Consider the following 288,358-nt stretch of genomic DNA (forward strand, 5'->3'; position numbering starts at 1 on the left):
TTATGTGGGTCTGTTTCTGGGTTCTATTCTGTTCCACAGGTCTATTCTTTTACTGTAGCTTTATAGTAAGTCTTGAAGTCGAGTAGTATTAGTCCTTCAATTGTGCTCTTCTTCAATATTGTGTTGGCTATTCTCAGTCTTTTGCCTCTCCAAATAAACTTTAGAATCAGGTTGTCTATACGCGTTTCTCTTTTCATGTGTGTAATTCAGCTCGGTCAACCTTTTCACCTTGGTTGCCTGGAAAAAATCAATGTAAGGTATATTTGCTTATTCACTGGAATTCTGTTCATCCTTATGGGTGGAATTTGATTTTCTTCTCTAAGTCTTGCTTTTCCCCTTTCACTTACTTTTATTTTCTGAGTCATAATGAAATAAATATAAACATGAATCACAGAGTCAACCCAACTTTAATAAGCCCATCATTTACCTTCCTCACAGTGAGGAAGGCCCCCGAGTCAATCAACTTGGGAGCTAAGGGTCTGATTCCTGTTCTGTCCTTCAACCGCACTTCATTCTTAGTTGTTCTCACTTAGGAAAGGAGTCGGTCTTCTTCACAAGATAAGAGGGAAAACAGACTGCTGGGTGATCAGCCTTTTCAAGTGGGATGTTGCCTTACAGGCTCATATTGACGAAATCCTCAACAACCCTGATTTTCCCTGCATGAGCACTATTGTTGCATTGGAGAGATTCCTCACATTCTGCTCTTTGTCTGCCTTTCTCTTGGTGTGCTCTTGAACCTGAGTTGGTCCTTCACTGATAACATGTAAATATGATCCAAAACCACACAGTAAGACATGCAGAACAGACAACTGCTTGAAATGCCTGTTTTGATATGGTCTCTATACTAAAGGACAAAGTTAATCTGCACAAATATCAAACACTGGTGACCTATTGGTAAACAAACAAACAAAAAAAGATTGGTTCACTTATTTTCCCAGTGAAAGCCTGAGTGCCTCTACTCAGTGTCAACTTTCTTGTATATTTCCTCAAATTCCTAATGAGATAAAAGAGCTACTAATCATAGCTAACATTTTGAGCACTTACTATGTGCCACATACTGTACTATGTACTTTATATTTCACTAAATATTCTTAACAATTCAGTGAAGTGTCGGTATCATTAACTCATTTTCAGGTGACAAAACTGATTCAAAAGAATATTAACATTTTTCCCTAAATTATAATCTAATAATTGAAAAGCAAGGATTTGAATCTAGGTAGACTCTAAACTCTTAAGTTTGTGTTCTTAATCACTTATTAGAATGGCCTCTAGCCCCAAACTATTCTTAACTACTTGAATATACTTCACATAGTCCTCAAAGAATCAAGACTATGCTCTAAAATCACTAGTATTGAAATCATATGCATGACCAACATTCATTAACGTTTTGCATGTTATTTATTCTCCGAAAACCTTTCCCTTGAAGGCTCATGTTCATCCTTCAAGGCTCCAAATTCCTTCCTCAATGAAGCCTCCCTGACTTCCTCCAGATAGTATCTGTTGCCCTGTCTTCTGTGCTTAGTAGCTTGTTCAAACCTTGTGATAGAACTTAACCCCATAATTACAAGACTTTCTTTAAGGCAGCTAGGCTGTTCTATTTCTTTGGTACCTGGTAAGTGCTAGATAGATTTTTCTAATATAAACACATTGAAATTCTTCAAGCCAAAAAAAAAAAAAAATCATCCTTCTGGGAAGGAATTCAGAGAGAAGAATAGATAGTGAATATACTTTTTGGAGCAAGAAAAAGAATAAATACATATAATTTATGTATAACTAAAACAGGTTAAATCTCAAAGAGATGGAAGAATATTGTTGAATTCAATATCTATTTCCTAACCTACAGCAACATACTTCCCACAAAATATCCCACAAAAGAGCAGAATTCTCCAGAATACCTTTCGGCTCTTCACAAGAACTGAGGAGCTGCACAGTACTCTCTTCATCTTCAAGGTCAGGCCCCAGGTTTGGAGGACTTCCTAGATCACATCAAACACCAACACTGACATCTGCTGGAAATGCACTCTGCCCATATTTCCTGCAGTTGATTAAAAAGAAAAAAAAAAGTGCACAGAAACAAACTTATAAGAAACTACCTAAAAAAATACCCCTGAATATAAACAAAAAACTAATTTACCAAGAAAATGTGAGCTTGAACAACCTGGGGTATTTCTTTTACTGAGACTCTACTCTTGACAGAAAATTTTTGGAGTAACATGGCCATAGATTTATGACTCTGAATTACTTATTCTTATATACACATCCTTTAGCTTGGCCTCCAAAATGTACTTAATATTTTTTTAAAAAAGAAAAATAAGATACATATCTCTGCAATTAACTTCTACCTCACTTTTCATAAATAGCATGGTTCATGCTCTCTGGATCATAGAAAATACTAAATCATTTTGAGGCCTCAGTTTTCATGGATATGGAGAACATAGTTTTGGTGAATAGTTTGTTGCTATGGTTTATATCATTCTACCTGTTCTCCTAAGTTTTCTTTCTGCTGTCTCACTGGTGATACTAATTAGGTATTTGGGAAATAGTCAAACTGAAGAAGAATATACTTTCCTCCATTTATTTATTTATAAATTTAAAGTTAATCAGATGTGAAGTATTTCTTTCTACACTTATTTTTCCTATTTATTAAAACATTTTGGTAAGAGAAAAAATTCTGCAACTCAAAAAAATTATTTTGTTTTATTTTTCAGGAAAAAAATTCCAAAAACCTGTATGTTTAAAATTGGTTACCTATAAAAATTAAATCCTAGCTTTCTAGCAGAATCTTCCATGTTAAAAGATGTTCATGTTTTCTTCTAAATTTACCTCCTAAGTTCCTCTCTGGGGAAGTAAGTTACTTATTTTGTCCCTTTTTTGCTTTTCAGCTTTTTATCTCTATTGTAAAATATGATGAATATACAGAAAAAGCATATAAAACACAAGGGTACAGCTTAATGCCTTATAATAAAATGAGCACTCACGTAACTCTCAGCTCAGGAAATAAAACATGAGCAACACGTTTACAAAAACCCTAGCTGCCCCTTCTCAGTTACAATCCACACCCTTGCTTTTCTTTACATTTTAACTCCTAAATATACATCTCTAAACACTACAGTGTTGCTGGGATTTTAATTTTGTGTAAATGGGATCAGAGTGCACGTTGGCTTTTATGTTGGCTTCATTCAGTCAACATTCTATGAGTTTTATCCATGTTGTTGCACGTAGCTGTGATTTGTTTATCTTTACTGCTCAATGTTATTCCATTTTACTAATATATCACCAATTGCTCATCCAATCTATTGTTGGCGGATATTTGGGTCATTTCTGATTTGAGGCTGTTTCTGATTCTAATGCTTCTAAAAGCATTCCTATGTCTTGTGATGCATTTACAGACATTTCTGTTCGATATAAACCTAAGAGTGGATTTGCTGGATCATAGGGTATATGGGTCTTCAACTTCCATATGTAACCAAATCTTTTATTAAAGTGGTTGTACTGATTTGTATTCTACCCAGCAGTATATGAGTGTTTCATTTACTTCATGTCCTTGCCAACACCTGATATGGTCAGACTTTCTCATTTTAGCCATTGGGGAGGGTTTGTAGTAGTATCTCATTTTGTTTTTAACTTGCATTCAATATCCTTTTTTTTATAAATTACCTACATAAGTCCATTGTTCATTTTCCTAATTGAAATTTCTTTTTTCTTAGAAATTTCTAGAAGTGTCTGAACAACCTGGTAGCCTTGCAGCCGAAGTTGGACCACTGTGCAGTCCTGTGCACCTGCAGCTTCCTGCTCCAGCACCTGCCAGGCGACATCAAGGCACTCTTCTGCAAGCCCAGCAAGGTGAGTACAGCAAGGCCATCCTCTTCCTGAGGGCAGCCCTGAAGCTGGAATCTTCCAACAAGACCATCCACACCAAGCTCTCAAAGCTAGTGAGGAAGCACACCAACCAGCAGAGCACAGAGACCACCCTATACCCAGAAATGCTGGGCAACCCCACACAGCTGACTACCAAGTATCCTGCCAAGGGGACCTGGTCCATCCCATGGAAGAGGCTTTTTGGGGAGAATGCTGTTGCCCTTGGGGGCATGGCTCTCTCTGTGGTCATCACTGCCAGGAACTGACTGCCCAGGTGGCTGCCACCTGCCACCGCCTCCTTGCACTGTGGACCCCACCCCATGCTCCCTAACTCTCCCAGGCTCCCTATCCACTGCTCTCTCTGACCTGACTCCCTCCTCCGGTTTGGAGGCAGTAAAGTTTGGGGATCCCCTGGTCCAGAGCGCAGAAGGGACTGAGACCCTATAGGAGGAAAGTGAAGCAGAGCAGAACCTCACGTCCAGCTTGGAGGGAAGGGACCCTCAATCCTCCAGACACAATTCCCACCCCGACCCCATCCACCTGGGCATCTGTTTTCTAGAAGGCCCTAAGAATTCATTATCTTAATTCTAACCATCATGATGTCTCATCACCAATAGCTGGTTTTCCTGTTGCTAGTTTTGCCTTCCCAAATCTTCTGCCAGTGGCAACCAGAATGCTCCATCTGTCCATAACTGCACTCTGAAAGTAGAAACACTTTACCGAGGTTTCTATGACCCCATTCTGGCCTATCTCTCCAGCTTTCCCATTGTCTCTGCTCACATTTCATGTGATAATGACTTCAGGTTTGTTGAAGCCTTTCGACTCATGCCTTGTCTTATCTCCTCTGTGCCTTAGCTAAGGTGGCCTTTTCTGCCTGGGATGTTCTTCTGGCCTCTTTGCCTAGATGCAATGGCTCATCTTTTGGCACCTCCCCGAGAGAACTTCCCAGAACACCCCAAGCTAGATTTTGTGCCTGATGCCACCAATCGCCCTGTGCCTTAAATGTTCCTAGGTCTTATGTTACTGCCTTTGTACCTTTCTCCCCAACTGCACGGTCCTCCATCAGGGCGGGAATAGTGCCTCACTCGTTTGTCTCCATGTGCTCAGTGCTAGCACATGCTTAGCCTAGAGGAATCATCGGGTAAATATTTGGTTTTTTAATTGAAAATGTTAAACCCTTGTATTTCGTTACTTTACCATCTTGAGAAACTCTTAAAGTATGAAATAATTGATTTCGTTTGTGCAAGTGTTTTGCAATTATTAGAGGACGCGTTATTTGTAATTCGGGGATTGACACAGGTAAAGCTGTGGCTGCCCAGAGTTTTCATCATTTTAGGATTATGGGAACTTCCAACAGAGGGTGAGCCAGAGAAGGAAAATAAGATTAAATCAAAACCAATCCATTTTCTAAGATAAGAACATTAGAGAAATAAAGAAGAATAAATAAATTGTTGAGACTAATGACTGAATTGATGTTTGAATTTTGTGGAGAGCTAGTTTACTCTTTCACCCATTCATATTTGAAATAAGACATAATCAAGCCTGCCTTTCAGAGTTTTGGAAAAATGCAAAGAGTTAAGCATTTAAATAATTTCTCTTACATGTATTTTAAAATATTATAACGTTTACCCACGCATGTGGTGGGTATGCACTTGATATTGGCAAATCAGAGAATTAAAGAGATATCCATCCACATTTATGCCAACACATCAATCAATTCAAGTTAAAGGAACAGTATCATTTGCTGGGGCCAAAACGTAGGGGATCACATTTTGGACTCAACAAACTGAAGGTTTGGGTATTGTGCAATTACAGAAGGCAAATAGTAGTATTCTTCTGTATCTCACGAGCATGATAGAGCTTGTAGAGAGGGGCACTTTTTAGAAAGTGGGAAAACCGTAAAATTGGGGAAGTTAGTGTTCCATAGACTCATCTTCTGGGCTCCTTCTCTACCATTGCTCCTTAGAGATCAGCGACCTTGCCCTCTCCTTTCCCATAGCAGTCTGCATAGTCCTCTAGTGTATCAGTCACCAGTCTGAACTGCAGCGTTTTGTTGGCACAGATATCCTGCCAACTCTTCTTTGGGGTCTTTGAGCATGGAGACTGATTCAGATTAATCGTATTGTCCTCAGTGACTATCACAGAACAGGACACAGATTAGCATTCTCTAAATTCTTACAAAAGAAAGAACAGGGGAAAAAAAGATGAAGAAAGGACGTGAGAGAGAGAGGAAAGAAAGAAAGTAACAGGAATTTAAGTCATTTTTTCCCACAAAGTCTCTTAAAGTATTTAAATCATCATTAACTATGGAATGAAAATTTTTATCTCTTATTCGGGGTTGGTAATTAAAAGTGAAAAGGTGGGAAAATTGTAGGGGAATGAAGCGGCTTCCCAGACCCTCTTAAGTCACATCAGATGAAATAATTGTTCACTACACCTTTTCATAAGGAGGGTTCTGCTGGGAGCTGAGAGCAACAAAAATAGTGATCGGAGTTCAGTGCCTTGTGAAGTAATGTAGAGGGAAGAGGGAGGAAGAAAAAGAGCCAACTAATTAAAACAAGATAAATATATTAAAGAGTATTCAGGCTGGAGGTGTATATTCTGTACAAATCAATTTCCACTGCAATTCTTATAACTTGTTCACAAGCAAATGGCTTATGTTCCTCCTATGTGCCCCTGTTGTTGCTAATTAACACAGGCTTGAGATGCCTGGGAAAAGAAACAAATACATAAATAAAAACCGTTCTGCGGATGATAGGGAAAGGCATCTGTGTGCAAGGCAACAGACTCTCAGTTAGAAATATTTTAAAGGGTGTACAAAGACTATAAATGTATGTTCTCTCTTTCACCAAGATCCCTTATCAGAATATGCTCATAAGCTATCCCACCCTACCAGAATATTACTTCCTACAGTCTCCTCTCCATAGGTAATGAGTTAGGTAATCACATTTTTGTATTCAAGGAGGGAGAAAAGCTTTAATTAAACACATTCTAAATTACTCTCTTTAGTGGAACAGTTCAAGGAGTTTAGAGTGGGCTGTGGGCTGGGAAATACCGGCTCATTTCTCCAGACAATTTTTCAAACAATGGAAGACATTGAAATGCCATCAATCTTTCTAGATACTCAGTGGTTGCATTGTTTTCATGACCTGAAAAGCAGAGTTAGTTAGAATGTTCCTGATCTGCATTTTCAGCGAGGATAGGAGATACATTTAATTAAAATTCAAGTAAACAAACCTTCAACCAGCACCTCCTAAATACAAAACTAGTGCTAGGCACTGAGTGCCACACACAGATGAGTAAGACTGGCTAATCCTGGTGAGAAAATGCCTTTCTTTGGGCAGATTCCAAGTTGTGATAGTCTTTCTGTAATATCAGGAAGAGTAAGTACTGAAGTGGAGGTAAAAGCAATCAGCCCTGAGAAAGTAAAGCAAGAAATAATTAATGTGTCTTTCATGTTGTCAGAAAGGAAGAGAAGAATGCTTCTAAAGGAAGTGGCATTTAATTAAGCGGAAAGGATGAGTCAGCATTCAATAGGAGAGATGGCTGGAAAGGATATGCCTCCAAGGTAAGAGGATGCTGCCTTACTCCATTCAGGTCTCTGCTCCAATGTCACCTCCTTGGAGAGCACTTTGCCCCCATCTCCCAGCTTAATATACTTACCTTGCTAGCAAATCTTCCTAAGGTATGTTCCGCACACTTACTTGTCTTTTCCACTAAATTATAATAAATATATATGAAACAATTTTGATGATTTAGAGTGTTCTGAGGGCAGGGAAGGTGAGGAAAACACCTAAATAAATTGATTGATTGGTTTAAAATAGAAATTTGTGCCATAAATAAAATGTAAATAGCGAATGATATAATCACCCAGAAACTAGTTATAATCTTGGAGAATTAAGACCAAAGATTATACAAGATTATACTAAGAGTCTTCCCTAAAATAACATACATATTTCACTGATTCAGCAAGATATTTTATACAATTTTCAACTAACAGTGATAGATAAGTGCATGTTTTAGATAACACATTTTAATACTCTGAATTTGGCAAACCAACTCAAATGGGTGCCTGCTCTAAGAAACAATTTAAGTGAATTTATCGTAAACAGTAAAGGAAAAAATATGAAGCAATTTAAATGAAAAGCAATAAATGTTTACTAAAATGCTTAGAAAATTTGAAAACCCAGAAAATTTAAAAATAATAATCCTATAATCCTACCACTAAAGTTACTTTCCTATGTGACCAAATCATTTTTGAAAAAATCCTTTTTAAATACAAAACACTCCCTAATACTTTACTTAGTCATTTCCTAAATACTGACACAAAGACTGCTCTTGGTTTTTAATATTATGAAAAAATGCTACAGTGAACATATTTACTCATAATTATTTTTTCAATACTCAGATTACTTTTTTTTTAACATCTTTATTGGGGTATAATTGCTTTACAAGGTGTGTTAGTTTCTGCTTTATAACAAAGTGAATCAGTTATACATATACATATGTTCCCATATCTCTTCCCTCTTGCGTCTCCCTCCCTCCCACCCTCTCTATCCCACCCCTCCAGGCAGTCACAAAGCACCGAGCTGATATCCCTGTGCTATGCAGCTGCTTCCCACTAGCTATCTACCTTACTTTTGGTAGTGTGTATATGTCCATGTCTCTCTCTCGCTTTGTCACAGCTCACCCTTCCCCCTCCCCATATCCTCAAGTCTGTTCTCCAGTAGGTCTGTGTCTTTATTCCTGTCTTACCCCTAGGTTCTTCATGACATTTTTTTTTCTTAAATTCCATATATATGTGTTAGCATACGGTATTTGTCTTTCTCTTTCTGACTTACTCCACCCTGTATGACAGACTCTACGTCTATCCACCTCATTACAAATAGCTCAATTTCGTTTCTTTTTATGGCTGAGTAATATTCCATTGTATATATGTGCCACATCTTCTTTATCCATTCATCCGATGATGGGCACTTAGGTTGTTTCCATCTCCGGGCTATTGTAAATAGAGCTGCAATGAACATTTTGGTACACGACTCTTTTTGAATTATGGTTTTCTCAGGGTATATGCCCAGTAGTGGGATTGCTGGGTCATATGGTAGTTCTATTTGTAGTTTTTTAAGGAACCTCCATACTGTTCTCTACAGTGGCTGTACCAATTCACATTCCCACCAGCAGTGCAGGAGTGTTCCCTTTTCTCCACACCCTCTCCAGCATTTGCTGTTTGTAGATTTTTTGATGATGGCCATTCTGACTGGTGTGAGATGATATCTCATTGTAGTTTTGATTTGCATTTCCCTAATGATTAATGATGTTGAGCATTCTTTCAGGTGTTTGTTGGCAGTCTGTATATCTTCTTTGGAGAAATGTCTGTTTAGGTCTTCTGCCCATTTTTGGATTGGGTTGTTTGTTTTTTGTTATTGAGCTGCATGAGCTGCTTGTAAATTTTGGAAATTAATCCTTTGTCAGTTGCTTCATTTGCAAATATTTTCTCCCATTCTGAGGGTTGTCTTTTGGTCCTGTTTATGGTTTCCTTTGCTGTGCAAAAGCTTTGAAGTTTCATTAGGTCCCATTTGTTTATTTTTGTTTTTATTTCCATTTCTCTAGGAGGTGGGTCAAAAAGGATCTTGCTGTGATTTATGTCATAGAGTGTTCTGCCTATGTTTTCCTCTAAGAGTTTGATAGTTTCTGGCCTTACATTTAGGTCTTTAATCCATTTTGAGCTTATTTTTGTGTATGGTGTTAGGGAGTGATCTAATCTCATACTTTTACATGTACCTGTCCAGTTTTCCCACCACCACTTATTGAAGAGGCTGTCCCTTCTCCACTGTACATTCCTGCCTCCTTTATCAAAGATAAGGTGACCATATGTGCGTGGGTTTATCTCTGGGCTTTCTATCCTGTTCCATTGATCTATATTTCTTTTTTTGTGCCAGTACCATACTGTCTTGATTACTGTAACTTTGTAGTACAGTCTGAAGTCAGGGAGCCTGATTATTCCAGCTCCGTTTTTCGTTCTCAAGATTGCTTTGGCTATTCGGGGTCTTTTGTGTTTCCATACAAATTGTGAAATTTTTTGTTCTAGTTCTGTGAAAAATGCCAGTGGTAGTTTGATAGGGATTGCATTGAATCTGTAGATTGCTTTGGGTAGTAGAGTCATTTTCACAATGTTGATTCTTCCAATCCAAGAACATGGTATATCTCTCCATCTATTTGTATCATCTTTAATTTCTTTCATCAGTGTCTTATAATTTTCTGCATACAGGTCTTTTGTCTCCTTAGGTAGGTTTATTCCTAGATATTTTATTCTTTTTGTTGCAGTGGTAAATGGGAGTGTTTTCTTGATTTCACTTTCAGATTTTTTCATCATTAGTGTAGAGGAATGCCAGAGATTTCTGTGCATTAATTTTGTATCCTGCTACTTTACCAAATTCATTGATTAGCTCTCGTAGTTTTCTGGTAGCATCTTTAGGATTCTCTATGTATAGTATCATGTCATCTGCAAACAGTGATGGCTTGACTTCTTCTTTTCCGATTTGGATTCCTTTTATTTCCTTTTCTTCTCTGATTGCTGTGGCTAAAACTTCCAAAACTATATTGAATAAGAGTGGTGAGAGTGGGCAACCTTGTCTTGTTCCTGATCTTAGTGGAAATGCTTTCACTTTTTAACCATTGAGGATGATGTTGTCTGTGGGTTTGTCATATATGGCCTTTATTATGTTGAGGAAAGTTCCCTCTATGCCTACTTTCTGCAGGGTTTTTATCATAAATGGGTGTTGAATTTTGTTGAAAGCTTTCTCTGCATCTATGGAGATGATCGTATGGTTTTTCTCCTTCAATTTGTTAATATGGTTTATCACGTTGACTGATTTGCGTATATTGAAGAATCCTTGCATTCCGGGAATAAACCCCACTTGATCATGGTGTATGATCCGTTTAATGTGCTGCTGGATTCTGATTGCTAGTATTTTGTTGAGGATTTTTGCATCTATGTTCATCAGTGATATTGGCCTGTAGTTTTCTTTCTTTGTGACATCCTTGTCTGGTTTTGGTATTAAGGTGATGGTGGCCTCGTAGAATGAATTTGGGAGTGTTCCTCCCTGTTCTATATTTTGGAAGAGTTTGAGAAAGATAGGTGTTAGCTCTTCTCTAAATGTTTGATAGAATTCGCCTGTGAAGCCATCTGGTCCTGGGTTTTTGTTTGTTGGAAGATTTTTAATCACAGTTTCCATTTCAGTGCTTGTGATTGGTCTGTTCATATTTTCTATTTCTTCCTGATTCAGTCTTGGCAGGTTGTGCATTTCTAAGAATTTGTCCATTTCTTCCAGGTTGTCCATTTTATTGGCATAGAGTTGCTTGTAGTAATCTCTCATGATCTTTTGTATTTCTACAGTGTCAGTTGTTACTTCTTTTTCATTTCTAATTCTATTGATTTGAGTCTTCTCCCTTTTTTTCTTGATGAGTCTGGGTAATGGTTTATCAATTTTGTTTAACTTCTCAAAGAACCAGCTTTTAGTTTTATTGATCTTTGCTATCGTTTCCTTTATTTCTTTTTCATTTATTTCTGATCTGATTTTTATGATTTCTTTCCTTCTGCTAACTTTGGGGGTTTTTTGTTCTTCTTTCTCTAATTGCTTTAGGTGCAAGGTTAGGTTTTTTATTCGAGATGTTTCCTGTTTCTTAAGGTGGGCTTATATTGCTATAAACTTCCCTCTTAGAACTGCTTTTGCTGCATCCCATAGGTTTAGGGTCGTCATGTCTCCATTGTCATTTGTTTCTAGGTATGTTTTTATTACCTCTTTGATTTCTTCAGTGATCACTTCGTTATTAAGTAGTGTATTGTTTAGCCTCCATGTGTTGGTATTTTTTACAGATCTTTTTCTGTAATTGATATCTAGTCTCATAGCGTTGTGGTTGGAAAAGACACTTGATACAATTCCAATTTTCTTAAATTTACCAAGGCTTGATTTGTGACCCAAGATATGATCTATCCTGGAGAATGTTCCATGAGCACTTGAACATTTTGTTGTTGTTTTGTTGTTTTTGGAAGGAGTGTCTTATAAATATCAATTAAGTCCATCTTGTTTAATGTATCATTTAAAGCTTGTGTTTCCTTATTTATTTTCATTTTGGATGATCTATCCATTGGTGAAAGTGGGGTGTTAAAGTCCCCTACTATGAATGTGTTAGTGTGGATTTCCCCTTTTATGGCTGTTAGTATCTGCCTTATGTATTGAGGTGCTCCTATGTTGGGTGCATAAATATTTACAATTGTTATATCTTCTTCTTGGATCGATCCCTTGATCATTATGTAGTGTCCTTCTTTTTCTCTTCTAATAGTCTTTATTTTAAAGTCTATTTTGTCTGATATGAGAATTGCTACTCCAGCTTTCTTTTGGTTTCCATTTGCATGGAATATCTTCTTCCATCCCCTTACTTTCAGTCTGTATGTGTCTCTAGGTCTGAAGTGGGTCTCTTGTAGACAGCAAATATATGGGTCTTGTTTTTGTATCCATTCAGCCAATCTGTGTCTTTTGGTGGGAGCATTTAGTCCATTTACGTTTAAGGTAATTATCGATATGTATGTTCCTATTTCCATTTTCTAAATTGTTTTGGGTTCGTTATTATCGGTCTTTTCCTTCTCTTGTGTTTCTTGCCTAGAGAAGTTCCTTTAGCAGTTGTTGTAGAGCTGGTTTGGTGGTGCTGAACTCTCTCAGCTTTTGCTTGTCTGTAAAGGTTTTAATTTCTCCATTAAGTCTGAATGAGATCCTTGCTGGGTAGAGTAATCTTGGTTGCAGGTTTTTCTCCTTCATCACTTTCAGTATGTCCTGCCAGTCCCTTCTGGCTTGCAGAGTTTCTGCTGAGAGATCAGCTGTTAAGCTTATGGGGATTCCCTTGTGTGTTATTTGTTGTTTTTCCCTTGCTGCTTTTAATGTGTTTTCTTTGTATTTAATTTTTGACAGTTTGATTAATATGTGTCTAAGCGTATTTCTCCTTGGATTTATCCTGTATGGGACTCTCTGTGCTTCCTGGACTTGATTAACTATTTCCTTTCCCATATTAGGGAAGTTTTCAACTATAATCTCTTCAAATATATTCTCAGTCCCTTTCTTTTTCTGTTCTTCTTCTGGAACCCCTATAATTCGAATGTTGGTGCGTTTAATGTTGTCCCGGAGGTCTCTGAGACTGTCCTCAGTTCTTTTCTTTCTTTTTTCTTTATTCTGCTCTGCAGTAGTTATTTCCACTATTTTATCTTCCAAGTCACTTATCCGTTCTTCTGCCTCAGTTATTCTGCTATTGATCCCTTCTAGAGTATTTTTCATTTCATTTATTGTGTTGTTCATCATTGTTTGTTTCATCTTTAGTTCTTCTAGGTCCTTGTTAAATGTTTCTTGCATTTTGTCTATTCTATTTCCAAGATTTTGGATCATCTTTACTATCATTATTCTGAATTCTTTTTCAGGTAGACTGCCTATTTCCTCTTTATTTGTTAGGTCTGGTGGGTTTTTATCTTGCTCCTTCATCTGCTGTGTGTTTTTCTGTCTTCTCAATTTGCTTATCTTACTGTGTTTGGGGTCTCCTTTTTGCAGGCTGCAGGTTCGTAGTTCCCATTGTTTTTGGTGTCTGTCCCCAGTGGCTAAGTTTGGTTCAGTGGGTTTTGTAGGCTTCCTGGTGGAGGGGACTAGTGCCTGTGTTCTGGTGGATGAGGCTGGATCTTGTCTCTCTGGTGGGCAGGTCCACGTCTGGTGGTGTGTTTTGGGGTGGACTTGTTATGATTTTAGGCAGCCTCTCTGCTAATGGGTGGGGTTGTGTTCCTGTTTTGCTAGTTGTTTGGCATAGGGTGTCCAGCACTGTAGCTTGCTGGTCGTTGAATGAAGTTGGGTGCTGGCGTTGAGATGGAGATCTCTGGGAGATTTTCGCCATTTGATACTATGTGGAGCTGGGAGGTCTCTTGCTGACCAGTGTCCTGAATTTGGCTCTCCCACCTCAGAGGCACAGCAGTGACTCCTGGCTGCAGCACCAAGAGCCTTTCATCCACATGGCTCAGAATGAAAGGGAGAAGAAGTAGAGAGAAAGAATTAGTAGAAGAAAGAAAGAAAGAAAGAAAGGTAGCCATGAAGGAAGGAAGAAAGAAGAAAAGAAGGAAAGAAGGAAAGAGAGGGAGGGAGGGAGGGACGGTGTGAGGAAGGAAGGAAGGAGGGAAGGAAGGAAAAAAAGAAGGAAGATAAAGTAAAATAAAGTAAAATATAATAACGTTATTAAATTAAAAAATAATTATTAAGAAAAAAAAACGTACGGATAGAACCCTAGGACAAATGGTGGAAGCAAAGCTATACAGACAAAATCTCACACAGAAGCATACACATACATACTCAAAGAGGAAAAGGGAAAAATCATAAATCTTGCTCTCAAAGTCCACCTCCTCAATTTGGGATGATTCGTTGTCTATTCAGGTATTCCACAGATGCAGGGTACATCAAGTTGATAGTGGAGCTTTAATCCACTGCTTCTGAGGCTGCTGGGAGAGATTTCCCTTCCTCTTTGTTCTCACAGCTCTCAGGGGCTCAGCTTTGGATTTGGACCCGCCTCCGCGTGTAGGTCGCCGGAGGGCGTCTGTTCTTCACTCAGACAGGACGGGGTAAAAGTAGCCGCTGATTCGGGGGCTCTGGCTCACTCAGGCCGGGGGAGGGAGGGTCGCGGAGTACAGGGCGAGCCTGCAGCAGCTGAGGCCGGCGTGACGTTGCACCAGCCTGAGGAGCGCTGTGCGCTCTCCCGGGGAAGTTGTCCCTGGATCCCGGGAACCTGGCAGTGGCGGGCTGCACAGGGTCTGCGGAAGAGGGGTGTGGATAGTGACCTGTGCTCGCACACAGGCCCCTTGGTGGCAGCAGCAGCAGCCTTAGCGTCTCCCGCCCGTCTCTGGGGTCCGCGCTTTTAGCCATGGCTCGCGCCCGTCTCTGGGGTCTGCACTTTTAGCCGCGTCTTGCACCCGTCTCTGGGGTCCGCGTTTTTAGCCGCAGCTCGTGCCCGTCTCTGGAGCTCTTTTAAGCAGCGTTCTTAATCCCCTCTCCTCGCACACCAGGAAACAAAGAGGTAAGAAAAAGTCTCTTGCCTCTTCGGCAGGCCCAGACCTTTTCCCGGACTCCCTCCCAGCTAGCCGTGGTGCACTAACCCCTTCAGGCTGTGTTCACGCAGCCAACCCCAGCCCTCTCCCTGCGCTCCGACCAAAGCCCGAGCCTCAGCTCGAAGCCCCACCCGCCCCGGCAGGTGAGCAGACAGGCTGGTGAGTGCCGGTCGGCACCGATCCTCTGTGCGGGAATCTCTCTGCTTTGCCCTCCGCACCCCTGTTGCTGTGCTCTCCTCCGCGGCTCTGAAGCTTCCCCCCTCCGCCACCCGCTGTCTCCGCCTGCGAAGGGGTTTCTAGTGTGTGGAAACCTTTCCTCCTTCACAGCTCCCTCCCACTGGTGCAGGTCCCGTCCCTATTCTTTTGTCTGTGTTTATTCTTTTTTCTTTTGCCCTACCCAGTTACGTGGGGAGTTTCTTGCCTTTTGGGAGGTCTGAGGTCTTCTGCCAGCGTTCAGTAGGTGTTCTGTAGGAGTTGCTCCACGTGTAGATGTATTTCTGGTGTATGTGTGGGGAGGAAGGCGATCTCCGCGTCTTACTCTTCTGCCATCTTCCCCTCCGCCCCTCAGATTACTTTTTAAGGATAAAATGAGTTGGATAATGAATAGAGTAGTCATAGTATTGTATTCGAGAAGAGAGGGTGGTTTTCATTTAACCTATTCTAATGTATATTGTGGTTCAGTTAAGGGCTTGGAGCAGGAGTGGGAGGTAGGAAATACTAGATCCGTGTGTATGCAGTTGCCTATACGTCTTGTTTTAGTCATTGCCCTGTGAGGTTCTTGCCTTTCAACCTTGCATCTCAAGCCCAGCGTGGTGCCTGGCTAGATTCATTTGTTTGTTTGTTTCTGAATTTTATTTTATTTACTTTTTTATACAGCAAGTTCTTATTAGTTATCCATTTTATATATATTAGTGTATATATGTCAATCCCAATCTCCCAATTCTGGCTAGATTCTTATGTGTGTTTATGGAGCTGAGTCAGTGCTAATTTAAGCATCTAAACTAAACCAATGATGAAATATGATAAATATAGTAGTGCCACTCAAATGTAATTAGAAATATTTTGATAAATATAATAAAAACACTTTAAATGTATTGTTTAATGACACAGTTTTCATGATCATTAAGGCATCCATTCTATGATTTGATCTTGAGCATGATTTAAGTAAAGGGGGAATTCAAATAGTTGAGTTTAGGTACGTCTAAAGGGTCGCTTTCAGACTGACATGGTTAAGTATGGTCTGTGATCATATCATGCTGGCTCATGAATTTAAAATGTTCAGTGAGTCAGAAAGCACTTGATTCTAGTTTTGAAATGTTCGCTGTATTTGCAGCAATGAGCAGGACCTGTTGTGGTGGTAAATAACGGGAAGATAGAGTTTCACTTCTGAACAGGAAAGATAGAATTAGAGATGACACAAATAGAGTATGTCCATGGCTGCTTTGAAAGGGATGTGTAACCTAAGAACTAGGATGAAAATTAAAGATTACGTGGAGTCATTTGAAAAATGGATGATGATAAAATAGCAGTCATAGTTACCATGTATCAATTTCTTGCTGTATGCCAGGCACTGTTCTAAGCATTTTATATACATTAACCCAGTAGTTGCCTCCATAGCAATTAAATCAGAATGTCTGGTGGAAGGGACCAAGCATCAATACTTTTTTAATGATGCCCCAGGTAATTCAGTCTGGAAACCATTCAGCAACCCTGCAAGGTAAATATTCTCATTGCTCTTTCTATCTTACGAAGGTGGAAACTTGAGTCCCAGAGAGGTGATGTAGCTCCGCCAAGGTCAAAGAACTGAAAAATTGAGACATGAGTCCAGGTGGACTGATTGCAGAGCCCTTGATCTTAACCACTTGCAGTGCCTCCCCCAGTGCTTTAATGCCATTTCTAATGAGTAGCTTTGATTTTTATGAGTTTAAGGAAGCTTCCAATGCATGTCTTAACAATAATCATTTCAGGAGGTTATACTCTTTTCCTGTGGTTTGACCAGCATCTGTGTTGTTGGTGGCCCTGGGTAGTACCCACCACTAACATGCACAAGGTTGTCAAAAGTGCCCTTCTCTCTGTCTCATTCCTTAACCCTCCAGATATTACTGCTTATATCTATCTTCAGAGTCCACCTAGGCCCACATCTGGGAATTGGTTGCATTTGTGAAAGGAAGAGGCAGTGCATCCCAGTGCCAAGGCAAAGCAGGGCAAGTGCTGACGTTCTTCCTGTTACTGAAGCCCCATTCACCGTGTCCAGATTTCGACTGTTAATTTGCTAGTTGTCCATTACAAAGGCTTCTTTTGTTCAGCCTCTGCTGCAGGCTTCTAGTTCCTCAGATGTCTTTCTGCTTTCATCCGAAACCTAAAGTCAAGCTCCTCGGATGTCCTTCTACTTTCATCCGAAACCTAAAGTCCTGTTATATTATGCGACTTCAGGGGTCTCTCACCCTAAGACTTTAGTCAGGAGGCTTATAATACTCTCTTCTAGACTAGTGTACTGTGTGCCGTTCTAAATAGACTTTGGAGATCTGCTTGGCTAACTTTCTGGTTCTTTGGCACGGCATTGCTTTACATTTAAGTTCAAGCATGGACTTCTTCTGCAGACTGCTCACTGAGGTCCAGACCTTGAAAGGCACCACCACCACCATTTCTGCACCCCTTGTGAACACGGTGTTCTCCGGTGAATGGATCCTGTCTGCACGGGTAATTTCGGTCACAGCTACCCTGGTCCAAGCAATTGCCTTTCAGCTATAGCTTGGGGGGTATATTTCATTGTTTAATTCCCCTATAGCAACTGTATATCTAGTGTCAGAACAGATTTAATAAGCGAGGCACTTGGGGGTCTGAGGACTCGTCCAGATGTGGAACACCTCTATGCTTTTTTATTTCCTAGATGAATTCATGACCTCGGCACACGCAGTGGTTGCAATAGTTAAAATTTCCCTCCAGTGAAATTGTGCCCTTTGCAGTGGAATCATACAAGCCCACCTGAAGCCGCAGTTGAACGCAGCCACCAGGCTCTGCTAAATTCCAAGGGCAGGGATTCAACAGCCCAGGCTCCACCAAGAGGCACCTGTGACCGACAGCAGCAGTCAGAATTCACATAACAACCCAGTGGCTCCCCACCACCATGAACGAACCTTCAGGTTTATTCTTTACCTGTGAGAAATTCTGTCTTGTCATTATGAAACCCAATCAGGGAGAAAGAAACTGACCGCACTTGCTTCAGTACATTTTTTCTGAAAAACCTAAATAGGTCACTAATAGTAACAGATTGTGTCTATGTTCTAATCTGCCACTGCTCTTTTCTCCTAAAATTGCACACTCAAGGGCAGGATATATTTTTTTCCCCAGCACTTAATTAGCAAAAGAAAAATATCACATGAATAAAGAAAAAGCTCATATGACAAAAAAGGAAGAGAACCGAGGGGGCTGCTTCCTAAGACAAAAAGGAGTAGCTCTGACCCCCTTGGTTGCCTCAGCCCCCTGGTGGAGGACAGGTAAAGGGTAGGACAGGGCAGTTGAGGATGCCAGGTGTCTGGGGCAAGTGGCAGCTCCGAGGGAGTTTGGCTACAGGGCTTGGAGGAAGGAGAGTTCTCCAGCCCCGGGCCCCAATCGGCCCCAATCGGCCCCAGCACACATCTAGATTTTGCTCTTCGGGAGTTCAGAACACACAGGGCCCTTTGAGAACCTAGAGTCCAACTCATAAGAGATCTGGAGTTGTGAGCTGTGGCCCGGTGTGGCCTCACACAGCTACAGTCTGAGGGTAGCTTCAGATTTACTGCCCACCCCAAGTGCTGCATAGCTGGGACCAACCATAGCGAGGGCCGTATGCTGGAGGCTGGGCTGAGGCCAGCCATAGCACAAGGCCACTTTCTAGTCACTTCAGTGAGGTTCAGTGTTTTTGAAAGGTCAAGAAGAGTCAAAACAAATCCTTTAACATTTAATTCTCCAACTTTCACATTTTGTATCCCTTCATATTAATACGCGGACTTTGAACATTAAAGTGGATATGTTCTAGGCTGTAAAAAGTTTCCAAATCTTGAACATTATAATTTTGCTCCAGAACATATAGACTGTCTCAAATAGTAAAGTGACTGCCTCAGACTCATCAGTGAGTGGAGTAAAAACAAGTAGAAAGGGCTTCCCTGGTGGCGCAGTGGTTGAGAGTCCGCCTGCCGATGCAGGGGACACGGGTTCGTGCCCGGGTCCGGGAAGATCCCACATGCCGCGGAGCGGCTGGGCCCGTGAGCCATGGCCGCTGAGCCTGCGCGTCCGGAGCCTGTGCTCTGCAACGGAAGAGGCCACAACAGTGAGAGGCCCGCGTGCCGCAAAGAAAAAAAAAAAGTAGAAAAATAGCAAAATCTCGTTGCTGACTGTCCCACAGGTTCACTCCCGTGTTGAGTGACTATTTCCTGTATGAAGGTGCGCCTCAGTCAAATTTAGATTGTCACTGATCTTCAGGGTCATTCCAAGGTGTAAACTCCGTGAATGTCAAGGGTCTGTAATGAAATAAGAAACCAGACTTCTAAGACAGGGTCCCATCCTGTGAGCTGAGGACCCCTAGTGGTCCCTGCAGTAATAACTCCTTCTGAACAATAAGCATTGTCTGGAGAATGAGTATCTCAAATGACTGTTTTTCAGATGCATGTATATGTTGTTGTGATTAACAAAAACGTTACAATTGCTATTTGTTACTGTACTTTTTCAGTTAAAAGTTAACCCAAAAGTACTATCACTAATTGGAGAGGAGCCAGATGTTTTGATGTTACTCAAAAAGGCTGTGAACCCCTGCTTTAGATAATCTCCCCCAGGGCAGCTACTCTGGGGTGCAGCACCTTGAATAATTGAGTCCACTGAAAATAAAAGAAGTGTTCCACAGAACTCAGCCAGTAACAGAATTGTATTAATCATAAATAATGCAGTTATTTTTATTGCAGTAAGTTTTAGAAAACAAGCATTGACCTACAAAGGAGAATTTGTAGGCTCTGACCAAATAAATGTCAAGTGCCACAGTCACACAGAGTAGCACTAAATGATCAAATGAGCAAATTTCTTCACATTGGAACTCTGGCTTTCACTGACTATCCGAGAAAATTGCAAAATGCAAAGCCATGTGGGATACCAGGCTTCACTTCAACAGAATTTTTAATTCACCATTTAAAAAACACACACACACACACACGCACACACACATAATCAAGAGTCATGTCATGGCTTGGTTCAGCTGTGTGTGTGCATAAACCTTTATCCCTCTGAATCAAGTGTCATCATTATTGCATTTATTGAAATATTCTCTCAGATTGCCTGATATCCAGTGCCAGTCTCCTGGGGCAGTCAGGCAAATAAAATTTCATTTACAGAAAGAATTGATGAGAGAATTTCCTTTTTTCCCTTAGAATTTTCCCCTCCAGCATCTAAAATATATCAAACAGCACTTAAAGTGTCAGAGGAAAGGAGGACGAGATTTTTCAGAGAACACTGGGCAGTGGGTGGCAATACATCATGATTCAGATTCTCCCTCTTGGTCTGAGAGGCTAGTGGGGAAGATAGTCAGTGCCTGACTTGCCATCAGTTAACACCTTATATTGAATTTCTACATCCGTCAAGACAGACATGCATGGATGCTTGAAACGCACAAAAATAATTTACTCTTCAATCTCAGATACACAAATATACTTAAGAAAGAGAAGTTTTATTAGGGCAATTTCACTTTATTTTTCCATACAGCAAAGTCAACTACTGCAGTAATAATAAAATAAGCATAAAACAAATTGCAGCCCAAGACAAAATACATAATTTTAAGCAACTACAAGCAGAAAGTAAGTTGTGATTACATAATAGTAAAACCAAGCACATCTGTCCTTTCAGCAGACGAAAGCGTAGGGTTGCTGGTAAGTGCAACACCATAACCAGCTGGAGTGAAGGCTGGATACACTAATTCATTAAACAAGTGCCCATTATCACATTTGCTTTTTTGAGTGCTTCTGAGTTGAAAATTAAAACCATGAAATTTGAACTGTGTTTTATCTTTTTCACCTGCTGAAAGAACAGGATCCTACAGCAATTAAAAAACAATCACATAACAACTATAGCTACTGTGTGCTGTTTGGTTTGCCTGTTTATGGTTGAAATTTTGCGAAAGTCGATACTTGTTTTGAAGATTTTTTTCTTTTTTTTTTTTTTGTGAACAATAAACCACTGAAATTGGCAGAAACTGATTTGAATAGTATATGTCCTTAGTATAGTTCTGTCTCTTTTTTGTTTTGTTGAAGTTTTAAACATGCAGTAATTTTGAAAAATGTAAGGAATATTTGATCCATGATTTCACCTTAATGGTTGAAGTACCTGCTAGTTTTGGTAATGATCTTCAGGCAGATTTGGCCCAATGGAGTTTTTGTCAGTCATGAGATCTCGGAAGGATGGCATATCTTTCCAGCTGAAAAAATCCTGGCAAACTACAAGCTGTCCACAAAAAGCAAAGCAACATGTTTGAAGGGGTATGGAGTGCTAACTCTGTGCCACTTTTGCAAGCAATTTTGCTCAGTCTGTCATTGTATTAGCCTTAACAAAACTCCTTGTAATTATAGACGTTTTTATTCAAAATAAGATCTTACTATTATACAGGTTTCTCTCTTTTGACTATATACAGAAGTGCAAAAAGTCAACCTTCTCTCTAGACGTTCCAACATGCTAAATTGCAGCATAATCAACCCTCAAGAGTTTGCACACACGCTATAATTCTCATTACGTAAACTTTGAGTATTTGGATTATCAACAAAAAGTCCCTTGTTCTATTTATTGATTATGCAGCTTATTTATAACAAGGCCTGATATTCAGGGATTTCAAAAATATTAAACAATACTTTAACATTTGAAATGGATACAGTAGAAAATAAATTTTATTCTAATATCTAGGATCTAGATCTTCTTATAATAACTAATTACAAACAAAATAAATCATCAAAATATTACTCAATTGTCTGCCAGGATTGTTGCGATAGCAACAACTTAACTTCTTACTTAGCAATGATTATATATTTATAAGATATCCATATAAAAGATCTTTGTTCTTTTAATGAAAACTAGACAAGAACTAACAATGACTGACATTCTTACACTTTAATATTAAATCAGTAAAATATAAATCGTTTAGTTAACAATAATACGAATATTCATATGACACTACATGTAATTCAAAACTGAGTATGTTATGAAGGAAAAACTACTTTAATTTTTTTTTGTATTTTGAAAAATTCATCGGTAAAATCTAATAAAACAAGAGTCTATAAACTGAAATGGTATTCAATTGTTAATAGAAAATGAAATCTAATAAATGTAGGAAATGAAAAACTACATTTTAACAAGAAAAATAAGTAATATTCTATAATGTAACTAACTACAATAACATATGGAGTCACCATTACTCTCTTAACACGATTGAAATTACATTGGTATGGGTTCCAACCCGTAATGTAATAATCTAAGGCTTTAATAGATGTACAGTACAATCAGTAAAATCAACACATCAGTCTTATATTAGAAAGCATCTCTCTCAAGCATAAAAACTTGCAGTAAACTTGGAAGTATGGAAAGTTCTAGAACTGAACTTTCACTTCTCCCATTCCATACTAGAACTACCAGTGACCTGGCCCCTACTTCAGCAATTTTTAGAACTGCTGAACAGAGCAAAAATATCCTTTACTAGCTGCAACATCCAAACCACAAAAAAGGAATTCCTTTGGATGAATCCATTCTTAAAAACTGAATGCACATCTATTTTTTTTTTAAATTTTGTAAAAGGCTTTCTAAGGCTATAAGCAGTAAATCTGAACAAAACAAAACAAAACAAATCACATATAAAATTCACCCATGTACTTAACCCACCCAGTGACTAGGTTAATTAAACATTTCCCATTTTCATATTTTGGTTTATCATGCATCTGAAGAGTGCTGCTTTCTTCTTTGTTTAGAGTCACTATTTTAAATGTGACTGTGATGAAGCATTTAAGCAAATGTGAAACCATTTTTGCAAAGCATTTAGAGTCTTCTGACTTTTGACAGAGCTATAAATAGAAGCAAAATAATTTCCTCCAACTTTTTTTTTGTTATCGTGTCTCAGAAATGGCATATCCCTTTTGAATAACATGTTATACAGTATAGTATGCATAAATATTACACTACAATGCATTAAAATAATTTTATATATATATATCTATTATATATATCTCCAGTATGTGTGAGTTTATCTGTATTGAGAGAGTTTGTATTGTGCTGTCTATTTTGTTACTGTAAAGTTAAATCGGCCATTTCTGAGACAGCTTTGGTTTCCAAAAAAAAAAGGAAAAAAAAAAGAATGGTGCCCTTTGACTGATTAGTACTAGCAAATAAGCAACAAAATGTGGCTCCGAAAACAATAACACTGAAGAAATAATACTCTAATTTGATGTACAGTCTATGGCACTTCATGAGAATCCTTAACAACATGGTACTTAAAGCCATGATGTGCTTTAAAAGATACACAGTTGTGGTTTTGCTTGGCACATTCATCTCTGTCAGATCCCTCCCTCACCACATCTTAAAATCTACTACATTAAAAATATTACTCTTAAACAAAAATGACTGTGCATGCACGCTCTCATCTATAATGGCAATTTTAAATACAAGGTGCACCTTTGTTATTTGTAAACCTTGAAAGAAATAAACTTATTTTTAAAAAATTATATCTTGGTCTACAGACGTACCAATACATAATAGAATCATGGTTACACCATAGTCTGTCTTTTCAAGATGGCATGAATATATAGGAAACTAATTAGGTCTGCATATTTGAATGCATCACTCTGTGCTAGAAAAGAAAGACAATGTTGTTCTTTTAGACAGGAATATCACCTCAGCACAAATATCAATTAAATGTACAAAGTGTATAGGCAACAGTGTGCAGTGGATTTCCAGGTTGTCTTGTCTTCTGGTTAACATGCAATATGCGGATGTCTTGTGGCTGAGGGGTTTTTGTGTGTGTTGCTTGACGGTATATACACTATGGCTAATGACCTCGTCCTTTACTCTAACCAAGCACACTGTCCTTTCCTCTTTAGCATGATCTGCGAGGGAAAAAGAGATAATCTTCGTTAAAACAGCCAATATCTAACAGCAGTTTCCAATATGCATTCAACATGAAAACTGTATTTCTTGGTTTAAAGAGTGAACGCATGTATATTGTATCTTCATGTAAAAACAAAAAACACTTCACAACTACAAAGGACCTAAATTTGTTTATCATTTCTTCGAGAATAAAATGACATGCACAGCTTAATAAAACTGTAGACTCTGAACAAATATCACCCAACACCAAGCTCAGAGTATAAAATACATTTGTAGAATCAAGGGGCATAATGTAGGAGAGCTCTTTTTACCACGGTCATTGTGGGGCAGAACTTACAACTCATGTTACTTCTAAAGGTTAATAGGTTTCAAGAGTAATGATTTGGCCCACGAAATTAAAATCCATGCCACAATCCTGTTAAACACAATTTGCTCTCTTTGGGTGCTTGATTAGCACAGTATGTGTTTGGAAAAAAATAAAAATAAAAGAATGATACTCTACATGACTGTTTTGGATAAAGTTTGGATTCTTCCCACTAAAGGCAAGAAAATAAAAATTGTTCCTTATGCTTCTGACAAATTAAGGTTGAACTGATATTACAATGCACCTGTGAACTGAGTTCTAGTTTTTACATGAAATTTGTTCCCAGAGAATCTTTACATATTAAAATATGCTTTAGCACACAACCTAGAGAATGAAAGAAATCACGATTTTGCTGCACTCAAAAACCAGTTTAAATATTGTAACTCCTCATGAAAATGAGTAATCATTTGTTAAACAGAACATTAAAGAGCCTAAGTTTCAATACACACAAATCCACTGTTTTGCTAATTGATGAACTTACGGCCATTTGCTATCATTTTTTTTCAACCTGGATTATTGCTAAGAAATAGAACGTAGTTACAGATATACATATCAAACACACCCAACTGACTATAAAAGCTTGAAACAGTTTTTTTTTAACATGTCAAAAAGGCAACTCTATTTCCAAACCTACATACTGCAAAGCGATGTGCTTATTCAAAATGTGGCTATTGTTCAGAATAATAAACATTATCAGAACTGCATTGAGAGAACTTATGAAACACAAAAATCAGTTTCACTCATTTAATTCAGGATTGCAGCATGTCTCTGGTAGTACTTCTCAGATTGAGTCTATTTCTTTCTTAAACAGCTCTCAGATTTCATCTATACACTTCTCCTACACGGGTACACCCTTTGACCAGCTGTTGCTACGCTCAAGGGCCTCTGAACTGCCCCATCTCCTGACTCAACACCTCTGTCCCTTCTTCTGTAAGGCCCTGACATCTCCCTTCACTCTGTAACAATCTTGATTGTCCAAATTCACTTAATTTCTGACTCTGTTGGGAAGAGCCGCTCCCTCATCTTTGCTCCAAGAGAAATGTGTTCACACCTCTCTTATTGTAATGTAGAGTGCTGAAAGTTACATCATTATCTCATTATCTACTCATCTTTATTTCCTCGACCTGGTAATTAACACACAGTAGCACCAAAAAATCATTTGTAAATATGTTAATGAACAGATAAATGAATGAAAGGAAGCAACAAAGAATGATCACCCATCTTATTTACCAGACTCAGTTTTAAGCATTATGGCTCTTTCTAAGTATAAAAATAGATACTTAATACACTTCTGAGCATGTAGATAACTTGAACACGTGCATACTGAATAAAACATATGCTCTATGGATGAAAAATGGTCATCTTTGCAAGTATCTAAGTCAATGTGTCTGAAAGTAAACCACAAGACTTTCAAATCATTTGAGAAACGACAACATCTTTAGAATTATATGATCCTCCAGGGTGACTATTCTGAAGTACCTAAAGTTTACCTGGATATATAGATGTGTGTGTGTGTGTGTGTGTGTGTGTGTATGTACACGTGCACATACGTCCGTGTGTGAATATATTTATTTAAATCAGACTCTTCATATTCTAATGACCCTGTGTGTGGCGAAGCACGGGGTAAAGTGGGTACATGTTCTCATTTAGGATTTAGCAAAGCAATTTTTGAATAAAATAAATGCTGACCTACACCAGGGATCAGCAAACTACTGCCTGTGAGCCAAATCTGGCCTGCTGCCTGTTTTTGTAAATAAAGTTTTATTGGGACACAGCACACCTTTTAGTTTACACGTTGTCTCTGGCTGCTTTTGTGCGACAGTGGCAGAGTGGAGCAGCTGTAACACAAACCCTATGGCCCACACAGCCAAAAATATTTACTATCTCATCTTTCAAGAAAAAGTTTGCCAGCCTCTGATCTATGCCTTCTATTTAGTTTTAAGTTGCCTTTTTTCTTCACTATTGTGTTTATTTCTAATATGAAATAAAAACAAAATTAATATATCCTAAGTATTACACATATTTAAGTGACATCAACATATTTATTATGAATTCACATCATAAAATTCCTCATAACCCATCTAAGATAAAATTGTGAGCTCTATATAAATACTTTCTTTGACATTTTATAAAATTTTCTTAAGTGCATCACACAATTGTTATCTTAAAAAAAAAAAACTACCACGGATATACACTCTACATTACACAATGAACTTACTGTGTAGTGATGAAAATTCTACATCTGGGTAACATACTTGTGGCTAGTCAGATGTTCGGCAGATATTATGGGTATCTAGCAAATAAAAAATTATTTAATGAATGATCCATGCAAGCAAGCCAACAACCAAGAGATGAAAACATTTTAATAAATATTAAATTTTTTAAGAAAAGTGAAATTCAGCTGTGAGGTGACAGTCCTTATCTGGTCAACATAACAGTAAGTTAATGTAAACTTAATGCCAAAGTAGCAACTCATTTTTAAAAATCTTTGTGTTAAATACTATTCTATAAATGTTATCGGTTTTTAGGAAGAGAAGTAAAACTATCAAAAATTCATGCAGAGCAGTAATTGAAAGAAGCCCTTTTTGTTGGCCTACACACACACACACCTGTGGTTTCAGTTATTCAGTAATCCAAAAAGTAAAGTAAGAAATGTCTTGCCTATTTTTGTGCAACCAGTTTCTACATTTTCATTCAACTGATGGTGTCTAACTTTTTTTCCAAGTTAAAAGTACCAGGTAAGAATTATAAAGGAGTATTTCAAAAGAACTGGATAACGGTGTTAAATCTACTTCAGAACCTATTTCTGAATCCTAATTGCACATTTTATTGTATTTTAAATGGGCAAGAGAATTACAAAACTTGAGAGAAAATACCATAAGGAAATACAATAAGGAATATAGAGGTGACTTGTTTCAATCACCCCAAAAGCCAAGATCTTCCAGTTTGTAGCCTGATTCTCCTCCAAACCAGAAGTATGACTGTTATCCTGGGAGATAGATGTACGACATCTATCCTATAGATGAAGACAATCAGAGGAATGAAAGCACGGGTTCTAACACTAGTGATCCATTTCCCGGTGTGTAACCTTGAGCAAAGCACTTACTCTATGTTTAGGTTTCCTCATCTCTAAAATGGCCCGAATCCCATTTCGGCAAGGTTGATGGGAGAATAGTAAAATCACATACATGAAGGCATTTTGTTGTTGTTTCGATTTAGTTGTCCTAGACCAATTCAACATATTACAATCCACAGTCTGGAGTGTAAATTAATTATGTCTCTATTTTATTTCCATTTCTCAGATGATATCTTTACACAATTTTACAGCATTGGCAAATGGCACGAAAATGTGCTCCAAGCATAATGAAGCTTCTCATACCATTTTTCCTGCTGCTGCAGGACAGGATGTTGCACCCAACAGTGTAGAAGCATCAAGGATGGGGCTGTCGAAACATACCAAGGACCTTCAACACCAATCGATGCAGATGAAGGGCCAGCTATAAACTTCTGCATGCATGCAGGCTGCATTTTGTGGCATCAGCTATTTCCAGCACTGCTACTGTACTGTAGGCATATACATATGTATGTATATGTAGATATAATATATGTGTGTATATATATATCCATTCCCTTTTCTTTCTTTTGGTTGTGAAACAGTATGAAGACCCAAGATTATGCATGAAATGGTCACAGCACAATGCAAAAAGTAAAGCGTCCCCTACAACCAAGGCGGCCAGGGCGCGTTGAAATTTGCTTTGCTGTACTTCCGCTTACACCAGCAATTCTATAGTCATACGTGGCACACACAAGAGAGTTCAACATCATTAATCTGCACCGTAAACGGATTGCATTGAATCCATTAAGAAATTCCTACCATAGATTACTTACTAACATGCCACATATGCACAATCTAGCATTCTTGTAAATGAGTCTGATGTGTTAGCATAAATCCAGGGCTATTTTGACAAGCTTCGTAAAAACTAACGATTCTTTGCCAAGAAATGTTTAAAGCTTGTCTGAAACTTTAAAATACATCCATCGTGGCACGCTGCTTTTGAAAGTTTTTAATGGCTCTACTAATAGCTTATAGTTCTTCTTCAACAGTACCTGGTGCACTACAGAAACAGGGGCGGCTACTCCTTACAGCAATAACTGCGAATTCGGACAGTACTTAATGGCTCTTCTTTTCCCGAAGGGGCAACATGTTGATTCCCATCTGATACTGGTTCTTCTGAGAATCATTTGGCTACATGTAACCTTGGTCTGGGGGTTATCTGAAATTTGATTTGCCTCTAGATTTTTTCATACGCTATTAACCCTACTGAACTTTACTTTCATAACAAACATATCTATATGTTCAAGCCAAGACCTACTTTACATAAATTTGACTTTGATTCAACCAGTATTTTCTAGAACATAATTTTAAATAGGAGCAGAAAACGCTGGTTGAATCCATGCAAATTTTAAAATGTAAATATTTTAATAATCAATTTCTTTTGAATAATCACATCATAAAGTTTAAATTTCTGAAACAGATTCCTTCCACTTAAAAATATCCTGTGTATCTGTCACTCCATAAAGTTGTATGGAACATAGAATGACTCAATTTGCCGTACTGGATGCCTTTTTTTTTTCCTTCATAACCCTCCAACGTTTATGCTGAGTAGTTACAGAAATAAGAGCACTTAGGAATTTTATTTTTTCCCTTAAATCACTGAGAATCAAAACTTGGACACAAATTTAACTTATTTTGAATACGCAATCTGCTTATTGAATAAAACTATATAACAAACTCTATTTACAAGAGTGGTCATTTGTGGCATAGATAACACATTTAAATATTTTGCTTTTTATGAAGAATTTGGGCAAGAACTAAGAAATTGTATGTATCAAATGCTTATAACAAAAACCTTAAAATCACCTGTATTTTAAAAATGGTAAGTTTCAGGTGTGCCGCATTGTAGTTCAACACCTGTATACACTACCCTATATAATTTCGATTGGTCAAAACACCTGCGTGATGGATTGAGCCCAACTGAGAATTGCTTGTGTAAATATCATTTTAGTAGCTTTAGAAATGGAGCTGCGACAACTTTGGAGCACTTATAAATGGCATAAAAGCATTCTGCCGCTCATCAGAGAGAATGTGTAGGCCAACAAGAGGTATCTTTGAAACCCCATGCTCTTAAAGCACCCTCTACAGCCCTCACAGACACGCGACTCCCACGGACCTCAGTGGGAAATCCACGTGCGTCAGGGCTGTTGGACTGAGCCCTACGAGAGTTGGTTTTTAAGAAACAAAGCTGTAAATTAGCAAACCTGGTTGGCTGTGGCGGTTGCAGCGAAGGGAACACTTGTGGCAGATGTTGTTGCTGCGGACACAGTGGCTGGCGTAGCACCGTGCACCATGGGAACTTTCGGAGGGAAAATCATATAAGCAAACATACAGAAGAGTGTAGCAATATGGAAACCATGGCAACATGGAGGAGATAATTGGGCATGGTATTTATCACAGCAACAAGCCGTGTGACGGGGCATCATCACCAGTGAGTGACATGCAATCACAGCGCAAAGCAGGACAACATTCCAAGGAGAGAAGGGGAAGGGGGATGAAAGAGAAAAAAAAGGGGAAAAAAAGCTTGTTACCATCAAATCAAGAAAATTGACACAAACAGGCTTAATTTGCTAAGTCAAAAACAAGAATTTTATATAGTGTTCATAGTCAGACATTCAAAATCTAAGTCAAAATACAGGTATTTACTTCATATATACAATTATCTGTTTGAATAAAAGTATGTTTTCTTATTTACTATTGTAAAAATATACAATATATTACTTTTATGAGATAGTTTTTTTTTTCTTACACACCAGAACTCATAGTCCAATCAAAATCCACTAAAGGTGACTAAAGGAAACTTGTGTGTAAAGAAAACATTTATGTGAGTCCATGTCAATTAAATAGAAAATGGCATTTAATTGACAGGTGTTAGTAAAAAGGAAATGGACTTGCCCAATAGATATAAGTTAAACTTAGCAGTGGATTTTGAGGGGCTGTGAGGTGCACCATAGGTTTAAGATAATCAAGAAACAAAGCTGGCACCTACCAACACTTGTAGCGGGTGTCATGCACAATATTGAGCCTGCCCATCATGCATTGCAACAGGAAGGTGGATTTGAAAAGGGAAAAGAATTAAAACATCCCATCACACGTGTAATTAGGAAATTCATTTGAACAAAGAAGAAAAATTGTTATTATGGGAACAGTGGCATGTAACTGTCAGCACAATCAAATCATACAATAGCATAGTGATCAATTAGAACTAGTCTCAAGTGAAGAATAAAAGCCAGTTTAACTGTGTGCTGGTACACGTTGTTTCTCCTAATTGCTGCCTACAAATAAAAGTATTTTGAAAAAAATTGAAACCTGCTTAATTCTTTTAAAAATAATACTGCAATTTGTTTTGTTTTAACCTGGTTACTAGCCATCTGGTAGCTTTGCTGACTTTGACCTATGAACTGAGCACAAGTTAAATCATTAGGGAAATTTATTATTAAGATGCTAAATAATTCAACGCACAAAACTGACTTAACGATGTAATGAAACCAAAACATTCATTTTCATTCCTTTGGTCTTATTTATTTCCCTGTTCACTGTAGCGACAACAACACAGGCATGGAAGGGGTTGTGATCATTCATACAGGAATTTTATTTGGAGGGGTACCAAGCAATAAATTAGGCATAAAGCGAAAGTGAACTTCTGCATTGCCTTAGTTGGGAATTTAAATGTAAGGAAAACATTTAGATGGGATATACTTTCGTATAAGTCTCGAACTGGTTTACTTAGTAGGTATCTGGGAAAACAGACTGGTTTTCACTGCTGGTTTAGACCCTCAGGACTTCTTGGAATAGCAAGTGTTCTACAAAATTTCACATCCAAAAAATGGTTGATTAGATTTCAATAAAAACCCTGAATGGGAGATAATGAAGATATACATTGCATATGGGGTGTTAGCACTGATGTTCACAATGGCTCCACCGTGACGTTAAAATAAATATTACGTATATAGTCCCTGTTCTCTTTGACATATAAACATTGAAAAATCTAACTTATTTTACCAAGTACACGGCCCTTTCCCACATACTGAATTACTGTTCTTTCTATGAGATTAGTTTAGACTTCTAGGTTTTAAAATATCAAATGATTTTATGTTTCTATCTGAATCTTGGTGCGTCCTATTTAAATACTAGCAGCATCTGGGATGAACATTTGTTAGAAAAATATCTGCCAATTTCGTCTTGTCAGAGATGGCCCTGTAAAACAAAGCTGCCATTGAGAAGCACAGATTACTTAACTGGCATCCTTGTAACAGCTGCAATTAGACTGTTATCACAATTAGACGGTGGGCACAATGATCAGTGATTAAACTAGGTAATGGAGCTAGGGAGGCATCCTCTCAGGTGGAGTACTATTACACTGATAGGCATTATTTAAGACACTTGAAGATCTCTGTCATTTGCTACCACTACTGAGTCAAAGACTTGTGAAAGACAACAAAAACAAACCAGTAATAACAAAGACGGTAATTTGAGACAGTAGAGCAAGCAAAATTTAATACTCTAGATCTTACGAAATCATTATCTTATAATAGTGGGGTGGGACGACTGAGAAAGAGAGGATGAAAAGATGAATGAAAAAGAATAATGTGCAATTTGATAAACAGTCGTTTTAAATACTGTACAGGTTATAGGTTTTAAATTTATTATTTATTATTATGCTGCAATTTGCCTATTGTATTTCATCCCATGCATAATTGAGGCTGCACACGCTGAAAATGAGTTAAATTTACCCTATCTCTCTAAAACTCTAAAGCATTTATGATTTGCATTTCAGTTTGAGTTATCTTCCTCATTAACATTATAACCAATGCACACAGTTTTGAGAGGGATTTGCAGCAAATAAACATAAGGCAGCAATGAAAACACTAGCCAGGGTGCAATAACTCACGAATATGAAGACATAATGCTGTAGGACCCACTTACCAAAAACAAAAAATCACTTTTGAAATGACCATAATATCCATCTTTACATCAGATGGGTTGATTTATTAACAATGATTGTACAAGTAGCCAATTAAAATTTTTTTCTTCAGTTTTCAGCACAAGGCAACATTTAAGTGAATGTATTTGTCAATTTCGAATTTCCCCTACAAAGGTATTTGCAGAGCAGAATGGTGTGTTTCTGAGGAATGCAATACTTTAATTACATGATATTCATATTAAAATTTTAAATTGATCTGTATGAAGGTGCAGAAAAAATTACTAGGAAGGTAAGTTACAAATGAGACGTATGTGTAGGTAAAATCAGTTCAAGGAGAAAGGAAGGAAGTAGAGAGAAAAAGAATTATAATGGAGATTTGGTTGGAGGTTTGAATTTAGATATGGTAATTCAAGCCTACTTAGGTAGATTATGATAGAAGTATAAAGCTGATTTAAAGTCTTCTAAAAATAATTTATATCATTTCAAACTAAAAGTTCACAATCAGTTGAATTATTCTCAAAATTGATATCTAAAGAAGCAACAGCTTCATAGAATTTACTTCTGTTTCTATTCAATCAATTGAATTCTATTTTATTGCACTACTGAGTTGGGAAATAATAAATAAAACTCAGTGCTTACTACATTCCAGGCTTTATTCTAGACTCTTAGACTTGTCTATAAAAGTGCTTTAAGAAAATGTTTTTATCAAATATGTTTAGAACTCACTTAAACACAACTCTGAAATAATTACTACTATTATCCCCATTTTATAGATGAAAAAAATGAAAGTATAGGGAAATTATATCTTGTGGTACAGCTGTATTTAAACTTCCAAACCAGATTTGTAATCACTATGCTAAGTTTCAAGTAAACCATCTGCATTAATTTCATTAAGTATAATGAAAGTGATAAGCTGGAAATCTTTGTTTTCTATTCTTTCTGTTAAAACAACCGCATCCCTCAGCAAAGTTTCTTGGCCTTTTGTTTCCTTATTTCTGGTAGTGTTGCCACGCATGGCGAAGCTGAAGCCGTTTACAGCAAACTTACTTTTAGGTCTTTTGAAATCATAAACCTAAACTGACTGAGGGCAATATGCTAGGAGGAGAGAAGAGAGGTGTGCTTCTGAGGATCGCATGTAGGCAAAAACTGTGAAGGACAGCAGAGAGAAAAGTTCCTCCAGACCCTGGAGAGGAGGCGGGCAGTGTGCAGGGTCCCTGGGTAGTTAGGCATGTGGCATGTTCTTTCACAGCAGCCCTGCAGGCAGCAGGCTTTCCAAGGAATGGGCTGCTAAGGGAGGGAGGCTAAGGGGCTCAGGCAAGGATGCTTGTACCCAAGGCAGGCATAGAAGCCCTGGAGTACCTGCCTTCAAGAGATCTTGTGGGCTTCCCTGGTGGCGCAGTGGTTGAGAGTCCGCCTGCTGATGCAGGGGACACGGGTTCGTGCCCCGGTCAGGGAAGATCCCACATGCCGCGGAGCGGCTGCGCCCGTGAGCCATGGCCGCTGAGCCTGTGCGTCCAGAGCCTGTGCTCCGCAACGGGAGAGGCCACAGCAGTGAGAGGCCCGCATACCGAAAAAAAAAAAAAAAAAAAAAAAAAAGAGATCTTGTAAACATGGACATTGAGGACATCAGCAGTGACCAGTGCTGACTGAGGAATGGAGAATGGGTAGGCTGTCTGAGACTATTGGACTGCACAGGACCTCTATTTGAGTAGAGACAGAAAGAAGAGGAGATGTGAGGATGGGGTTCTGGAATCCCAGTGACGCCGCCTGATATTTCTATCCAACACAGTGAAATTGGAGTTTAGAATTGGACTTAATTTCAGTTCAGGAAAATAAATCTGATGTAAATAAAAGTGTTATTTCTTACACACTCCAATTTCAGGGGTGAAATTTACAACTACAACATAAGTAGACCCTAGGTTATGCATAATCTATATAAATAGTGAATTTAGTTTTAAAGGGTGAAGGTTAAAAAAAAAAGGACTATATATCTAAAAAAGAAAAAACCACCAAAGCTTCAATGTGAACTTAATCCAAATTACTTGTATTTATCTTTAAGTGAGATGGACGGTGTAAAAACAAAAGGCCAGAAAACTTTCTTGGGGTGGGTGGGAGGGAGATGCAGTGCGATGGGGTTGATTGAATGAATGGAAAGATGGATGAATGGATGAATGGATAAGTAGACGGATAGGTGGATGGAAAACAGGGAAGGAACAGAAGAAAGAGAGGAAGGGAAGGAGGTAGGGTGAGAGAGAAGAATAGATAGATGGTTAGAAGGATGGATGGATAAATGGATAGATGAATGCATACATGGATGGATGATGGATAGATGGGTATAGGCCACGTAAGTCCCAGTTTGTTCTTAAAAGTTACGGTATATACTAATTTTTCTTAGCTAGCTAGCTGGTTTGCCACTGAACCCTGATCTTTTGCTAGCAACTTACTCTGTATACAGAGTTACCTGCTCTAAAGATTTAGCCAACCATGCTTCATTGTAACTTCAATGAAATAGACCTGCATGTCCCTGAAGTTATGATTGAAGCAACAGACTACAGAGCTCTAAAACTCTAAACTGCAAAAAATAAATGACTTCCTTTTTCTAATCAGTTCCAATAAAGTCTTCAGAATATAACTTCCAAATTATAATACTGTGGTTAGATAGGATGCTCTGATCATATAATTCTTCTATATGTCTGCAGAATAACCTAGACTTTGGAAAATGACCTTTTTCTCCCAGGTGTTATACATAAGATGACATATGAATATGTGGTAGGATGGATTTTCTGTAGTTCTCAAAGTATATTTAAAAACTTAAATTAGTTGAAAATATTTCAAAATTGAGAGATTTCACATATGAACATCCAAATGTCCAGAATATCTGGAAAAAAAATCATAAGATCTGGCAACACTGGACACCAGGGCCACTGCATTAGGTTGCACAAGTTTGTATACAACCAACCCTGGGAGGAACAGACACAACCACCCCTTGTTCACGAAGACTCTGATGTATATGGAACCACAAAGGGTATTGTGCAGTGCACCATACCCACTAGGCAGACAGTCCTCTAAGGCAGCAAAGGGCTAAGTCTGAACATTGACCGACCCCTTTAGACTGGGCCTGTGCTCTCCAGTGCCTCCCAGACCCCACAGCTCCTACTTTATTTCTTGCTCACTTATTCACGTTTCCTGCCTGGCCCTTAAGGCATTTGGGTTTTATATTCTCTGCCTTAGATTTCTTTCCTTTCTGGTTGTCTGATAAAGTGGTTTGGCAGAAGTATAAATGGGCTATCCGTTTTAACTTTTTAATGCCATACTGGCACGCAGGTACATATGACAATGAAAATTTTATTTTTGGCTGCGCAATGCGTGGCATGCAGGATCTTAGTTCCCTGACTAGGGATCGAACCTGTGCCCCCTGCAGTGGAAGCGTGGAGTACAAACCACTGGACCGCCAGGGAAAGTCCCGACAATGAAAATATTTTTAAGGAATGATGGAGGCAGTACTTACTTCTGATTATGTGACTAATAAAGGTTAACCTGAAGCTTAAGCTCTTTAAAACTGGGTTACAAATAACTCTTATTTGATATTACTATTGCAATAATTTCATAGCATGTTGACTACAAATATCAAGAACAGAATATTTCTGATGCAAATTCATCATAAAAATGCAAATGCATCTTAAAAATTTCAGCATATTTCAATATATTGTGGCACACTTTATTTAAATTAACAATGCTTAGTTTCTAGAACAGAGAGATAAGTATGATTCTGACTTATGAAGGTATTTATTATTTTTCTCTGACTTGACCTTACCTATCATCTTTTGCTCTATCCTATCCACAGACTAAAAACCATTCCAGGGAGAGACTATTGTCATAAGTCAGAGTCATGCATATCATGCAATTAATGATTATACTTATTTAGAAAAATCTTCAGTCATTTGAATGTTTTTGGAGAAACTGATGCAAAACCCATTTGATAAAACAGATTATTTTAGGTTTCTTTAAATAATTTATGGAAGAAGTTAGATTTGTTTTTATTTTTTAAATAGGGAAACTGTCATTTCTAGTAGTAATGTTTTATTCAATGAAATAAACTGACAAAAATAATTTTTAATTTCTTCAAAGAGACTATGGCAGTTACCTACTTGAAACTTTGTTTGAATCCCTTGAAACTTTGTCTACTGATCTGACTATAGAAAAATTGATAGATTATCTGTTGGAGACAGCATAAATCCAGGGGCATGGTAATTTATACTAAAGCAAAAAGATCCATTTCTGGAAATCTCTGAAAAACTGTATACGTTGAGAAGAAATTTTTTAATCTTATAAAACTTAAAACAAATGTGACTTTTCCCTCAGAATGCAACAAATACCCTACAGATCAAAATGATTTAATTTCTGTTCTAAAATGGACAAACTGCAACTTGATAGACACTATTTCATGAGTAAATATCATTTTATCTGTGGTTCTAGGACAGGCTATTTCAATTAGTGGAATATTCTAGTTCATTGAATGTTACTACATATTCTACATAGGGATGGCTAGTTTTCAAAGACGCGCTGTATATAAAGTTGTGCTTAGCAGTAAAAACTAATGTGACTATAATTTATTCTTATTATTCAAAAAGAATTTATCACATTCCCTCATGGCATTTTGAACATAATGCCCTGTAAATACTGTTAACATAGTATAATATACTAATGGGGCTGGATCTCTGACATACACAACTAGTCATAAACTTATCAATTTAATTAATAAAATTATTGTATTAAATAAATCTCTTAACACATGGTAATTTTTTAGAAAGATTAAGAGGTAAAGAGGAAAATAAGATTAGAGTCTCTGGTTAGTTGAATTCCAGATTACAAGAAGTGTAATATGTATTTTTCTCAAGTAAATGATGAGTGAGCAAAAATAATGAATTTCTAGATAACTAATTTTCTGATTATTTATGTTTTTAAATTATATATCTTTGTGTATAGTTCTAGAGTATATTTATTTGACTAAGTTGTAATCAACTGAAACCACAAATGTATAACTCAACAATAAATGTAAACTTCACTGGGCACTTAGGGCTACTTCAATATTAGCTCAGGAGCAACAATTTTAAGTGATGTATACTGATTGGTACTGATAAGAGCACTTTTTAAGAGCTCTGGAACACAAAGTCAGTTTTTTATTCTCCACCTTGAAAACAAAAAGGCTGCAAAATAAAAATCAAAACTGAAAAGTGTCATTTCATATAATTCAAATGAACTCTATGGAATCATGAAGGCAAAGGGGTCTTACAGCAGGAAAGGGTCATAAAATAGCTTGACAGACATATAACGGTGTAGAGGAAAGATGAAAAAAAAAGAAAAGAATTCTATTTCAATTCCAAAGTACACAAACAAAAATAAATATATAAAACATCAATGATGTCTAATCCATCTTTCATTAAGCTAAAATTCTTAGTTTTTAAGGAAAACCATAGGAGATACCTCAGACAAGTTTCCATCTTACCTTCCACCTGCTCTATGGCTAAAAACAACTGGGGGTGTGGTTTATCTGCTCTACCAGTAGCACTCCACATGGATCATCAGATTCATTTATTAATAAACTCAAACCCCTTACCTGGTGGGAGAAATGCTGTATGCTGTTGTAACTGCATGTTGGCTAGAGCCTGTTGGTATTGGAAAATACCAGTGTTAAAGACTGCGGTGGCACCGTTGGTTTTTTCAAGAGCAGGCCTCTTTGGTAATGGGGGAAGTACAGCTTGAGGAATTCCCTGTTTAGTGAATGAGTATAAAAAACAAATACCAGTAAAAAGAGAAAAAGAAAAAAGAAAAATCAGTTGAGGGCTAAAATTGTTAGGAAGCATGAGCAAGCAAGCAGCAGAGCACTTAACTACCCAAGGGGAAAAAACATCCAATAAACAAAAATTTAAAGGGAAAAAAAAAAAAGCAAGATAAAAGCTTTAAAGGAAGCATTATTTTTGTCTTGGGGGCGGGGGGAAAAACCCACTAGTATGAGAGCACATGTTATAATGTGTTAAAGTGTTTTAAGTCCCATAATGCTTCAGGCTTTCTGGGAGAAGCCATTGATTTGGGAAAAGAAGAAAAGCTGCACTGCGAGCTCCATGAGGACTGACAAGTATAAGCAATGTTAATAGTTAATTGTACGGAGTGACCGAAACAGGTAAAATAAAAATCAGTCCCACTCTGCCCCTCCCCCCCATGTCTACCTAAACATGCACATGTCCCAGAGCATGCAAGTTTTTTTTTTTCTTAAAACACTGAACTAGAAATATTAAAAAGTCAATAATTCTATCACTAAAGCCATGCTAACCAAACAGGTACATAAATATACAGTCCAAAAATACATTTTTAATGTCCTTCAAGTATTCCATTAGAATATTCTACAATGTAGTTAAACTGAATGTGGACTGCTGGGCTTTCGGAATCTTTCATTGTATGATATCCGTCCAGGGACTTGTATTACAGTCTTTCCGCTAATTTTGTCAGGAAACCACACTCAGTTTTTCATTGTACTTTACAACTTTATAACAGAAAAAGGAATATATATTTTTAAATAGATAAAAAAAAAAACTTGTATCTACAATAAAGCTACATGCCAAGCTAAAAGGTGAAAGGTCATAGTACCAGGTCAAAGGTTGCCTCGAGGGGTCGCTTCAGTGATTTGACAGCCGACTGAGTCTTAATTAGCAGGCAGCGAGCACATGATGGCAATGGGCCAGTGGGGTTCAAGCGCATTAACATAAACAGCAAGCAGAGGTGCATCATGGGGGCAGCAGTGCATTTTTGGGTAGGTGAGAAAAAACAAATAAAAAAACAAATCATCGGAATGCCATATACAACGAATAACAAGACTAAGCATGCACAATAAAGGCACTACTGAGTTGTTATTGGGAGGATAACTCCTCTTTGTAGTTAATTACAAACAAGATACTCTAACAGAAAAAAAAAAAAAAAGAGTGAAAGGAAGAGAGGAGGAGAGAGTCTGCCTTCTGTATTTTTGCTCAAGTATCCATAAACAAACACAGAAAAGACCTCTCTCGTGATTATTTTACTGTGCTATGAAATACCACAGTGTTTTTTTATGAATATTTTAAAGATTACGTCATATATTTATGTAAAAAAAAAAGGACAACATTACAACAGCTAAGCAAAGAACAAAAATGGACTCATTAAAATCAGCTATTAGATCACATTAAAATTTACCTTAAGTATATAGGTATCTGTTCTAAATGATCCAATTTCTAACTCCTCCTTGAGTACTGCTTTCTCCTTTCTACATAATGGCATAGGCAAGCTTCTCTAGTTTTACAGTTCTGTTTATGCCACAATATTGCTTAAGATTTTCTAGATAGCAAACTGTTCAAAATCTTGTAGCTAATTCTAAAAACAATTTTGTTGAAGCAATTCTCCTAAATAGTTCCAGATTCTCTTATGGTTAAAAGCAAGATAATGTAGAGAAGAGCCTTGATGTGCAAAAGAACACACCGAAGGAAAACAATGGCTGATTAGATGGCACACAGAAATAAGAGGACCAAAAATGGCAGTATCGTTAAACCGAAAAGGAGACAGGTGTTCTGTACAAAGCAGAAATTTCAGAAACCCTATATCCAGAATAAGACACAGAATTAAGAGCTAGGCCGAGGGAAGGAGCAATCTGAACCATTTGAGGAGTTACTCTCACTTCTCTGAATGGTAACTTCATTATGTATTGTCTGGGATACCTGAACAAACATATCTTAAGCAAAAATTTTTTTAAAAAAGGTTAATAAATGAATAGCTTGTCGTCAGATACAGTTGTTCACTTTGCTCTTTTGACTGTTAACGAGGACTGATCTTAGGTCTCTAACTCACCATGGCAGCTGCGGTGGCTGCGGCCTGTGCTGCAGCAGCCTGGTTGACCTGGTATTGGGCAGCCTTGATCTTGGCTTGCAGATGTGCGGGAGGGTGAAAGTATTTGCACTTTTCCCTAGAGCATCTCCCTTTGATGTAATCCATACACACGGTGACTGTGTTGTCATTGGTGTCAATCATTGTGCTGTCAGCAGGATGGGCAAACCGACAATCGTTTTCTCCTCTGTTGCAATTGCCACGCTGGTACTCTCGACATACCTACGGGGTCATTAAGTGCACAGGGGTCAGTCAACATGGACAAGAAGAAACTTTCCGAAGATTTTAACTTAAAGTGCAAGAATGGTGATAGAAGCCAACAAATGAAAGGGGAAAAGATAATTTGCAAAGGAACCACAAAATAACTTGAAAACATTCTTAGTTCAGTATACAAATTATAATCCCATTTCAGTAAAATGTCCATGAGAGAGAAAACACATTTATGATACTAATTATGGTAAAATATCTAATTTAAATTATGTTGATATACTTATTCATTACCAAGGGGGAAAACAGTAACTTTATATAGTGAAGAACCCTGGAGACACCGCTTTAATCGAACAATCAAAGTTAATATCACCAGTAATAAAGACATAATGACATCATGTACCTACTGATATGATGCACTGAAAAAAGGATACAACATTACATTTGTTGTATTACTGCTGAGGACGCATAACCTGAATTTATTTAATCATGAGGAAACATCAGACAAACTAAAATGGTAGGATGTTTTACAAAATGACTGATCAGCACTCTTCCAAAGTGTCAAGGTCATGAAAGACAAAGAAAGATCGAGACACTGTCACAGACTGAATGATCCTGAAGTCAGAGAAAGGAGGTTGGTAGGACAACTGGTGAAATCTGATTGAGGTCTGTAGATTGGCTAATAGCAGCTTATCAAGGCTAATTTTCTGGTTTTGTGAGTGGTAACATGGCTATGTAAGCTGTCAATATTTAGGTAAGCAGGGTGAAGGACAGGCAGGAACTCTTGGTTCTATTTTTGCAACTTTTATGCTGAGCAGAAATTATTTAAGAAAGTGTAAAAAGTAAAATGATAGCTTTTTCATAAAATGTTTCGAAGAGCTAAGTTTTTTATCATTAGAGATTTACCTGGTAGCTATAAAAAGCAGATGGAAAAAGATTAGTTTTTGTTACTGTTTTTTTATTTATTTTTTGCGGTACGCGGGCCTCTCACTGTTGAGTCGTTGCGGAGCACAGGCTCCGGACGCGCAGGCTCAGCGGCCTTGGCTCACGGGCCCGGCCGCTCCGCGGCATGTGGGATCTTCCTGGACCGGGGCACGAACCCGTGTCCCCTGCATCGGCAGGCGGACTCTCAACCACTGCGCCACCAGGGAAGCCCTACTGTTTGTTTTATATCTATTAATTTTGGATGGGGTCCCTGGGGAAAGGTGAAAATGGGTTATTTTTCATTCATCTGCTCGATTTTGACTCTTACTATTAAAGTTTGTCATGGTGCTTGCTCTAATCAAGAGGTTGCCGGCGCTGTCTTCAGTCAGAATAGTTTGACCTTTTTACCACAAGAGGGCCATCTAAACACAGAATGTCCTTATATTTTTATGCTCTTACTTCACGCTTCAAGGATGTTTCCGTTTTGTTTTTCACAAATCTTTTTACAAACTGAGCGAATGCAGACCCTGAACACTCAATTTTGCAATTCATCAAGGGGAAAAAAGGGGGGGAACCCCATTGTGATTTAAAAAAACGAAGATTTTCTTGGATTTAAATACATGAAATGATCACATTTAATTCTAGGCATTTCCCCCTTTTACATCCATAACCCATTATTGAGGAAAGTGCTTCCTTTTAAAAAGGTCTCTATAATTTGTATCGTGATATATCTTAAAAATAGCATTATAAACGACATCTTGCACCATTTGGAAACCTCAAGCTAGCTAAAGCATTGCATTCCACATAGCAATGAGCCAACTCCATCACCTCAATTTATGTAATTTTTAAAAATTATTAAATAACTACTCTGTACCAGACACTCTGAGAGATATTAGGAATACAAAGACGACTTAGGAAGTTACAGAAGATCCTTTTTTTTTTAAAATCATTGCATTTATCTTGAACAAAAGAAAACAAGGATATCCAGGAGTTTATAATTTGAAAAGCAAAAGTGGTAAAGCTGTTATCCACAACTATTGTCCTCCACTCTCACTGAGGACTGGAGTCAGCTGTGCAGCTTTCTACACCACAAATCCCCACTTACTAAATTAGGCTCATCAAAATAGGGAGAGAGGAACACTTAAATGAGGATAAAAACTCTTCACGTATGTATGCAAAATTATGCTAAACTTATACCACAGCATAAACAAAAAAGTTACTTTTCTGTTTAAACAAATCTGTGTCAATGCAGCCTCATCCAATAGGAAACCATCTGTGTTCGGACACTACTGCTGTTAGCTCTTCAGTAATTCCTGCTTTCTCGAATATGCTCGCAAAGAAACTGGCAGCAGCTGAACCAACACTCTGTTTTTCCAATTTCTCTCACTCTTTGCCACACTGACAAGAAAGAAGATCTGAAGGCAGTCTATCTGTAGGATCTTGAATAACTATCAAAATCAAAGATTTGCAATTTTTCAAAAACAATTATGCCAGTGCTGAGTGCCAGGCTGATCTTGACTTTTTTATTTCTCTGTCCATCTCAACGTTCTTTTTATTTTCAGGGATGTGAGCTTAAAATCAGGTTGCACAAAGATGATCATTCTAAGACCCCTTCTCGTCCCTCTCCGTTTGCTTTATGCATGTGTCAGTGTGGTCTGTATAGGTTAATAATTGGTTTATTACAGTTTTGTACTCTTTACTGCCTTGCAGGATGCATTGGGGGAGAATTCTAAAAAACATTTAAGCAGAGCTGATAACTAGCAGTTAGCTCAGAATTTTGTCCCTAAATCCAGCCTTTTCTGATGTTCCAAGAACTTAGGTAACTGTTTCTGCATGATATACATTTTTGACTGTTTTATTTTTTTTTCCAACTTAAGGTTCCTCCTGACAAGAGAAATGGAACAGAAGAAATATACTGAAATAGCTGTTCTCCTATTATTCTTGCCTTTGAAAAAAACAGAGAAGAAACTGAAAATCTCTTGTGAAAACTTGTACTGGTGAGAGCTACAAGGCTAGAGGGGCTAGAGAAGTTTGCCAAGCTTTGCATGTATATATGGATTGTTGGGTACCTATCTGGACAGAACAAACTTCCCAAAGCTTTTCAAACAGATTTTTCTCTAATAATGACCATCAATAAAATGGGATCTATCCCTTGACTGCTGAATATGGGTTTGGCCTGATAAACTCAAGCAAACTTTAGACTGTGTTGCTTCCCCAAAAGAAATCTCTTAGTTGTAGTATTGTGTTACCAAATTATAGGTGACAGACAAAATTTCAACAAATCTAACCTTATAATTCAAATCAGGATAAGAAATTGCACAATTTACCATACAGAGAATTTGGAACAAAGAAGATAATATTAAATTTGAAAATCCTAACAACATTATGGCTCTTTTTTCTATTCTCATCCAATCTTCTGCACGAACATATTTTTCAAATAGTTGTAACTACAGTATGGCTATTACTTGGTGATCTGTTTTTGCTCAACAATGTAGCATAAGCTTTTTGTTTGTTTGTTTTACTTAATAGTGTCCAGAGTCATCATTTTTGCTGGCTGCATCAAATTCCATAAAACAGATGTGTATAATATAGGTAACTCTTTCAGAGAACATCTAGATTATTTCCAATATTCCCATATTACAAATAATGTTGCAAAGAGTATATTCATGACCACACTCTTTAAAAAAATCATTCTCTAAGGATAAATGTGCAGAAATGGCATTAGTGGGTCAACATATATAAGTACTTTTTACAGTTTGGTAAGTGGTTTTCAAACCTAGATGAAAATAATTCCATCTATTGATATTAGCGAAACACATAATGTGCTTCAATCAGAAAGAATGTTTGTAAGTATAAGTACTTATATGTACTATAAGTATTAAGGCAGTTGACCTATACACACTACTATATATAAAATAGATAATTAATAAGGACCTACTGTATAGCACAGGGAACTCTACTCAATACTCTGTAATGGCCTATATGGGAAAAGAATCTAAAAATGAGTGGATATATGTATACATATAACTGATTCACTTTGCTGTACACCTGAAACTAACACAACACTGTAAATCAACTATACTCGATTTAAAAAAAAAAAGTATTAAGGCAGGATTTGCTTTGGAAATCAGGTAAGTTTTGTAAACTTTCATACAAAATGGATAAGAGGTTGCTTTTACAGTAAAAACCGTCATTTCAATAAAAATATTCACTGAAAATTCCATTTCCAGAAAAACACCTTTGGCATATAAACTTTAAATAATCAAAAGAAAAAGCAATCAGAAAACCTTCCCAAGGAAATCTAAATTAACTCTACATAAACCTTCTTTTGTTAATTAAATAGCAGTAGTAGGGTGGCACGAACCCGTGTCACCTGCATCGGTAGGCGGACTCTCAACCACTGCGCCACCAGGGAAGCCCATCTCAGGGTACTTTAATACTCTGGGAAGTCAATTTAAACCTAATGACCAATATTAAGGAGCTTATTCAAAGACATATACATACCCGTTGTTCAACAGTAAGCATCATGGACTTTATTAAGTTTGAGCTAACACAACACTTTAAAAAAGAAATACTGGATAATCAACAATTTTATCAAAGAACCCAAAGCATTACAGGTCATGAATATACAATCTAATACAAAGAAATTACCTGTGTTTTCAATTCAAAAAGAATTCAAATATCCACATCTTAAAATTCTGGTGATTAGGGGAAATGATCTTAGTTAATTGTTTGTAAAATTACATTCCCAAGATAAATATCCGATGATGCGATATCTAGTTTCAGTCTGTTATTTGATAATTGTACAAATTTGGTCTACCTGAACCTCATTTTTTAAAAACTGAAGAAAAAGACATCTACTTTAGCTACCTCAGAGAATTTCTGTTAAGATCAACTGGGAGTTTTCTTTGAAATCTAAAAGGTGGAACCTATCATTACCACCAAGCCAGTGAAGACAAGCATATTTCTATAGATGATATAGCTAAGAATTTGTCATTTGACCTTATGTAATTAAAAAAATCAAATCTGAATATATAGGAATGACCAACTAAATAAAACTTCCCATTAAATACACTGCCAGATTTTCATTTACTCATTGCTATGCATGACAGGACATCTGAAACAAGCTCATCAATATGCCAAATGTTCAAATCTATAGTTACCTTTATTACTACTTCTAAATAACTGCAAAGATAGGGGCATTTTAGCTTTAATTTGTATGAAGAAATTGGTGGAAAAACAGCAAATATGAGTTGGCTGAGCCAGGATTAGCAATTCCCTTATTTTAAACAACGTACAACTCTATCATCTCTAAAACAAAACTCAAACTAATCACAGACAGTAATAATCGACAGAGACTAGATGTTTCAAATGGGGGGTGTGACCACATTTTAGAGAGTCATTCTAAAGCCTTATTACAATTAAAAAAAAATGTAGACTACATAGACCTGTGTGCATAAAACTCAATATTTCTTGGTAATTTTCTAAAGAAATTAAAATATCTTACAAGCAGTAGCCAAACACTCTCTACACAAATATGGAAGTAAAATAATTCTATCAATAAGCCTTTCTTATATTATTAAAAGCATTTGCTTTTCTAATCTTATTTTGAATTGCATCTTTTATATGCAATAGATCATGACAAATCCATTCAATGCCTATAATAATGTCATGTAGGTATGCCTTTCACTACCACTTGAATCCACATTTATCTTTAAATGCTCTTTTTTGTGTAGGCAGTAGGTATCATATGTTTTTATGTCTATATGAAAAAAGTCACTGGACTCTTCTGTGTCAGTAAGTAGTGGAAGCATTCAGTATCCAGTGGTCTGAATTAGAAATTCATGTCATGATTACCTCAGTAGAATAAAACTTTCGGCACATGAATACTTTATTTTAAAACAAACTTTAACTGAAAAGTGTCAGAAGCCTAGTGGTTTGCTCTCCTTCCCTGGGAATATGTCATATGTTTTTGTCATATAGACTATTGATATAAAAATGATGTAGTTCACGAAATGGCAATCTAATGTCTCCATCAGCATATGAAATATGTGGCCACTGGTTTGTCTTTTGTTTGGTTAATGCTGTTATGCAGTATAAATTACCTCAGCAATTTCTCAGCAATTTCACAAAATGTAGAATGCTAAATGCATTGGAGGAGGAAGATCTTTGTATACAAGTAACTGTACATGAGGTAAATGATGAAAATTAAGACTTAAATAACAGGTGCTGGCATCCCTAGAATAGGTATTTTATAGACCATTTGCATTTAGAATCACCTGGCAGATCTGTGCAAAGGATTTCAGAGACCCGCTAAAGACCCACCGAATCAGTCTGTGGGGATGAGGCCCTGCATTAAAATTTTTTTTTTTTTTAGTGTTTAATTTTTTTTTTTTTTTTTTTTGGCTGTGCTGTGTGGCTTGTGGGATCTTAGTTCCCTGACCAGGGACAGAACCCAGGCCCTGGGCAGTGAAAGCCCCAGTCCTAACCATTGGACCGCCAGGGAATTCCCAGGCCCTGCGTTTTTCACAATCATCCCAAGTGATTCTAATCACATTAAAGCTTGAAAACCATTGCTCTAGGACTAGGGGCATGAACTAGATGCCATATTTTGTAGCTGGAATGTTCAAAATGTAAACATGTTCTCAAGGAGAATGCTAACACATGTTTAAAATGTGTCATATTTTATCTCTTCTGTTACATTATCCTAAGCTCTGAATAAGGGCATGTATCGTTCTGTGATTAATTAATTGATTAACTGGCTGACTGACTCATTTATTCCTTCACTGACTAAGTTACTGGGCATCATTTATGAGCTTGGCACTATTCTGGTGGACCTTTTCTTGTTGTTAATAACATAGCTGATAACCTTATAAGGCTTCAAGATATTCCTTACAACAGTTTTTACGTGTAAGATGTTCAACAGTTCTTCATTGGCTATTGTTGAATAAACAAGAGAATAAATGCATTCATGGATCCTTCTTGCACCATAAAAAAATTATTGTGTGTCATGAAAATAAGTCAAACAGTGATTTCCTTAATTACCAACTCTTTGTAATGAAGCAAAGATATGACTAAAAACCTCAGTCCCTTCCAGTACCTACAGATTTTTAACAATTTCTTAAAATAATCATTGAAAATGACCGCTACTTGAAAATTACACAAAGGCATCCCAAGGTCACAAAATGGAATTTTAAAAGCCTCATTTCAGTGACTGATATTCGGAAGAGTTGCTTCTCTTTAGAGAAAACCATGAAGACTGAATTTTACAGCATAGAAAGTATGCAGCTACAAGGTCTTTTAAAAGATCTCCAACAAAGAATGGATAATATGAATAGTGATAGAAAGCTTAGGTGTGTGTGTGTTATTTATGTGTTAAATACCTTTACAGTAGTTTGTGGCTGGCATTAAACACAGGAAAATGACCTAAATTTCACCTAGAATGTTCTAACTGGAGGTGATCTTAGAGATTATCTGGTATATTCCCCTAATTTAATATGTGTGGAATATGAAGCTCAGAAAATATCAAAAACTTGACCTATGCTTACTCACCTAACTAGCAAAATCACCAGCACTAATCCTTGGATTCGATTCCTGTTTTTCAATTTAACATTTTTTGTAGTATCACACTGGGTGCTATAAATATAAATATGTGTTAGTTCCTCTAAACAGAAGCAGAAGGCTGATAATCTACCATGTTTTTAACTTCTTCATTGTCTATTTTGTAGCCAAAGAGAGAAAGAAGTGGCAAGAAGAATTGGCCAATATTTTAACTGATTCAAAATCTGTTCACCTCAAAAGGAACTCAAAATTCTAAAATGTACTTGGGAGTTCCATGAGTTAAAAATAGAGTATAGATTTAAACCCCAAATAACTAAATGTGTAAATTAAGTGTGTGCACTTACTGCCATGTCTTTTAGACTCCAAGATGTAGTGCAATTAGCATGAGAGTAAATACCCTGAAGATAGGAGTGTCTAAAATCACAAGTGCTAGGAGAAAGGTGCTCCTTAGCTTCACATTGCAACATCCTAACAGGTTGTAACTGTGACATTGAGTCAGATCCTGTGCAGGAGAATAAGGAAGCTGCCCTACCATCAGGCATTTAGATAAGTGGAATTCGGGTTAAAAGGAAATGACAGTCATTGCAACAGTAGCCATTTGTTGTGACTATGGGAAAGGAAGACAGACAAAATACTCAAAGTAGCTTCTTGCAAAAGAAAATCAAAACAAAAAAAAAGAAAGAAGTCTTCATTTTAACTAAACACCATACAAAATATAACCAATTACAGACTACCTAAAATTGTGGGAGGATTAGTTTTAAAGAGTTCTGACCACACAATCAGCCTTTTAAAGAGATTCTTTGACAGAGATTTAAATAGAGACGTTCTCAGCTTTAGGAATATCATCTCCTATTAATAATTAATTCTATCAAGTTATCTCAGACTGCCTATTTGGTTCCCATTAAACAATCAACAGTTACACATTATGAACCCAGGGTTTGCTTCAGACAGGTCGGTTGGGGGGGGGGGGGGGGGGACGATTCATACGTTGAGCACATCTAATAATTTTTAAATATTTAAAATTTCTTAAATTTCCTCCCAGTTTATCTGCAAACAGCATTAGTTAATCAATGAGCAAGAACAATTGTGCAATGACGAACCACCCACAAGTCAAGGTGTTATCTCTAGCACACAGCAGAGTCCTTGGTGCACAGAGGGCATGCAATTAAGTCTCAACATCCTTCCTGAGTTCTCCTTGTGGAACTCTTGTAATTAGTAGCTTTTTCCAAAACGTTCAATGAAAGGTAAAAAACAAGCCTAAAATAAACAAACAAATGAAAACTCTAAAGGGAACATACAAGCCAAAATTTACTGCCTCCTCTTTGTACTGTCACCTGTATGGGAAGGGAGAGTAATACACTAGTGTTTAAAAATGTAGTTCTGAGTTCATACCCCACCGGAACATCCTACCCACGTGACCTTGAATAAGTTATGTTTCATCTCTCTCCATAAATTTATCGCCCTGTTAAATGGAGTTAATGATAGTATCTTCCTCATAAGATTGTTTTGGGGATTAAATGTGTTGCATATGAAGGGGTAACGCTGTGATTGGTAGATAGTAAATATCCAATAAATATCAACTATTATTATTACTGTCAAAAAGATGGTGGCAGTTATAACTACTCTGAAATCTGAGATCCTTTGTAATGCACGCAATGAAACTTAATAAACAAAAAATTGGTGCTTATTAAATAAATTCCTTCTAAACTGATTAGAGTCAATTATGTTCACACAATGGCCTTGTTTTACCGCTTTCTCAGTAATTAAGACATGTAAACGTTCTCAGCACTAAGTACTGCCTCATGCTAACCAGGGAAAAGAGGAAGAGCTCATTTGCTCTTTATATGGACACCAATGCTAGATTTGAGAGCTTCAATGTACAGTAATGTTGCCATTTTTTTCCCTTCATCTAGAGTTTACCAAGTTCACTAAATTACAGCCATGCTAAAATTCTCAACAACCACTTCAACATAAGATTTATATCTTTAATTTCTTTTTCATGTAGCAATAGCAAAGTACATACATCTGATCATCCTTGACTCTAAGACTGAGAGCATCACCCAATTTACAATTTAAAGACTTATAATCACATTTCACAAACAAGGCTGCCTTGCTATTCCAACCAAAATATTATGAGGCTTATGAGGAAACCTGCAACGATAAATTTCAAAACAGTTTGTAGAGAGTAACTGAATAACATCTTTATGAGGACAAGTATCAGGGGATTGACAGAATTTGTTAATAGCAACAATAACAAGAAACATTTAGGAAGCTTCTGCTGTGTGCCAGACACTGACTAACTCTTTGAGGTAAGTGCCGTAAGTTTCTCCAATTTGAAGATGAGGAAACTGAGGCACAATGAAGTAATAAGCCGTCTGATCCCAGAGTCCAAGTTCTTACCCATTATTCTACATACGGATGTTGTGGCTTCTATAAATGTTACATTCATCAAGTATAGCATATCTATATTCTAGCCAAATGCTCCAAACACTGAACCAAAATCTCTGCTTTGAATTGTTTCTAACCTTTATGGCCATGGAAGAAATAAACAAAGAGCACACTTTGAAATTTCGAAGGGAACACATAAAGACACCAGCGAATCACTCCTACCTCAAGTCTGTCTGTCCGCATTAATTTCTGTGCAGCAGCTGCAGCAGCTGCAGGTACAGGGACCCCAGGATTCCCTGTAACCAACATTGGTGCAGTCGGCAAGATCTCTGCTGGAACCAGGCTTGGGGAAACAGGTCCCAGGTAGGGATTAAAGGCTGCTGATGCATTGGTGGCTAAGCTTGGTGCAACTGAAAACATTGGCTGAAAAATAAAATACAAAGCAAAATTTAATCGGCAGGTCTTGGTTCAAAGTTGATATCCTGCATTACATATCTATCCTCCATCCATGTATCCATGCATCCATTCATAATCCATTCTCCCTTTGCTTCCTCTTTCCCTCCCTCCCTCTCTCCATTTAATTGTATGTTTATTTACTCTCATTTAGGATAAGAATGTTTCTTAAAATAAGCATTCATCAAATCAATGTTCTTCTAAAATATAATGGGTAATTATCCATTAAATTTTCCACTGGGATTTTGAAGCTTGGGGTCTATAATACTTGCAATTTCTTTTTGAAAAATAGCTCAACCAATTCAATACAGAAACTTCTTGTGGTTACCTAATCGCCACCTTTGTCCTGATTTAATCCTGGAAACTTGTCTAAGAAATACATTTCATAATTGCTATGTCAGATGTACTTAAAAGATCTGTTTACAACTGTTAATAGGTTGCAAGTGTCCTATTATCTAGAGTAAATAAAGCAGAACTCACAGTGGACAGCAGAATTTCACAGTCAATGTAAACTGTGAATAAATCTTATGGGATACGTGAAAGGTGATGACACCATTTCTTTTGAGCATATAAGATAAAGTATTTGGCATATATATTTGTTGCAGGTTTTCCTGGGGAAATTATAAATCTCCCACCAGCCTATTACACCTTTGTGAGATACTTAACAAATTCAGCTTACTAGGGAAAAACTATTCTGAAATGTGAAGTCTGAAAAAGAACACTTCTAAAGAAATGCATTATGATTGTTCAAGGAAATACATATAGTAGCATTGAATAAAATGCTACAAGATAGATTTTTTTTTGCCAGAAATGCTTTCATGAATATATGAAAATAGTTTCTATTTGTTGATATGAAAATCTGCATATCAGGAAATATGTGTTTTTGAGTAAAATTAAATAATTTACCTGAAATCTATTTTAACAATGTGCTTTTCCAGTTTTCAGAAGATAACCTAGCACAATTTTCCACCTTATTGGTGGTAAATTTTCAACTTCCTAATTCAATGGAGTTTTCATTCTTGATGTTTAATGCTGTGTGTAATAATAATGTTTGTTTCCAAAACACAAAAACAAATGGACAAAATGGATCCTGTTCATTAAGGTAATTTTAAACAATTTGTTATCTTTACCCTGTAGTAAGAAATAGAATCACAGAAATTTCTTTTAGGAAGAAAGGGACATGAGAATGTAGATAATTCTTCCTTCTGACAGGAATAAGAAGTTAGATGACCCCAGAGTTTATTTAGTATTCAAGAGAGTTTTGGTGTAAGGTTTTATGCAATCAAGATGTATATGTTACAAAAGTAATTCTTATAGCTCAGAAGAAATATCTTTAAAAAAATAAAATATATCCTTTATCTAATTTGGCCCTGACTCATCCTGTATTTAGAAGAGTAAAACAGATTTCAAGTATACCTTTTTTCTTAGGGCAGTGGTTCTCAATTATGGGTGATTTTGTCTCGCAGGGGACATTTTGCAATATCAGGGGACATTTTTGGTTGTCACAGCTGGGGGTGCCAGCTGCATCTAATGGGTAGAGGCTGCTAAGTGTCCTGTAACACAGAACAGTCCCTCGTAACAAAGACTTATCCAGCCCCAAATGTCGATAGTGCTGGGGTTGAAAATTCCTATCCTAAAGGATACAGCCTTCTCGTGACTTCACAAATTGTTTTAGGACAAAATATTTGCAGCTAGCATATCCAGTCTTACTAAGAAGACCATGTAATACAGAGTATTTAATACATAATTTGATTCACTTGGGTGAATAAACAATATACCATGGATTCCATCGATATTTTCAAATTAAAATAATTATTGTTCCTAATGTGTTGGTTTGAATGCCATGGCTAGTTGCCCTGCCTGGTTGATGGCTCTTGATGAAGTTGCCTAAAGTAATACTTCCGGTCCCCAGTTCCATCCCTGCCCAAGGCAGCTACCCACGGACAACAGGAAACTATTGGGGGTTCCAGATATTAACAATCAATAACCTGTCAGAAACTGGGGCCCAGAGCAATCTCCATCTATCAACAGTTACTTATTCAAACAGCAGCTGATCTGATACTGCTTCACTGACTACTGGCTGCCAAGGCAGCAGCAACACAAGAGTTGCCCTGTATAGTAAATACATGTTGAACTTGGATCTCTATTCAGAAATATTCAGGTTAAACTTACACTGTTACATACTGTCGGACACAATATGTGAAATTTCAGCCAGAAAAACACTCTAATTTTTCTCTTAGATATTTAAGAATTATAAGAAATTTAGCACAGAAGACTAAAAGACTAGTTTAGAATATGGAGAACAGAGCTGGTCAATGTTAATTCTTGCTATGAATTAATATGTATTTCCAGAGAGGGCATTTTAAATGTATACTTCAGAAAGTTACTGAGATGTTTATGTCACTTTGCACAATCTACTATAATTATTTAGAAGCAGAGGTCCAACTGACAAACTGATGGAGGGAAGAAAAGCATTTTTATTTTAAGAAAACAAGATCAGTGGCCAGTAAAATTCAGCTTTGCTAAATATCACTGAATAAAATAAATTTATAATCTGCAATGCATATAGTGTAGCAGTTGCATATTACAGATAAAAGAATACTTTTATGAGATAAAAATACTCATCTTATTAACTGGAAACAATTTTTCCACTAGATTGTTTCTACAGAGTCGTCACATGAATTAATTTTCTGACAATTCAGCAGAACAAATTCAAATCTGAAGAACTTTAGGGCACTGTCCCCAAGTAAAATCTGTAGCAGCTTCTAAAACATAAACTATTTAACAAACATTATCTCAAACTGCTCCCTCTCCAGATAAAGCGTTATTTGCTAAACAGGCAGACAATCGATAATAATAGCTCTGTACTTTGAAACTGGATTCCAGTAGCTGCCAAAAAAACCCACTGAAGTGCAGCATTCCTTCATTTCTTTTGAATTTCTGTAAATTTGTTATATCCCTTTTTCAAAGAGCACCTTGCTGGAGGTAGGTCACTGCCGGCCCCATCAGAGTGCTCTAATCAGATTAGTGAAGCACTTGAACCGTGGTACTGCCAATTCTCTATTCCAAATGCCATCCGAAAGAGGATTCAGCAGAATCACAAAGACGGATATTAATACAATGGTATTATCAAGCAGTATCCTATTTTCTCCGAAGTAACCACAGGATAACATATAACTATGTAATTGGTGTATTTGATACTGACTATATCCTTGTAATAATGATCTACAGATATCTTTGTTCCCAGAAGGCATAAGGAAGGTTGGTTTATGATTGCCTTTTTGCCAGTGAACATCCTAAGCAGAGAAAAACAAATTGCACATCTCACTAATGCTGGTGCATTTATGGGCTAACCACTTGTTTGTTTTAAATGAGACATTTGATTCCATTAAGGTAATCAGGCTTTATTATGAATGAAAATGTTATTCAATTTCACATTATGACCCTCGTTAACTGTGTGCCAACATGATTATTACAATAATTCTATTTATTGTGTGCCAGGCATTGTGCTAAGTGCTTTACCTATGTTATTATATTTAATCCTCATAATAGTAGAGTATAAACTCCTTGGAGCAAACGAAAGCAAAAACTCCACTGCTTTTGTTACAAGGAGGAGGGGATACATGTTTAGTTCACTACTAAATTCCCAGAACCGAGAATGATGCCTGGCACACAGTAGGCCCTCAATAAATATACACTGAATAAGTGAGTGAGTGAATGAATGAATGAAAGTGTGAATAAATTACAGCCTTGTCAGGTGGATATTATTAGTTTCATTTTGCAGATAAGGGAAAGGGCTCACAGAGATTATGTGCCCATGGTCACAAATGAGTGCATGGAAGACCAAGGATTTAGACATCGGTGTGTTTAATTCCAGATGGTTCTAAAACCAGTGGTTCTCAGTGCTGGCTGTCCAGCAGAATCACCTGGATGACTTGAAGCCCAGAACTCCCTGGCACTCTCTACTCATCAGAATCTCTAGGCAGCAGTAGTTTTTAAGGCTCCTGGGGAAATCCGATTCCATATACTATGTGGTCTTCTGCTATTTAAATACAGAAATAGGTCCAGTTTTCAGGTTCTATGTGAGGTCTCTAAGTATATGTGCCTCCTGTGGCTCCCTGCTTTTGAACATGGTTTTCCCTCCACAGTGAAGGTTGCTCCTGTCCAGCCCAACTATTTAATTCCTAATTAGGCTTCAAGAATCAGGACTCTTTCTCGAAGTTTGCCCTGATCCACGCACACCTCCAACTATGAAGGGGCTCTTCCTACCCTCTGTTCCTACGTAATTCTTTGTCACTGGAGTTCAGCATTGATCACCAGGTGTGTTTACTTAACCATCTCTTCTACTTGGGCTCTCAGAGTGCAGTCTCAGGCACTGTGCTTTGTCCATTTTGCACATCCTGCACTTGGCATCTATACAGGTCCTCTACAAACATTTGCTTAACAAATATATTTACGGATTTGCTGTTTTTCTCTGCCACAGAAACTAACTAGCAAATATATTAAATATTTTCTAGTATACATATTTGAACATTAAAAAAGATTTAGTGTTATTTCCTCTGAATCTCAAATTTTAATCATTAATTTCTTTAGTATGCTTATTTAAAATTTAATTTATTTTATTTTTGATTGTCACTTTTTTCATATTGAACTAAGTTTCATTAACATACTGTTACCATGCTGTAATCTTGCAAATATCATAGGGATTCTAATTTATTTTCAAACACTGTGTGAAACAGTGTTTGTTTTGCATATAATGTTTGCCATTTTTCATAAAACAGAGGGAGTATATAAAACAAATAATATATACTCAGTATGTGCTGGGATTTACAGAACACAAATTTTAAGTCAGAGTTTTCTAGATTTTACCACTGTGTGTGTGTGTGGCGGGGGGTGGTGTGTTTGTGATGGTCAAACGTGTAAACAGGGAAAAATTAAGCTTTTTAAAAAAATTTACAGCACAAAATCAAGGTATATAAAACCATGTTTCTGGGTAAGCACAGCCCTGTACAAGAGCTATAAACAGTCTCTGTAAACAATTATTTTGAATATAAACATAGAGCCAAAAGCTAACGGGAATTATCAACAAATTTACAATACAGTGTCTTTTCTTCTAAGAAGGTAGCCCGTGACTGGAATAAAATGAGAAATACTGTTTTAAACTCTGCTTCTAGACTGACTTGCTGACTGGGCAAATCAAATGACCACTTACTTTATTCTTAATTTCACATTATACTTCAAGTGACTTTTAATGAAGTAATAATAAACATTTAAATAAAGAAGACTCACTTCTAGCCCTCCAAGAAGAAAGGTATCAACAAATATGGCCTGGTGCCTAAGATTCAGGGCCCATTCTCATGCTGCTTGAGGAAGTAGAGGCTCCTTGACAGAAAGAGGCAGTAAGATGGGCAGGATGGATGAAATAAGATTCAAAGTGACTGACCTGGAAACATTTTTACCAGAAACACTTGGGGATAAAGCAGCCTTATCTCAACCACTAGTTGGATAAACTGGAATGTAAAGCACTAAAAAACAATTTAAGAATTCTAGGTGTTCCTGGAAGTGTGACAAATGATGACTTCAAAGCTTTCAGGAACCAACTGCCCAAAAATTGCTTGGATATGAAGTGACAGCAAAGGCAAGGCGACAGGAGCAGCCAAGGAGCTCCTAAGACTTTAGCTAAATCCAGTAACTTTGAATTTCTCTATCCCTAGCCTACTTCAAGTTCATGAAATGCATAGGGAATTCGACATGAGTTTTGTACCTCGAAGTAGCTAGTGTGTGTACCTTCAGGGCAGCTGCCTTGGGAAATTATGGATGGCCAAGGCCAACCTTTGGGCTCACAGGGAAAGGCATGGGAGGGCACTGCTAGGGCACCTCCAGAGCTCAGATACACTCTTTAAAACACTGCTTACGCAGACCTCTTCAAGGGCAACGCCGAGAACCTGGAATCAACAGGGTTTCTGAAAAACATCTTTCTGGGATGGACCAAAGAAATACACCAGGTGCCTCTAAGTTGTGAGCCCCTAGGTGCAGTGTATCGTTGATTATTTAGTAATTTCTTGTTAGATTACCTTTGCATCAGATAGTGTATGGCAAAATAATAGTATTTTTTTAAGTACTACCTAGAAAAAAAATCCAGAAATTTTATTTTTTTAACTTGGATAATTAAATACTATAGGTCCTCTATTTATCTTCAAAGAACATACAATAAAGGAAAAAATGCTCTTTTGCATTTTTATTAGTGGTTTAGAAATGATAATAGAACTAACACCAATTACTTGATAATTTACTATGCTAAATTTCAGGAAGTAGACATATAAATTCAATTATTTATTTTCAACTACTTATTTTCTTATCTTATGAAATTGGAATAATTATAAGATTGGTAGGACCTTTCAAATAATATATCTTAAAGTTTTCACTATATGCTGAAAAAGGTCAGGGATTTTAAATGAATCCACCAAAGACCCAGAGTTGGTTGGTGGCACGTCTCCATTTAGTGTTTCTACAGCATGGACGCCAGAACCTGAACGGCCTGGGTGAAAATCCTGGCCCTGCTAACTCACTAGCTATGTAACTTGGGCAAACTAGTTAATCTCTGAACCTCTGAGTCTTCATCTCTAAAGCTGGATAATATTCCCTACTTTTATAGTATGGTTGTGAGGATTTATGATATAAAATGTGCTGAGTGCCTTCAATGCCCTCAGAGTACTGTAATCACCCCCCAAATGTTATGTTCTTTTTCAGATTCCTGGCTTGGTACATTTCATTACAACATAATCAAGTCCATGAAAACAAGAAACTCGCCTATAAATCCCTGCATTTCCCAGACCAGCCCAGTGTTATATTCTGGAGATCTTTAATTTATAGACCTGGTCTCTCAAAATTTATCAGAAGATGAGAACCCAAACTGGGTGGCATGATAGCTATTTCCTGGTCCCAACAGTACCCTCATCAAGTCCCTGGGCTAACAGTCTACTAATAGGTACCCACCTGTACTCCCCATTCGATGCTGCAGTCTCTATAATTGGGCTTGTGCTCTGGTTCCAGTTATAATTCCTTTGGACTCTGGCACGGGTAAACTACCCTGAACCTCTGCCTGTTCTTCTCATGTTCGGGAAACTCTTTCCTTCATTCTTTCTTTCACTTATCAAGCAATTTTTTAAATCTCTGCTACATGCCAGGCATAATGCTAGATGCTTCTGAATTTGATTAGACCTCGCTAGCCTCTTCCCCTCTTCATGTTTCCTCCAGTTATGGTCTGGGGGCCAAACTGGCTGGCCCTAGAGAACTAAGATGCTTTACTTACTTGACTAAAAGTCCAGTCACTGCTCAGATATTCCTGATACTGCTGAGGTTATGAATCTGCGCACAGTATTATCTCCTTTGCTATCGCTACTGCCTAGGTTGGATCCAAGTTTATACCACGTCTTCAAACACCACCATCTATTCTAGTGGCCATCCTCTTCTGAGTGGCAACCCTTTTCCATTTTAGTCACCTGGCTGTGTTATAATCCCTCTCTGTAGGCCCAGCACTAAAGTTCCAGTAAACAGCTGGTAATGACCATCTCGTTTATTTCTGAATTTATATTCTGATATGAATATACATTTCCATATCATTATCCTCATCAAAACAGGGCTGACTACAAAAAGGATCGAAAAGTCTCAGGTGGGGTTTTGAAGGCAAATTTCCTGGATTAAAGCCTTCTCTACAGTCATTAAAACCCTAAATGCTTTAAAATTGAATAATTAAAATGACTTCTATACTCAGTACAAAAACGTCACTCTGAATGGAGTCTACTTTTAGACTATGATCTCAGGATGCCTTTAGCAGAAGGGTAATTCCACATTCAAATCTAGTCATATCAGGGAAAATTAACATAAAGCCTGAATGGGCTCACAACTAATAAAAATAAATGCTCCATCTAAGCAGAGAATTTTCCAACAATAACACCAGAAAATGAGGTAATTTTTCTGATGGTTTCAGAAATCTGTGACTTGTTGATTTTTTTTTAAACAACACATATTTGTTACTACCATTTCAAACACATGAGCATAAATGGTGTTTAGAGTTTGTCCCAGGATTACACATACGATGACCCTGAAATGGCCTTGAGAGTAAAACTCAAGGACTAACTCAGGAGATGGGCCAAGACTTCACAGTGAGGAACTCACTGTCATGGCCTGTTCTCTGCCATCTGGGAACCACACTTGCTGATCTCAGAGGTTCTCCCAGTCACCCAGAGGGTAGAGCCTGCCGGTCAGCACGCTTTAAATGTTTAAGTGGAACAAAGTGTCTCACATCAAGGAGAGATATTATATTGACTATCGTAGTAGCCACCCCAAGGATTTATCAGATCTTTGAAACCATATGTGAGAGTCGAGTGTAAAAGAGAACTCTTGTCCTATATTTTACGCTAGAGACAATGATTAAACTTTTTTTTAAAACCAAATGGAAATCTTCATGCTATCCCAACACAGACATGTGAAATTAACAGGTGTCACAGAAATAAATTTAAGATATCATATTTTTAACTGAGTCCCCAATAATGGAAAAAATATATCAAGTTAAAACAGACAGAATTATAATATTCTCTCACCTCAACTGTATAGTATTGATAATTGGTATCACTGCCGATTGGATTTGGAGATCCCTCCCACCTCGAAATGCAATCCCCCCCTCTTTTTTGGAATGATTGGTTCATTAAGTTCTAAGAGAGAATAATAATTACATTGAGTTCAGGGGTTAAAATGTATCAGGAAAAAAATTAGTTAGCATACATGCTACAGTTAGCTATCAGAAAAATGTGGGTCTTCACGTTTCCATGACCCCATAATATTGCATATAAGTCAGTGACAGGAATATTCCGATCATTGCAAATTTCAACATGCATTTAAATACGGAATTACTATATCACAATTAACATCAGAACATCTTTTGTAACCTAAAATTAGTTACGATATTAATCTCTCACATTTTTGTAGATAAATGTGAGTAAAGGTTATTAAAGTCATTTGTCACATACACCCTCCTCCCAAATCCAAACAAATAAACAAACAAATAAATAAATATGCTCAGAATCAAAGGTTACGTACATACACTGCTCAGTAAACATTAAATCCATATGACCACCTACAGTTTATAAAATTTTGCTCTTTTCTTAAAAGCTCGTGGAGTTTCTGCCTCTCCTGATTAGGTCTCCTTTGATGAGACTTCGAGGTCCATGATATGGATTTGTCACTGTCAGAATTTTCCTAGCATTTGTAACTATAAACTAGTTTCAATTTAAGTTTAAAAGAATAACAAAGGCTCCTTTTCAAGAAAGAGAACTGTATAGATTCTCTTTAAGGAGAGAGGAAAGGGAAACATTTTCTCAAAATTAAACACGATATACACCAATTTTTAAAATGACTATTACTGCTAAAGGTAGCCTGAAAATGCACCTCGACTATACTGATGAGTTTAACGACCATTTAAAAAAAGACCATTTAACGTCTGCAAGTCACAGGATTTAATTTGAAGGGAGTTTTGAGGGACAAACATGCTGTAATGTAAATTTCCACATGATTTAGCCAGAAGATGAGTAACTTTACGGTGTGAAAATTGTTTCCAGGGTTTGACTGCTAGTTTGGCTAGAAAATGCTAGGTAACTGATACTGTTACCTATGTTCAGTTGATCTATCACCACTTTAACACTGAAAGTGAGCACTCAGAATGACAAACTTCAGGAACGAGAACTGAGAACACGCTTACCACGGGTTGCAATGGGGCACCGGGCATCATGGCGTTGGCTAGTTGCATTTGCTGGGCCAACATGGCCATGTTCTTCTGCTGAATCAAGTTATTGCGCCCATTTATCTCCAATTGCGTTTTTAAGTGGGGGGGTGGGTGAAGATATTTGCAGTTCTCCCTGGAGCAACGACCCTAAGAAACAAAAGCAGAAAATATCACCTTAAAAAAATAATAAAATCCACAAATCTTAAGAAAATCATAATGATGCAAACCCGTCACTTGAATCTACTGTGGGTCTTTCACACAATGAAAAAAGTCCAAATCACTTTATTATACATTTCGAGTAAATAATGAATTCACTCTAGTGTATTATCAAAATGAGATATTAAGACATGTGAAAAAAGTTTCAAGCTTAAAGAAGCTCCTGTATTTTAATATTAGCACTAATATTTCTAGTTCCAAGTTTAAAAATCTACAAACTGCCAGGGGAATATTAAAACACAGAATTATCAAATAAAATGTTAGGCTCCTTCCACAACATCTTCTGGTTAACTTTAATGAACCCAAAAGAATGATGAAGTTTTACCATTTATTTTTACTTGTACTGAGTCATAAGGGAATGAAATTAGAGGACTCAAGGCACACTGTTATCTTCAGTAAAACACCTTTACATGTATCTCACAAGAAGTAACATTAAAATTACTACTAAGCGTTATAAGCCAATATATTAAGAAATGTACAGATGAAAAGAAGACTTCCACACATTCCTCACTGTGTATAGAGATTAGTAAGTATAGTGAAATATTGGTGAAAAATGTAGCCTTTAACCTTCCAGTGGTAAATCTAGTCTACATCACCCAAGAATAATAAAACAATAGAAACAGACATATTTATCCTCCAAAAAACTTAGAGTATAAAATGGAGAAAAAAAATAAGTTACTATAAAACAAGAAATGTGAATATACCTTTCTTTTGGGATGATTCTTCTCATCAAAATATATATATTAAAGTCTGTATTATGCAATATTGTCAGGGATTGACCCATATTATTTCAATATAGTATTGTCAAGTCATATTGATAGTAACATCTCACGAATTACCACCTTGACAACTTCTTTCACCAATAAATCTAATTACAGCTGTTTGTGAGGGTAAAAGAAAGATTTAATTGAAGCCATTAACCACCTTCTTGAGCTTTCTTTGATTTTTCTAAGAAAAATCTATTTACCATAATTTGACCTTGTACTGTCAATTGACTCAGAAAACTGATGTTTATATTTGTGAGAAAATCTGTCACAATTCTAACTTGAATGATTTATTTCTGGCTCGTTTTGATTAAGCTTTTTAGGAATAAGTTCATACGTTTATATCACAGGATACTGCCTCTTATTTTAACAAGCGTTATGTAATAAAGCTTTACGAATAATATTTTAAGTCAGGAGGCAGTAGAGAACAGTGGTCAATAGCAAGGACCTTACAGGTCTCAGGACCTGGGGTAGAGGCCTAGCTCTCTCCCTCAACAGCTGCATGAATTGCATAAAAAGCTAACTTCTTTAAGCCTCAGGGTTTTCATTCATTTCAAAATTGCTCTATAACCTACAAAAGAATAAGTTTATTTTTAAGGTTAAAGAAGATAATGTCTATGTCACACCCTCGGTACTGCATGGCACTCTCCAAGGAGCAGGGGAAGGTCAGAAGCTGCTATTACCACCACTCCCAGAGCATTTTAAATTGTATACACAATAAGAGAAAAACAAAATATTGGCATGAAGGTAACTTTTATAATATTTATTAGTTATGGCTATTGATAAATTCACAAGTAAAGTTACATATCTATGACCTATTCCATCTGAAATCATCATGCTTGACATCTGTTGAGATCGTGAGTATATTAGCGTAAAAGCATCTGGATGCAAAACAACTTTCATAAAAACAACACTTCGAGTCACAAGATAAACCACAGGGAATGACTGGCCAACATAAATAACTCATGGATGACACATGGTCTGATTTCAGGGATATCCAGTTGGGGTCTTTTAAAGAAAGCCTGCTTTTTCAGTACAAAGAACAACTTGTCTCTAAGAGAAATTCTGCTTCTCAGTATCTCCACATCACATTTCTTACTAAGATTGGATTTATTTAAGTGCAGATAAGCAGGGTTATATCCACTCTGAAGATTCAGTTACTGTCAATTGACTCAGATCAGTTTCTAGAGTTCCATAAATAACACAGAGACAGCCCTGGGCCCTGAACCCTGCTTTGTCAACACTAACACTGGTCTTCCTGGCACTTCATTCTAGTGCCTCCCTTGAACATAAACCACCAGGGCTCTCCTACCTAGGAATACAGCCTGGATTGAAATAACGAAGGAGAGAAAACACGTGCAAACGACCATATATTCTGTATCCCCGCATCTCAAAACTTTTAATAGAAACTCGGACCTTTGGTTTTCGTTTTGTCTTTGCTACATCTACTCAGGAAAAATGCCATTCCACTACACTTCCTACATAGGCCACCTTTCCATGCTTAGCTTGATCTGACTGGATTGCAGCCTCACTTTCAAAAAGCTATGTTCCTAAGAATCATCAACTGAGGACATTTTGTGGCAAAGTACACAGACTACCAAGCCTCCTCCACAGAGTTTGTGGCAATAGGTCTGGGGCCCAGGGATCTACATTTTAACGGTATTCCACGTTATTCTGATATAGCAGAAAACACTACAAAACACAATTATGAAAAGCCACGTGAATTTTTCATTGACACGTATGGAAAAAATAACTGAGTAGCGTCCGCAATTGATATTAGATAAACTTAGCTTCTTAGGAAGGTCAAAACGTGTTTAATGCTTACTATGGTGCTGAAAAATTGTCGTTTGACAAATAAAAAGGTCAAAAGCAAGTTAGAATAAACATCCTCTTCCAGAGAATTGCCTAAGCTCTGAGGAAAACCACCAGTAGCAACCCTTCTAGAGAGTTCAGGTAAATACGACATTGGTACCTCTCCACATTCATCCATCTCTTGAGTTCCCAGCACTGTACCTCGATAAGCATTTGCAGACTGAATGAATGAACACTTCTTACTAAATGCTTAAAGATGAATTCTACTGTAAATCCATTCTGGAGACAATGAAGATAACAGAATAAAAACTAGATCTAATAACAAATTTTGACTCTGAGTTGTACTAACCTAATGATGGTTTTATTCAGAGGCCAGAAATTTGAACACAGAATAAACAAAGCCTGCCACAATAAAAGGAGAAAAAGTAACATGAGGCCTGCAAGTTTCACTAGGGAGGAAGATTTGTGTAGGGATTCAATGTACTTGGTATTTTAAAATCTATACAGTGACAATACAGTCTAAAAAATCTAAAAACAGAAATTCAATCAGTATCTTGTACTCACATATGCAGATTTTTGTATAGGAGCTACTACTCTACATCATCAGAGATTTCACCCCAAGATACAATAAACCGGGTTGCTAGGATTAATGCAAAAACACGAAGAAGTTTCTATTCAGTTTTGATTGCTACATGCAGTTCCCCTTATTGCCATATAATTGTACATCTGACCAAACATAGCTTGGTTCAAACAACAGCTTTGTTACTTACTTGCCGTGTGACCTTATGGAAGTTAGCTAACTTCTCAGAGTGGCCATAGCTTTCCTGTAAGTAGTTAACAATACCATTGACCTCACTGGTGATGTATGAGGATTGAGCGAGACAGTGGGCCAGCCTCATACGTGGCTCCTGGTATAACAGCCTGGCAATAAACACTAATAACTTCTCTCTCTTTCCGTAAGTTCTCAAGCTAATAACAAGCAGCAGTTGCTTAACCTAGCACCCTATCTGTTAAAGGTACTAAAAATAATACAAGTAGCAAAACTCAGTGACAGTACATGTCAACCATCAATAACATAAGCTTTCCCCTTAATCATCATTTTCTATTTGCAACATCCACTAAGGGAAAATGCCATTCTAATACATTTCTCACAATGTTATGCTTCTGCGGTTTACTTCTGTTGATTGCACCTGAATCTTATTTTCAGTGAGCTGGCCAGCTGACTAGCAGGCCACACTATACCGCCTATACCATAAATATCTTAAGACTCCATTCAAGGAGGCCTTTTATAAGTTAACACAACACAGATTCCAAAGACATCACTGTAATGCATATACTGTATATTTTAAGGAAACGGAGGAAGTTCAATAAAATATTGATCCAGAATGAGTCCATTTTTCTCTAATAAATTTTCTACCATCTTTAAATATAAGTAACCTGTCCAGAAAAAGTAAAAAATGTCCCCTTGTAGACCATTTGAGGCTAATGAGAGATTAAGTCATCAAATCCTCAATTCCTGAGGTTACAAACTGTTAAATTGTGAACTGAAGGATTTTCTCATTAGCCTTTGAAATTGGTACAAGCATGTGATTCTAACAAGGGAAGATGTACATTTAGATTAGTTGAGCCTCAAAATAAATGCCTGATTAATTTTTAAATATTATAGTGTAATTAAGTGTACTTTAAAGTGATTACACACATAGTACACGCATATATAATATATATCTAAAAATGATATGTATGTGATGTATATAGTGAAGTATAAATTGTAGAATAAAGATAAAAACTGAATGAAACTAGAGATGGCAATTTAGAGACATAAGAAACTATTTCTCTGCTATTTCTAATATTTATTTAAGAACTAGCTAGCAATCAAAAATAAAACATCTTACTTAGAAGTTGGCCAAACTTAGTAAGACAAAAAAAAAAAAATCAACATTATATTTGAAAACTGGAAACACTAATTTCCCATTTTTTATTACACTTCTTCCATCTAAAATAAAAGGAATATAATGACCTATGAGGTCAGAAGGTAAAAAGTCACCTTATTAAGTTGCCAATGGTAACTATGTGGTAGGATGAAAATTACTGAGTCACATTTGCGTAGACTCTGAAAAGAAAGGGGCAATAAAAAAATTATAGGGGTACCAGCTAATACGCATATGTCTTTTCCAACTTTCATTGGAAGTACTGGTTTTCTGGTACACTGTTCAAACTGCAACCATTTATTTCAATTGTTAAAGCTAATATTTCCTTTGGAACAGCTGATATATGCAAATTTTCTGAAGCACTTTCTGAAGATATTCACTGCTCAGATGTTGGCCAGAAGCTCTGGCAAAGGAAGCTGGGAGCTTCCTATTGAAAATTGCTACTGGTTTGGTTGGTTTGGGGGGTTTTTTTCCCGCTAAGATAATACAACTATCTCAGAAAAATTTTGCCAAAGGGGGAAAGAAACCCTTTGCAGTCAAGAAATAGTTTCACGCTTTTCCAAAATGATGTTTTCTTATGGTTCTGCCATGCTTTCAAATGATCAATTCTAAGGCAAGGGTGAGTAAATTTACATATATAATATTTATTTGAAAAGTATAAGTATCTAGTGGTAGGAAATGTATGGCAATTTAAAAGGTGATTAAGAAAAAATTATATTTTATACACACACAAATATGCACACACATGCATATATGCTCAAATGTTTTGTTTTCATTTAGGGAATGAGTGTAAGTTTAATTAGCTCTAGGAATTACAGTTTATTGGCTTTTGCAAATATTGAAAACAAATGAATTGCATCTAATACACAGGATATTGTAGCTCTTAAATGTATATATCTCCTTATGATTCACTTGTTTCCATAAAGGACTTGTGTCAGCTTAAAATTTTTTTATTATACTTATTTATTTTAAACATTTTATTTATTTTTTGGATGCTTTGGGTCTTCGTTGCTGCACGCGGGCTTTCTCTAGTTGCGGCGAGCAGGGGCTACTCTTTGTTGCGGTGCGCGGGCTTCTCGTTGCGGTGGCTTCTCTTGTTGTGGAGCTCGGGCTCTAGGCACGTGGGCTCAGTAGTTGTGGCGCACGGGCTCATTAGTTGTGGTGCACGGGCTTAGTTGCTCCGCGGCATGTGGGATCTTCCCAGACCAGGGATCGAACCCGCGTCCCCTGTACCGGCGGGGTGATTCTTAACCACTGCGCCACCAGGAAAGCCCCTTGTCAGCTTAAAGAACACACACATCCTAAAAAGAAGTTCAAGGTTTCTCAACCTCAGCACTATTGACACTTGGGTGGCTATCTTGCCATTGCCATTTCGGTGGCCTAGTATTTGTCGTGGGGCCGTTCTTGGCATTGGAGGATGTTTAGCAGCAGGCCTGGCCTGCTAGATGCAGACAGCACTCCTGCAGTCCGTTATGATGGTCAAAATTATTTCTTGATATTGCCAAAACATCCCTGGGGGTCAGGAGCAGGCAAAACCATCTCCAGCTGAGAGTTATCCACTGCTTTATACCTAATGGACTTTAATGAAGGCCGTATTAGTCTGCTCAGGCTGCCATAACAAAATACCATAGACTGGGTGGTTTCAACAACATAAACGTATTTTCTCACGGTTCTGGAAGTTAGAAGTCCAAGAATAAGGTTCTGGACAATTTGGTTTCCAGTAAGGGCTCTCTTCTTGGCTTGCAGACAATCACCTTTTTATTTCCTCACATAGCCTTTCCTTGGTGCATGCACGCAGAGAGCTCGCTCGCTTGCTGGTGCCTCTTATAAAGACACCAGTTCTGTCAGATCAGGACCCCACATTCAGGACCCTAACCTTAACTACTTTAAACTTCATTACTTCCTTAGAGGCCCCATCTCCAAATATAGCCACACTGAAGACAGGACTTCAACATACAAATTTTATGGGGACACAAACAGTCAGTAAAAGGGGCACACATAATTTAAAACCTGCTAACCTGAAGTTTTTTGTAAGTAGCTTTAAATATTTTCATTCTTACATTTAAATGGTAGGATCCTTTATTCTGGGAATTTCCTCAAACATAAGATAATGGATTTGTACTATAAAACCTGGCTCTAAAGGAGTGGGTGGTTGACCAGTTATTCCTTCCAATTTTGCAAAATTCTAATAGCTGCAGCTTCCAAAAACTTTCAAAGTATGAATATGTGAAGTTCAGTAGCTGTTTGTTTTGGTTTTAAATAAAATTTTATTTAAAATAAAAACAAAGACTGTGGTATATCAAAGACTAAATAATTAAATTCCAAAATCATATCAATAGCTCCATTCACTTGTTAACTAGAATACTGAAGAAACTGACTTTTTTAAGGGCAAGCAACATTTTCTTGATTTCCCTACAGAAAGCCTTTTCAGGAAAACTACAAGTTAGACATGTACCCCCTCCTTTGAAAAAGAAGCTATTGAGAAAGATAAATTAAGTAGCCAGAGAACCCAGAAAAATAAAGATTTCTGACTGCCAAATGGAATTCTGGGGGACCCATTGCATAGTGTAGTTTTTAGTCATATGTAAATGGATACATGTGTACGTATGTAATTATGCATATACACACCATATATGTTCACCCCAATTGTATACCTATTTCTAAGATCAGTGTATGCACCACAAACTCAGACTTTGCTTTTGTTGCAAATTTAAGAAACTTAAGATATATGACTAAAATTTTTATTTCATCCTTTATTTGAGAAAACACATGAGGACTTTTAGGAACCTATAGAATAAAACCTAAAAAGAGGGCTTCCCTGGTGGCGCAGTGGTTGAGAGTCCACCTGCCGATGCAGGGGACATGGGTTTGTGCCCCGGTCCGGGAAGATCCCACATGCCGTGGAGCGGCTGGGCCCGTAAGCCATGGCCGCTGAGCCTGCGCTCCGCAACGGGAGAGGCCACAACAGTGAGAGGCCCGCGTACCGCAAAAAAAAAAAAAAAACAAAAAAAACCTAAAGGAACGCTGTACTATCATTTAGTCGAAATTCTTAAAGTAGTGAAAACAGATATCTTCATTTTTTTTCTTAGAAAGTCTCCAGGGGGATTTCACTGGTTTGATGTTATTGTTTGTTTGTTTTGTTTTGTCTTACAAATAGTATTCTATAGTATATCACAAATGAGATGACGCTTGAACAATGCAGTGGGCTGGGATGGGGGGTTGGTTGTTAGGGACACCAACCCTCACACAGTTGAAAATCCAAATATAATCATATGGTTGGCCCTCGTTATGGGAGGTTCAACATCTGTAGTTCAAGCAACCTCAGAGAGTGTGGCATTGTTGCAGTATTTATTGAAAAAAATCTGCATATAAGTGGGCCCGCACAGTTCAAACCCATGTTGTTCAAGGGTCACCTGTAGCATACACATTGTTAATAATGTCAAAACTATCTATTTACTATTTTTAAATAGTATGGTATACTACATAGTAAATAGATAGTATTGACATATTAACAGGAATTTTTTTTTTTTTAATTTGAGCTACATTTTTTGTTTGTTTGTTTTAATTTGGCTACGTTGGGTCTTTGCTGTGGCAGGCGGGCTCTCTAGCTGCAGCATGCGGGCTTAGTTGCCCTGTGGCATGTGGGATCTTAGTTCCCCAACCTGAGGTTGAACCCACGTTCCCTGCATTGGAAGGTGGGTTCTTGACAACCGGACCACCAGGGAAGTCCCTATTCATTTCTTATTCTCAAATATTATGACTCTTTAAGCCAGATTATAAGTGCACCCTTGTACTTATTTCAGAGTTTTACCATCTAAAAAGGCTACAAAATAGTCTTTAAAACAAACACAATTTCTGTTTTAATTTCCTCATTGGACTTTCAGGTAACACCAGGAACAAATGCTTAGCATCCCCATAGAACAACGGAGAAAGGAGTCATTTCTCCTCTTATTTTGCTGGGCAGTTAATCTCTAGTCTCCTAAACTTAACATGAAGTAAATATAGCAACATTCATCAATATTTAAAGCTTAACTTTCTAGGTGTAAATTGCTATTTTTTCATCCAATCAACATAAGGACAAATGCTTGGAACTCGGGTCAACATAAGACCTGAGAGAATTTTCTCCTATCAGTAAGAGAAAAAAGAAGCAGAAATTTATAAATGTATTTTCACTGAAATATTCCCTATTTCTTTATTTTATTTTACTACCGATCTGAAGTGCTTTCAAATGAAATGCAATATAATGCAAATTTTGATTTTTTCCCCTTTCCTGACCCCATAAAAAGTTCATCTTTACATATAAACTGTGGCTTAACAACTATTGAGACTGCCAGGAAAAGAAAGAAAAGTACTAACACACATACACATCCATACACACAATCTATTGAGTTTAAATTTGTAATTTTACCATGGCCTGAAGGGATATAAAAGAATGTAACAGACACTGTTTCATGGGCATTAAACTTTTTCACATCCAAGTCTAATCTGATTTTAGGGAAGCGATTCTTGGTTAGACTTTTCTAGCTATTTAAAGAGGCCTCTCCAGTATTCAAATGTTCTAGGCACTATTTTATAGAACATTCCTAAGTTTGATGACGATGATTCTTGGACATGAAAACCAACAGTGACATTTACAAGACTCCAAAATATCCTCAATGCTGACGCAATATCAATGCACTCTAACTCAAACATCGAGATACTATGACTTTTTTCCCAGAGAACTTAGGAGCTTTAATTGCACAACTCCCATTAATCATCTTGAAAATGGCATAACTGAAACTCTACACGTTTAGATAAGTATTACGTAATGCATGAGAGTCGGGTTAGCTGCTGCCGAGGAGGTGGAGAAAGGGAAAAAGGCAACAAATCACACACACATTCTTGTTACAAAAATACCACTCCTTTCTCCAGCAGCTTTTGTCTGTGAGAGATCAGATATACATACAACTGTGACAGCAACAGTTATATCAGCACACAATTTTAGCTGATACTCATCTGAAGAAATCTTAGCCTCCTCAGAGAGGGCCCACAGGGATCTTATATTTAGAGTTGCTTTTGATGGGATGCTGTAAGAAGAAACGGTCTCACTTTTTCCTTCTACTCCTGGCCTCCTCTATGCCACAGAATCCCACAAAAGTGTGTAGCCATCTATGAAGTGCTATAAAGGGTTTAGCTGGCACCTATGGTCTGCCACTATTCCAGTCTTCCTAGGCTCCAAAGATGGGTCTGGCCAGCATCCCTAAGCCAAACCAGAGCCTCTATGACCTTGTGAAAGCCCAGTGACATTTGGTAGGTGCCAGTATCATTAAACAGTCCAACATTTGCTGGCTGCTTTTTTATAGCATCATAAAATTGGAAATGCCAGATCACTATGTTTCTATTATTTTTTAAAATTGCTTCATTATTTTTTCGGTACAGCAAGTGTCAGACTTCTAAACCGTTTGGAGCAGAAACACTTCTGAAGTTTTATGGTATCCAAATCAGACAGTCTTCAATCTTGGCTAATAATTAAAAGCCCTAACATTTACATAATAAAATTTAGAGCTCTATTTGTAGCGCATGCCTTTCAATTGAGAAATACAAAATGTTTTACAGATAGCACCCAATTCATCATCATACCATTATTAGGTGGATTACAGCATGACTGTCTATATTATATTTCTAGGGCTTTCCTGAAGGTAAACTTCTCAAGTCAAAAGTACATAATTTTTTCCTTAACAGTCTCTTGGAAGGCTTGTTTAAGCAGTTCTTTATAGAACTATTCTAGCTCTTAGTGCATTGATAAAGCAAAAGCTCTCCATCTTTAAATACCTCTCCAAAGGAGAAGGAAAGGGGTCCTCACCCAAGTACACATAACTGAACCCAGACAGCCCAACTACGAAGTTGGAACTCTTCGCCATTACACTAGAGGCAATGGTAACCATTACACCATCACTTGATCATCGTTACATGGGCGTGCTTTTCTAATCATTGCTCACACCAAACACAGAAGACTTTATCCAGAATAGGTCAGAACCAAACGGATGCTTCAACCCCCTTGAGTTCTGAAAAGCAAAAGATGTTTCACAATATAAGCAACTAATTTTGGAGAAGATTAATCCACATAGTATTTCCAAAGTGTAATGAAAAAAATTAGATTCTCTTATAACTTCCAGTTTCTCTGTCATTCTTTTTTTTTCCCCCCTCAGCAGGACCTGTACTATAGGATCAACAGCAGAAAAGAAAATAATTGAACACCATAAAGTTAAATTTCTGCTTCACATTATCCATTTCAACAAGAGCCCTAGTGAGTCAAGAGGTTCTTGGACTATCTATGGATTCCACTGACCTGGCCTCTGTGATTTAGATAGATCACAAGTAAAGAAAAGGTGATTTTATACAGAAAAAGAGAATACATTATATATATTAAAAATAGGGCTTCCTGGTGGCACAGTGGTTGAGAGTCTGCCTGCCCGGGTTCATGCCCCGGTCCGGGAAGATCCCACATGCCGCGGAGCGGCTGGGCCCGTGAGCCATGGCCGCTGAGCCTGCGCGTCCGGAGCCTGTGCTCCGCAACGGGAGAGGCCACAACAGTGAGAGGCTTGCGTACTGCAAAAAAAAAAAATAATTAAAAATAAAAAACAAAATTAGACAATATAGAGAGGCTTTAAGGGGCAAGTCTTTCATTCAGCAACAGAAAAGAAAGTAATGGAAATCAAAGAGGTAAAACATTTTGATGACGTCAGCTCAAGAATAATAACACCGTTGCTTTTTATTTACATGAAGCATTTGCTATATTTATACCTTCTAGATCCTACACATGCCTACAAATATAGGAAAGTAAACCCTGTTTTTACATCTCTAAAATAACATTTATTATTGGTTATGATAAACCTTTAAGTATAATATTATGCAATGTTTTCAAGGTCCCATTTCAATATTTCCCTTGTAAATCTCCCATCAAAACCCACTAGATTGGATAGCGTATATTATGCATATGACTGGTGCTTAAACAGTTTTCTAAACTATAACAGATGTCCAAAATTTTGGCTATCAGTTTTATATAGAAATTATTAAATTACACTGCTCTCCAATCTTTTAGAGACATCACTGACTTTGCCAAATAACAAAGGCCCTTCCTTTTCCCCAATTTTTCATTCCAAGTCCTCTGTAAACCTCTGAGATTCCCTAACTGAAGACACACACTGTCACTAGCTTCCTGACCTCACAGATTCTGCCTCAAGTCCAGCCATTAAACACTACTGCTTCACGTAAACAATGACAGAGCACAAGGCAAAGGTGAGGTGACAGAGGTCCGCACTACTGCTGACCACTGTCTCCTTCAGGCAGATCAACTTCGTACTTGAACAGAATGTGCTCAATGCCACTGGCACTGCCCCCGTAGGGAAAGCACTCCCCTCCCCCCATCCCCATGACAATTTGCTAAAATTGTGCACAGTCATCAGCTCTCTCTCTCTCTCAGACTTCAGGCTGCAGCGAGGAGAAAGACAATTGGCTCCCGGGCCCAGAACACGTCTCTATTGGATGCTGACTGCAGCAGCATAGGCGGTAGGGTGAAAAACAATCTCTTGAAGTAAAAAAAAAAAGCATCACAACACAGGTTATCTGAGCCTGTCTCCTCCTCTGCCCCCACCCGCATCCCCAGAGACTTCCACTGGCTTTCTCAGGCAGGTTCCCAAACATCTAAAGGAGTGACGGTGAACAGAAGTTACTTGAAAATTATCTCTGGGAATAAAACAGGAAAGTCTCCAAATTTTGAGAAACAGTTCATATATTTCTACTATCCTGGAACAGCTTTCTGGAAAATGATCCACTTTAACAATAAACAAATAAAAAGAGATGCCTATGAACTACGGAACTCTTTCAAAACATCTATATGATGAGTCTCTTAAGGCAGAAGGGTACTGAAGTGACTTAAACAGAGGCATTTGAAAAGCTTAATCATTACAAGGCGTTCTGTTCTAAACAGCAATCAGAAGCTGCGGAGATATTCTTAAGTGCTTATTTAAGATGAAAAGTATGGAGATGTTGGGCCTCACGGGAACCTCAGCCATGGCAACACTTTTATAATAAGTCAGAATGCGAACGTAAGAGGGAAAAGCACAGGCGGCTGTCACATGGTGTTTTTCTCCTGCTATCACATCAAAAACATTTAGGCTGAAAGCCCGGATCTGCTCAACACCAGGCTTGGGTGTATTAAGTGAGTAAAGCAACGTATCTGTGAATTTTACACTCTCTACCTCTGGCTAAAGCAGGTGGCTGTTAGTAGACATAGTTGTTTCATGTTCCTTGGCACTCTGCACATGCCTTCCTCCCAGCAGGGCCACAGGGCTTTACTGCGCACTAATGTCTTGTCTTCCTCCCATGGTGATGGCCTCCAGAAGGAGGCTGTGCCTCAACCTTGTGCCCACAGCGCAGCCCAGGCCAATAAGCCTAATAAACATTTGCCAAGTGAGTGAGTCCTGACTTTATTTCAGAATACAAAATATTCTGTCCAGAGAAAGAGAAATATAGTATGACATCACATGTGGAGGCTAAAAAAAAAAAATGATACAAATGAACTTATTTACAAAACAGAAACAGACTCACAGGCTTAGAGAACAAACTTATGGTTACCGGGGGAAGGGTGGGGGGGAGGGATAGATTGGGAGTTTGGGATTGACATGTACACACTGCTATATTTAAAATAGATTGGGCTCCCCTGGTGGCGCAGTGGTTAAGAATCCACCTGCCAATGCAGGGGACACGGGTTCGAGCCCTGGTCCGGGAAGATCCCACATGCCACGGAGCAATTAAGCCCGTGCGCCACAACTACTGAGCCTGTGAGCCACAACTACTGAAGCCCGCGCACCTAGAGCCCAGGCTCCTCGACAAGAGAAGCCACCGCAATGAGAAGCCCGCACACCACAATGAAGAGTAGCCCCCGCTCGCCGCAACTAGAGAAAGCCCGCGTGCAGCAACGAAGACCCAACGCAGCCAAATAAATAAATTTCTTTTTAAATTTTTAAATAAATAAATAAATAAAATAGATAACCAACAAGGACCTACTATATAGCACAGGGAACTCTGTTCACTACTATGTAACAACCTAAATGGGAAAATAATTTGAAAAAGAATAGATACATGTATATGTATAATTGAATCACTTTGCTGTACACCTGAAACTAACACATTGTTAATCAACTATACTCCAATATAAGAAGTTAAAAAATAAACTTAAAATTAAAAAACCTTCAGACACACACACAAAAAAGAAGAAATTAACACATTATAAATCAACTATACTTCCATTAAAAAATAAATTATATTTAAAAAAATTCTGTCCGATAAAGTAGTTCTCGAAAACATTCCTTGTGCATCTTCACCCAGACCTCTGTCAACTCACACACTGTGGCTTCATCTTCTCTCAATTCAATTGTATTTTCCTTCTCCCCTAGTCTCCTCCCATTTGCTCCATTTCCTGGTAACTTCTTACTACCATCATCCAACCACAACTTTGTACTCCGACCCAAATAAGCAATATGGCCACTTGCTGGATTTCTCTGTGCCTTGAGCGTGTAACCTTCTCCTCTAGAGGTCTTGGTGATTTTCACACAGGAACTGTCCCAGGACTTGACATAAAAAAAGCAATAGAGCCCCAGCTCAATGGTGACGACCACATGAACTGGAATCACAGAGTTGTTTGTTCCAATGCTAATTTTGATATTTATTAGCAGCGAGACTGCGTTAATTACTCAGCCTCGCTCAACTTCAACTTCCTCTTCTATAAAACTGGAAGTAAGAATACCATCCTAGGGGGCTTCCCTGGTGGCGCAGTGGTTGAGAGTCCGCCTGCCGATGCAGGGGATGCGGGTTCGTGCCCCGGTCCGGGAAGATCCCACGTGCCGCGGAGCGGCTGGGCCCGTGAGCCATGGCCGCTGAGCCTGCGCGTCCAGAGCCTGTGCTCCGCAACGGGGGGAGGCCACAGCAGTGAGAGGCCGGCGTACCGCAAAAAAAAAAAAAAAAAAAGAATACTATCCTAGGGATGGAGTGACTGTTAGGCGAAGGCATGAATAATGGCCCTTGATTATGCTCTGGTACTCAGGGGACGGACAGCCCTAGGTCCCTCTCACTCTCCTAGCACATTCTTCACATCCCTGGAACCTTGCAACCCCTGCTTCCTGTCACACAGTCCCACATCTCTGGTCACGCTTGAAAGCGTTCCTTCTCCTTTTCCTTCAGGCCTTGTTTTGACAGAGTCCTTCAGTTCACGGTCAAGTTAGAATCTCTTTTAATGAACTACTAACTCCCACTAAGCCTCTAGTGGCCAAGGATGGCAAATTTCCAGTCCAGGGGAAAAAACACTTCTCCAGGAGCCGGAGAGCCCTGGCTTCACTACAGCTCTTTCAGCCACTAGCTTTGTGGCATCATACAGGTGCTCACCTCCTAGCCCAAACAGTGCCTTCGTTTGTGAAACTGTAGCCAAGTAACGCAACTCCTGAGTGGCTGTGAGAAAGTTTTCCCAGTGCCCAAAGGCTGAATCAACTAATGCTCATTTCTCTGACCATAAGGAAACTGGGCATCTGTATTTTAAAAGGGGTTGATAATAAAGAGGAATCATTATCCTAGGTTAAATTTGATGATGAGAGGTGACCCTTTTCAAGTGTCACTTTCCTTGGATATTTCCTCTTTCCCTTTCCCCCCTTCCCTCTCTTTCTTGTCAGGTAGGATAAACTCTTGTCAGGTAGGATGAACCCAGCACCAGTCAAACTGTATTACAGGTAATTTTTACAAGTCTGTCTATCCCTCAAGATTAAGAACTTGTTAAAAACAGGACAAACTCTTAACTTAGCAACCTAAGTACTTTTAGTTAATGTTTGTAGAATGAATAAGCGATTTAGGAGACAGGAGGGCATTTCTGGGGTCCCAGCTATCACACCACTGAGACACCCCTGTAAGGTTTAAGCCAATGGTCCTTAATCATGGCTGTACATTATAAATTAAAAATTCCTATACCCAGCCTCCATTCCCAGAAATTCTGCTTTAATTGATTTTGGCTGGGTCCCAGGAAAGCTCTCAGACAATTCTAATGACTGCTACTCTGAGGACCATTGGTTAGTCTCTATATACTAATGCACATTCTCATTTACACGTCAATCACAGCCCTTTCCATAGTTCTTTTAAACCCAGTGTTTGCCAGTGACTTCAAGATAACCACTAATGTTATCTGTCAGTTAACTGATACTTGTGTTTCTAAACGGTCTCCTCACAGCTCCTTTCCTGGACAGTGGGAGAAAGGGCACTCAGGGCAAGGGCGGGCACAAAAAGAGCCACTGCCTTTTGTTCCCTTGGGCATGTCATCTTGGGCACACACGCAGGCAAAAGAGAAAGCAGAATGGAACAACGATTCATTGTCTCCTCACCTAACCCAAAAAACAAGCTAGAAGATAGGAAATGAATGGATGAGGCAAACAAGTAAAATAAAATAGGCGGTTTTGCCTTAAATATGCTTTACGCCAAGTCTTAATATCTTCTAGAATAACTTATTTATACATTTATCTACTTGCTGAGACTACTCATGTGCTGAGTGCTGCAGGGCCGCGGAGACACAACATGAACCGGACACGTAGTTTGCAAAGGGGAATAAAGCATGCACATAAACAGCTAGAATATACGGACAGAAGACAAAAAGGGTCATAAGGTCAAAAAGACATTCCACTTAGAAAAATCAGATAATAGCTTTGAAGAAGAGGTAGAATTTATACATGAGCGGTTAGAAAAGATATCCAGGTAGAGGAAATAATATAATTTGAAGCATCAGTGACAAGTAAGTCTGTAATAAGAGGAGTGGGAAATAAAGTTTGCAAAGTATGCTGAGTCTCGCTTGGGGACAGTTTTAAAAACTGAGTTAAAGACTGTCTACTTTCTTCTGTAGGCCAGGGAGAGCCACTGAAGGGAACCAGGGATGACAAGAGCAAAGCTGTTGTTTCATGAATTCATCAGACAGGAGCACAAGGGGGCCTGACATGGCTGACAGCCTGGGGAGGAGAGACCAATTAAGTAATTATTTTAATAGTCCAGGCAAGAGCTAACACAGACCTGACCATTCTCCACATCATTATCCCATCTTTTTCACAATCTCCCACTCCACCCCTATTCTAATGCACACTCACATACTCATTCTCTCTCCCTTTTCCTTTCTCTCTCTCTCCCCAGCCAAACTAAACTAAACTACATTCAATCCCGTGTACAAAACATTACTTTGTCCGTGTAGATCCAGTTCTTCAAATAGTTCGCCTTCCCCCCATCTTTTTTGTTTGGCCTGACTAATTTCCAGTCAGTCTCCAGTTAAATGTTGCCACCTCCAGGAAGTTTTCTTTAAACTTCAAGCCTTTGTTTAATGCTCTGTTAGTTGGTTCCAGAGCATTCATTACACTTTATCATAATTGCTTGGCAGTTGCCTATTTCTTTCACTAGACCAGGAATGAGGCTTGAAAACCACGACTGTTTATTTTCCAGTTGTATTCCCCAAACAAGAACGTCTAGAATAGTGTCAGGCTCATAATAGGTATTAACTCATTGAAGGAGCAAATAAGTAGTCTTTTAAAGCAGAATGTATACTGAATAATATACATATCATACATATATACTAGACATGTAATACACACTCATATATTAACTGTATATCTAACTTCTAAAACACAACTAGAACAGGGCTTTCTCAAAACCTACTAACGGGGATTCGCTGGTAGCGCAGTGGTTGAGAGTCCGCCTGCCGATGCAGGGGACACGGGTTCGTGCCCCGGTCCGGGAAGATCCCACATGCCGCGGAGTAGCTGGGCCCGTGAGCCATGGCCGCTGAGCCTGCACGTCCAGAGCCTGTGCTCCGCAACGGGAGAGGCCACAACAGTGAGACGCCCGCGTACCGCAAAAAAAAACAAAACAAAAAACAAAAAAAACCTAATGTTTTGAGAATGTACTTAATTGATTATCTGCCACATTACGCTCGATCATTTTCCAATTTCTTGCTACTTAATAACAAATTTCTGGTTCAATCATTATTCTATGTTCCACTGTTTCCTTAATACCACGATAAAAACTGGCCTCCACACTACAGTCAAATCAGAAAACAGTAAATAGTAACTGTAATTTGGATTACTCAGATTAGAAAATGTTACTTAGAAGTGTCAATATGGTAGACAGCTTGGCCAAAATTCTGAGGCATTGCTCAAGGGATATACCAATAAAATGAAACTAAGAATGTTTTGGGTTTTTTCCTGTTTTAATAGTTCTTGTTAGAATAGCAAGAAAAGTGGTTGATAATCAAATGGACTGATTATGCAAACAAAAAGTAACTCCTCCTAAAACCAGTATTCCATGTTATAAACTGCCAGGGTTTCGCTAAAGCATACCGGCTTCCGTGGGGCGGGGGGCAGATGCCCCAGGCTCCACAGGAGTGCATCCGTGAGATTACCAGAGCACACCTAACACACAGCAAGAAAAGATTTACAATGTATTAGTCAAGGAGTTTATTTTAGGGAGAGATTAAACGGAGAACCATGTAAGGACCAAGAAATACTTTACATAGACTCAAGTAAAAGTTTACAAATTATCCATCGCCTTATTATTTACACTTAAAACATGTTATCAATCATTTGAGTCTGCGCAGTCCTCAGAATACCAATGTTCTTATCTCCCAGATTTTCTGAAGTGAGGGAACTTTCAGATGACATCGTTCGTTCTTAACAGTACATATACAGTCCTGCCAACTCATTTGCTGTGGATTTGCTTTCTGTCATTTCTCCTTTTGTTTTTTCCAGTAATATACTCAAAAATATGCTATACCCCCTGTGTTTTTCTTTACTATATGTCTATGGGTCCACTATGTAAAAACATCTGTTAATTCACCACAGGCCATTTCTTATACCTCACTCTTCATAAATAAAACACTTTGCTCACACAAATGAACAGACAGTTCATTAAAATAAACGGGTAATCCCCAAACTTTCTTTTGAGAATTTTAACCTACATCTTTCTTTTATCTGATTACCTAACGAAAAAGAAAAGAAAAAACAGAGTGAGGCAGACCATAAATCATAACATAGGGTAAATTTTAGAAAATAGATAATCAATACTATGAAATGTCCTGTGACACCAAGGGGGACCAAGTGCAGAGGAAAATAAGACCGGGGGTGAAGCAGTTCCTGGAGCATTTTCAATCAGCCTCACAATGACCATGTGAGTAACTGGCATTAACTCCATTAGGCTGATGGGGAAATTAAGGCCCACAGAGGTTTAATGACTTGCCCAAGATCGCAGAAGTAGCAAATAAAGTTTAAATCTAAAATCGAGGTCTGATACTAAGTCTGAGGATTATGTCCTCTATAGCGCAGCTGGCTTCTCAGGAATCCAAAAAGCCCGGAGGTTCTACTAGGTAAAATGGTAGCAAGTAACACCACACAGGTGGGAACTTCAGGCTGTCCAAAAGACAAGAGATAAACCAACCTGGCTGGAACGAGGACTTCGTTCAGGAGAGGTAAATTCAGAGAGTTAAGGCGAAGTAAGTGGAAGTAACTAAATACCTGGTTAAGAAATCTAAATATAAGCAAAGAAAACCCATCCATTGAGTGCCTTTGCTGAGACCAACTTGAATTTTAGGCAGACACTGCATAGTGAAAACGGCCCAAGTCATAAGGATGTAGAAAGACTGCACTCATTAAGTTCAAGTGGAATGACTGTCTGGTTATATTGTTCCTAACAACATAAGACAAAACAGTTGCACTAAAATGTTTAAGTGGGTTAACATGTCAAGCTAGCACACACATGTCCTCTGTGAAATGTATTACATACCAAAATGGCAGAGAAGAGAAACTAGACTTAAATGATGATCAGGACTATTATTTGATATTTGAGTTTAAAATAATTTATATGACCCTATGAAGAAATGAAAAGGTACCTAGTCACTCTATTAACCCTGAAGAAATAAGATGCTTGCTTTGCAATCTTAGATTTATAAAAAAAAACATTTCTCACAAAATAAAAACTACTTATCTATACCTTTTTAAAAAAATTATGAACAGTTTAATACAAGGTAAGGAAATTAACCATGGATGATGAGGGGAAAAAACTTTACCATGTTATTTATTGTTCATGCTCTTCCAGATAGAGCAGTGGACATAATCAACTCAACTAAAGTCCTCCTAGAGCCAGGCTCCACCTGACACCACTTCTGTTTATTCTCTTCACAGCACTGGTCATACCTGCAACTACGTTGCTTATTTATGTGTTTCCTTACTGACTGACAGGCTGCACTAGGGACCTAAGATCCATGAAGGCAGGGCTTGTTTCCCAGAGCTTGGAGTGAGTCACAGTGTGGAATAAAGGAAAGAATAGATCTCACGTAATCCTCCCCACAATTCTATGATGGGAGTACTGCAATCTCCACCCCCATGACCTGGTGAGGATCAGGGATCCTGTGAAATTAAATAATTTGCACAAAGTCACAGAACAATTAAAGCCACAGAGACTCACCTGCCTGATTCATATGTACTACCGTACAAACAAATTTGGCAGACTATGTTTAGAACTAAGACAATATCAAGTTGAAATTCAAATAGTCAGTGTTTAAAATGTAGCAATGAAAAAAGAACGATCTCCAGAGGGCTCTTTTCATGGTATATAAGCGCAGTCAGACATGCTTCTCATAGCTGTCACCACAGTACACATTTAGTTATACTATGGATTTCACACAAATTGATATGACATTTTGCAAATCATAAACAAAGTTGTTGATGTCACCCTTTGGGAAAAAACTCAATTTTGCTCCAAAGTATTTGTGTTGCCACTACTCAGGTCTCAGTGGTTCTCACTTGGGAGAAAATTGTGAAGAAAATCTAGCTGATATCCTTATTTTTAAAAGCTGTAGGTTCATCCTGGAAAACCATGTAGGATGAACTGAATGTCAGTGATAAAAATAGATTCATACTAAATTGGTTACTCTCAATAACTGTTTAAAAAGCTCTACAAATCAGACACCATTTTTCAGTGAAATTCTTAGAAAAAAATTATTTAAAATACTTTCATACCTCCTACTAAAAGTGATAATATCCATGAGGACTGAGAAATGACTCTTTTGAGAAAACAATTTCTACAAACAACTGGCGAACTATATATAATATTCAAATTCACTTAGCCAACTACTGCACATACATAGAAAAGAGGAAACTGTACCCATAATTTTGCTAATAACCTATTTTTTACATCTATCTATTAATAAATATATATTGGGTGTCTATTAGCTTATCATTATGCTGGATGACACAGGATAGAAAAAGAAAGATAAAATGTAACTCTAATTAGTAAAGAGAGTCAGATGTAGGAGACATGAGTGGAAGCTGTCTTCATGGGAAACATCCTCAAGATGAGGTATGAATAAAGTTGGACTAAAATGGTCGAAGGACATTCTCTCAGCCCTGACAGGATTCATGCTCCACCCTCCCATTCATTCTCTAGATAAGGTGCTTTCTTACCTACTAGTTCACTAGGGTTCCAGAGACTTCTGGCTCATTGCTCACCATTTTGTGGTGGTTAAATCTCAGAAAGTGAAAGGGCTGGGATTATCATGCCCATTAAAAGTACTCTGGATTGCTTCCATGTCTTGGTTATTCTAAGTAGCGCTGCTCTGAACACTGGGGTACAACATAAATGTCCATCAACAGATGAATGGTAAAGAAGATGTGGTATATATATAGGATATATATATACACAAGCATACATACACAATGGACTATTACTCTGCCATAAAAATGAATGAAGCAATGCCATTTGAGCAACACGGATGGACCTAGAGATTATCATGCTAAGTGAAGTAACTCTGAAAGAGAAAGACAAATATCATATGACATCACTTATATGTGGAATCTAAAAAAAAGAATGATACAAATGAACTTATTTACAAAGCAGAAATAGACTCACAGAGATAGAAAACAAACTTATGGTTACCAAAGGGGGAAGGGGGGAGGGATAATTTAGGAACTTGGGATTAACAGATAAACCTATCTACTATATATAAAATAGATAAACAACAAGGAACTACTGTGTAGCACAGGGAAATATGCTCAATATCTTGTAATAACCTATAATGGAAAATAATCTGGAAAAGAATATATATAACTGAATCACTTTGCTGTACACCTGAAACATTGTAAATCAACTATACTTTAATTTAAAAAAAAAATAAGGGAAGGGGAAACAAACAAAAAAAAGCACTCTGGAACCTGGGATCAGTTTTGGATATCAAAAAATCCTCTAGGATAGATTCTAGCCGCAAGATAATTTGTGATTCTAACCTACACAGCAGATTTAAAAGCCATGCAATGGCCATGAGCCCCTTCTATGTGAATTCTAGTGGGAATGCAATGTTGCCACTTTCTAGGATCTCAGAGCTATACAGGCACACATGGGGAAGGGATTTGAGGGAGAGATGACATAAGACAGGGAGACAGACCAGTAAGTGTTAGGTGGGAAGGATAGGGATGTTTATGTGTAGTTCTGTTACCCTCCTATGGCATCTAGGCAAGAGATGTGGACCCCTTTTAGGAGGTACCTCAAAGAGATACAACAGAACCACTCTAGAAACTTAGGATCTAAGGCAATAAATTATATACTGCATTAACATGCTGGAAAATTCAACAGACCATCTGCATAGGCATGTTTCCTGTTAAAAACAGAAAAAAGGGGCTTTGGGATTTGCTACTCAGATGAATTCTCAGGAATATTTTTACATCTTTTATGAAGTTTCCCTTACATTACTGCAAAAAATGAGAGTAGCTACCTTTCAAAAGAATGTGACGGTACTGGCAGAGCACTGAAATATTCTGAATGGCTACTTTTATAATGTATGCTCTTTCTTCATGTGTATCTTTCCCACCCTGAGATTATGGCTCACCCAGTTAAGGCTATTACATAATTGTGACAAAAATAGAAAGGGATTAGTTAAGAAGAAATGCTAAAGAAGACATATATTATTCAAAAATTAAAGATTAACACTTTGAATGTTTTGTACTTCTTGTTGCTACTTAACCAATGCAGAAATTCTGGGGCAGTTGTTTATTCAAAGAGGCAGAAGTAGGAGAAGTATGCCGATTTTCAAAAGCATTCCATTCATTTTTTGAGTTTTGAAATGGCACATGAAATGTAAATATGTACAAAAGGCTCAATTTGTTGAACTCTGTTCCCATTAACACCACTGCAATGGGTCTCATATCAATTTTAGTTCCCAGAAAGATGCTCTGAAGTTTTTAATAGAAGCATTATGTAGCAATAAGAAGTGGACTACATATTAACATGGATACAATATTACCCAAGTACTAAGAAAAAAATAAGGCCCATCTTTAGGGACCTCTTGTTGATATTTCTGTCTATATTGCATTATATGAAGAAAAAAGAAGTCTTTATGCCAGTACTTGCTAGTTATAAATCTCAACTGCCTCTCCACAATGTAAATTTCTTTTTCCAAAAATGACAACACTGAATGATGTTCCCTGTACTTGTAATCCATGCTCAGTAGAAGAAACTCTTAAAAACTCCGCAATACATTCAGATGACAGAAGCTAAGGGAGTGCCAATACTTTATTAGCAATTCCTTGAAAACTTAGCCTTTCCCCCCAGAGTAGAATTGGAAACCATTCATAAGAATGTTTAAGGGCTTCCCTGGTGGCGCAGTGGTTGAGAGTCCGCCTGCCGATGCAGGGGACGCGGGTTCGTGCCCCGGTCCGGGAAGATCCCACATGCCGTGGAGCAGCTGGGCCCGTGAGCCATGGCCGCTGGGCCTGCGCGTCCGGAGCCTGTGCTCCGCAATGGGAGAGGCCACAACAGTGAGAGGCCCACATACCGCAAAAAAAAAAAAAAAGAATGTTTAAAATGGGCTTCCCTATGAGTTGGGGTGGGAAGAGGATAGACACACAGATACTGCATGCTTGTATGTTACTTCTCACTGCTACCAATTAGGATGTCAGCACTTTGCTGATCAAATCTGATTTTTCATCTCTGATGTATACTCCGTTTTTCATCTTGAATTATGCTAAGGTGTTCGGTATAGGAAGTAGCACTGCGATAATGCCTGACATATGTTTAGCAGAAGGCTGCACAAACAAAACCATGGCAGACAGGAGCTAGATGCACCGAGGGTGAGGAAGCATGCAAAATTAAGCCCCCAAATATGGTCAGCTTTCCTCCCCAAAGTCTTCTGGAGCTTCAAGAAGCATTTTGGTTCCCCATGTGATTTTCAGGCAAGTTGTGTGAACTAAGTTTTCAAATGCAAATGACAAGGTCAAAAGAAGGAAGGTTTACAGGTATGAGGATCTGGAAGAAGCAATGGAAATGTGGGAAGAAGGTCAGGAATTTGAAGGGTAATGTCAGAGATCTGTGAAGGGAAGCTTAAGCAGTTACATAACACATCTGCTCCTAGCTGTGAAGACTTCACACTTCAAACTTGGGATCGTCATTATCCATTCTAGGAAAGGTTTACATTTCTCCAAGTAAGTTCACCTTTATGTGTAATATTATGCTGTGAAGTTCCTTTAAAACTGATAAAGGAGACAGTGTTTAAAGGTGGGAGCTCCAAAAGGGAAAGGATATCTGTATGTGTATGGCTGATTCATTTTGCTGTGCAGTGGAGGCTAACACAACATTGTAAAGCAACCCTACTCCAGTAAAAATTAATTAAAAAAAAAAAAAAGTGGGAGCTCAAAAAGCAGAAAGATACATTCAGTTTGAAATCCCAACCCTGCTACTTACCAGCCCTATGACCTTGTGCATACAGTTTCTCATCAATAAAATGGGAATAACTATACCATCTACCTGATAATGTGATTTAAGAGAATTCAAATGAAAATTTATGTAAAGCCAGTACCTACCACCTAGAAAACACCAGGAGAGTGTAGTTGTTTTTCTTATTATAAGTTTATCTTGATTTGTTAGATGGAAGTTTTCTAGTCTCTCTCTACTGAGTTCATTTTGAAGGCCTAGGTTCATTGTTCTGGTAAGTAGGGCCTTTCTACAAAGGTCTCTGCCACTCCAGACTGCAGGACAAGGGCATTCTTGCCTGTGCCCTGTGACCTCCTCTCGGAATCAAGTATCCTAGTATTAATATTCCTGCTACCTGGGTGTGCTTCTCCACTACAAGAAAGCAGGCATGGCATTTTATTTCCAAAAACTTGATCTCAGGGCTTCCCTGGTGGCGCAGTGGTTGACAGTCTGCCTGCCGATGCAGGGGACACGGGTTCGTGCCCCGGTCCGGGAAGATCCCACATGCCGCAGAGCGGCTGGGCCCGTGAGCCATGGCCGCTGAGCCTGCGCGTCCGGAGCCTGTGCTCCGTAACGGGAGAGGCCACAACAGTGAGAGGCCCGCGTACTGCAAAAAAAAAAACAAACAAAAAACAAAAAAAACTTGATCTCAGACTAATTCACCCTTTGTGTGTTTGTGTGTGTGTAGAAAGAGAGTTACACATACAAGACAGATGAATATACATACATATATATGGGGCATGTGTATATACAGAGAGATCCATACATACATAAAGGGCATATATGGAGATAAATCCCCATTCAAGATCTATGGAATACTTCATGTGAACTTGGCAGGATTAAATAAAAGTAAATTAGGCTCTAACCAGAAAAAGTCCATTATTAATCTTTATTAACAATATCCACATTCATCTTCTCCAGTAATCCAGATATTACTCCACCACAACCTCACCTTCCTTCCTTGCCCTTATTTTAGAGCATGATTCATGTAATAAAGATTTCTTTCAGTTAGTGAGTTAATTTACCTATATACCTGTGTAATAATTTACATGTACAACATCAGATATGCTTAGTGGATACCTATGAAATACCATCAATGAAGTTTCTGCATTTCCAGCTCTAACTTTCAACTGCTAGGTCCCTGAACCAGAATCATTGGCCTTTTTCCAGAAAATTCTGTGCCTCCTTCTGTCCTACCATTTCCCCATAGTGTATCTAGTCATACACCTTGAAAGTCATAAACCCTGGACTGGATGCAGGTAGGCAGACAAAAGAACTGAACTCCAAATCGGGAGCACCCATGACCAAGACAGATGCTCTTAGTATAGGAATTGAGGGTAGAACGGAGATAGAAGAAGAATATTCCTCCACTCAATTATGAGATTGGGACTTTGAGAATTATAAAAGCTGAAGATATGCAAATGATAACGAATCTTTGTTACATTTTTTCCACTTTTAAAATTCTATTTGTACAGCCCTGATATGAAAAGACCCTTAATATTTTAGAGCTCGACTGTGTCCTCTAGACCTTTGTAAATTTCCAAACATAGATATGCCCCATTTCATCAGAGACCCTGTTTATGTGAAGTCAGCAAGGACATACTGAGGCAGGTGGCCGACTAGGTGCCCTCTCCAGCTGAGGTATCAAGCCCACTTAAAGCACGTAACTTACATTTCCTCCCAAGAACCAACACAATCAATTACATGTCATGAATCTTTGGGATTGTTCCCAAATATTCAAACACTGCAAGAATATATAGGGTCTAGTGAAATCCAGGTGGCCCACAAAACAGTGTTCCAGGGCCTGTGGCTCAAAGAACAGAGCATCGTACAGGGAGCTGTAGACCACCTAATTTCTGCTTTTACTTTTTACTTTTCTTGTTCATTTATGGAATGGCCTTGGTAAGCTGATTTATCACTCTTTATATAAGTTAATAATACCCTTTTTATCACTTTTCTTAGGCTACTGGAGACAAATGAGATACAGTCAAATCTATCTACAAAGCACGTATGTGTGTGTATACATATATGTATATATACATATATATATATATATATACACACACACACACCATACATATAGACAGATAGCAAATATATATAATTTGTTTTCTATATAAATGTAATTATAAAATTATGAGAATCATATCTGCTCAGGAAACATACATGGATTAGAAGGGTAGACTGGCACTTTAGCAAGATAAGTTTGAACTATTCAGAAATAAATGCTGTCTGTGACTTCTGATGAAAAGAACAAAGTCATCTGTTAACCAAAAATGCAATGACAACAATTTTAAAAGACAAAGATGGTATATGAGAAAGGAACACTTTCACAGAAAATCTGCAATAGTGGAGAATAATTAAAAAGAGTGACTAAACATATTTTAGTTCTTGACTGTATGAAATCACAGCTTTGAAGGAGGAAATATACAGTATCATTTACTCTTTTCACATTTTAATTTTTAGAAGACAAATTTAATATTGCAAGTCTTCAATGTAGACAATTTCTTCCTTTCCAAGGATCTGCTTTGTTAGCTTTCGTTTAATAACAGTTTTCACATTCAACACCAACTGCATTACTGTCTTGTGCTTGGTGCAGGGTTATGCTACTGCAGTGATATAAAAATAGCAAAGGCAAAAAAAAAAAAAATACACAGCAGACTGGAATAGCTTAAAAATTGAAGCTTTTGGATAAAGCTCTCTGAAATAATTATAAAAGATACAGCACCTGATCCTTTGCTATAAAATAGATCTTCCTTCATTATATAATATTAAAACTACTTAGGGATTCATATTTCTTTCTCTCTAGACCTATAAACTATTAAAGTTATACTGGGTTTCAGAAGAGTTCAAAATCCAAGCTGCATTGGCCTGCTGTGTCTGTTTACTTAATCTATTTTTATAACACTGCAGTAGCCAAATCCAACTTACCAAATACCTGCTTCAAAAGTGTGCACCACATTGATTCAAGAGATAAAATTTATGAGAAGCTAGCTGCAAACTATGTTTATTTCTAATAAATCAATCTACTCTATACTATTAAATTCAAGGCCATAAGGAACCACAGATACACTGCTTTGAAGTCTGAAACACGGCCCAAAAGGATTTAAATTTTTTTTCAAACTGTTTGTTCGGCCAGGTAAGATAGTTGCCTACTTCACCTGTGTGAAATAACACAAGTTGCTATTCTTAGTTTGCAAATCTGAGTTTCTGTACCAATCTTCGGCAGGTTTTTTGACACCAAACTGGGCGTTGGGATAGATATATCATCTCTACGGCAACCTACTACACAAGTATATTGTAGCTAAATTATTTAATAAAATAAATCCTCGACCTTGAACATCTTTCATGCCAAAGAACAATGCCAAATCTCACTTACTCTGTGAAGCATTTCTAACAATTCAATGTACCCAAGAAAAATAAGCTTGAGAGTACTGACAAAATGGGATTTGCCAATTAAAAGTTGTTGCCATAGAAACAGGCTTTAATATGTTCTATGAAAAAAAATGAACATGTTATGCTTTCTCTTGAGTCATTTACATTTGAACATAAAATGTGAAAAACACAATTACAGAGAAGGGTGTAGCTCCCTAAGGGAGCACCGAACGTATTCTCTTGTTCGTGAAAAAATAAAAGTTCCTATTCTTAACCAAAAATGAACACACACTCTGTTTTCTTGAATTTTTCATAGGTTATTTGACTAATATATCACTTCAGTGTGCGGGGTGATTTTTTTTCTAGAACTGTGCCTTTTTTCTTCCAAAGTACTCTACTAGATTTATATTTTCTGAAAGTCTTCAAACACTGTGCTCTTTGAAAAATAACTTTAAAAATATCTTTTGAACTACTCAAGGGGGAGATCATTACAAAGGATCCTTTGACATTCTAAAGACTCTAAATACCACATGCTAAAAAGTATTTTAAGTACATCATTGAATGTTCCTGACTGTTTACTCAAGGGATTAATATGGGTTAGACTCTAGCCAGATGACCATAACCAGCCACAGGATATAAAATAGTGATCTACTCTATCACTTTTATTACTGTTTTACTAACACAGCCCATGACAAGAATTCAGGACGTGGTGCTATCAGTCTTCAGGTGGCGACCCACAAGATAAATATTAATGTTTTGTAGAAATTCTATCATGCAGTTCCCAGACTGTACCGATTTCAATACCACTCTAAAAAGCGAATGACACATTTAAAATTTGTTTTTTGAAAGGATCAATCTATTATGATGTGACTTGATTCGTTATATATAAAAAGAAATCCTATGACTGATGAAAATTTTAAAGTATATATACCTTCATCAGTTGAGGGTAGAATGATCTGCTATGTGGAAAAGACACTGAATAGAATACTTAATTAATACATTAATATTGTGTACCAGTGATTATCCAGAATTAGTATGATTAGATACCATTGAAGTTGATGAAGATTTTAATCTAGTATACTTAAGATGAAAGAAAGTAGTTGTTAAGAAAGAGGACGATATTTTAATTATAGAAGAACTGAACCGAAACAGTAAAACGTACATGACAGTACCAATCCTCTACATTCCCTTCTTCCTCCCCTGTGGGCATTCTCTCTGCCCTCAAAGAGGACTAGAGAGCACCTTGCTTATTTAAGGCCACAATGGCTCTTAAAGAACTTAACTTAAAAAAGGTCTAAATACAAGAAGGAGATATATTCTCGAAAGAAAGCATATATATAAAAATATCTTACAACTCATTTTTTAAAAACCTTAAGCTATTTGTCTTTCAAACTGCAACAAAGATGCAAATCACATCTCAAAACTAAGTATTGTTACCAAATAGAGTTCTCTTTCTGTGATTTCTACTACAGATGTGCAACCTCTCTTGCATTACCTAAAAAGTATAAATAATCCTGAAAATTACACCATCGCTATTTGATCTTCCTTTCAGGCCTGAAGAGTAAATAATAATTATCCAAACAAGTTCTATGAGAACATTTCCACTAAAGAATTAAATCTGCCAGATAAACAACTGGCCAGCTGTGGACAACAGCTTATCTTAATGGTACAAAGTTTGGAATTATAATAAACTCCTGACAGCATTGGTTTATACAATTAGACATTTCCAAAGCAACACAAAAGGATGTCTGTTTGATCAAGCAAGAATGTCCTTTGCAGATTTACATTTCAAGTTTCAGAATCGAAAGTTGGAAAGCAAACATCATAACGAACTCCACACCTGCCAGCGAACGTTGCAAATGACTTGCTTCGGTGCCCTTCCTTCTGATTTGGTTCAACAACTAGCACAGTATCAGGCTGCCTGAAAGGATGCTAAATTACTATGACTGTAATCTAGTTGTTGTTTAGTTTCTTTTTCTAAAATATGTTGTTCAGAGAGTAATGTCATGACGTTTTATGGTTTTTAAATTGACGATGAGATGTGTTTTCAAAAAATGTAACTTTAAAAAATCAATTTGAATTCAGTCTGGATTCTTTTCAAACTGTACATTTCATTTGCAGTGATTTTTCTATGATCCTCTAGCCAGGCAAAAACCCAGCAGCAATATTCTCTGGGGATAAAGGGTTATTTGATATATGAAAAAGACTTTTTAAAAAGTTTTTAATATACCCTAAAAATGGATAAAAAGTATAATGATTAGTAGCTCCTCCAAGAAGTATTTCCTCTAGGCAGAGTTTGCTATAGCTTAACTCCATCTACCACCCTCTCCCAAATGTAACTTTTCTTAAAATAAAACATTATAAACTTCTGTTGTACACTAAGCATATGGGGTCTGTAATCATTCAAATACAAATTATTTAAATTTTACATTTTGAAAAGTAACGTGGAAATGTTAGTCACTTTGTTACCGAAATAACAGGTTACAAAGTCAAACTCTCATTTAACCTAAATATATAATAAATCTAATAAACAGTAAATCTCAAACTCCCTTTAACTGTACAGATTTTACTTAGAGGCTAGAGATCTGCTGAATGCCCATTACATACAAAGGGAATCTGAGGCGAGTGAAGGTGAAATCACTAATTCTCTTAGTCACAGATTAAAGGTACACTCTCCAAATTCATCATTTTTGTTAGGTGTTATTTTTCCAACATGACAGCAACACAGTTTTCAAGGCAAAAGGACCCTGAAATATACCACAACACATCTACATTCTGAAAAGTGTGCATGTCGCACGCAGCCTCAGTATCAATACAATGCAGAACTGCCCGGAGGATTCCTCCAAAAACAACCCACATAGGGTCACTTGGGAATTAGCTCCATGGCAGCTATTCCACAGGGATAACAAACCTTTGTTGATCTTGTTACAATGGCTCCTTTACACCAGCTCATCTAATCTAATTTAATGTATTCTCTATTCATGAAACAGTATTTCTCTATAACCAAAGTTTTCAGATCTTTGCTATTTTCAGAATACTTTCTGGCTCTGTACAGGGCATATAAACAGCTCTTAAGCTGTGGAGGCTCAGTGACATCCCTGTATGCTATGGGCTCACTCTTCAGGAAACCGCACATGAAGAATTAACATAAAATATTAGGGCCTCTGAATGTTTCCACTGAAACTGTGAACTCCTTCAGGAGTTCTGTGAACTCTGTAAGACTTCCTGGTTTAAGGTAGAATTCCAAGCTCCACCCGTTGTAATAGCTGTTACAGACTACAGAAAATAGGACTCATCTAAGCACACAAAAGCAAGTCCATGTGCACAAAATCGTTCTCTGCAAGCTGTCTGATGGAGAGGCTTTTAGTGGGTAATAGAAGGAAATTCTAGAGAAATTTTGGTAGAAACTTCTATCAAAGCAAAATGCTAATAACACCTTAAAGGACAGCCCTTGTCTCCTGGGCCCCTTGAGTCCAGACGTGGGATCAGGCAGGTCTTCCCTTTTCCTAGTTTTGAGACTGGAAGGATGGCCCCACTCTCTCTCAGGTGAGAACCACTCCTTGAAAGAGATGTTAACGGGAGACCAATAATACGTGGAAACACCCTGATTAAGTATGGAATGGGAATGATAAACAAAATAAAGCAGCATTATGGAACTAAGAATGCTATGACAAAAAAAAACCTGAAACCCAAAAAAACAAATCACCACCACCACCACCATCAGAATAGCAACAAAAAAAACCAAACAAAACGAAGTTGCAGAAAGTGTTAGGATAACAAAAACTGAATTTAAAAGGTAAGAAAAATAAGAGATCACCCCTGCCCGATGTAATAAGAAGAGAGGACAGAACAGAAGGACACCTATCCAACTCCTACTTACACTCTGTCATTAAGGACAAGTATCTTTATTTTTTTATTTTTTTTGGTCTCACCATATGGCTTGCAGGATCTTAGTTCCCAGACCAGGGATTGAACCTGGGGCCAGGGCAGTGAAAACACCGAGTCCTAACCATTGGACCACCGGGAAATTCCCAAGTATCTCTAAACTGAAAAATACGAAAGCTATAACGCACTCTGCCTTCTTGCCTGGGATACATACCCGGTAACGTTCATGGACTGGAGAAGTACTAGAAAAATGAAAAAGAGCCTCTAGAAAAACACATTTTCCCATTTATTTTGGATTTCCAAAGTTTTATTTTCTGTTTCACACTTCAAATTACTTGAAGCTTTAGGGAAAGGGCAGGATACGTCTTACTTTCATTCTCTCTCTAGTTCCTCTTACTAACACAATGTATGACTTCTCCAGCTTTTGTGCCTTCTTAAAAATGTGCAAGGGACAAAGATTCTATCATAGATTCATAATGTCCTCATACTTATGAGTCTCCATTATGATTTTAGGAAAGAAAAATGTTTCTTTTCCCTTAATCAGTCATTGTCTGAGGGGCATTATACTTAACTAATGCATAAGACAAACAGGGTAAGAGTAATCAGCTAGTCTTCCATTTGACTCTTACTACTGCCAAGTGGGTTTAAAGGCAAACTATTTCATACTTATATCTGCTTACTTGATTAAACATTACCACCTCTGCTTACTAAACAAGTCTAAATATACCCTCCTTGGGGTAACTAAGGAGTGTGTTATGACTTAGTGTAACTGTAACTTAGTTACACTAAGGTTGTTTCTAAATCAATTGACAGATACCCCACACACCTAATATGTCCCTGGCCTCAAAAAATATGATCCCTGTACTGAAGCAGGTTAGGGTGTCAAAAAAAAAACAGTTAAAAAAAAAAGTAATAAGTCAATCAAACAATTATTTGACATCAAATAACTAACCCGTTCAAACTTTTTGACTGGGTTGATGATGTTGAAACAAAGTTAAGCATTTTAGAGGAATGCCAATTTTAGTCCTTTCTCACCCTACTGAGTTACAATGCTAAACTAGATAACATTTAACCAGAGAAGTAAAAAACACACCTTTTATAGAACAACTTGTGAAAATGAACATATGTGAATAGAAAGAATAATTATTTGTATATTAAATTAAGACCAACTTTCATAAAAATATGGATGTGGGAAAGTAAAATAAAATTAAATTTTGCTACACTATACTACATTGTCTCTGAAGTGAATTTTCTGATAAGTGATTTTCTAGTAAACAACACTGAACGTATTTCCCTATTCTGCTATAATATTTCAATAAGTAACCCATCAAATGTCTTCACCTTTTCATGTTGTATTAAAATTCTAAATATCAAACTATAAACAGGAATTTTTCTTAAGAAAATAGTGTGCATTTATGGGTAGAATTTGTTTTTATTTTTATTTTCTAACAAGTTAGGATACATACTAACACAATATGCCCTGGGCTTTTTCTATGTCCAGCCTGAAGTTTAGGGTATATATAAAGTACATAGTTATAGTAAGGAAAACTATAAACTTCTGCTACCTTCACATATAACCATATTTGTACACACTTCCCCAAATCCAGACATGTTCATCTTTCAATCCCAGCTTTGTTACAAATAATTCTGAATATGGGCAGAATTTATGTCTTTTACTTAATTGTAATATAAGAATAAAACTTGTTATAATGAAAACATCTATTATAAAATCTTAGTTTGGGGAAAGATGTATGATTTTTGCCATTCGGATTTGTCCAAAAACAAGGAATTATTTTCTGACACAAAGCCAGATTATTCTATCTCACCCCACGGCCTTGTTTTATTTACTGTGTACTTCTCAAATGCTATGGTATAAGAACTTGCCATATTTAAAAAAATCTTAACTTGTAATTGGCTTATGACTGTCTTGAGCATTCAGAGTTTTCCTGTATAATGCCAAACAAAAGCATGGGAAAAAACAGTCACCCAATGCTTAGAGAAATAATGCAGTGGAATATATACACATTTAAAGCACATAAACACTCATAAATTATTAAAAACTAAACCCAGAGCAGGAAAATGTGTAAAAGCCATATTAAAATATAGCATGTGAAAATGTAAATGAAAAGTTCCATATGAAGGGCTTAACATAATGTACTAAGGTATCAGAAATATTACTTATTCAAGCTCACAATACTCAGGATATATTTAGCCAAGCCTTTGGGGACAAGCATGATAAGGCAAAAGCTATAAAACCTCTTGCAAAACCTCTTTAGAGGCTTATACCTAGTAATCGATTAATAATCTGAATGTTCTTTCATCCATGTTCTTGTTTTTCTGTCCATTGCCCTTATCTTCTCTTTCTCTCCTTTCTATCTGGCTCAGTGCCAGTTAGACTTGAAGACCTGAAGAGTTCATACAAATGAAAAGTGTCTGATTTGAGCAATTTGGAAGGTAAGGAGAGTGTCAGATTCTTAAATTATCCCACTTTCTTTCTTCCTCTAATAATTTCAGGCACTGTATTTTAGGCATTCAAGGACCAATATGTTCTACAACTGTTAATTGGTGAATTATGTGGGCACGTCCTATTTTTATACTTTCTGACGCATCTTTTAAACTTCAAATCTGTAACAAAAGGAGACCTCTCAACCACACAAAACATAGTAAGAGATGAATAGTGAAGGAAAATTTCTTGATCTCAAGGTTATACAGCCTGAAATGTATGACTGAACAATAGTATAAAAATCTTCATACCTAGAAATCTTTAAGAAGAGACCTTTATGGTTTAGAATATAAACTCCTCATCCAGGCTGGGAATAGCTGTCTGTGGTTTTAAGCTGTTTTACTTTTAGAAATTATACCTCTTGTGAAGGTCTTTAATTGCCTTCTAGTCTAAGCATCCTATGTCATTAGCCTCGTGTATCTTAAGGAAACTGGAGTCCTTCACCAATTCAGGTGGAGCAGAGGCAGGGTACTTTAAACCATCTTCATCTGAATCTTTGAACAAAAAAAAAAAAAAAAAAAAAAAAAAGAAAAAGAAAGAAAAAGCCAAAATAAAACAAATTTTAAAAACCTCAAAACAAACAATCAGAAAACAAAATAAACAAAAAAACCCCCAACAATCCTACTACAACCTCCTGGTTCTTCTCTGCTTATTTGTAGCAATTATTAAAATGTCATTTAGAAAATCTGTGTTCCAGTAAATTTAATGAAGACAATTCTGAGCAATCTGGAATGATCCCAGGAAAGGAAACTACATCTTGCCAAAAATATAAAATACAATCAAAACAATAGTTTGAAAGAAAAGCTAAAATGATTTAAATATTTAAGCCTCCAAGAAAAGCTACTAAGCCTCCTCAGTTGGTTTCTATGCAAGGCAACATGCTGTAATTACCCAATATTAATGATTACTAGTTGGCAAAAAATGAGATATTCTGATAAAAGTTTTCAGAAATAACCATATTCGCAGTTAGGAGAGAGCTACATGTATAGGAATTCCTGCTTAAGTGTTCTGTCAATTTACTATGGTCATCAATGAAAAACTCAAGGTTAATTGTCAGAAATGTCAGTGGCAACCTCCCATCCAAGTTTTTATATTTAATTGCTGCTGTTTCCAACCTAGTTTTAAGTTATTCAGCATGTGTTAAACATGCAGGATAATCAAATTATAAATCAAAAGAAGAGTTGATATTCAGTCTACTACAAACACACAGTTTTAAAACTACTCAAACAATGATGTAACATAATATATTGGGTATGAGTTCTTGATATAATTGGAATTATAAGAAGATTCCAAATTTTTCAAAGAAGAAACCTTTCATAGGAAAAAGCAATGATATAGGCACATTTTACAACAATAGTTTTGAAAAAAGCTGTCTAGTTATTATATAAATATCAGGAAGACATATGCTATTAAATATTTATATAAATTTGGAGAGGTAACAGCATTAAAAACAAGCATTATATTATACCTATTTCCTAGTAGTAAAATGTGAGTTTAGCTCTCATAAAACAGAACAATTAAAACTGATAAATACTATAGGCACACGTGCACTCCTACATCTCATTTGGATGGCAAGAACAGATGAAATATTCTTAAAACACTCTGTCCTGGTTCCCAGAATTTGACAGCTGTATGTTTTATCAAACAATTAACTAATGTGATAGCTCTGATTTTAAAAGAAATTTAAGGCACTATAGAAGATACTTAATTTACTCAATGTTAAATAATTCTAAACAAGTAACTGCCCAAAATTCTGAATCATGAATGTGACCTCCAAATATATTGATGTATATCAGAGCATACATTTTATTTCCATCAACAATTTGTCTTTGGACACATAATGACAACTAACATTTATCATCATATAATGTGTGCTAAGCACCGTTCTAAGTGCTTTGTATGTATTCACTCTTTTAAGCCCTTACAATCTTATTCAGTAGGCACTATTAATATCCCCAAATAAAAGATGAGGAAACTGAAACACAAACAGGTTAAGTAATCAGCTAATAGTCATGTGGCTGACAAGTGGAGGTGTCAGGGTTTGCACTTCTTAGCTTGGGCTCTCTAACCACTCTGCCAGCTACAGTGTGTCTTCTACACTAGCTACAGGTTCAAGTCTCTGCAGATGGTCTCTTGCCATATCGAGCAGCAGAGGAGTATGTACTTTTAAATCAACCCAGATTCAAAGGCCCACATAAAAACAAAGACCCGGCCAATCTAATGTTTAAAAGCATCATATCTGAGCACAATTCTATTAAAAATAGTAAAATGTCATCTTAGCAAAAAAGGAAGACACCTTTGAAGAAAGGAATGAATATAACCATTATTAATAGCTTCTTACTCACAACGCAAACCTTTCAACTGCCTGGCAGAGACTCACTGTTATTGCTGTATTTTTCTCACTGCCATGGCTTTGGGGTTTCGTATTAAAGTAGCAGGAAGTTGGCATGTGAATCACCCACCACAACCCCTACCCCAAATCACATTTTGAGTATGAGGAAAGAGGAAAAAGGAAGGTAAGAGAAAAGAGGAAGTGAGGAAAAGGGAAACACAACCAGGAGAAAATGGGGAACCGAACTGGCATGCAGACCCCGAGGTGAAACAGCAGAATCAGAGTTCTCCAAGAAGACATATAGGGCTGCACCGCTCAGATCATCTGCTAGGAGATGTAATTGGAACAAATCACATGAGGTTTCTGTTGTGAAGTATTCTTCACAACACGCTCTTATTCCTAAAAACACACCATTTGCCAACAAAGTGTTATTTTAGATTCCTTGGTTTTTGGCTCTCCTCTCAGCTAGATCTAATATATGATCATCTACATAACAATTTGATAAATGGTAAGTATCCAACAACTATTAGTCAGCAAGTCTTATCTACCATAAACATTTCATTCTGCTTCTAAAACAGCTTCATATTTCAGGTGTGAACCACAAATAACAACAGCACTTTCAAAGACTCTCTAATTTAAGAGATTCCAACTGAAAAGCTAGAGCTGTATCACTGCATTAAACGAAAGATTGCAACAGTAGAGATAAATAAAGTGCAGTTCAATTTATATGCCTTCAAGACAATATGTGAGAATATTTTCTAAGACATCCGAGTCAAATATTTGTATTATCTGAACAGTTTAACAGAAGAGTCCTACGGAAAAAAAAAAAACAAACCTATACTTCTAGTTTTAAATATTTCAGTCATTAATTTAAAAATTATTTTTGAAATTTAAAAAACTTTTGTAAAATGTAATTCATATTACACTTCAAACTATTAATCTATAAATATGTTGATGTGTCCTGTAGCAAGAATATAAAAATATGTAGACATTCCTCTAGGAAACAAAGGGTTGATATCTAAATTTAGATTATCTAAAGTCTAAAGGGAAATAAATGTGGCTAACATTGCATTGCAAATACTTCTTACCCTTGTTAAAATTATACCATAGTATTAACTCGTAGGAAAATACTCCTTTCAGCATTTGAGAACTACACGGAAATTTGAGTACTATGTCTCTATTATTATAATTATTATTTATTTTTATGAATTCATTACCCAGGATGTTGTAAATATTTATATGCATAATTCAGCGGTAATCAGTGGTGTTTATCTTGACTAACTGATAATCTACAGACTGCAGTGCATTTATGATTTCAATGGAATTAATCTTCAATTCTCTACACTTCATTGTGAGAAGAGCTATAAGCAGATTGCCAAGAGGAGGCTTTTAGCATCGAAGCTTTACTTGAGGAAGAAAAGCAATTCCTTTGGGAGCAAACCCATCTTTATTCACTGCAGAGTACAAGTACTCTCAAAAGGAGCTAATAACCTCAACTCCTTATAATATACATATTTAAAAGATACTTTGTCCAAGATATAAGAATAATAGACACGTTCCAAGAAATAACATGATGAAGTCAATTCTACTTTGTCCAAGGGAAAGAGGATTACTCCCACTTCACAAGTCCTCTTTTAACCTAATAGAACACAAAGGATCTGCGGGCAGTGGGCAGGAGATGATGGGGTGGCAATCTGCCTTGTTAACAGTTCCAACATCCCTGAAGCCCTCCTCTATTTTTCCAATTATTTTTCCATGTTCAAATCCACACTGAACACTCCATTCTTGTTTGGTAAATTTTATGTCGATTATTCCACAAGGAATACATCAATTTCACTTTCCTGGCAATCACACCCTGCCCATTTTCAGCTGGCTTCCTTTGACTCCAATTTGATACCCTGGATTGAATGGTCATGCCACGTAAGGGAAATGCCAAGGCAAATCTGTCAGCTCTATGGGTTAAAGCCACTGTAGTGTGGCTACTTAATGATTTATAATAGAGCTGGGAAGTAGTCACTTGCAGTGCTGCTGGGAGATGCTGGTGGCTGACACCGATCACAGAAAGTGGTACAGATGTCTTCCAGCTGAAGATGCCTCAGACCATTTTGTTTTTGTCAGATCACTGCATGTACCCATTATCCAAAAACTGAAAATGACCCTTCTCTATCTAACCCTCTCCTCTCACTGCACACACACACACACACACACACACACACACACAAAACACTAAAACTAAAAATGTCTTTCATTGGACAAATATTGGATAATTTTCAAATAATAAATCACTGTACATAGTAAATTTAAAATAAAAGCTGATTTTATAAGTGCTCTTTCTATAGCTGAGCTATTCTTCTCTAATTTACAGTTATCTTTAAACTTAAATGTTTCTACAGAAGAAGAGATATGAGATCCTCATCTTTTAAAGTCTTTATATGTAAAAGATTAAAGCATTTACACAAAAAGTGATATACCATTTAGAATTTGCTTTAAAACATTAGAGCCCACTGCCTATCCCCCCTCCAAAAGCAGAAGGATAGAAGCAACAAGATTAACAAATATTGAAAATTGCTGACACAAAGATTACAGTATATTATTCTCTCCACTTCTGTATGTTTGAAAATCTTCACTTAAAAAACTTATTTAGAAATAAACACGGAGTTTTGCATTAAATGACCACTTTTCCTAAATCAATCAAATCATTTTAGTATCATTTTAGTCCATCTTTGCTACCTCAAAATATTAATGTCTAAAATCTGCAAACGATTACTTGACCATTAATTAAGGACAAATGTGATGATCTGTAAAGAAAATCTGTCTTAATTCACTATCCAAAATAACTGACATTATTTAAGCACTTATTTTGATGTCCCTCATTTTCATAAGGAAAGGTAAAACAACAAAGGATGACTGACATTCAAAAGCTTGCTCACCTTCCTACTTGGCTGTGATATTTGTTTCTTCATTATGCCTACGTATTTAAATTTCAGTCTTGCACCTGTCATAATCTATCCTCCCAAAGCATCGGATTGCTACATTTCCAAAATATAATAATAAACTGAAAGATTCTTTCATTAATCTTCCAACATGGACCACTTAAAAGTAAGTGAAGCATTATAGCCTAATTCAGTTAAATTTTCCATAGCATCTACATTCAAATGGAAATGTATCTGTCAGCTTATTAGGTGCTGAGGATATTACATTATACTCTGCAGAGCTTGGCAAGATGACTCACACAGCAAAATAAGAAGAAAAATGGATTGAAACGGAATAAAATTAAGTGCTATAAAAATCAACTGGTAAAAAGTACACGTGGTAAGAGATGTGTGCTTTCTCTAAAAATTATGTTTTTAAATCAGAGATATATTGGTCTTTTAAGACCAGAATAAGATGCTTCTGATGGTAACTAAATTCAGGGTTGGAAAGTTGTTACTCAGTACTCAAATAGCAACAAATCCTCTGGCTAGGATTATAAACCTAGTTAACAGCTTTTATACTCCACTGTGATCACTGAGACTACTCTTCTTTTTTTTTTTTTTAATTTTGTGGTTAATAAATAATTGTGGAATCTTAGAGTTGTAATAGAATTTAGAAATAGCATTTAGTCAACCGCCTAATTTTGTAGATAAAGAAATGAAGGTTTGCTCGTGGAATGTCAGTCTTGCCTTCCTCTTAGGTTGTAGCAAATTTAGCATTCTTTTACATGTTTGTCCTGACACAGGCTGCTTTGTTATGCTTTTGTCCAAAAATTTACCTTCCTCCCTCCTCCCCCACCGCCCCACTGTCTCTCTCTATATATACACATACATGTATATCATATATATGTGATGAAGATATCTTCCTCTTTTAAGCTAATAGAATATCTCAGAAGAAAAAAAGTCCCTTGAAACTATCTTGGAATTTCCAGGGAAAAAAACTGCATACATTTTCAGCCTTTTAAAAGATGTTTAACAGAATTGTATAATTAAAATGATGTAGCTCTGTTATGCCAACCTCAAGACTATATCAGTTGTTCACAAACTGTTCTTAAGACAAAGTAAAATTAGGCAAAGGTCTCTCAATTCTATCTTCAAATTCTATTTCCTTTTAAAAAAATTAACTGCTTAACATCACCAACTTAATCTCTAATAATATACCTTTTTAGCTATCTCTATTTTGGGGAAGATAAACTGAGCCTAAAGGCTCAATTACGTTCATCCAATTTGCGGTATCAAAATTTGAAAATGAAAGGCTTTAAGACATCAGAGAATGAAGGATGACAGTTTTAATATGTACATGAGTTGTTTTGCCTTATCATGAAGCAATGTGAGAATAGCAAACATTCAACCATTTTATCTCTTCGTTTGCTGGGACTTGAGAAAAGTTAAGTCATCCAGTAATTTTTCACTAGTTAACCAAGTAATTAAAGGAACTACAAATCTATAAAATTTAAAAGAAAACTGTTTGAGCTACATACCCATTTTACTTTCAAAATTTACAAACTGTCAAATAGTACAGTTTTCGGATCACTCTTCAGAAAATGTATCTCAATACACATTTTACAGGTGTTAAGTTCACTAAAGATATGACATGCGTGTATTTCAAATCTCTAGCATAGTTAAATGCTTTCTAAATAAGCCACAACCATCCTAAATTGGGTGGTATAGATTTCGTGACTGGTATCATCTAAAGAGCTTCCCAAAAGAGAGGCTTAGTTATAAAAGGCTGAACTCAGAGTGATGAAAGATAGCTCAGTGTTCGGACAGAGCAGTCCATTTCCATGGAGCTGCTAGCACATATGTAGCCAAGGTCCTAACACGGTCTGCCCTTGATCTTTACTTACAGCTTCAAAAGTCATTATGCCAAGAAAAAGGTAGGACAAGACACAAAATAACAAATTGGATTCCTTTTCATCACTGTAGTAACAGATCTACTTTCTGTTCTTTTGCAATCTCTCTCACCGTGTCGACTTTTTTTTCCCCCCAAGTTGGAGGCTTTTGTCAAAACTAGAAGTAACTGATTTAAAATATTTTATGGGAAACTAAATCATGTTGGCAGGACTGGGTTTGGAAAATAGTCTAGAGTTATAAATATGTTCTGAATAAAATGTTTTAAAGATACTTAGGTTTTTAAATTGAAGTCTGTTCACTAATGGGTCATTCTGGGTCATAAATATATAATGTAGTTAAAGCTTTTGTTTCACAATTTAAAGGACATACCTGGTTAATATATCATCTGGGATGTCAGATAGGTTTCAACTTACACATCAGTTCTGAGTGGGTGAGTTTCTGGAGTGGTAGCAGGCATGTAATGAATTTATCCTTCGTGACCTCTGCCATGCTGTACATATGCTAGACATGTCAAAGCATGCAGTGTTTTAGTAGAAATGACAAAGGGTACATTGTCCCCTTGCAAGTGATCTCTTACTGAGATAACAAAAACACAAAGTTATTGTAAGCCACACTATAGCTATATTGTACACAGATGTCTCTTGTTATAAGGAATTTTAAATATAAAAGATGCAGGCACTGCTACACAACGATGATGTTATAGTCTCTACCAATTATATAACTTAAGTGATCAAATTAGAGAAAGAAGGTACTCTATTCCAGGAGTTGTACATGAAGAATAAGGGCATCTTTAATTTATAATATATTGTGGGAACAAAAAATTCACTTCACAGATATTCTCTTTACTGAAAAGGTTTTGATGCAACGTAGTTACTGGATCAACACAGGTTATGTTCCCTGGGGGCATCAACTGTGTGATGGACGAATCTCATTACTGACTATGATTCAGAAAAAGCATGAAAAAGAATGAAACGTGAGGGCGATCTGATGAAGACTATTATCTGTAAAAGGGCAGGATCTGACATGTTTTCTTCAGTAGAGAGCATCTGGCACTTTAGGTATTTTAGGTGCTTGTTAAAAATGGGTTGTAGCATTTAGGCCCAACCTCTGGTTCTGATATTAACCAACTACATGATGTGTACTCAAGCGTTTAATTCTTAAGTTTTCTCATCTCTAAAATGGGACTATCAATACTTGCCTCAGTGAGCAGTTTTACAGAATGAATGAAATCATGTAAGTGTAGTCACCTAGCTTGGCACCACAATGCCTGACATATAGTCAGCACTCGGTAAAAAATTGTTTTTAAAAAATGCTATAAATAGTTTAATACTGGGCTAAGACAGAAATTAATTTCACTGGGCTTATTCCTGTATCTACTTCCTTCATCCTCCTTTTCTTTGAAACTTATTGGTCTCCTATGAATATAGCTAGAAGAATTCTAACACCTCTGTTCAACTTATTGATAGTGGCACATCCCTACTAAATCCTTACCTCAACACCCTCTACCCTGTATCTTGTGGCTCAATCTATAAACTTAACATTGAGTTCTTAACATTTTAATAAAGATTAGGCTCTTAAAATGGACTTGAGGACGTGGGGAGGGGGAAGGCTAAGCTGGACGAAGTGAGAGAGTGGCATGGACATATATACACTACCGAATGTCAACTAGATAGCTAGTGGGAAGGGAGATCAGCTCGGTGCTTTGTGACCACCTAGAGGGGTGGGATAGGGAGGGTGGGAGGGAGACGCAAGAGGGAGGATATGGGGATATATGTATACGTATAGCTGATTCACTTTGTTATAAGGCAGAAACTAACACACCATTGTAAAGCAATTATACTCCAATAAAGATGTTAAAAAAAAAAAGATTAGGCCCTTTGTGTATAAGGTATGTGTAAATTTCCATAATAATTTAAATTTATATCTCTTAATTCTACTACTAGAATTGAGTAGTAATATTAGTAATAACATATTTCAAAGTGAAGAAATACTAAATTTGTACACAGAAATGAAATCCTAAACAAATGTATAACTCCAATATTGTAAACCATGACTGAAAAGGACTATCTTTTGTGGTTATGTTCTTACAGATTTAATCCTAATTCTGCTATTATTGCATAAAAATATACAACTTGTTATGGAACTTTGTCTACATAATTTGATACAAATTTCTATGGTTGTTTCCTTTCTCTCCCCATTAATTTTTAAAATATGGGAACCACACACATATATTAATTTAGACTATTCTACAGATTTGTTCATCCTATGAAATATTCTCTAAATAAACACTCAGCAAAGCGCCAAAACATAATATTTACATATTTACCTACATCTATGTAAAGGTAGCAATCTACATTTGAGAAATGAATAAATGCAATTAGCCCATGAGAAGGTTCACTGAACTACTTTTTAAAAAAATTGTAACCCTTAAGTGTCTACATCTATGGTTCTGAAGCAAGGACAATTTTGCCCACCTGGGGACATTTGACAAGTTTGGTTGTCAGAACTGTTTGGTTGTTTGGGGGAAAGTGCTACTGGCATCTAGTGGGTAGAGTCCAGGGATGCTGCGAAGCATCCCACAATACACAGGACAGCCTCAGCCACAAATACTTATCAGATCCAAATTGGTGGTAGTGCAGAGGCTGAGAAACTCTGGTCTGCATAAAAGTCAATTAAATAACATGCCCTTCAGAAATCAAGTTGATGTACTCTTTTGTGGCATTACCCTTGAAGGGAGAACTATGCTTTCTGCCTGTAGGAGTTTAAAACAAATGCAATGTGCGATTTTAAACGAATACAGCTAAGTAAGTTTCTTGAATCTAGGTCATCGACTTGAAACATCTGCACAAGCGATCCCTAGTAATGCAATCTTGAGGCCCGTTGATCCTGCAGTGGATCTGTGGTGCAGGGCGCACAGGGAAGTGAAATGTGAATGATGGGTGCTTGGTCAGGGCTGCTGAAATCTGCAAGTCAACCATGTGGAACTGGCCCAATAAACAAAAACATTACATCAATTATAAAACCTCCAGAATCACTGTCATGTTTTCATTGATTAATTCCCACTCATTTACTCAACTGAAAGAGTTTTGCAGCAAGGAATAAAATGCTTTAAATGATATCCAGTCCCCTGCAAAGCCAGGTGTCTAATTATCGTGACTCATCCTTTCTGCTCTCTCTCTCTCCCTCTGTCTCTTTCTCTCTGTTACGCAGCAATATTAGCTGGAGAGACTACTAACTCTTTGCTGTAAGCAATACATTAAAAAAAAATTTTAGATGTCCGTTATCTTAGGAGAGAATGTCTGAAAGAAAATAAAATTGGCTCTCGGGTAAGAGACATTGGTTGAGGTATAAATAATTTGGTTAACTTCTTAAATGCACAATAATTACATACCCTGCCATTCATTCACTTTTACTCTTTGGGTTAGCTCCTCTAACAGCAATATCTAGTATCCCCAAATTAAAAATATTAAGATCTATCCTTATCATAGTCTTTTACAGGACAAAATTACTAAAACACAAATCTGGTATCACTATCCCACCTAAGTTATTCAATAGTTGGCCCTAGCTCTTTTTTTTTTTTGTAGTACGCGGGCTTCTCACTGCCGTGGCCTCTCCCGTTGCGGAGCACAGGCTCTGGACGCGCAGGCTCAGCGGCCATGGCTCACGGGCCCAGCCGCTCCGCGGCATGTGGGATCTTCCCGGACTGGGGCACGAACCCGTGTCCCCTGCATCGGCAGGCGGACTCTCAACCACTGCGCCACCGGGGAAGACCGGCCCTAGCTCTTAAGTAAAGTTCAACTCTTCCGCTGAACTCACAAAGTCCTTCATAACCTGGGTTTTAGCCTTCGGCCCTGTGCCTTCCCTTTTCTCATAACTGCCCGTTGGCAACTGCCACAGCAGTTACACCAAACTGCTAGCAGTTTCTGGAACATCCCATATTTTTTCATGTTTCTTTGACTCGAAATATACTGATGCTTTGGTCTCAAATGTGCTTTCTCTCTTTTTATCTGCCTCATTTACTCCTTGTCATCCTTCAAATCACTACTGAAGCATCACTGGAACTCCTTAGGAAGCCTGCCCTGCCCCCCCCCCTCCAGGATACGATGGACCCGTACTATGGATACAGGTCCATAGTACCCTGAGGACCTCCATCAGTGGGCATATTCCACTGCATCTGATGATCTTTTCTGTCTCCTATGTGAGACTGGATCCTTTAAAGGTAAGAAGTGTCCTCTGTGAACACTCAGAGCCCCTGGCAATGCCTGGCATAGAACAGACAATAAATGTCGGTGACTCAATAACTGGTGTCAATGAATGGATGAATGATGGTAAAGTTCATAGATTTGGGTATATGGGTTCCTTTCTCCACTTACAATAGTAACATTTTATCCTCTTCTTATAATCTAACCATCCTCAATTGTATACATCTTCTATAGTCAAGCTATCTCCTCATTGAAACCTTCAAAGTTCACCTTCAAAGTTCATCTGCTACCTAGTAGCTGTTTCATAAATATTTGATGCATGAACAAATCAAGAAATAAATCTTTTAAAATGATTAAGTAAAATTAGTCCAAGGATAGGAGGATTTCAGTAAGGGCTGACTAACAAAAGGAGTGGATATGTGCAACTTATCTTCTTCTGGATTCAAGGGAAAAATGTGTATGAATACATAAACCTACTTGGGAAATCTACTTGAATGGCATATGGGTATCTATGACACTGGTATTGCAATTTCTGTTGGGTCTGAACTTTTTCAAAATAAAATTTGGGGTGGAAAATACCAGCAATTATAATAAATGTAGAAGTACTTACGGAAGGGTCAACAGAGTGCTATGGAAGCCCCAAGGAGAACAAGAGAGGAAACCTAGTTAGGTCTGGGAGCAGAGAAGCCTACTTAGAGAAAACTTCACAGAAAGGGTGATTCCTGAGATGAATCTTGAAGGACAGAGAGGGATAAGGAAAGGGAGAAGGAAAGGAGATTCCAGGATGAGTGAATGACCTAGATGTCATAAGCAAGGAAGGATTTGTTTATATTGGATCCTATCAATTTTAAAAAGTTTAAAATGTGTATCAATATTACCACAGATAATTACTGGATGGGTGTACGATTTTCAGCTATCACTAACTGTAACCATCAGGGCTGGGATATGCATGTGGGGTTTTGTTGTGGTTTGTCATGTTATGGTGTAACACCGGAGCTGCCTTCGCTTCACATAAATGTGGAAGATATACTGGAGGAGGGGAGACAAGTAACGGAATGCTAATCTGACTATAGGCATAGGCCAAGGACCTATTCAAGAAGTGTTAGGGCAAAGATACTAAAAAAAAAAGACAGAATAAGCATATCAGAAACTAGGGAGAATTAAACATTTGGAAATCATTAGGGCCCAAGCCCAGGTACTTGGTTGCCATGACAAAGCCAAAAGAATCAACTGAAAATTTGACAAGAAGGTATCCTGGGAGAAGCTGAACAAAGAGGAAAAAGGCCAATGTTTTCAAGAGGCAATAAGATTATAATTTTCTATCTCTCTCAGGAATATGCTCTGAGTCTCATTCTGCTTTGAGTCTTAGAGCATGAGTCTGATCTGACTGCAAATGAAGCAAAGGTAGGTAACCAGGGATGGAATCACTGAGGAATTTGCTATTTGAATAAAAGAAGGAGTCTGGAGCAAATAGCTATGCTCACGTGTAGCATCGCATTCACTAATACCAGTAGAGATGTCTAGAGCCATCCTTTACCTTTCATTTCATGCCTCCCTCAAATTCTAGAATGGAAATTTTGGTTTTGTGGAATGCTGATCCCTCCAGGGGTGAGCTGGCCCCTGCTTGCACTGGCCAGCCCTAGCTGACTGTGTACTTCTCTTCTATAATCTACATTCAGTGACCTCACACTGGTGCTTGAAATCAGTCATGGCGTTAGTATTTCTACCACAGAAAACAGCAAACAGGACAAATCAAGGTGGCTTGTTGCTTTTTCCCCTCTCAGGGGGCAGATTATTAAACATTTACCAGTATACCACTGGATCCATACATCCAATCTAGACAGTCAGAAACCAACTAAGCATCTCATGATAAATAATAACTGAAAAAAACAATATTATTTTAAATAAAAAATACATGAGACATGGAGAAAATTTTTGAAATTCAGTTCAGCAATCTGTTAGCAAGCAATCAGTTGGGATTGCTCTAGGAAAACAAATGATTTGAAACTTTCAGTGTCATCTCTCCTCCCCAAGTGATGAGGTCAAGATATATACGGTTCCTGCTAATGCCAACTAAGAAGGAAGCAACAGTCGTGTCTTGCTTATACATGTAGCTGAAGTCAAATGATAGAACATGCGGACGAGTTTAAATTGTGTTATTCTGGGGAGATAAAGTTTGAATTTCCAGGGGAATAATTAGTCTTTGTTTATAAGTACTAAATGTAGCTTTTGAAAGAGTCAACATGTTTTCCCTTCAAGGAAAATTAACAAATACAAGGTATTAGTTAATGTACGCTTAAGCAACTAATATATTTCCATGAAATATGTATGCAGTTCTTTAAAAACCAGATGATACCTTTTTTTTTTTTTTTTTTTTTTGTTTTGCGGTACGCGGGTCTCTCACTGTTGTGGCCTCTCCCCTTGGCGGGGCACAGGCTCCGGACGCGCAGGCTCAGCAGCCATGGCTCACGGGCCCAGCCGCCCCGCGGCATGTGGGATCTTCCCGGACCGGGGCACGAACCCGTGTCCCCTGCATCGGCAAGCGGACTCTCAACCACTGCGCCACCAGGGAAGCCCCAGATGATACCTTTTATAATTCAGAGATTAACCAATATGGATCACTCAGTTCCTTTGATAGAAAAGACAGCTAAACTAGTGCTTCCTTATGCAATCCATAAACAGAAAAGAAGCAAAATGTGTTCTATCACTATGAATAGAAGGAAAAATGAAAAAAGAAGAACGCCATCACTTAGATATCTCAATTAATTCTCTTCATTCCTGAAAGCAAAGGAAAGATATCTATTTAAGAAGAAAACTAATTGAACTTGGATATTTAAAAGTGAATTATATGTATATTTTTTTCAAATAGCTTTTGCTGTCTTTTCTATCCTTTATTCTGACAAGTCACTTAAATCCCAAAAGGTAATTTTCAACTCTACTTTTCTCTTTAATCATTTGTCTTTTTTTTTTTTCCATAAAACAGGCTTACACAATTCTTTTTTTGTTTTGTTTTGGCTAAGCAACATATGGGACCTTAATTCCCCGACCAGTGATCTTACCTGTATCCCCTATGTTCAACGTGTGGAGCCTTAACTACTGGACTGCCAGGGAAGTCCCAAGGCTTCTACAGTTCTTAAGAAGCCAGTGGTTGAACACTACACTTACTATCTTCAACACATCTATGTTTAAATATGAATAAATTAAAAAATATCTTTAATAAAATAGATCAGTAATAGATCAATGATAATGACACATTTATATATCATGAATAACCTTACATGACTTTAAAGCTCCTTGAATCATAATTTGTTTTTTAATAATGCTTTCTTTATACACACGTTGACTCTTCATGAGATGCCAGAAACTCACTGATTTTCTGGCATCCCATGCCACTCATTGATGTGGCATATGAAATTTAATACTCTAAAGCTAACAAATCCTTTTCTTTCTTAAATACAGCCTACATAAATACTCATTCCTTAATTAATACACATGCGTGCACACACATACACACCTCTATCTTCACTTTTAACTTCTCAAGTGTTTTCTGCTCTGTGGACCCTGGGGATCCCCATATTTCTAATTTCACTATGAATTCTCTTTGTTCCTCTGCCATCACCCATATCTTGACATGCTGACCATTGGCCAACCTTTTTTTTTTTGCGGTACACGGGCCTCTCACTGCTGTGGCCTCTCCCGTTGCGGAGCACAGGCTCTGGATGCGCAGGCTCAGCGGCCATGGCTCACGGGCCCAGCCGCTCCGCGGCATGTGGGATCTTCCCGGACCGGGGCACGAACCCGTGTCCCCTGCATCGGCAGGCGGACTCTCAACCACTGCACCACCAGGGAAGCCCCCCAACCTTATTTTTAACTCTGCATCTCATTGCTTTCTTCATTTTATGTGATCTCGTTGCAGCTCAGATTACCCTGATCAGTAATGTCACTCATTCATATGTCAGTCTATAACCAGGACCTATGGGAGTAGTAACATATAGAGGCAAGAAGAAGGTGGGAAAATGAAAGGCACCATTTGAGATTCAATTTCTCTGACACTGTTCTCTACATACCCTTCTCCTGTTCCACACGCCCACCCCCGCCAAGAAAACACCACACATACCCTGAGAAACCCTCATGATCACATTACTGAAACAAAAGTAGTCTTAAAGCATTCCTCCCACAGTCACTCTGGGTGACTTCCCTGCTCCTCCAAGGCTCCCTCTCAGAGATGGGAACTTAGTACCAAAGACAGTATGTAAAAACTACCACTGTCTATGTTTATAGAACAATTATTATTTTCCATAGTCCTCACAACAGTCACTTGACATCAAGGCAGATGCCACTACCTTATTTTAAAGGTAAGGAAACCAGCTTTGAGATGTAAAATGCCTGGCCAAGGATCACAGAATTAATGGGTAGCAGTGGTTTTGATGACAATCAGGCCTTCTGAAAACTGACCAGCCTCCTTCCTTGTATCACTTTTCAGGATATAAGATAATATCGCTAATCACATCTACCATTCCTGAGGGCCTCTGTGAGCAAAGAGTTGTACTGGGCTCTCTACGAGCACATTCTCCCAGCAGCTTGCAAAGATAGACAAGGCATACTCTGTAATTCAGGACTGCATGATCCCTACTTAGAAAATGTGGAAAATGAAGCCCAAAAGCCACATCAATAGTAGATGGTGAATTTGGGGATAGAACCAGGTCTTCTCATTCCTTGTCTGTCTCCCTACCATAGCACTGGCTACTCTGGGATTGCAAGCATGGTAATGTTACAGGGAAAATGTAGGACTCTGCGTTAAAATATATTGGGGGAAATGTAAGAGCATACACATGCGCGCGCACATACACACACACGTACGTATACACACCTCCTGTGGGACGGAGAACAAAAATAACTGTATTTTTATAATTTTTAAAAACTAAGAAGAAAATCATTTCTGCAACCAAGTTAATGTTCGGAAGGTTAGAGTAACATCACTGTATTCCACATAATTAATTTCGATTTTCCAGACAGCATACACTTCCAGACACATGCCCTGTTGGATGGCTCCAGTTCTACCAGAGGAGGTTATCATGAACAGCTGAACTTCTGACCCTTAAGAATCACAGGGAAAAGATGAGAGGTATCTATATAATATCTAAAAACAGGCCACCTTTTAAGGGTGTCCTTCGTCAGGCAAACCTGGATTACTAGTAGCTTCCTTAGCTGGCATAGCTTCTATGGATATTCTAGGATTCCACTGTTTCTTTTAAGGAGCAGATACTGGCAAAGTTATCTTATAACGGGTAAGAGGCTTACCTCACAACAGCTGAATGCTGTTGATGACACATAAAAACTGAGAAGGACATTAAGTCCCATCAATCTCAGAAAAGAACAGAGTAATACATTCTTTGGACAGTCTTTATATATAGAAAGTGTGCTGGGATGTCTGATTATTTTAGTTCGAGACTATAAAAACTGCATCTGAGCATAATAAAACATAAGTCAGGGAGACTGTTATCTTTCTTAGCACCCATTTTAATGAATCAGAAAATGGTTTCACAAAACCACGAAAACGGATGCTTGCCTCATGATTATCACCAACCCACGCTGTTCTGCTGTACCAGATTACAAGGTATATCATTCAACTGAAAGCAAAAAGTCTTTCCACTTCACACAATTCTGGAATTCTTGCTGCTTCTCATGAGACACAAGTGTCATGAAATTGAAGCCAGAAGCAGTTTTGTATATATTAAAAAAAAAAAAAGGCAGACTCTTTGTGCTTTGGTAGCTGTGTGGCCATAATGGTCACTCTTATTATTGCTGTTTATCAGTTCACATGGGTACAGGTACTATGTTAAAGGAACAAGCTCCGTGGTGACTCCCCCGTATCTGGGGATGACTCAAGCCAACACATGGCAAAAATACATGATATCGCTGCTTCTCCACTCTGTGCTTTTGATTAAATCTATCAGAATACTGAAATCACCTGGAAGCCGACTAAATTCTTAGAAATAAAGTCATGTTAGTGAATAATTTTCATATTAAATTGGTTTTGAAATACACATTCTTTAACAGAACAGTAGGTGAATACTCACATTCAGTATATTAGTCTACATTTTGGACTATATCTAATAACATAGTTATTAGCCTGGCAGTGTCCCATCCTCTGCTCATTAATTAATGACTGCATTTTTCTAATGGAATGCTCATTTGACAAGGAAAGAAAATTAAATCTGGAAGAAAAGTCTAATTCTATAGTCTTATAAACTTGTTTTTAAACTTCAAATTATCTTAAATAAGTTTGCACTTAAATATTTTATGCTAAAACTAAAATGTGAATTTAGTCTCAATTTCTAGGATTATCAAATGCATAGTAATAAGCCAAAGTTTAAAATATTTTGCTTCCTTTTATTCAGTGTCAAATGATATTCACTCTCTAATTGTTATCTTAGTAAAAAATTTAAATATTTATGTCCTAATCACATAATCCTTGTGGTTTAAATTTATAAAGCAAAATTAAACTGGACATAGGCTCTGCTCCAGGCATTTGCATATACAAACTCATTTAATCCTCACATGAACACTATAAGATAAGGAATGTTATTGCCAAGTTCCCTGATGTAGTGTGAGGTCAAGCTAGTACTTGAACCAAGGAAAGTCTCTATGATGCTATTTTGCCTCTCAGACACTTGGGCAGGGATGGAGTGTCATTCTTTTATTTTTTTTAATACTTTCATTTTGTTATTTGCTCATTCCTTCACTGACTAAACATGTACTGAGCACCCAAACAAGTGCCAGGCTCTGGAGGAATAATAATAAATAATATAGAATTTATGCTTTTCAGTTATGTTCCAAGTCTGGTGAGACTGGAGAGCAGACTTTTGATGAAATAATTAAAATCTACTCAGAAAAATGCTAAAATGACAGGTAAAAAATTTCTATAGAAGCAAAGACTTGGAGAGAACCATTTAAACAGTCTGATTCTCAATGTCTGCGTCTGAAAAATGGGCATGAACAACAAGTATTTCTTTCTGAAAAGAAATAATTCTAAAACCATGAGTAAATTATGTGTCAACTTGATACTAACTTACACAGTATACACATGCCCTGCTTCACTCTATAAATGAAGGATTTTGAGGCATTTACTTTCCATATGGTAAAAAGAGGTGAAATTACAGTGAAGCAGGTGAGAATATAAAACTCCAAATTAAGAGATTTGCTTTATAAACTTTAAAGAATGAAGGGACCGTGTGTAGCGAATTAAGCTATGGAAATCTCTTTTAGTCTTTTCATTAATCTGTATGGTCCTCAAACTCAAGTACAGACTTTAATAGAAAAACACTGACTTCTCTGTAATGCAACCATAAAAAAACCTGACAATTTTAATCCATTTCTCTTTTTAAATTTTTATTTATTTATTTATTTAGGGCTGTGTTGGGTCTTCGTTGCTGCGCGCGGGCTTTCTCTAGTTGTGGCGAGCGGGGGCTACTCTGCTGTGGTGCACGGGGTTCTCACTGTGGTGGCTTCTCTTTGTTATGGAGCATGGGCCCTAGAGCTCATGGGCTTCAGTAGTTGTGGCTCGCAGGCTCAGTAGTTGTGGCGCACAGGCTCAGTTGCTCTGCGGCACGTGGGATCTTCCCGGACCAGGGCTCAAACCCATGTCCCCTGCATTGGCAGGCAGATTTTTAACCACTGCGCCACCAGGGAAGTCCCCCATTTTTCAATAAAGGCTCATATAGGACAAACTGGCAAGAGACACCATGAATAAAAGGAATTTGCATTCCCCATCAGCTGCCTGACTCTCAAGCATGCTCTTATCAACAATTCTGTCTACTGTCGCATCTCTCTCCTTGAATGAATCTATATCTAGGTAGCAACCAAATCAGCTCCTCCATTCAACCTGAGGGACTAAAGCTTTAATTTTAAAAGGTTCCTAGTATTCACCTAAGGCAGGAAAAATTTACGTTTGTGCTGATTTCTCACCTTCTCCAATACTTCACTCATCAGTGAGTGCTGTCCGGGCACCCTCAACACTGAGAGGACGATGATGGGTGGGCTGCAGAGATTTCGTGGAGCCCTGAATGTGCCTGCCTGATTTTCGGGTTAAGTGCTGACGTGCACTGTATCATAACTTTTATCAGATTCTCAAAATGGACCACCAGCCAAAGAAATTGAGGATCTATTGAGATAGACTCTTCTTCAGAAATGAATACACATGAGATGTAACAAGTACTCAATAAAGAGCTGTGGAATTAGTGTTGGACACTTGAATTCACCCAAGGGTGTCTACCTCTTACCCCTCTATCCGTTCCATCATGCCCAACCCAAAAAATAGGAACATAAAAGACAAAGCAAAACACAGAGCAGCTTGGTCAACTTCTATGCACTGTTGTCTCTAAGCACCCCAAAAGGCTAGCTTTCCCAGCCTCTGTTGCAATTAAGTTGTGCCATATAACTAACTCTAGCCCAGGAGTCACACGGAGGAAAATGGAGCAAACTTAGATCCCGGAGTCACTGGATGAAGGGCCGCACCACTGACTTTACAAGAGCAAGAAATAACTCTTTGTTGAGATAAGCCACTGAAATTGGGGTGGTCTGTTGTTGTTGTTTGTTGCTGTTGTTGATAATCACAGCCTATCTTCACATCCTCAAATTTAAGATAAAAAGTCTATCAGACACAGTTTAAATCTCTCTATGCATTAATTTTTTTTTTTTTTTTCGGTACGCGGGCCTCTCACTGTTGTGGCCTCTCCCGTTGCGGAGCACAGGCTCCGGACGCGCAGGCTCAGCGGCCATGGCTCACGGGCCCAGCCGCTCCGCGGCATGTGGGATCCTCCCGGACTGGGGCACGAACCCGCGTCCGCTGCATCGGTAGGCGGACTCTCAACCACTGCGCCACCAGGGAAGCCCTAGCAACTTTTTACTTTGCACATTTTGATCTTTTCAAAATTATTTTCTTTTTCAGTCAAATGTTTCCACTTTCTATAATGAATATGGTTAAAATTTTTATCTGGCTTTGAAGGTATCTATTTCTGGGCTCTAAGTTATGTCTTATTATGTTGTAACTTTCTAACCAGGAGGGGGAAAAGAGTATCATATTAATAACCTGTCCCATTCATTTGAAACTGAGGATTTGTTTTAGAAACAGCTTTTGAGGTTCACATAGGTAGCTAAATTAGCCCTGTATTATGAGGCACAGTCCAGGCTGCAAAACCATTCCCCTGATAGCACTGGCTTTGGGGATTACTGAAATACATTAGGGACCACATGAAAAGGGAGCTTATTAAGAAATTTATATGCGGTTATTAAACAATATACACTTTTCTGCCCTCACAAAATTTACAGTCAAGGTTGGACTATAAGGCAAGAAGAGTTAAACTAAAGGATTTAAAACACATTACATAATCGTGAGTGTGAACAAGGCAGTGAAACATCCAGACAACAAACAAGATGCAACTGAAGGTACAGAGGGGATGCTGGGAGAGTAGTCTCCCTGGCTGAGCACCTCCTCTTTGAATCTGACTTTCTGAACTCTGAAGTGCTTGGTACATCTTCCTTTCTAAGGTCAACCTCCCTACCCACTTTTTTGACCCTTTCTCAGCTTCTCTGATATATAGCACTCCCCATTATCTTTATTTTAATGAGTATTCATCTTTTCCTCTCCAATGACTCCTGTATCTTCCTTTAGTGGGAGAAACATGCTTCCATTGGACCCTCCACTCTTCTACAACAATCTTCTCTTCTCTGAACTCTCCAGCTGACATTCACTTCTCTTCATTTTATTACCGAATTTCTTTATAGAGTTGTCTAAACTTGTTGAGTTCTCATACATATCTTCCAGTGACTCATCTTCATGGAATCTGGTTTGCAATGAGGATTCCACCTCCTCCCTCCCAGCTCTACTCAAACTGCCTTCTCAAAGGTTACTGGTGCCCGTTTAACTGCCAGAATCAGTGTCCTTTTCTCATTTCTTGTCCTCTCTCTAGCATCTGGCACCACTAACTACTTCTTTCTTTTCTCTTTTGCCTTTCTTGATAATGCACCATTCTCCCTCCTTTTCCCAGTTTATTAATCTGCTTGTTCTCTGTCACTTTATTTGATTTTTCTCTCTTCTGACTGCTGATTGTAGAGAGATGCACTAAGACTGTCTTTATATCCCTTCTTCCTACAGTACATTCCCTCTCTGAATTCAGCACGGAACTCTCTTGTAACACAGCACTATCAGTTCTATATGAATGATTTTCAGATGCTTTTTCTGTAAATTCAACCATCCCCAACCAAATCGGTTATCTGCTCCCTGCTTATTCTCCCTTAAAAAAAGAGAACACATCAATTCTAACACCTATATTTCTTAACTTGGCTAATGGCAATGCCTCATCCCTAAACATCCAAACGATAAACGTCAAGGTCATTTTCAGCTAACTTTCCTAGATACACATGGAGAAATAAGTGATAAACAGTAGCATAATGCAAAACATTTACTGTGTCTCCTTTTAAGTACAATATTTTTTCAAAGCATCACATGCATTTTCCTGAAATATCTTTGAGTGGGCTCTGTGATTTTTATTGTTCAAGATGGACCACTATGAAAAATATGAACTAATAAATAATTTCCCATTATTAGGATGACTAAGAGATTAGTCAGAAATGATATTCAGCTTTTCTAGTTCAGTGATTTCCTCTAGGCTTTGTAGAAATAGTAAAAACGTTCTCCACTAAGGCTCAGATAAAATCAAAAGCTACTGTTTTGATAAGCTGTTCATTCAGAAGTCCAAGTTTCTATTCTTTCTCTTTTTTTTTTCATTTTTCAACATGCCATGAATATAATGTTACATTCAACTATTCATTTACAAAATAATAAGAAATAAGTTTCCAGCTGTTTTTATTCACTGACTAAAGCCACTGTGGTTTGCATTTTTCTTAAATGTTGTTTATGTACTTTTTCAAATGATGAAACAAGATGCTGTAGGTAACACAAGTCAAATACTAGCTCTATAAATTGGTACTAAGATAAATAAATGCAACAGCTATAAATAATTACATAGTAACCCCTGAAGAACTGTTATTCCAGCATTTCTAAACGTCTACAGTGTGTGTTTACATAAGTACTCTCCGTAGCACAAGGGATACATTCCTGGGCAAGGAGCCCCTGGACAGGCATGGTAGCCAGTACTTATGCTGATGTGAGCTCGCTTCTCTATCAGCCAACGCTCTTCCTTTCTCTTCAAATTCCCACCTCAGTTTATTTCTGCAACCACTCTTTCTGTTCCCATGCTGTAGGAAGGCTCATTATGCTGTCCATAATGTCCCAAGACTTGTGAAAAGCCTTAACTTCATACTGATATTTAATGTTTCCCCTACCTTTTTCTCCAACAGTTAAAAACCTGCCATGATAGTATCAAGCTCACTGCTTTTTTTTTAAATTTTTAATCCTTTATACTTTTGGGTGTTACTGCTGCTGACTAAATGTTTAAAAATACATAGTGCATGGTGTTCCTTTAACACAATTACTGTCAAAGCTAAATAAAAATAGGGATAGAAAAAACACTAAATTTTTCTAAACCACTGTAATTTTCTTAATCCATTTCTATTTATCTTATTTAGGAAGTAATTACACGGATGAATGTCTATTTTTAGAACAGTAGGAACTGCCCTTTTGCTTATTTGTGTTTTCTCCTCTACTGATTCCCCAAAGCCGTATAAATGCAGGTAGGGTAATTCAACCTGCATAAACAATATCTTATAACCTAAAAGTTCTCATAGTACTGTAATGACTGGCTGTTACCACAAGAGAAAATGAGGAATTTCACCCAATTTCTTTCAATGAATTCTTTATAGTACTTTAAAATAAGTATTGTTTTCTAAAAATAATAAACAGGAAGAAGAATGTGTTACCACTAAGTTTATCCATTCATTCATCCACTAACTCACTCTTTTTTCACTAACACACTGATTTATTCAATAAATACACGTTGGCTTATCCAGCTCTTTGAGGATATAATATATTTTGATGATATAGCAAATTTTATATTCTCTAGTGTTTGTTAAAAATTCATTTTCTCCTTGAGGGCAGATGCTTGTTTTCTATACCTTAACTCTCACCATTATATTCACCTTCTCTTTTGTAAAATTATTTTGGGCAACAGAAACAAGTCTCAAAACTGCAGAAGAGGGCTTCCCTGGTGGCGCGGTGGTTGAGAGTCCGCCTGCCGATGCGGGGGACACGGGTTCGTGCCCCGGTCCGGGAAGATCCCACATGCCGCGGAGCGGCAGGGCCCCGTAAGCCATGGCCACTGAGCCTGCGCGTCCAGAGCCTGTGCTCCGCAACGGGAGAGGCCACAACAGTGAGAGGCCCTTGTACCACAAAAAAAACAAAAAAACAAAAAAAACGAAACAAAACTGTAGAAGAAATTTTAAATATGACCTTGACTTTTTCAATGTATGACTTAGCTTTAAGGAAAAGAAGAGTTTGGACTCTTTTTCCTCCCACCTCACAATTCTTCAAAATAGATTAAAATTTGTACTACCAATTATATTATAAAAATAATAATTATGTTTTCAGTTTTAGTGTTCACGAGAGCAATATACAAGTGCATCATTAGTGGTCAGATTTCAGGAAAATATTTACTACTCACAGTATACTTTCGAACTTGCATTTATATTACTTTTCAGATAAATGAATTATTTCCCAAACAAGATGAAGTCGAGTTTACAAAAGGTGCTGTGTGCTATGCATCATCCCTATCAGATTTCATGTGGTCCAGGGAGGAAACATGGTGGGTATGCTTCCAAGGACACATGATATACACAAGGTAAAATGGTGATTAAATGGGGACCTGTCACAGAAACTAAAAAACCAGTGCTTCGTCCCAGTCTTACATGATTTGTAGTTTTCTTTGTTGTAAAGCTCCTGACTTCCATTAAAAATGCCAAAACCAAAACAAACTTATGGTTGCCAAAGGGGAAGGGGGAGAGGATAAATGGGGAGTATAGGATTAACAGACGCACACTACCATATGTAAAATAGATAATCAACAAGGATTTAATGTATAGCACAGGGAACTATACGCAATATCTTATAGTAACCGATAATGGAAAAGAATTTTTAAAAGAACATAGATATATACACATATAACTGAATCACTTTGCTATAATCTGAAACTAACACAATATTGTAAATCAACTATACTTTAATAAAAGGGAAGAAAGAAAAAAAAACACCAAAAACTTACAAACATGAAGTAGAAACTGACCTGATTTCCATAAGGACTGGTATATTTGAGTTACAGGTAGAAAATGGTCTATTGGAAGACTTAAACATGAAATCTAATTTTAAAATAGCTCTGGAATGGAAATTCATAACAAAAATAACTAAAGGATAATTTTAACTCAATTTGAGGTTCTGTTATTAAAAATAAAGTGTCAACTGAATTAGTATTTTTTAAATAATTAACTTTATTTTTCAATATGTTACTTTTCAACCCTTGTAAAGATATTTTAAAATAATTTTGGTTGCAAATGAACCTAAAATTAAACTTTCCTCTGAGTTGAGACGTCCTTTTTAAAGAGGTCTATTTCCATGTAGCAACCTTAATATAGCACATTTAGGTATCCTTTGTTGTATGAAAGTTCATTACATGTTTGCAAATTTGTCAACACGGTTCCAAAACCATAAATACATAAAAGAAAGTACAAGCTCAATCCCTCAACCCTAGGCTTTGGAAATACAATATAGATTACTTATTTTCTAAAATTAAAGTGATTGTGTTTAGAAATTTGGTGTAGGGCCTCAGTGTCACCACAACCTTTGTGATAGGTGGGTCATGAGAAGTTTGGAACACAGGGTCAGGAATCATGAAAAAGGCTTCTGAAGTCTTTGTTATTTTAATGTTTTTAATTGGAGGTGCTCTGTACTTTCCTCTTGGGCAACCTTCACTTTCTGTTGTAGATGATAATGGTGGCTTTAATTAGCCTAGGCAAACTTGGAAAACAAAACCGCAGGCCTGTATTTTCCTTACTTCAGAACTGTAATGCAAAGTCTAAGAGAAAAACTGAAATGGGAACTGTCCCAGGAAAATGTGGTTATGCTGCAGTACAGCATCCTTCTGAGGGTCATCAGGTTTAGTCCATAAAATAGTATCTTGCATTAATCCCTGTAAAATAAACTCTTCTCAGGAAAATGATGGGACAATATGGAGAAAATCAAGAAGAAAGGAAGGGAAACAATGAAAGTTAAAAAAAATAATAAACCTAACCTATTTATGTGAAAGGTATGAATTTTTTTAAATAAGGAAACTGGTTTAAATGGATATTGGTAAAAATTTCTCACTATAAGACACTGAAATGCAGAGCTGATGCGGACACGTTTGAGGATTATTCTCTAAGTCTTCCAAAAGGGCACTATTGCCAAGCTCCACCTCCCAATGACATAACTTCAGATTATTTTGAAGTGTAGCTCCCTCCCATCAATCATCCATAAGTTTTCTAAGTTTTGGACCCCCCACTACCACATGAATTTGTCCTCTGGTTGACCTCTTGGCTAGAAAACACTCTCGCTGACTCTCAGTTTTACCTTTTTCTCACATTGTCAGTTCCCATCAGCCCTACATCATAAAACAGGAGGCTAGATAAACACTTCTGTTAGAAACTAGTCACAAAACAGTACAGCAAAATAATAACAACAGCTTATTGAATATCTAGTGTGTGCCAGGCACTGCTCTAAATGGTTTAAATTCATTAATTTATTTAATCCTCAAAACAATCCTACAGTCCCATTATTAGCTCCATTATAAAGGTGGGGTATCTGACGCTCAGAGAGGTCCAATAACTTATCCAAGGAAACACACAGTAAGTAGTGGAGCTGGGGTTTGAGCCCAAGTTATCTGTTATCTGGCTCCAGAGCCAATGCTCCTAACCTCCAAGCTATACCAGCATAATTGCAATTCTACTTAGAAATGGTGTGAGAGTGTCTGCAAATTACATCTAATAAATTATACATATACATATATATACATACATAGTGGTTTAACTATACAGCTGTCCATCTTAATAAAAATAGTGTTTTTTAAATATTTGTTTGGCTTGTACCATACAGCAAATTTCTCTTTAATTACAAAAGTCTTTAAAAAAAATTCATATATCAAAGGCCAACTGCCAGATAGGAAATCAAGAGTGACAACTGGTCACGATTACCAAGGACCGTTCACTTTATTTACATTTTCTCTCTTAGCGTTGACACTTCTACATCCAACGGCAAACCCTCCTCAGGAAGAGATACCACTAATTTTATTTGTACCACTCACTGCCTCTTATGTTATGAAACGGGTAAAACAGAACAGATTAAACTGCCAAGAACACATCCGGGGCAAAGGTTGGGAGGAGAAAACTGATACTCAGGTATCTAAGTTATTTCATGTGTAAAGGATTTTATGATGAGCTTAACTTTTGTTATTTACTACATACGGTTTCAATAATATCTCAAACTTACTACCTAATTAAAACTCACATGATGAATTGACAAAATAAACTAAAAGCAGGCATCAGGAAATGAAAAACAGAAAAAAAAAAAAAAAAGGCACTGCCAGGGTGTTTCCTCATATAAACAGTATGCTACACCCAGATATAATTCAGTGATGCATAGCCATAAAAGCAAAGCAAATGACTGAAGAGAATTACAGAGATAACATCTTGCAATTTGTGTTCTGGTGTAAATCTTTTATGGTATAAGCTAAAGTGTGTGTGTGTGTGTGTGTGTGTGTGTGTGTGTGTGTGTGTATTGCTATCTCTATGTATACATCTCTGTATATGTCTCTATGTATTCAGAGAGAAACTGGGAAGAGAGGGTGAGTTTACAGACACATTTGAAAATAAAAGCAGGGAAGGACCCTACTTTCTACAAAATAACGTACTTGTGTTAGTGATGATTTTTCCATTTTCAGACTCAATTTTTTGTTTACCTTCACATCAGTGTGTGTTTTCCAAAGCAAAATTTTTTAAATGTGAAATGACTTCGCTCTTGATTTAAAAGTTTGTTCTTGAGATACGCTGGAAAGTTCCACACTATCTTAATATTATAGAAGTACTACTGCAGCATATGGTCTTTTTCAAATTAAAGAGACACAAATGTTCATGGAAACATTTGATCTGATTTTAACTCTCAGTTGAAGTTTTCTAAACAGCCATCCTTCAGGTGTCAGCACACAACATCCTGGGTGTGAACGCAAGAAGCAAATGTGTCTAGCCTACATATAACCATGCCGAATAATGGGCATACCTGTTTGGTTTACCTAAAAACACCTTTATGGCAACTTAAGTATCAACAAAAATTGTTAGGCTTAACGCTAAGCAGAGTTAATTTTCTTTTTAATATGTTTTGTGTTTTTAATGCAAACTTTGATTGAAAAATGCTTTCATCTTATTATTTTGGAGAACACACATCAAAAGAGGAGTTAAATTTATAACAAAACCCCAAAGTTTTGCCAACCATCCCCCACAAATATTTCAGCTTTCATAATTACACTCTGGCTTCTCACATCATCTGTATAGGCTCTTCGTTTCACTCACACATTATGAATTACAATTTTACAATATTACATATTTAAAACCATATTTTGATAACTTCTTTATGTAAGGGTATATACGTTAATGATGTATTTACATCAGATATATTTTTCTTCAAATCTCTGGCACCAAAATTGAGTTTTTAATGCCAGAAATATCATTTTTAACTGTATGAAAAATGAATGTAAATAGATTCCAGTAGCTTTTAATTCTTTAAATATGTCCTTGCTTGAAAAGTTTTATAAACAGTTTAGAATATTTTATTCCCACATTCATTAATCAGGCTACATTAACAATTTCAATTCTGCTAGGTCACCAAACCTGTCATTACAAAGACTATATACATTCAGCTCCCTGGCCCACCTCTAGGATCTGCTTTAACCCTTCTCTCTGTCCCTGAGGGAGCCCCAGGACAGCCTAGGCTTCCTGCACTGTAGACTTGCTTTCCAATCCCTTTGGCGACCGCGATATCCTTAAATGAGGTCTTCTGTCCCATTTCCAAAACTTCTAGTCTTTTATTTAATTGTCAAACATGCATTGAGTGTCCACTATTTCTGAGACCCTGTGCAAGGCAATGCAAGTAAATACAATAAACATCCCCAACCTCAAGGAGTTGAGAATCTAGTAAAGGAGGCTAGACAGGTTAAGCAGCAAGAATTCAAGAAGTCCCTGTTCTGACTAGTGTTCAAGGCTAACCTCTGATACTCAGCTCAGTCCAAGTTAACTCTCTCTCTCCAGAACTTAACCCCACCTGCTGGTTTGGGTTCTGTTTCAAAAGGGGAAGAATACAAGAATGATAATACTACCTACCATCTGCTTAACCAGGACCATTCCCACCATCTGGTGACCATGCTGCCCGTCACTGACACTGCCCAACTGAGAGAAGTTCACCCACCTTCCTGATGGCAAAACCACCCCAAATTTGGGTCAATTCTGATCTTTGATAACTTTTCCCCACCTTTCTCTACTGGCCTGCTACTGAGGAAAAATAGCTTTGACAGGGAAATCATATCAATTTTTGGAGAATGGAAGATCATTTAATCACCAAGATCCTGTCCATCTCTGATTTTCATAAGCCATGCAGCTCATTCTTTGAACATACTATATTTTAAAAGCAATATGTACACCTCAATCAATTATTAATAAAAGTCATTTATTGGAGGAGCTCTTTAATCATTTACTGTCCATAATAACCCAATATAATGGAATAATGATATAATTATTAGCTTTACATATAGGTAAAGAACTGTAGAGGGGTTATGTAACTTGCCTAATATCAAACAGTTTGCAAGAAATGGAGCTAGAATTCCAATTTTTGGAAGCCTTTCTTCTAGAGTTCCCCCTGAACCACTAAACTATGCTACTTTTCCCAGCAGCGTACATGACATCTTGATTTATTCATCATAAAAGGCATGGTTAGGGATGAGAGAGTGTCGGAGTGCAGAGAAAGCATGAGATTTTGCTTTGTGGTTACTGTTGTTATTGCTGTTGCTTTGTGGAAAGTGTATATGTGTGTATATGTTCTTGTTTTGTTTAGTTTTCCAGTCAGACAGACTTAGGTCTGAATTCTAGTTGTATGAACTTGAGAAAGTTACATAATAGCATCAACAATTTATTGGCTATTTTCTATATGCTAGCCACTCGGCTAAGTGCTTGGCATACTCTGTCTTGTTAAATTAAATTAAATTAATTAAATCTTCATAAAAAGACAAGGAGATCTTACTCATATTTCAGAGCGAGTGTGACTATGACTGAAAGAGGATAGTATGTAACATTTTCAAGGTCAAGTAGCCAGTGATGAACATAGACCAGACTGAGTTGGGAGGATGTTTAGAAGAGAGTGCCTTGATGGCACTGGGTCATGAAAAGAGGCAGTACTGAATTTAGAAACTAACACTCACTGCCAGAATTGACAAATAATAGGACCTCTGAGTGTGGACACTGGAGCCATACAACCTGTGTTTGAATCCTTGGATTCAGTTATGACATCTTGGGCAGGTTATTCAACTTCTCTCAGCCTCAGTTTCCTAATTTGTAAAGGTAAAATAATAACACTACATACCTCCAGGTATTTTTGTGAAGAATAAATGAGATAATTATTGTAATGGCACTGGAGGTAGTAGGTAATCAATAAATTACAATTAACGAAAGAGATAGCTTAATCTTGAATGATTCTGATGCGATAAACTTTAATTTCCACACAACAAAATGAATAATGAACAGTGTAAAACTCCCCTAAAGGATCAAAAATGTTAGTATTGGGGATCATTCCCTAGATCTGTCCCTTCTTTTAGTTGCTCAAACCAAGTGCATCTTTTCTATATGGGTACGTCTAATGAGGCTGTGAACTTTGATTTATTTGTTACAACCATGGAAATATATCATAAAGGGCTCACATTTGACATTTCTCAATGTCATTTATAAATGTTCTGCTCATAGCCCACCAGTCTGAACAACTCTCATACTCTCCAAGAAGGGACAAGGAATAGATGGGAAACAGGAACCAGTGGGAATTGAGGTATGAGTCGTACGAGCTGAGTGATGGTAGAAATACTTAGGGATTGTTACAACTGGGATTAAACAGACCTTATTTTGCGAACTAGCCCAAGACTTCTAAGACTTGCAGTGAATAAGTACTTCGTATTTTTTTCTAAAGTTAAGTTTTACAAACTCCCGTTCCAAAACTACTCCAATCCTTAAGTATTTTTCAAATTGAACTTTCTAAAAAGAGAATTCAGAGTTTATATTCTTAGTTTTGTACACATTTTTCTCCTAGGTCCATCTTGGTTAGTGAGCATCTTGGGCAACAAGCAAAGGGACTGGATTACAATTATACCTCCCCAAGAACCACATTAAAGGAGCCTAAGCATGGTCTTATTAAGTGATGATAGCTATATGGTAAAGTCAAGGAGAATTTGGATTTTGAAGTAATAATTCCAAGTCAGACAACCAGAATGCATTAAATTAATGAATATATCAAATAATTTCACACAAATATAATTATTGTATTAAAAAGAATGTGCATTCTTTCCACTTTTATGATACCACAAACAAACAGGTATCTTTAAAAATACAAGTTGAGGAATTTTTTAATTTTGGAAACAATGAAAGCCAATTAAAATTTTTGCTTAGAAGCAGAAAATATACTGCCTATACTTGAACAATCTTTTTCAACTCTAAGAATTTAAATTTTCAGAAAAGTGCCAAATTCACATGATCATAAACTGAAATAAATGGCATGCCAGAAGTTCTATACTTTCATCAAAAATATTTTAATGATCCTTCCAATGTACTTTTCAAAATCCTAATATACTGAAAGCCACACTAAACAAGAAATAAAAAAGAAATTCTAAAGGCCTCAATCATGCTACATTGTGGAAGTGAGCCCAATGTTTATCAGCCATGCTCAGAAACTCTTAATACTGAAGAAAATCTCTTCAATTCCTAGAATCCATTCATTGCTCTGCTGACATTGGCAAATTGGCCCCTCAAATGTACTGCAAGTTTAAGAAACAGAATCACATAGAGGCAAATGCAACGGGTTAGAATTCAGTGACTTGGGTTCTGGTCTTGGCTCTGGGCTTAAGAAACTGTGAATTACTTACTGGTCCTCTGCTTCCTTATCGCCAAAAAAGTCACTCTATTATTTATTCTATTTATTTACTTATTACTATTACTTATTCTATTCAGCTAGCTGCTAAGATCTTCACGGTACCACTATTTTATGATATGTACATTTTCTATATGCCTTAAAAAAGTCATCACTAAACTATCAATATTACTATATTGTGTCCTGCGAAGTTACTTTCTCCATAGAACATTAAATACAATGAATATCACTAATTAATTGTGCTCCACTAAAAATATTTTTAAAGTAATTTTAAAATTGTAAGGTAATTTTATAAATGGCCATAGTAAGTTCAATCTATCATTCTGTCTTAACACTTAATTAAATCATTTAAAAATTATATATATACAAAATTTTATATATATGTATATATATATTCATTTCTTGTCCCAGAAGAATATAAGAATTCTAGATAAATAAAACAGGGAAAAAGCACTCTACAAGCCAACTTGAGAATAATGCAAACTCCTACCTTGAGACTGTGCCATACATTTTTTAAAACAGTAAACGCATTATAAATGTTAAGAATCAAAGTATTAAAATTTCCCTTTTCTATTTTTACATATGAAATCAATTACTCAATTTGATATACTAGAAAGACAGCAAAACATTCCATTTACTTATGCTTCGAGGTCTAGAGGGAATAAAACTTGGATATTTGCAAGTGTAAATAAAATACTTTGTTGAACATCTTTTAGTTTTAAAAATAAGCATGCTAAAGTAAGCACTATCAAAGATAAATCTTCGTTTTCATTTTGCACAGCTATTAGTCAACATTCTTCTTTTTCATTTTTAAAACCTGTTATATTTTTGGTTATTGAGATGAAAGTGTTTCAACGTGACAGTAAGCTAATAATAGCCTTAATTCCAACCATAGGGAATCAATTAAGAGATTAAGTCCTTATTGAAAAGAAAACAAAGGGAGAAAAAAGAAGACATGAATTGATAGTAAGGCCGCCAAAGATCTCATATTAGAAGAGGTGTGTTAATAACACTTCCGAGAATAACGTCTATGAATGGAGGCTGAGTAAAGAATAAAAGTTATAAATAAATACCAGTTGCCACAAAAGCTATTCATGCTGAAGAGATGATTTGGGTCGTTCACTCCGAGATGCTGCTGTGCTCCCTCCCAGCCCTCACACACACACCAACACCCCACGTGTATCTTTCATCCTGGTTTTTACATGCAAATGGAATAAAATTTTTCCCCCAAGAAATAGGGGCAGGGAAATAATCCCCTTTAAAAAAAAAAAACAACAAAACCTGAACTTAAATCCTAAAAGAAAAGAGACTGCTATATGTAGAATGCCAAGCAGTATTTTTGACAACGGACAATAACGTATTCTAGCACTACCATGATCTGAGCTGCCTTTCCCATTCCTTCTGAATTAACTATGGACATAGGAATTTGAGTTTGAAGAATTTGAGGATATAATCATTTCATGTTTGTTTCTGGTTTTAAACATGAATGGAGAGGTAAATAAAATACAGGCATTTGGAAAGATAAATAATTTCTAATTTATTTTTAACTGTTTCACTTCTCAGCAAGATGCTTCTGACAAGATGCACAAAGCCAAAAGGTGCTTCATGAATTCCACTTCAAAGAATGGAAAAAATGTTCTCAAAAATCAGTTCAATGCCAAGTTTAATCTCAATAAAACCAAAGAGAAATGCGATTATCACACCACATTCCTAAAGGAAGTGTTTTGTTTTGGCTCTATCATCAGATACAGAGTTGCCCAAGGATACTCTAGCTATGGAGTCTACGTTAAATTAATGGCTGTAGGTATTTTAGCTTCTAAAACAGCTTCCTAGAGAAATCAGTACCTTACCTTTACATATCTTCTGGAGAGGTTTCTTGGTGCTTTGAAAACTCCTGAGGTCTATGTCAAACGGCCATTCTGTTGCTCCCAGGGTCTTAGGGGCTTGGAGAAATCCCAACACCTGCTGCTACCACTGAGCGTCGAGGCTAGGAAAGCTTCAGGGTTTTGACAGCAGGATCACTGAGCCACAGCCAAAGCTTGGGAAGCCTTAACAACTGAAAGCAAGTGTAGAGGGCAACGTGGTACCCAGCACGCACAGGGCGCTCAATCGTAGCAGCAGGGGGAGGAATATTCCCGCCCTCACGAGGGTTTAGAGGCAGCCATCAGGGAACCCAAGGGTCTGTCAAAGGACAGAGCCAAGGAAGTGGAGACATGACCACACAGCGCGAGACCCTAAGAGAACAAGGGAACGGGAACAACTAGCAGAGAGCTCAAGTAGCACTTGAAAAGAATCATCAAAATTCCCCGACAGAACACAAGAAGCAATGGCAAAATGCAACAAAATACATGGAGATAGGCCATTCTAGCATCCCACAGACAGCCAAAAACACAGTTGAGGGGGGATATGGAGCTCTAGTTCTAGAAAGAAAAGTAAGGAAGACATATTATAGTAAGCCTACTAGATTTGAGGTTAAAAATCTAATAAGTGGCATCAAATTCCTAAATCCCATCACTATAATATTTACATTAAGATAAGGGAATTTACAAATATAAAAAGTCACAGAGTGCGGATCCACAAGGCAACAGAGGTTAAAAGGCAAAGTTGTCCATTATGGGAGGAGAAAATGAAAAGACAGAGAGAAGGTTAAACGCAGTTGATTTTTAAATGGAGAAATCATTAAAACTGCTTTTTAAATACAACATATGTTTTATCAAATACATCACTTTCTATTATGATCAGATGAGGGAGACTGAAGGAATTCATGAGGTAAGAGAAGAATATGAAGAAGAAAAGGAAATGGACAAAGTGTTCAGAGATGAGTAGAGGGACAGATGGAAAAAAGAAAAGAGAAAAAAAAGGAGGAAGAAAGAAAAATGAGTTTAACTTATTAGGTTTTAATGCATTGTCAGATAACTACTCACTAAGATTCTCCTAAATCTGGGCTTCACGAGGTTCTATTTTCCATGGAGATGCTTATAGCTTGTTAACCACTATTCGCCGCTCTTCAACTTCTCACAAACCCTCAGGAACTTATCTTGAGGAGCCAGCTGAATATTAAGTAGTAAACAGCTACAAGAGACAGACCCTAAGACAATTTTGCTTTAATGAGCTGGGTAAAATCAAGCCAGGGACCAAATATAAACTCTGACAGAACTTTAATCATCCCTAATATGAATCAAAATTAAAATGACCAGGCTCATTTAGGAACTGTCACTTTTTCAAGACTAGAAGCAAATTAACCATGCATAGTATTTTATATTGTTTTAGAGTTAAATGAAAAGAAACTTTACTGCCTAATGGCCATTCTGTGTGTGTAATTCTTGATTTCAGGTATTTACTTAACATATATTAAGTTCAGGTTAACTAGAACAGTAATAATAATCTATTTTACTTGGTGTCAAATAACTCAAATAACAAGTGTTGGGAAAGGCTGACTTCCATCCCTCACCTCATATACATGTGGTTATGTTATGTTGTATATATTATGTTAATAACCTATACAATAAAAGCAGCTCTTGCTTGGGCAAACTTACTTATGTCCAGAAAGTCGCTATGGGTCAGATTTTTTTTTTTTTTTTTTGCGGTACGCAGGCCTCTCACTGTTGCGGCCTCTCCCGCTGCAGGGCACAGGCTCCGGACACTCAGGCTCAGCGGCCATGGCTCACGGGCCCAGCCGCTCCGCGGCCTGTGGGATCTTCCCGGACCGGGGCACGAACCCGTGTCCCCTGCATCGGCAGGCAGACTCTCAACCACTGCGCCACCAGGGAAGCCCTGGGTCAGATATTTTTATAAAATGAAATAATCCTTAAACTACAAAATAGTAAGTACTGCCCAAGCAGCTAGTATTTTAAATTTGAGAGAATTGAGATTTTATAAGAGGATGAGGAATCTGAATTTCCCTTTAAAAATACTTCTACTTTATAAACGGTGCCTAAGTGTAGATGTTGGTTTGAACTAAAACTTAATTTTTTAAAACACAATCATGTCAATATGATAGGTTTGCATAACGAAAGATGGAGTCCCTATGGTAGAAACTAAATGGAAGCTGAGCTTTCTTTTTAGTGTAATGTCTGACTTTAAATAATACATTAAAAAATCAATTACAGTTTGTTTTCTGACCTCTGTTCTCAAGCCCACTCATGAAAATCAGTTTCAACAATGTAAGCAACAAAAACTAAAACATACAAACAAAAAAATGTGGAAGAGAAGATAAGAGACTGAATTAATGTTGCCACTTGAAATGGTAGAGTCCATTCAATGATAAACCTCTTCAGACAGAATGGTATGTCAGGATTGTCAGTGAAAATAGAAAAATCGGTACTAGCTTTTTAAAAATAAACATTAGATTGCTACTAAAGTATCTTCCTAAAGTAATGAGATAACCTAAATCAGTGTTTCTCTGTTGTTAAGCATCACAAAGGGAGAAATTTTTGACAAAGGTGCTTACAACTCTATCCCTGCACCTAGTTAACCTTAACCTGGCAACATAGTAGGGGCTCAGTACATATTTACTGGCGGAACAGTGGTGCCACATGTGAAAAGGCACTCCTCAAAAGCATGGGGGTGGGAGGGGCGGGTTATAGTCAAATAGAGTTCTTAAAAATTAAAGTTAAACAGGGGTCTTCCTACACGGCTTGTCAGAACCTTTATTATGCTCCTGAAAATTCCTAAACTTGATTGTCAACATTTTTCATGGAATACCTATTAATCATAGATTAATTATTCTAGAAAAACTTGGTCTATACCTCTATGGAAAACTTGATATTTCTGCATCTTCTAATCTTTTAATGAAAGACACAGGTGAACTATAAATTGGCACACATTCATCTCTGTTATAAATTAGAAGGTGGAAGAGATACCTATGTATTTCAAATCTCACAGTAGGCTTATCACAAATGGCTGCTGCTTTGGGATAAGGACATTTTAGAGGAGAATATGTTGGAGCGAGAAAAATTGAGAGAGCTCATTCAAATTATTCGTTTTACCAATGAAGAAACTTGCTCAAGGAAACTATTACACATTGTGTTGGCAGATAAATACATTAGCAATGAAGTTTCTTTATTGCTAATGTCAAAGGTTCATCCTGTGCAACTATGTGACTAATATAAACAATACCTTACTAATCTGCTCACATAATTATCTTGAAAAGAATATTCCTGGCAAGAATTTGTGTATTAAATAATCTCTTAATTTAAAATTCTATACTCTATTGTGCTGAAAAAAAAGGAGGGGCTCATTTAGAACTGAAAGGGAAAATAACTGCTTTCATATACTAGAAAGTTATTTTCTTTTTTTAATCACTGGGAGTCAAATGAAAAACAAGAATGAAGATTAAATACTGCCTGAGAAATTACATGGGAAACTATACTCCACATACTGAGATAGCTAGCAAACTTCAGGATTAGTATCTTCAAGTAGTAAAGCTGGAAATAAATATGTTTATTTATGGAACATACACAGGATCACAGATCAGGTCACCAGTGTTAAAACTATGATTCCTTTCTAAAACAATGTTCTGATATTCAGATTATCAGATGCCATTTTCCCATGGACGCCACCTCAATCCTTGACAGAGCGAACCTGCCCAAAAGGTATCTTAGTAAACTGGCTCCCCAGTTGCCTTATTCACTCACCAGCATCCATTAGCCAACTCCATGCTTTATCTTCAATAGATAAGATACGGCTTCTTCTTGCCATGGTGCCATGAAAAGGATCCAGAAGGTTCCCTTAAACCACATTTCCTGAGTGACTGCTGCAGCACCAAGAGTAAAGGATATGCCAGGTCAGCCTCTTTTCCTTCCCAGCAATATTAGCAGCAGCAGCAGCAGCAGAAGCTGGAGCAGACCGTTGAGACCCAACTCCTTGCAGGATGCTAGCCAAAGCACTCTTGTATACTCTACACCTAGACAGAGTTTGCCCGTATGTTTGCACCTTCCCCACAGTGTGTCAAAACAGGTGTTTTCCTGTGATCATGCTTTAAGTCTGCTCCCCAAACAAGGTGATAAATATACCGTTACTATGAAATTCTAAGTTTCTAATTCTATGGAAAACACATTCTTAAAGATTTACTTTATCATAAGGAAGCCTGGATGAATCCTTTTTAAATTTTCATTCACCTTTCCCACTCCTAAGAAGCAGGTAGACGGCCCTAAAATTTCCTGTTAATGAAAACACGGATGTTACCATACGAAAACAAATGCCATCATGCAATTTTGGTCATTTCTTGCATAATATTCTATCTGCCTTCCTGGCACAGAATCACGTTTTACAAATGCTAATGTTTTCATAATCTTTACAACACTCCCAACAGATGGTGAAATATCAGGTCTCATGAACTTTATTTTACAGAAGCAACGTCTTTTCTGCCTCTATCTTTCACTCCCTTTTTGATGTTATTGATGAGTTGCTTTTCTTCCCAGTGGTGTTCAACTTAATGAGTGGCTAGAATATGGCTGGACAAAGAGAAGGTAACATCACTAACAAAGCATTTACTTTACTTAACCGATTCATCCAGAGCTCAAATCCTACAGGTTAAAAAAAGCATCTACAGATTTTTTAAAAAAATCTAAACAGTCCAACAAAGGATAAGTGAAAACCAGATCATTATTTTCCTAACAATTAGAAAATAATTATAAACTCCAAGGCACGTGTTCTCTGCACAGTAGAAAATAACAATTCTCATTAGCAAAACTGAAACCCTACATACACAGGTTCCGAGTATGCCATGTTGCTCGTGTACCAATACTTCATGTGTTCACTTCAACATCAAAATAAAAATCAGAACAGTAGTTAACACACATCACATACTCAAGTAGTGCCAGGCACTCAGTACTTTACATGTGTTATCCCGTTTAATCTTCACAGCAACTGCAGATCAGGTATTATTTACGGTCCCCATTTTGCAAATGAGAAAACTGAGGCTCAGTCAAGTTATGTGACAAGTTTAAGGTCACAGGGCTCGAAAATGATTTGAACCCAGGTTGTACAGTTCCAGACCTGGAGCTCTTAAACATCTTGTTAAAACTGCAGCATCAGTTCTGGTTTTCATTTATTTCTGTACTGCAAGTTTACCTAAACAGCTAATATGTATACAGTACTTATTGTGTGCCCTAAAATTCCATAAGTCCTTTGCATGTATTAATTTCTTCAAGGTTCAAAACAAGCCAGTGAGGTGAATACACTCCTATTTAGTGGGGTAAGAATGTTAAGGAAGTCGCCCAAGCTCATTGGACCACTAAGCAGCAAATGTAAACTTTGGATCCAGGGAATGCAGCTCCTGAAACTGTGGTTTTGTGGTTTTGTGCCTACGCCTACCCTCTACTGCCTCCTGACAGCTGACTGCATGTTAGATGAAAAGGGATAAGAAATGTCAGGTCTGGCCAGAACCCTGGTGGAAGGAGGATGTGCTATCCCGTCTCTTTTCAAAAACATATGTATAAAGTACATGAGCTTATACAAGACACAATTCTATCATTTTCCTTCATGATGCTTACTAACTTAAGGAATTAGCAAATATTTTATGGGATTCTCAGATTTTAAAAAGTCAAGGACAAATTCGGCTTTCACATTTTATTCCAATGTATCATATCTTCAGAGGCACTAACAGGACAGTAACATTATTATCATCACAGTGTCAGTCATTCTGTTTTGGGGAATTACCATTGCTGACAGTCATATTTATATTTTATTCCCATCATTGGCAAATAAATGTAATTATGTGCAGGGCCAAGACAATAATTGTGAGCTTAGAGGAAGCTTCAGAAATCCAAGGTTCATCCCTTGAGATGATGGCTGCAATCAACCTTGGGCCAAGACACTTGCTTGAATATTCAGCAGCTGAAATGACCTTCTTTGAATTAGCTCTTAAGGACACAAAGCCATCTGGGGAATGTCAGACAACTCTAATCAAGCACCTAGGGTCCCAGGTGTAAGTCTGAAAAACCAATGAAGAATACTGAGACCAGGCTATTTCTTTAATTTGGCAGCAAAGCCTAACTCTCAGGATGAATTCTGGGTAGCTTTAGCTTTTTTGGCTTTAACCTGACATAAATTACCATAAGAATCCATGAAAAGTTCAGAGAGAAAATACAGTTATGGTAAAGGTGTCTACCCTCCGTCAGAATTTAGCCACCAGCTGTAAGAAATGCAGCCATTTGGCGACATTTAGCAGAGAGAAATTTACAAACCCACGTGGCATAGCTTGAGGTGATGCATTGGAGTCTGTTTACTCTCAATTATTTTTACAATCAAAAGTTTCCACAGAAGGAAGATGACAATTCTTTACCCCATTTCTAGACAACTACCTTCTCTGTAGAATTCCTTGGGAAGTGGTACTACATACCGTACCCACATAAGCTTGATTTACTCTTTGGCTGACACCAAGATTTAAATTTATCTCAGTGCCCAATGTTAACACTGAATTAACACAAGAGCTATTCAAAAATTTTCCAGAAACACATTCTGGGGCTTCCCTGGTGGCGCAGTGATTGAGAGTCCGCCTGCCGATGCAGGGGACACGGGTTCGTGCCCCCGGTCCAGGAAGATCCCACATGCTTGCGTACCGCAAAAAAAAAAAAACAAAAACAAAAAAACACATTCTGGAATTTTTTAGGTGAGAAAAAAAAATTCCATAGCCTCTTACATAAGGCAGAGCATAACAAATGATTTTATGACCTTGGCACTACTAAGTGATAGACTAGGAAGATCATGACTCGTTTATGAAATTGTCCAAATTTTATATAAGCATATATATGTATATATTCATTGTTTGACTTATCTATTGAAGTTACAGTTCTTACTTCTTGCTGTTATGACGCTGTAATTAAAAACATAGAAATATGATTCTGATCTTTTTTTTTTTTTCCCCAGTACGCGGGCCTCTCACTGTTGTGGCCTCTCCCGCTGCGGAGCACAGGCTCTGGACACGCAGGCTCAGCGGTCATGGCTCACGGGCCCAGCCGCTCCGCGGCATGTGGGATCTTCCCAGACCAGGGCACGAACCCGTGTCCCCTGCATCGGCAGGTGGACTCTCAACCACTGCGCCACCAGGGAAGCCCTGATTCTGATCATTTTAACACATTACTTTTAGAAAGATATCAGTCAAGAGACATTATATTTGTAGATGAATAAATTAACTGCTTCTTATTCATCAACTCCTACTGGGTCTACTCTCTTTTATTTAATTCCTTGAACTTGGCTTTATCTGCAAAGAAATATGTTAATAAGCATCAACTCTAGCCCGTTCACAGATCAGAACAGGAGGAGTTGCAGTGAGCTTCCCGGCTTCTTCTGGAAACTAAACAATGCACCAACTGTAACCAATCCTTAACTAAGTCGGCTAGATATGAACTGGTGACCTAAAAGTGAAAAGCTTTAATTGTGCATTACAAATTTCTGAGTCATTTTGTCCTCACAACTTTATGCTTTAAATAAACCTAAATGCTGGCTAAAGAAAATCTACAAGTATGACTTAGTGTTTCCAAACCAGGAAAAGGAAGGACTTTCAGTGTTTGAGATAAGGTTTGTTTTCTGGAGTTTGGAAAATAAACATTTCCTATGCAGTTATGCCTGGGAGGGTGTGTGTGTGTGTGTGTGTGTGTGTGTGTAGGTGTGTGTGTGTGTGTGTGTAGAGTGTCTACATTTGTGTGGGTAAGGGTGGAGAGGGGGAGAGAGGGAGGAGAGAAGAGAAAGGTAGAGAGGAGAGAGGGAGAAACAGAGAGAACTTTTTAGCAGTATTTGGTGTTCATGCAAACTGGTTATTTTGTGCTGGAATTAGAATTTACCTCAGGAAGTATGTGCACATGTGCCATGAAAATATTGCAATTTATCATAAAATCAACAGGAAATGCTTACCTGACTGTATAACGCATTTCTATGAATGCAATGATACAGAATATGTCCCATATAGTTGCACAAAATTCTCTCATAGGAGAATAAGCAAATTTTGTCCTGATGCCGTGCTTATATAACCTTAGAGATATCTACTTTCTCAGTAATTTTTATGTAATTTATTGTTTACTGTAGTTACTAAGGAATGGCCAAGGGAAGTAATAGTGTCATATTTGTCAAGTATAGATACATTTGTAACCTATCATATGACATTTTAGTTATCAAGGCATCAGTAAGAGCTTCTACTGCAATTGTACATCTTCCCATGTGTTAGCTGGTTAGTTGGAAATGCGTCACACAAGCCTGTGCTCAATATAAGGATACAGGATTAAAATTAGAAAAACAAAATGCCACTTCCGGGTCTGTGTCTACCAGTTCACTTAATCCTCATTACACAACTCTGAGGCAGGTATATTATTATTCCCCTTTGACAGGTGAGAACACTCCGAGAGGCTGAAAAATGTGTCCAGCAAAAGCTGTTCCATGAATGCCCCTAACAGAAATTCGGGATTAATAGGATTTCACCAACACACACACACGCACGCACGCACGCGCACACACTTGTGGTTTCCTGTTTTCTGTTATAGGGACTGTTATATATATTTCATTTGATATATAGAGTTAAAATTTATACTTTCGAGAATTTATAGAAATAATTCTTAAAGTATTTGGAGATTGCTACTCCTTCAGTTTACTGTTTACTTCAGATAAGTAAATATATAAGTGAAAATTATTTCAAACCAAGTAGCTTACATATTTTAATATGTCCAGAATGCTTTTATTTTGCCCAACACTTGAAAACAGTAGAACATTTGTTTGTTTTAAAAGAAAGCCATTTTCTTTATGCACTTGGACAGTGCTGTCTGACCTAAGCCAAGTCAGCTCAGCCAAGGAGTAAACATCATTCTTTTATTTCTACAGGGTTCTCTTAATCCCTAACAGAAAAATTTCCCCACTTGTGCTTTTGTTTGCTGTTAACATAAAGACTATATGTTGTAATTACATGAGACCAGTATCATCCCTTTTTTTTTAAAGCCCAGTTTCGCCCTCTAATGAGCTCCTGTTTGTTATCACTGGTACTTCCAGTTCCACCTTCCTGTTTAAAATATTTCTTCCCCCGCTCCCCACTTTTTTTTTTCCTTCCAGAAATGACTAATCTTCCTGTTATTCTACTCTGTCCATTTTTCCCCTGGTATTCTTTTCATGTTGCATAACATTTAATTTTCACCAACTCCGTTTAGAAGTTTACTACTATATCCTTGCTGCTAGCCTTCCATTTTCTACAGATTAAAACAGTCAATATTTATGGATGAGCACACTTTCTGGTCAACTTTCATGCTATTCAGATTAAGCTACTTCCTCAAGTCAAAAATGCAACTATTCTTTCAATTGACATAATATAAACAGCAATTTTGATCTTCAAAGTCAAGTCAGCTTAATCCTCAGTTACCAGATATCACAATTAAAGGGCTTAGTTTTTTGTTTCCTTTCAAATTTCCTGATAAGGTAGGTGCTAGAAAGCAAACCTAATATCACTGCTTTTAAAAATCTCTTGCCTCCCTGCACTTCTCCATAACATCATAAAACACATTAGCATAGACTCATAAGCAGAATGTAATATTTCTCTATCTTTCTGATTTTCAACTGCAAAAAATACTTTTAATGATATGCCAGGAATCTGCCTTTTACCCTAATTTCAAATAACCGTAACAGCTATCTCATACTGTCTGAACATGAGTGAAAGAGTACATCTGAGAACAGTTTTAGAATTACAATGTTCATTTAAATAATATAATCTAAAATTTTACAACATTAGTATCACATGTCTAACAAAACAATATAAATTATAGCCTCAGGTTTACGTAATACATTTTTCTGGTGAATTCAACATTATGTCATATTCACTATCTCACAGTCACAGAATCCCTTAGAGAAAGGAGTGTCCTACTAGTCTCATTTACACTGGCTATTCATACAAGATGTTCACAAAGCTTTAGAAGTTGTATGTTTTCTAAAATGCAAAAATGCCTTAAAAAATCCTGACAAAACACATTTTAATTATAGGAGATAAAGACAGCCATAAAATGTCACCCTCGGTTCCTGAAAATAGAAGTCAAATTAAGTTCAAATATTTGCTTATATTAAAATAGCACAGGATCTTACCACTTTGTCTTGGGGAGGTCCCCATTATTCCCTCTTCTTACCTTTCCAAATAATAAAAATAAAAACTTCCTCATTTGTCACATACAGTGCCCTGTATGGAAATACTTCATTTTTCTTTGGGTCAGCAGTCACAACTTAACTTTGAAATCTCTTTATTGTTCCTATTTTAGACACCAGGGCCAGGGTCTCTAAAATCAGCTAAAAATATTGTTCGTTAAAATGTATAAATAGGACACCAAATATGATAGTAAGCAGAAACAGATTCATATACATGTTTATTTTTTTTAATCATATCATATTATGAGTAGAAGAAAAACCCAAAGTATATATTCTGTGAAAAAGCAGGGCTAGCGTCTACACCCCTAGTAGCTAGCCTAGCACAGTGTTACCAGAGAAAAAGATGATCAATACATATCTTCTGAGTGAACAGATTCGATCATATAGAGGTATATTTATGGTAAACAAAAAAGAAGGGAAAGGGAACTTTCCATGGGAAGTAATGTTATCAAAATGCATTCATCAAAAAAAAAAAGATTAGGAGAAATAACCCAAAGAATTTCCTCAAGGGAAATTTTGTAAAAATCTGTTAGAATCCTTTGAATAACTATACTATATTTAGATCTTATATTAGAAGTTAATGTCTGATTCTGAAAATTGGTAAATAAAAAATCATGCAGTTTCTCCATCTTTTTGCTATAAACTGCATTGTGGAGTTGCCAATTAGATACTAAGGAAAAGCTCTTTACAGAAAAATTCCAGATAATAAATGCAGCAGGAATAATATAGTTAAAAGTCACCGTTTTGCAATCCCTAACAAAATCATGGCGCCATGAAATGCTCGACAATGGAGTGAAGCCACTGGATCCAATTTTGATGGAGAACTTTACAGGAATTGGCTCAGGCTCACCTGAACTTACTGATAGATTTCAGCATCATTAGAAGTGGAGAGAAATGAAATTATTCCCTCCTGATGGGATGCAATTGGAAGTACACAGCACCATGTGGGAAGTATTCTCACCAAATAACAGTAGTAGCACTAAAATTAAACTCAATTCTAGCTTTAATTTCTAGTCTACAGAAAATAAGGGTGATAGAGGAACACGCTAAATGATACTATAGGGAAGCAATTAGCTAAATTCAGAATCTCAGATGTTCTCCAGGACAATGACCTGATTTTTTCAACTAATAAAGACATGGGGTGGGGGAGTGGGGAAGAAGCAGGAATTATCATAGATTAAAAGAATCTTAAAAGACGTAAAATCCAAATAGATGTTGTTTAGATGCACATCTGACAATTTTATTTAGACGCTCATTTGAGCAATCTACCTGTAAAAAAGATGTGCTGTGACAACTGGGAAAAGTTGAATGTAAAGTGGGAATTAAGTGAATTAATAACCATATAACCCAGCAATTCCACTACTGGGCATACACCCAGAAAAAAACATAATTCAAAAAGACACATGCATCCCAATGTTCATTGCAGTACTGTTTACAATAGCCGGGTCATGGAAGCAACCTAAATGCCCACTGACAGACGAATAGATAAAGAAGATGTGGTACATATATACAATGGAATATTACTCAGCCATAAAAAGGAACGAAATTGGGTCATTTGTACAGACGTGGATGGACCTAGAGACTGTCATACAGAGTGAAGTAAGTCAGAAAGAGAAAAACAAATATCATATATTAATGCATATATGTGGAAGCTAGAAAAATGGTACAGATGAACCGGTTTGCAGGGCAGAAACAGAGACACAGATGTAGAGAACAAATGTATGGACACCAAGGGGGGAAAGCGGTGGTGGGGGTGGGGGGATGAACTGGGAGATTGGGATTGACATGTATACACTGATGTGTATAAAATGGATGACTAATAAGAACCTGCTGTATAAAAAAATAAAATAAAATTCAGATATAAAAAAAGAAACAAAAAAAGTGATAAAATGAAATTATTGTCAATACTGATAGATTTGGAAATAGAGTTATACTTAAAACAAGTTATATTTAAAACAAGTTCTTAACACATAAAGTTCCTACATACATATAAGCAAACTGATAGGACAGGATGTCTGAGATTTGCTTTAAAATACATCAGGAACAAAAGGTATGTGGAAAGTAGTATGTGAAACAAAATGGACAAATGTTCACAGAATGTTCACATGGATACAGCCATAGAAAATGCAGATTGATACATACACAGAAGTTGTTACAGTATTTCTCTAATTTTGTGTGTATATTTAAAAATTACCACAATAATTTTTTAAAGCTACAAAAAAAAAAAAAGGAAAGCAGAAGAGAACGAGTTGTTACTGTCTAGAAGAATAACCAAACTTTCTCTTATATTTTTAACTCAGAGTCACAAAACCTGGTTGACAAGCTAGGCTTTGCTTCTTCAAATCTGATCTGGCTGACCTAACTCAATTCATTTATATCTGTGAACATAAATATCTGTATCTGTAGCAGGGAAAAAAATGATCTTTCCTACTTCAAGATCATGTATATATGAAAATAACTTGTAGACTTAATTTATATCTATACAAATATAGATATCGTTATTAAAATGCTTTCTTGTTCACCTTCATGTCACATGTGTATATTATCATCTCTTCAACCAAGTAATAAGGTCTTTATGAGCAAAGTCTCTAGCTTATTTCTTCAACCAACAACCATTTGATCTTTTTCTATGGGGTCTACTATGTAACAAGTATTTCACTAAATGACGAGAACACAAAGGTGGTTAAGTCACAGGCCATGGACTCAAATCCAGAGAGGGAGGGAGATGCATAATTATGATTGATGTGCCAAAGACAGTTACAGAGATATGAACTGGGTGCATTACAGAAACGAGGAGGCAGGACAATAGGACGGCCAGGGCTGGAGTGAGGAGAAGCTTCCTAGAGGAGGTCATGTCTAAACTAAACCTAAATATGAAAAAAGTCTGCAAAACTCATATAGGAAGAAAAAAGTTCTCAGCAGAAAGAAACAACAGCACAAACAAAAATAGAGGACATTAAGTTGGAAGAGCAAAAGAGGAAGGCTTTTACCACAGGGCACTATGGCTAACACTCATTGTTAGAGGCACTGAGTCTCAATCAATGACCCACTGGACTCAGAAAAATGCTAAGTACTTAGTAAGGGATCAATAAATATCTATTAATTAAAGTACAGAGAGATAAATGGTAACGCTACTTGAGTGCTCACTGTACATCAGGCATTTTGCTAATATACTGAGATAAGTGTACTTCTTACTCAACCTCACATCAGTCCCAGGGTGGGTACTGTTACTATCCCTCTCATACAGATAAGGACACTGGGGCACAGAAAGGCTAAGTAACCTTCCCAGTCACTCAATTGGCAAGTGGTATAGAAAGAAAAAATCTGGAAATAAATAAAACAGCAGAGAAAGAAAATATCTGGAAATAAAATTCTACATGGATATTCCATATGGTCAAACAATTTTTTAAAAAAGGAGAGACAATTCTATAAACAGTGGGTGCTGCTACGTGTTTAAGAAGTAGCTCTCTGGGGAGGGAATTGTAGCATTTGCCAATTTCCACAGTGTAAATCCTCCTACCATGGCCAATTTTAAGCTGCCAATACGACATCACTTAACCTGGAGTTGGGAACAGGTCTTATGTAAGCCAGTCCCAGCACTCCATTGGCTGCAGCTTTCAACAAGCTATACAGGTAGAGAGTTAAATTAACAGGCTAATCATATGACCAGGAGGTAACAAGTAAATCAAAGAAAAGGTGCCACTGCTATCTCTGTTATTTACAGGACTCTTGTATATAAGGAACAGACAATTTATATTTGAAATTATTGAGCTCCTAAGGAGTATAATGAAATATATGAAAGGCAATGAGGATAAACAAGTAATTCATAGAGGTTCCTCAAGGAAACATACATTTTATATGAATGACAGAGTTGACATTAAAAAAAGTATTCTTTCTATGTGATTAATGAACAGTAATTAGTAAGTGATTCCCTGCTAAACTATTCCTCCCTCAGGGAGCACACAAGAGGATTTATTTCTAACTAGAGAAGTGGAAAAATGAAAGCACAGTTTAAGGAAACTATTTGATTTGGGTCAGCAACAGTCATTGCAACCAAAAGGAGGCGCGGAGGATTATTTTTGCATACCCTGTGCCTTGCAACCTACCTATCATATAAAAGGGGTTGAATGATACTGATAAGGAAGGAGGAAAAAAGCCAGTCCCTCACAGATCTAGATCTAGATCCAGACAGATATTTCTATACACAGGTATGTGTATAAAAGGGAGTCCAAATTATTAATATTAGTGTATGTACACCACTGCTTTGAAAACATTCCTTTAGGTTATCTATTTAACAAAGCATTGACTAAATAAGCATAGTTAGATGAATTTTATATTTATATAAAAGAGAGTTAGAATTATTAATGTTTATATATTGATCCTATCTCCTTATAAAGTTCCTTTATCATTTAACAACAGTGTCCAATAAATAAACCTATCTAGATAAATTATAAATGAAATATAAAATCTATTTTTCACACAGAATGCAAATATAATGCTAAAGAAAAGCAGCTGGTGATTAGCAAAGCAAAAAAGATAAATTCTACACAAATTTGTTTAGAGGTCTACCAACCTGAAACCAGTATGTCCCCTTTTTTCGGCATGTGGCATGTTACTGAATCTGGCTCTTATGAATCCGCAGCCTATCTATTAGTTAACAGAATCCTGACTTAAATAGACTCCCTAGAAAAAACTGCAATTCATCAGTACTGTCTTTTGCTATTTAATACATATGCAAAACAAAGGCAAAAGATGCTTCTGAGCCTTGTTAGAGTCTATATAGGTTGCTTTCTGATGTTCTTCTTGTCTCAATAGTAGGTCCCAGGCATCTTTTATTGGGTCAATTTAACTATTGATTTCTACTCATAATGCTTATCAACAGCAGAAAAATGTCACTTTTTCAGTCCACTGCCTTAGGGCAGAAAAATTCACAGAATAAATGATTAAAAATGAAAAAAAATCCATCAGCAACACTGTTATCTAATACATAAAATAACTCCAATAACCAATTTTGTTACTTAACTAAATTGACATTTTTCAGCCCAGTTAGGAGACTGGCATGAGACTACGGGTGTATATTTTTATCTTTGTGATATCACAATTAGTTGAGAAGTGAAAATTCAAGTCAAGTGATTTTAGTGTTCTACATACAATGCTAGTTTTCATTTCCCTTCAAAGAGATGACTGTGTCAATTTTTAATGAAATGTGTGGTCTAATTTACAACTGTAATGACTATAATTAGCTTAATTGTCTTTTGAATCTTAAGGGTGGGGCAAGGAAGGTCATGGCATGGGTCAGGAGCTACTAGTTCAGCTGCTATTCTGCATTTCGTCCCATTTTAAAGTCAATGCAAGTAAAGTAATATTTATTGGAAGCTGACCATGTGTCAGGCCTATGGGTAGGCACTGGAGATTCTAATAACTAAGGAATAGTCTCCGCTTTCAAAAAGCTTCCAGACAGAGGATGTGGAGGTCAAAACCTAACTACAATGGGCTATCTATTTTAGGAGTATGACAGAGTTCTAATGTATCTCTCCTGTCACTGCATTTTTATGCAGTAAAATCACCTAGGAAGTAATGTGTGTGTTTTCATATTTCCGTGCCATGGTAATACTACCTGGCTTACTAGAATCATACCTAAAACCAGAATGAATAGGCTTTAAGTTAGGGATTAAGCGATTGTTCCTGGTGTTACTGGTTCCTGGTAAAATCTGATCTGTCCAGATTTACAAAAAAAAAAAAAAAAAAAAAAAACTCAAGATAAAACAAATATCACCATCTCTTCCAATTAGTTTAAAAGTAGATCCAACAACGTGTTCTTGTGAAATTAACATGTTACTGTGTGGTATACAAATAAGAAGCAAGACTTGAAATACAGATTTACTGATTTTAAAAAAAAAAAAAAAGCTACTCAATGTTTTGGTAAGGAAGCATGGCACACCAGGCTCAATCGGCTGTCTCTTGAGCATTTTACTTACTTCCCAACTTGCAAGATTAGGAAATCAAACTAGCCTCATAATTATCAACAAATACAGTAAATGTAGTACAAAGGTGTCCTCTTTTGAGCACCATATGAAGAGGCTCACTGATGAAGACAGTAAGTATTGCTTATGCCGCAGGAAGATACTCTACAGAGCCCGTATCTCTTTAAGATTATTATCAAGGCCTTACCTTCCGTGAAAGCACACTTTGCAGAAGAGCACGCGAAATCTAAAAAAATGGGTCAGCAGAACTTAGTCTCCAAGGAGACAACATTTACAAATTGTGAAGCTCCTTGAAGAGGGCCACTGTGTCTCAGGAAGTGACTGTTTAAGTGGAGAACTGTTAGCATTTGTTACCAGCTACATAATTACTCCACTCTAACCCTAAATGAGCCTGAAGTACTAAATTTTTAATCCCTCCTAATGATTCTCTTCAAAGTGGATAAATGTAGGTTTCTCCTCAAATACTTAATTGCTAGGACGACTGGCATCAACATAATCTGGATTGTTTTTGACTCTCCGGAACTTTTTTTTAAATAGCTCGTCACACAGCTCCTAAAAGAATTGTCAGAGGGAAGAAATAATGAGCAAGGTAATAAGTGGTAGGGCCTAGGCATTTATACTTTTTGGAAGCTTGGACTCTCTTTTCTTCTTCAGGTTTAAGATATGCAACACTGTACAGGTTTCACACTGGGAAGTCAAAAAAATTTTTTTCCCTAAAATTGGAGTGTGGAGAAATTTAAGTGCAACAGAGATACATGATCTCCAGACAAATAACCTGTGTCTTTGTTACTGTTATTAGTTCTACAATAAAAACAACAGTAGTTATAGTTGCAGTCTGGATCCCAGAATGTTCCCCTCACAACAAACACCAACGCTAATCAATGCTTTTCTCAATATTCTCAGCAGAGTGAAAGAAAAAGGAAAAACAAAACACCGATGATGTTGCTACCCTGGTAGTATTGCTTCTCCCCATTCAACATTTGAAGAATAAATACTCTTCTACCTAAGCGTGATACTTTCCCAACAAAGCACTCTTACTAACAGTGAGTTAATACTGTTACAAAAATAACTGTGTATTGTGCCACTGCCCCGACCAATTATCACTCCCCTCTGAGACATGGGCTATCATCTATACAGCCACCATTATCAGGAAGACTGACCAGGTCCCTGTGTGCTGCCTGCACAAGATAACATACAAAACATGGCAGGACAGCAAATAAAGGCCTGTTCCAGAGATTTCCATCAATAGAACATAAACAGTCCATCACAGTGTCAGAGAAATTTAACTGGAAGAGTCCTACTATAAATGAAGGGTGCTGGATTCCTTAGAGAAATAGTTTATGAATATTTTTATGTCACTACCCAACAAATGTCCTATTACATGAAAAAAAATTCTCTAACAAATTTGAAAGCACATAAAATCTGCTCACAATTATCGATCATGGTCAGGAAGAAACATTGCTTTCAATTCAATGAACACTGAATGCCAAGGACATTCAAAACACCATACATAGAGAGGTGATGAATGTAAGCCTCCCATTCTTAAGCAGCTTACAAAATAGTGGGAAAAAGAAACATGAAAAATGAACTATAAAATCAGGTATAATGTGATTTATTCTGTAATATATAAAATGGTAGGAAAATGTAGAGAAGAAAAGTTATTCATGAAGTATGTCTCATCTGATAATCACTGTATAATGAGGGCCTCTTATGAGTAAGAGCACAGAGAGAGAACTAATAACTCATCTGTCAACTGCAACCACAGGTTGACTTTAGATGCAAGTTTAGCCAAAAAAAAAAAAAAAAAAAAAAAAAAAAGGATTCTGCAAAAATCAATTGGCTAGGGCTTCCCTGGTGGTGCAGTGGTTGAGAGTCCGCCTGCCGATGAAGCGGACATGGGTTCGTGCCCCGGTCCAGGAAGATCCCACATGCCGCGGAGCAGCTCGGCCCGTGAGCCATGGCCGCTGAGCCTGCGCGTCCGGAGCCTGTGCTCCGCAACGGGAGAGGCCACAACAGTGAGAGGCCCGCGTACCGCAAAAAAAAAAAAATCAATTGGCTATATAGAATATAAAATACAGGATATTGTGTGTTTTATTATAATTTTAAATTGTGTCCTATACATCCTTTTATTAGTAAATTTTGTTATAAACTTACGTATACTTTTTTTTTTTGGAGAGCCTACTATTAAACCTCAAAACACTATAAACTTTTAATGCCACCAGTAATCAAGGCATCACAATAGTCAAGAGAGTTAAGGACCTTAATGGCAGTGAATAGCACCAACTCAACCTTAATTAATAGTAGTTATCATCAACTAAGTGTGTCATATGTTATTTTCATAAGGTGAAGAAAGCATATTCCAGTTTTTGCTGTGACCTATGACCTGTCATATTTAAGGGTCCTGCCAATCTCAGGATCTTTACAAATATGATTAAGCTCTAACCTCACCAGTGGCTCCTCAGTTTCCTAATCTATAAAGCGAATGGATTGCATGACGTCATTTCTAAAGACTCTTCTAACTGCAATCCCAAGAATCTATGGATCACTGGAGTTCAATGCTGAAAGTGATGAAGGAACATAAAGTATCTCTAAATATCATGCAAAACCCTTGAACATTCCATGAACAATCTTTTAAAACGCAAAGACTACACAAATCTTAAATTTAAGCAAGAAAAAAAGTTTTTTTTCAAGGAAAAACCTAGCACCGGAAGTTTTCATTCTTGAAATTTTTATAAAGCTTTAATTGTAGTGGAAGCTTGACTACTCAGTGATTTGCCTCTACAAGTGTTACTCTGGTAAAAGCTTAACCTAAGTGGAACCCCAGGTGAATCCTGATTTTCTTTCAAGTTACTTCAAAAATGCTAGAAACACTTCCAACATTAAAAACAAAAATAAGGGGGGCTTCCCTGGTGGCGCAGTGGTTGAGAGTCCGCCTGCCGATGCAGGCGACACGGGTTCGTGCCCCGGTCCGGGAAGATGCCACATGCCGTGGAGCGGCTGGGCCCGTGAGCCATGGCCGTTGAGCCTGCACGTCTGGAGCCTGTGATCCGCAACGCGAGAGGCCACAACAGTGAGAGGCCCGCGTACCGCAAAAAATAAATAAATAAATAAGGCTAGTAGGTTATATTCCAAATTTTAAATATTAACCTGATACTGAAAAATCATAATAATCAAGGGTACTTAACTAGCCAGGATATTACAATTTGAAAGCTGGCAACCATCTGTGAATGACCATACAGTGCCTTTTTTTTTTAAGCTGTATTGATTGTATTTCTGTTCTTCAAATGGACACAATAGCTACTCATGGCTTAGAAATGAGATTAGCAGCCTGTCCTTCCAAAGATCTATGCAGTAATGATAAACCCAGTAGTTGGAATCCATCAAGCTCACACTGAGCACTGTCACTGGTGGAAAAGTTGCTGCTGGACAATGCATCTTTTCAAACCACCTGGAATAGAATCTGTAAATCCACAAACAAATGATTTTCCATCGATCAAGTCCTATTTTCATTCACATGCAGTTTAGAACCACACAGTGGAATACATTTGTAGCAACCTGATAAACCTAAAACATTGAATCTTTAAGTTTATGATGACGCAGTTTTATATGTGCTAACGGAATTTAAAAAAGAAAAAAGTTCAAAAAACAGAATGGCCAACGTGCCGCCAAGGTGATGGAGTTAAAGTATGTAATGGTGTTAAATAATTTCCTGTTGAATTTCAAGACCAACATTCATTAAATAATTGGAAATGTATGAAACAGGATCCTTTTAAGGAGTTTTGTCATAAGATAAACACATCTTAGTGATCAAATCACTTCCAGAATGCTGGTAACTTGAGATTTCATTTTTCTTCCAACAGTGACCTGTTTTTCTCTAGAACAGTTACTAAGAAAAATATTTTTCAGCTAGTCATAAGAATGACTTCCTTAGAAGCCCTTTCCTTTGTACTATTAAACAGTCTGGAAAATTGCTTGCTTGACTCATTCATGCTGTCAAAATATACTACAGGCTAAGGCTGACCATCAGTTTCCTAGAACAACGCATATAATTTATGCGTGAAGTTCTAAAGTAACGGCATCTGGAGTTTTAGCATCACTTTCATGTATTGATAGTTTATAAAACTATATCCACCCAGGCTAGTCTAATCATTTGCTGTGCCTGAGGCTGCCCCTAATGCAAGAAAAGTTTCGTTCATTTAAATCCACGATCAATCAGAAATTCAAAGAGAAGATATTAGAATTATTTGGAGATTACTCTATTTGCAGTTGCTTGGAGATAATGAGATGAAATAAAATATGCAAAATATGAAATTCTTTACAAAAATAATTATGAGGTCAACCAGGTCATCACTGGAACTCCACATTTGTTGATATATATTATAAGAATCTTAAAAGTAACACTTATTCTTTTACCAACTGTCTATTTTATTATAATTAATAGAGGAGATATAGCAAAATGGAAGATACGTAGCAAAAAGGAACCCTGCTAATTACAATCCATTTTTTTTAGGGAACAGAAGTCATAGCAAGTGTTATTTAGAGAGAAAAAATTATTTTTGAATTTGAAAGCTAGCAGGGACATTAATGAAACAGAGTGACTCCACTCTACCTTCTAACTATGAATAAGAAATCAAGTAGGTGAGAAGGTTATTTCATTTTTTTTTTAAGTCGCGTTTTCAAATTTATCGACGATGCTAATCAAAAAGCAAAGTCAGCTCTATATGGGGAGTCTGGAGCATGTGAAGATTTCCAGATGGTTTTATCCTCGGGAGAAAAATACATCTTCTATGTGGACTGAGAAGTCATGGCAAAAATACTACCTTCCCTGAACCTCTCAGCAGTATTCAAAGAATGGTTGTTAACCATGAGCCTACAGCTTTTGAAAATATATACCTGGCCATGTCTCTTGGTTTAGAGATTCCAACTGAGTAGGTCTAGGTGGTGGGGCAAGTGGTAGGGGTAGGGAAAGAATATACCTGCCAGGTCTTTTTGGCTTTGCGCAGAAAGCCTGGAAAAGCACCTGAGATGCTATCTGGCACACAGCAGGCATGCCACGTAAGCTGTTGACTCACATGGAATCAAGTGGGTCCTACTGTTAGTATGGTGGATAACTAAGCAAGGGAAAGGTTTGAGTCTAGCAGGTATTTGTAGCAAAATGATCCAACTGGCACCATCTCTTGTACACTCTCTACTTTCAATGCTGAGCTTTCACATTTCTACAGTTAAAGTTCCAAACTGGCAGGTCCTTTGAGGACAGGGTTTTAATAGGCATTTCCAAAAAGCCAGTCATAATTGTTTATGTTCCCTCATTTTTCAACAATCGTATGCTAGGCAAATAAACCAGAGGTGACAAAAGGTTATAGATCAAAGAGCCCTGGAAGGTATTAACACGGGGAGAAAGCAGTCCTCCTTCGGTCACCCTGAAGCAAACACGTTTTGAAAAAGTAAACAGATTTAAAATTTGAGGCCATACTGTGACTAGGAAGGATTAATAAGGAGCGCCTTTATTAACCTGAAAGTTACTATCATTATCAGTATTTTAGTTTTTTTTTTCCAATCTAATATTTCCATAAGTGGGGCGGAGGGGAGGGAGAGAGAGAACACACAAGTGCATGCTCTTTGACTACTGATGTTATCTGTAGAAACTTGTCTGCTGGAAAATGTTTCTTTAACTTTGGTTTGGCTCCTATCTTGGATCTGATGGGAAATAAAAACTTTTCCATGGATTAGAGCCAACTGAGCCACTAAAACAAAAGGTAACATTCATTAGAGGACCATGGTACCATGATCTCAGTCTGAAGGTTAATTTTTTTTTCACATTAAGTATGGATTGTCTGAAGTTTGGAAAATTCAGACAATGTCAAATAAAATAAGTAAATATCAGCCCTACCTTAAATGTTATTGTTTACATGAAAAAATATTTTTCGCTAAGAAACAAAAGAGTAGATAAAAAGAACTCAATTGATTCCCAGCTTAATCATTTAACTTAATTTCTTATCTCTGCAATATCCCCCAAATGTGAGCACCTACACACACATACACATTCCACTTGCTATTTCTACATATATCCAATAATATGCGATTTCAATAGGAAACCATTCTTAAAAAGACGTGACTTTTTCTCAATAAAATGTGAGCATCTAAGGGTGTTAGCTCCCTTGATTTTTAAATGAAATACAGGGGGGAAATCCCAGCTTTTACACATCTGCTAACTAAATATCAATTGACCATTTAATGCCAGGAAGGACTTACTGCACAATTTTTGGCATCTTCTAAAACGCTGAAGGGACTTGCCTGGTGGCGCAGTGGTTAAGAATCCATCTGCCAATGCAGGGGACACGGGTTCAATCCCTGGTCCGGGAAGATCCCACATGCCGAGGAGCAACTAGGCCCGTGTGCCACAACTCCTGAGCCTGCGCTCTAGAGCCCGCAAGCCACAACTACTGAGCCTACGCGCCTAGAGCCCGTGCTCCGCAACAAGAGAAGCCACCGCAATGAGAAGCCCACGCATCGCGACGAAGAGTAGCCCTCACTCGCGGCAAGTACAGAAAGCCCGCATGCAGCAACGAAGACCCAACGCAACCAATAAATAAATAAATAAGTAAATAATTTTTTAAAATGCTGAAAACAAATTTTATGTTTCCTGCCTTCAGAGGTCCTCCTGTACTTTCTCCTAATTGTTTCACAACATGTTAAAAGCCTAGCCAACTCAATTAAAAAGGCTACAAGCATCTCCTTCAAACATATTTGATCCTCTTTCAACATCAAGTAATACAATTAACTCATTGCCACATACTAAATCAATACACAGCAGAACAGAATGAGCAATAATCAATAGCCTTAACAAGAAGGCAGTGGCATGGCTCAATAAATAAAATAGTAAGTGCACAACTCATATTCAGAATTAGAATATAACAAAATTTATACACAACTGCAAAGGAAAACCCAGAGCTAGCCACAGGAAACTACTAGGCTATACTAGCCCTGAAAAGACAATAAAATCAGGGAGCTGGGGCATTTTTCCCCATTTGCTGCAAAAAGTATATACTCTCATTTCTAACTAAAATAAAAAAGTCTCAAGCTTGTGAATTAGGCCAGCATCTTTAAATATCTTGAAGCAAAAGAGACCATTTTACTGGGCTAGAATTGGATTCCTATCAATTCTGGGTAATATGAAAGGGGGAAAAATGAGGATGTGATAAATGGAATATCTTGGACTTGGATGCCCCTTTACTTACACCTTTGAGGAAGTTAAGTGGTATATATTTTACTAAGTAAGTTTATACAGGTATAAAAAGAACAAAGTAGGGATGGTGCAAATCATGAAAAAACAGACTTTAATATCAAACCTTCTAGTCTGTGCAGGTACTTTACTGAATAAACATTAATTTTATTTTTGAAACAAAGTCCTAGGTGAGTCTTTTAGGAAGAAATTTACATAAATAATATACTATTTGAAATATCAAATGTGAACTACTTATTTTAGGCCGACACAGAGCTAAAGAGGCATTAGTTTTAAATGAAATTAAATTTGGAACAGATGGTCACAACCACTTTTCCAATCATGGATAACTGCATTTATGAAATGGGTTTTTAGGCACAGACAATGATATAAATACTGACTTATTTTATTAATACTATCCCAGTGAGGTTAAAGTCAAGTGGTACACATGCTAGAGGTTAAGAGATGCTTTCTCTTGATAACAGGTAAATGAATAAGCTAGTGTGTAATAATGCAGAAAAAAGTCATCTTTAAATCTTCAAATTAAATAATGGATAAATACCTGTAGTACAGTATGCAAAATAATGCGACATTTCTTCTGACATAAGGAAAGTTCTTCTCTTAAGGGGAAGATACCTTAGACTGAATTCCAGCATTCAGACAAGAACACCACGAGCAGCTAGCTACTAGGTATGAAGTGTTTACACTGAGAGAGATGTTGCATGGAATGACCTATATTATGGAAATGATCTCACTGAATCCTCACAAACATTCAAAGCAGGTATCATTAGTCTCATTTTATGGAGAAGGAAACTGAGACTTAGGGAGGCAAAGTGATTGGCACAAAGTCACTAGGAAGTGACTGATGGAATCAAACCCATATCAAGCTGCATTCATGGTTTTGGCTCTTAACCAGGTCTTACTCTTTGCCATGAAAAGTTTTTTATTTACACATTTTTGAATATGGCTTTTTGCAATCACTCTGCAGATGCTACTTTGAGTAAAAACTCCAAGGTAGCATTGGGACTACGTGAAAGCCATCAGTGGCTACCTTCTCGTTACTCCTGGCACCGATATATTTGCTATAAAATAATATTTTATTGTAGATTTCATCCCAAGGAAAAGAGCAAAGAGGCCAATCTAGACACTCAGAAAACACCAAGAGGAAAAAAAAAGCAAAACTATAGCTAAAGCAAACTAATGAAGAAAATGCCCAGAGAAATGAAATCAAAGGACGAGGAATACCAGCACTCTGGTATACTCACCTTTCCCTGTGATCAATTTGGTTCTGAACACAAAATAAGTTTTACTTCCATACCAAGCTTGAGTTTATATATCAAAAACAATTTTGTTAACAACATTTCTAACTGGCTGTTTGACTAAACTGATGCATTCAAGAAAACGGCCAAAAGGCACTGAGTTTCTAATCGTTTAAGGAAAGGATCCTTGTAACACTAGCTATTGATGTTAAAGGTTTTCTTTTCCCTTTTGTCCAAGCCAGCATTCGTCCAAATGAAAAGCTCTGTGAGGATAATTATATGTTTATCATAGAGCATTTCAAGTCATATAATGAACACTAATATTTGGATACCTCTTTTAAAAGTCCAATTTAAACTAATATTTACTAAATACCTGGTAAGCCCAGGAATTTGACGTCCTTAAATCCATGTTTTTCTGAGAGCAAACATGCTCTTTTTGTCATATCATGAACAAAATGCAAACAGTGATTCTTATATTTAGTCATTTTTGTTTCAATTACAAATAATGCAAAAGTCTTAAAAACAATGTCATAAGCTATTTTAAAATTAAATATTCATGTGAAAAAACTTTCCTCTTACTAAAGATAAGTACTATACAAATATACAAAGAATTAAATTACCTACTAAAATATTATTCCTAGCTAATTTTTAAAATACAATCTTAAAAGTTAGCACAAATACTTAAGTGTGACGTATTATATAAATCATTGTCAAAGAGGTGGGTGAATGCTTTAATCTAGATTTTAATTTCAAATACTGTAACTTACAAACACTTAGAAAGGCTTAAGTACAGTTTTTTGTTTCCAATATTATTATAAATGCCCAGTGAAACTCATGAAATATGAAGGAACTCTCACCCATTTAAAAAAAAAATGCCTCATGGTTCTATGCCTTAGAAAAGTATCAATTATACTACTTCCTTGAATAAGAAAGGATATTCTATTTTATGCAAAAAAAATCATAAGGATAATTATGTAATGAAAACCTCCTTATCTGGTGCCCCATACTTCACTTCCAAGCTTTGTCTTTGAATACTGAAACTCTTATTTGTTTTTTTCTCAGAACAGCCTATTATTCTGATTTTCTACACTGTTCCCAGTCTGGCAAGGCTTTCAAAATTCTTCCTGACCTAAGTTTTAGATTCTCTATATTATCAAACTTCTAGTTAAAATTTAGTATAAATTTTCCATTTTAAATTAAAAAAAAAAACCTTATTAGTGATTATTCAGGGATGTTTTTCTGAATTAAGAAAAAGTGTGAGTGATCATGTTTTAAAAAGTATAGTTGTCTTAAATTCAGGCAATTACAGTGACTCAACAAATCACTAAGTGATTGTCACTAGTGATTGCCTAAGTATGTCTGTCACTCTAAAATGCAGACTCACTAATAATTAACACTATATTTTTGTATGCATAAGGTTGCTGTGTAGTGCTTCATTAACACTTTGTCAGCTTAAACAAGTTAAACTCAGAGCATAGGTTCTAAAGGTTGAAACACAGGCTCTAAAGACAGGCTGCCTGTATTGAATCCCAGTTTGACCACTTCCTGGCGATGCAAACTTGTATAGGTTACTTAATCATTCTGAGCCTCATCATTTTATACAATCAACAGATGACGATCAAAGCAGGGGAGTAAAATTAACCATTTCTATGTGTTACCTAAAAATCAATCTGATTCAGGTTTATCTTGCTAAATTTTGGAATATGATGGGTCTAGTATAAATCTTTTACCATGTAAACACATTCTATTAATACAAGCACACAGTTTCTCTAGCAGTACACATAACCAGAGTTGAAATTCATCTGCTCTTCCCACACTGACTACTTAACGGTTTCCAAGTTTTTCACGACAAACCTCTCAGACATACACAAGGACATTTAATGCCTACTTACATTTTACGTGGGCAAATTTGTGTTCCACTGGGACATTTTAATATTAAAGAATAGAAGAGTTAAAACAATGTTTTATTATTCTATGATTTTTTTTTTTTTTTTGCGGTACGCAGGCCTCTCACTGTTGTGGCCTCTCCCGTTGCGGAGCACAGGCTCCGGACGCACAGCCTCAGCGGCCATGGCTCACGGGCTCAGCCGCTTCGCGGCACGTGGGATCTTCCCGGACCGGGGCACGAAGCCGTGTCCCCTGCATCGGCAGGTGGACTCTCAACCACTGCGCCACCAGGGAAGCCCTCTATGATCATTTTAATCTTCATTATACTTCTCAGAAGCTGTAGTCTATCAACAACCTAACAGGCTCTGTGTGTTATTCACCCACTGCCTATTGCAACGTCTGGTACACAGCAGATAATAAATGATGAAAAGGGGAGGAAGAATGGATTATTTTCCATTAATTGAGATGCAGAGGTGGCAAATACTTTGGTTTGCCATTTTTTTAATTCCTAACCATTCAGCATAAAAATATGTGTTTGGGGTGAAAATCTCTCCTTCAGCATTATTCATCCTTACGGGAAACACAGAAGCCAAAAGTAGCCAATAAAGATTCTAAAACATAATAATAATTTTGCATTTCTCACAATGCATACTCAACCCACTATATGTATGTTACATGTTAAGCTATTATATGTTAATCATAGTTTAAAGGTTGGGGGGAAGCTACTTAAATAGACTCCACTATGCAAACACTTGCAATGTAGATGACTCTTCTTCAATGTGGATATGACTTTTAGTTTACCTGAGTTTAAGATGAGTTTGTTTTTGGAGTGTTCTTTTATGTATTGGGTATTCTTATGTGTACATTTGTCTTCAATTTATTACTGTGCTATAATTCATGGAAGGCAATATCTGCCAGTAAAATTTCATAATAGTGAGAAAATTTTAATAAATAAAATCATGATGATAATCTTTTCTCATGGCTAGATTTAGATTTCATTAGTTTCCACTTAGCCATGAAGAGATATGAGATAATGTGAAGAAAGGTTCATTCAGAACACAGATCTTTCTTAACAGGATTCTTTATAAATAAATGAATTCTTTAGTTATTTCGTTCTTCATGGTTCATTTCTCAGTTGCCTCCATTAAAGAATTGTTTTATGAAAAGCAACGTCGTCTACCAAAGAGGAATCTTATTTTGGGCATGATAAATTTGGCTCTGTTTTTCTCTAAAACCTTTTTTTTTTTTTTTTTTTAAACTTGGCCCATTTGGTAAGCTAACACTGTTTAGTTATAAAAGCTTCATGGGACTGGAAGATGTTACTAGACTTATTTTCAGTCCATGAACGATTTTAGAATATTAGATGAGCAAAGATATCTGAAAGCAAATTATCGTCTGAATGCAGTAACATGGAAAAGAATGAATTACAGATGTAATTTATCCGTCATGAGCAGATCCTAAACACTGATTATGTCCGTGCTTGTGCAGAAAATTGAAAATGATAGAAAAGCTTCCCAGCTTTTCTAACTTTAATTTCCCATGTTTTACTTCATGTAATTTTACTGTCAACTATTAACAGCAGATGCTTCCTGCCTTATTTGAGAATAGCCTGGAATTAAGTATAAGTGATTCTGAAAACCAGAAGCCTCCACACCAAGTCTGAATTTTGTGCAGAGAGATAAATTCTAAGTTAAGATGCCTGGGGTCGTATGGGGTCTTGAGAAAACAGTTTTTGGATCTCAATAAATAGTGAGTCTCAATCTAACATGAACTGCAATTAAAATAAAATATTGTTGAATAAATTGAGATAGCATCAGGGACCTCCCTGGCGGTCCAGTGGTTAAGACTTCGCCTTCCAATGCAGGGGGTGCGGGTTCGATCCCTGGTCAGGGAGCTAAAGATCCCACATGCCGCACGGCCAAAAAACCAAAACAGAAAACAGAAGCAAGTTCAATAAAGCCTTTAAAAACGGTCCACATCAAAAAAGTCTTTAAATAAAAAAAAAAACTGAGATAGCATCAGAAGAATCCTTCTGAGCCTAAAATTGTTACCCAGGGTTAAAATATAGGTGGTTCCCAATAGACCAACGGTGATGCAGGGGGAGCTGCCCCAGCCTGGTGGCCTGTGGCTATGGGAACTCTCTTATTGGGAAATTCCCTCTAGTTCTTCTCTTTCTACTTGTGGTCTCAGAATTAGTAGTTGTGAGAGGGAAGGGAGGGAAAAAAAGGAAAGATAAACCACCAGACACATTTCTCTCTCTCTTCCTTAAGTTTCTCTTCCACCGACCCTCCAATTGCTATGGAAAAGTTCCGCCTCTGAACTCTACGACCACCACCTAATATACTGGTCTCCCTGTTAGCAATTTGCCCCTGGAGGGCTGTGTTTTTAATATCTGCCTTCCCAAAGTTTGACACAGGAAGTGTTTAAGTTATACTCCTTGAATTGTGAAATCCCCACCCGCTATCACCTCCTAGATGTCTTTCTTCTCATATCTGGTTCTTTATTGCTGATCCCTTGACTATATCCTGTGATAAAATGGCCAGAAAACAAAAACAAAAAAATCTTAGTTTGATATTTTCACTATGCACCTATTTTTCCCCATTTCTACTAGTAATCAGAAAGAAACGGTATCAAAACAAAGCTACACTTTTGATAATTTTAGAAAGGAAAGAGAATGGGAAGAAGCTGTTCATCAATATGAAGTTCCACAGTGGACCAGACTCAGAACCAAAAAGCTATACATTTGAAAAGGAAGCAGGTTGAGACCTTAGCAAAAAAGAAAGGTTACTTGGAAGATATATTAACAAAAAAGTCATCCCACCCAGGGGAAGCTTTTGACATAGCCCCTCATTCCATACCCTGTCTTTACTCCCTATGATTCTGAGCCACTACCCTACTGAAAGCCAGCTCTGGGGCACAGGAGTAGCCCAAACACGGAGCTGAGGAAACCTCTCGCACCGGCTTGCAGTTAGTGTCTGGGAGTTTGGGAAAGGTACCTTCCCTGCATTAGGCCCGGATGAATTTCCAGAGCCCCACACTGAAACTTGAAATGTATTTTTCCCATCGAAACAGTTTAACAAAAGCAGTTGGGGACCTATGACACTAATATTACTTAAGATGTATGATGGGATAGTACTCATAATGTTTCTGGGGAGCCTCCTGGGTTTAATTAATAATCAGAGTTTCCAGGGTACTCTTTGTACTGAACTATAACTCAAGCATCCTATGGGTTACTTAGGCTTCCCAGGGTTGGACTAATGACTTAACCACACTGCTTCTGTGGAAAAATGCTTTCTAAACAATTAAAACTTTGGAATATTTTTTAATATACATTGGGGGACAGCTATATAGTTTATACAGTGACTCCTTAAGATGATAAATTTAAAAAGTTTTTCCTACATGGCCATACATTTAAAACAAATATATAATCTTTGAAAGTTGGTGGAAGCAATTTTTTTCATGTGGGACCTTCCCGGACCGGGGCACGAACCCGCGTCCCCTGCATCGGCAGGCGGACTCTCAACCACTTGCGCCACCAGGGAAGCCCGGTGGAAGCATTCTTGATGCTATTTTGTGTTCCCTCATTGATTCATTTGTTGACTTAAAATATAATGTTCTGCATATTTACTGCTTTAGGCCCTATGCTGTAAACCTGCCTGAAATATTAATTTTTATTCTTAAGCACTGCTGGTCAGGTATTTTCTTTGCTGAATCCTTGGGATGTGGATATGTAAATTAAGAAGCAATGTTTTACAGGAAAGTGGTTAAAAGTGCAAGCTGTGAAATTAGGTTACCAGGCTTGGAGTCCACATTTTACTGGGTGAATGACCTTGGGGACATCACTTAACTTCTCTGTACTTCAGTGTGACCATCTGAGAAATGGCAGTGATACCAGTAACTCTTCAAAGAGTTTTTGTGAGGACTAAGTACTATGAAAAAAATAAAAGCACTGAAAATACTGACCAGCATAAAATAATTTTCAATAAATACTAACTCATTTTATTTTGCTTCATACAGAGGAAATAAAGTATTTTTGCAGAAGCAGCAGAAACAGGCATCAGAGTAACTACAGATTCTTTTGTCGAAATCATTGAGACCTGTTTTTTATGACATACATTCCTGTTATATTCCAGTTATAAATATATAACTGTTTATATAAGTATGCACTGGCAATAGGAAAATTAAAAAAAATAAAGAAAGCAATTTTTTATTTCTGTATTAGTAAAAATCAATCCATTCGTGATACGCCATATTTTATTGACTAAATATATCATGATTTGAAAGAAAAAAAAAAGGCAACTCTAGTTAACAAGGACAGGAAAAGTGAGGACAGGTTTGCCAAGGTAAGAAGATAAAAGTTTCTCTTCAGAAGTGATCTCCTCTCATACCCAGATGCTTTTCAGGGAGAGATACTTGATTCTGGAAGTTTTCTGGGGGGAAAAATATCTCGCTAACTCCCATCCCAGTAACTGCCCTCCTGAACATCCATTTCCCCCTTCTACCTAAACTACCCAGAGGCATGGTTTCAATTAGGGCGACAGTTAAGTACATAGTTTCCAGCTATCCTTGCTGCCAATGAGAAACCAGGATGAATCACTGGGTGAAAGCTTAGAGGACTTTTGCTAAAAGGAGCCTAAGTGGGCTGGGCTGTGGCCTCTTTTGCCCATGCTTCTTCCTGCTTCCTGGAATGCAGATATGGTGGCTGGCACTGCAGTGGCCATCTTGCAATTTTTAAATAAACCTATGGTTGGAATTCATGTGTTCCCGAGGACCTAAGGGTGAAGAAACCTAAGTTCTAGTGACTGTGGAGTCATCACATAGGCCTGGACAACCTACTGAAATATAAACCCTTAATTTGTTTATGCCTCATGCTGGGGAGGAGAGGTGTCTCTGTTACTCAATACTGAATGTAATTCCTTAAAGACAAAATGTCTAAATCATTTCTGTATGACTCCAGAGAGAAATATAAAAAGGGATCAGAACCAACAGTTCTGAAGCTGGGAAATTAGAAAGCTGGAAAGAACTCAGGGATAACACAAGAAGAATATTACTGGTCAGACACGGCCAAGGCCCAAAGGTATCCAGGAGACAGCCTTTCAATCAAATTATAAGGTACAAGGGATTATAACTATCAGTATCTTTAAAACACAAGTCCTTATAATAGAGAAAGTTTTATCTCTAACAACAAATCAAACTATCTCAAAGTGAAAATCTTTCAAAAATGTGCCAGAAGAGTACAAATAATGCTGTAGGTGATGTTCATTTGATGTTTTCTGTATAAGAAATACAGTATAAGATAAAAACTCTGTAGTTGTTTATCATAAATAAATATTAGACTAAGATGTCCTCACCAGAATTATTCCTGTTTAAGGTAAAATTCACCAAGAAATCACTATTCTAACAATCTGTTATACTTCAAGCAACTAAATATTTCTAACAAGCCTTTCCAGTTGCTTTTACTGAAATTTCTGCGTATTAATAACTATCCTCAGGGCTAAATCACAGACCATCTATTTAGTTATCCATTTCCACTGACATAATTTTTGGCCTTGTTAACATAGAAATTGCTCCCTTATCTACAAGCACAAAATGTGCTTCTGCTGAAGTTTAAAAAAAAAAAAAACAAAAAAAAAAACACTCAAAATTTGCTCAATAGGATCTCTTTGTAAGAAAATAAGAAGCTTTGTCTAAGTCTGTGGGAAGGCAGAGACATTGCTCAGCATGAAAGGTAACAGATTAGCGATGTTGATAGCTGAAATCCTCTACTTATCCTTGGCAAGGAAAATGACAGGATAAGCTTCCCAAACTAGGTCCCTAGGTGTCTGTGCTGAGTCTGAGAAACATTCAGTTTCTCACCTCTCGCGTGAACCAGGCACATGTCACACACTTCCTGAATACAAGATTCACACCACACTGCATAGGCTCTTTTAAGTCAGTAATAGCCATCAGCAACAGCCTTGTACATGGAATTGCTTTGAGGCCATTCGTGTGGAATCAGAATTTTGTGTATGTTTAGAAGTCTGAGTTACAATTAAAGTTTGAACTCGATTATAAGTGCCACATTGCTTTAGGTTTAAATTGTTTTTAGTTTGCCACAAAAGTTGAAGCAAGGTTTAATGCGAAAAAGAAAAAATAGAAGCAGTGTACCATAATCTTATGAAGAAAAAAAAAAAACTAGTTCTAGAATTAGTGCCTTAGGTATCATGATTCAAAACACGGCTTGAAATTTGTCCAAAAGTTTAAAAATCTTTACTCCTTTAAAAAATATTATTCTAAAAAAAGTCTAACCATAGAATATAAATAGGTAAATGAATAAAGTTGTAAGTATTACCAAAACAGCTGCGGCTACCGAGAATTTCATTAAAGAAACGTTTGTGTCAGAGTTGATGACATTACGCCTGGCTCATTCACAGGATATTCTTTACAAAGTTGTGACGTTTCTGCTTAGAAAATACAATTTGAACTTTCATATGATACACAATGCTACCCAAGTTATGCTAACAGCTCATCTCCTAAATCATTAGGGGGAAATGAGGAAGTCCTGTGTCAACCTGTCACTGAAAGACACACTGAATACGTACCTACAGAGCTACATGTACATACAATACTCTGTCAGAGTTTTCGTATCACATGGGAGATGCGCTTAGCAAAACAACAAACAACCATGAAATTCTAGGTAAAAGTTATTCCAATTAGGAGCCTACTAGATCAAAGTTTTAATTCAAAAGTAGATGTTTAGCCTGAAACTTGCAGATACCATTTTGTCAGGATTATCAGCTGAACTGGTTTAAAAGATATTATGGAAAGACGATGCTGGGACTTACAGTAGCAGCAACACAGGCAATTGCTAAATGGAAGATAAACTGTGCTAACAATGGAAGATCTACTAAAGTGTAACTGTCAATACCTTGAGACCACTTTATTATGTCCAGTTATGTCACCCTCTCCCCACGTAACCATCTGGAGACTTGGTTTATCTGCGTTACTAACTATGAGTTTTCTAGTTGCTCATTTACCTGGATGTTTACCTATTTGTGTGTCTTCTAATAGCTGATTTTATTACTTCACATATTCCGCTAAGTCTTCAGAGGCACTTTAAATGTGTTCGCTCATGCCCTTGATTCCACACCACTTTGCAATGGAATCTGGTCTCTGATGTGTCTATGATAAATTTGATCAGCTGGGCTATCTATATACACAAACATGTATAACAGTGAAATGAACAATTATTTATCTTAAACAAAATTGCCCAATTTGGTAAGAGAACAAGGTACTAAACTTTTCAAAGGTAAAAGTTTGCTAGATTTTTGGAAAATAGATAGTAAACATAAAGGTTATATTTCTCCTCCCAGAGCACCTGAAAAATAAATGGATATTTGAAAAAGAAGAATTCAATAAGCAAGTCTCTTTCCGCTGATCACAAGATGAAAGCTTATTTTTTGATAATATAAATAACCTGGCATCACATTCAAATACAGCCTGTAGGCTTTCTTTATATCAACTACTTAATTTTAGTTAAGAGATGATTACTGAAGAAAATAGGTAACTTGCCATTAACGACTCTTTGAATCATCATTCCTGAAACATAATATTCTAATAGCATCTTATAGTGTTGACATTTTTCTTTTGATATTTTTCTCTTTGGGTATCCCTTTCATAAGCCATAAGAAAAAAAAAAATCCTCTCCAGCATTAAATAAAACACCTTTTCTAATGTTCAGTATTTCTGAAGTAATAAAACACTCATATAATCTGTGAGCAATTTAATTCTCAGTATGAATATACTCTTAGACTGTTGGAAATTAAGACTGCAGGTGCAAAAGCAAAATTAAGGGAGAAAAATTAAGTGCTTAAAATATTGTTTAATTTATAAATGATAAGTCATTATTACATCTTTTGTTCTTTCTTACTGCCATCATTCTATTTCAGTATATTCATATGTATGTATATTCCTCATTATTATATATTCTCATTTTACTTAGCAACACATTTACTGTGATGCAGAATTCTCGGTTTTCACGTAGTAAATGCCTCTAAGTTAATTATTTAAACTTTAAAATCACCTATATGCAACTAAAAGACTATTAGCTGATTTTCTTCCTATTTCCTTTAGTATGCCAATTGATTTCTTTTACATAAATACTTTCTTGAACTGTTTGACTTCTGTTTTTAATGAAATGAATTCTCCGCCTCTATGTAGAAGTCTGCTATAAACCTAAGTCACCTGGGAGCCTGGCCAAAGTCTGAAACAGCACAGCTGAAGGGTACAGCCATTTCCCAGGGTCCTCTCAGAGAGTATTTGCTTTGCTTTCCTAACTTGCTAAAAATAGTAAGATTACACAGTCTACCTCCATCTCAGGGCTCAAGAACTCACAAAAGGCTGGACTATGGATTGTAGCAATATATAGAACACATTTTATTAAAGAAGTCAGGATATTACAAGTTTTCTAAATTCCTTCCGTTTACTCTCTGAAACAATACAAATGATCTAGCGGTTACTGGCATGGAAACCTCATAATGCTCCCAAATTTCAGAACTTCAGGCATGAGTCATAGAATTACTTTAACTGTTTTAAAATATGTTTTTGATCTATTTTAGCCACAAAATTGAACACAGGAAGACTACTACCTAAAAGGTGGGATTCTAAATACTCTATAAAGAATCACATGTTAGTTACAAACATACACACATATATATATGAAACATGGCTTTTTGAAACATGAATACTTAATTACACATTCAAATTTTTAAAAATTACTTCTTAACATAGTTCCCTAACATTTAAGGAGCTGTTGTTCTGGGGATGAAGCTTCACCAGAAATAAATTTGTGTTTATTTTTTCCCTGTTATTTAAATCAAAATATCTTACCACATTTTAGACACTATAAATTAAATTTCAGTTTCTCTTAGAAAGACAAAGAATATGGACAACGTTTGCATTGATTAGCTGCTACAACAAGCTGATTTCAAAAGTAAACTTAAAATCTTGAAATTATTTGTTATTAAAAAAAAGTCCTTGATGTTGATGTGGCAGTTGAATCCTGTTAACCACACAGCATGTCATTAAGCAATGCTGCTGCTTTACTCAAAGGGGGACTGTTCCATGGCCACAAGTGAGCAGCAACTAAAAAAATATTTTGAGATGGAAAAATAGCAACTGAATTTTAATGTTTCACAATGTTTCCAAATGCTGTGAAAGCAGGTCTTCTGTGAAACCACTCAGTGTCACAGCCAAGTTTAAGGTCCTTCATTTTGCAGCTACCAGTGCACCATCAACTGTCCGTGGGATTAAAAATTGGATTTACTAGTAATTGGGTCAAAACAGGGCTACTTATGGACACAGCTGGTTACAGACAAGTGTAATTAGCCCTTTGCCCCTCATTTTATGGGTCCCAGTCTCTAATCACACCTGAATTCAGTTGGCAGGAATTTAGGAAGACACATTCACAAGGTACAACCACTGTGCCCTTCATCGATGCCTTTCAAAGGAAAGGGAAAAAAAGGCCCAGTGGTAATTTATAACTTTTGTTTATTGATCTTTAGCACTATGACACTAAGAACAATCTAACATTATAAGGTATCTTTGTTGTCGTTAATACCTTTCTTCATATTCTACTTTGAAGATAATATCCTTGAGTCTTTGGTGAAACTTTAGCAAAGTGAGCTGCACACACTGGACCAAGAAGCAATTTACTGAAATAGTTAACTCACAAGTTAACTCATAACATTGGGGTGAGTTATGAGTTAACTTACATGTTAACTATTTCAGTTAATTCACCCCTATGGTATTAAAGAAAGGTTACTGTAGCACTATTTTTTTCTTTTTGCAAAAGACAAAATGGATCTATGAAACATTCACTTTCCTCTATATGTTGAAAAAACAGCGACTCCCCTCTCCAAGGTTCAAAGAGTGAATTAAACCAGCACATTAATATTCAAAGGCAGTTCATTGAACCAAGTATGTAGAGAGTACCCAGGAATCTTCACACTTCTAGTCGACCTTGCACATCAAAATTAAGACAGGTATGCTATCTTTTAAAAGACCCACTTTCAAACTTGATACCTGAAATACGAACCCAATGACATTTTTGAATGTCAAAATATACTAAAGTGAACTTGTTGGTATTACGGTGCCCACAAAAGCTAACTTTTAACACCCCTAGCTGAGACTGTTACAAATAAAAACATAATAATCAGGAGGTAACAGAAAATAAACTGCTAAGTTACTTCACATTAGAATTTTAGAAACTTAAAAAATCCAATTAATAATACTACTCAAGCGTTTCTACTGAATTATAAAAGTCACATTCAACAAAGTTTATGCCTCTGATAGGGTACTGTGGCAGCAGCCCAGAACCTTACTTCTAGTTACGTTTTCCACAAAATACATTGCTTCTGGCCTTAAAATAATATGCTCATACAACAAAAAGGAACTCCACAATGTCAAAACATTAATATAAAAAGTCTATCCAAGTTTAGCTGACAAAATCTGCTATACTTTTACAACGGTACAGCACGTTTTCAAACAAGCAAAAACAAATCATCCCCATTCAGCTAGTGCCATGGCCTTGTATATAATCTATGCACATGCTAACACACACATGTATCTACATTTACTATTCCTATAGATAGGCATTGACTTAGCTATTATTAAGTAAAAAGTAGCCTGACACCTTCTGCTCTAGAAAAAAAAAATCACAGCATTAAAGGACGGAGAAAGTTATTCATAACAAAGAAAGTTTGGCCAGACTTGGTTCTATTTCTTCTCAGTAAAGTCCCCCACCTCAACATCATCAAGAACACACCGTATAACTAAAACTATTAACACAGCAATCCATAATTCCAAACTCAGTGGACTGTATATCCATATCCCCTTTATTCAATTATTGCATATCCTTAAAATAATATAATATTTACTCACTTTCAATGAATCAAAGCAGGCGATTACTCGTCCATTTTCAACTTGGCAGCTTTTCGAAGGATGTGCAAATTTACATTCCGTGTCTGGCCGTGAGCAAGTCCCCCTTTGGAACTCTCTACATACTTCCAGTGTTAGCCATTTTGTGTCCCGAATTGGTGTGACACTAACAGCCATGTTTAGATTTTACAGGTAGTTAAAATTTTCAGTGAAACCAACAAACCCAACCCCCCCCCAAAAAAAAACAATAACAACCAAAAAAAAGAAAAAACTGAACTGATAAAACTGTAAAATGATGATGAAAATGTCTCCTCCAAAATACTTTTCCCCCACTCCCTGCTTTAAAAGTACATGGAAAATTGTGTTGTCAATATCAAGGAAAAGATCTCCCACTAGAAATTCACAGCATGAAACTGTTAATTCAAAGAGGTTTTGGTTTTTAGAGAAATACTAGGATCGTAAGTAGATGAACGTTTAAAAGGAGGGCCTCGAATCAGCCTTGTGCTCTCAGTAACCCCTTCCCAGTGCCAATTTGGAGCCCAAAATGCAAGCATGAAAACGTGGCAGACCCTTTGACACCGAATTTCCAAGCTGCTTTCAGCAAAGTTGTCTGAAAGGGAATCTCCTCACAGCTGAATTTGCAATGGAGTTTGGTGATGCAATCGGTATTGATTAGTTTGGCATAGACAGATGCAGCAGTTTAGAGCAAAATCGAGAAAATGATTTTTTTTTCCTCCTTGATTTCCTGGCAGAAGATATCTTACTTTTTCAGCAAACTTTTCTTTTAAAACTAAAGCAGCCTAGGGCAATGCCAGATACTTAGAGCTTTTCTCTTGATTATAAGTAGAAATGGGGGTGTCTGGGCTAGAGGTGGAGGGTGGATGTGCTGTCGTCACAGTCTAGCTGGCAGCAAGCAAGGCAAAAGCAGAGACTGCTCTAGAAGCGGTTCCAAGCAGCAGAGACGTCAGGAAAGGCACTTCTTAGTACCAACCTGTAGAAAAAAGAGATAGGTTAAGATTTACTAAGTAGCTCTTCACTGATGTCCTACAGTATCACAACCTTGCCATGTGCTACCAGACTAAGTAGTATTCAAGTCAGCCTCTCTCTCTCCCTTTCTCACACACTCACACACACACACACTCTCTCTCTCTCTCTCACACTCACACACACACACACACACACACACAATACTTACAGTGAGGCATACTGCAGCCAGCCATCGTAGATTTATTAAAAAAAGGGGCCGTTTCCCCTTGTGAAGCAATGCATGATAGAGAGATAACCAATCACAGATAGTGTTGCAGCAATATTCTGGGCAGAAAGCCAATAGTGTGGGTTGTCTTATGAAAGGTCGCGCCTGTCAGATGTTCATTACTATGCTATAAGCACAGAAAATGTCCATCAGATGTGACTTATTCCACTGCAAGAGGACGAGCATGTGGGTTTTGAATTTACCCAACATGCAGTTAGTGGACTAAACCATGTTAGTTTCAAAACAGCTTCTCAAACAAGTCCAAGCATTTGAAGATCATTATCAGGAAATAAAAAACAAGGTTTAAAAACTACAGCTGACTTCCAAGCTGCTCTCCCTCCGGCTCTGCGCAGGCACGGGCACTGAACAGCCTGCTCCTGCTGTCCTGACACGTGAATAAAAAAGGAAAGGGGTGTTTACAAATGGTACATTCTCCTGACCTATCCAATTCACTTCCTTCTACAGCCCAAGTCCTGCCCCTCCACTGAAAGCGGCACTCATACTGTAAAACTATTCCATTCAGCCGGCAGACACTTTGTCAATATATCACAGGGAGGCGAGATACGAACAAAAGCATCCTTTATTCTAACATTTTTTAAGCAGAAGTTGAGGTCATGTGGGGAAAATAAGGAGTGCAGTGTTGTCAGTGTGGCTGGCAAATCTGAAGTGAACCTCAAGGGAGAAAGTGAGTCCATCGCAGAAACATGAAATATTAAGTGAACAATTTGATTTGGGCAACATGATGCACTTCAGAGGTACGAATGAAGCTGGAGGGTGGGAGCTGGGGGATCCCCTATTGCCTAACGATCTATTAACTCAGACTGCTCTCTACAGTGGGGCATTTTTGCTTTTAACAACTTACTTTCTCTTTCAATCTAGATGGAAAAACTTTCAGAAAATGCTCAGTAGTTACCAAAAGCATACACTTCTTTCCCCCATTTTGAAAGATACCAAAGAAAACAAGGCTTTAATAACTCTAAAAGTTTCACACTCTAAAGAGCAATGACACAGTATAATAAATACTGTTAGGTTACACTTCTTCAAGGGCCAAGAATGGCCAACTAGCATATAATATATTTATAATTTGGAAATTAGAATACAGAATATGAATATGAATATATATACATACATATATATAAACCATGGATATCTAGCCGAAATCTTTAAAATTTATTTTAGAACTAATACTGTCATTCTTAACATTAATTTTTTTAAAACTCCCAGATACTAGGTTTAGAAAATATTGTAGTAAGACTACAACTTTTGGAAAGATTTAAAAAGAAAAAAAAAACTCATACTGATGCTCCAGAAATATTTTTGTTTTTAAAACATTTTCCGGTCCTATTTCCTGGTTCTGTAAAAACAAAGCCAAGTTGGTCACAAACTCTTAAGATTCATCCACCTTCCTTAATGTTTACTCTGCATTCAAAATTTCTCAACTTCTTCATGCCTTGCATATGTACCACATCTGTGGTCAACATCTCTTTTGTCTTTCTGGAATCTTCAAGAGCTTCACCTGCAACCCTTACCTCCTTTAGAAGCTGGCTAACATGTCACTTCTTCCAAGAAGCTTTCAGGATGTCACTTCCTCCGTCTCCACCCACCCATATATTAACACTGTCTCCTCCCAATTACCTCTGCTCCCCTATAGAGTGTTTTATTTGCGTACATGACTGACCCACTAGCCTAATGTTCCCAAGGACAGAAACAATCTTACTTATCTCAGTAACCCTAAGTGCCTGGCTTAGGGATGGAAAACTGATGGAGCTCCATAAACTGTGGCAAATTAAATGATTGATTTCTGCATGCGAACTGGAATTCACTTTATAGCACATAAATACACAAACACATGCAGGCACACACCCATATAAACAAATGTGAACACACACCTGAAAACACACACACACACTCCTCATTGCCTCTATAAATTTCTATATTCTAGGGTCACTCAAACCTCCCACTGTCTAGGAATCCTCCCCCTGGCCCTGGACAGCTCCCTCTCACACTCCAGCTCTTCTAAAACTTCATTACTCTCAAGTCCCTCCTCCTACATGTTGCTCTCACTACCAACAGTAGATGACCTCATATGTCACAAATATTTCATAGTAAAAATAGTGGCCCCCAGGCATGGACTCTCTCTCACCTTCCCACCACCCATCTTTAAACTATCTTTCTGTAATCTTTCTTCTCAGTCTCCCAGGAGCTTTCCCTTCTCCTGCCCAAGGTTAAGCTGCCACCTTGACTGGCTCCTTCTCGAGACTTCTTTCCCTCTAAACTCCCTCTATATAGGAACACCTGCCTTTCCTGCAATTCCTTCTCCTAGCCCTCAAAGTGCTGAAGAAGCTCTAAACTGGAAGGGGTGGCACAGCAGGAGGAAGGGGACCTTGCCTAGTTACACACCACCTCTCCCTAATGCTCGTAATCCATGCTTCCCAAACAAATGTCTGAAGAGTCATCTACACGTGCTATTTTCCTGCTTCTCCTCCATTCACGCTTGAATCTGTATCAGTGTAACCTCCATAACTATTACTTTAGTGCTCAGCGACAGTCGTCAATGCCCCCAACCAAGCCAAATCCAAAGACTACGTACGCATAGTCCCTTGTCATTATTTGACCTCTAACAGCCGGTACAACTCCTTCTTTCTTGCCCCCTTCTCCTTGTCTTGAATTGACACATTTTATCTTTTTGGTTTCTCCCAGCGCTGCACCTCTATCCTCCCTGGGAGAGAGGAGCTGTGAGGAACTGCCGAGGTTCTTGGCATATGTCATACCGTTGTGAGCTCCTGGGACTTGTTACAATGCTAACCCTTTGTTTGGTTTGACACATACTTCTTCACCCCTTCAACTCGGCAAATCCCTTCTCCTTGTTTAAACTGCTCTTCAAATATCACCTTCCATAGAAGGCTGGGCCAACTCTGATAAACATTATTCCCTTTCAGAATATTCTCAGTACTTTGTAGCTCTTGGTACTTTTGCCCCCAAGGTTATAAACTCCATGACAATAGAGTGTATTACCATTTTTTTTTAACCCAGTCCCTGGAACATAACAGATGTTCTTAAAATGTTTACTAAAAGAATAGGTTTTATTCAACCTACTAGGAATAAACATGTTTGTGAGAATGTGTGTCCAGTTCCGAGGAAAATTTCATCATGATCTATGGGATCTAAACAACATGAGGACAGACAATGGTACCATTAGAAATATCTTCACTGCTTGCTGGTTATGTCTAAATACAACTACAAAATTAATTTCTTGGGTTGATTATTTTTCCTTTCTACAATGTTACAGGTTTAGTTCCACTCAAGTACAAAATATACTTTAATTACTTAAATGCTTATAAATGGGTGTCCTGATTATTTATATTTTCTGTAGCAGAGAAATCCTATTTACATCAAAAAGTATCACTGAAAGAATTATAGATAAGTATTTGTAAGCTGAAAATACTATTATAAAATGTATTAGGCAAGGACGATAGTCAAAATATTTATAATTAGCCAGGCATGGACAAGTAAGCAACCAGATACGACACCGACTTTTATGAAATAGTCCAGCTGCACCTGATAATGTGTGTCCAGCCTTTGATACAGGGCACTGGGAGTAACAAACTCAAACTTTATCCTAAAAATTGGTTTGACTAAATTGCTGATATCAGAATACTGTCTTGTAACCATTTTCTTTTTCTTTATTGAAACGTAAGAATTTCAGAGGAGACTAGAAGTCTTCATAACTGAGTGCTTTGATAAATTAAGATTTTATAGGATTCGGGTCAATACTTCAAATGGCAATGGATTTTCGTTCTACAGATAGAGACAATGTTTAAAAGTGTATGGGTATTGTTCAGATTGCAGGAATTCTTGCAAACATATCTACTCTAAAAATATGTGTTGTTTGTAAATAATTACTGAAAGAAATACTTCTACTGTAAAGATATTTACTGGGCTTCCCTGGTGGCGCAGTGGTTGAGAGTCCGCCTGCTGATGCAGGGGACACGGGTTCGTACCCCGGTCCGGGAAGCTCCCACATGCCGCGGAGCGGCTGGGCCCGTAAGCCATGGCCGCTGAGCCTGCGCGTCCAGAGCCTGTGCTCCACAACGGGTGAGGCCACAACAGTGAGAGGCCCGCGTACCGCAAAAAAAAAAAAAGATTTTTACTAATAGGTAAATTGCTTCCGAGGTAAATTTTTGACCAATATTTCAACGTATTATAATAAACCTCCCTGAACAAAAACGAACAAAAGAAATGATTGGGAATACAACCGTTTTTCAGTGAGAATCAAACTTTTAAAAACCTGCATAACAACAAGTCCTCTTTTACCTGTTGATCAAATTCCAAACACTAAACTGTAGTGTTCCTCCTATCATGGGACATGTTCTACATACAGACAGGCATATTCTTCCCAAGATCCGAGACCAATCTCTCCTTGAGTGATATCAGAATTCACATGTATTTTCTACTTTAAGATAAGAGGAGGTAAATAGAAAGGAAAAGAAGAAAATGTAAAGATAGAGGAAAAGAAACCAAAAACAGGATAAAGTTTAAAAAAAAAACAACCACGGGGAATTACAAATAATTACTCTTACAGCAATTGATGTATATTAGCATTAAAGTAACAGTGGATGGCTTCATATAAATATCTATTTAATGGTTGCATGGATTCTGCAGTAAAGGATAAACAGACACTTACAAGGTATAAGACTAAAATTCTGTTTTGGAGAACTGTATGGCCTCTATAAGCAAGGTTAAATTTCTTAGTCATATATGTTTACTAATCAAATATAGGCAGATTGGTTCTATTACAAGCCAGAGTAGTTAGCTGGGAACTTGGGGGACTTTTTCATAACTTTTGATTTTGAAATAAGTTACATATTGAGGAAGTTAACTTAGTAATTATTTGAGGTTTTTTTTACTTACTAAGACAAGTTTCAATCTAACTGGAAGAGATGGCCAACTTCGCTGTGTATGTTTGGAGCTGACAAGGAGAAGCTCGTCGTCCAAAACAGTTAACTTTTCCCCCTGGCTCACTGGTGTCGACAAGTCCATAATTAGCAATGCATTACTTTAGTAAACTAAGTTAGCTCACAGTACAGTTTTGCTCATGGCTTGTCCCAAATATTAACAGAGATTTCAGTAAACAAACAACTAACTAAGCATTTCTGGAGGCTGTATAGTTCTTTCTCTACTCACTAAGGTACTAAATAGAGTAACAACGTTATTTATTATGTGGGAAAAACTGTGGTCTGAATGGGTTAATGCAATCTTCAGCAGTATTCAACTCCATATAACAAAAAGCTGAGATCAGTGTTTCTCAGTGAGGGGTAAGCACACTACTGGTAGCACCCATGGCGATTTTAAGTGATGCAGAAACAACATAATTTTAATAGATGCGTCGGAATGCTAAAACAAGTTTGTCAAGCCTGTGGACATCATAACTTAGGAAGAGGCTAAAGTATAATAAAAAGAATTTAAAGAATAAGACTAAGTAAATATATTGGTAAAAATCATGAAGGAGATATGCAAATGACTGAAGTGTTAGAAACACTGCTGAGAAAAACAGATAACTTTCAACCACAAATCCCCTGGAATGGCACAGCGATGGGCAACGTGGCCTACTGGTCTGACGCTCTGCACTGTGTTTTGGGTGACAAGCTGCTAGCAAGGAAAGTAAGATTATGTTTACCAACTCAAATAAGTAATCGAAGGTCTATCAAAGCATTCCTTTAGAATTCTGATAGGTTTGATTACCTAATCATCAAGTGGTCTCTTATTGAAGGATATTGAAGGAGTGTTGGTTAGGTGATGCACTATTGCTAAAGATTTAAATTCCAAACGCAACTAACTAAACTGTACTCAAATTAGAAAATGACTCTTGTCCCTTAAGTATTTACATTTAAGACAAAATGAAACATGAAGCCTCTACTCAGACAATGATTAAAAAGTTAATTTTGAATTGATTCCTATATCAGGCAAAATTGTAAAACTTAAAAGACATAAGAATCCTTAAAAAACTACAAACAGAACTACCATATGACCCAGCAATCCCACTACTGGGCATATACCCTGAGAAAACCATAATTCAAAAAGAGTCATGTACCAAAATGTTCATTGCAGCTCTATTTACAATAGCCCACAGATGGAAACAACCTAAGTGTCCATCATCGGATGAATGGATAAAGAAGATGTGGCACATATATACAATGGAATATTATTCAGCCATAAAAAGAAACGAAATTGAGTTATTTGTAATTAGGTGGATGGACCTAGAGTCTGTCATACAGAGTGAAGTAAGTCAGAAAGAGAAAGACAAATATTGTATGCTAACACATATATATGGAATTTAGGGGGGAAAAAATGTCATGAAGAACCTAGGGGTAAGACAGGAATAAATACACAGACCTATTAGAGCATGGACTTGAGGATATGGGGAGGGGGAAGGGTAAGCTGGGACAAAGTGAGAGAGGCATGGACATATATACACTACCAAACGTAAGGTAGATAGCTAGTGGGAAGCAGCCGCATAGCACAGGGAGATCAGCTCGGTGCTTTGTGACCACCTAGAGGGGTGGGATAAGGAGGGTGGGTGGCAGGGAGACGCAAGAGGGAAGACATATGGGAACATATGTATATGTATAACTGATTCACTTTGTTATAAAGCAGAAACTAACACACCATTGTAAAGCAATTATACTCCAATAAAGATGTAAAAAAAAAAAAGACATAAGATAAATATCAGAACGACTCACTGCATTCTGTAGACTGAGCCACTAGTTTTGTTCCTAACTGTGCCTTCTTCCAGTCCCTACAGCAAAGTTATCTTCTTAGAAGCTTTTCCCGCCCACTGTCAAAAGTATCCAAACCTTTTGTTCCTCTCAACACCAGCCCCTTATCCTGCTTTATTCTTCTTCACAACAGTTGTTAGTATTTGGCATAACACTATGTACCTATTTCACTATCAGCTTATGAACCACAGTTTAAAACACTGAGATGCCACCTTTATAACTGAATGAAACCACCGGCAAACGCCACTCTTTGGAAAGAGCACAAGGCAGTGAAGTTAACATAGAACCATATTTATACACCTCCTTCATTGTGAAGTTGATGGAAGTTTTTTTTTTTTTTAATCCACGGAGTAATTTGAAACAGTTACACGTGGCTTTGCAAATTTAAAACATGTAAATAATTATCTGTGAATTTCTGACAGAATCAGTCTTCAATTCTGGCAAAAGAAGGGAAAATTTGCCTTTTTTTCTGATGATATTCAAACAGGCAGTCCTTTAACATTTCCCTCTATTCCATGAGAAAGTCTAATAACACTACGAATGTTACTTTATCATTCTTCAGGATGAAATACTAATCCTATTTACTGTTTTATTTATTCTATATATTACCCAAAGAAGTTGTTATCTTGTTAGGCTTAGGTAGTCATTTCTGATCTGTCCATGTCATTTAATATTTCAAAATAATAATTAGGAAGTCAGAACACAAGACTACAATAAAATTAACAATGTTGATATGTGCTCAAAGAGCTAAAAGATAGAAAAACCAAATCTAACCATTCTGGCAGTTTTCAGGAAGAATGGTACATTAACCCATCTGGAATCTACCAGTGTGAAATAAGCATGATAAAACTGTGAATGTTAAATGGAATGTAAGACATCGTGATACTGTTATTCCCAGGGCAATGCCATGATTAGGGACTTTGATTTTAAAGTTTACTTAAATGAGTTATAGTTTATTTGGCACAGTAACTAGGGGCCAAAATCTTAGCTTTAATTTCCCATCTTTATATCTTCTGAACAACATCACCTAGCTTCTCACTGAGGTTGGTGGTACCTCCACCTAAAACATGTTTAAATATTATCTTCATTCATTGAGGAATGGTAACAAATTCACCCATGCTTCCCTAATAACATTACTGTACAACTCAAAAGTAAGTATAAAGTTGATTAACGAGAGACTTGAGGAAATATTCCCACGGCACCCTGTACATCACTGAAACCTGCCGCATGTACACCTCTTTGCCCCACTGTTCCAACTTTCCTTCCAAGGCAGAATCATTCTCACAACCACCGGTGGTCATTAAGAGCTTCTCCATAGTTAGCCTATGCCTGTTTTCCATTCGAGTAGCTTCAATCGAGCGAAATGATAAAATCAATATGTAAAGAAGTGACAAAAACAAAACAAAAAAATTCGGACCAAAATATAAAGCATATCTCTGTTAGAGCCAAATAATCACAGTTGTCACACTTTCCTGAATTTCTAAAATTTTATTGTAGCAATAGCCCTCGTTACCATCAACTATATGTGAGCACAAAAGCTTGATCTTAGCAGATAAATCTTGAATTTCCAGATGTCTGATTTAAAACCTAACCTAGTAACCTCAACCTGGGAAATCTTATTGGCTTATTTCTATAGAAGACTGCCCAAAATCTGTTGCTTAATTATTAATCATTATGAGAAAAATATGTAAAATCTATGTTTATAGTTAAAGAGATCTAAAATAATTATCCTTCAGAATATAATGAATGATATCAAATATGGATATAGGATTGAATGCATCCTAATTAAATGAATTAATGGACTTCTCATGACAAAACACAATACATACATAATTCCTCCTTTCCATTTAATCAGTAAAAGTCCCCATCACTTCACAAATGTATCTCTTATTGCAAACTTTACAAATACTCAAGCCACAAAGGTACCACACAGTTTAACGTTTCAATCCTAGGGATATTTCTATTGATTTATATATTTGACCTTAAAGATTACCTTTTTAACAAATACACTCAAATATACTTTTAATAATATACCAATGTCAACTGAATTTATTCCTAATAAAAATAAAATATTAGAATCTCAGTTTGACTTGAGCTTTTCTAAAAAAACCCCACAAATTCACATACACTCACATGCAAATAAGAATTATGTTTTCCCTAATAGTGAGTCAAGACCTAGCTGTTTTTCCCGAGTTTAAAAAAAGAGGAAGATATGTTATAAAACAAAGACATGCATTAATAACTCATTTTCACTTCAATGTAGCTGAAGTACCTTTTGGGGAACGTTCCTAACAAATATACTAAACTAGGTCTCAGATGCTGAACAAAACAAATTATGCTAATATTATTGCAACTGCTATAGAATAAGCCAGTGCTTCAGAATGTATTTTGCAGAAGCCTAAAATTTCAAAAAGCAGCTCCACAGTGACAACAGGGAGGCATATTTTGTTTGTGCCTACCTCAATATTTATTAATTACGAGGCTTAACTTATAAAAAAGAAAAACACACTGAGAGATTCTGCACGTCTTGAAAATATAAGATTAACTGGATAAAAAGGTAATTTGGCTCCCCGATAACTAAATTTATATTTATACATAAATCATTTACCACACTTTTGTGCCACAAAACATACTTAAGAACTGAAATCTCATTATATGAGCATCAAAGGACAATGCAGATCTAGAATCTCTGACTCATTCATTCACAGGAACTTTTGCAGACATACATGGAAATGCACGTCTCATGGAGCTCACATTCAGAAAAAGATGTAAAATAAAACAAAGAAAAAACCTACCATGTGGTGATTAGACGGTGAAAATAAAGTATTCTCAGATTTGAAATGTAAAGCCTCGGGAGCAAATTAAAAGTTGAACTAAATACTGTTTATTTAAATTTTGAGTTTTTCTCCTCTACACTTAGACTTTCACATCTCCAGTGACTACAATAACCTGAATTATTTCAAATCAAAGAATGAACAATTTGCACTCTTAACTATGGTTCTGCCTTGTTTTGTGATTGAGAAGTATGGGTATAAATGATAAAGCTATTACCTACATAGAGATAGATACTACTAAATAATAATGGAAGAGATAGTAAAATATAAATTCAAATGATGAACAGAAATCTCTAGCAAGCAATTTATATGAATCATGTACATTAACTCCATGTATTTTTTCTTTCTTTTTTGGGGGGGGCGGGTTTAGACGTTGCTAAATGAATGCATTTTCACTGTAATAAAGTTAAACCATACAGAAGGGTTTTACTGAGAATTCTCCATCCTTCCATTGCCAAATCAGACCCCCTCTAAACCCAAAGGTAACCACTATTATTAGTATGGTGTGTCTAGTCCTTTTTTCCATGCATTTCTCATACACATACACACATCTACAGATACAACACACATACACAGTTCACCATTTTTACCAGAGTGATGGAAACATACTGAAGCATATTATTCTGCGGCTTGCTTTCTACAATATATGTTAATGACCTTTCTTTATCAATAGAAATAGATCAACATAAATACTTTTTAGCAACTGTGTATTACTTTACTATATGTCCATGTCTTTACTAGTGGTCACCTAAATTAATGTCAGTTTTTCATTACTTTAAGCAACGCTGCAATTATAAATACAAAACTATGCTTCCATTTGAGTGGTATTAATAACATAAACACTTAGAACATAAAGTATATGCATATATTAACTTTGAACTAGAACAGCAAACTTCTTCCAAGAAAACATTTATTAATACCTGCTTCTACCAACAATTAATAACGTGCTTTTCTATATTTATTAAATCTATGCTAGACCTAAAAAAGATACTATCCTTAAATCTAGATTGTATATTTCTATTGTAGGAACACGTTAAAGGTATATGTCTTTCTTCCCATAAATAGAACTTAAAGCCTTGCATTTCTGTTTTGCAAAATATTTTCAACTGTTAGCACTTACATGGCAGTTAATCAATGGAAACATTTGTAAAATCAGTTGTTCAACTCCTGTTATTTCAAAATAAACAATCTAGTTGCTAAAACAATTACAAAATTTATATTTTGCAATTATTTGCCAAACAACAAGGGGCTGGAAGTCTGAATAAATGTTTCAGTTGACAGAGTATCAAAATGGACAATATATAGGTTACTATTCTTTTCTTATTAATAACAACAAAATGTGTAGTTAACAGAGTCTGCGGGGCATGTTATATTAGGAAAATCTCTGACAGCGCAATGTCATATGATGAAGGGAATGCTTTTTTTACACATCATTTCTACAAATGTCAGAAAATATTCTGCTTCCCCCCTCCTTTTTTAGACACTAATTGACTAAAGGAAATGGTTTCTGACAAGTGCTATAAATAATGCAATGCGTTATCAAACTAGCTAAGGCACAATAGAACTCTGGTGAACTCATGTAGGCCCAAACACATTTCCCTGTGTGGTTATTTCTCCTGAGGCCGGGGCTCCTCTTGCCCTGGAATGGAGCATTCTCCTAGAGTGGCATGCACTTCCAGTCTAAAGAACCGAGATAGGTATACACTTTTGTATGATTTTGCCAATGGACATACCTCCCGTTAGAAAATAAAACACTCTCCTCTCACTTTACCCTCCTCAAACTCTTTCTCGCTTATTAAGTAACAGTTCACAGAATAAAGAAGAACCTCAAACTGGATTTGCAAAAGACTTAAGATGGCTGGTTGGCAAAGTGTGGGCATTTCTAATGCTTTTATTCTCTTTTTGACAATGTGCTTTTACCATGTTGTCAGAGTATAAATAAAGTCTCACTTCTCAGGAGATAAGAGCAAGATTCTATTCCTAGGATTTTGTACTTTCCAAAAGAGCACACATACTGAGCACACTATGAACAAACTAACATGGCAACTTGAGGTTTGGTTCCTTTGCTAAATAGAAAAAAGAACATCCCTTTCTTAAGTATTTTAATTGCCCATAAGGTTCTGTGCATTCTGGAAAAGCTGTAACCCATGAGGAAATCTGAAAAGTGGACTACACCCTCCTAATGAGACAGTGATGAAATCTTTTATGTTTTTCCACCAGCATCATATGCACTTAAAAAGCAATGACCTGCTTTCCATGGTAAATCACAGTACATATGATGTTGATGGAAGTATATGCAGTTTACCGTGTGTCAATTACATGTCAACAGCGCCTTTAAAAAAAAGGCTAAGAACGGACATTTGTCTCAACAAATAAATGTAGCAAAGAACAGAAAAAAAAAAACAAAAAACATATTCCTGGGACCTACCCTAGACCTACAGAGGATAAAGACCAGTAATCTACATTTTAAGCAAACTTCCCAGGTTATCCTTAATCTCATTAAATTTTGGCAATCATAATCAATTAAAGCTAAACTACTACTTCCACGAGAGACTGTTTACTGCATTTCTACCTAATAATTTCCCAAAAGATGGCTTATTTGAGATTTGGCATTGTTGCTTTCGTTGTGGTCATCCATTTACAATGCTTGGTGTCAGTTTATTTATCTCTTGTAAAGATAAAATAGTGTGTGTGTGTGTGTGTGTGTGTGTGTGTGTGTGTGTGAAAAAAATAAAAGTCAAAAAAAATGGTTAAGATGAGATTTGGTGACATGCTTTTTGATTATATTCCATTAACTACTTTAGAAAAGACATACCTGCAAAATGTATATGAAGTTCTGTTATATTCGTTTTTTAAAATATTATTTTAAATCAGGCACCATACATGCCCCTCCACATCATTCTTATTTATAATAAGAATAATTTATGTAGTAAAATTATTTTGCAAAAAGATGAAAAAACAGTTAAGCACCTATTCAATCACTACAATAAGATAAAATAAATTGTTAATAGTAGGGATAAGATATGAAGTAAGGATTAACGTATGTATGGGAGTGTAGATATGCATATATGTGTTTGTGTGTTTGTGTCTGTATGTGTATCCAAAGAATAAGGAAAAACTTTGCATAGGAATTAGTCAAATCATGTTCTTCATACATAACTAAAACCTAGCTTTTTATTTAAATTCAAGTAAAACCTTTGTATTAAATTTAATAGGGGGAAAAAAGACTTAAATAATGCTTTAATCTTCTTCCAGGAAGAACCACTTTATTTTGGATAAAACTATAAACTATGCATCTTCATTAAAAACCCGTGAAGAGATAAACTTTTTGGGAAGTTGGCTTGTGCTACATTTCTTTTTGATTTATATATAAAACCTGCAAGGTGTTCATCTTGTTCTTTAATAAAAAGTTTCTACTGGAGGAGCCACTTAGAAAAATTTACTTTCCCCCCAAGAAAAATTTACTTTTCCCCCAGAACTCATACATTCTATGATTATGCAACAATAGCAAATAATATTTGATATATTGGTATACAATTTACTTTCATCTGAATTTTGCCATTTGCTCCTCAGGACTCTAAGAGATGGTTATATTATCTTGCCCATTTGTGAACAAATAAATTAAGGCTTGCACGGGTAAGTGACTGGCTCGCCAAAGTCTCCTAAGCTAATTAAATGGAAGAATCAGGACCCAAAATCAGGTCTTTTGACTCCAAATTTAAAATTTCATTCGCAACACATGCTAGTACTTTAACACCAAACTTTGTAGAAATGGCCTTAAATACAATAGAAGCCAAAACACAGAGAGATTTTGGGGGTACAGTGGAGTATGGTGCAGCAGCCACGACTACACCCCTTGTGGTTTGCTCTGAGAGGTAAGTGAAAGAGAAAGTCCTGTGTACAGATCCTGAGGGAGATAAGATGGCCTCTTCGCACAGCTGAGAGATGGATGTTCTTGTCCTGGTATGTCCATGGGGTATACACTGGACGCTAATAACGTACACTTAGAAATGTGAGAATTATACACTCCAGGTCTATTAGTTTCTTCTAGGATTGTTAACTGGTTTTAATCTAGTAATTCATACATTACAGGGTTCTAAATACTCAGCAACTGATGTAAAGATTAATTGTAGAGGAAGAGGTGCTTGAGCATGATTTTATTTTTATTCGTCTGCTTTCTGAGCAAGAAGAGGCTACATTTTCTTCAGAGCTTTCGAGGAGCTTAGATTTCTACCAGCAGAAACCTTCTACATAAGGAGCAAGGAAGGCTGCTCTAAACGCATACAACTGAATATATGCTAAGCAAGTGTGCTTACAGTAAGACTGATCTATATCAGCCACTAAAACAGTGTTTGAAAAGCAGTGAAGGAGATGGAATAACTGTCTGAAACACTTCTAAGCCACATAGAGGCAGATAGATTTTTTGACGGCTGTTAAAGCCATAGAAAAGTATGCTAGAGAGAGAAAGCAGAGGGTTTGAAATGGTACAGCTGGTATTTTTCTTTTACGTGTAACAAACCTGTTCTCTAATATATTAGTTACCTTATGGCACCAAAAACAAAAAAATGGTAAATGTTAAGCTGCTTTCTAATAAGAAAACCCAAAGTCAGAACAATAAAAAAAAATTACAATCTCAGTTCCACTGCCTCAAAATTATCTCCTTTGACAAAAACTGTAAGTGCTGCTCCTCTAATTGTGCTCTTGACTTTTTTAGTTCTCTTTCTTTCTTCTCTACTATCCTAGGGGAAGAAAAATGTTTCCTTTAAAGAAATCCAAATACATTCAACACACAACAATAAACTTTTTGCGCCACCAGGGAAGCCCAACAATAAACTTATTAAATGAATAAATATATTCATTAAAGGTAAACAATACTTAGATAACACAGTACACATGCATTGATTATATTAGCAGTTTATTGATGATATGTATGTAGCCTAGACATAGGGGGAACACATGGATGCAGCTTTGAAGAATTTACTGCTTAATCAGGGGACATAAAATACACAAATAACTGCACATAAGAGAGAAGGTGGGAAGTACACAGCACAGATAACAATAAAGCTTGGTGACTAAAACATAGAGGTCAGGGGTGGTTTCTTGATGGATAAGACATCTAATATAGGCCTGGAAGGATGGGTTTCATTTGGTTGGAGACAAAAAGGAATGGCACTCCAGACTGTAGGAATACAGAGAACAAAGGCAAGGAGAGGGCAAAGCACAAAACATGAACACTGGGGGAATTGGTCTGTGTGGATCACCCATGTGCAATGGGGCTGGCAGGAGATAATCTGGGGCTGGAACCAAATCAGTAAGGGCCTTGAAGGCCAGACTGAAGATTCCAGCCTTCACTTCTTAATTAATTGGAATTCATCCATTCCAAGATTTCACTCAAGGACAGAGTCAGAATATTTAACTAAATACCCTAAGGGCTAAGAATAAGACTGTATATGGGATACAAAGAAATCTTAATAAATAATAATATAATTTATTTAATTTATTTATTTAATTTATTTAATTTATTTAATTTATTTAATAAATAAACTTGGGATTTTTCTACTTCCTAAAGCTTTTCAGAAAGGTTTCCCGAAAGCTGAGAGAGAAATTTAGTTCTCAATTTCATCTCAAGTACTTGTTCCATCTCTTTTCCTTCTAACTGATTTGTTATCTCTTTTTCACAGTCCTGTTTTATATGTGCACTTACTGTTGCAAGCCAACCAACGTCCTTTTTTGATGGAGCATACATCACACATAAATAAAATTATATTAACATTTGTCCTGGTACCAGGTAAGGTTGTAGATGCAACACTTAAAGTTTCAGAAGAGAAGAGACATATTAGAATCCAACCATCAAGTAAAGATTGTTCCTCTATAAATATTTCAATGAAAGATGGCCACATCGAATTCAGATACCCAGTTACCATAGTGGACAATTATTCTAAAATCTACAACTGTTGGGTTCAGCAACCTATCTTCTTGCCTAGCTGTCCAGTTTGACCTTCCCTGTGAATCAGTGTTTCTACTATGAAGCCAAAATGACCTTTTGAAACTTACAAGGCATCCAAGGCTGCATGTATTTTCAGCTGTATCAGCCCTGGCTGTCACAGCATTCTGCATGATATTGAGTGGCAAAACTGGAGCATACTGTACTAGCCTAACCTTTTAAACTTTACAGTATTGTACGGCCACTCAAAATTGAGTTTTCTCTTTCTTCATTACCTTGTAATGCTACTTCTCTTGCTTATTTGTAAAGCAGTGATTCTAAGCATAAAATGGTACTTTTCTTACACGAAAATAGAATACTTTACTTATACACAGTAAACCTAATACTGATAGAGGCTTTAAAATAAATATTTACTGACATCTACAAATAATACTTTTTTAATTAATGAAAAGAGTATTTAAATTCTGTGGCAATGGGAACTATAATAATATGTCATTATTTCTGCAATGGCCAATCTGAAATTTGAGAGATGTCTCAATTTTATAATTGCACTTCTATAATTGCATCTCTTTATGTTAACCATTACGTATTCAATGCCTAGCACAGTGCCTAGAATATAAAAGAACCCAAATTAATATTTAAGTGAATGTTGCAGAATCTACATGTTTAATTACACTTCATTTATCATAGAACTATTGCAATGAAACATAGGTGCTAATTTTCTTAACAAAAAATTAGTACATTAGCATAGAATATTTATCTTTAAAAAAATACGCCTGAGAATTCTTGGTACACAAAAGGGAAAATATTTTTCAAATCCATTAATGTCAGGTCATTTACAAACAGAAAACTGTTACTGTGTGAATAGGATAAAGTTTAACAACAGTAGGAAAAAAAAGCAATAGAAATCAATTCATTAAGACACAGTTAAGATTCTTAATAATGATATCTATCAACTGTTTGATCTCAAGCCTAATAACTATTAGAGAGTAATAATAAATTTAGATTTACACATGTATGTCAGAATATCTTTTGTTTTGTCACTGACATACTATATTTTCACAAGTCCTACTTGTAATCAGTGCGAAGAACCACAAAATGATATTAATATTTCAGAGCAAACATACACTAACCTTATTGGTGAATGCATCCCTTAGTTTCATATATTTATTTTGTTCCTTTTTCAGCTATAACTTATGGACTACTTCATAGTCCTTTATGGAATACACATGTACATATGGATATAACATACATATATGTGCACATCACACACACACAGACATGCTCTAATTACTCTGCTAGGACTTGGGGGAAAGTGAGAAAAGTTCATCAGAAATCTCCAAGTGTATGTCAATTCTCAATGACACGTTTGATTATTTTCATGTTGGCAACAGATTTCTATTTTTTAATGATGAGAGAAATGAACTGAATTACCCTCATGCCTTCAATAATGCAGCTGAATAAATTATAAGAGCATTTGCAACACTCTTTTATGGCTCAAGACACTTCTTAAAATGTGCCACTTAAAGCCATCCAAGGAAGCAATTGGCAGAATGCTATGTCATTCAGAAGTGACACCAGAAACTTCACAGGTGGTAATGATTTTGAGTCTAAAAGTAGATTTTGCTGATCTTGGCGAGCGCTGGGGCAGAGGGTATTAGGTGTGAGTAGAACTAATACCGAGCAAACCACACAGTCAGATTAGGCCATTCGATACTGCCCTCCTCTCCAAGCTGGGGAAACTTCGAAGTCCACTCCCCCGTCTCTGCTGTTTTATGACCACAATGCTTCAAAACCCGCCTTTCACATCCTGCCTCCTTTACTAAGTCTTTCCAGAACTAACCTGGACTGAGCCTCAAGTCTACATTGCTGGGTTTGTTGACTTAAGTCATGCCATCCTGATGGAAACAGACAGGCAGACAAACAAACAGCAAAACTGGGCTGAGAGCTCAGCACTCACAGCACCTTGCTACATGACCCTTGAGCAAATCACCTGACCTTAACCTTGCTGAGCCTCCATTTTCTCACCTGTGAACCAGAGTCAGGGCCAGCAATGCATAAATCTCACAGCGCTGTGTAAGAACTAAGTATGGTCACATAAGTAAAAGAATAAGTGCCTACCAAGTAAGAAGCTATTTTTATAATTATTATGATTGCTGATGGTATGGTCTTTTGTAGTTCTTGCTTTGTTTTCATTATTTCAAGATGAATGGATCTTTTCCTTTGGGCCATAAACTTCAGAAAAGAGGACCTATATCTCTAATTTCTCCTGAAAATTTCAGCCAAAAATCTTATCGTGAAGGTTTTTATGCAGTGGGCTTTAAATAAATGTTTATGATTGCAAATGAAGAATGGCAAGCCATACAATAAAAATTCTGAGTTTTCCAACCTAGAATGCAGAATAAATCCTGGAAACAAGGAACAAACACTTCACAGCTGAATGGGGTCTTATAGAATATGCACAGTTGCACTTTCACCATTTGACAGTTTGGAAACTAGCCTACAAAATACAGCTTTATTTCCTGCAAACAAAGAAAAGCTGGAGGAAAAAGAGCTTCGTGAGCGTTATCTAAAACCTTTTGTCACTAAAGTTAAATACAACACACCTCTCTTTTATGGATTTTTGTTTTCTGTTAACACAAAAGTTGCAGCCTCTGAAACCTGACTGTCAATACTGAGTGTTTTCATCTCCTAATCAGGGAGTTAGTATGAAGAAGCTTCAGGTGAATTACGTCCCCATCTTTCTACAGAAGTGCCAACATCTGAAACAAATTAATCTCTTCTGTCTGGTCTAGAATCACCCTACATTTGGGTCATGCTTATTTATCAAATACTTAAACAGAAAGATAAATAGCTTAAGTACTGAATCATGTAATTTTAACAAATTATGATTTGATTTTTGTCTTTTCTCCAATATACAAAGTATACAAAGAGTTAAGGTGTCTACTGGTTGGTTTTAGGCAAATTCCACACTCTGCCCACAAGCAGCCTATTCTTGGCTCTTCCGTGCCCACTTTGTTTTGCCCGTACATTACTTGTGAATATTTCCATCACTACACTGGAAACTACCCTGAGAACAGGGCGTATCTTACTCACTTCTTTATCCTCTAATAGGTGGATAAAGCATGAGAGGTGGCACATGGACAAGTACACTCAATAAATATTTCCTAATAAGAGAGCTTTCCTCTGAGGTCAAAAGCAATGGCATACAATTCTTCCATCTTCCTTCTCTAAACAATATATAATTTTATTTGGTATATGTTCAAAATACCTCTATGAAGAGAGGAATTTTTTAGCAAGTGACAAGCTCCAAGAGAACCAGTCTTCAATGAATACTTTATCTGTTTTAAGTCATTAGGCTATGCCACATAATGACAGAGAGTACAGACTGGTGTGTGAAAATGATGCAACATGAAAGCATAAAATGACCATATGAAGATGATAAATAAATTTAGCATGTGCTCTGGAGCTCTGCCTATCATTTCTTGGTGAAAATTTTATGGCATTATGTTATTGGTGTGAAAGTACATTATCTTCGCAAAGCTTCCTCTGATTGGATCCCAGATGGCCCAAATGCAATGTTATAATGGGTCACACTACTGCATGCCCTTACCATATCTGCTAAAGACAGGAGGTTTATAAACCTAAGCAGCAAAGATTACAAACAGGTGTAAAACTCTATGCCATTTGTAATCCAATGTCAAAGCAAAAGAATGAAATGTACTTGCCAGCCTTTTAACTTAAATGTATACCTTCTTGAGCCCTGTCAATTCTATGGGTGAAGTTTTAAAATTACTGTATCATAACTATACCGCATTCGTTCTCAGCAGAATCATAAAGGGGAAAGAGAATGCTGGTTTTGAAGTGAGAAAAGACCTGGCCTCAATTCATTTTGGCTGCTCACCAGGCTGCGTGAATTTAGGCAAGTAGGTTAACCTCTCTGAGTTTCAGCTTCCTCATCTCTATCCAGAGGATGGTGGTTCCTGCCACACAAGCCTGTTCCCTAATTGTGTAGCACTATGGTTCTTTTCTGGAAAGAATGTCTCATGCAGAGAAGGTGCTCAAATATGGCAGCTAGCCTCATTCTGTTCATACTGTTCGTGCCGTTTCCCTCTATTTTCTGAAAAGATTGCCTAACCTTCAGCCTATGTCAGGCCCACCTCCTCCACAGAGCATGCCCTAACCATTCAGTTCCACAAAGACTTCCTTCTTTGAATTTCCTCCTTTGGTACTCAACTTTATGGTGCCAATACTGATTGTACTGTTAACTTTTCATGTCTTTCTCCCCAACTCAATTACATGTCAAAGAAGAATAGAAACTATGTAATTCTCCTTTGAAACCTCTTCTCCTGACCTACTACAATCTCTTACTTCCGATAGGTGCTCAAAATATGTTTGTTAATTGATTATTTAGCAGAGCACAAAGAATGAATTGATTTCCCTATATTGCCTATTGTTAACATAGGAACATAACTTTCTAAGTGAAAAGACCTCAGCACATGATAAACTTTAATCCATTACTGAGAAACAGACACAGTAATCGCTTCCTATGTTAACTGCTCCCAAAACAATATTTACTTTTAAAATCCAGTCCTCAAACTATATTCCTCTGAGAAAGTCATTTCCCACGGACAATTTTCAGTGATTGTGGTCCCCCAGAAAGCATTACGCAGAATTCCATTTGAAGTACATTTTTTTCAATAGTCTCAATTATTGTTCTGGATATTTCAAATTAATTTTTGGAAAGGTCCTGCAATACCTCAGAGAGACTCTACACCTGGGTTAAAGATTTGCTTGTATTCCCTGTTGTTCACTTTCCCGACGCTCATCAAATCTCTCAAAGTCTTCTGGATAAGGTATTTAAGACCAATTGCCTTATATGAAGGCCATTAAGTTGACAATGCAGCTTTCCCTGAAATATTCAAATAATGGCTAAAAATAATTTGGAGTAAATTTGTCTAGTTAAGATTGGCCCAGTGAATAGAGAAAGCAAAGAAGAATTTCTAATTTTAATACTATTTAACCTTAGTTACTTTAGGATGAAATTTTCTAAGCATTATCTATAATTCAATAAAAACAGATTTTTACCATATCTTTGTAGTACAAGGCCAAAACCAGATAAGGCAAAAAAAAAAAGTCTAATAATAGAAAAAGGCATGTTCTGAGTGTGATTTTCACATAATACTAAAAGGCATATAAACAAAATGCAAAATGAAACAGTTAACATTATTTTCTCTAGCTCTACATAAACATGTTACATTTAAAGACATAAACAGTGCAATTTTAAAATTATTTTCTGTGGATATAGAACATCTAAATAAAGTGGTAAATCTTTATAAATAGAATCTTTTTCTTGAAAACTGTCTTGATTTCATAAGAACTTCTCTATGTGTATTAAATACAGTCATTGTTCTGACATGCTTTGCTTAAACTCTCTTAAGCCATTTACTTGTAAAAGGCATGTAAGTGCCTTATGTAAAAAGGCCTACGAGTACTCCTGCAAAGCTTTCTATTCTACTTGAAATATAACTATTCTCACAACTCCAGGTAACTGTTAACTCAATGCAACTGGTTATTTATTCCCATAGGTAAATAATTCTGTTTATAAGAATGTCTGATTATTAAGGATCTTTATTTCCAGGAAAAAGAATATCACAGTTACACTGATACCTTCCCTAAAATAGCAAGGTCTGAGAAGCATAAATGTCAGCTACATTAAGCACATTGCAAACTTGTTTTATCATGTATCTATCTGCCACCTGGTTTATCATTGAGGATCATTTACACCAGTGTTCTGCATGAACTTTTAACAGGGGACCACAACTGCCTAGCTGTCAATGAGACATTTCTTAGCAAAAACAACATACCCCTAAAGATGAAATTACTCTTACTTTAGAATTACCAATTTGGAATAAAGAATTTAACAACCCTGTCTTTTAAAAGAGCTTGACACAGAAATGAACTGTTTTAAGAATTTAACAGGTATCTTCCACTTACCCAAGTTATAGGTCCTGATAAAATATAATTTTAAGTGTTTTTCTCTGATATTTTAAAATATAGTTCTTTATACTAAAAGAGCTCACAAGGAGCAATGTGATGAACAGGGATAACATTAACAAAGCTTTTAAAATTTTGGATGAAAAGTTTTAAAAATTCTTACCATATTTTAATTTTTTATTTTTTTGCGGTACGCGGGCCTCTCACTGCTGTGGCCTCTCTTGTTGCGGAGCACAGGCTCCGGACACGCAGGCTCAGCGGCCATGGCTCACGGGCCCAGCCGCTCCGCGGCATGTGGGATCTTCCCGGACCGGGGCACGAACCCATGTCACCTGCATCTGCAGGCGGACTCTCAACCACTGCACCACCAGGGAAGCCCTCTTACCATGTTTTTAAAATCACTTTTAATACCTCCCATCACCTTTAACATCCACATCTAACACTTGCTACATCCTGTGGACCCAAAGCCTGTCACTTTTTCCCTAGCACACATGTCCCTTTCATTCTCCTGTCATTGTCCTTTTTCAGTCCCTCATCTCTATCCTACAATCTCCACTTCATCCTATCTATGTCCTATTCTTCCTCTAAAAAATGTCACTAAAACACAACTCCTGTACAGTTACTTGCCAAAGCAAATGTTTCCTAATGTTCCCATTGTGAATCAAACTTACTACCTGGTCCTCAGTGCCCTCCAAAGTGGAGCCCCATCTCCCTTTCCCACCTGATTCTTCGTTTCTTCTACCCTGTTAACTGCCCCTCCCTAGGCCTTTTCTCTCTCTCTTACTTTCTACTCATTCTTCTAGCGTCTCCTCAAATGCTGTAGTAAGTTCTACTCTTCTGAATTATTCCAAATGTTTACAGTTTCCATCTCCTATCAGTACCCAACACAAGTGTTTTTTAAATTTTATTTTTATTCTTTGACGTACAAGCATGGGTTCTAGAACTGGACTACCTTGGTTCCACTCCTTGTTGTGCCACTTCCTAGTTAAGAAACCATGGGCAATTAACTTTATGCCTCAGTTTCCCCATCTTTGAAACCAAGATATTAACAGTACACATCTCATAAGGCTGTTCTGAGGAATGTGTGAATTAATTCATAAACTTTACCCTGGCACAAAGAAAGCAGTTCAAGATGTTAGTAATCATTGTTAAAGCTATTATCCTCATCACCATTCTTTGTATATGACTGCAAGCAAGACAAAAAATTGGTTAAAAATATGGACATTGGAATAAAGAAGAAAAAAGATCTCACAACTCTGCGAACTACCAAAAGTGTTTTCTAGTCATGCTAGTCATCTTTAAGATAAAAGTCATAAGGGATATTTTACAGCTGTCGGAAAGATTAAATGAGATACTTTGTAAAGAAATGTATAGCAAGTGGCACTTCTATTATTAACATGTTTATAATTTCACAGATGTAAGAATTAAACAATGGAAAGAGTAAATGGTTTTTCCCAGTCCACATACCTAGTCACATCGGGTTTGGTGAAATAAAATCTATACATTGTGAGACTTTTGTGCCCCACCTCCCAAAGTCTATTACTCCTTTCAAGATGTAGACAAAATGCAATAAATATATAAAGATACGATAATTTTTAAATGATAATAACATCAGTATCACCTCTTATATTTACAAAGTGTTCCACTTTTCAAAACATGTTACCCCCAAATGAGGTCTGTTTTTGTTGTTCTACCTGCACTGCAACAAAGATTGTACTTTCAAAACAAATTTAGATATACCGTTTATAGAAACTGATGTATCATTTCATAGCATGGATTTTTGAAACTAAAATTTAGTAAACAGAAATATCAATAAGGGAATCTTTGTGGAGAATACTGAGTTGCAAACTCAATGGCTCAGAGCTTTTTTCTCCAACTCCCCACCCCCCCCGCCCCGCCCCCACCGCAGCTAGCCATTTGCCCTCCTATTATATCTGTGGCCTGTGGCCTAACTTGACTATCACCATCCCACCCCAGACTATCTTTCTACTAGGATAAGAGCTAGCCATCCACATAGAGTGCTAAAAGGTCATTGTAAAGGTAATTCTTTTCTTGTAATCAGATAAGACAGAAACAAATAAAATGTTAACCTATCATTATTACTATCATCAACAATGCTGATAAACAGATTGTTGAATACTGGATTAGATTAAATTTTTTGGATGCAATAAGCTGTGTATGGTCTGTAAGTTTTAATACTAAGTCAAGTTCAAAAAGTATCTTTAGTGATGTTCTAAATATGAATATGAATTGCTTAATGCCTTATTTGGCATTCTTGTTATTTAACCTGCTTTTGACGTGTTTTGACTATTAAACTGTAAAGTCTTTCACTGTTTAGATTTCCTCACACTCCCACTGCATATACTATTGTTACCATACATTTTTCGAATTTTCTGAAAGAGTCTATTCAGTCATAATCATTGTAGACAATGTCAGTATGCGGGGATTTGGAGTACAGTAAGTATACACAATGTTACCACATCTTTCACAACCATGTACTTAAAATATTCATGAATTATTTTTAAAAACCCACAAAATTGTATTCACAATTGTGACACTTCTACCAGTGCCTGAAATCATCAGCTATATCTTGTTTTTCTTTCTTCACTTTTCTTCTATTCAACGTCACATTAAATTGTATACTCTGGCTGTCTCTGATTAAAATCTCCCTGCTAATATATAGTTCTCTCATTGCTGTTCATTATATATTATACGTTTCCTTTCCCAAAATGAAATCACTGGGTTTTTGGTATATTTTAGTATTACTTCCACTGCTTAACTTTAGTATACAGATTTTTTAGCAAACAACCTTGTAATTACCAGCTTACTTTTTACCTAGCTTTCTCTTGAACAAATTTCCTACATCCACTGTTCACCCCAGTTACCCACTTTGGTTTCTGATACATTTGTAACTATCTGGTGGCTTCAAAAACTGATATTTTATGGTATTCAACAGTAATACTAATGACAAAGCTATCAATATTTTAGTATAGGACGTTTGGAAATCTATATATTTCTACCAGCAAAATGAACTAAATAAATGAACTAGAACATGTATGAAAATTATGTCTGGATGTTAAATGTATACATATGAAAAATATGGAAATATCACTAAATAGATATAATTAATGCTGCTTTAACAGAATAATATTTTTATAATGTTAAAAAATAAAGAATACCTTTTGTTTTCCACTATTAATGCGTTAGAACTGTTTGTTCCCTTTATTACATGTATTGGTCAGAGCTACATTAAGACGTATCTTCCCTTATCTCAACTTCCATACCATGTTATCTAGCCTCTGCTTATGAAATATCACTTTCCACTTTACAGTTATTTTCAAAACTTTTACTTCCCCTACCAGACTGCCACCTCTTTGAGGAAAAGGTATATCTTAAGTTTGGCAAATCTCACTGAACATAGCTTGCTATTTTTGCCAAAATATGTATTTTCCTATGAATCAACTTTACAAAATAAAATAATATCTCAAATCAGCATGCAATGTTCATTTCACATGATTAAACATGTTCCCATGATCCTAGAATCTTGTTAACTCTTTAAAACAAATTTATTCTTAATTAAGAGCTCCCCGACTATTTTAAAAGTGGAAATATAGTGAAAATCCAGTCTCAAGATAAATTTTTTTAAGAATCCTTTGGAGGAAGAAATATTGTCATTTTGTGAATTCTGCTAAAGAGGGACTGGAATGGAGGTGATATTTTTTTTTAACATCTTTATTGGAGTATAATTGCTTTACAATGGTGTTATCACAATTCTTTTTAATAATGTTATTTAATATCCAGGTGATTTGAATAAATTGGCATTGCCTTGGGAAAAGTTTTATCTTCATATATACATTCACACACAAATTGTATCCACACTTGATGGGACTATGTACCTTATTAGCTATTATTCACCTCTTTGGGTATATGAAAGATACACTTCTCGATTTCTTAAAACAATGTCCAAAGAGATGACAGTTTTTTCCTTTGGAGCATATACACTACTTGAAGCATGATACTTATTTCAGAAATACCTTCACCTTTTTAAAATAATTGATCTCAGTGGAAAAGTAATTTTCCACTCTATCCAATATGCCTACATTTCATCTTGAGATTAATATATCCTGAACTCTTTTTGACAAAGGATCACCACAGAATCCTAGAGTAAGATCTCAAAAATAGTGGGAAAAGTAACAAATACAGAATGCCTAAAACTCTAACATAAATTCTTCAAAGGTTTTTCATTTTTATGGACGTCACAGGCAGAAGTGATAAGATGCCTCTCAGAAAACATGAATAATTATCTGAAAGAGATCTAATGAAATCATTAAAAGACTAACAATAATATGTAGAAAACTATAACCTCGTATTTGCTAAGTGTTTTTCCAAGGATATAGCTGTAATGCTTATATAAATGTATATTTTTATAATATGAAAACACTACTACATAAACCCTGAGTTCCCTACCTCAACTCTAAAAATATAAAATACGTCTAGAGACCTTTAGTGCCCTATGTCAATAGCTCTTCTTGAATCCTCGGCGTTGTGATCAATAATTCTCCAACCATTAGTGAATCTGCTCCATGACTCATCAGAAATGATCTACAGAGTTAATGGGGATGATTGTCCCCCGCAGGTTCCACACATGCATTGACACTAATGGCAGGTATGCCTCCTGTAGGTGGGGGACAGATTCAAGATGGCACCAAGCCGGGAGGCAACTCTTCTGAGATTCTCCATAAAACTTGCTCCCTTCCCCACCCCACCCCCACCAAAGAAGAACTCACTGCATCCAACCTGTCTTATATCTTTGGTATCCTTCAAGGAAATAAAAGTAAGCGTATGTTATACGGATGGAAAAGAACCACGTTTTTTTTCAGTTTAACACTCACTGTGCATGGCAAAATGTACTTCAGTTTTGGAAATATCTGAAAGGAATGTTTCCAGGTCCTAGGCCATTGTGCTTTGTTTACCAGTCAGATGCTTTCTCAAAATGTGTTCAAATTATAAAGACAATGTCTCTGTGTATAGGAATTCCTCAAAGCCCAAAACATTACTACAGAAACGTATTCTTACCTTTCCTAACATTAAAAACAATGCCCTCTTTCCTCCAGGTGAAAAATCTTTCATTCTTGTGAATTCATTAATCTTCGATTAACATACAGTCAGGAGTTTGGACTTATTTGGGGTTTTATTCTCTAAAGGTGGAAAGTCACAGCAAAGGAAAATACGTATGAAGCATTTGAAGATAACTGCTATTTACTGAAAACTCTATTTTAAAATAAAGTTTAGTGACTCGTTTGTGTTTGGTAACTTCAGGACAATGATAACTATAGTGTCTCTAAAATGTTCCTAAGTAGCAATCATACTCTATTCTGGCCTTTGAGAGGTGTTAAGACTCATCCCCTAATTATAAGCCTTTTCTCTGTTATTACTACCTCACCATTAAATCTCTAAACTAAATAGTAGTTTTGAGGATACAAAAATAGATGTTAGGTGGTGTGTTTTCTCAAATTTTGGTTACAATGGATAAGAAAGATGAGGTATTCCTATGTATAATAAACTTCTTTAGCTTGTAAAAATAAAAATCCTTTTTATTGTGTTTTGACCAGCAAACTCCTTAGGCTTTCTACCAGAATAGTGCTTTCTTGCGTTACTCTAGAACAGCCCTGTCCAATAGAAATACAATGCAAACCACACTTGTTATTTTAAGTTTTCTAGTAGCAGTATTTTTTAAAAAGTGATAAGAAACACGTGAAATTAATCTAACAATATATTCTACTGAAACGAATATATCCAGAATATTATCACTGCCACAATCAATATAAAAATTAGTATCAGATGTCTAATATTCTTTCTTTTGTACAAAGTGTTCAAGATCCAGTACGTACTGTACACTTAGAGCAAACCTCAATCCAGAAAACCACATCTCAAGTGCTCAACAGTCACATGTGGCCAATGGCTACTGTACTGGACAGCACGTTCTAGATTCCAAAAATATGAAGCTTTTTGGCCTAAAAGGCCACACACTTTAAAATCTCCCTATGTAACATCCTCTGTGATCGGTATTGCCATTAGGATTTTATATTGAACCAAATATTTAAGTGACTATATTTCACTTCCTTCTTCTGCTCCCCTGACCTTCATATCTACGGCCCACCCTGATGCCTCAGAGTGTAAGAAACCCCAATCACCTATTCTTTTCATCTTCTTCTAAGCAAGATCTGAGATATTCTCTAATCTCTGCATCTTCTATCACCAAGTAGAAAGCCAGAAGGTGCAGCAAGGCTATTCTCTCTGTTTCCATAAATAGATATATCAAATACAGGCCTAATGTATGGCGACAATGATAAATGCAAGGGCGATTTTTTTGCTTACAGTAAAGACAGGAAATTTTATATAAAAAAGTAATACACCCTTCCTCAATCAGAAATACGATTTTACTCCCTCCCTCCCCCGCCAGGAGAAACCTTGAGATATTCTGTTCTTGTTCTGGAACAGAACCCAGTGTTTCATTTCATAGGAATTCCGTGCCCAGAGGAAGAACAGAATGTTGGAATCAAAATTTAATGAATTCAACTTGGAGTCTAAGTTTGCCCCAAATGTGGAAATGTAAACACAAGCAATAATATCTCAAACCATAAAACACTTTGGATTCTCTGTTGGCATGGCTGCATAGAGTATCACACACGATGTGTATCTGCACACAAATTTGTTCTTAGTTACGTGAGGAAAAAAAAATTAAACTAGGCACATGTGAGGTTTTCTGAGTCTCTTAGTAATAATACAACCTGATTATTACGTCTTTAGTGACACTGTAATTATAGACGAATGGATAAACAGGTTTTCTGGTGCTGACCCAACTTGTTCCTTAAAACACAAAAGGCAACTTTTGCAAGGAAACCCCCCATTGAACAAATAAAACTAAAAGCTTTGTCTACCTTTTGAAAGAAGGCCTAACAACACAGTAGTAATCCAAAAAAAAATTCACCCCCGTGCAAATACACAACACTGATGAAACTCAGAAAGCTGGAGATTTCCTAAAACACAGTTCGGAGCTGTAGTTGTCACCAACTTTAAGAAAGCAAAGATACAAGTGACAACAATGTGCTTTCACAGGCTACAAAATAACTTTATTCAGAGTCTCCAGCTATAGCACCATATCTAAGACATTCTAAGGACTGAACTAAGTATTCCTGGGATAAATTTTACAGTCTTTGAACTTTCATTTTAACTTGTCTCAGTGATAACATTTTATCTCAACACCAAGACAGGGAGCAACACCAACGCTCTCAGGAACCCAGAGAGATAACATGGAGTGGCTCACTTATGCTGGTATAGAATAGTTATGTACTAACTACCCTCTGGGTATAAACAGGCACTGTGTTCAAACCCAGGAGGGGGGAACACCGTGTCCACTGGTGTAGTATTTCAAAGCACATTGCAGACGGCCTGCAAATCCAAAGGCATTAATTATGACTTCTCTCTCACTGTATTAATTTGTTTGAGAAATTCCTCCGAGTAGGGCAGAGTTTACCATCCATTTGCTATCGGCTTGTGCCTGGGCTGGTGGGCACACAAAGTAAAGGCAGTGGCAATAACCTTTCTGGCAGCTTCTTACTCAATCTTAATCCTAGGGAAGCGCACTCCACGGAAATACAGCACAGAATCCTAGTAGCCGCATATTCTCCCGGCCCAGGAGAGATTTAAGAACATAATTACCCTTCCAGCTTCACCACTGTAGTTGTAAAGTGCTGTGAGAGGGGCAAGCATAAGCTCCACCGTATACCTGCTCGTGTTACAGGCTCTGGAATCAAAGTATTCTCACATGACACATTACTACCAATAACAGATTCCGGCTCCGTTTAAAAAAAGAAAAGGGGTGGGGGGGGGAAGGCCGCGCTACATATTTGTCCTGCTTTTGTCTAAAAAACCAGAACCCAAGTCCTAACTACTTTTCATTCTTTTCAACCTTTCATGAAAGCAATTCAGTCCACTAACTGCGGCTCCACCCTGAGAGCGCCTATACTTACTTTTCTTACAGTTTTTGAGTGACGCACTACAAAACGATGGGAAAAAAAAAAAAAAGAGCCCTCTCATGCAGGGCTTCTTCCGCCCTGTAAACTTGGCAAAAGGCAAACTGGACTGAAATACAGCACTCTCCATATAAGGAAGCCCAGCTAAACATGTCATGCGTAATTTAAGGGTAGCAGGCAGAGAATTAACCTTTGCGTGCACATATTTGGCCCAGATGAAAACCGGGCTGGATGGCAGCCCCAGGGGCAGGGATGCGGGATCTCTTGGGAGAAACCGTGGCTCCCATCTGATGGACTCGCATCTCCCCCCCGACAAAGGTCGTTAAGTTGTAAGTACACTTCCACGCACCTGTTTCTTTTATCCGCCAGCACCACCACCCCCCTTCTTTCTTTCTCTTTCTTTCTCTTAGGCTGCCAAGTGGGAAGCTGGCAGTGCTGACAGTGTCCGCAGAGCCCAGGGAAGGGCTCCTCGCAGCTGGGCTGCAGCTGCAACCTCCCGCTTTCCCTCTAGCTCGAGATGGTGTGTGATAGGAAACCATCCAGCGTGCTGAGCCGGCCCAAGCGTCCTCTCACTTCCTCCTTCAGCCATGTACAGCCCCGAAAGAACACGAACAATGCGGAGCAGCAGACCAGCGCAAGCCAACTGTGAAAATGGAAACTTACCTCTCACATTTTTTTTTCAGAGGCAGCCCGACTGCCGAGCGAGTGCCCAAGGCATTGTGGGAGTCATGATTCCAAGAGGCCCGCGATTTAAAATTGAACTTGTCAGTTCCCGGTCACGGGAGCATTGTGAGCGCCACAACTCATTCAGCTGCAGTGAAAAGACTGTTGCATGTCGCTGTGCAGCCTCTTATCGCCGAGGTCTGGTTTCCGCTGCTGCTGCGCGGCCCCTCCCCCGCCGGCCCAGCCCCACCAGGAAGCCCTGGGCGGACTCGTCGAGCCCCGGAACCCACGCGGCGGCGAAAAAAACGCTCTTCAACTTTCCGCCGCCCCTCGGCTCTGCTCCCCCGCCACCTCGTCGCCCCTCAACCAAACAAAGTCCGCTGGGGGTGGTCGTTGCCACCCGCCGACCGGCGCGGAGAGCAAAAGGAAACCCGAGCTGGAGCTGGCGAGGTGCATCCCCGCCGCCTCCCGGTGGTATCTTCCATCTTATACGTTCAGCATTATAACCTCCGAGCTATAGTGCGGAGAGGACGCACCGCTACTACTTTCTGCTCCTTCCGACTGGCTGAGCCGACAAATCGGTTCGTTGTTGAAAGAGGCCCGTGGATGGGACTTGGTAAGGCAGCCGGCAAGGTTAGACTGAAGGTGAGTCTCAAAATCAGGATAAAACAGTAGGAGCTGGTGGGGCTGCCGCGTTAAAATGCACCAGTTTTTGAACCTGATGGCCCACAGGCGGGAAAGACATCCGCACGACTGCCAGTGTGTATCTTTCTCAAGTAACAGGGTGTCCACGGTTTTGGAATTCCTTAGTAAAACTTACTGTCACACAAGCACGAACACTCACATACCGGCTTCCCATCTACTTTGTAAATAATATTTGGAATGTAAAATCCCCTTCCTTCCCAACTCTGCATTATATGATTTATAGAAAGAAGAACCCCCTCTTTCAACATAAAATATTCATTTTCTGAAATACTGTAATAGTCCAAGGCAAATAAGTCATATCATTGCTGGAACAAAGGAAACCACAGCCCCAAATCATAATTCACTGGGTGTCGTAAGATGTAACTTGCCTTCACTTTGAATAGAAAGAGTCCTGGACTATCGTTATGTGATCAAGTTTTAGAGATTGGCGCGGAGGGGGGGTGTGTGCAGAACTTCCTTTGGATTTAGGGAATAATTTGTTCAATGACGATTCTAATTAAAAACATTTTTTCCATGTTTTGGACACAATTTAGGACCAAATGCTAGCTACTGTGCGATGTACTTCCTACAAGTTTGTTAGGCTGTGTTAGAGAGGGGTGGGACGGCTTCAGGAGAAGAAGGAAAAACATCATGAAAGGTGCTAAAATACAAAAATACTTCTGGAGGCGTTAATAACAGACTTGCGATCTCGACCCTTGGCTAGATCCACAAAACACTGAGTTAATATTGTGCACTGCTCCCTTCCAGAACAAATAAATTAATTAGATGGTGCCACTTCTCAGTGTTAATCATTGAAAAGTACCCAAGTGCACACACAGTGGAAGCAAATTTAAAAGGAAACCGACACTTTCTCAGAGAACAGGGATGGGCATTCTCTATCTGCCAGTTGGTAGCTACCCCAAGCTATGAGGACTTCTTTTCTTCTAATTCAGCATTCATTTCAACAACTACATCAAGTGCCTGCTATGCCAGAGATTCAAGAATGGATGACACAGAGTTCCTACCCTCAAGGATAATACCTCTACTAAGGAAGAGGCTACTGAAGAGAAAAATAAACCAATTAATTCCGCCTGAAGGATAAATGCTAAAATGATGAAGGCTAGCCCAAGATGGGCCTGAGTAGAGTCAAGAAAGCTTCCTGGAAGAGTGACTTTAACAGGTCCCTTGAAAGGTGTGTAGCAATTAGCAAGATAAAGGGAATTGAGTCCAGGTCCACTGGAGAAAAGAGCCTGGCAAATACAGTGGACCTGCCAGTCTTTCTGTTAGAAGTGCAAGCCAGATACTTGTAGGAGAGTGGCAGCAAATGAGCTAAAAGTAGGTCTGTGTTAATCCAAGGGTCTCAACTTTACTCTGAAAACTGTGATGATCTAGATGAGTTTACACAGCAAGGAGACAGGTGAAATTTGGACTTGCATTTCAGAAAGATCCTGTAGCAACAGCTTGGAGGGTGAATGGGAGTGTAGGGTGGAGGCCGATGGAAGAAGGGTGAATGGGTGTGGACAGACTGGAAAAATGACTCATGCAGGGAATGAGGAAGGGAGGAGACTCCCAAGTCCCTGGCTAAGCCTACTGGATTGTTTGCTACTTGCTTTTTAATTTCTCCAGTTTGCCTCCATTCTCCTTGACAATAGACCTTGACTTCTGAGCTGGGCCACCTATGCCTGTGCCAGCAGGTGGGTGCCCTCACTGGCTTCCATGTGCCTGTCCTCAGAATGTCCAGTGAACCGCTGAGGGCTAATCCTGGTTGTAGGAACTTATTTTCAATTGTTCTCAGACCCTTGCAGACTTCCAGGTTAGAGCTTTGGTGTTCTTCTTTCATGTGGGTTAGAAAATTCGCTGTTGGGAGCAACATGGTGAAAAACAAGACTTTGAACCTGTGTGGTGCAAGAGTGGAAATTACTTTTCCACTTCAGCACTGGAGGAGGGGAGACGTTCTGGGAACAAAATAAAAATTGAAGCCGAGACAAATTTTCTGCTCCACTGAACAGAATACAAAGAAATACAAGAAAGACCCTTGAATGTTAGAAACAGTAGAATAAACATCCTAGTAAATGACAAAGAAGAGAGGAAAAAATGTTATTTCACATAAGAAAACTCATACAAAACAATGGTCAACCTAGGACTCCAAAGTGAGTCAAAATAAATGATGATATAAAACTTCACTGCCACTGGTTTAGCTTAATTTATTATCATTGATAATACTACAACATGAATAATGACATTTAACATTTTGAAGCAGCGCAGCAAGCACCAGATCATATGTTAAAAATACTAAATCATGTTGCCAGCTTTCAACTACCAGTGGCATTCTAACCACATTTCAAATTGTGGAAATTATTAAAAAATCATTATAGTAATAAAAAGTAAATAGTTCCCATTTATAATACCAATCATATTCCCTCAGTGCTAGGATAGCATTATGGTTTCTCTTCTATGAAGTGTAGTTACAGTTCATAGGCTCATGAGTAAGTATATCTATAAGTATAAAAAGAATGTCATTTTTGGGTGGAGAGGGAAATTATAGAAAACAATTTCAGATGAAATAAAACTACATTTTCAGATAAAGGAAAGAATATTGACTGCAGTTTCCTGAAATATTTCAGACCATTCAAGTCTTAATTATACCAATGAATCCCAATAGAAATACAGTTAAGGAATATGGTTTTCAGAGATAACATCAGCTACCTGGTTTACAATAACACAGATAAAGGAAATGGTAGCATTTATCTTTTTCATTCAAATGAGAGTCTTTACGGCACTGTGTAAGTGTGTGTGTGTGTGTGTGTGTGTGTGTGTGAACTGTATCTTTCTTGTCCTACACACCACATTTCTTTTTTTACATCTTTATTGGAGTATAATTGCTTTACAATGGTGTGTTAGCTTCTGCTTTATAACAAAGTGAATCAGTTATACATATACATATGTTCCCATATCTCTTCCCTCTTGCGTCACCCTCCCTCCCACCCTCCCTATCCCACCCCTCCAGGCGGTCACAAAGCACCGAGCTGATCTCCCTGTGCTATGCGGCTGCTACCCACTAGCTATCTACCTTACGTTTGATAGTGTATATATGTCCATGCCTCTCTCTTGCTTTGTCACAGTTTACCCTTCCCCCTCCCCATATCCTCAAATCCATTCTCTAGTAGATCTGTGTCTTTATTCCTTACACACCACATTTATAGCTCAGTAAGCTCTCACTGCTGTCCAAATATTTGCCTTTTCTGCCCCTCCCCCAACAAATCATCTAAATGAAAATATCCCAAGGTATGCTTCTTAAAACTCGAAATATGAAAAGGTCTTGAATCACAGATCTAGGAATACTGTTATTATACCAGAGTAAAAAGAATCCATTACAAGATAGTGTCAAAACTGGGACCCAAATTCAGGCCCCATGATTTTTGACCCATGTTTAAATATAGATGGTTAAGAGAAGAAGCTGCTGGAAGGCAGTGAAGAATTGGAAACACTTTCGTATGGTGAATCTATTTTAAGTACATGCATTAAATGTATCTCCATTCAGTTTCACAGCAGGGAAGGGGGTGGAAGCATTCTTCTGTAGCCTGGATTCAAACTTGTTCAGATATCTGAACAAATATACTTGATAGAATTGTATGAATTTAGTTTATCTAAATTTAGTTTAGGACCTTTATATATTTCACATATCAAGTAAGTTTTTAAAATTATGCCTAGTATTTAAATATAAATAATATATATTCTATTGTGTGTATATATAGTATGTTATATAATAGAACATATTGCATATATAATATATATACCACTTAATGTACAAAACACATAAATGTAAAAATATATAAAACCAATATATTTGTCTTAAAATGTTTATAAAGATTAAAACTGAGTTAAAATATTAATTTTATCATACATTTTTCAATTAACCTATTTTACCTAAAAGTTGAATCTAAATCTTCATTATAATCATTTTAGTATCTAGAAATAGGGAAATAGAAAGCAAATATGTTTCAGAATTAAAGGTTTAGAACCACAGAATTTTAGTAGAGAATGGAACATTAGAGCCCATCTGGCCCTGTTCCCTTGTTAGACCAGAAAATACTGTATAAGTAAATTGGAACCATGACAGAGAAGAGCTAGCATCAGTGTCTTCTGATTCAGGCCATTTATTTTCATCATTTTTCTTAAAGACACTAGGGCAACAAGAATATAGGCATAAGTGCTCCCCAAGTTTAATATGAAGAAGAGCCACATTAGATTTCTAGGAATATAATTCTTTCCTCCTCTATTTCTTCCTTGTTTTTTCTTTTTTTCTCCTTTCCATTTTTCCATCCTTCCTTCCTTCTTTCCTTACAGAAAACACATTCACACAATGCCTCTGTTTCACAAATGTTCATGGAGTATCCACTGTGTTAAGTCCTGTTCTAGGCAGTATGGTTACAGAAATGAAGGACACATCCCAATCACTTCCTTCAAGGAGTTTACAGTCTCTTAGAGGGAGACAGGCACTAAACAAGTAGAGAATAAATATGTAGAAAAAGATAAACATCTGAGGCAATTTCAGATGGAGGTAAGTACTATGAAGTAAAAGAAAGCAGGTTGAGGGGAAAAGGAGGGGAGGCTGTGTTTGTTAAACAGGATAGTTGGTCAAGGATTGAGATGGTCAGAAGTAGGCAGAGTCCTCAAAGAAGTGAGAACTGGGGAAAAATCATTCAAAGCAGTGGGAACTGTAGGTCTAGAACCTTGAATCCTGAGCTCATGCTAGGGCTGGAAATCCCAAGACTGATAAAAAACTAATGGGAAACCTAACCTCAAGGAGTTTACAGTCCAGTGAGAAAATCGATGAATCTTAATAAAATTAATCACACTCAAAATGCAAAGCTCCAATCATGATAATTTTGCTCAGTGGGAACCATTGACATGTTTGGTTATATTGAAGTTGGGGGGGGGGCCTGTATAATTGGCACAGGATCCAGATTTGCTTTTCACGGAGATAACTAGATTATACTTGACTGCCGTGTGCGGGAGCCTGATAGGCTAATCGCAGAACGGAACGCAGGCAATACACCGCCGCTGAGAAGGAGAGCAAACCAGAAGAGTGGGCTCTGGCCAGGACAGCGAAGGCAGCAAATGGCTGAAGACCTGAGAGAAGAGAGTGATTTAGTTGCCTATAGCAGTGAGATACAGTAAACATTAGAATCTTCCATCTCAGAGCTGAAGAGAATCCATAAGATGACCAGCTCCAGGCCTTGAGAGAAGTGAAATGTGTGTGTGTGTGTGTGTGTATGTGTGTGCGTGAGAAAGAGAGATTTATTTCTTCCCTCAAGTCAACACAGGATAGAAAACTCAAAATTTCTGAAGACAGAACATTTTCATAAAATTCAGCAGTGATTCCAGTTCCCAGGAGTAGACACTGATAATATTAGTTTACTTCTTTCCAGGTTTTCCTCAACACATTTTTTTACACAATTGTTATTGTACTACATGTGCAATTTTGTGCTGTTTTTTTCCCCACTTGACCTCATAATATAACTTTATAAAGCAAATAATATCTCCATGTCATTCATATTCATTAATAATCCTCATTTGTCACATAAAGTAACAGAGACTGGAGAATTGACCCCTGACCAAAACCTCACAGTTAATAAGGGGTCAAGCCTCCTGCCCCACAGTGCAGCATTTCTGAGCCTACGTCCCAGATCCTGAAGTCATGTGTCTAATGTGTAATACATTTCTAGACATTCTTATCTAGGATATACACACTGTCTTCTAATACAGACTGTCATTAAGGAAAAGAAAATGTACACTAATGGTCTTTTAATAAGTAAAAATGTTACAAAAATAATTATGAAACAGATACCAGAAGGTCAAAATGGATATATTACCGATATTATGTTACCTTACAATATATAATTACATGTAATATTGTGAAATATTTTCTACCATCTCATAAAATGGTGTGCTGTGGTTTAGCAGAGAGTCTCCTTGTAATCTTTTAAAAACAGTATCTATTAGATCTAACAGTATAAATGTTATAGTGTAACTATCTTATGGACTGTAATCCAAACATTTCTACATGTTAACTCTGTTCTATGTAGAATAAAAGCATCTGGAAAATGTGGCCATTGCCTTATTTCTTCCTAAATGCAAAAAAAAAAAAACCAAAAAAAACTGAAATTGCCAATAGCAAGGTTGATTTTTCTTTTCCTAAACGTCCACTGTATCTATTTACTCATTTATTTCTGAAGTTCCTTTCTTTTGGCTTCTATGATATTCCACATCCTTCTTTCTTCTCATTCCTTTGTGTGGGTTTTCTCTCTCTGGATGTTTTGTCGGCATCTCTTATTCCTGCTTCCCCTTCTGTTTCCAGAAATTACCTTCAGACCATGTTTCAAGTGATGTCCTAAAGCAGGGGTCCCCAACCCCTGGGCCACGGACCAGTACCTGTCCATGGCCTGTTAGGAACCTGGCCGCACAGCAGGAGGTGAGTGGCAGACGAGCGAGCGAAGCTTCTTCTGTATTTACAGCCGCTCCCCATCGCTCGTATTACCGCCTGAGCTCCGCCTCCTGTCAGATCGGTGGTGGCATTAGATTCTCATACGAGTGTAAACCCTACTGTGAACTGCGCATGTGAGGGGTCTAGGTTGCGCGCTCCGTAGGAGAATCTAATGCCTGATGATCTGAGGTGGAGCTGAGGCGGTGATGCTAGCGCTGGGGAGCGGCTGCAAATACAGATTATCATTAGCAGAGAGGTTTGACTGCACAAACACCATAATAAATCGGTTGCTTACAGACTCATATCAAAACCCTATCAGTGAGTAGAAAGTAAAAAGAAGCTCAGGGCCCCCACTGATTCTGCATTATGGTGAGTTGTATAATTATTTCATTATATATTTCACTATATATTACAATGTGATTGTAATTGTATAATATATATTATTAAAATGTAATAATAATAGAAATAAAGGGCAGAATAAATGTAATGCTCTTGAATCATTCTGAAAAACCATTGCCCCTCCACCCCTCCCCAGCCTGTGGAAAAACTATCTTCCACAAAATCAGTCCCTGGTGCCAAAAAGTTTGGGGAGTGCTGTCCTAAAGGGACTTCTGAATAAGAACAATTTTTGTCACATGAACAAATGGTGGGAGCTTCATATACACATCTTTTTTCTCTTCTTCCCTCTTTGCCTTGTCCAGTAGTGTGGGAACTAAGCAGTGCAGTCATAAATTAATTCTAATGTCTTAATGTAGGCATCAGGGGCTCCCGGCTGCTGCTTGATTCATTTAACAGGTATTTATTGAGCACTACGTATCAAGAGTTAAACGGCACTGGGGACACGGAAATTAAGATCTCTTCGAGGTGCTCACAGTCTAATCTAGTAGAGGGGGACAGACATAGGGAAAAAACCCTGCACATTTGGAAAAGAGTGTAGCAAGTGAAATAATTCAATTAAACCCATGTGCCAAGCAGATGGCAAAGAGGATAGGGCTGGGCAAGGCCTTGCTCCTCGTAGACTCCCAACCAGCTGGCAAATGGTATAATTACCTGGCACACGTTAAGTGCTTGACGGCAGAAAGAAAGACACCGAAAAGTCAGGAAGAGCCATTAGACAGACAAGCGACCTGACAGTAGGAACGCTTTAACAAATCATTGCCCTAGCAACGTGAGGGGAAGTTTTTCTTATTTTTCATGCTGCCATTATGTAAAGCCTACTGAGTGTCAAGTCTAGTTCCCAGACGCTGTGGCTGCAGACAGGCAGGCTTCCTCACCCTGCCCTCAAAAAACTCCAGGCCGCCCTTGCAGCCCTTGCAACTCTCTCTCTCTCCTTGTTTCCCCCAGACCTTCAATAGTAAATCCCCAACTAGGTGATAGGAGATTATCTGATTAAAGTCATTCACACTAAGGTGAGAATGAGGCTTAATCCTTCAAAAGTGTTTGCTCTGATAAAAGGATAGCTTGTTAACCCTAATGAACTGCTAATAGGCAGAAGTTAGAGGGCTCTATGGATCTCTCCTCCTCACTTTCCCAGACTCCCCCAACCCCACGTCCTTCGCTTTCTATTTCCCCTCCTGAAATAAAGGAAGAAGGGAAACTGGTGAATTCAGCAATATTATGGATTCCTATTACACACATTATCTCTTTGAACCCTCACAAGAGACGTGTGAGATAGCATTTATGAGGCCCTCCTAGAAATGAGGAGACTGAAACTAGGGCAGTGGTTCTTGACTTTGGCTACATTTTGGATCTATAGAGTGCAACCGTCTATCTCTGGGTTGCAATTAAATCAGAATTTCTGGGAGTGGCACCCAAGCACCAATTTTTTTTTTTTAATATCCTCAAGGTTTTTATTTCTTTATTTTTGGCTGCGTCGGGTCTTCTTTGATGTGTGTGGGCTCTCTCTAGTTGCGGTGAGCGGGGGCTAACTCTTCGTTGTGGTGCGCGGGCTTCTCATTGCAGTGGCTTCTCTTGTTGTGGAGCACGGGCTCTGGGTGCGCGGGCTTCAGTAGTTGTGGCACATGGGCTCAGTAGTTGTGGCTCGCGGGCTCTAGAGCGCAGGCTCAGTAGTTGCGGTGCACGGGCTTAGCTGCTCTGTGGCATGTGGGATCTTCCCGGACCAGAGCTCGAACCCGTGCCCCCTGCATTGGCAGGCGGATTCTTAACCACTGCAACACCAGGGAAGTCCCCACCAATATTTTTTTTAAGTTTCTCAGATGATCCCGCTATACAGCCAAGGTTTCCTACTGCTGAGCTAGAGTTTATGAAATAAAATCCCTCAGAATCAGTGGCAATGTATGGACCTGCTCTGTTCCCTCCCCTTGGCAAGTTTGTCTGGCACAATAGAAACAGTGTTCTCTGCAGGAAACATTATCTCAAATCGAGTTTAGGTTTGCCCACATGCATGTAGAAACGCAGGAGGCAGGCTAGTTGTGGGGAGGTTAGACGCTGCGGCACCTTTGTCATGCACCTGGTTGGACATGATGCTCCTTAGGCCACCAAAACATGTCTCACTTTGTACCACGTAAGCATCAGTGACCTGTGGGCTTAAAAACAAGCTAGAGAAACAATCAAGCCCACACAGAGGATAATCCTACATGTTCTATAAGGCTTAGGTTGCTGTTTGCTTAAAATTCTATACCCTGCCTCCTTCTAAGAAATTGTGATCATGAGCACAGTTGAGAATGACATTAGGGCCTCTGAGTATCCTGGGCCACTTCCTTTTGGGTTTATTTATATCAGACTAAAGAAAAATATATATATTCTAGAATAAATACATATATGTATATGCATACATATATATGAAAATGTTATATGAATATATACATATATATGTATATATATGACTTTTTTAGAAATAAAAAGTCTTTGGCAAATTTTAGTATGTTTTATAAATTCACTCAACAAACTAACATAGTTAAATCATAAATACAAATAAATTAATAGGACATTTCTCATTTGAATCTCATTTGTGGGTAATGTTACAAGTCTTAATTTACTGTCTTTGTGAATGTGCCGTCAGCCAGAATGTGGCTCTCCTGGCCACACCTGGCTGGACTCAAATGCCTGTATTTCTGTCACCGGCTTAGCAATGAGTAACTGCTGACAGGACCTGATCCCATCTAGCCTTCTCAGTCATTTATGTATTTCTAGACAATGTTGAACATTCTTCTCCCTTTCAGACTTTTCTGGCCGCAGGCCACCAGCTCACTGGTAACTGCTGCATTTTCCCTCTAAGTTGTTTTGCTGTCAACTTTCCTATCTGGTCCACAAATAGTCACTGAGCACCTGGCATAATTCTGGCCTTTCCTGGAATCTGAGGCTACAGGGTGTGTAACACTGGACCCCAAGCCTCTTGAAACATACAGTCCCACAGGGGCAATAGATATGAAATAATAAGTAATTATAATCAATTAAGTAAACAATACAAATTTGCAAAGTGTAGTGAAAGGGAAGGAAAAACATGTGAATAGGTGAATCTAAACTCAAAAGACAGACGATTATTATTTTTATGATCTCCCCTTTATTTCACTGAATTCAAACATCTGAAATTATAGCTCTGTGAGAGCCATCACAGTACTTAAACTACACATCTACACTGCTTGAATTCCTCCTCATTTGTAAGACAGAATTCTATTACTGTTGTGTGAAACAGTGACTTTATTTCTGTTGAGATGAAGGGTGTCCACCACACAGCCCCCGAGGGCAAGGTTTAAAGAAATCTGTGACTGATCATTACTACTCTGCTCTTGCTGTGTTCTTTGGTGTTTACTTTCATTCATTTCCTGGGTTTAATCTTTTAAGGCTATGACACCTACAGACAAAGCCAGCTTCTCTCTCACACTTTTGGAGAGTATAGTATGTCAGCTTTTGAATTAATATATGAAAATCCACTTGTATTATCTTTGTTTTTGTCAAAGTTACAGGACTTTTTTATCCTTGTTTCTGATGTAAAATTTTTTTTTACTATTCCTGGATATAAAAGGTAATATGTGCTTATTTTAAACAATGTATCAAGTGCCTTTGATAGGAGTTTATTAATTCTGTTCAGGTGCCACCGTAAAGATGTTTATGCATGATTATTCTAGACTAGCAATAGAGCGGTGGTGTACAACTCCTACCCACATGCTTACTCCCATGCACAAGGTAACTTCCTTCCACAGCTTCAAGACGCCCACGTTCCTGCAAAAAAAAGCACTTTCCTACCTGTCATTTAGTCTTTACAATTAAATAAAGAAAAAAGTAACTGTATAAAAGAGGCTGGCCACTCAGAGCCTCTCTTTTCATAAAGTCTTTCTTCTCTAAAGATACTCTAAATTACAGACTTAGCCAGAACAGTTTTTCTCCTTGTGATGACTTTGAAGTCTGTTTATTCTTACAATATACTGGTAGGTCTTTCTTGGAAGAAGCTGTAAACACTTCGTCAGGTCCCTAAATACTGAAAACTCTACATGGTCCCTGGGAACTTAACTCAGATTAGACTTAAGCTTGTAGAAAAGGGCATACTTGTCACCAAATATCCAATTTATGTGAGGCAGCCAAATTATTAGGAAAACGGAGTACATGGATGATACTTGGCACACATTTGTTTATCTTCCTTACCATGATGGAAGAAGACAACTGAAGTAAGTCCATTTCATTTATGACTAACTTACTGGGTGACTAAAGGGAACACACTGTCTACTTTGGGGTTATTGGCAACAGGTATACACATGCCAAATATGACACATGGGCCAGTTTCCACTGGCAACAGTCATGGCTGCTGCCACCTTGCCCCTCTGCCTGTGTTGTTGCATGCTCTTGAAACAAGGCATATCCGTCTCCCCAGCCTCGTGCAATGACCTGTGTTTGCACCACACTCTTTAGAAGAATCAGGTTAAACAACGGGGGGTAATTTTTCAAAAGCTGCTGCTCTGCCCATGACCTTGGCTCCTGTGAGATAAAAGAGTCTTTGGAGTCTACTAGACATGAGATTCTGGACAGTCTCTCCAAGTCTCAGTTTCCTGTGAACTTAAAATGTCTACCTCATAAAATTGTGCTGATGAATGACTTCATGAGAATTAACCTAACATGAGTGAGGCATTTGATAAGTTATAGCTATTGTTATTACTTTAAGTGGATAGTAATTACGAATTTAAAAATCTAGAATATTTAAAGAACAAGCTCAGTTTAAACTTCAAGTCTTTTCAAAATATGGTGATTAAAATCACATTACAACTTTAAGAAATTTACAGCTATTTTCCACAAAATGAAAAGACAGCTCCTCTTACAGTTTTTTGAATAGACAGGTAGGATGTAATTAAAAAGGGAATCCCAGATGTTCCCTGGAATGATAAACAGGCACTTGAGAAACATCTCTCTTAATTGGCCAGTGAACAGCTTTCATTTGTCCAACTTTCCCCACCCACTTTACAAGGGAAATCATAAGAAGGACAAGCCAAGCCAAGCAAAAGGCATCTACCACTTTAGGGACTTCCCTCGTGGCGCAGTGGTTAAGAATCCACCTGCCAATGCAGGGGACAAGGGTTCGAACACTGGTCCGGGAAGATCCCACCTGCCACGGAGCAGCTAAGCCCGTGTGCCACAACTACTGAGCCTGCACTCTAGAGCCCGTGAGCCACAACTACTGAGCTCGCGTGCTGCAACTCCTGAAGCTCGTGTGCCTAGAGCCCGTGCTCCGCAACAAGAGAAGCCACCGCAATGAGAAGCCTGTGCACCGCAAGGAAGAGTAGCCCCCTCTCACCGCACCTAGAGAAAGCCTGCGCGCAGCAACGAAGACCCAACGTAGCCATAAAAAAAAAAAAAATAGAGTTTAAATTAAAAAAAAAAAAAGACATCTACCACTTTAAAGAACAGTTTATATGCACAGTTGCATGGAAACCACTTCCTTTGGAACCGTGCGTGAAATTATGATTTTTTTTTTAACCCAGTCAAAGCTGTTGCCACAGGATAAAAATTTCGTTGTCTACTTGCTTCTTTTAAGTAACTCTAGTCAAGAGATCCTTTCAGACATAGCTTCCCCTTTTTCAGATTTTACTCCTACCTCCCTGAAAAAAATGTCTCTCTCAACTTCATCAGAGCGAACATGCTCAGAACTCTACGAGGAGAAAATAATGATTATGTGTTGCTAAGTACTATTTAGTAACAAAGGCTTGGACCACAGGAATGATGACATCACCCGCAGAAAGAGGAACATTTACACTTTTGAAAGAGATTCTTTTCCAACATGATGGGTCACCGTCAGAAGAACAAAGCCAAATAAGGCAGGAGGAGAGCCTGCTTGGCCTGGAGAAAGCATTCTTAGCCTCCAATTCTGGACAACTCTCCGCCCCAAGTTAACTAAATAGAGTCACACCCCAAGCCCACGTGTTCTTTCTGTGCTTCCCTCCTGAATCTTGTTCACGTCAGCAAATATGTACTATTCTTATTGCAGAAAACCTGCAACTCCATAGTTTCAGTAGCTTTGCTTCTTGGTTAAACTGCCCAACTATGGTAAGTGGCAGGTCAGAGAGTGGCTTCATGTTTCAGGACTGGTCTCTAATATTCACACACTGCAGATATTCCTGCATTTATTCCCTCATGCACTTGGGAACCACACACCATCTCACACTTTGCATTAGTCCAATAACATGGTCAGTCATCACACCCACATATTTACGTTATAGGATGGAATGCACTGCTTAAATAACACATAAGTCATTTGCACCCCTCCACACTTCCCGAAACTGGTAGCATAATGGTTTTCTATTTGGGCATTGTCAGGAGTGCTCAAAAGTTAGCTTCTGACTCCTACAGTATCATGTCTGCCTGCCTTGGGGAAATTATGATTGTGTTCCTCTCCACCCCACCCATTGCCATCCTTCTAGGACATACTCAGTTCAAGGTCAGAAGTAGATTTTTTTCTTTGTCAGCTCTTAACCCAAACCAGACAGAGAAGCAGCCATACTAGTTGTAATTCATTTCTTAAGTATAGGGGGAGGCCAATCGTTCTTAAATATTGAGTTTGTTTACTCCATTAAAAAAAAAAAAGAATATATCCTTTTCAGTAAGCTAGCTTATATTCCCTTCCCAAATCATACTCCACCTCCCACCTCCCTCAAAAAGTTGTGTCCAACTAACTCTAGGATTTAAGTGGTAGTAATTGGGTCATTTAGAGCTCTTGGGATAATAAAAATAAATCAGAGGAAATTTATAATTACCATGGAAAATGCAAAGTAAGTTACTACTACTTAGAAGAGGAACAGGTTGATATTGCAAGGGTCCCTATCATCACTGGCACTGTGATTTACGAAGAATAAACAAAGGAACATCTGTTGTCTCCAGGCACTGGAAAACAGCCTTTTCTCTAGTCTTTTCTGCTTTAGATCCATGCAGAAACGAAGGTGCCTAATGACCCCATTACCAGACATCAGTGAACCTATCTTCAATGACCACGATTGGGGTCAGTTAGTCCATGGCAATCTTGCTGAAAAATCTTAAGTTGACAAATTTAAATGATATTTGAGACCTTTTCACTTTTATCAAACTCACACCTATTATGGAAATGAAAAGGCAAGAAAATGTAGTTAACCTCTGAAGGTAAACTTAGCTTATCTGAAATTTATCTAAATATAATAATTTATCTCCTAAGAAAGCTTTTGGCCTATGTAGTAATTCCTGCTTCTCTTCAAACAACAGCCTTTCCTGGCCTGTGTTAAACATAGATAATGAATGGGTCATTCATGTGCTCCTCTACCCAATACACACATGTGCATGTCCTTGCAAATATTTGCTCACACTGTACAACTCCTTTCCTTGGCCTACAACGTAGGTTCCCTGGCCCTTTGTCCACCTCAGTTCTCCTTAGCTTCATCTTCCACTTCCCTCCGAGGACTGGACTCTTTCTGCTTCTCAGATATGCAGATATGCCAAACTCATTCCTGCCTCTGCACTTGCCCTTGCCCGTTACTCTTCCTGGGCCACTCTTCCCAGAGTCCATGGTTCTCTCAGCCTTCTCATCATTCAGGTCTTGGCTTAAATATTACACGTTCAGAGAGGCCACCTCGGGAGGCCAGCTGTCTCTCTGTCCTTCTACTTTGCTTAATTTTCTTCGTGATGCTACCCTCATCTGAAATTCCCTTTTAAAAAATTTACTCGTCTATTGGTTTACTCATTGTCTCTCCCCACTAGACTGAAGGGTAGAATGTTGAGTGTAGAATCTTGGTCCTGTCCATCACTGTTCCCCCAGCATCTAGAACAGTGCTCAATGCATGATGCTTGATGTAGGAATACATGAATAAACACACTTCAAAATGAAAACAGAGTCTTCTCACAAGAATTAAAAATCTTCTCTTCACATAACCCACTTCCTGAGAAGAACCACAAAGTCAGGGTCACCAAATACCTCGTGTGGGAGGACCGTAAAATAGAAAAAAAGTTACCCAATATTAAATTCATGTAATATTAACATTTTTTTAGTTCTTTGAAACTTTTCTGAAATTTTCCAAAAAATTTATTATCCCTTTTCTACCAATTAAATGTTGATGGTTCAACTTTAAAGCTGATTCCTTCAGGAAGCCTGTGCCATCACTATACCCAGAAGTATAGCTTTCAATTATTTTGACGTCTCAAAAGGCATATAATATATCTTATATATTTTTCATACTGGGTCTCAAAATCCACTTCTTTTAATATTTCATCTACTAGATTGTAAGATTTCTGAGGCAGGGATTATACCACATAGTCTATAAATTTCTAACAGTATCTAAGCCACAGCTCTGCCTACCTTGCTTCTCAGTAAATAAGTAGTAGAGGCAGTATAATACCACGATAATGACCCAGCTTAGAGAAAAGACACACCAAGATCAGTTTTGTGACCATTATCAAGCTACCTCTCTCTGAAGCTCTCTCTCTTTTTTCTCTTAAATCTGTAAAATGGGAATAATAGTACTAATTTCACAGTGTTGGTGAGGGTATTAAATTACTCATGGGAAGCACCTGAAATACAATAATATTTTTAAATGGTACTAAAAAATAGTACTGAAAAGTGACATACAATGTTACTAAAAACTGGTGCTAAACGTATAATAAAGCTATTATTAGCATCATCACCACCACTGTTATTTGGGGCCTAATAATCTCAAGAACCAAGTTTTATGTTTATAACCTTAAACTTGACATTTTGCACAGGCAAAAAAAAAAAAAAAAAAAGTTTTCCTAGAGTAGCTTTATAATCCACTTCAAGACCAAAAATAGAACCAGGAAATAATTACAAAACAATATGTGAACTGCATGCATAGCCATGAGGACGGCACAGACAGATGGTTCATCAAGAAAGTATTCTGGAAGGAGATTGCTCTTCCATCTGGCTTGAAGAAAGCAATGAACCCTAACTGGCCAAGAAGAACGGGCGCATGTTTTTCTTGGTGGTGAGGACATGGGTAGAAAAAGTGTAGAAGCCATGGGGCAGCAATGCACAGCAACTGCCCCTCTGGATTCTAAGAGGGTAGCGGCAGCCACTGTGAACTCATCTCTTTTTAGCTCAGTGGAAAAAAGCCAACACACACAAAAAAGAGAACTTCTTGGTCCATTTGTTGTCTCCAGGGACTACTTTTTTGTTTCAGTTCCTTTCACTCAATGGTAACAGAATTATCCCCACCTGACAATTGCATGGCAGTTTAGAGCACTATCATAACCTTGGCTTCTTCCAGACAACCTTGGGAGATAGCTGTTATTTATTTTTTATTTTTTTTGTGATACGCGGGCCTCTCACTGTTGTGGCCTCTCCCGCTGCGGAGCACAGGCTCCGGACGCGCAGGCTCAGCGGCCCTGGCTCACGGGCCCAGCCGCTCCGCGGCATGTGGGATCTTCCCGGACCAGGGCACGACCCCGTGTCCCCTGCATCGGCAGGCGGACTCTCAACCACTGCGCCACCAGGGAAGCCCAGCTGTTATTTTTATTATGCCTGTATATGAGGCTTAGAAACATCAAAGCCTTTTGCTTAATGATTTATTTGTGTACCTACTATACTCCATGCAGTGTTCTAGATACTGAGGATATATCATGAACAAAACAGACCAAATCCCTACCCTCATGGAACTTACATTCTAGTGGGAGGAACAGACAATAAATAATTGAATAAAGAAATAAAGATGAAAACTTTATTTAGTATTAAGTGCTATCTAGAAAATTTAAATGGGGAAAAGGATAGAGAGTGACTGGGATAGGGACACTACAATAAAATCTTCGGTTGGTTATGGAAGACAACCCTTTGGAGGAACAAACATTTGAGCAGAGGTCTGAATAAAGAATGATTGTGTCACAATAATACGTGTGGGAAGAGCATGCCATGAAAAGAGAAGGAAGAGCATGTGCAAAGTCCCTGAGTCAGAAATGAGGTTAAGATACCCTAGGAGCAAAATGAAGAGTGGAGTCAGAGCATAGTGAGTGAAGGGATGAGAAGTAGGATATGAAGGAGGAGATGTAGGTGGAGGACAGGACATATAAACTATGAGGAAAAATTTGAATTTTATCCCAATTAAAATAGGAAGCCATTGAAGAATTTTGAGCAGCAAGTTATATGATATGATTTGTGTTTTAAAGAGTCATGCTGGCAAGGATGCATGAGTAGAAAAAGATAAATTTCTTAGGCTAGAACAAGAACAGAGATGCCTTCAACAGAGATGACAGTGTCTCACATGGTGCTCAAGATGGCAGAAGGGGTAAGCCTGATCAGTGCTGGGGTATATTTTAGAAAAATATATTAACAGACTTGCTGACAAGTAGGATGTAGGTGAGGCAAAGAAAGAAATTAATGATGCTTTTGACCTAGATAACTGAGTATAAGATGGTGCCATTTACTGACCAAAGATTGGGGATGGAGCAGAGAAGGGTAGGCAATAAGGAGATTTTGTTTTTTTTTTGGACCTATTGACTTTGACATATCTGTTAATACCTGAGTGAAGAAGTTTAATAATCACTTTGAGGTATGAATCCAGAAGTTGGCAGAAAGTTAAGGAGGTATGGATTTTTTAAAATTTAAAGGTATGGGACTAGATATCTGGAGAGGGAAGACAAGTAACTTATCTAAGATCCAAAGTCAGTAAGTGACAGAATTGAATTTGAACATGAATCTTTTGACATAGACCCACTTGCTCTTGCTGCCACAAATATTAGAATGTATTTATAGTTATAAGCACTGGAGTAGAATATGGGGAAGGGCTGGGGGCAGGAACATTCTAGAATCACTTATATAGAAGGGTGAGAATTTTTTCCGATGTTTATGGACTACGCAAATTCATGGTTACTTCTTATCTTACTTTCTTTTCTAATTATTTTTTGTAAATGTGGTGATATATATACAATTAACTTTAAAAAAATCTCTGGAATGATAAACTCATAAGGTTGGCCAAGTACTACAGATATCTACTTTCTCATCTGAAATGGTCACTTTTTGCAATACGCAAGAGAATAACTGACTTTAGACTAAATGTAGACTGCGCAGAATTGAAATGTAAAGATAAAAGTTCAACCAGCAACTCGAACAGGTATTTCTGAATTGTATCATAACATTTGAATTAGGTTGTATCAAGCTTGTTTAATAGAAATGTCCCCAGGCAAGTAGCAATTCATCTCCATGGCTTAAAAAAAAAAAAAGATTAAATCAATTCAAAAAATAAAATAAAAGCAAAAAGAATGCAAAGGAAGAAAACTTAAAACTGGAAACAAACTGAAACAAATGAATCTAATTGTATTTTAAATGAATATTATAACCCTGACTGAAAAGGAAAAGAAGAGAGAGTGAGGGATGGAGGGAAAGAGGAAGGAAGGAAGGAAAATTTATCCATCCAGTAATTTACAAATACATTATTTGGTGGGGTATGGGTGTGGGGAAGAGAAGTGCACACAAACTCTGCCCTCTTTTTCAGTAGGTTTGTTTATTGTAGTAGTGGTTTTGGTAAAGCAATTTAGAAATTATTTTAGAGATGTATCATAGGGTTGAGTGCACGAGTAAGCATGTTGATGTTAGGATCCAGGGCTCACACTGTGGAAGGAGGAGCACACAAATATGGAATAGGGAAGGGCAAGAAAGAACCCTACAGGGAGAGGTTGGAATTGGAGCTATCAGATGAACTCATGATGTCCAAAAGAGAGGTGTGTGTATACAAAAGTTTTTATGCATAAGCATTTGTGAATGCATATTTTTGTGTTTATGTCTCTACATATGTATGTGCATTAACATATTTCTCCTGAAAGAGTCAAGAGGCAAAAATATTCAGTGGCAGTGGATATGCTAAGCATCCAGATCTGAGCCTCTAACACCGTTCCCCACTAAAGGAGATGAGAAATGAATGATTCCAGGGGTGAAACAGGATGGGTACCAGACCAGCCTACAACATCTTCTTCTGCCAGAAAGTACTCACTAACATGATGGGGAGGTGCCACAGAGGCATCAGAAGTCAGAAAGAGAGGGCTCCATTGGCTAAATAGGGACCGTTTGAGCACCAAAATAATTAAAGCAGTAATGAATTATAACCATTGAAAAGACAGAAATTCATGAGTTCACACCAGTAACAGATAGATACATAAATTAATAAACAAATGGGAGAGAAGAGAGCTCTTTTGCTTAGAATGCGCAAGACTGATGAAAATGTGCAGGGAGTGCTGGAGTTGGAAAATCATCATTTGGTGACCATTATAGTACAGGTTGCATCAGATGAGAACTCCAGTTAATGCGAAGCCCAACTGGAAATTTTTTCACTAGGAGCCTTCCTAATAAAATGGAGAAATTAAGCAATACCTTGACTAGGTGGCCAAAATTAACACTCCCAGTGTGGGACAGGTGAGCATCATGTGCCTCTAGATGTGATAGCATGAGAGGAACAACATCACCTATATGTGCAGTATTCTAGCAGAAAATGCATAACCACAATCTAACCATGAAAAAATGTCAAATACAAAATGAGGAACTTGATGTTAAAAAGAATAGAAAAAAGAGTAGGTGGATAAACTGTATTCTTTGAAATTTTCAATTCCATAAAAGACAAAGAAATAGTGTGGAAATATTCCAGATTAAGGAAGGCTAAAGAGACATTACAACTAAATGTGATTCATGACTCTAGACTGAGTCCTTTACTGGAAGGGGAAATATTATAAAGGGTGTTGTTAGATAAATAGCAAAATCGTAATATGAACAAATATGAGATTAAAGTATTGTATCCATGTAAATTTATGAAGTAGATAATTATATGTAACTGTTAAATAAGAGACTTCTATTTTCAGTAATTACACACTGAAGTAAAGGGTCATGTTGTTTGTAATGTGCCCTCAAGTGGTTCAGAAAAAAAAAAATGGAGGTAGAAAGATAGAAAGAAAGAATGAGAGCAAATTATAAAGCAAATGGGGTAAAATATTAAGATTAAGCAAACCTGGGTAACAGTATATGGGAGTTCATTATACCATTTTTATTTTTACTTTTTTGAGCTTGAAATTATTTCTAAATAAAAAAAACTTTTAAGTAAATGAAGTGTAACAAGCATTTCTAGTGAGCATTTTAAAAAGTCCATTGCCATCAGCTATCTGATTTTATTTTACTCAGAAAGCCGCCTAATTGCACAGAGAATGTTTTTGCCTTCCCTCTAATTCAGATCTGTTCACCAACACAGGAAAAGAATAAATGCATCTCCTTATAGTTTTTCTTATAAAAAGGAAAAATAAATTGAACTAAGTTATACTTAAAGAAAAATTCTACTGAGTTTATTTTCAGAATCAGAACTGGTGATATTTTTTGCAGATCATATTACTATTTACATCAATAAGAAGAATTTTGAGAATGTGATAATGACTACATACATAAAAAACTAAAGGCTTATGATGAAATATCTGTAAAATAGAATAATAAATTTTCTTTAAATTTGGATTTTAAAATCCAAATTTAGCATTTTCCTCAATAATACTGAAAAATTAAAACTTATTTCTTGTACACGCATGGAATAATGAAAGCATAAAGCTAAAAGCAATTTGGAAAACATCAAATCTAACTGCCTGATTTTAGTTCATGTAAAATAATAAAAAATATCAATGATGTCAGGTAAGTGTTGGAAATATAACAATAATGCTCAAAAAACAAATTATTTGCATTTTAAATATTTTTAAAATTAGCAGTTTAAAAAAATTTTTATTGGCGTATAGTTGATTTACAATAAATTAGCAGTGTATTTATTTTCTACAGTGCAGATGTGTAAATTAGACTGCACTTAACATATTGTTTTAAATGGGAATACTCAGAAGTATACAAGGACTTGCCTTTATTCTTTATATTTACGGAAATTATTTCTTATATGGAAATGAGATTCATATTCTATCTCACAGACAACCCATAGTTCCACAGTGCATATTTTTGGGAAAACAAGAACTTTCTGACTTATTTAGCACATATTTTTATTAATAAAATAAATATGAATAGGCTACATGTGGCACTTCTTTGGAAGTCACATACATTAAAAATAAATAGAAGATCAACAGATGTAGGTGGACACAAATTTGCTTTTAAAATGCTGAAAGACCCACATTACCTAGATTTAGAGTATTTTTGTTTCTGAATTTAAAACATTGCATCCTTCTTAGTCTGCGCTTAAGCCATAATCTTTCTTTCAGGCAACAAACTTTCTTGTCTTTGCTTTTTTTTAGCAAATGGGGAAATAGCCAAAAGGAGGGAAAGCAAAACAAACAACAAAGAAATGTTTCAGTGTTTCAAAAGTTCTTTTGCAAATCCAGTTATTTATGTCAAAAACAAATAACGTTGTTTCAAAGTAAAATTATTATTTGAAAGATGATATATTCGGGTGGGATAGAGCCCTCTGTTAGCAGCATTCTCTTCTACAGGTGGGCAGTTTTGGGAAGTTCATACTGCGAAAGAGGAGACAGCCAGGGAACTGTGAGATTAGCTGGATCAACCCTGGATCTCGATAGTCTAACGGATCTCCAGCAAGATCACCCACAGGTCACACAGTCAACCGTGTCTTATTAAGACAGGTATAAAATTTCACAATGCCATACAGCGGTCATCCAGTTTTAACTTTTATTAGATTCAATGAAAATTTATGTCTTAGATAGTGGGTCACATGAATGTAATCCTAACAAAACATAGTAAAATATGTGTCTATAGTGCAAAAGTCAAAATTTGTGTTTTCCAGAAATGAATTATTTACAATATTATATCTAACGTCACTTAAAAATTTTGGATGTGTGAGCAGGGTCTAAATGTTTGTTGTAATAACAGTATGTGAAATAAAAAGCCTGTGCAATGCGTCCAGCTGTTTTCCTAATAATGCCAAGAATATCCCCTTCAACAATCTATATGATTTATGCAAACACAGCCATATAGGCGCTAATTTTTTCTGTAGATATAATTTTCTCAAAGGCAGAAAAAATTCTAAGCTTATTTTGCATAGTCTAGCACTAGACTGTTCATTCAGAGACTTTAGTAATTCTCAACAACATCAACACATCTGTCTTGCTAGCAAGATAGCATTTTCTCTACTTCTTTAGCCTTCATTTGTGGTTCTGAATTTGCAGCAGTGATCAATTTAGATTGTAATTTCCTTGGGTTATGTTTTCTCTTGGTTGTTATCAGTTATTCAGCGTAATACCACACTATGTATAGCACACCCACAGCACTTAATAGCTCATGATGTCAAAATACCTCATACTTAAAATTCTGGACATTTAAAAATACTTCCATCATTTTTTAAAAGAGAGGGGCATTAAAAATGGTATTGTTGCAAATAACATAACGAAGTCCTGATGGAAGTAGTGTTTAACTAGTGTATGATACATAAAGATGAAGATGCACAATTTTAATGGATTTCTCAATACTAAAATGTTGATCTAGTTAAGGATGTCAAACTTTATACTTTCTGAATTTATAACACGAACAGTCTGTTTTTAACAGTCTGTTTTTCTTCTCCCTATAATCAAAAGACAGCAACTCTTGTTACAGCACATTGCATGAAAATAGTTTAAAAAAAAAAAAGCTTTTTTCCAGGTAATGTAGTAGAACCAGTATGACAGTACTGTTTACCAAAACAGTAAAAATTAAATCCATTAATTGATGGAACAATGTAGACTTTCTCTTTTGGAAGCCATGTGAGTATTCTAATTAAAATGCAAACCAAGTTAAGTAAGCATTCAAATTATTATTTGACTATATATATTATTTATATGTATGTGTATATAACTGCATTTTTCTTTTTAAAGATGTATTAAAATAAATTGTAATGTTTTGCCAAAGTACATAGAAACCAATTGTTTTTAAAAGGAGGATTTAAAAATTGCTATATAATGAATACAATTGTATTAAATTATATTAAATACAATTGCTATATAGTGAATACAATTGTATTAATACAATAAATTAATGTTAATATGTGTAAACATTACTCTAGATTAGAACAACAAGAAAACAAATTCTGCTGGATTTAGATTACTTTAGAATTTCTTAATGAGATCAGTTTCAGCTTAGTTTGACCTCCAGTTATGAATGCAAATAGTCTTACCTTGTTTTAGTTCTTGTTCCATTGCTAGGCATTAAACTGTAATTAATCTTATTAAGGCAAACATGAATTTCTAAAATTAGATTTACTTATTTAAATTTTTAAATCATATCATCTACACTACAAACTGCTCCTAAAGTATTTACGTATCGCTGCAATGTGATGATATGAAAAATAACACTGAAATGTCACATTTTAATTAATACAATATATTTTCACAGTGGGTAAACAAATGCAAGAATATCTTTTCCCTGTAAAACGTTCAACTAATAATATGCAAAATTAACAAGGCAATATATGTAGGAGAATTTACAAATGTTAGGAATTTGCTAGAGTTGGGGAAGAAAAAAGTTCTCAAAATTTATTATTAATATAAAAGTTCTTTTAGCACTAAACTGTGTACAAAATTATGAAAAAAAGAGAATGTTTTACTTTGTAGTTAAAATAATTCAGCGATTGATAAGAACTTTTAAAATTTCCAGCTTTTTAAATGCTGTATGAAGTTGAAACATAAATTTACTAAACTTTTTCATTTGAAATATTGACTACTTACTTGAGAGAGGTATCGGTTTTATCTAACCTACTGTTATTAACCTACTGTTATAGAACTGTTATTCTATAAGTAGCAATCCAAATAAAATGAAAAATAACAAGTAACACTTTCTTCTTACCTCTATGTCTTATTTACAGTTGCTTGTTGAGCTGCTTAAATAGTTGAGTTAAACTATCGACACCTCAAAGAGCTCTGTTCTCTGCTCCGCTCTCTTCTCTAGACACATTTTTTTTCCCTCTGCAAAAGGATAGTCTACCAAAAGAGGAAGTTGTGAAACACCAGAGTCATTATGCTTTATAAATTCTATGGAGAACGGAAAATTATTCACAAAGCTTACACTTGAAATCATGGTAACAGGCTATAATTTATGTGTATACATACATAATTAATGTATACACATATTTATATGTGTAAGCAAATTTTAGAAAAGTTATTGAAATCTATACTTAAGTAATGCTCATTTACATGAGGAAACATTTCCTGTGTGACTAAATGATAATCATAGAGGAACAAAAAATACTGCTCTGTGTGGAAGAAAATTATCAAGCTGATACATGAGGAATAAACTTGCTTTTATAAGGCTAATTAATGTAAAGTCTTTAGAGTATGACCTAAATCCTAATCTGACTACAGATATTTTGTAAAAAGAAAAAGAAAAAAAAACTTCAATAAACGGGCATTTTCCTGGAATCTGAGTAGTGGTTTTTTACCTACAAGTCTTAAACTTCCTTTCCCATGAATAGTTGCCTGTTACATATAGATAAAGCATTGCAAAACTGAAACTGTTGCGTATTCATGAGCTATGGTCTCTCTCAACTTCAGCCACAAGAATAAAAAACAGGTGCAGATTCTGCAATGTTGAACATTTAACTGGTTAAGTTTCTAACAAGATGGGGCATTAATTAAAAATATCTATAGGACAGTAGGGACAATGTTTGAAAAGGACAAAAAACAGTTGAGCAACACAAATACTATTGCCAACTTCAAATAAAAAGAAATACTCATGTATATACATCTCCCAGGTTACTGGATAATAGAAGCAAATGGGTAGCTGCAATTTGTATGTGGTGGTCTCTCCCAAACTCCCTTGGTCGTTGGGGAAGAGGAAGGGGGTGGATTGCAAGAGTAATTAAGTAATTATGTAAACCTCCACAGATTGCAAGAATTACTTTCTGGACTTTAGAAACTACCATGCTCTCAGGGTAACACTCTGCTTTTTAGTTAACTATATTTTCAAAGAGGCAATAAAAAGTAATTAGGGGATGATTAAAAAATGGAAACATTTTCCATTTCACCTAAAGTCATACTTAATGTGAATTTGCAGTAAAAATAAATGAATAAACAATACTAAGAAAGCTGCCTCCACTCCCACACAAAAACCATAAAACCCAACCAACCAAACAAAAACCCCTCCATAGCATCACCAATATAAAATCTGATTTGAATTCTCTAGTGAGATAATTGTAGAAAAACTTTTGAAGAAAAAGTTATTATTGATGTGATTAACATTGCTTAGATTCTATGTGTTTTTTGTGAAATGTTAAATATTACTGTATATGAGTATTATTATAAAACATTAAGCCCATCTGCTCCCCAGAGACCCAGGTTCACTCCTGGAAGCATAGTGTTCAATATCTGTGGATGATTTTAATGTGCTAGCTCAGTATTTGTGTCCCTTTTACCAGGTGGTGGATGTGTATCTCTGTTTCTCTAATAATCCTTTCCAGGCTGGTGAATATGCTCAAAGTTCCTCCATCTTAAAAAATCTCCTCTGACTAAACTGCCCTATTACTTTCCTTTTTGAGAAAGTTGTCACCATTGACTTCCTTCAATTTCTCATACCCTCTGTATGTGTGTATGTGTTTGTGTGTGTGTTAGAATATATATAAAATAAATTGACCATTATTGTCATTTGTTAAGCATATAGTCCAGAGGAATGAAGCATTTGCACACTGTTGTACAACCATCACCACCATCCATCTCCAGATCTTTTTCATCCTCCCAAATTGAAACTCTGCACTCATTGAAAAATAAATCCCAGTTTCTCCTTCTGCTGCCCATTCCCTGGCAAACACCATTCTACTTTCTGTCTCTATGAATTGACTCGTCCAGGTACCTCATAGAACACTTGTCCTTGTGGCTGTTTATTTCACTTAAGTTCATTCAAGTTATAGCATGTGTCAGAATTTTCTTCCATTATATGTATATACCATAGTTTGTTTCTATTCCATTATATGTATATACCATATTTTACTTAACCATTCATCCTTTAATGGATACTTGTGTTGCTCCACCTTTTGGCTGTTGTGAATAATGCTGCTATGAACATGAGTGTACAAATATCTGAGTCTCTGCTTTCAATTCTTTTGATTATATACCCGGAAGTAAAATTGCTGGATCATGTGATTATTCTGTTTAAATTTTTGAGGACCTACCATACTGTTAAATACTCCTATCTTCCTCATGCTTCATCCCTCCGCATTCTGGTTTCTGTCTCTCCTATACACAAAGACTCTTGACAAAGTCACTGAATGACCTTGTTACCAAATCCAAAGGACACGTCAAAGCCCTCGTACTTGACCTCTTTGCAACATTTGCCACTGTTGACCACATCCTCTTCCTAGAAGTGCTCTTTGTGCTTGAATTCTTGACTTCACCTTCTCCTTCTGATTATGTAGCAATTGCTTCTTTGACTTTCCTATAGGGTTCCTTAACTGTGTTCATCCACTGAAGGTTGCCATTTCTCAGGACTCTGTTCTGGACCAGCCCCTCTTCTTACCCACAATCTCCTCAATATATTTCCATGGTTTCAGTAGGCAAATACTTACTGCTCCCAAATTTGTCTCCAACATAAATATCTCTCTAAAGAAGTTTTGACCAGTGCAAAATACAAGATCATTTTTACTTGTGATCTAGAGAAAAAAATTTTGCCTGGAAGCCCTGAGATCAACCTGAATTAATTTTCACCTCTACTATTGTTTAGCTTTGCACATGTCAGCCATTATTTCTGAGCCCTTTCCTCATCCATAGAGTGGGGCCTTAAATGCCCTCCTTAGAGAATCATTGGAAGATGATTTTGTTAACATTCAAAAAATTATGAAATGAAGAATACTTAAATATTTTATTGTGTTTATAGTATAAAAATACAGATAAAGCAAAAGTCTATTCTATTTCCCTCTAACATGATTCTCCTCCCCCAAGGTAACCAATGCTATCAGTTTGATGCATATCTTTGCAGACCTATTTCCTGTGCAGTTATATATGTATATATAATATACATATATTATAGCACATATGGAATTAAATAATTTTTTGGGTTTTTAAATGTACATAACATCATATTGTATGTTTTCCACTGTGGCTTTTTTTAACTTTAAAACATAGCTTGAAGGTATCTCCAAGTTATTCTTTTTTTAAAAAATACATTTATTTATTTATTTGTTTATTTATTTTTGGCTGCGTTGGGTCTTCGTTGCTGTGGGCGGGCTTTCTCTAGTTGCGGAGAGCAGGGGCTACTCTTCGTGGCGGTGCGCGGGCTTCTCATTGTGGTGGCTTCTCTTGTTGTGGAGCATGGGCTCTAGGTGCGTGGGCTTCAGTAGTTGTGGCACGCGGGCTCTAGAGCGCAGGCTCAGTAGTTGTGGTGCATGGGCTTAGTTGCTCCGCGGCATGTGGGATCTTCCCGGACTAGGGCTCGAACCTGTGTCCCCTGCACTGGTAGGTGGATTCTTAACCACTGTGCCACCAGGGAAGCCCTCCAAGTTATTCTTTTGAACTGATTCATATATATCTAATTCTCCTGTTGATAGAATTTGTGTAACTTCGTCACAATTAAAAATAGAGCCAGTCAGCAACATTATATCTCTTTAAAAATATGTGCAAGTCTTTCTTTAAGGTAGATACAGGAAAGCAGAATTGTTGGTCCAGAGTGTATATACATTTAAAATACTAATTGTCACTGCCAAATTGCCCAGTCAAGAAAAGATTTACCCTTTTAGCTTCCAACATCTCCTGGTTTTTGGCTCTTTTGTCGGTATTTAATATACTGAAACTTTTAAAGATTTGCCAATCTAATGGACAAGAAAATGGTGTCTTAATGATTTTAATTTATATTCTCTGATTATTGTGGAGACTGAACATATTGTAATGTTTGTATCTCACTTTTTATTTCCCGTTTGTAAATTGTATGTTCTTTCATTCTAGACATTTGTTTATTGGATAAATGTCAACATCTTATTGATTTGTAGGGTTAAATTTATCTTGTTTCACTGCATTGTCATCATTCTTCTTTTTCAATGCTCCAGTAATTGGCTACTCTAACTTTTTGAGATGACTCCAATATTCTTTGATAATACACTTGCTTTTTGGAAGAGCAAGATGACCCAGGCTTATTTTGTATATTTCCTACCATAGGCGTGAACTTAGTCATTTCTCTAAAGGACCCTGGTTCCTTTTAGTAGGACAGGGTTTTTTGAGACTACAGTTTAAACCTTAATCGTGTTCATTGCTACAGAGTTATCACAAGCATTAGAGTTAGTGAATAAAATGTTAGCTCTTTCTACATGCCAAGTAGCACTTAACTGCAAGATATATTTAAATATGTATTAGAAGTTTATGTGTTAATATTACATATTTTGCATTAAGAATAATATAGGAATAATATATCTGATATAAGAAAATACCTTTTTAAAATAAAAATTGGGCACTATTTTCTTATGAAAGGATATTTTGATAAAGAAAGGCAATAGCATAGTAATTGTCATAGTTTGCATTCAGAATGTTCAAAATACCCTTCCAAAGACATTTCAAAAATCGTCTAGATTGGAAAGATATTACACAGCTTTCATATTTTCCATTATTTTAATCTGCATTTATCATTATGATTCTCAATCTCTGTTCCCTTCATCTTTTCCTGCTATTATGCCTTTACCACTTAAAAGTAAGCATCTGTGCATATGTCCCTGAAAACAGACTTCAATTAAAATAAAATATATTCATGCTTTTAGTCACTATTTTTTCTGAAGACATATTTTCATGGTCACTTGAAGACTACAGAAGTAGCAATATTTCAATTTCCCTCCGCATATCTTAATGGTGAGAGAAGTACTTCTGATTCACTGATTTTATTTTTAACTTCCTATAGAAATGCCCTTAATATTTAAGCATTCATGTAATTTTTTCTGTTTTGTTTTCGTGCAGCTAGAGAATCGAAGAGGAAAGCATTGTCTGATCATTCTCAAATACCTTTAAGGCTCAGTTCCTTATCTGAAAAAGGGGATGAGAATACCAACTTCACTGGGGTGCTGGAAGAATTAATTGGATATCCAGGTAAAGGGCAAAGCTGAATAAGTTTCCTGATAAGTATGATGCTGATAATTTCCAAATCTAATTTGAGAACACACAATTGGACAAAAATTTTTCTTCTAATTTGTGAATGTATTTATTTATTTGAAAACATTGCAAAAGGTTTACAAAGTAAATCACATCTAGTTCCACATTTATATTACATTTATTGTATTCATTATGAAAAATGAATGAAGAGAGCCAGGAATATAGGAGATTTGTGGAGAGTCATTTATTCATTTTTCGGTTTAAGATTTATTATCTGCTATATGTAAGGATTTATACTAGGAGCTGGGAACACAAAAAGAACAGCTGGACTCTGCAGGTTATTCTCTGTTTCACTCTTTCCTGCCCTGCTTCTTTGCCGAGAAGCTGATCTCTACTCACCACACTACTAGGCTCCCTTGTCCTCTTCCTTCTGGTTGAATTCAGCCAATGGATGTACCAGCATAAGATGGAGAAGAGAGAATTTGGAGTATTTATTTTATCCCCTTCATCCTGTCAGGGCACAGTTTAGGAAGTAACAGGATTCCTCTCCCTGCAGCTGCAGATCCTCTCTGCCTGTTTTTCTTCCTCAGACATAGCACTGACCAAGTTCCAGTAACACGGTTCTTCTCGCCTTTCAGGTCTAGAGGTGGCAATGGCTTCCTACAATCACCAACCTATAGCTGCTTTATTGTACCTGGTTGGTTCTTAATTATTTCAACACCTCTCAATTATTCCTTCATTAAATCACCTGAAATTGATCCTTTCAAATGTACCATCTCAGGCAGACCTTACTCTCAACATCTACATTAGTTCTGTCGTGCAAACAGATTATACATGCTAATTTGAAAGTGACATATTAGAAGGTGTACAGTTTCAGAGGGGACACAAAAGTGGAAAATTATAGATGTCCTAGGCTAGGGGAATCAAGAATCACAGCTCAGAGGAAGTGATAATTGGACTAAGACTGGAAAGAAGAGTAGGACTTTATGGGTATTTAAAAGAGAGGTTGCAAATAGAAAAGACATGGAAGTCAGAGGAAGAGATGTGAGCTGGAAGGGCTGGGAAAGGGGATGGTGAAGGACTATAATAGAAGAAGCCAGAGAGAAGGCATCAAAAGATGACAAAGGGCACCATAAGTAATGGTGACTTGAAATATGACTCCTGAAAGAAGAAAAAACCCCCACTTTTTTAGCATGGCAAGCAAGTCTTTCAGGTAGCTGTACTTTTTCTTACCCACATTACTGATTCTTTTTCTTCTGGAAACAATTTTCATGGTTTTTCTCTGAGGAACAGGCTCACCCTTGGTATCAGCCCATGTAAAGTAAGTGGCATTGACTGTCCTCACACTCTGACATTGGTGTAATGTGACCAAGGTCTGGCAAGCAAGTTTAATCCTTTTCCTTTGCTACGGTGACTGGTTCAAAGATGGGCATGTAACTCAAGCCAGCCAATAAGACTTACTCCTGGACATTTTAAACTCTGCTTTTGCTGAGATTGGCTATCGAAGAGACTGAGCTCTGATGACATCCTCTGAGTCCCTGACTCCAGCTATGCCTGAACCCTTATCTCTGTTCTTTTCACTTACTGAGCCAACAAATTCTTAGATTTCTCTCACTTGCAGCTACAGAGTCTTTTACATCAGGAGGGAAAGTCTGGAGGAGGAAGCATGTTTTCTTGAAGCATAGAATATCATCAGTAAAAGAAAGTTTTTTCATTATTCCTAGACCAGGACTGTTCAACAGAAATATAACACAAGCCACATCTATCACTTAAAATTTTCTAGTTATTACATTAAAGAGAAACAGGTAAAAAGAATTTTAATAAGGTATTTTACTTAACTCAACATATAGAAATATCACAATTTCAGTATGTAATCAATATAGAAATTGTATCATTTCATTTTTAAATAATTAAAATAATTTTAATTGTTACTTAAAATTAAATAACAATTAAAAATTCAGTCACACTAGCCATATTTCAAGTGCTCAGTAACATTGGACAGCACAGCCCTAGACCAGATCCTAGAGTACAGGAGGAGTCAACAGAAGTCAAGTTGAAACTGAGTCTTTAGTCAAAGTTTAGGGTCTTAGAATAGGGAGATAGTTAATATTTTTGAACAGGGAAATGATGTAAGCAAAACAATGCTTCAGTAAAAATAATCCGGCAGCTACAGCATCCTTAAAGCTTTCCTGATTTCCCAGTCAAATTAATGATGCCTTTTTCTATAATCCTCTTGTATGGAGTTATAAGGACATATGTCAGATTCTCTAGGGGCAGAAACACTTATTCACTTAGAGTAAAGTAGCCAGGAAAATAATCTGGTGTTCAGCAGGATTCTTTCAAGACCTTGCTATGCCTTCCTTTGTCCCTAACGAGATTTGGAACATTCCCATGGCATTACGTGGTGTGCCAACTTCTGAATCCTGCTTCTAGACAATCAGGTACAGTGGATTGATGGAATCAAATGTATGATGAACAAATAATTAAAAGTTTTTTCCCTAATGTATGCATTAACTTAGAGGTCAATCTTGATTTGAGACCTATTCAAATAGGAAACAATAAGAGTCTTAGAGTCAAGAAAATATACTATATATTGTCAGCTCCAAAGTGGGAAAAAGTTTCTTTACTTTGCTTTTATCCCATCCCAGGTTCTTGCCCATAACAGTTTCTCAAAAAAATGTATTTGGAACTAGTGAATTATGAAATACAAATAATAGTCTTTCAAATTTTCTTGGATAAGTAATATAAAACAGAGCACTTTAAAAACATTTTTCAATTTTTAATCTATTTAACATATTTGAATAACTTTTTGATTAAAATTTTCTGATCAACATTCCATTTTCTTTCCATTTTTCATAAACAAAATGATTTAAAGATATAATACTTTTCTTTCCTGGAACATTCATTATGATTTTAATCAAATGATTATATGAATTCTAAGAGTCTTCATTTGCTAGCAGATGAATTACATTAACAAAAAACTTTTTTGTCAGAAACACTCTTTTTCTGTACGAACATTTCAAATTCCTGAGCAGAGGCATTTTACATGGTTAGTGAAACACTTTGTTTCTGCCAACTGGGAGAGGGCTATGTTTGTTATTTCTGTGGTGAAACAAAGAAAGGATATGTTCTTCTTCAGTGGCACAAAACCGCTACAACAGAGGAACATGTTTCAAAATGGGGGTCAGGTCAGGAAAAGAAGTCCCCAGAGGAAAACTGCTGGGGACTGGCCACACCTAAAACTAGAGAAAACAGTGCAACAGCCATTGGTGGTGACTGCAGCAAATCATAGCCCCTGTGAGATGGCTCTGTCCCCTTTGTAACAAGACTTCCAGGGAACAATGATGTTATATAATGTTGGAAGCTCTTGTAAAATGAAACATTGGTGTCATTTACTTGCTTTTTGTTTGTTTGTTTTGAGCAATGATGAGATATATATTTGAGAATGTCGTGGGGATTCAGTTTGTGGGACTGTAAGCATCAAAAGAGAAGAGGTATTTCTTTTTTTTTTTTTTTTTGTGGTACGCGGGCCTCTCACTATTGCAGCCTCTCCTGTTGCGGAACACAGGCTCCAGACGCACAGGCTCAGCGGCCATGGCTCACGGGCCCAGCCGCTCCGTGGCATGTGGGATCCTCCCGGACCGAGACACGAACCCGTGTCCCCTGCATTGGCAGGTGGACTCTCAACCACTGCACCACCAGGGAAGCCCAAGAAGAGGTATTTCTTAGTGGGATTTAATCTCTGCTCTTTGGAGGTGGCTGTCTTTGTCAATACAGTTAAATATTTTTTACTTTTGGAGACTAGTTCTGACATTTGTTGGCAAGTGTGGATATCCATTTGGCCACTACTGACTGAGCCCTTGGTGGTCATATTATAAAGCTTTACAATGTGCCTTTTGTTACAAAACATTTATATGGCCTTAATGCATTCTGTTCTTCCCAAAAGCCAATTACCAGCAGTTACTCAGCTTTTAGAAGGCTTCAAATGAAGTCACTTATGTTTCATAGTGGCTGAAAATTTACAAAAATATCAAAGCTCAAATCCTTTATTCTGTGTTCTCAACTGAATCAGTGGTTCCCAATGTTTTCTGAGTGTCAGGACATGAAGCACTTTTGATTCCTGGAAATACTGTCTTTTTTTTTTTTTGATAGATAAATAGCTAGATAGAGATGTAGATATATGTATACCTATATGTATATATACATGCTATGTATATAAATGGATTTTTCTGGTGAATGGGAGTTACAGAAGTAATAAGTGATTATCATAAAACTATGAGAATAAAACTATAAAAATCATTTTTGTTTCAATCAGCTGGGGATTATTACAATTCAATTTTTATATATAGCCTTCCAGATTCATATATATATATATATAAATTTTTCAGAAATGGATTACATAAAAATATAGCAGACTCCTATATAACTGCATTTCTATATTTATTATTCACAGACTGGGAAAATACTTAATGACAAAGCTACTATACATTCAATAACACTTCTTATTCACACCATCACCTCCATACCTTTGAACATATTCTTATAGAACATATATATCCAGGCTACTGAAATAACTGTGGATGTATGGTTTGGAAATCTTTCATAGAAAAATATGTCTTTCATATTTAGAACCACTGATTGAAATCTTTTCACAACAAGCCCATCTTGTGTGGCTGTGCTGATTGCTCTACATCCAAAGCAAGTTCACTTGACATAGCTTCTGTTGTTGTCAAGAAACACACATGGAATATTTGCTACAAACCAGAATAGGCCTCAACTTGTAAGAGAGAGGCTTGGGAATCAGCCTGTCTGATTATGTAATTATATGACTTCAGGAATTAATCATTAATGGTTCTTAGGCTAAAGGTGAGTGGGATGCATCAATAATTTCTTTCCACAAAACCTGGTAAGACTTCTAAAAAGAGAGAAGATCTGGAAGAGGTCTTTAAAGAAGGAGCTATAATACTTGAGGAAGTTAGTTGGGCAAATGAAGCTTTCAGGGAGATGTACAGTCAAAATCCAAAAGAAATATCCAGTGAGTATTGTACTAAGGATGATCAAGAGATCAAAATTCACAAAGGAATTTATGTTAGAAGCAGCAGAAGTCATACTTAGAACATGACAAATTTCTTTTTAATTTGGGAACAAAATTCAAAATAAAGGTAAGTTCAGAAAATAATATGATGAACAACTGTGTAACCACTATCAGAATACAAAGCTATTAATGCCTAGGTATCTTTTGGTTAGGTAACTTTTCTTTACATAGCTCATTTAAAAATCAACCTTGAAGTACAAGGAGTGGTTGATAAAGTGTTGGGGATATTATAAAAGAGAATGGAAAGGAAAAAGCACCTTTGGGAGACATAGCTAGTAATGTACATGACACACACTCAAAAAACTTTTAGAAAAATGACTCACTGGAATTACTTAAAATTGCAGAGACTCATCAAAGATGGGAGGTTAACTATGACATGATTTAACATGTTCTAAGTTCCTTAGTTTCCACAGTCATTTGATTATAACTCTAACTGATTAATTTCAGAAATACAGACAGACTCCAAGTTTAACTGGGCTGTGATCCAAAAGTTAATTTGTGTCTTAGTTGTTTGAATTTGCTCCCCCATAGTTACAAGGTTATATTCTGTTGTTAACTCTCCTGACTGGTTCATAAAAGCCTATTTAACATGTCAGCCAAGATTACCAGCTCCTTTAGGACCCCTCATACATCACATATAGGAAGCAGTGATTATTAGGTCCGATAATAGTAGGGTGGCTATATTTAGAAAAAAAAAAAGATTAGTTTTCTATGGCTGTGTAAGAAATTATCACAAACTTACCAGCTTAAAATAATACGAATTTACTATCTCACAGTTTCTGTGGGTCAGGAATCTCATACAGCATGGCTGAGTTCTTTGATCAGAATCTCAAACTGCTGAAACAGTTTGAGATTCAGGGTTGCTATTCTCATATGAGGCCTAGGGTCCAAGGTCAAATAGGTTGTGGGCAGAATTCAGTTCCCTGTGGCTTTAGGACTGATGTCCCCATTTTCTTACTTGCTGTTGACCAGAGGCTGCTCTCTGCTCCTAGAGACCACGTTCTTTGCCACCTGGCCCCATCTGTCTTCACGCTAGTAATGGAGGGTATTTTGCACATCATATCCCTCTCATGTGTTGAATCTCTGACTTTCTCTGTCTCTGATCTCTAGGCCTAGTTTTAAAGGGCTCATGTGATCAGGCCAGGCCCGCCTAGAAAAATCTTCCTATTTTAAGGTCAATTGATTTAGAATCTTAATGACTTTTGCAAAATCCTTTAAAACAGTGCCTAGGTTAGTGTTTGATTGAATAACTAGGAGAAAATGTGTACATATCAGGGCCCAAGAATCTAGGGGCACTGCCTTAGAATTCTGCCTACCACTAACCCTATCAGTTAGAGATACATACTGACATATGAAGGATGGAATGACATGATGCATGGGATTTGCATTGAAATAATCGAACAACAACAACAAAAATTAAGTGAGAGATAGATGAAATAAAATTGTCAAAATATTGAGTTGTTGAAATGGAATGATGGGTATTTAGGGGTTTATTTTACTATTCTTTCTGCTTCTATTACATTTGAAAATATCCACTAAAATTTTAAGTAAATAAATAAACTTTGATGCCATTGAACTGTAATCTTGTTGAGTTTAAACTCATAGCCTCATTCCTTCCTTTCTTCCGAATCCCTTGTCCAACCATTCCTCAGCATTTTAAATCCATGAAAGAAATTGGGACTAAGTGCCTCCCTGGGCATACCTGGGATGGCCAGGACGGTAAATGTTAGAGCATAGATAAGGACTAGAGCATTTGTTATGCTGAAGGTGAGGAATATGTGTGAGACAGAGATCTCTGGCCAATGGGACAACTGTGATCAACTTTACGCTGGTTGGAAGGGGTAAGGAAATAAGGAGGCCTGAAAAAGAAGAACTGTCTTCCATACAAATGTCAGCAATAAATGTAGAAGAAATGATAGAATTAGCAAATTACCATTATGCAATCTGTGATGTAACAGGAAATTTAGACAAGGATATCAGAGATATGAAAATCAATTGGTGAAACTTTATAAGAGAACAAAATATTCACAGTTTTAAAATATCACCCTGTGAATAGCTTTTTTTAAAAAAATTACAAAGGGAAAATGGATCTTTATAATGGATCAATCATGCAATTACTACCTTAATAGAGCTGTCTAATTTAAGATAACCAATAGTGAGACAATGTCATTTTATGATTCCTGATTAATGCAATGAGAGTTAATTGCTTTCACTTATGCAACATTTTTGCCCAAAATTTTTAACTTGAATACAGTCATAAGAAAATAATTATCCAATCTAAAGCATGGAGTATTTTACTAGACAACTGGCCTGAACTCTTACAAAATTCAGTGTCATTAAAAACAAAAACTAAAAGCATAGGGATTGTTTTAGATTAAAATACTCCAGTGAGACTTAACCAAATGCCATAAATGAGCTTTGACTGGATCCTGCTTTGAAGAAAAAGTTTATGAGGACATACTGGAGAAAAAAATTTGAATGTGAATAGAACATTAGATGCTATAATTGATTTACTGTAGATAATGTTGAGGGTAATAAAAGTATTGTGCTTTCGTAGGAAAATGTCCTAATCAGGAGATATGTTCTAAAATATTTAGAGATGAAGTATTATGATCTTTAACAGCAAGTTTAATATACATACGCACATGTACATATGTGTGGTGTGAAGATAGAGGGAAGAAACAAATTTGTCAAATGTTAACAATTGGTGAAGATTATATAGGCTTTATTGTACTATTTTTCAACTTTTCTATAGGTTTAAACTTTCAAGTATAAAGGAAAAAATCATACAACCTTTAAAAAAATTTTTTTTAATTAATTTATTTATTTTATTTATTTATTTTTGGCTGCATTGGGTCTTCATTGCTGTGTGCAGGCTTTCTCTAGTTGTGGCGAGTGGGAGCTACTCTTTGTTGCCATGCACAGGCTTCTCATTGCGGTGGCTTCTCTTGTTGCGGAGCACAGGCTCTAGGTGCATGGGCTTCAGTAGTTGTAGCATGCGGGCTCAGTAGTGGTGGCTCACGGGCTCTAACAGGCTCAGTAGTTGTGGCGCACGGGCTTAGTTGCTCCGCGGCATGTGGGATCTTCCCGGACCAGAGCTCCAACTGTGTCCTCTGCATTGTCTGGCGGATTCTTAACCACTGCGCCACCAGGGAAGCCCCTCATGTAACCTTTCCTGACTTTAGTGTCTATCTACATCTGTAAAATGAGGGGGTTTGAATAAATAATCTCTAAGTTCTTGACTACTCTTTGATTAAATGTAAATTGAAACAAAGGACAAGGCAGCAGCTGAATTATTCAAGAATTTAATAAAACAGGGCTTCCCTGGTGACGCAGTGGCTGAGAGTCCGCCTGCGGATTCAGGGAACACGGGTTCGTGCCCCGGTCGGGGAAGATCCCACATGCTGCGGAGCGGCTGGACCCGTGAGCCATGGCCACTGAGCTTGCGCGTCCGGAGCCTGTGCTCCGCAACGGGAGAGGCCACAACAGTGAGAGGCCCGCGTACCGCAAAATTAAAATAAATAAATAAAAAAGAATTGAATAAAACAGACTAGAATGATAAGAAATGTGATGCTGATGACATGGGCAGTTAATTTAAAACAATTTTTTAAATAGCATGTAGTCCACTGCCCTGCACATAATTAGTTATGGTTTTTTAATTTGTTGATGGAATTACACAACACATTGATTCTTTCAAAATATTAAACATAATAAAAGGCCCAAATTATTTCCATTTTGAGAATAACAGTTATGTGGTTGATATATATAAGGAGTTCTATTTATTTCATATCCAGAATATATTTTTTGAGAAAAATAGAATTTCATTAGTAATTATCTGTCAAATATAGTGGAGAAATTTTTAAAACCATAGAAAATTTGTATGTATGATACATTATTCAAGTACTAAACATTATTTTCTACTATTAGTTCTTAAGGAAATAATTTTATTTTATTTTTGAAATTAAGGAATTTATTTTATGTAGGTAATACTTTGATCATCAGGACATTTTCAGATCTATATTTATTCTGGTAGCTAGGCCATAGTATTCCCAAATGATTAACTTTCAGAATATAAACAATGCTCAGACAATATGACTGTGGTAGAACAATACAGAGACATGATTATTCTGTAACCTTGTGTATAAGAGAGACAAGAACACTATCAACACACAAACAATCACACAACTGAAAGTCCTCTTCTAACATGAATGATTAGTACGTCTTTACTAATGACAACTCTCCTTCCACCTTCTAGATGAAGAGTATGAAGTTAACCCAGTTGTCCCCACTTCCTGACACCACTCATTACATAACTGGCTTCCACATCAACCCTCTATAGAATCACACTGGCAGTCTTTGGCTAGTGGGCTTGGACAAGTTATTGTCTATCTGCACTTCCTCCTTTCTCCCTTTACTCTCTTTCTGTATTCTTTGTCTTCCTTCCACGCTCCCCTCCTTTTTCCTCGCCCTTCAGGTCCTGACATTAGGCATCTTGCCTCTTCAGGCCTCTTACTACTATAGTCTTTGAGTTTTCTCTTTTTACCATTTCCTATTTTATTTATTTATTTATTTTTAAAAGTTACTCATATCGATATGCTCCTTCTCTATTTACTTTAATACCTTAGAAAAATAAGCAGGCTATAAAATATTTTTCCCTTTAAAATAAAGTTAAGGAAGTAATTTTAATTTTTCATTCAGCAGACTAAATATCTTTGTTCTTTAGCAGCTAGCAAATTAGAAAAATTAACAATTCTCAGTTGGTGAGCATCAATTAAAAATTATATCTTGTTATGTCACATTTACAATTAGGTAGCAATACTAAAGGACAGAAATATGTTTAGGTATACTCTAAATGTAAGAATTTTAGCTGTTTTACTTGAAAATTCCAAAAAATGTTACACAGAGAGCCCAAATAAAACGTACTGAATTGTTGATGAATCATATTCTTTCTCCATGGTGACATAAAATATTATTTGAAAAGATAAGAAGGATGAAGCTTCTCCTTCAGTTAGAAAGAAAACTGTAAATAAATAAGGTTTCTTAGATGATTCCTTGCCTATACTGTAAATATTAATCAATTTTTATGAATAATTTTTGACATTGTCTTTCCTCTAATGGTTTATTTACATTGGAGTATTTTATTAAAAATTATTATACATCTAAATCTATCATAATTTCTGTTTAAAACTGTGTTCAAAGGGAAAAAATGAAGAAAATTTATCTAAAGTTCAGATTTTTTTACTCTTTATTTTACTACATATAATGTGTAGTTAAGAATAAAAGCAAAACAGGTATAATAGGATATGATATATCCTGGTAAAGTTTTCAACAAAGTATCAATATTAAAAGATTTGTCCAGAATATCTTTTTTTAAACACGCTTCCTATTTAAACATTACAGATTCTTGTTAACTAATCTGAGCATCTTTCCAGTCTGCCTTCATATTATATCTAGATTTTCTTGCCAGCAAGAACATCACAGACCATGCACCTATGCATCAACCAGCCATTTTGTCTTTGACTAAAACTTTGGTTTGTCTCCCTTGGTAAAATCCAAACTGATGGGTAAATTAATTTTACAAACCTTGGTCATTTTTAAGTGATTCTTTTTTCTTGTAAAACGCAAATGTAAATTGATTGTGTTAAAAATGAATTCTGCTTTGTTGTGTACTGATGGAGTCTTGCTCTCACCTAACAGTGAGTATTAAGATGGCTGCATTTTGATCAGATGTAATTTGCATCCCCTACGTCACTTAATACAACATTATTTACAGATATATATATATATATATATATATATATATACACACACATATATATACATATATATATATATAAACACACACACACACACATATTCAGTAGATATTTGTTGAATGAGTGGTTCGATGAATGGACTACCCTGGTAACTAAGAAGGTGCTTAAGGCTATGGGATAAGGTTCCCATGTAATAAATAATTGTTTTTAAAATTAATATGAACATTTGCTCTTAACACTTTGAGATCTGTAGGTCTTCCTATTGTTTAGTAGATTTCCCAGACTTTGGTATCATATTTCTGCCCATTCCTCTTCTACTTTTTTTAATGCTTAATTTATAACAAATTTCAGAATTGGCAAAACATAACAGTTCTTACTACTAAAGCATTACCCCTTGTTCACCATAACAGAATATATTTAGCATTGCTTAACTAAACGAGGAAGAAACATTAATTCTACCCTCCATCTACTCATATGCCAAATTCACATCTTTGTCTGATTTACTTGCATCTGTTTTATTTTAGCTTGGTTAAGAAAACAATACCGTCTTGAACTGTATTACAAAAGACCAGAAATGTGACTGAATCAATGAATCACCATCCATTATAACAGTTATATTTGAAAGGGATATTGTTAGAAAGAAGTCCTATAACTATAAGGGACTATAGTCCTATAACTATAAGAAAACATCTTGAAACCTATGTGCACAGTGCTTTACAGCTCTCCAATTTATAGATTTTATGTTGGATTAAATAATTTGCAGCACCCTGACTCTTTTCAGGAAATTTTCCAAATTATCTAAGGCAAACTCGCCACTGTTTATGCTACTGAACATTTGAAGTTTAAAAAAAGTCACAGGGCTATTGCACTTAACTGTGTTGCATAAAGGCCTTTGCTATTTACCTGAATAAGTTAGTAATTTTACTTAGGATGACTTTTATGCATAAATTAGTATTTTTAAAAAAATGTAATTCTATGCACTTATAAGATTTATACTACCCAACATTATTATTAAACTATGAATGTCCTTGAATAAAGATTTATGTCAATAACAAAAAATCAATTGAGTATTATTCTCCCTCTAGGGCCCATAGTACATCTTAATTATGCACTTAAAAATCATTTTTTCAGTTGAAATGTGTTATAGAGATATGAATAATGATAAAAAACTGGTACAATATAATCTTTGCGCCATTTGCATCCCATAAAATCTGTGAATTTTTTTATTCAAACAGAACAAAGTTATTCAGTTATGTGTTCACTAATGCTTCATGATGATGGTTATATTAAGAACAATTTTGGTAATAGTTCTATATTTCTCATCTTCTAGGGTAAAAAAATATGACAATTTCTGCCTAACTTGATCTGCAGCTACTTCCTTTTCTGGATTTGGAATGAATAGTAATTGCCTAACTTCATAGTTACATTTAAGACCAGATTTCAAAAAATTTTAATACAAAACCTTTCTGTCACATCATCTTGAGTTTTACTGAAAACCTAGAGGTGCATATAACACCTAGAATAGGAAACAAAAGTCAACCACGAAGAGAAAATGTCTTCTTTCAGTTACCTTTTATTAATTAATTGTGATAAAAATCTATGTAATTTTCATTTTCACTAACGTTTAAAATTCATTCTTATGGTGGCTTGCAACTCCAGATACCACCCATGATAACTGGAACTGAGAGCAAACAGGACCCAGTTCTATCTTCTCATACATCTCCACCTGTTTCTCCATCTATAGTACAAATGTCTCTTTTTCCTAAAGTGGTATCATATATTCAGTCAAGAATTTAGATGAAAAAATATTTTAGAATCTCTTGAGAGGGGATAAGAGCAACAACATAAGAGAAAGCAATCACTTATGCAGGGATATTTTATTTTGTACATATATAAGCACAGTGGTGAGAGAGGATATTGTGTGTTAAAAAGCAACTGAAGGGCTTCCCTAGTGGTGCAGTGGTTGAGAGTCCGCCTGCCGATGCAGGGGACACGGGTTCGTGCCCCGGTCTGGGAAGATCCCACATGCCGTGGAGCGGCTGGGCCCATGAGCCATGGCCGCTGAGCCTGTGCGTCCAGAGCCTGTGCTCCGCAACGGGAGAGGCCACAACAGTGAGAGACCCGCGTACCACAAAAAAAAAAAGCAACTGAAGTAAAATCACAAACCTAAAAGGAAGTCGTGCTTGAAAAGCAGGATATTTCTGCTTCTGGCCATAAGGGAGTCACAGAGTCTAGAATTGCCTTTCATCCATAGACAACTAGAAAACTGGGCAAAATATAGAATACATCTATTCTCAGAAACTGGACCATACGCAGTATACCTAATGGTCCCTGAGAAAAGAAGCAAATGAGTTGAGCTTCTTGCTTGGAGGTAATTTCTGGGCTGCAGTATAGACATAGGGAAACCAAAATGAGCTTGTAAATCTCATTGAGTTGGGGCATAGATGTCCCAATTTGAGGAGGCTGCAGCAGTTAGAACTTGTAGGACAAAGTATCTGAGATAAAGGAAGTGTGTAGAGAAAGAACTCTAACAATCTGACTAGGGATTCCTATGAGTCTTTGGCTAAGTACCAAATATACATGAATACCATGAAGACTCATGAGTCCAGACTGGGAACATCTTCCAGTGAAAGAATAATTATATTGGAGCTGTAAGATGAACAATTCCCAAAACTCACACAGAGCTGGGAATTATTTGAGTTCCCATCAACCAGAGTAGAGATGCCTTGTTGCGTATTCAGTAGAGTACACAGAAGAACCTGTATCTTAAAAGTGGGACTAAAATAGCCAAGAGAAAATTTTATTCTAGACTTTCCCTAAAATGACTTTAAAAAGAGCCTAGGGAGTTCTCTGGTGGTTTCATGGTTAGGATTTGGCACTTTCACTGCCATGACCTGGGTTCAGTCCCTGGTCAGGGAACTGAGATCCTGCAAGCTGTGCAGTGTGGAAAAAAAAAAAAAGCCTTGAAACATCAAAGTTCTAAAATGTGCACCCAGTCTAACAATCTTTAAAGGAATATAACAAAATCCAGCACTCAGCAACCTAAAATTCACAATGTTCGGCAACTGATATAAAATTACTAGCTATATGAAGAAAGATAAAAATTTGACCCCTAACCCAAAGAAAAATCAGTCAGAGGAAACAATCCTAGAAATAAAAGGGATGATAAAATTGGTGACAAGGACTTTAAGATATCAATATAAATACGTTCCACATCCTCAAGGACGTAAAGGAAAACATGAACATAATGAGGATACAAGTAGAGGATATAAAAGAGAAAAACTGGAACTCTTAGAGATGAAAGTTAAAATACCTGAAATAAGAAATTTACTAGATAAAATTAACAGCACTACATTCATTTCAGAAGAAAAGATCAGTAACTGTAAAGACATAGAAAAAGAAGGTACCTAAAGTAAAATATAGAAAGATAAAAGACTAAAAAATATAAACAAAGCTTCAGTGACCTGAGGGACAATATAAAGCAGTCTAGTTTACAGAAGACCCAGAATGAAAGGAGGGAGAGCAGGGGACAGAAATAATAGACAAAATTCTTCAATTCCATGAAGCTTACAATCCCAAAGCAAAATAAACACAGTGAAAACTATCCCAAAACGTAACACAAGCAAATTGCTGAAAACTGCTGTTTGAGAATGGAGATGGGTATAGGGAAAGGGAAGGAGATGGAGTTAGGGTTATGACTGAGATAAGCCCCAGATAACTGAAGCATTCCATTGATCTCTCCTTGAGGATCCACAACAAGCAGGTATAAATACTTAACATTGAGTTTAAATACTGGCATAATTTTTTTTTAGTCTGACATTAAAAGTGAACAAAATCAAGAATATTTAATCCAAAGCTGAGAAAAATATACACACTACACATAGCCAAAGATATTAATTGGAGATATATGGGGGGTGTGGGTGATAGCAGAGAGTGGGGTAAAGGGAAGCTATGGATCATTTGTCATTTATTGTTAATTTTTAGCTACCCCATCAGAAGTGTCTTCCTTGTATATGTGGGATAATGCTATGCTTCTTTAGTATTATATTTGTATTCAAGCCCTCTCATTGTGATATTTTATTCTGTAAATTCTCTCCTCCTCCACCCTCCTCTCTCTTCATCTGCTCTTTATTAAGGATATAGCATGATATTGGAGAAAAGAAAATGGAGAATACGAAATTCTACCCAAACAGAAGGACAACTAACAGAACTTCTAGGGAGTATAAAAGAGTCAGAGAGGGAAATGAAGAGGAGAACCTAGGGTCTAGACACTCGCTGGGCCCCAGAGTTGGGGATAATAATTTGATGAAAAGATGAAAATGCATGGGTAGTTGGAAAGATCTCACAGGATAAAGGGCTGTAGCCTGATTCCCAGAGTTTACGAGAAGGGCCACAGGCCACCAAAGGATACCTTGGTCCACTTAGGTTCATACTGTGGGCCTGTGGTATAGTTGAGCAGAAATATCTTGAGTTATAGTTGCCAACTTTTTCTCAATGACAAGTGGCAGACACGAATCCCACGGTTCTTGCATTCTCTTTGGGGTGATGAGACACTGGCCGTGAGGACACTGGTGAGAGCGGAGGTAGGAATATACCATCATAGTGAACGGATAGACACAGGACTTAGGTGGCTATTGTGAAGAGGACTGGGAAAGATGGGCTTATGTTAGCAAGGGAGGGCCACAGGGCCCTGACAACATTAAGAGAAAAGATGAATAGTTCACTAGCCATGAACTAAGCAGGAGCTATCAACAGGACCCTAGCAGGCAGGTGTGTTTAAAGAAAAAAAGGAAGTTGATTGTTTCTACATGGTTGACCCTCAAAATATTTTAATTAGATGAATAAAATAGTGCCTGAAATAAACTATATTCTAGGGGTTTTAAGTGGCTCAACCCATCTTTGATAAATTTTTTTTTTTTTTTTTTTGCAGTACGCGGGCCTCTCACTGTTGTGGCCTCTCCCGTTGCGGAGCACAGGCTCCGGACGTGCAGGCTCAGTGGCCATGGCTCACGGGCCCAGCCGCTCCGCGGCATGTGGGATCTTCCCGGACTGGGGCATGACCACGCGTTCCCTGCATCGGCAGGCGGACTCTCAACCACTGCGCCACCAGGGAAGCCCCAATATTTTTTTGATATAACCATAAATTAACTATAAGTTGCAACTAGTTATAGAAAACTATTTTATCTAAAATATTTTATGTAACATGATTTTTTAAAAAACTAAAAGAAATACAGAAAGATTTTAAGAAAATGCATTCATTTTAGAATGTGTATCACTAATATATGTCATTTCTTCTATTTTTATGTAGCACTTCCACCTGGCTCAAACTTGGTGGGAGATGCTTATTTCTTGGTAGCGGGTAGGGCATGTTTTCTAAAGAGACAGCTGGGAGCTGGGCAGTGTATTTAAGATAGGACATATTTCAACACGGAAACTTGGAAAGAACATGTGATGCATCCCATTGTCAGGTGTCCAACCTCTGGTCTCATTATCCACATAAGTATATGAGTCTTGTCATCTCAGACTCTGATGAGATCGCTTGGAGTATTAATTGTGGCTGAGGTGTCAGATGGAGTGGAGAGAGCTCTGAATGGGGGAGCTGGGTGTACTGACCTCTGCACTGGTTTCAGCCATCAACCAGCCATGTCACCTTCAAACTGAGGCTTAGTTCTTCTACTTATAAAAGGTTGGGGTCAGGACTAATTATTTCTAAGATCTTTGTCAGCTCTAATATTTTTTGAACGTTAAAAATAATTTCTAATTTCATAAACCTAGAAAACCATATCATCAATACCAAGGTTCAAAACTTTCAAAACGTGATGATATTTAAGAATGAACAGGGCTTCCCGGGTGGAGCAGTGGTTAAGAATCCGCCTGCCAATGTGGCGGACACGGGTTTGAGCCCTGGTTCAGGAAGATCCCAAATGCCGGGGAGCAACTAAGCCCATGTGCTACAACTGAGCCTGTGCTCTAGAGCCTAAGAGCCACAACTACTAAAGCCCTCGAGCCTAGAGCCCGTGCTCTGCAACAAGAGAAGCCACTGCAATGAGAAACCCATGCAACCCAATGAAGACCCAATGCAGCCAAAAGTAAATATGAACAAAATGAGAGTTTTTAACGTATCATTTATTTGTACTCTTTATCTAAAAATTTATGCCCTTCTCCATTGACCTAGAATTCTTCTCACTGTATTAAAATGAAACATAAAATACCAGATGTACTTGCGTTGAATAAAACAACCAACCATCAGTAGAAATAATCTGGAGTTTAAAAGTAAATCAATCATTCATTCTCCTGGTGGTATTATTATAAATACTAATGGTAATATTACTTGTGAAGATTGTCCAAGGAAGACACAAAATCTGACTTTATTTTGTCCCACTTTATAACTCACACATCTCTAATTTCTTTTTTATCCCGATTTCTTCTTTGCAGGTATGTGGCACAAACCCTCCGAAAACCGGAAGTCGTCTGCGGCCTCTCCTTAACTTCCACCCAGCTGCAATTTTCTTTTCTTTTCAGAGGTTCTTCCCTAAATTTACATTTACAGAATAACCTATTTTATCCATTTTCTCTCTCCTCTTAGAAGAAAGCATCTAATAAACTCAGTAGTTCTAAGATATTAGTGACAATTATGTGATTCATAAGGAATATTTATTTTTAAAAAGATGTAGTAATGCCTACCAATCCCCCATACACACCATTAATTCCTAGTGATATCTGTTAATTGTGGACCACTAAAGAGACATCTTTTAAAAGTAATTAGTATGTTAGCTCATGAAGATTTTTAATTTTTAAAAAATATCACTTTTTTTAGTGCTTTCAAATAGGAACCCTAGTAACCTATTGTAAAAGGAATAGTTAAGCCACTGCATAATGAGCCATAAACTACATCAAAAGCACAAAATGAAATGAGTACTACCATGTCAGGCACTGTCACAATCAAAAGATTTATAATTTTTTTCATCATGAAGATGTTGGGTAATTATTCTTACTGTGCAAAAGCTTAATTACATTCATATATAGGCATCTCTGCACCATTCACTCATTAAACATTCATTGAGCACCATGTTCCTTGACTAGTTCCTTGACTATATGTTAGTATTTATGCAAAATATATAAGGCACACATATTACTAGTTAGGTTATGCCCATGGCAGCCACCTAACTTAGAGGCTATGAGCTGGTATGCAAATAAACACTGAATAGTAGTTTACATAGGAGAAAAATTTGCATGTAATAATCTCCAAATTCCCACCCCATAAATACTTGTACTAGTTATAAACTTATCCTTATGCAACAAAACTCCAAAATATAGTATTTTGGTTAAAACAAAACTTTTTCCCCATTAAAAATATTGGATTGACAATCCTAGATTCGAAGGGTACTGGAACTGAAGGAAACTGTAGAAATCCTGTAGTACTGTGGTGCTTGAACTTGCTTGAAAGAGGCCAGGTGGCTGCCTCAAGTGGGTTGGAGGAGTGGCATGCTGCTGGGGACAGACTGGCTGAGCAGGTGGCTCCTGGAATAACCAGAGCAGTAAAATCCCTGGGGCGGGGGCGGGGGTCAGGCAGCGCCCTCTGCTTCACACTCAGCCTGACTTTGCAAGTCACATACTTACATCATATGCCCTGGTCCTGTAGACATTTGAGTTTGCAAAGCCTACATTATATCCTTCTCTTTCTTTTTGCTCATTCTTCCTTTCCACTCAATGTCTAATCACTAAGGAATGAGGTTCGTGTCACTGGCTGATGTTTTCCTAGAGAGCACATTTTCCCCTGGCACAAAGGGAACCATCACCTTAAATAATTTTTACTTTAACTTATGAATAGCCTAAACAATTTTATGTAAATGAGTTGCATGCTCTGTGGACAGGCATTATTAATGTATGTTTGTGAAATTATTTTTATTTTAATAACACTATTTGTGATAGCTGAAGTGATGGATCCAGGCTTGGAAGTCTGATGCATCTCACTCGCTTTAGATTTCTCACAGGTAAAAGCTAAGTGGTACTACCTGCAATATAACTCCGAATCCTTCAGAATACTTAGAAAAAATAAAAACTTAACAAAAAATCATCGTGTTTAATTTGACATGAATGAAAATCGGAGTAATGGTTTCAGTTTCTATTTTGCCTGCTGCACTGTCCAATATGGTAGCCACCGGCCACATCAAGCTATTTAAATTTAATTGACATAAAAAATAATAATTTTCTCAGTAACACCAGTTATATTTCAAGTGGCTAGCAGGTACTTCACTACACAGCTGAGATATAAACAAATTTCCATCATTACAGAAATTCTGTTGGACAGCACTGTACTAGAGAAATACTGTAAATTGAAGAAAACTGCTTGTCATCTATAAGCATGAAATCTTTCCTTCCCTCTGTTTCTTGTCCCTCTGTTCCCTCTGTTTCTTCCCTCTGTTTCTTGTAAGGAAACTGTTACTCTGAAAAGAATACCTAGTGCATTTGTTTTCCTTCTGACATTTCTTTCAATTGTCATGTCCCCCTGTATGCCTTTTACTTCTAACTGTTCATCTTTCCTGTTCAGTCCACACATTAAACACAGAGACATCAACCATTACCATCCATAGTCTTCCCTGGTAAATAAAGTAACTCTTCCACTATCACTAATATTAACTATAAATTGTTATCCTGCAACTAGAAAAGATTAGATTGTACAAACTTAAGGAAACAGCTTTATGCCTTTGATGGATCTCCAGTAAATATCTCTGCCTCAAAATACCTTCCAAGAATCTGGTCACAGTGCCTGAAATCCCAGCATGTTTCAGAAAAATTTTAGTTTGTCTAAGTTTATTACTAAAATGCAAATTCCTGGCTGCTGTGTATCAATCTGGTTTCCGTATGTAGCTATTTGTAACCCAACAGGTTAATTCTCCTAGGTTTAGAACCTGGAAGGAAAAGGGCTTTGGCAACAGTTTGTCAGGGGAAGTTTTCACAAAAATGCCAGGTTGGTTCTGAAAACGTAGACCTCCTTACAAAGAAAGGAGACCAGAAAACATGAGGATGCTGTTTGCAGCACTGTGGGATAAACCTGGCTTTGATCCTGAGTCTGTAATGTTCTCTTGTGCCATTGGACATACTTCCTACCCTCTCTGAACTTCAGTTTTATGTCCTTAAAAATGGGTCTATAAGTAACTTATCAGGATAATAAATGATGTGTACACATAGGCCTAGTTCTGTATAAAGCGCATATTGGGAGTGACAAAAAGGAGCTACTGTTGGAATTACCTGCAGGCTTGTCACTTTTTTTTTTTTTTTTTTGCGGTATGCGGGCCTCTCACTGTTGTGGCCTCTCCCGTTGCGGAGCACAGGCTCCGGATGCGCAGGCTCAGCAGCCATGGCTCACGGGCCCAGCTGCTCCGCGGCATGTGGGATCCTCCCAGACCGGGGTACAAACCTGTGTCCCTTGCATTAGCAGGTGGACTCTCAACCACTGCGCCACCAGGGAAGCCCCCCACCCTTGTCACTTTTAAAGTTTATAAACCTTTGACTTCAAACTAAAAATGATGACCATATTCAATGTCCTTTCCTCTCTGCCTTAAGCACTTGAGAGTCAGTCAGTCAGAGCCAGGAACTGACTCCAAAAGATTGCAAAGAAGGTATAGAAGGGAACTTCCATGCAGCACGTGATGAACACAAAGAAATGGTTTGCCTGGAGCAGAGAATCATTAAATCATTATCCAGAAGTGCTGGAAAAGGAGATTGGAAGGCTGGGATAGAGATAAGATGTAAGGCTTGGCAGAAGTTGTTTTCTTTGTTTTTGTTTTTACATAGAAGATTCCCTCAAGGACTGGAACCAGAAAGTGTAAATTATTCCTAATTGTCTCAGTTTCTTGCATCTGTCTGCGTTTATACTGATCTTAAATATTCTTTTCAGTTACAACCAGAAAGTATTAATAAGTGCATATTGGGTACCTATTTGTGTCTATAAAATAGGCATATCCTTCCATTTAGGAGTTGTTTTTAAGCCTAGAGGGGCAGATAGATTTTAAACAAAAATTTCTATAAGACAACATGACATGAACCATGATATAGGGCAGCGCAGGGTACAATGGGAGTTGCAGGGGTATGTGCTCAGAAAAATAAACTTCTCCTGTAATAGCTAGCAAAACCAAACACTGAGTGGATGTCATTTCCTGCAGCCATGACTCTCAAAATACAACAGTTATTTTATTTCATGTTTTGGGATATTTTCTCTATGTCCTTCCTATCATATCTTTTAACATAAATCACCTAGAAGCAAATGGAAATATTTAAGTTTATGAATGTCCCAGAAAATTACAGTAATAGTCAACTTAATCAGAAATCCTTATTCAATAACCTTACCCATTGGGAGTCAATATAAAGGATACCAATAAAATACTTCTGGGGCTTCCCTGGTGACGCAGTGGTTGGGAGTCTGCCTGCCGATGCAGGGGACACGAGTTCGTGCCCCGGTCCGGGAAGATCCCACATGCTGTGTGGCGGCTGGGCCCGTGAGCCATGGCCGCTGAGCTTGCGCATCCGGAGCCTGTGCTCCGCAACGGGAGAGGCCACAGCGGTGAGAGGCCCGCGTACCAAAAAAAAAAAAAAAAAAAAAAAAAAAAAACTTCTGATGGCTACATGGCTGCCACAAAGTATTCTTGAAGATCATCATTTATATTGACTTTTATTTTATATGCAATTGTAACACATTTTTTGTGTTCCTTTCTTGTTTGTTTTGGTGGTCCACACAGGCTGACTAGTGATAACAAATGAGAAATCTGAAGAAATCACGCACTTTGGAAATAGAAGCGGCAAAATATGAATCAGAAAGGAATCTGAATTTTGAACAAAAGGCATTAAGATTTGAATAATACTGCCATTCCAACAGGAAGCCAATGGGGAGCGCATTATAAAAGATTTCCTTCAAAGTGATCGAAATGGAAAAAGAAGGCATCTAAAGTAATAAGCTTCCATTGTTTGGAATTTTTACTTATATGGAAAATTATTTTTATTGGTGATGATTGATAAATAAGGTGTTATAAAACCTTTAGACATAGTATTTATGTCTTCAAAATATTTGCCTCTGATTTCTAAAGCCTTGCAACAAAGCTATTAAAATCTTTTCTCTCTACACTCTGGTTCCAGTGTCAGAAAAGCCTACTTTTTAGGAAAGATGTTAAGGAAGATTAACATCCTGTCTTAAGTTTATGTAACGAAAAACAGAAATACTGTAGAAATTAAAGGGTCTGGACTTATTTAAACCAAGTTATTAAAAATTTTATACACTTAAATAGTGACATGTGACTTATATTTAATTAAGTACCTTAAGAGTAATCAGGAAAAGTAACCTAAGAGTCTTTATGAACCAAGAACTAAATAACTAAAACCCTAAAGAAAAAAAAAAAAAGGAAAAATCTTCAGATCAACATTTCCAACCAAACTCTACTCTAAAAATCTACCTTCCAGAATACTAATTACAAAAGATTTCATCTCTTTTTTGTTTGTTTGTTTGTTTGTTTTTGCGGTGTACGCGGGCCTCTCACTGTTGCGGCCTCTCCCGTTGCAGAGCACAGGCTCCGGACGTGCAGGCTCAGCGGCCATGGCTCAAGGACCCAGCCGCTCCGCAGCATGTGGGATCTTCCCGGGCCGGGGCACGAACCCATGTCCCCTGCATCGGCAGGCAGACGCTCAACCACTGCGCCACCAGGGAAGCCCCTTTCATTTCTTATGTAACAGTTAATTTCCAAAGAACTGAAAACTTTAAAGACCAACAAAATTTATGTGTTCGATGTAGAAGTAATAATAGCAATAGTACCTTTAAGACTGTGAAATTAAAACAGGGTTCTCTTCTCTTGCACTGTTATAAAGCAGAAACTAACACACCATTGTAAAGCAATTATACTCCAATAAAGATGTTCAAAAAAACCCCCCATAAAACAGGGTTCTCTTATTAGAAAACAAAGTTCCAATTTAAACTAGAATGCAAATGAATACCTCATTCCCACCACCCTAGTTCTGGGCCCTGGTTCAGCCCTTTGTACTATTTCAACAGTCTGATAATTAAAAGATCTCCTTATCTCTAATCTTTTTTCTTCCAGCTTATCCTATTCATTGATAAGATTAATCTTTCTAGAGCAGTGCTATTCTGTATCATTCCCACACTAAGGAGCCTTCAAAGACTCCCATTTTTAATTGTGTTAAGACAAACCCATCAGGCTGTACTCCAAATCCCTCTATCCCAGTGATTTTTCAAATGAATTCTCTGGAATCCTAATAATTCCAAGATGTGTTTCAGAAGTTACATGAAATTTTGGTCCAGTGCAATGGATGCTGAGGCTGCAACTATTGTCTATTACCCTGGGGTTCAAATGTCTACATGTCATTAGACCAGAACATTATAGGAATAATTGTGCTAAATTTGAACTGATAGAATAATTACTACTTTGAAATATTTTACGTATTAGGGCTCTGCATAAAATTTTATTTGAAAAAAATTTTGACCTATTAAAAGAGTTTGGGAAATGTTTTATAGCATGCTATCATTTTATCTCCCAACATGTCCCAGTTCCCTGTATCTACTATGATGCTGGTTCTTTTACTGGAAATTCCCTCCTCTTCATCTCATTCCCCATGTCCTCAGGTTAAATTTTTCCATGACCATCAAAGCCTTTACTGGTCCATCTATCCAACTTTCTCTTCACTTTGTGTCATGTTTACCGCACCCATTGGATTTTCTTCCCGTGTTTTGTCCATACCCCACACTAAGTTTATTTTTCTTGACAGTAGGAATTGTGTCTCACTTTGCATTTATTAAGTGATCAATATTTCTTAAAAAAGAATTGAACACCAAGATTTTGAAAGTAAAAATGACTACCACCACCACTGTTACAACCATATAAATTCTATAAATTCTCTGCTTTAAGAGCATTATCTTTTCAAGAGCCTTGTCCAATGACAGATGTTCTCTAATTAGTAAAATGTATGAAATATGATACTTTCATAGAACATATGCAAAATCAACAATATTTTAGAGTGATTTGACAATATGAGAAAATGTGATTAGTGATAACAAGGATAATGAAGATAATAGTTTATTGAATGCTTATCATGTGCTAGATCTGTCCATATATCTTCTCTTCTCATTCTAACAGTTCTCCAAAATGGGCAGCATCTCACTTTTATTTTTCTTTTCTTTTTTTTTTTGCAGTACGCGGGCCTCTCACTGTTGTGGCCTCTCCCGCTGCGGAGCACAGGCTCCGGACGTGCAGGTTCAGCAGCCATGGCTCACGGGCCCAGCTGCTCCGCGGCATGTGGGATCTTCCCGGACCGGGGCACGAACCCATGTCCCCTGCATCGGCAGGCGGACTCTCAACCACTGCGCCACTAGGGAAGCCCAGCATCTCACTTTCATAGAAGAGAAAATGGATACTCCAAGAGGTCAAGTCACTTGCTCAAGGTTATAACTAGAGTAAGTAGGAGAGTCAGGATTCAAATATTGTGTGGCCCAAGAGTGAATGTTCTTTCCAGTTCATCACATTATCACTCAGAGTGTAAATAAGGAAAATAATAATGATACTGGCATATGTGTGAATTTTTCATGCAAGAAGCTTTGAATATTATTATTCAATCATGGAGTTTGAGACTTTTTTATGTCTGTTACAAAATTCTAGCTTGAGGGGTTTCCCAAGATAACACACCCACTTGGTCTGAAAACTGTCTTCCTCAGTTACTGAGCATTTCACTCTTCTTGGCTAAGATGAAGACCTTGCACCAGGACAAGTGACAACAAAAGAAAAAAACTGAAAAATAGAAATGTTATATCCTTAGTTACAGATGTGAACTTAAAACGTATGCTGCTTTTGATGGTAGAATAAGAATGAAGAGAAAACGTGTACAGCGTAAGTTAGTCAAATATGGATTTGTGAGCAACTCTGGTATTGCTCATTGAGTAGCGATTAAAGCTAAATAAACAGAGGCAGACTTGCTATCATAGCAGAATGGATTGGAGGTATTGATCAAGATGCTCTTGAAGTGTGTGGGAGTTTCAGGCTTCCAACTTGCTCCCCAGCTTGACTCTTAGCTAGAATAAATGTCAACAGTGCCAGTCTCTGTGAGAGACCAACTGCCTTCTCACTAATGCAACCAGGTATCTTCAGTCAGCCCTGTTTTTAACTTCTCTTGCCAGTTGCCAGTCTTTCTGATTTCAGTCTTAGCTTTAAGCCCATGGACTGGCTAAAAACTAGTTTCCTCATTTCACAATACTTAGCAATTCCAAACTTATCCTTAGGTCATTGAGCTAAATTTTACTTTGGTGATTCCTAAGTAAACTTAGTATCTTTCATAACTTTCCCCATAGTTTTTCCTTAATTGTGATTTTACAGTGTTTGAATTCCTAAATTATAAGTAGTAAAATAACGCTAGCTGCAATTTATTAACACTAGCTGCAGGTATTTTGAAAGTAGCTCCTGAGATTATCACCTTGAGACAACCCTGAGATTATTACTAGGAAGAAAAGAGTGTGAACAGCAGGGGTGCCCAGTGGAGGTGGTCTCTAAGGAGGGGAGAGCAGAGGTACGACAGTTAATCAGCCCCAGTGCTTGAGGGTTCAGTTCCAATTACCTAGAAGCCAGTTGTCCTAACCTGTTTACAAAGCTTCCCTCTCCCTCCTTCCTTTTCTACCTGCCTCCCTCCCTTGCTCCTCCATCCCTCTCTCCTCCCTCGTCATCCTTCATCACTGATTTTCCTGACCTCATCTCCTCTCTGATCTTCTACTGATTGATCTAAAGTGTGACTTTTAAGTTCATGAGAACCTTTCTCCAAAGTCAGAGTGAGCAGAGCCATTTTAGACCATGATACTATCAAGATAATATTTTTAATGTGCAAACAAGAAACTCTGTAAATAGAAGATCATTGTAATTGCTGCCACTTACAAGATGCCACTTGTATTGAGAAATTAAAGGTGATTTATATCTATTGAATGCAGCCACCATTTTGTTTCAAAGTGGAAAAATTATAGCTAACATTTATCAAATTCTCATTATGTGCCAGGGATAAGTATTAACTAAGTATTTTATCCAAACTTTCTCATAAAATCTTTAAAATCAGTCCCTATCAAGCAATAGGTACTAATATTATCCCTACTTAACAAGTGAGGGAATTGCGACTTACAGAGATTGAGCAGTTTGTTCAAGGTCACACAGCTAGTAAGTATTTAGACTCAGGATTTGAAACCAGATACTACTAATTAAAAAGAAAAAAAGAAGTGCTCTTAATCACTTATACTGCCAAAGATTTTAAATTATTAATTTTAAGCTATATCTGATACCCTTTTGGTCAAAACCACCTTTCTTAAAGCTGTTACAGAATATAATGAATGAAAGGCAAAAAGCAGTCTGGTCAAATTTCACAGAGAATTAGTTTGGGTCAATAATAGAGTCATTCCAACAATAAACTCCACTTGTATTATATTTCACCACATTATGATAAAAATGTCTTTTTTTTTCTTTTTGTAGAAGTATTTTCAGATAGCACGGTGAGATGGTCTAAAACAACATATATCAATTCTCCTGTTAATTTAAGTCTTTCTCCAGAAATGTTCTTGCAACTGGATAACAAAGATTTGCTTTTTTTTTTTTTTTTTTTTGGTGGGGTATAAAGTTTAATGAGAACATCTCCTTAAGATCATGGAAATGATTTTTTTTTTTTTTTTTTTTTGCGGTACGCGGGCCTCTCACTGTTGCGGCCTCTCCCGCTGCGGAGCACAGGCTCCGGACGCGCAGGCTCAGCGGCCATGGCTCACGGGCCCAGCCGCTCTGCGGCATGTGGGATCTTCCCGGACCGGGGCACGAACCCGTGTCCCCTGCATCGGCAGGCAGACTCCCAACCACCGCGCCACCAGGGAAGCCCAGAAATGATGTTTTTACATACAGTACTGTGCCAACCTTTGGGCTCATATTTGGAGCTGCAGTGTTACAGAGGATTTACTTATTTAACATAGTTTTGTTGAGTTTTATTGAGTATCTCCTGTGAACAAAGCATCTCAGACAATAAAAAGGTTACCAGTGTTAGACCTTACTTGCAGGAGCCAGGCTCACCATGATAAAAGAGACTCCATATCAAGATAAACCCCTCTGTTATTTTTAAAATTTATTTATATATTATTTTTGGCTGCACGCGGGCTTTCTCTAGTTGCAGTGAGCGGGGGCTACTCTTTGTTGCGGTGCGTGGAATTCTCATTGCAGTGGCTTCTCTGGTTGCGGAGCACCGGCTCTAGGCACGCGGGCTTCAGTAGTTGTGGAGCACAGGCTTAGCTGCTCCGCGGCATGCGGGATCTTCCTGGACCAGGGCTCGAACCCGTGTCCCCTGCATTGGCAGGTGGATTCTTAACCACTGTGCCACCAGGGAAGCCCCAACCCCTCTGTTCTTGAAGCAAGCTGATCAGGAGTGAGTATACCAGGAGCATCTCCCTCACCTCAGGTGGAGAAGCAGACAATTACTTGTGTAGCCTCAGATCAAACTAAACAATGATTTTAACCTATGACAGGGTAATCTACCTGACTTCAACTACCATCACCATCTGCAAATGCCTACCTATTCCCTACACACTAGACTGAACCCCCTGTATATTTACACTAATCTAGTCTAGGTTCACAACTCTTCTTAGGGCACTGTCATTTGGGGCATTGATATTTGCGGGGAGCTCATCTACTTTGAGGATCAGTTCCCTTAGCCACAATCCCAACTGGTCCCACCAGTTAGAGATGCCAGCATGTCTCAAGCTGAATCCATTTAATTATGACACATTTGTTAGAGCTGGAATGAGACTTAAAGATCCCTTGGTGGTTTTTTTTGTTTTTAATTGAAGTATAGTTGATTTACATTCGGTGTTTTATTTTAATCAATAGATCCACTTCTTCAAGTGGAATTTAATGGAGAAGCTCAATTAAAAAAACTAAATAGAACTCAAGGTGCAGTTGAAGTAAGAGTACAGAAATGAGAAGGTCCAAGATTCCTCCCTCCTCACCCACCATAAACACACCTATTCAAGATGTTTAGAGCACAGCCTTAACATTCCTGATTTAGTCCAACTAATCCTGAGTTCTAGGCATCTTGTCTGAAGTCACCCAACTAGTAACCAACTAGTAAGTCTAGGACCTAACACTCAAAGCCAGTGTATTAGTCAAGGTTCTCAAGAGAAACAAAAACAATAGGGTGTGTGTGTGTGTGTGTGTGTGTGTGTGTGTGTGTGTGTGTGTGTGTATTAACTGGGGGGACTGGCAAGTCTGAAATTTGCAAGGCAGGTCAGTAAACTGGAGACCCAGGGAAGAGCTGCTTTTGCAGCTCAAGTCTGAAGGCTATCTAGAGGCAGAATTCCCTCTTCCTTGGGGGACTTCAATCTTTTTCTATTAAGGCCTTCAACTGATTGAAGGAAGTCCACCCACATTATGGAAAGTATCCACTCAAAGTCTTCTGATTTAAATGTTAATCACATCTAAAAAGTACCTTCACAGTGACATCCAGACTGGTGTTTGACCAAATATCTGGGTAGCATGGCCTAGGCAAGTTGACACATAAAATTAACCGTCACTTTCAAGGTCCTTAATTCAAAATTGTATGCTCTTCATTATGAGTAACGGTTTATGATCCAACAGAAGAGAAAGGACAGTGTCGCGTATGCTGCCTGTTGCTTATCTAACACCCATCCTCCTCTTCCCCTTCCTAACAAAACCTAAAATTTTTGTGTGAAGGCCAGTGAGCCTACCTAGAATATTAAACCTTCTAATTTTTCCTAGCGTTATTTTTGACCAGTGAAATGTAAGGAAAGGTGACTGGGTGTAGTTTTGGGAAATCTCTTTAAAGAGACGAGCTGATTTAGCTGGTATGTGGCCCCTTGGCCTTTTCCCCGTCCTCCTTCGTCTTGCCTGGAATTTGGACCTGAGGACTGAAGCTACAACAGACACCCTGTGATCGCAAATGTCAAGAAGATCAGAAAGGCCTAAGTCCTAACATTTTTTGAGCTGATGAACCAGCATCAGTAACACTCTCCAGATTTTTTGTTTCATGAGAAAGAGAAAAAAAACATTATTTTTTTCTATGCCTCTGTTAAGATTGCTATGCAGTCTCAGTCCTTAATTGATACAGACAATGACAGGTAATTATGATGAAAATCTTAAAAACTGAACAACGATGGAAACCTTGAGACTGTGTCTAAGGCAGCAAGGCAGAAGAAACAGGGTTGATATAAGTTAGACATCATGAACACATCAAATACTATGAGAGACCATTAGGCAGGAGCTCTGGGAGACTGAACAGCTGCCATGAATTCAGCAAAAAGGTAAGTGGACATAAATAGCTATAGGAAGAAAGGACATGGATATTTAAAATAGTTAAACTTTTTAGCCACAAGCCTAGGAGAGTCACTGGAATGAATTGCAGTAAAGCTGTGTGACTTTTTTTCTCTGAACCTTTCTGGAAAGCGATAGGACAGGAGAAGAGCAGGAACAAATTAACTACCCTCATTAGTAATCTCCACTGTAATTTGTCTCTTCCTGACAGACCCTTTGAAGAGCTTATCTTGACTGGTTTGTCAGTGGAAGCACCTCTTCATCCCAAGGTTTTTAAAACAAAGACAACTGATTAAACTCTTTAACTTGTAACTAAAACTGCCCACCTTGCTGCAAGAGCTGAATCACTTTTAGACATGATTTTTCAGGAGTGTGGGGTGGGGAAAGAGAGATAGAGAGGGAGAGAAAGAGACTTAATCTGTTTGAGATGATTAAATTAACTCCTGCTTTGAGGCAGAGAGATAGCTCTGAACTTTCCATAGACATCAAGAACCTTTCCTAAAGATACTCTTCTTATGAGGGTTCAGTTTTATGGAAAGAATGAGGGGTTGTGCAGTAGTGATAAAGGTGCGAGTGGGAGGATGTGTGAATTGAATTTTCTCGAGTTGAGGTGGGGAAGCTTCAGTAGATGGATGACCTTGGGCACAAAACAATCATTGGCTGGAAGTGAGCACATAATATCTTTGGGGAAAAGAGAATAGAGTAGGGCAGGTTCGAGTCAAGTTTGAAGGCAGAGATGTAAGTGAGAATCAAGATGTATCTAGCAATACATGGTCAGGACAGCAAAAGAACTAAGCTGGAGGACAAGAAACAGGTGGTTAGCAAATATAAGGCTGGAATTGTGGCTGAAAATCCTGACAAAGGGAGATTTCTCCCCTACCTCCCTTCCTCCTTCCTTCCTTCCTTCCTTTTTTCCTTCCTTCCAGGGCATTAGAGGTACAAGGCTCATTTTCCTGGCCAAGCTTATTCCCTCCTGTTTTCTCAAACCCCAGTTCACAGCCAATGGAAAAAATGGTCCTCATTCACAGTTCACCTTTGAGAAGTCTTTCGGGAAGCACAGAAATTCAAGCATGTTTATTACACCCCCATCTGTTGTCAGGAATAAAAAAATATTTTTATGCAAAAATACAGCATTAGGTGTGATTTTGACACGGAAAAGTACTTCTTTTAAAGATTTCCAACACAATGGAATATGAGACTCAAATCTTATAATGCATCCAAATTCTTCCACTGAAGTAGTATTTTATTAAATAAATAGATATATTCCCAGCACTTTCTAAATTAATAAACATACATCTAAACTATTCTGGGAAGAGCCTATTTAATTCTCTGAGTAAAAGGCATCTGAAGGAATTTGATTGGTGGGATGCAACTCTCTGTATTTTCTTTCCTCCCTCCCTCCCTCCTTCTCTCCCTTCCTTCCTTCCTTCCTTCCTTCCTTTCTTTCTTTCCTTTTGGCCAAATATCAGTCAGTTAATTGGAATCTAATATTTATTGAGTACAAACATGGTCTAATTTAATGCTCACAATAAGTATTCCAATATTTTTAAAAAAGATTTTTAGCCACTTGTTCAAAGTCACTAGTTAAAATAGTAAAGTTTTCATTTTCCCTGAAATAAATCATCAGCTTAAAACAAACCTTACTGAACAATGCTGATTCTGTACACTCCCTCAAGTTATTTTCAAAGGTAGGGGAAGTATAGGCTAGAGTTAAAACTTAGAGCTGTTTTGGGGACATATAAACTGATTTGAATAGACTTATTATACCAATTTGAAAATGAATATCTGGAACAAGAGGAGCTTTGGTAGTAAAATAATTAGAGAAAGTGAAACATTAGCATTTTAGTTTAGCAATTTTCTGTCAGTGTGTGAAGAAATATTGGTTTATAAAGCAGAATTTGTAGACATGGTGGATTCAGTTTACAGTGACTCAGTTCATGGAGTCCTATACCCTTTCTTGGCTCCTTGTGATTTGTCAGCCACACACCTGTGACTTTACAAAAAGGCAGAAAGGGATAAATGAGCAGTTTGGTTACTGTTTAATCATGAAACAGTTTTCCTGCTTTTTACCCAATACGAAAATTATATGATAAGCAAAAACTGCTTTTCATATACACCACAACGAAGGACTATATTTCAAAACCATTTTTCTTTGATGGTTCAATGACTTTGTTTTTTAATTTACAATCTCCTGGAAGCTGAAAATAAAGTAAATCTTCAGATAATATAAAAACCGCAAAACTTTTAGAAGTTTCACATAAGACATTAGAGTTATGCTCTACTTTCTACCCAAAGGAACTAACTTCTGAATATTTATTTAGTTTATAAAACAGAAATAATTACAGACATGACAGACACAAACCTATATTTTCCAAATCTTCTCAGAGCATAAATACTTACATTAAGATGAAGTGTTTTAGGTTAAGACTTATGTGTAAGAAGTCATAAACAACCTAGTTTCATTATGTTTAATGTTCTAAAACAGCATTATAATCTTTTAGAATTGTTTTCATGTTTGAACCATTTAAATATATCTATTAATAATAAGGTTAAAGTTCAAAATAATCTATTTTTTAAATGCCACCCAATTTTCTGATTATATTTAAATATTATTTGCATACTTATACTAAATGAAAAATAGTTTGAAATCTCAGCATTCTTAAAAAAGGAAATATTCTTTGATGACCCCTCTGAGCATTTTTGGTTCATAGCACAGTAGCTGGTATATATTTTATACTCAGTAAACTTTAGTAAACTACAAAATTTAGTGAACTACTGTGAATTATTTTATTATCTTCTAAAATTTTATATTGTATATTGGAGGAAATCCAGGAAATTTTAAGCATCCAAAAATTATGATCTAATATAAAGTGTAAATCAATAATGAAATTAATCCTAGGCTAGGGTCTATTGGTTATAGGACATTTTGAGATGTAAGTTTATTTTAAGGTATTTCATGAATAGTAGCAATACATTTAGCTACAAAATCCTTTGGTTGCTAAACATTTTATGTCTTAAACTGATAACCTCTGAATGGCAAATTTTTTTAGTGTTAGTTATGTTTACCTTAGTACATATTTAACATCTGTCTATTGTGAACAAATTCATTCTTTGCCTAGGACATTCCTTCCTTCTTTTTATCTTTTCTGGTTTCCCTTCATGATACCACTTCCCTTCTGCCTTCTCAAAAGGACATGTCTACTTGTCCTGCTCCCCCAAAGCAGAATCAAGGGGATGAGATTATTCTTACTGCCCACTCTCCTTCAGGCTCCAAGGATCTGCAACCATTGCTCATCAAGCCCTTCTCCTTTGTAACTCCTATTCGTTATTGCTTTCTTTAAAGCTTCTATTTACTGACTTCCAGGAGATTCAGTGTCTACAACTTCAACACCTCAATTGAACTCTGTCTCTTCATTCCATGCCCCACCACCATGATCATCAGTGATCCTTCCAACCCCCTCAGCCCAACTGTCCAACTCAGGCAGAGACATCCTGGTCATTACCTAGAACTGGTCCTTCAAGATATCAAAGTCTGAAATCCATTTCTCAGTCCCCAGCATCCTTCACCTCCCATCATGAGCTCTCATGCCTCTATGGAATCTGTTGTTTGTGCCCATCATGACCCTTGGTTTTTAACCCCTTTGTACTGTCCTCAGGTATGAGAAAGCCCGACTACCTCCTTGGCCTCATTACCTACTTAAAGATCCCATGTTGAATTAGACTTTCCTTTCACTGACTTTCCTTCACTCTATTCAACTGACTTTCCTTCACTCTATTCCCCAATCCTGGACACAATCTATTTTCTCCACTCCTATTCCATGGCTGCATACTGCTGAAGGATGTTGCAAAGTGATGTGTATTACAGGGACTATAAATTTATCGTCCCTGACCTCAGCTGAGTTTTCAGTGTTTCTCAATAATATTTTTCTGATTTTATCGGTTTATTTTCTATGGACTTCACTATTATTTGTTATCTACCTAAAACTTACTTCTGGTTGTCTCCCTCTCAACAGGGAGAAGATTTAGGCCATTTAATATGAATTTCCCACTTTGCTCCTTCTCTTCAAAACTCATCTAAACTATCCTTTCCTTTCTTCCTCTTGTTTTAGAGAGATCTCTCCAAAATTTTCCCATCTTCTGAACACACCTTCTTCTAGTTCCTTTCATTTTCCCTCATTTGTTTTTTTTCAGTTAATCTGTCTTTTCCTTGGTAAATCAAGGCCCAAGTTGTTACCAAACTTAAGTTAAGCTTTTCTCATTATTGCTTTCAACTTTAAAAAAGCCATCCTCTTTTTCACTTACTTCATAACTAGACTTCGTTAAAAGGTAGTCTGTCCTTTCTGCTCCCTCTTCCTTCCTTGGCATTGTCTTCAGCAACTCAGAGTCTAGACTTCCTCGCCCTGGTCTATTGGAACAGTTTTCTCCCAGATAACCATATGCCTGAGGCACTTGCCTGGCATGTTTTGGAAAAATTTAGTGTATGTGACTAGATGTAGAACATCAAGCATTCAGGGTGCTATATAGGGATTAGTGAAGCAGTTTGAGGTCATATGTTAAAGGACTTTTTAGACCAGGTAGGAGAAGTTAAAATCTGTCCCATTGGTACTAGGGAGCCAATGGAGACTTTTAAGATGTAGAGCTTTGTGATGTGATTTATCCAAAACAGAACAGATTACTGAGCCTCTGAAACTAACTCTTCATTTGCCAAAATTTTGATTAAGGGAAACTTCACCCTTCTAACTATTCACTCTTTAAAACTTAGACATCTATGTCTAGTCTGCCCTCCCCCAATCACTCTCTGTATCTTTGATACCAAACTCTATCCATTTTACTCTACGTCATCTCTTGCACCTTGGATTTCCATTCCTCTCATCCTCCATGTCCAGATTCAAACCTCACCTGTTAGCTCTTACCTGGACTTTTGAAGCACATCATGCACCGGGGTCCCAGCCTCTAGGGTCTCTCCTTTTACTAATATACTCCCCACAGTATTGGCGTTATGGAATGTCTGCAAAGAATAAACCAATACGTCAAATACTTTCTCCAGGTCTACCTGATATGAGAAGGCTTTCTTTCCTTTTACTAAACCTTTGTTGAGTACCTGCTATCTCAGAGGCATTGTGCTGACCTCTTGCCTTTAGGCAGGGCAGAAAGCAGAGGCAGGGCAGAAAGCAGAAGCATCCTACTGGCAAGTGCCCTATGGTATTTATCAAGTCCAAGGCAGGAATTGTAAAATGGTGGCCATTGGGCTGAATTGGGTCAAAGTTGTATTTTATATAAACTGCATCATTTAAATAAACATTTACAATTTGGGACAATTCACACAAAAATAAAAATTTATGGTTTCTGTTGAAAACACAATCTGTCAAAGCAGAATCAACAATCAGATGGTCCTAAGTAGAGGAGAAGCAAATGCTTATACTGGTACCACTTGCTACTGCCTTTGTATCTCACTTGATTTCTTTCCCCTAACATAATTCTTGGGCTGGGATGGGGTCAGGGGAAAGGAGGGAGGGAGGGCTGAAGATGCCTGGGGTTGAATTTCCTGTCATCCCAATGGGAAGGGGTCTCAGAGTCAGAATTACATTGTAAAAATTATTGTTGTAAAAGAATATGCAATTTCTTGAATGCTTGCGTGTTCATACCAGCGAGGTGTAATACCATAATTCATACCAACTAGGTGTAACATCAATAATTTTCTTGTTTGAGATTTAAAACAACCCCTCAATTTCTACTTATATTTTATTCTCTCATCTTTTTAAGAAGAGTGGGCATCAGAGCATTGATAGATGCAGGGAAGAGTGATGAGGGAAGTAAACAGAAAATGGATGGTCTTCAACATAGAAATTCAAAGCAGTAAATTAGGTTAAGGAATATCATGGGTAGAAAGCCAAGAAAAGAAAAAAAAAATGCATAGGCAACTGAGATTGGGAGAGAATTCCTAGTGTGATAAGAAGCAAATGCAGAACTGAAAGCAGAGATTTTGTCTTTTCAAGTGTTTGAAGACACCAGGAAATATCACAGCCAGAGCTGGAGAACATATAAAACAGAAGTCTAGAGAAGTCCCCAAACCGATGAAAGAACCTACTTCCCCAAATAGTTTAAGGGTCTTTGTCTTTGGTGAGCCAAACCACTAAAATAAGGAAGGAGGCAAGGTCAAGATTTTCTCTTCTAGGTTCGGAGGAGTCATGTTTTGCTGATCTGATACTGAAGCAACTATATTTCTGTACAGAGCATGAAGCTGTATGTAAATTCATCCATTGCCTCAACCTGTTCTGCAAATATGTAATAGCTCAGTATTTGGAGACAAAGAAGCCAGTTTGTTCATAGTATTGCATTGTTTACCTTTTATTAACATGTATCCCAGGGGCTCATTTGCATAACATTTGCATTGCTTTGGCCATGGACAGCACATAAGGCACCTGCAAAGCTCTTGATCCAGGGAGGAAATAGTGTGTGGTGGGCTTATTGAAGTCTATGAGAGTGAAGGTGGGGAGGGAAGGAGAGAGTCATTCGTATTCAGTTAAGATAGCAAATGAGTACTTAGGTTCCTTAAAAAACACTTTTTCCACTTTAAAACTATTTTGGGACTTAGAGCCTCAAGAGTAGAAATTGTTCTTAAAGGGAACAAAGTTCTCTGAAAGAAATAAAAAAGCTAAATCCATATTTGGCAAGGGGCTTTATATTGAATATAAATTTTAAGATAAATTTATTTTTCAGACAGTATATAAAAGCAATCTCAGAGCTTCCCTGGTGGTGCAGTGGTTGAGGGTCCGCCTGCTGATGCAGGGGACGTGGGTTCGTGCCACGGTCCGGGAGGATCCCATGTGCCGTGGAGTGGCTGGGCCCGTGAGCCATGGCCGCTGGGCCTGCGTGTCCGGAGCCTGTGCTCCGCAACGGGAGAGACCACAGCAGTGAGAGGCCCGCGTACCACACACACACAAAAAATTGATATATGTTCCTGTTATATTCCTTTGGATATTACATAGATTGAAAAACTGTAATTAGAAAAGGAATGAAAAATAATTCCATAAAGTATTCACACTTACATTTGAAAATCCAGAAGAATGCAATGACATATTTCAGCAGTCAATATAGGGAGTCATTTTTTCAGGTGAACTGAAGTGTGCATTATTGCAGCAACAGCTGCAAAAGACTCCAGAGCTGACACTTATTTGGGGGAGTTCTGACAGAGTGGCATGTTATTCAAACTTTCTCTATGTAACTCACAATTCCATACACATATCTGTAATTCTAAACTTATGAATTTTGCAAAATCTGTGCAATCTCTATAGACACATACACATACTTGAAAAGGTTATGTTACTTAAGCCACAGAAAATAAGCCATTTTAAAAGAGAGCAATAACTCACTGTAAGAATTAAGTGTGCTTTGGCTAACTTTCATATGCCAAAATTTGCTTTAAAAAATTCAGAATTGGGCTTCCCTGGTGGCGTAGTGGTTGAGAGCCCGCCTGTCGATGCAGAGGACACGGGTTCGCACCCCGGTCCGCGAAGATCCCACACGCCGCGGAGCGGCCGGGCCCGTGAGCCGTGGCCACTGAGCCTGCGCGTCCGGAGCCTGTGCTCCGCAACGGGAGAGGCCACAACAGTGAGAGGCCCGCGTACCGCAAAAAAAAAAAAAAAAAAAAATTCAGAATTTATTGACATTTCTCCAAAGAAGACATACAGATGGCTAATAGGCACATGAAAAATGCTCATCATCATTAATTATTAGAGAAATGCAAATCAAAACTGCAATGAGATATCACCTCACACCAGCCAGAAGGGTGATCATGAAAAAGTCTACAAATAATAAATGCTGGAGAGGGTGTGGAGAAAAGGAAACTCTTATAGACTGTTGGTGAGAATGTAAATTGGTGCAGCCACTATGGAAAACAGTATGGCTGTTCCTCAAAAAACAAAAAATAGAGTTGCCATATGACCCAGCAATCCCACTCCTGGGCATGTATCCAGACAAAACTATAATTCAAAAAGATACACGCACCTCTATGTTCACAGCAGCACTATTTACAATAGCCAAGACATGGAAACAACCTAAATGTCCATTGACAGATGAATGGATAAAGAAGATGTGGTATATATACACAATGGAATATTGCTCAGCCATAAAAGAAAAATGAAATAATCCCATTTACAGCAACATGGATGGACCTAGAGATTATCATACTAAGCAAAGTAAGTCAGAAAGAGAAAGACAAATACCATATGATATCACTTATATGTGGAATCGAAAATACGACACAAATGAACATATCCATGAAACACAAACAGACTCACAGACAGAGAAAACAGACTTGTGATTGCCAAGCGGAGGGGGGTGGGAGGGGGATGGATTGGGAGTTTGGGACTAGCATGTGCAAACTATTATATACAGGATGGCTAAACAACAAGGTCCTACTGTATAGCACAGGGAGCTATATTCAATATCCTGTGTAAACCAAAATGGAAAAGAATATGAAAAAGAATATATATATGTATAACTGAGTCACTCTGATGTACAGCAGAAATTAACACAATGCTGTTAATCAACTATATACAAAATATATACTTATATAAATATATATATAATTTATATTTAAAATATAAAATCAACTTCAATAAAATTTTTAAAATCAAGGCAAAAATATTCAGAATTTATGAGATAAACAACATATAGTTTTATTGTTTTTTCTAGTCCATCAGCTAGAAAAAGAAGTGAATTACTTCAAAGACATTACTTGAAAACTATATTATCATAGTTGGAAACTATCACCAGGAAAATTCCAATTCTCACCAGGGAGTAAAAAATTACCATATTTCAACTCAAAACTAAATTTTAAAATGTTCCATATCACTGTATCGAATATATTTTGAAAAACATAGGTAGATCTTTCTACGTTACTTAATTGCTGCTTGTTGCTCTAAATAATTTTCAGCTAAATAAAAGTTTCAACTCCTATAAAACATAGTTCACAACATGGTAACGACAACATTTTTACAATAACTTACAATCTTCTGAGATGATGTTTCACAACTACTTCAGTTACAGCTGGCAAATATGATTTCTGTTACTCTTCTATTTTAGCCTTTCAGTAAGTGCCAGCAAACGAAATTATATTCCTTCCCTTTTATGGCTCTCTACAAGATCCTGGCTTGTAGAGAAGGCATTTGCGAGGTTGCTAACATTAAAGTTAATGTTAAACAGCTTATATTTTAACTACAGCTATTTTGCAGGTTGAAATACCCACATTTTGATTCTTGGCCACAAATTTTGGTAGTTGAAAATAGTAAATGACCATGCTTTCGTCTTATTTATTTTTAGTGCTCTAATGGTGGCCTCTTTACACCTTCAGAAACATTAGTTCCTATTAACAGATCTGGAATATTGATTGATATGAAAATGAAAGTTCACGCAATCAACATTTTTGTTTGTTTAAAATAATTTAGAAGGCAAAACAATGATATTAGTTCACTTGGCCAAAATGCAAGGCATTTTAGGCTTTTAGAAGAAAGATGTAAACACTAACGTGGAAATAAGCAAACTGCTTACAGAAAAATGTGAAGGGAAGAAGGTTTTTGTTAGAGGACGTGGTAGCTTGCCATTAAAAACAGTTACTGTTCCAAGAAGTCTGTTTGGCTAATGCCAGAGACTCTTTATCAGTAAAACAAGTGAAGCTACGCCTCAAACATGTTCGTACACATTTCTTGAAAAAGTCTGAGCAACTTTAAAAATAGGAGTGAAGAGTAGAAGCCATATGGGTCACAGTCATGTTTGAAGTGACCCTCTGGTGATCTCTGTGGCCACTCTGACCACGCCCCCAGGCCCCAGCTGTGTGTATATGTGACAAATGGAAGCAGTAAGTGATGTCCTCATCTACAGGATCCCAACAAAACCTCTGACCACTTTTCTCCTAGGTTGTGACCAAATATATTGGCATTGTTTAGATATAACTAAAGAATGTGAAAATTGATTTGGGTAAAACGGTCAAAAAGAAGCCAAAGAGGCACTGCTAACAAGAATGCACATTATAATGTGCTTTCATATGATAAGACTAACTTCTAAAACACTCCTGAAAAATAACTTTTGATGGAATGTATTTATTGGGCCAACCAAAATAATCTATACTATCAAATATTTTAAACTATTGAAATTCTGAATAATGCATCCTTTCTTATGTAATCCTTTATCTTACAGGATAAGGGAATATTTTCATTCATTATCCCTTACTGAAATGGCTGTCTTGTCAAAACTAATAGTACTCTGATAATAGGATTTTTTTTTTAATTAAGCAGGTTTTCTCTCTCCTTTTTTTTTTTTTTTGATGCATGTTTGGTGCCTACACATGTTTGTACAACAGTGTGTTAGACTGTTAGTCTATTTAATTATGCTTTGGTCACTGGCCAGTTGGATTTATACTCTTTATAGACCTTTTTGTTAGAACTCAAATATTTAATAATGATCATTATAAAGAAGTATGGAAACACCCACAATATAGTTCTATATAATCAGTGGCTATAATTAATCATGAAATTTGATGCAATTTTCTAATTTCTAATGTTTTAATACAACTGTTACATAATAGTATGTCTCAAAAAAATGAATAAAGCTTTTTAAGCACAATCTTTCCCATTCTCAGAAATAAGGCAACTAATATGATTTGATTAGGTTTTGATTTTCTTAAAAGAACATGCTAGTTAACCTTTTAGAATACAGAAATTCATGACTTTAGGGCTGTTAATTGAACCTTAGAAATTTTCTAGTTCAATTGCCTTCATTTTGCAGATTAGAAAACTTAAGAGTCACTGAATGAAAAAATTGCCTGGATTCATATAGCAGGTGTGATTAAGAGTAGATGGAGCAATGTGAATATGAAATAAAATAACTACAATCTAAAAATCTGAAATTTTCTTCTTTTAGTGAGTATATAAACCCCTATCCATCTACCATATGCATTTTGCATAAGATTAGGAGCCAGTATTTCCCTTCTTGAAAAATACTCTTTACATCATAGAAATATAAAGATAACAAAGTCATTTTTATTCTCATTTGTTTCAACAGATATTTATAGAAAATGACTGCTTTCTAAGCAATCACAAAAATGGTATGTCAATTCAAAATATTATGAACACCTTCATAATAGCAATATATAACATGAAATTATAAAATCATACCTGAGTCCCTCATTGATACTAAAATTTTGATATAATTAATTATTCTGTTGCCAAATCCCAGCTCTACACTCTACACTTTCTCCAAATTATTAAGTAAACCATTATAAGATTAACATTCGTTATAACTTGTCTTCTCTCATTAGTCCCACTTTTCAAGCAATGGTAATTTGAATAGAAATTTTTATTTTGGCTCCTTTCGTAGGGGGGTTATAAACAAACAAAAAAGACTGGGATAGCTATAAAATGAAACATGCAACCCTTAAAAACTATGTTATTAAATCATCTTATAATGGCAAAGGAAAAAGAATATATATAATTTAAGTGAAATAATTTAAGTGATAAAATTTAAGTGAAATAAGCCATAAAATCCCATTTATAAACACACACAGTGCAAGTCTGTAAGAAAATATTTGAGAATATTAATAATGTAGGTTTTTTCCCTTGGATTGCAGGATGTTTTCTTTTTAAAATAAATGTCTGTATTTTTAGTATTTTCTACAATTAGCTGATTTATTTTTATAATCAGGAACTAATTTCAAAAGAATATAAACATAAAAAACTAAATTATGGAGTATAATTATGTATGTGCAATTCAGGCTGCTTAAACTTTGCATTCAGATAGCATTTTTCTCCAGAGAATGTTAGGATCTTTGTGAGTATGTATTTCCTAAGGAGGTAATGAGACAAAAGGCATTTTTTGCTCAGTAAAAGATTAGCAGCCTTGCAAAGCGGAAGAGTCCAGTGGTACAGGAAACAAAAGTAAAAGAGTTAAGATAAGGGGCTGCTGAGAAAAACAAGAGAGTCTGTAACAAGTAGTAAAAACATTTGCTTAGTGTTTTGGCTTATAACATTACTCAGAGAAAAGTAGAAGAAATTAATATTTCTGTAACGTCTGCATTATGGCAGGAATTATGTTTCTGTCATTTAATTCTTAGTTGTGTCCCATTGGTCTGATTCTCATATAAATTAAATATAATTTACCTCACCCTGGTGTGTTACCCAGAAAAGCAGAATGACAAAAGTAAGAAAAGCAGGGTTTAAATCTAAGTTAGTTAGCCCCTAAAACTTCCGCTCTTTGCGTTTTACTTCACTTTCTCCAGAGTATTTTGGTGAAATAACTAAACGGATAGTCTGTTTTCTAGGACGTTAGTGACTGTGGTATTTGACTGTAAGAAAAAGGGGAATTTGGTAATTTTACTTTCAGAAAGGAAAGTACAACCAGGGAGGAGTTTAATGTAGAGACAAACTTCTTAATGTTCTCGATTCTCCAGCTGAGAGGAAGCCAGTGATAAAATAAAACACAAAATGGCCATCAGAGTAAGACAGACCTTATGTGACATCGGGCAAATTTCCTCATTTTTCTGAGTCTCAGATTTCTCAGCTGTAAAATGATTAAATGATACCATCTTACAGAGTGGTTGTAAGGATATATGAGAAAAGCATCCAAAGAGTACCTAGAAGGGATCATAGAATAAAGTAGCCACCCAATAGATGTTGGTTATGTTTTCCTTGCATCCTGGCCATTGGAGACAAATTACAGTAAGGTACTCATTGCCCAAGACATTTATTAGTTGTTCCTGAGCTTCCATTAGCAGGTGGCAGCCTACCTATAAATTCCTAAGTGCATGTAATTATTTTTAAATACTATGTCTTGAGATGTTTCACTGTGGTTTTCCCATTACCATTTTCTAGTTTTCTCCATGAACTTCAGTTTTTTGCTAACAAAATATAGAGAGACTAAATTTAATAAAGTCATAATCAAGTTTGTATTTGGAGTATTTACAATCTCAATATTATACTGAAGGACCCTAAGAGATCTTTAAGTTCAAGAAACAAACAGGATGAATCAGGTTTATATTCTTTTAGTTTTAGCTAGAACAGCTTTTTTTTTTTAACATCGTGTATCTTTTAAAAAAAAATTATTTATTTATTTATTTAGGCTGTGCTGGGTCTTAGTTGCGGCATGCGGGATCTTCATTGTGACGTGTGAGCTTCTTAGTTTTACTACTACTACTACTACTACTACTACTACTACTACTGTTGACATTGTTGTTATTTTCTTTCCAAATTGAATGCTCCGGACAGCACATCTCTCTGTCTCTTGCAAGCTCTGTCACTCTCTATTGCGGTAGCTTCTCACGTTTACTTTCCTTATGTGGTCCTGGTTCATTCATACCCCTCTTTCAATGGTCTCGTCAGAAGCACTGGCATCACTGGAAGATCCATTAGAAATTCTTGGGACTCACCAGACCTGCTGAATAAGAGACTCTGTAGATGAGGCCCAGCAGTCTATGCTAAAATGTTTATCCAGGAATACTTGCTCCATTTTGAAAATCTGTGTTCTAGATGGTTACAGCTGAATTAGCACTCAGGTCCAACCCCCCAGCCTCCACAGACTCAGCTCTTGTTCACTGCATGTTTGACATCTTTGCTTTCTTTGGGGGCATTTTCAGCAACCTTGCAATGTCTCAGGTTAGCCTATGCAGGGAGGGTTCATTTTTGCAACAGTCTCACAATGTGACATTCATAGCATGTCCTTATGCATTTCTGACCTTCCCCTAATCCATTCCCTGTTTACCACACTGTTAAGACTTCCATGGAGGTGAGCAGGGTACTTAACTTTAGTGTTCTTTTTAAATGTTAACAATTTAATCTTCTTCTCTTAGGAAGCTGTGACTCACTCTATAGATGAAGAACTAAAAGCAAAAAACATAACCAAAACAATCAAAACAAACAGAAATCCCCCCAAACCAAGTCCTTAAAGTAACAGAAAATTTAAGCAGTATGTAAACGCTTAAGATTTTTGAGGGACATCCCGATATCACACAGGCATATTTGATGTTGGCAACTTTTTGGATTACAGAGCAGAGTTTTGTCTCTTCCACCTATTTATAACATCAACATAAGTACAAAGTGGGGCCTGAGCTTCTTCAACTTCTGACATAACTTGTGAAGGTGAAAGAAATATGAATATGCCCATGAAACAACAGAAAATGAAAAGAGAGCTAACTTTCATTTTGATTTATATTGATAAATATTGCTTTGTTTCACTTGATTTTGTTTTTCTTCCACAATTTTTTATCAAGTCAGGGAAGCTGCTAACATTACTGCTTAAAAACCCTGTGTGCTTCTTCAAGATGTGGGAAACAGTAGTCAAACCATGGACTAGGCAGTCAAAAACTAAATTGTCTCACCCTTGTCTACAGTTTGATGGTACTGTTGTTTGTGCCAGCTAAAATTTGTGAGTGCTTACTTATCGCACACAATGAAATCCCTTGCAATGGACTTTCTCCTTTACCTAACCATGAATAATTATTCTAAGGTCAAACAGACCGTATATTTTCTGTGCCTCAATGCTTTTATCAGAAAATGAGGGAGATTTACAAGAGAAAAAAAAAAAGAAAACGAGGGGGAAATTTAGGAACATTTTACAATGATTTTTTATATAAATAACAAAAATTACGTATAAAAAAGTGAATGCAAGGCAATTACTAAGACAGACAGAGAATCTCTTTGCAGAAGGAGGTTTATTCTTCATCTCTCTCCTCACTAGCTTGCAGCAAAGCCAATCTTTTCCCTCCAGAGCCATGAAAAGATATCCAGGAATATTGTTTACATTATCTGTGGTGCATATTTTGCTTTATTCAAACCTCAGGAATAGAATCTATGAACTTCTTGGTGTGAGAAACAAAATAGTTTTGTATCACTGTTACTTTACATAGTGAGACCAACCATATGTATGTTCAGTATTCTCCTGGACAATTAACAAAGTAAAAGGTAGAGCACTGAAAATTACTATTTTGGGGGTATATTATCTTATTATTCTTTGTATCATCCACACTTGGCACAGTTCCTCGTACATTATAGACAATGAATGCACGTTGAAATCATGAGTGAATAATTACTAATATTCATTGGCTTGCTTAATAATTTGGGTCGTTTGAAAAAAAAAAGTCTCAAAATGGATGAAAGAACAAAGCAGGCTATGATTCATCTTCATAGATTAACTAGTAGGAGTTTAAAAGCTGAACAGCAACAAAAAATAACCCTATTAGGAATGACATCTGAGTCATAAACCTAGTAATAGAAGCCTTGAGTTTTAAAGCATGTGTTGCAATCATTAAATTTCAACAATTCTTTCACTATCATCCAACTTCACATGTCATGTTCAGTAGCAATATGTCAAGATGTGCCATGACCAGCCTATCATGGAGAGTGCAGAGATATAGTTTCTCTTCTACTTTAATCTAGCGTTTCGTTTTCTTTTACTACAGGTATGTGGTTGCACTTTTGCCTTACATCAACATTTAAAAGCACTTTAATAAACATGTTTGATAAATATTGATTGAATAGGCAACATTCTTTGTGTATGCTATAAATGGTTTATTTGGTTTCTGTTTCATAATCTAATTTACATAAAAAGTCTTTTCCAAGGATGGATACATTTTATTTAGTAATTTTTTTTGTTAGGTCCTGAATTTGGGGGGAAGATTTTTTTTTTTCACTTTAACACTTAAATTTCAGAACATCTTCAGATGCTTCTGAATAATATGAATTCTAGTGGATGGCATTTTTTTTCACAATCCATTTAAGAATCACTCTGAGAAAAGTAACAGTGTTGAAGATTCAGTCTCTCTGTAGTTCTGTAAGTTAAAATGACTGAAAATGAAACTTTGTATGTGGTTAGTGTAGACTGAATTTACACATGTTTCTCAACTTAAGTTCCTTATTTTAGGCAAATGTACTGTAGTTAATAGTTTCTCTATTAATTCAACAAGGGATTAGAAAAAAGGAGAATGGATGATTTAGAAAGTGTTTCCCAAGATTGATAAGTTAAATGACTAAATTCAATCACTCTATTAACAAAATGTTGTGTTTTTTCTTGCCTTCATATTTGTTTCCATGTATCCTCCTCAAATCCTTTCCCTTTGTTCAGATTCATGCCTTAACTTTCTTTAAATCTGCTCTTTAGACAATCACCAGTTCCAAAAAAAACCCTTAACTTGCTTAGAAGCATTTTTGTTAAAATGCTACTCTATTCTGTATTTTCTTATATTCTGCTTAAAAAAAGAGTTATTGGGTTAAAAAAAAATCCAACAATAACCTTTAGCCCTTCCCCATTTTCTACTCTTACATATAAACTTCTCAGTTAGGGTCTCATGCATTTCTACAACATGATCCCATTCATCTCCTCAAGCACTTTGATTCCTTCTATTTCCTAGCACTTTGATCCCTTCTATTTCCTACCACAAATCAAAACCCACTTTATTATTTTCCAATTATAAGTTGTAGGTTTGTTCAACCTTTTTATTTACGTTATCTCCCTCTCAGCTTCCTATCCCCTACACCCACCTCTGTCAGGATTTATATTTAATAGGTATTTACTTAACCAGTGTCACCATGTCCCTGGCCGCAAGCTAGGAAGTGGAGAGATGGCAGTGAACAACTGAAGAATTGTCCCTGCACTTACAGAGCTTACAGTAAATGAAACAAAAATCACCAAATTAAATATAAAACTGAATGTTTATTTAAAAAAATACACTTGGAGGGAAAGATCCAGAGAGCCATGAGAACAAATCAGAGACCCAATTTAAATTTGGGGGTCTCTCAGTTAGTAATACTGTGAGATCCAAAGTACAGGCAGGATTAGCTAAGTAAAGATTAGATGGACATCTGTTCAGTCAGAAGGAACAGAATTTTCATATGCATTGAAGAACTTTCTGAAGAAGACAAGTGTGACCATTGAGTAACATGAGAGAGGGAATTGTACCTAGGTGGAACACCCTTCCCAGGTAGCAAAAGCAGACTTGCTCCTCCATTCCTTCTTCTAACCTGACTATTGAATATTTTTAATGTAATTATCCATCCTTGACTTATGGATTTTGTAAATGTCTTATCTCCCCTACTAGACTGTAAGCTCCTTGAAGGCAAAGTTATTTCTTATTCCTATTTCTGTCCTCTGTATCATGCATAATGTCTCGTGGGCAGTGACTATGAGGCTGACTTCCTAAGTGCAGGACTGAGAAGGACCCACTGTTGCTTTAATTCTCTGCTGTCACCATCTTCCATTTCTCAATACTTTTTTTTTTTTTTTTTTGCGGTACACGGGCCTCTCACTCTTGTGGCCTCTCCCGTTGTGGAGCACAGGCTCCGGACGCGCAGGCTCAGCGGCCAGGCTCACGGGCCCAGCCACTCCTCGGCATGTGGGATCTTCCCGGACCGGGGCAGGAACCTGTGTCCCCTGCATCGGCAGGCGGACTCTCAACCACTGCGCCACCAGGGAAGCCCTCAATACTTTTCTTTTGTTTTTATTTTTATTTATTTATTGGCTGCTTTGAGTCTTCGTTGCTGCGCATGGGCTTTCTCTAGTTGCGGGGAGCAGGGGCTACTCTTCATTGCGGTGCGTGGGCTTCTCACTGTGGTGGCTTCTCTTGTTGCGGAGCATGGGCTCTAGGCACTCAGGCTTCAGTAGTTGTGCCATGTGGGCTCAGTAGTTGTGGCTTGCGGGCTCTAGAGCACAGGCTCAGTAGTTGTGACGCACGGGCTTACTTGCTCCATGGCATGTGGGATCTTCCTGGACCAGGGCTTGAACCCGTGTCCCCTGCACTGGCAGGCAGATTCTTAATCACTACGCCACCAGGGAAGCCCTCTCAATACTTTTTGAAGAAAGGGTCCTGCATTTTCATTTTTCACTGAACCCCCCAAATTATTTAGTCAGTCTTGAATGAATACAAAGATTCTGGGTGACTGAGTGGTTCAAGGGTTAAAGGAATTTAATTGGAGTATTCTGCAAGGTATTTTTTTCTTTTAGGGTCAAACTTATACCAGGAACACCACATGATTCTTAGTTATGTGATGGGTGGCTAAGAAATGGGCAAGTCCTTAATCCTCCAGGGTGCTATTCCTTAAATAGTAAATTGAACTCCATATTGACTTGGTCCACTGTGACTTATGTAGGTCTTCCTAGAACCCTCTGACTTGAAGCATATTCTCTCACGATCATCACTTTTAGAATCTACACTAGGAGATGGGTAAGTCAAAGTCCCAGGCGTTGTTTATGAGGTCATTCATCTCTTCGCATTATGTGAATTCTTCTTCCCCTTCAGCTGTCCCAAGTACGAATGAGAGATATCGATGTGGGAAACTATTATGTCATTCAAGTCCCTGCTGATGAGTCTGTGGACGTTTGCAGAAAAAGCAGAAGCAGCAAAGACCTTCAGTTAGGAAGGATTAATCACGTTATTTGTGCCTGGCAGTGACTGAGACTGGACATTTTAGAGCTGAAGGCTTGTAAGTTTGGGGGCCTGAAGGAACTAATTGAGTTTTTAGTCTAGACAAGCACAGTGCTGGGAAGTATTTGTGAGAACCTGGGATAAATATTGAGTTATTGACTGAATTGCTCTTTCCAGTTGAGAAGCCCCTTGGAGAATACTGAAGGATTTTTAGCTCATCCTCCAGTTTACCAAGCTACAATCAACATTATTACTAAGCTTTGATATGACAGGCTACCTCTCACTGTCTGGTCAATGATCCATGGATTATGGCCTCTTTTGTGAAGTTGACAACTTAAACTATCTTAGCTCACTGCTGTGGCCTCCCCCGTTGCGGAGCACAGGCTCCAGACGCGCAGGCCCAGCGGCCACGGCTCACGGGCCCAGCCGCTCCGCGGCACGTGGGATCCTTCCGGACCGGGGCACGAACCCGCGTCCCCTGCATCGGCAGGCGGACTCTCAACCACTGCGCCACCAGGGAAGCCCGTGAGGAGTTTTTATAGTTACTTCTAGCAGTGAGTCAAAAAAGTGCCTGCAGAGTAAACAGAACTTAAACAACACACCTTTCAATTCATTGCCTGGTGACACGGTGTACAGATTCCAAGTCTATTTCTTGTAAGATTTTAAGGATCCCAGTGGGCAATCTCATGCACGTACTGAGCTTAAGCTTAGGTTGCTGTCTCTCTTTGTTAAACAAATAACGACGGTGAATATTTTCATTAATAATGATTGCCATACTTTATCATCTTCCAGAAGAACATATTGTAAAATCAGTGACTACAAATATTGTTTTGAGAGAAGGTGAAATTTAAATCTATGCCACCAAGCAGGACTGGGTAAATCCAGTATTAACTCTACTTGGTGATTATTTGGAGACATGGAGTTACCCACTTACTAAGAGAATGCATTCATTTTGTAATGGTGGAACAGAGTGAATCTATTTATATGAACAAAAGATCATCCCTCTACATTGTTTTTTTCTGAATCCCTCAGGAAGTGTTCCTCCTCGGTAGCCTACTCGTACATTGTACATCTTTCCTGTCACTTCTTAATCTTCCTGAACTTATTAATTTTTATCATTTTATCTCTTTCTCTCTAGCTGAAAGCTTTTTAATTTTATTTTTAATTAATTTTGGGGGGAGTATAGTTACTTTACAATGTTGTGCTAGTTTCTACTGTACAGTAAAATGAATTAGCCATATATACATATATCCCCTCCCTTTTGGACTTTCTTCCCATTCAGTTCACCACAGTATATTAAGTAGAGTTCCCTGTGCTATACAGTATGTTCTCATTAGCTATCTACTTTATACATAATATCAATAGTGTATATGTGTCAATCCCAATCTCCCAATTTCTCCCACTCTCCCCTCCTACCCCCTTGGTATCCGTACGTTTGTTCTCTACATCTGTGTCTCTATTTCTGCTTGGCAAATAGGATCATCTATACCATTTTTCTAGATTCCACATATATGTGTTAATATACAATATTTATTTTGCTCTTTCTGACTTACTTCACTCTGTATGACACTCTCTAGGTCCAACCACATCTCTACAAATGACCCAATTTCATTCCTTTTTATGGCCAATATGCCATTGTATATATGTACCAGATCTTCTTTATCCATTCCTCTGTTGATGGACATTTAGGTTGCTTCCATGTCCTGGCTATTGTAAATGGTGCTGCTATGAACAATAGGGTGCATGTGTCTTTTTGAATTATGGTTTTCTCTGGGTATATGCCCAGTAGTGGGATTGCTGGATCATATGGTAGTTCTATGTTTAGTTTTTAAGGAACCTCTATACTGTTCTCCATAGTAGCTGTATCAATTTACGCTCCCACCAACAGTGCATGAGGCTTCCCTTTTCTCCACACTCTTTCCAGCATTTATTGTTTGTACATTTTTTGATAATGGCCATTCTGACCAGTGTGAGATGATAGCTCATTGTAGTTTTGATTTGCATTACTCTAATAATTAGTGATGTTGAGCATCTTTTCATGTGTTTGTTGGCCATCTGCATGTCTTCTTTGGAGAAATGTCTATTTAGGTCTTCTGCCCATTTTTGGATTGGGTTGTTTGTTTTTTTGATATTGAGCTGCATGAGCTGCTTGTATATATTGGAGACTAATCCGTTATCAGTTGCTTCATTTGAAAATATTTCCCCCCATTCTAAGGGTTGTCTTTTTGCCTTGTTTATGGTTTCCTTTGCTGCACAAAAGATTTAAGTTTCATTAGGTCCCATTTGTTTATTTTTGTTTTTATTTTCATTACCCTAGGAGGTGGGTCAACAAAGGATCTTGCTGCAATTTTTGTCAAAGTGTGTTCTGCCTATGTTTTCCTCTAAGTTTTATAGTGCCTTAAATTCAGGTCTTTAATCCATTTTGAGTTTATTATTGTGTATGGTGTTAGGGAGTGTTCTAATTTCATTCTTTTACAATGTAGCTGTCCAGTTTTCCCAGCACTACTTATTGAAAAGACCGTCTTTTCTCCATTGTATATTCTTGCCTCCTTTGTCATATATTAGGTGACCATAAGTGCATGGGTTTATCTCTGGCCTTTCTAACCTGCTCCATTGATCTATGTTTCTGTTTTTGTGCCAGTACCATACTATCTTGATTACTGTAGCTTTGTAGTACAATCTGAAGCCAGGGAGCCTGATTCCTCCAGTTCTGTTTTTCCTTTTCAAGATAGCTTTCACTATTTGGGTTTTTTTGTGTTTCCATACAATTTGTAAAATATTTTGTTCTAATTCTGTGAAAAATTCCATTGGTAATTTGATAAGGATTGCACTGACTCTGTAGATTGCTTTGGGTAATAGAGTCTTTTTCACAATATTGATTCTTCCAAACCAAGAACATGGTATATCTCTCCATCTGTTAGTGTTGTCTTTGATTTCTTTCATCAGTGGCTTATAGTTTTCTGTGTCCTGGTCTTCTGCCTCCTTAGGTAAGTTTATTCCTAGGTATTTTATTCTTTTTGTTGTAATGGTAAATGGGATTGTTTCCTTAATTTCTCTTTCTGATCTTTCATTGTTAGTGTATAGGTATGCAAGAGATTTCTGTGTATTAATTTTGTATCCTGCAACTTTATTAAATTCATTGATTAGCTCTAGCAGTTTTTTGCTGGCATCTTTAGGACTTTCTATTTATAGTATAATGTCATCTGCAAACAGTGACAGTTTTACTTCTTTTCCAATTTGGATTCCTTTTATTTCTTTTTCTTCTCTAATTGCCATGGCTAGGACTTCCAAGACTATGTTGAATAATGGTGGCAAGAGTGGACACCCTTGTCTTGTAACTGATCTTAGTGGAAATGCTTTCAGTTTTTCACCATTGAGAATAATGTTTGCTGTGGGTTTGTCATATATGGCCATTATGATGTTGAAGTAGGTTCCCTCTGTGCCCATTTTCTGGAGAGTTTTTATTGTAAGTGGGTGTTGAATTTTGTCAAAAGCTTTTTCTGAATCTATTGAGATAATCGTATGGTTTTTATTCTTCAATTTGTTAATATGGTGTATCACATTGATGGATTTGCATATATTGAAGAATCCTTGCATCCCTAGTATAAATCCCACTTGATCATGGTGTATGATCCTTTTAATGTGTTGTTGGATTAGGTTTGCTAGTATTTTGTTGAGGATTTTTGCATCTATGTTCATCAGTGATATTGACCTGTAATTTTACTTTTTTGTGATATCTTTGTCTGGTTTTGGTATCAGGGTGTTGGTGGCCTCGTTGATCAAGTTTGGGAGTGTTCCTCCCTCTGCAATTTTTTGGAAGAGTTTGAGAAGGATAGGTGTTAGCTCTTCTCTAAATGTGTGACAGAATTCATCTGTGAAGCCATCTGGTCCTGGACTTTTGTTTGTTGGAAGATTTTTAATCACAGTTTCAATTTCATTGCTTGTGATTGGTCTGATCATATTTTCTATTTCCTCCTGGTTCAGTCTTGGAAGGTTGTGCTTTTCTAAGAATTTACCCATTTCTTCCAGGTTGTCCATTTCATTGGCATATAGTTGCTTGAAGTAGTCTCTTATGATCCTTTGTATTTCTGTGGTGTCAGTTGTAACTTCTCTTTTTTCATTTCTAATTTTATTGATTTGAGTCCTCTCCCTTTCTTTCTTGATGAGTCTGGCTAAAGGTTTATCAATTTTGTTTATCTTCTCAGAGAACCTGGTTTTAGTTTTGTTGATCTTTGCTATTATTTTCTTTGTTTCTCTTTCATTTATTTCTGTTCTGATCTCTATGCTTTCTTTCTTTCTACTAACTTTGTGTTTTGTTTGTTCGTCTCTCTGTGTAAGGTTAGGTTGTTTATTTGAGATTTTTCTTGTTTCTTGAGGTAGGATTGTATTGCTATAAACTTCCCTCTTAGAACTGCTTTTGCTGCATTCCATAGATTTTGGGTTGTCGTGTTTTCGTTGTCATTTGTCTCTAGGTATTTTTTGATTTCCTGTTTGATTTCTTCAGTGATCTCTTGGTTATTTAGTAGTGTATTCTTTAGCCTGCATGTGTTTGTATTGTTTTGCAATTTGTTTTCCTGTAATTGATTTCTAATCTCATAGCACTGTGGTCAGAAAAGATGCTTGATACAATTTCAATTTTCTTAAATTTATTGAGGCTTGATTTGTGACCCAAGATGTGATCTATCCTGGAGAATGTTCCGTGAGCACTTGAGAAGAAAGTGTATTCTGCCCCTTTCGGGTGGAATGTCCTATAAATATCCGTTAAGCCTATTTGGTCTATTGTGTCATTTAAAGCTTGTGTTTCCCTGTTTATTTTCTGTCTGGATGATCTGTCCATTGGTGTAAGTGGGGTGTTAAAGTCCTGCACTATTATTGTGTTACTGTTGATTTCCACTTTCATGGCTATTAGCATTTGCCTCATGTATTGAGGTGCTCCTATGTTGGGTGCATAAATATTTACAATTGTAATATCTTCTTGGATTGATCCCTTGATCATTATGTAGTGTCCTTCCTTGTCTCTTGTAATAGTCTTTATTTTAAGGTCTATCTTCTCTGTTATTATTATTTGTACTCCAGCTTTCTTTTGACTTCCATTTTCATGGAATATCTTTTTCCATCCTAGCTGAAAGCTCCTTGAGTGTAGGGACCAGTCTTTGAGTGTAGGGATAAGTTTGGTATCTTTATCCACAGTTCCTGGCAGGTAATAAATGCTTATTAAACGAATAGTGAAAGAATGTGTGGATTACTCTTCTTTTCAGTTATACCATGGGTATCTGTATCTCCTTAGTCCTGACACTTAGATAACAATAAAGCTAATGAAAGACAGTCTGAAGCAATAGGAAATTTATACGAGGCCCAGAAGCTGTAAGGTCATTTGAAAATGTGCCCATGTGTAATGGTAGAGGAAGCTCTGGAAAGCAGAGTGCTTTCTATCCTGGAGGCAAGACTGTGTAGCTCAAGTGGCAGAGGGAGGCAGCATTCAGAAGAGAGCAAGCAGCACAAGGCCTGCTTTGATGCCTCTGCTGACAGTAAACCACATCCTCACCTTTGGGGTGAGTTACTCTCTGAAGTGCTTGGCTGGTGTTCTAACATCTGAAAGGAAGCACTCGTTTTTAACTTCTGCCCCCCAAATATAGGCTCTAGTGGGAGGATGGGGAAGCATAATTAGAGCCCCTATCAAACATTTTTTGTCAGATGATAGAAACATCTGATTTAATGAAAGGGATTAGGAAGGGTTAATTTCTACACTTACATTTCAAATTTGTTACATTCTGTGGGGCAGAGTGCCAACACATTCATTTACAGACAGATAACTATTTCACAGGTGTATATAAAAACCATCTTGTAGAGAATGTTTTTGTAAACAATAGCAATCTAGGTTGAGCTCTGCTTCTCTCCTTCTACAGAACCAGTATCAGTTCTTAAAAAAGAGAATATGTACACATATATTAAAAAATCTACTTATAAAGCAGTCAAATTAATTGTAGTAGAAAACTTCAATCTGTGAATCTGATTAAGTATTTCGTCTAGATGCCAATTGGAGACATTTCATAGAGAAGGATAAAAGAATGTTAACAAAATTGTAATAATTTATATAGCTCTCTTTTGCCCTAATTTAGTTGTGGGAGGCTATTTTTTCAAGTAAGTTTTTCCTTTTGATTTTTGGTTCCACTAGTTTTCTCTGAACATAATTTCCAATCACAATATAAAATGCACTATTATTTATTTATTGACAATTTTAAAAGTAATATCTATTTTATTTTAATTTTCCTCAGACTATTTTAAATTTACATTTTCTTCTTTTTTTTTTTTTTTTGCGGTACGCAGGCCTCTCACTGTTGTGGCCTCTCCCGTTGCAGAGCACAGGCTCTGGACGCGCAGGCTCAGCGGCCATGGCTCACGGGCCCAGCCGCTCAGCGGCATGTGGGATCCTCCCAGACCAGGGCACTAATCCGCGTCCCCTGCATCGGCAGGTGGACTCTCAACCACTGCGCCACCAGGGGAGCCCAATATTTTCTTCTTTTTAATTGTTCTTTTCTTTTTTAAATTGTGTACTAGAAAATTTTATTTTCAAGGGACTTGTGGTAAACAGTGCTGTCCCTCTCCTCAATCCTTCCATGCTCACACAGAAGCATGACTTTTTTTTTTCTTTTTGAGATATCAGGAGACCATTCTCTCTATCACAGGAAGGTAAATATTGGTTAGTTTAAGACAACTATTCATCTTTCCAGTAATAGAATGGAAATGGTCACATGATGCAATTCAAGCCAAGGGAAGGTCTGTTGGAAGCAACTAGGAAAATTGTTATTTTCATTACTAAGAGGCCAAAAGAAAATATATGGACTTTTGTAGTCTTTCTGGGTGACAATGCAATATTTACAGCTACTGTAGCCAACTTGCAGTTATGTGGAAGAGATAAGCCTGAAGGCAAAGCTAAGGAATTAGAAAGAAAAGATGGACAGATCCTGGGTCAATGATAAAATCTTTGTGTGTTAATAAGTTGTCTTATGTTTTAAGCCACTTTAAATAGCATGCTCTGTTACTTATTGAAAACATGCTAACAGACATGTCACGGTTTTTGGAGACTCATGGCTTCTCCTGAAAGTGGGGTTATGATTTCACACCAGAAGATGCCATTTAATTCAATATTTTTTTACTGACTGTGCAGATTCAGCCAATTAAGGTCTATAATTTGATACTTAGGATAGTAGATGAAGCCCAAGTTAGGCTTAGGCTAAAGCTCCATAGTTCCAAATATCTACATTTTTGAAAATATTTTAACATTTAAGATTACATCGTCACCGAGTTAAGCTGCTATGGCCTTACCTTTAGAACATCATTTACATTTTGAAAACTTCCTTTCTCTCTCTTTGTTTTTGCCCAATAGATTATTATAAAGTGAATCTGAAACATTTTGATCCATTATCATATTGAGACAACAAAATCATCATGATGTGACGGCTAAAAAATGTACCAACAACACTATAGATTTTTAGGGGATTTACACAGTTCTGACCATTTTATTAGGCCCTGAATATACAGAAAATGCAGTTGGTAGTCATATATCAATGATCTGCTGAGAATATTGCCATGAGAATCAAAAAAAAGAACTCTTGGGCTTCCCTGGTGGCGCAGCGGTTGAGAGTCCGCCTGCCGATGCAGGGGACACGGGTTTGTGCCCCGGTCCGGGAAGATCCCACATGCCGCGGAGCAGCTGGGCCCGTGAGCCATGGCCGCTGAGCCTGCGCGTCCGGAGCCTGTGCTCCGCAACGGGAGAGACCACAACAGTGAGAGGCCCGCATACCAAAAAAAAAAAAAAAAAAGAACTCTTGGCTAGAGCATTTTGGGGAAAAAGTCCTCAGAATATCAAAATTAAAAGGAATATTCTAAAGTACTTTGTCAATTTCTTTATTAATGCTTAGTTTCTCTCTTCAACATCACTGCAAGTAATTCCAGCCTAATAATTCTCCTATTTAGTTTCACAATTTATTAGTATATAAGTGGCATTTTTTATGGCTCCTTGGTGACTATGACTTAAATTAATAAAGAGAAATCCATTTCATATGTTTTTCATTGAAATCTGCTAGTATTTTCTAGTATTTCTCATAGTGAATTTCTATGAACAGTATATTAAGCAGAATTCCAAATTGAAGTAGCTTAAAAGGCAGTTGAATGGTGTTGTCTATACTGCAGGTTGATTCTACCATGCAGGGCATGGCTGCCAGCAGCTCTGGGTTCACATCCTTAGACCTTGCTGTGCCACAATTCTTGCAGAAGCTAAAAATGAAGGTTGTGTGTCCTGCTGTTTTCCCTGGGTGAATAGCAACTCCACCAGCACCATGTACTGGGAGGAAGGAGAAATGCCCCAATAGCATAGGTCTCATGACCAGAAAAGAATTGGCGGAGATTCTAAATAAGACAACACATGTCCTCTACACAGGGGATATTTACCACAGTATGCAGAGTTTCCCAAACTAATTTGCCCGGGAGCCATTTCCACTCAGAACATCTGTTACCATTTCTGGAAAGCAAGTTTTTGACTTAACACTTTGCAAAATTATCCTTCAGAGTATGCAAAACATTTCAATACAGATTAACTCCCTGGACCTTTGTAACGATCCTACTGGATACGTCAGCCAGGTATAACCAATTTACCTTAGGACACCCAGATTCTGAGAGCTTTAGAGGCTTGTGAAAAGTCACGTAGACTACTGGAATAAAAATTCAGTCCCAGTAAGTTGTCAAATATTGTGAGACGGCCTTTGGACTGTGGCAGCTAGTTTTGTAAGTTTTCTCTAAATCTGTAAGTACCTCGTATAAGACGCCGCACACAGCACTATCAAGGCCATAGCTTGGTCACTATGGCATTTTATAATTCATTAGTACAATTATACAAGGAAGGCTTTGGTATCAACCACTTTCAACCACTTATGTGAGAATCCTGGCTGTTCTTTTGGCTAGAGTTTTGCCCTTAGGCAAGTTATTTTCACATTCAAAAATCACGTCTATGAAAAAAGCTGACCCTATGAGGTTGTTGTTGTTGTGATTAATAAAGATAATGAGTGTAAAGTACTTAACAGAGTGACTAGAACATACTAATCACTCACTAAGTCTCAGGATTTCAGAGAAAATTTTCACAATTGAGTAATGGTATAGTGAAAAATTCCAGAAAGTTTCTTATTTATTGTATATTTCTCTTTTAAAGCATGCATAGAAATTGAAAATCTTGTCTGCAAATACACTTTTTTTTCCCCTGATCTGTATCTTCTAATATATTTCGGGGGAAAAAAAAAAGGGGGAGAGACACACACACACACACACACACACAAACAAATGGAAATCAATTAACCCTAACTTGAAACAGATGTTACTAAGATGTGCTGTATGTACTTTCACCCATGAACAGCTAACACATCAATTATGGGAAGGGAGAAGTATCCAAAGCCAGATGTTTTGAATGTCTTTGGAATTTATACACTTTCTTAACTATGACCAGTTGAGTTACTGTATTTTTTTGATAACTGAAATAACTTCTCCTTAATTGCACATCATTGTAAATTCAAAGACAGCTCTTGGCCTTTTAATAGGCACAAAGGTGCTTCTGCTCAGTGTGAAGCAGATATGAAGACAGAACCAGATCAGATGCAGAGCATACGGATAACATTTTTTTTTCTAAATTATTCCATCAGAACAAGGATTCAAACATATTTCCTTTGCCAGTCGTACTTTATACCTTGGTGTAGTTAACAAATCTCAAAGGCGCTCACAACCATTCCACACAGGGTCTTATTCCAAGTCAGAATATAGTCAAATACAGTGTATTATGATTTAGAGTCCATTGCTGAAAATAGGATATTGTGGCTTAAAGAAATATTTAGACATTACTTAAGCTAACTATTATGGGATTGAAATGAAGGTCTAAATGTTATGACTGGAGCTGCATTCATGTTTCCAAAGCTTTTTAACCAAGCCGGTAGCTTGCAGAACAAACTCCACTCTGGAGTAGAAAATGGACACACACACACACACACACACACACACACACGAGTCAGGCCCAAATAATAACATAGTGTGTATGAGTACAATTTCTAATCTTCTTTCTTTCAAAACCTAATTGGTATTGCTTGGCTCACTGAATATGGATAATTTATATCTAAATATTCAAGAAGTCTGCCTCTGAGAATTTGTATCAAGAACCTGCATGTCGGATTGTCTTGAATGTATATACCATAATATGCTGCCCCCAATTCTGACTTAGCTTCACTGTTGGACTATAGTGGCCGAAAATTTCCCCGGAGCAACTCCACTCCTAAATATGTCCACTCTTGAGTCTGGGCCTATTCCAAGAGATCCAAAGCTTCTAATCTCTACGAAATGAGGACGTTTGGCAGGGGATGGGCACAGCCTGTGTCTCTGAGGAATGGAGGGCGGTGGGAGGGGGTGGGAGAGAGTGCGGGATGGCTTGGGACTTTAGCTTGAAGTTGCCCACTTCAAGTCTGAAATTACTTGGAAGTGCTGCTTCAGCATAAATTCATGTGAATTCAATAATGATTTTTATTCAAGTCTTTAAGTATAATTGATTCTTTGGGAAAATGTTAGTTGGTGATTTCTCACCCTTGCTGGCTCACTCCCACACATGCAAAAACTCATACCCCAGTTGAGAAGCGTGGAAAAAAGTGTGCACAAAGTTTGCTTCATGGAGTCTTTCACGACTGAAGTAAAATCACACGTAGGACTCAACTTGTATGCACCTTGCCTGCAAATATTCTTAGGTAGTGAGCAGAGGATCGTGTTGCCACACTGCTCTAGCAACCAAATTCTTCAGGGAGGACTCTTGGTTATGTCCTAAAGAAAAAGCAGAAAGGAGAGGAAGGGAGTGGAGCCTCTGCTACCTAGTGTACAGGTCATGCCCTCATTCCTTATAAGGACTTGGGGGGACAAAACTGACTTGAGTCTTTAATAGGAAGGATAAATAGGATATATGATATAATTAGACCTATATGCGTACCTCTCTTTTCTTTCCTCTAACACAGGGATTGGACTGTGCTATGTGTCTTATAAAGGTTTATATAGCCCACTACTTAAAGATATCAATAGGGTTAGGGAACAGGAGGCTATCAGGACAAAAAGAAGCAAGAAGAACTTGGCCTTGTGGGCCTCAGGCTAAATGTTTAACTGTGAAGATTTCCCCATTGCTTGGTTCAGCTCATCAAGCAGCAGATTTCGTTATTCCTAAAAAACAGCCCAAACTAGACTTATTGAAGCATATGTCCTGTTTTATTTCTTTATCTAGGCTGTTGAAATGGAGGAGCAAGTGATTGGATGGGATTTTGAGTCTAATATATATGAGAGAGAATCCTAATGTAATAGGATTCAAAAATTGAATTCTTGCTATAACTCATATGGGCAAAGATAACCCTCATCCACCAGAGATGGGGAAAAGAAATTACTAAATACCCAATCCAATTTAAAACTTAACCCAATTAGATAATGTATATAATTCCTTTAGGTAAATTAATACTCAGTTTTTCTGGAAAAAAAAGAAAAGCTCAGTTTGAGTCACCTCTTCTCCTTTGCTTTTATTCCAAAGTAGTGACTGAGTTTCTGGGGTGAGGGATGAGAGAGGGAAGCATTGCTATCTTTGGACACAGCTACCTCTGCCCCCACCCCACCTCATGTCCTCCACCCCTGTGTCTGTGGCAATGTTCTCCTTCTACCTTGTTGATGCTTGTTCACTTAGCAATTTGTACCAACCTGCAGCTGGGGTGGGGTGTTCTTTCTGAGAGCTTGGAAAAAAAGTCCAGTGGGTGGGATAAAGAAATTGGGGCCCAGCCTCACCTCAGTCCCTGATGGTACGATAGACCCCTTTGCTGTCAAGTTGTGATGCTCACTTGGGCTCCATCTGGTGGTCTGTTCTGTAGCTCTTTCTTTAAAGCCGTCTGTCTCTGTCCAAGCTATCCCAACTGCTAAACTCCATACCACATTCTCAATCATGTCCAAGTCCTTTCTATGCCACATAGAAACCAAAGGTGATGAGAACAGCTGAATCTCAGGGTCCCCTTCTGCCTGGCAAGGTCATGGGATGGTATGGATGATCAAAGCTCAAGACCTGAAAAAGTCTTGAGAACATGTCTGACAGTCTTGCCCTCTAGTCAATCAGTGTCTCTTCTCTCTCCTCTTCTGTTATCTTCCCACCTCCCCTTCTTTTGCCATCAGCTGGGAGCTTTCCCTTCTGTCTCATCCTCTTTTGTGTCTCTGACCTCCTCTCAAATCTTAATAGACAGGGGTATTTTCTCTACACTGAATGGAAACTCTGATCCTTCAGGCTTGGTTACTGAAATGCAGAAGTGTGAAGAAAACAGATGAAAAAAGTTTAGGAGATCATTTTTCAAGACAGTGTCCTGGCTTACAAGGCACTTTTCTTACTGCATTATCTGATTTGCATATCAGAAGCAGAATATCTCCTTCTTCCTTTTATTCTCAATGTAATAAATGGTTTCCTTTTGTAATAAATTCTAATCTTCCTTCAGCAGATGGATACTTTAGGTCTATTAGTGCCAAGATTATTAGTTCATGTATTTAGAAAGGTAAAAATGGAAAATATATTAATGTTTCCAAGAGGTCAGATGCTATATCCAGACTCTCCTCTTCCAGCTTTGACCCAGAGAAAGGCAGTATGCTTGGTAAATGATGGTAATACCAAGGGCAGTGTATTCTTGCCCTACTCCCCTTCTTCGTAGCTGTGTACCAAGGAGGAGATTGCTGTGTGAGATATCCGCACCACCATGGGGCAGCCTGGTTCATTTAGGAGGACAGAGTGACATGGTCAGACACAGAATTTCTAGGGTCACTTCAGAGCCTCTCTGATGTCCCATGTAGTGTGGACAGTGAGTTGAGAGCACAGGTGATTGGTGGGTTGCCAAGTAGGAGACTATGTTTAAGATGGAGAGATGGCATACTGTTCTATATCCATCAGGAACTGTGAGGAAACTCAGTCAAGAAGGTAGAGAGATAGCATGCCTCATTGTAGCCAAAAAATGCACCGTGAGTTCAACCGCTACAAGCTTTGGCCCTGGGAGCCAGCAAGACATCTAAATAGCAGAACATCAGGGACTGGGCAGGAATGTTAGCATGGGACATGACCTATGAATGTCAGCAGAGGCCCACCATGAAACCAGTCATATTAGACAAAGTTTTAAGAGAGATTTGTTGTTTACTTAGGATATCACACTTGCTTTTTTTTTTATTTTACTTTCAAAATTGTCCTAGAATGTAATTGATCATAGCCTCTAGTCAGGACCTAGGTAACTTGCTTTCTGGTAATTGAATAGTGGGATAAAGCCTGAAAAATCTAAAGGGTACAAACTTGCAATTAGTAGATGAATAAGTCCTGGAGATCTAATGCACAGCATAGTGATTATAGTCAACCATACTGTATTACAAATTTCAAAGTGGCTAAGAGACTAGATCTTAATTGTTCTCACTACAAAAAGGAAATGATGATTATGCGATGTGAAAGATGTGTTAAATAATGCTATGGTGGTAATCATATTACAATATATAAATGTATCAAATCCACACGTTGTACATCTTAAACTTACACAGTGCTACATGTCAATTATATCTCAATAAAAAAAAAGAACTGGAGAATTAAAAAAAATGATCCCAGAATGCATGATTAATTTTATGGAAAATCTCTTCTTGTCCCATATCCTTTAGGTAGGAAGGAAGAGTCTCTGATTTTCAGAGATTCAGGATAAGTCTGTGATTCCTTTCTCTAAGAGGGCTACCTGTCTCACTCCTCTGTCTT

The 288,358-nt window shown here is 37.2% G+C and overlaps 1 protein-coding gene and 1 pseudogene across 20 annotated transcripts; one reads left to right on the top strand and one right to left on the bottom strand.

The window, feature by feature from the left end:
* Nucleotides 1-4,124, top strand: part of LOC114890342 — a 7,111-nt pseudogene extending 2,987 nt beyond the window's left edge.
* A 16,977-nt stretch (nucleotides 4,125-21,101) lies between these two features.
* Nucleotides 21,102-221,860, bottom strand: MBNL1 (muscleblind like splicing regulator 1). Of its 20 annotated transcripts, none has more exons than XM_029214605.1 (12): nucleotides 221,750-221,860; nucleotides 165,877-166,864; nucleotides 60,687-60,857; nucleotides 59,533-59,643; nucleotides 50,699-50,899; nucleotides 40,361-40,618; nucleotides 39,134-39,187; nucleotides 38,106-38,259; nucleotides 30,554-30,589; nucleotides 29,769-29,863; nucleotides 26,668-26,742; nucleotides 21,102-24,084 (listed from the first exon to the last, which is right to left on the bottom strand). In XM_029214605.1, exons 2-11 carry the CDS (start codon nucleotides 166,048-166,050, stop codon nucleotides 26,686-26,688), a joined length of 1,311 nt encoding a protein of 436 aa, XP_029070438.1. In that variant the 5' UTR covers nucleotides 166,051-166,864; nucleotides 221,750-221,860; the 3' UTR covers nucleotides 21,102-24,084; nucleotides 26,668-26,685. The 20 variants fall into 20 exon arrangements, with proteins under 20 accessions (XP_029070438.1, XP_029070449.1, XP_029070447.1 ...); XM_029214616.1 differs by lacking the exon at nucleotides 165,877-166,864 and adding an exon at nucleotides 132,130-132,248 and having other exon boundaries at nucleotides 221,750-221,823; XM_029214614.1 differs by lacking the exons at nucleotides 165,877-166,864; nucleotides 221,750-221,860 and adding exons at nucleotides 132,130-132,248; nucleotides 197,376-197,542.
* Nucleotides 221,861-288,358: the final 66,498 nt, after the last annotated feature.

The sequence above is a fragment of the Monodon monoceros genome, unplaced genomic scaffold (genome assembly GCF_005190385.1).
Source record: "Monodon monoceros isolate NGI ecotype Baffin Bay Population unplaced genomic scaffold, NGI_Narwhal_1 Super_Scaffold_11, whole genome shotgun sequence".
Lineage (NCBI taxonomy): Eukaryota > Metazoa > Chordata > Mammalia > Artiodactyla > Monodontidae > Monodon > Monodon monoceros.

Excerpts from the sequence above, each read along its gene's own strand:
- MBNL1 (XM_029214605.1), bottom strand. The coding sequence starts at position 166,050 with ATGGCTGTTAGTGTCACACCAATTCGGGACACAAAATGGCTAACACTG. Across the intron at positions 50,900-59,532 it reads ATCAATACTATACAGTTGAG|CCAATGTTTTCAGTTGCACC; the intron begins GTGAGAGAATAT and ends TTTATTTTTCAG. Across the intron at positions 38,260-39,133 it reads TCGAGGCAACCTTTGACCTG|GGAATTCCTCAAGCTGTACT; the intron begins GTACTATGACCT and ends TTCACTAAACAG.